Source organism: Phasianus colchicus, chromosome 2 (assembly GCF_987193195.1).
Source record: "Phasianus colchicus chromosome 2, bPhaCol1.hap1.1, whole genome shotgun sequence".
In the NCBI taxonomy this organism is placed as follows: Eukaryota; Metazoa; Chordata; class Aves; order Galliformes; family Phasianidae; genus Phasianus; species Phasianus colchicus.
This window is the reverse complement of record NC_143437.1, coordinates 87,947,028-88,157,196: the sequence shown is the minus strand read 5'-3', so window position 1 is coordinate 88,157,196 and position 210,169 is coordinate 87,947,028. Positions and strand designations below refer to the sequence as shown.

The 210,169-nt window shown below is 42.1% G+C and overlaps 6 protein-coding genes across 13 annotated transcripts; 1 reads left to right on the top strand and 5 right to left on the bottom strand.

The window, feature by feature from the left end:
* Positions 1–7,977: 7,977 nt before the first annotated feature.
* On the bottom strand, positions 7,978–15,511 carry LOC116240399 (glutathione S-transferase 3). Its single transcript, XM_031610751.2, has 7 exons — positions 15,356–15,511; positions 14,528–14,633; positions 11,747–11,798; positions 10,667–10,799; positions 10,165–10,306; positions 9,463–9,594; positions 7,978–8,734 (listed from the first exon to the last, which is right to left on the bottom strand). Exons 2-7 carry the CDS (start codon positions 14,612–14,614, stop codon positions 8,591–8,593), a joined length of 690 nt encoding a protein of 229 aa, XP_031466611.1. The 5' UTR covers positions 14,615–14,633; positions 15,356–15,511; the 3' UTR covers positions 7,978–8,590.
* A 279-nt stretch (positions 15,512–15,790) lies between these two features.
* On the bottom strand, positions 15,791–38,462 carry CILK1 (ciliogenesis associated kinase 1). Of its 3 annotated transcripts, none has more exons than XM_031610749.2 (14): positions 38,299–38,462; positions 33,863–34,112; positions 32,017–32,071; positions 30,980–31,101; positions 28,632–28,711; positions 27,283–27,415; positions 26,665–26,836; positions 26,028–26,195; positions 25,059–25,355; positions 23,825–24,015; positions 23,066–23,217; positions 21,590–21,718; positions 20,781–20,894; positions 15,791–20,392 (listed from the first exon to the last, which is right to left on the bottom strand). In XM_031610749.2, the coding sequence occupies exons 2-14, from the start codon at positions 33,961–33,963 to the stop codon at positions 20,238–20,240; spliced, it is 1,869 nt and encodes a 622-aa protein (XP_031466609.1). In that variant the 5' UTR covers positions 33,964–34,112; positions 38,299–38,462; the 3' UTR covers positions 15,791–20,237. The 3 variants fall into 3 exon arrangements, with proteins under 3 accessions (XP_031466609.1, XP_031466610.1, XP_089992402.1); XM_031610750.2 differs by having other exon boundaries at positions 33,863–34,033; XM_090136276.1 differs by lacking the exons at positions 32,017–32,071; positions 33,863–34,112; positions 38,299–38,462 and adding an exon at positions 31,777–31,948.
* A 133-nt stretch (positions 38,463–38,595) lies between these two features.
* Positions 38,596–55,406, top strand: FBXO9 (F-box protein 9). Of its 4 annotated transcripts, XM_031610863.2 has the most exons (14): positions 38,736–38,874; positions 41,983–42,060; positions 42,912–43,070; positions 43,677–43,734; positions 45,366–45,465; positions 46,602–46,732; positions 49,295–49,409; positions 50,640–50,758; positions 51,148–51,238; positions 52,187–52,282; positions 53,029–53,122; positions 53,753–53,907; positions 54,837–54,985; positions 55,194–55,406. In XM_031610863.2, exons 1-13 carry the CDS (start codon positions 38,872–38,874, stop codon positions 54,943–54,945), a joined length of 1,308 nt encoding a protein of 435 aa, XP_031466723.1. In that variant the 5' UTR covers positions 38,736–38,871; the 3' UTR covers positions 54,946–54,985; positions 55,194–55,406. The 4 variants fall into 4 exon arrangements, with proteins under 4 accessions (XP_031466726.1, XP_031466723.1, XP_031466724.1 ...); XM_031610866.2 differs by having other exon boundaries at positions 38,596–38,874; positions 41,987–42,060; positions 54,837–55,406; XM_031610864.2 differs by having other exon boundaries at positions 45,387–45,465; positions 54,837–55,406.
* A 9,982-nt stretch (positions 55,407–65,388) lies between these two features.
* Positions 65,389–77,603, bottom strand: GCM1 (GCM transcription factor 1). The gene is made up of 6 exons (XM_031611093.2): positions 77,556–77,603; positions 73,271–73,461; positions 71,695–71,947; positions 70,247–70,359; positions 69,195–69,323; positions 65,389–66,820 (listed from the first exon to the last, which is right to left on the bottom strand). The coding sequence occupies exons 2-6, from the start codon at positions 73,418–73,420 to the stop codon at positions 66,296–66,298; spliced, it is 1,170 nt and encodes a 389-aa protein (XP_031466953.2). The 5' UTR covers positions 73,421–73,461; positions 77,556–77,603; the 3' UTR covers positions 65,389–66,295.
* A 14,995-nt stretch (positions 77,604–92,598) lies between these two features.
* Positions 92,599–130,777, bottom strand: ELOVL5 (ELOVL fatty acid elongase 5). Of its 3 annotated transcripts, none has more exons than XM_031611242.2 (8): positions 130,676–130,777; positions 108,855–108,920; positions 106,670–106,857; positions 100,123–100,200; positions 99,526–99,697; positions 97,915–98,039; positions 95,955–96,089; positions 92,599–94,526 (listed from the first exon to the last, which is right to left on the bottom strand). In XM_031611242.2, the coding sequence occupies exons 2-8, from the start codon at positions 108,910–108,912 to the stop codon at positions 94,395–94,397; spliced, it is 888 nt and encodes a 295-aa protein (XP_031467102.2). In that variant the 5' UTR covers positions 108,913–108,920; positions 130,676–130,777; the 3' UTR covers positions 92,599–94,394. The 3 variants fall into 3 exon arrangements, with proteins under 3 accessions (XP_031467102.2, XP_089992400.1, XP_031467101.2); XM_090136274.1 differs by lacking the exon at positions 130,676–130,777 and adding an exon at positions 129,567–130,169; XM_031611241.2 differs by lacking the exon at positions 130,676–130,777 and adding an exon at positions 129,102–129,558.
* A 26,891-nt stretch (positions 130,778–157,668) lies between these two features.
* GCLC (glutamate-cysteine ligase catalytic subunit) lies at positions 157,669–191,245 on the bottom strand. The gene is made up of 16 exons (XM_031611358.2): positions 190,958–191,245; positions 177,436–177,548; positions 175,919–176,101; positions 173,424–173,537; positions 172,677–172,735; positions 172,449–172,585; positions 169,607–169,681; positions 168,628–168,744; positions 167,756–167,894; positions 167,127–167,239; positions 166,343–166,435; positions 165,525–165,629; positions 162,681–162,762; positions 162,490–162,593; positions 162,270–162,390; positions 157,669–159,399 (listed from the first exon to the last, which is right to left on the bottom strand). The coding sequence occupies exons 1-16, from the start codon at positions 191,105–191,107 to the stop codon at positions 159,194–159,196; spliced, it is 1,911 nt and encodes a 636-aa protein (XP_031467218.1). The 5' UTR covers positions 191,108–191,245; the 3' UTR covers positions 157,669–159,193.
* Positions 191,246–210,169: the final 18,924 nt, after the last annotated feature.

Here is a 210,169-nt window from a genome sequence, read left to right as displayed (position 1 = left end):
ACACAGAATCACAGAATTGCCAGGGTTGGAAGGGACCACAAGAATCATGAATCTCCAACCCCCTTTTAAAAACTATCCAGTAAATCTTCTAAGCCTACCTTAACAGTAACCAAGGTACTTATTTTCAGTGTTGTCTGGCATAAAAAGAATACCCAAAGTAGGGATAACAATTCCCAACTACTTCTAAATACAGCTTGCCGATGACAATTTACTTAGTGGTAACTTGGTATAAAAAACAGATGAGCAGTTTATGCAACAACTTAGCCCATGTCTAAGGAAACAGCACTGATTTTGCAATTGAGTGTACATGGAGATGTACACACAGCATATACAGAGATGAAGTATAGTATGATTTTCCTACCCTGTTTCTGTGACATATAGTTACTGCTGACCTCAGCTGTGCTATCTACATGTCAGATAAAATGATCAAAATGGAAGAGAGTGTGGACAGACACAAACACAGCTTAACAGATATGAAGTAGGATTTGGACAGCAAAGATCATTTTCTCACTGTACTGTAGACTTACATATGATGTGGCATCATTCACTCTCTGCATCAGATGTTAGCACAGCTAATCTGAAGGTCTGCCCATACAGCAAACATTAAGTAATGGTACAGTCATGGCTGTACCAATGTAGCATTGCAAGTTGGGGAATTTCAGTACCAAAGTCTTTACCTGACTGCTTTGAAGAAATTTCAAAATGCTGCTACTTTCTTTTTTTCCTCACATTTCTGGTTCAGTTACAGTCTATCTGCCTGGCAGTTGCTGGCAATCTCCTCTACAGGATGCATTTTCACTCGTGTCCTGTTGGAAATTTGTAATTAATGTTCTTCAAATGTTGACATTGTCAGCAAAATACAATGATATGTTGCTTCTTCCTACTTTGCCTAATTCTAACCCTCTCAGATTCATCATCTGGAGAATAAAGTAGATCATTAAATGTACATTTCCATATTGCTTCCATGTCAAATCCAATTAGTAACCTGCAGAAAATTCACATGTACAGGCTGGAAGTGTTTGCCCGTACCTGTCCATGTTGGCAGCACTGAGTAAAGACTAAGCTGTTCCTGCTTTGAGGTCTCTGATATCTCTGATTTGATGCAAAGTGATGAGCAATCAAGCAACCTGTTCTGGTGCTTTTTGGATTTACTGAACAATGTCACATCCAGATTCAACAGTTTTTCCCCTTTCACACATCCCTGTTTGCCAGGAAGAGTTTATCCTTTGTTATATTTAGACGATGTTTGATGTCCCTTCCAACCCAAGCCATTTTATGATTTTGCGAAATTTTTGTTTTGCTTTCAGCTCAGCAATTGAGAAAACAATGTAACCTCTATAAGCTCCATTGAGATCTACTGCCTACGAGATTTCTTTCATCTCTAACTTAACTTGTTGTATAATCCTCCAGAGTAGAACAGAAAACAAATCTATTTTATAAAAAATCTGATAAGCCACACCTGTGAGCACCAAGGCAGCTGGCATAGATCCCAGGTACCACTTAAAGGATGTTGGGTTGGGTACAAGCATGCCCCACCCAGCAAGTTCCCAGTGGAGTCTGTGAACACACTTCATGATGATGCACCTTAGAGAACTCAAAGACTTCTCTAAATGTGATGCTCACAAACCACTAAACTGCTGTCTTGGGGCACCATGTCTGATTGCAACTTCTAGCAGCATCTTTTCAGGGGTAAGAGCTAGGTATGCAGCTAAATGCTGCTGGAGAATGAAGCAGGGAGCTTGGAGGATTCTCCCAGAGCTTCCAATCAAGCTCTTAAAATGAAGAACAAGCACATATTGATAAAACTAGAGTCCACAAAAACAGTTCAACCAAGTTGTGTGTCACGCAACCCAAGACATGCTGATCTGTCATACTGTGACACTCCAGCAATGACTCTAGTCTTGTCCTGAAAGCCTTATTGAACACCCGAGTACATAGACTCTCAGAATTCTATGATCCTTAGTTGGAAGGGACCCATAAGGGTCGCAAGTCCAACTCCTTGCTCCACATAAGACCACCCAAAATTCAAGCCCTACTGTACACACACTCCCTGAACTCTGGCAGCTCAGGGCCATGCCTACAGCCCTGTGCAGCCTGTTCCATGCCCACCCCCTCCTGGTGCAGACCCTGTCCCTCACCCCCAGCTGCCCTCCCCTGACACAGCTCCACGCCGTTCCTCGGCCCTGTCGCAGTCACACAGAGCAGAGCTCAGAGCTGCCCTCCGCTCCCTGTGAGGGCACACTGTTGACTCATGTTCGACTTGCTGCAACCAAGATCACCATAAGTATGATGTCAGCCAAGTTGGCATCATCTCCTGCACATTTCTGCAGGCCAGTTGGGACTTATCCAGACCACCAGCACAGAAAATTCTGAGAAAATCAATCCTAATCCTGATTTACACTCATCGTGCGAGGAGTGTAAATGGCGAGGAAAGCTTAAATGTAGGGACAGAAACAAAGTTTATGCTAGAAAAATGAAAGGCCAGCACACAGACCCCAGCATCAGCATGTGCCTCCCCTTGTGGCAAAAGTTTCCTAGCACAGCTGCGACCTCGGCCAACCAGCTCTGTCCCACAGGGTGCCCAGGCGCCGCGGGTGGGCAAGTGTGGGCCAAGGATCGTTGCCAATAACTGCATCAGAAGCAGCCACCCTGTGTGCAAAGTGGCAATGGCTGTACAGACACCAGCTTCACTGTGCCAGTGGCTGCAGGGCCAGAGCAGCATCACCAGCACAAACAGTGAGGAATAATGCAGAACCCTTTGAGGGGCTTTAGACAGAGCCTGAAATGATGCTTAGTGATGCACTTAAAAATGAGAAGGACAATGAGGACAAATGTAGGGTGGGCTAAAGCCAGCAGGCAGGCAGAGAAGGTGACTCATGCTGACTCAGGGCCGTGTCAGGGTCAAACATAAATACCAGTTACGCGCATGCCAAAAAAGGAGCAGAGTCTACACAGATATCTAGCCCCAAATCTGTAAAATCTGCTCAAAGGGTGGGTTGAAATCCCACATAGTGTGAGATGTGCCAGATCAAGGCTTTAAAGCCAACTGAAAAAGAACTTTAATCCATAATGTGAAATACTGAACTTAAGTAAGTTTTGTATTATAATGACTTCTTATTTCAATAGTAACTTATATATGTTTCCTTTATAGGACTTCTGGCATGTGCTGCAAAACTTTCTAGGACTTCCTAGGACTCTCAGTTTATGCACATTGTTACATCTAAAGCTTATGTGCATTGTTGCACTAAAACAAATAATTAGTTTATGTTTAAATAACATTTATATTTTCAAAAGGAGGTGGAAGGAAGTAAAGCAGACTTCTACATTTATCTGATGTTGACCAATTATAAAGCTGAACAAAAGCATTTATTCCATCTTTTTTTTTTTTTTTTTCCTCAGTATAGGAAATTGTAATTGAAATTGGTCACTGGAAAATATTTAAAACCAGTTTTTATCCTGTGAGACATTTTGTTTGTTTGTTCTGGTTATTGTCTTTATAAAATCAGATCTACTTACACTTCTTATATGAGGAGAAATAGATTTCAGGGCACACAAATCCACTTTTATTCCTATAAAACAGCTCTGTTTTTACTGAAGTTTGTGTTTCCCCCGAGTTCATCATCATTCTATAACATTCAGTATCCTTAATATAGATTTCAGCCTTTATTTCCCTTTAAGAGGAAATATTCTCTCTTTCCCTTAGACTCCCTTACACAGATCTGTCAGCATGATAAGATTCAATGAGACAAGATTAATGACGTGTTATTCATACAATATTGAACAATCTAACTTTTAAGATTCTCTTTATTAGTTGTTTTGTACTATCTTCAAAATAACAACATGTATGTGTTTTAATAATATTTATGAGTAAACTTCTACCTCTACATTTACTTTTCTTACAGATACATCCAACAGTTTATTAAATGTAACCTGCTTTGCTCTCTGCTGATGTGAAAATATGATTTATTGTTCTGGGTTGCGTGTGAAGGATCATACAAATCTAGAAGAATAAAAATTAGGGAAAGCTGACATAGGAATGTCATGGAAAATGACATAGGATGTTGAAAATTCTCTGTATTATTGCTACAGCTTCGTTATCTGGTGGTGGTTTCCCTCTTCAGCTCTGCATTTTATAGTCATTGTACTTTACATAGTTGGCTGTATTTCCCCATCCCCTCTTGAGTGCACTCTTCTGCACTCTGAAAGACTGCAAGAACCTTCCAAGCATTTTAACTTCTCTTGCACAAGAGAAGATATACAGCACTTCCCAGAACAGGAACACTGAAAGAAGGCTTTGGTGTGCTTGAGAACCAGGCTGACACTTCATACAGTCTTTATGTACAAGTAATGAACTTGCAGTAAATAAAACACTGGCAGTACATGCGTGCTAGAAAAGTGATGGTGAAGCTATGTCTCACTGCTTCTCCCAAGGTTGGTACAAAGCAAACGCAGAAATTTGTGTTGGGAAGTTGTTTTATTACCTTCAAACAGAGTTTGGTCATGAAAGCCAAGTACATAGTCCAAAACAGTATAATTGTATAACAGTAAAGAGAAAGATTTATGGATCCTCCTGCAGGTTAAACCTTCATCATAGGTTTATATAAATGTCATAATAATTCTTTCCCAGACATTTCCATCCACAAGTCTCTAAGATTGCTTCCCATGGACACCCTTGGCAATAAAATAAGCACTGTCTGTTCTACTGCTGTAGCTGAAGGCACAGACTCCTAGGATTCTGCATAGGAATGAGCAGAAAAGACTAAGGACCTTTGAGGCCTAAACCTATACATGGGACTCCAGTAGTCTAACTGGGGAAGGTATCTCTCCTGCTTCAGGAAGGACCAGGACAGTATGCAATGTGTGAGTCTGCCTCTTCTAGTGCAAAACCAACTCCTGGATCCTGGGGATGTATGTTGCCTTGCCTCCAACCTGCCCTGCTTCACACGAGCACCTGTCAGGATTAGCAAACAAGGAGCCACAGCACCAGGAAAATAAAGAGTGTGCTCGTTTAATGAAGGTTAAGATACACACACACCTGTTACACTTGTTGTTGTTGTTGTGTGGATGTATTTGCACGTGAGGACATCAACAGTGAGATATTCTACAAAGCATGAGAGTTACGCCTGCCTCCCAATGCTGTCTCCCTTCTTAATGCCACGTTTTCTGAAACGATTACCCAAAGCAGGCCTACAAGGGAATCCAGAACACACAGCTCTTTCATCCCAAGGCTAAAGTTCCCCAAGTGCAGAACTGCAGAGCAATGGCAAGCCTTTGAAAACATAATTACTTCTTTGAAAAAGCCGGTGGCCTGTGCTTGAACTGTTTATCTGAATGGGCTGGTTGGGAGCTGAGCTTTGGAGTCTCAGGCTGAAGGACAAGGGTGAGCTCCTTCTGTCTGTCGCCAGAAACAGGGCAGCGTTTCCTTTACATCCATTTTCAAGTGTGTATTGGAGAAACTGTTCTGAAAGGAAAGCAGTAGGGCAGACAACAGGAAAGAACTGGAAGCTGCAGCTTTGCTTATTTATTCTCAGTGTGCACACTGACTCGGATCACCAATCTCACCTTTCCCCCTCCTTATTGTCAGCGTTATTTACTTTAATCTTCAGCTTCTGCATACGTTGCTATTTTTTTCAGTCTCCTCATAAAACATTAGATTGCAGAGTACCCAGGGTCTAATTGCTGTCTTCAACTACCTAATGAGAGGACAGGAACAAACCCTTCTAAGAAAAGCAAGGTGAAAGGAGGAGAGGCAACAGACACAAGTTGCAGCAACAGAAATTTTAAGCAAACACAACAAAAGGAAGTTTTACAAAGACACAGTCAAAATCTAGAAGGTGCTGCTGCACATGGGTTTGTACACGACTGAATTCTGCTCTTAACTCCTGTGAGACATGCAGACATGCTTCCAGTCACACGATAAGAAGTTAACCCTTCCTTACAGCTCAGATAAATCTCCACCTGGAGATACATACTTCTTTCCATGACTGCAGAAGTAGCCGTAGTTCAAAACCAGGGATGTGGTGCTTAAAGTTACAGAACCAGGCTCTGTCCTTCAGCTCCTTGCCACAGAGGCTGTACTCTTCCTGCTGTGTTACTGGGGGTGGCTCGGGGTCGCACCATTTTCTCCCCGTGACTTCACGATTTTCCTCCTCAGTCTCCACATGGGCACTTGCTGAAGGAGCAGGGCTCCATCTAGGGCAGAAAAAGTGTAACGCCCATTTAATTCAAGGCCTACAGCTTTTATAGTGTTGAAATGGAGTGCCTGTAAGTGCCTAAGGCTGAAATTATCTCCTGTAGCAACTGGGATCTAGAATAACCTTTACTAAAACAGAATCTTATGTACGATGCCAACAACATAACATTGATCAGTATAGGATAGCTACTGTGACTAAGTAGTATCTTATGCTCTGTTCTCTTCCCTCTGCTGGGGAAAGCCACTCTCTAGAATCACCATGTCACACTCAAGATGCATTTTTGATCGTTTTTAACAGCTAAGAGATTCTGTAAACCTGTTACAACCACTAACAGCCATGCAAAAGGATTTTTATATAAATTTGCAGGCACTGCGGGCGTTATAATTCTTGATTTACAATTTTAACAATAAACAAACAGGTAGTTGGACTCTTCATTTAGAGATCCTGGTTTAGAAGCAGCTCCCTCCTGCACAGCCTTTGGCAGCTCCTATGGTAACTACTGAACTCTACTCTGGTTTCCCACTTGGCAGCAACCATGGCCAGCCAGCTGTCCTCAGCCTTCTCCACAAAGACAGCTTTTGAACTGCATTTCAACAGGGGGGTTGTAGTCAGCTGAGGGGGAAAAAGAAAAGAAGAGTAGAAAAAATAGATACATGGTCTAAAAGAGGGGAACTTGAACTCCAACAAGGACAGAAGTAGAAACAATTGATCACAAATATGCAAAGAATGAATGAAAAAGAAACAACTGAGCAACAAGTATACCAAACACTATAATGTCCTGGTGTCAACAAGAAAGAAAGGGAAATTGTCCTCTAAGTGACTTTCAGGCTCATAAATGGCCGCTTACATACAAAAAAATATATGAACATGAGATTATAATGGAACAGCAGCTTACTCTTCCTAAATCTAGAACATTCTAGCCCCAAAATATGCATGATCAGAAAAGCCCCTCTTGAACCTCAGATCAGTGCCTGACTCAGTGGCATTAGTTCCAGGGCTACCACCAGGTCCAGGAACCCACATGTCCCTTTTGGAAATCAGCCAAGGGACAAGCTCCTTTATCCCATGTCAAAGCATATTCTGATGTGCCAGGTGTCGGTGCTTGCAGCCCCTTGATCTTCCTGCCACAGCCTGAACTATTCACTGTGAATAGGATGCACTGTAAAGACATCAGAACCCTTGCAGGGGACACATTTTGCCTACACTTGGCATCTTACTATTCTTCTGGCTTTCATAGCGCTGAGAACTTCAGCTCCTCTGAAGCTGTGAGACAGCTCCTTAGCGGGCAATTTGTTCATCAAGTATTACTCAAGTATATTTGCTGCATTACAAGTCAAGAAGCATCCCATTTCTCAACATACAGCCAACTTGCGATAGCAACCTATTAAGCAACCCTTCCAACCAGTTGTCATTTACTTAAATGATTAAAAACATTTGCCATTCCTTTGTGCTGAAATTACGGATTCCATCTGCTGAAACGGCAGATTAAAAGTAACAGAGAGAGGAAAATACCTAACATTTTGAGTTTGGGAGTTATTAGAGCTTAGGTAGGAATTATACCAGGTTCATGTGATGGTTTACCACCTACCATCTCCTTTCTTTGGTTTATAAATGCAAAAGAAATGTTTTTTCATGAATAGGTTGATAAGGATCTTGATAAAGATTTTCATTTCAGATTGATAAGGATCTCCTTCAAATCAAGCATAAAGAATATATCCTCAAAGACAAGTTACAACCATTTGCAAACCTCAACCTTCATTCATGAGACAAACATGACAACAAGCACTTGTAAGAATAATGAGTTTATTTATTAGAATAGGTCTTCTAGGTAGGCCAGTTATAAACATAGGACATTTGGCAGTCATTTTATTTCCCGATTCAGTAATTAAAATGCAGCTTAGTTATGAAGGCACACCACTGGTAACATCAGTAACATCCAATATGTCTGGCAAGAGGAAAATCTCTGTCCTACATTCTTTAAAAGCTGTTTGTTTCATTTCCTAAAGTTTATCTAAAATCACCAAGGACTTGAATCAAAACTAATCATACAGAAACATGATCTGGACCCTCAGAGCTACTACAAGATGCTGGAGTTGTCAGTCAGCAATTCACACTTCTTTCACTTTTATTTTCCCCTCTTCTGGTGAGACTGCTGGAAAACAGCACATCTGCCATTTCAATCGGTAGCAATTACCAGAAAAATCTCAAGAATGGATTAGTAGTAAAGTGTTATACTAGTAAGCAAAATACGTGTATGCTGTATTTTGTATCAGAGAATTCAAGGTACTGCTCATTACAACTACTTTCAAATGCCTCCTCACCTTCCCTGCACAGTTTAGTTATGCCATCTGGTAGCTCTCTTCAACTAAGAACAGCCCTTGTTTTAGACAAGCATGCTAATTTGGTTTTACATCATAATACATACGGAGAACCCTCCTCACAGTCTCCACGTATTTATCATCAGAAATAGGTTTTCTCTTGCTCCCAGGTGCTAGGAACTTCTTGATTGTGGGGATGCTGCTTATCCTTTTTTTAAATGCCTAAAAGGGAAATAGTAAGAACATTTCATTTAAAAAGCAAAGTAACATGAGAAAACACACATTCATTTGTGTAATCGGAGGATTTGACTGAAGAGGGGAGCACTGACAGAAACCATTAAGTAAATAGTATCAGCTGCTGCTGGAGATTCTGCTAACGATACATGTCCAGTTCTGCTCCATCAGTACAGGAAATACTGATGAGACCTCTGCCTATATTCATCTCAGTATTCCTAATGAAGTCATTAACATCCTTTAAAAAGTGGTTTGCAAATGCAAGACAAAAGAAATACCATCTTAGCTATGGATAAATTTACCCTCTCTCACCCCAATCTCATTTTAAATAGTGATTAAACAGCCTTCCACCTTGTACTGAGATATGATGATGTGGAAATAGTTATTTGTGGTTTCAGATGTGTATTCTTCTCAAGCCATATCTTAATCTAGAAAATACGTTCTGCTTCTGGCATCATAGAGCTGATAAGAAGGGGGAAAAAAAGCAACCAAAGAAAAAGGAGAGTGGCTTTCTTCAGGCCTTATAGGAATTACTCTAAACAATAATACATTCTGTAGATGAATCCTATTAGGATGTTCATCCTAAAGCAAGCAGAGCAAGACTACAATAAAAGAGGAGACACTCTTTGTCTTATGGAACTGTCCACACAAAACAGACTTTGAAATGTCTTTCTACCATATCTCCAGCCATAGAGTATATTGTTAATGTAAATCACCTGTAACAGAGGAAATCCTGAGAGAGCATCTGACTTCTTCTCTTCTAGCATTAAAATGGCTTCAAGAAGATGAATATCTGCCCAGCTGAGACGGTTGCCAACAAGAAAGTCCTGGCCATGGTCTTTCAAAACCTAGAGGTGTTAGAAATGAAAATGTTCCAAAGTGGATAAGCAGATGGAATTATCTTTTCAAAATGCTCAGGTACACCTTTGGTAGCAATTCTGTTCTATTCACCTTTCCCTCCCATGGCACTAGGGATACTCCCAGAGTGGGAGATGTTAGTTCAGTGCCTGCAATGCCTGATCAGTTTATCTGTGAGCAGTCCTCCCAGCAGCAGTCTGGAATCCCAGGGTTTCTCTTACTCATCCTTCCTTCCTATTGCCCTAGGTAACACCACACACTATATCATACTGGAATTTACAGACTAAGAAATCTTTATATACATATATATATATATATATATTTAATTCTGTTACAGATTGAATGAAAAAATAGAGATCAGCAAGATAAACACTGGGATCTCAACTTGGCCTATGCATCAGGCCATTTAGATTAGAAAACTTCACTGCCTGGAAGTGCTCCTCCTACATCTGCCTGGGGAAACTTAAAAGCATTTTTGAAACTGTAGTAATAACTCTTTGTTACTGTGGTTAAAATAAAAATAAAAATGAAACATAGGAATAAATGATTCTCCTACATACCTTTTCATATGCTGGGAAGTACCTGCTTGTAGCCTTCTGAACTACAAAGGCACATTGTTTCACCTTATCCTCAGCTGATAAGAATGGGAAACTCAACAAGAAGCCCATAAGGTCATCTGTTCCCCCAACATACATGTCAATCCTTAAAAACAAACAACAAAACTTAAATAGACCGGTGCCTCCACAAGCACAGATTTGCACAGTGTTAAAGTTGAATTTCCACATGCAGAAATAGTTCAGTATTTAGTCACCCCTTGAATACCTCTGTCAAGTTATATTCATATTTTACTAGACAATGGGCCTACATATCAAGTATTTTTTATGTTGAGATAAATTGATCAGAACAAATTAGTTGGGTTGCAATTAACTGTGGCCTCTCAGTCTCACTGCAAATTACACATCACCAAAGCAAAGGTGGCTCTCTGAGTATGCAAATATACAGTTTATTCTACATGTATCTAAGCTACTATAATAGTTCAAGAAGAGAGTACTGGTACAGTACAGGGCTCTCTCCTTCAGGTCTTTCCCGTAGAGATTGTATTTCCCTGCTATGTAGTTGAGGATGGCTCTGGTCTGCACCAACTTCATCCCATCGATCTCCACCATGGGCACTTGCTGGAACATGAGAACTCCACCTAAAGAAATAGAAAGCCACACATTACTGTACTGGTACCTCTACGTCAGATAAGAAGTGTCATTTTTATGTTGAGCTTGCTCTAGGGAGTCTTTTTATTAAACTGGCATATTTCCATGCAAACAGTAAATTAAGACTAATTAAAGTGAAGAATGGAATAGCTGTGGGTTATTAACCTTGCTTTAAAAAAACCAAAGTTCAGAGAAAGTGCAGGTAAGGCTGTGTACAACAGCTCTTATGCTGAAATAGAAATATAATTTGGACAATCATGACACTAAACACATTAAGTAAGAAGCTTAGTTGACATAAACTAATTGTAAATACATAAAAATGTATTTATTTCCTACTATTAAAATACAGATGAAGCAAATGTTAGATTATAAAATCTCTTCCTTATAACCTGTATCTTAAGCTAAAGCAGGGCATTCCATGGACTTTTAGGATAAGCATGTGCAAGTTGCTGACGCCTGGAATAAGGTTGTTGGACAACATTCCCATGGGATTAACTTCACAATGCTTCTTTCCTTGGGAATGAGAATCTAAGAATCCTGGCAAAGCTGTTTCAAAGAAAGACTTACAAACACTCAGAGCCCACTATATTTTATGGCCAACTGACAAACAACTGCTGTAATGCTGAAGACTCAGAAAGAAGTCAGGCCAGCCAGAAACTGCACATTCACCTAAGGTGAATTTTTGCCAACAAAGTTTTGGCAGCAGCACATACAAACAAACCAGCCAAGAGGACTGCAAAACTGCAAGTTGGAAGGACATTCAGTTTTCAGTTGTGCCTGCCCACATGTGGAAAACATTCAGTCTCTGCAGCTGCTCAAAGCTCTGTTCTAATTCCCTCTTTTCCATGTGGAAATCAGTCCACACAGTCTTCAACCTTCTTCTCTGGGACCGAGCGGAACCTGCTCACACTTATCTTGAGGTCTCATATGTACTCACTTTGCAGGAGTTTCTCATACTGCTCTCGTGTTTCCAAAAACACTTCTTCAAACTGGAAAAGAAAAAAAAAAAGTATAAGAAAGAAAAGAATAGGGAAGAAAAAGAAATGAGCACCTTTACACATTTCTAGAGCACACAAACTTGGGTGGTGCTTAACAAAGAAGACAATACACACTCTGGTCCCTACATTCCAGACATGGCCCTAAGGGAGAAAAATTCAGGGGCAGAAGCACTGGCAAAATCTCTTAGAATCATAGAATTGCTTAGGTTGGAAAGACCTTAAGGATCATCAAGTCCAACCACAGCCTAACCATACTACCCTAACTCCAACAACCCTCTGCTAAATCATGGCCCTGAGCACCACATCCAAACGGTTTTTAAACACATCCAGGGATGGTAACTCAACAACCTCCCTGGGGAGCCCATTCCAGTGCTTAACAACCCTTTTTGTAAATAAGTTTTTCCTGATATCCAACCTAAGCCTCCCCAGGCACAACTTGAGGCCATTTCACCTCGTCCTGTCACCAGTGAGAAGAGACCAACCCCATTCTTGCAGTAAGCACCTTGCAGGTATTGAAAGAGAGCAATAAGGTCTCCCCTCAGCCTCCTTTTCCCCAGACTAAACAGCCCCAATTCCTTCAGTCTCTCCTCATAGGGCATATTCTCCAAGCCCTTCACAAGCCTTGTTGCCCTTCTTTGTTCCTGCTCCAGCTCCTCCATGTCCTTTCTGTACTGAGGCACCCAAAACTGAACACAGCACTCGAGGTGAGGCCTCACCAATGCCGAGTACAGGACAGAATTACTTCCCTAGTCCTGCTCTCCACACCATTCCTGATACAAGCCAGGATGCTATTGGCCTTGGCCACCAGGGCACACTGCTGGCTCATATTCAGCTGACTGTCCATCAGTACACCAAGATCCCTTTCCATCAGGCAGCTTTCCAGCCACTCCTCCCCAGACCTGTAGGGTTGTCTGGGGTTGTTGTGACCTGACACTTGGCCCTATTGAAACTCATACAGATAACCTTGTCCCATCGACCCAGTCCATTCAGGTCCCTCTGTCGTGCCTTTCTCCCCTCAGGCAGATCAACACTCCCTTCCAACTCGGTGTCATCTGCAAACTTACTGAGGGTGCACTCAATGCCCTCGTCAAGATCATCAATAAAGATGTTAATAGAAGCAGCCCCAGTACCGAGCCCTGGGGGACGCCGCTTGTGACTGGCTGCCAACTGGATTTAACTCCATTGACCACAGCTCTTCGGGCCTGGCCATCCAGCCAGTGTTTCACCCAGTGAAGCATACGCCCATCCAAACCGTGGGCAGCCAGCTTCTCCACAAGAACGCTGTGGGGGACAGTGTCAAAGGCTTTCCTGAAGTCCAGTTAGACCACATCGACAGCCTTGCCTTCATCCACTAAGCGGGTCACCTGGTCATAGACCGAAATCAGGTTTGTCAAGCAGGATCCACCATTCATGAACCCATGCTGACTGTGCCTGATCTCCTGGTTCACCTTTAATTGATCCATGATGGCTCTCAAGATTATCCGTTCCATAACCTTCCCTGGCACTGATGTGAGGCTAACAGTCTGAAGCTACCAGGATCATCTTTCTGGCCCTTTCTGACACACTTGCCAGTCTCCATTTCACCAGGACATCCCCGGTTAGCCAGGACTGCTGAAGAATGATGGAGAGTGGCCTGGCAACCACATCTACCAACTTCCTCAGCACACTAGGGTGCAATCCATCTGGCCCCATGGACTTGTGAATGTCCAGCTTTTGAAGCAGGTCATGGATTATGCAGGACTTATTCTGTTCCCCATTTCTATCTTCCAGAGCAAGGTGCTGTGTGCCCTTAGTTTGAGAAATGCTGTTAAAGGCAATCCCATAGAAAATCTGGCATTAAGAACCAGAGTGAGGATGTTTTATTTGGTACTGAAGAGGGAATTTAATCTGAGACATTCAACAGGACAGAGCAGGCTGTCCTTAGAGTGCTTTCTGATATGTGGAAAAGAGCTCTGCAGTGCAATAGGTTGATATGGGAGCAAGACAGGAACAAATTCTTAGAAAGTTAAAACAAATCCTTTGCAAAATGATGCTCAGTAATTATGCCAAGCAGGAAGTTTAATGCGTATTTAGGACATCTGAAGATGAATTATTCACCAGATGAAAAACGAACAGATGCAGAATTGCCTGTGATATGTATGATGTAGTTATAATCACTGTGGTTGAAGATGGCTGTTAATTATGGAGGGAATCAGTTCAAGATGAAGACACCAATGTTAGGCATCTACGTGTACGTGTTTGCACGTGCCATACATGTGTAAGTTGCTGTTACAGTCATCTTGTTCACTTCACCCTGCTACATCTTCCTATATGGTGCAAGCAGGACAATGTAAGGATGGAAGGAAAACATAAAAATCCACAAATGAGCATTCCAACCAAAAAGATAAAGACCAGACAAAGCAAATTCATTGCTGTTTGCCTTGGCGCACATTATATTTGTTATGCCCAGAACAAATATATCATTAAGCTCAATAGTGCTGGGTAAGGAACTTTAAGAAGGCTTAATCATTAATTGTTCTTGGATTAAGCAGTTTTGGATGGTAGTGTCACGTTTGAGAAGAGATGGAACTTAAAACTTTTGCGCACCTAAACCGACTGCATTAAATGAATAGCCAGTGCTTCTTATTGCATCTAGGGGTACTTCTTTGATTAATGACCCATGTTCTGACTCACAGACAAGCCTAAAACACACAGAATAATGTTAGAAAGATGGAACAAACCTCGACCCCAGCTGCAGCCAGCAGCCAGCGGACCGACTCCATTTTGCCTCTTCCATCAAAGTAGTAGAGTACAGGTTTTGCAGCCATGGCTTCAGACTTCCTTTACCTAACAATGTAAAAGAAATCCATTAATAAACGATTCAAAAAATGGATGGCTCTTGGAATACTGGTTCACAAGTCACCCACAGGACAGAAAATTGGGTTAATTTCAGACAAAACGTTTCAGTAAAGCTGCTGTACAGACTTGGTTTTATTGTGGCATGGTCGCAGCTCTTTGATTCCCCCCAAGCCCTGAAAAAGGGAGGTCAGATGCTAAGCAGGAGATAACAAGAGTTGCCACTGAGTACATCAGCAGAAGTGTTAACAGAGCCACAGAATCTTTAAGGCTGGAAAATCGTAGAATAACAGAATCAGAGAATCCCCAAGGTAAGGTTGGGAAAGACCCCCCCAGATCACCCAGTCCAGCCATCCACCCGCCACCCATACATCCCCACTAAACCGCGTCCCCAGAACCACACCGAAACGTTTCAGGACACCTCCTGGGACGGTGACCCGCCACCCCCGGGCAGCCCGCGCTGGCCTCACCAACGCGACTGTCAGCACTGAGTTACTCCGTCCATCGCCGCTAACAGCCACGTTTCCAACCAAGCGACATAACGGTTCTCAGAGGCTTTCCAAGCCGGGCCTCCCTCGTGTCAGAGCAGCAGAACCACCCGCGCACGAGCACGGGAAGCCGTTCGCAGTCCCGGCTGGACACGCTCCCCGAGAGCCGCTCCCCGCCCGACGCCCCGCACACCCCCCGCCTCGCAGGGCCGGGGTCGCACGTACCCGCGCCGCGGATCGCTGCCCAGGAGCCGGCGGGTTCGGAGCGCACGGCCGCGGGACGCTGAGTGTCGCGCAGAGCGCGGGGCGAACGCTCCGAGCCCTCCCGGTGCCGCCCCCCAAGGCAGGGCGGCCGGCACGGCCCCCCGCTGCCCGCCAGTGGGAAGGCTCTGCTTTGCATAACGCGCAAGGCCTGCTGGGTGGAAAGCGGAGCGAGAAAGAACGTTGACGTGCGCCGAGTATTTTAGAGCAAAAGCGTTTAGACCTGAAATAGCGCTGAGAGGTTCTTCTTCCGTCCGTCTTCTGGAGCTTTCAGACCCACCGTATGTCACCATGATCTTGAAGACATCAAGATATTAGCCCTTATATAGCTCTAGGGAAGGCTTGTAGCTCTGGATGTGAGGGCGATCTGGCTGCGACATCTGTCACCCCATTGATCGCCAGGGTTGATTCGGCTGATCTGGCTGGCTAGGCGGGTGTCCCCTTCCTCCCTCACCGCTCCATGTGCGTCCCTCCCGAAGCTGCGCGCTCGGTCGAAGAGGACGACCTTCCCCGATAGAGACGGTACCGTTCATCGGTCAAGGGTATACGGTAGCTGCGCTCCCCTGCTAGAACCTCCAAACAAGCTCAAGGTCCATTTGTAGGAGAACGTAGGGTAGTCAAGCTTCCAAGACTGCAGACACATCCAAGTGAGGCACTGCATGGGGCAGTCTGCCATTGTTTTGTGCCCGGCACCACGCATACCAGGCGTTGTTCAATCTCTTTGTACCTCTTCTTTTCCCTATTCGGTCCCAGCAGGGGGAACGACTTGCTCTGCTCATTTACTCTCCCACTGCTGCCCCCCCAAATCTCTGAGCTCCTTCCTTCTCTTTTGCACGCACCACAGTCTGGAACTGTCACACTTCTGCATGCAGGTCTCATTTCTTGATCTCACATCCGGTTCTTCCCCTGTACAATCAATTCCAAGCCACTGAAATTGCAGGAAAATAGTTGGGGTTGAAAGTTACCAACCAGCTTCTACTGCCTGGAAAGGAGTGGGAGAAATGGGAGGAGCTGACACAACACAGAGAGATCAAGTTATGTCCTTCTTTCAGGGTGTGATGTATTTCTCTCGTGGCATCAGAGAATATCCCGAGTTGGAAGGCACCCACAAGGACTATCAAGTCCAATTTCTGGCTCCACACAGGAACACCCCTAATCCAAACCCAGCCTGTGAGTGCTGTCCAAACGCTCCTTGTACTCCAGCAGCTCAGGGCCATGCCCACCGCCTTCTGGTGAAGAACCTTCTCCTGATATCCAGCCTGACCCTCCCTTCTACTCCCACACTTTAGTTAATTTCAGATTTGACATCCAAAGACTAACATATTAGATTCAAAGCTTACAGAACGTGGCAGAAACCACGTGCTTAGACTCACATCATACGGCCAAGGAACTTGCAGAAAGAGCACGGGTACAGAGGCAGCACCCACCAGAGAGGGCACTGAATGGAAAGCTTGTTAAGTAACCATAAAGCAGCCAAACCAAAGCATTGTTATTAAAACTCAGCACAACATAAGGACTCTCATCAGTCAGTGTTTCTTCAAGAGTAACTTTATTCTGGGCAGGAGACTTGACAGAGAAGGAACGGAACAAACATTTATAACCTTCTAGAACAAAAACACTGAATAAACAAGAACCATTATTTCTTTACAATCATACTTAACAATTCCATGCTCTTCATCTAAGTTTGAAACCGTTCTCCTTCATGAAATATCCCATTGGCACCAACAGCCTTACCAGATACTGAAACACCACAGGAACTGTGGCTTTGTGGCTAATATTGTGGCACTGTCACAAAACTTAAGAAGATCTGGATGGCAGAGGTGAATGAGGCCGCTGGCACGCTCCTTTATTCCCAGCAGTCATTTCTACACGTTATGCTTAAGGCTGAGAACAAACAAACAGCAGAATTCCAACAACGATTCGCATAACGATGCTGCTAAATATTACAACACAAAGTAGGAAGCTACACATGATAAATTCTCTGCTATGCTGCTTGTCCAGCTCTCAGTATAACCAACAGGCTGACAACTTCTCCCTCTACACCGCACTCAGACAGCACTGCACATTGCTCAGTCAGGTTAATCCTTACTGAAAAAGAACATCCCCAACATTCTTTGCTTGAGGCTACAAGAGTGCTGTCAATATACCAACATTTTGCAGTTTTCCCACCTCACTAAGCTAAAAGTAGCAGACGTCATTCTGAATGTCAAGATTATTAGCTTTTTTCCCCACAAAATATAGGCTTTTATTCAGGAAAGGAGGAGTTGTGGCAAAAGGAAAAAAAAAAGTACTACATTTTTCTAATACTTTTGCTGGACTGACCAAGACTGAACATCGTATGCAAGAAAACAGGGCTGGACTGAGAGGGTTCAGATATACACAGGCCAAATCCATATTCATCCTGTATCACTTTGAGCATGTAGAGTGGTCCCCATCATTAACAGGGAGAGCCCTGGGCATCTCCAGGGGAGTCCTCAGTAAGCTGCATTTCTTGAGAGGAGATTCTCACTCCTCTCTGCTTTGGAAGAAGCTCAGGCACGTGTGGGTAGGTAGGATGAGCCCAATCCTCAGCAGCATGCTCTCATGACTCATCTCGTGCTTCCATTCGTAGGAATCCTATGTGTGGAACAGACTACATAAACTGCCTACATAGGTCTAGGGATACTTAGGACAGGTTCAGGCTATTTCCCCTTAAACTGATTATTCAACGAAAAAAATAAATTAAATGATATCTAGACATAAATACGGATATTTATTTCCACCAAAAGAAACAACTATCTTTCCAGTTTCTGACACAAATATACATATTTCCCTCTCCACTTACCCAAACACAACATCAGCATGTGGTATAGAATTGGAATGGTCATTGCTACGCATTAACACTGCTGCTACGGAAGCAGTTACGTACAGTTTGCTGTTAGCACTTGTTAAGAACAAGTGCCTGGCATAGCTGTGCAAGTCTTATGCACATGCTTTTTTAATGCATAGACACTTCTGGTCCTTTTTGCCTTGTGGACTCGCTATGGATTCAGTCAGCAAAAGCCAACAGTGACCAGAGTCCCTCCTGGTTCCCCACAGCACTGAGCCAGCAGCTTATTCTGGGGAGCAGTTTCCTGAGTCCTATGTGTTCTCATGGAAAGAGTTGAGAAGGCCAGGGCGTGTTACCAGCCTCCAGCCCACGGCAGGTGCTCCTCATGGGGCAGGCCCACTGGCACATTTCTCTGCTTCCAAGCAGCCGGATGCCAAGAACCACACCTGCTCTGATCCCTTCAGACCAGCTCTCAAAAATTTCAGCCCGAGCCATTCATAAAATGAGCTCAGATGAGGTTTCCCTAAAGCTGACCATTTCTGTACAGTTCTGTGGGAAGATATGTACATTTCAGCTTTGAAGGTGCTCGTCCAAAATGCAGCTATAAAAGATGTCCTCCCACAGCACTGTAATTGTCTCATCTACAGGACTAATCTTCTGTGGAAGGAGGTGAAGGAACAGCCAAATACTATGATCAAAATGAACCATTTGCTGATAGCTGAATGCTGGCGCTCCTTTCCAGTGCAGAAACAACTTTCCTTTGTCTAGAACCTGCTCGTTCATTTTCTCCTTCAAACTGAATGGTTTTTAGCAGTCTGACATCAAGCCTCATTTTCACCCAGCACAGTCTGGGGGCCTAATTTACAGCAACTGATATACTCTTCACATCACAAATGAAGACACTGAAATGAAGAACTGAAGCTTGAACATATTCATTTGTTCCAAATTTACATTTTTCCCCCCAAAAGTCATTTAAAACAGTTACAAAAATTAAATCAAATGCATAGATACTGTTTCCTTATACACTGCTGCCAGCATTTCACTAATACTTTTTCACTATGAAACCAGCTTTGTCATTCTCAATACTGCCTTAAATATGTATTTGGATCTTCTCTTCCCGACAACAGCAAAAACAGAACCCGATGTTTCTCCTCATTATTCATTAGGAAACATTTAAGCAAATTTAAGAGAGGTAGGTCCACATTCTATTTGATAGTGAACAACACCAAGAGGTAATTTTGAAGCAGGACAATCAAGCAGTGTCAGAAAGGAAATCTACTGATTATCCTTTACAAAAGGAGAAGATTACCCAGATTTGATAAAAACAAAAGAATGGGAACGGAAAGCTGGACAGCAGTCCAACAAAAGCCTTGTAGAATTAAAATAATAAATACAACAAAGAAAAGCTTCCCACTGACTTGGGACTTCCAGCAGTCTCTCAGTGGCTGTAAAGGAGCCACTGTAAAGGAGAGGTTAGACTGCTGCTCACTCATTCCTTTGATATACAAAGCAGATGAGTACACAGCAGCAGCAGTGTGGCATCAAGACATGGCATCACTGAAATTAAACAATCTCACTTAGCACATAAGCTTTAGAAAACATCTAATGAATGCCCCTTCCTTGCTCTTCTCTTCCAACACAATATTGCACCACTTTGCTTTATTTTTTGTTAAACTCATTTTTATAAAAATGTTGAATCCAATAAAGGAAAAGTTACAATTTAAAAAAGTTTGTTATAAAAATTTATCATATAAAAATGCCAAGATCCCTAAGCCATATATACAAAAGGTATCAGATTTATGAAAATAATTGGACCCAATTATATAACAAAATTTCATACAAAAAAAAAAAGTACAAGATTGCATTGAAATTAATACAAATAAAAGTTAAAAAACAAACCTAAAGTAACCTTCAGGAAGGTCTCAACCGTAGAAGATTTGTTTCTTTTAAATTTACAAGTCTATAAAACAGTAGAAAACTGTCATGTGTCAGTCACCATGTGGGAAATTGGTGCTGTTGGGAGAGCATTTCCACGAGTCACCGGTGAGCTCCGTACTTTGCAGACCAGTCAACGCGGCCGTGGACTGGCTGAGCTGGGGGTGGGAGTGGCATTACCCCAGGGGTGCTTTTGGAAGGTGAATTGAATGGGGGGCGTCCAAGATGGGGTCTTGCTGACTTCAGAGCAGCATAATCTAAGGGAGGAAGAAAACTCCAAGAGGTTAAGGTTAATCGAGGATTTGCTGATGTGAAACAACATGTGTGACCCAAACCTTAAAACCCTATTATACAAGGAGCACCTAAACCTTGGATTGGTAAGTGTGAATTCTGTGCCAGCTCTCACATCAGACTCTAGGTTCCACTGCAATGTGCTTACTGGTTAACAGCTGTGGTTAAAACACATAATTCATAAACTAAATAAAAATAACCCTTCTCTATATGAAGTTCTGCTAGGCTACGAGTAGTAGTTCCAGTCACTCAAATAATTACAAAGGAAAGCACCAATCTATAACATAATGCTGCATATACAGAATAACCAAAGCAATGAGCAAGGAACTAAGAGGATGGTGGTACCACACTTACTTGAAGATGGATCTGCAATTGGTGCTAACTGAACCCTCTGCCCAGCAGAGCCTACTTCCTTCTTCAGAAATGAAGGGATATAACCACCAGGTAGACCACTTGATCCTATAGGACCTGAAAGAAAAAGCAAGGAACCAATGCAATACATCTGCACAGGTAACATAGGTGTGAAGTGATGGGCCATATTTGAGATGAAAGCTGAACAGGGACTGATGGAAACAAAAACTTTGCCAAAGACACTGAAAGTCTGCAGATCCTTTATATGCCTGTGTTTATCCCTATAAACTGGGATAGACTCATGTACCAAATTTGGAAACTCATCACCAAACTTGTCCCTAATATAAGAGAAAACAGACTTGCCTGACCTTTTGGATAAGCTTTGTTCCTTTTGGAAGAAAACAGTTATAAATAAAATAATCTAGAGTTATACTACAGCTGTATGCTAAAGTAGTCAGCATGGACAGATCCACAACACACATTCCTGTAACACAATAGAGCAGCAAAGCAGTGGCAAAACATATTGTGGGAAATGATGGTAATGAGAAGGGGAAAACCTAATGACATCCTATGAAGCTAGCAAAAAAAAAGTCAAAAAGCGGTAGAGGAGCCAGGAAGGAGCCTGGCTATATATATATATACATATATATAATAAGGTTCTCATGTAGTTTAGCCATTTACATTCAGCCATTTAGCTCATTTACCAGGCTTAATAAAAGGAATAGGCACAGTAGCATGTATCTTTGGAGATGGCAATGTACTAGAAATGGGTGACCCCAAAACAGCTATGTGGAATTGTGGGACCATCATACCTGAATTTATCCTGTTAATACTTCCTCCCAAAACTGAAGCTTTCCCAGGCAAACCAGAACTGGGCCAGGGATTACACGGAACAGACTCCTTGCTTGAAGTGGAGACCATGCTATTTCTTGTGTTTACTCCTATTACAAAAAAAGTAACAATTACCATGCTGAAAATCTCATATTACACAGACTTGCACACATTCCATCTGATACACAACTGTGAAATAACTATTAAGTTCAGTGAACTCAGCCAAAACCTTTTCACCCTACCATGCCTCTGGCTTACTTCCCATCCTCTCATACTTTATGAGAGGCCACAAGCCCACCTCCTGAAATTATACTTGTGTAAAAAGTCCCACTAGTGTCAATGGCTGTCTATGCCAATGCAGGGTCCTTACCATCAAGGCCACAAATTCTGTGCTTCACACCAAACACAACATTATACAGCCTGACAAGATACCTTGGGTCTAAATAAAGGTAGGTAATGTCTCTCAAAGTATGGTGCTCTTCTCTGATGTATCTACTGAAACCACTGCGTTTGCAAACAGTTTGCAGTAGAATTCATACATCACGTGTTATTTGTGTTCAATACACAGACTGTAAGGTGTAAGCAGGGTATCCAACATGCAAGGATATGCCCACGGTTTACAGTAAAGCTAAAGCAGGCTTGGGATTAATGGATTTTATTACCTCCTTTGATAACAGAACTTTTAGCTACCAAACTCTATTTAAATGAGACAATTTGAAAGTGTCTGAAATGGTGAAGTCACACACCATCTTTTTTTTTTTTGTTTTTCCAGGAAAAAAGACCAAGTCTTACATCACAGGCTCTTCTCCTTCATCAACTTTGGAGTATTCATTCTATAAGTTAAGGAACAGCTGATACTGCCTTTGTAAACAGAAATTATGAAACGGGACATATTTATATTCAGTTCATTTTAATTACAGGCAGTCACAATCCCCAGTCCTGTATTTTACCCTATTTCAGCACTAGTCTCAGTATAACCGGAGGCTGCTCTACTGGAATGCAGGATTTGGATTCTATAAAATTCAAGCTATGGCAAAGCATATTCCCATTATCAGCAAGTTTCCCTTGTTCATGGTATTACATATCCATGAGGCAAGTTCAGGGCACTATTTTTTCCAGTCTAGAAGACCAGCCTTATTCTTATTAGGGAAACAGGGAATAGCCTGGCACATTATTAGACATTTTCTAATACACTTTGAAATATAAAAGAGCATCTGGCAGGAGGAAAAAATGCCAACATCCCCTTCACATAAACAGGATTCATCCCAGTTGCTAGACTGCTAGAATGCAGTTTGCATTATAGCCACCTGCGTAAGCAAGAAAGCTCCTCCTCTCCTTTCTTTAAGCACATCCCCAACTCCACAAACTCAAAGGATAAAGAATAATGTATTCATGACTATTTCATACTGCTGTTGGAATCACAGGAGGAAAAAGAAATGAGTATTTTTTTTACTAACCGGGTAGATACCTAGAATGTCTCAGGTAGTGCTGCTTTGCTGCAGAAACTTGCAGTGTTGGGGTGTCCTGCCGTGGGAAGATAGCATGGGATGGTGCACTGCTGCCAGAGCCAACTGCATCCAAAGGCTTCAGGTCCAAAATGCTTTCAAATCTATAACCCAAAAATTGCTACGCTTAGTCCAAAACTTATAGCATATGTTTATCCACACTTGGCTTTCTCTCTTCCATCTCATCTCCAGGAATCATTCCCTCACTGTGCTTGCTACAGCATAAACACACCGACAACAGGGAACCTGCACTTGTAGCTCCCTTATAAATGGCTTCATCTGTTTTTATATCTCACTTAATTAGTTTTTCTCTTCTGCTTCTAATCCATGGAAAATACAGCTTAGAGTAATGCAAAATATGTGTGAAATACATTGAAGTGGTTCACATGGCAAACAGAAAGCATGCATTAAAAGATCAACCTGGAAATATTTACATTAGGCATTATTTTCAGCAGGGAAAAATGAGCAAGGAATTGCTTAGAGACATGCACTGTCCATGAAAGAAGTGGTTATAATTGAAAGGTCAGCATTCAACAAGAAGCCATAACAAAGTAACAGATAGGAAAACTGCATATCCTTGACTGGCATGGATATATGTTTCTAGATCCATAGAAAGCATAAAGAGCAACATTACTGGGGAAAAAAAAAGAAGAATGAAAAATGATGTGAAATGTAAGGAAATAAGTTCAAATACAACAAAACCCAACTTACCTACAAGTAGTTTCATCATTCTGCCTTTTTTTGTTTTTCAAGTCAATCCTCGTGACAGAAGAGCTGAAATCAAGGTCTTCCAAGTCATCCCACTCTTCAGCATTCTTCACTGGCCTAGCAAGATGTCCCCACCTTCGCCTAGCTTTTGGTTTAAGTTCACTATTTATGTTCTCAGTCCCAGTAGATGCTTTCTATTACAGTGATTGGAAAACAAGACAAAACAGGACTGCACACACTTACAACATGAACCAGGTGATAAGACCAAAACATCTTTTTTCCTGTCTTAAAGGACAGGATTGGTAGCAGAGCTGTAGCCAAAATCTGGCCTTCATTAAGCTTGCTAAGAACACAATCTGTAGCCTGTAGACATCACTACTTATCTTCTCCATTTTATCCTACACTATAATATTTTACACTGACAGAAGAATAAATTTCTTAGGTCTCATTTCCAATTCTACTTATCTTTTGCTATACAGCTTCAGAAGAACTAGCTCACTCTTGATTTTTATTTCTTGATCCATTTTGGGAGTACCAAACCACAATTACATTCATGTTTTCACAAACCCGAACCTACAAAGTTATAAAATATATTTCACTTGTGGCAGCGTGCAGGTAAAAAATTGTGTCTCATCAATCACTTAACTGCATTTGTACAATTGAACTTTGTGCAAATCAGTACATAGCCAGTACAGACAGCCTTAAAGACCAACTGCTTGCAAGAGGCATTTACCCTTCTTCAGTCACCTAACCAGTCTTCTTTAAACACAAGAAATGGCAGGTTCTTATTCTGAAAGAAGAACCAGTTGTCTTCCATGGCCAGTACAGAAGCTTGAACAGACTAGCTGTCCTGGTCATGTAATCTGGAAGACTTAAATGGGCTAAGGTAACAGCTCACCATCTCAATTCAATAACATTCAGTTCAATACTTTTTTCTATGGAATCAAAGCCATTAATATTCTGACTCCTGTAGATCATTTCAGCCATGTAAAAATCATCCTTCAAATACCCTACTCCACAAAGGGGAACATAAAATGCTTTGAAATGAGAAATCAACTTGCTTGTTTTGCAGCAATCAGAATTAGATTATGATTTCAACATACTAACCTCCAGTTTATGACAGGAAGTTATTGCTGCTGTTTTTTCCCCATTTCCTATACTTTTTGCACTTATGCAAGAGAACAAGAAAAAAACCAAACATCATTAAGGAAAATCGATATGCTAGATGAACCTTTACCTGCTGAGGAACCTTATTGTGAATTGCAGGCAGAAGAACCTGGTTCGACTTGTCCTCCTGTAAATATTTACTGTGATCAGCCCCAGAATTGTCTGTCTTACATGGATAGACCAAATGTTGAGAAGTCTGGCTTTGCTGAAACGGCCGTGAAGAAATGCGGGCATGGGATTTTGAAGGAGGTTGTGCTGGAGGGACAGGTTTAATATGCAGAGATGATTTATCATGGAGTTCCTTTGGTCTCGTCAGCTCCTGAAGGCCTAGAGCATGTCCAACCTGGAAGTATGGATATCGAAGTGCCTAAAACATAATGAAGATGTTAGGAGCCAATTTAGGAATCCATAGTTTCTAACTTACCTTTGCTCTATGCGACAGCATAAATTTTATTTCCCTTTTTCAGGAGTAGAAAACAGCAGGTGCTCCTATTTGAGCACCAGGAAATACTTTACTGTGAGAGTGACTGAGCACTGGTACAGAGAAGTTATGGAGGAGTCTCCATCCTTGGAGACAACCAAAAGCTGTATGAACATGGTATATGCAACCTGCTCTGGGTGGCCCTGCTGAGCAGGAAGGTTGGAGCAGACAGATCAAGAGGCCCCTGCCAACCTCAGCCACTCTGTGATTCTGCGACACCTATCAACAGCAATGAAAGTACAGCATCACAGCCTTCAGCCACACATCCAGCCTTCACTCTATAATTCACTGTGGCTGGGTTATACTTCATTTAGGTGTACATACATAGCACTCACATATTTGATCATCGAGGACACACCTTATGCAGCTGGTGCTGCATGCAACAGATTAATAACTTCCTTTTAATTACTCCTTTTTGTCTTGGAAACTGTTCTTGGCTTCTGCTCTTTTCTCTTCCAAGAACTGCATTCTTGAGCAACTGCTGAGTATCTGCCTTTACATAGTGACTTGCAATGGAAAGAAGAGTCATATGCAGAAATGAGAAAGAAAAAATCAAACCTGGCTAGCTGTTGGCCGCTTTTTGGGGTCCCACTGCAGCATGTCTCTCATCAGTTGCACTGCCTCACTGCTAGCATTAGGTATGAGGGTTTTTAAGTTGTTAGGTACACACTGAGGCCAGCGAAAATTCATGGAGGATGAAAGCTGGTAGCCTTCAGGCCAGTCATTCTGGGAGAATGAAATTTCCAAAAACAAAGACAATTCAAGTGTAAAATATCATAGCGCCTAAAAGCACTAGCATATATTCTCCAATCAGTTACAGGCTGCAACCAGCCATTCTGTGGCCAGCTAAAACATTTTGAAGGTTTCACTAAACATTTTCACCTCAAAGCTCTAGTGGGAAGTAAGGACTTTATGTTTGACCATGTCAAAGGCACAAATGTGAACAGGACATAGGAGTTCACTATGATTTTTTTATTCTCTTAAAGCATAGCTTGAAATGCAAGAAACAATGAAATTTCAATGTCAAGATGAACCACAGTCTAATGACTTTGTTTGCTATTCAGGAGTCTACTTCTCCTCTATACATCAGTTTTTACAGTAAAACTACATCATGCTTATGCAGTAAGTGTAAAGTCAAGTAAAATTATTATGTATCGTAGATCAGTATTGCAGAGTGGAATGTTACTGTACCTACCTTCTTTGGTGTCCCCAAAACTTGGCAAATTTTGAATATTGTATCAATTTCACTGGCGCCTGGGAAGAGAGGCCTCAGTGTGTAAACTTCTGCCATTATACAACCAACAGCCCAAATATCTATTGGGGAGCTATAGCTGGTGGATCTCAGAAGGACTTCAGGAGCCCTGTACCTGAGAGAGGAAAAGAGAGAAACAAATCACAACCATCAGCACAATTCAAGAGCAGTCGTATACAAAATCATTCAGCTTTTTGTTCTTTCCAGTTAACAGCAAACATGACTTAAAAAGTTCCTATATTCCTTTTTTTTTCCTAGAAAAAAGAATTAAAAAAAAACTATATAAGCCCATTAAGTTCTCTTATGTCTTCCTGACATGCAGCATTCCTACCACATCCCACCTGTGTCATCAGATCCCCCTCAGTTCCTTTTCTGGTGCTATCTGCAAACCTCCTTGCACCACCTGAAGCTTTTTGAATTATGCTCAGCTTAAAAAAAAGTTTCACCAAGAGGATGAATCAAGAGCGGTATTACATTCTGCAGAAATGTTACACTGCTTATTTACGAGCTTCGTTTTAAGACCTGCAGATTCCCACAACATCAAGAAATACTTGCACTTACCACCTTGTGGATACATAATCGGTGTAAGGAGGTCTAGATCGGATTTCTCGGGCTAAGCCAAAGTCTGCTATTTTCACAAGTTCTGGTCCCATGCAAAGGAGGTTTTCGGGTTTTAAGTCTCTGTGAAAGAATCCTAAAATTCAAATGAAATATTGACGTGCATTGCAATGCCACACCCAGCTCTCACCTTTATTTTCCACCCACACCGTTTCAATTCTTACTGCTGAAGTTTGAATAGCACCACAAAGAGCTGAACGTCTTCAATGCCCATGAAAGCCAGTTAGTATAATGACTGTTCAACAGTTTATGAAGAACTAATCAACTATTCTATAAGAATTCTGAGCATTCAGTCAGGTAATTCCCTTTCAGGTGACTCTTCCTTTAAAAAAATAACAAACACTATTTTAATGTTAGCTTTATTCTAATTATGATGGAAAGTGTGCAAGGAAGTGATTAAAACTTTTTACTTCAAAGCTTTTTTAAACAATAGAAATTGGAGTTGATTTTTGTACTTTGAAGCCTTTTTTTTTCCCCATCTGAGAACTTCTTAATAGTCTGCAAGCACTGATACTCATCAACCTATCAGGCAACAGATATCAGTATATTTTTTTCTTTTTATAGAGCTCTCTGCATTCAGCAAATAATAAACAGTAAGATATCCTTTATTCTCAATCTCAGGTGACCTCTAAATCTATGAGGACTACGGCCATTAACATCAGACAAGTTCTAGAAGGCTGCTAGCTGCCCACTACAGAATGTGGAAATCTATAGAAAAGAAACTAAGCAAACCTCCTAAATGCAACATCAGGCAGCTGTAAAATATGGATACCTGCCCTCCATTTTCTGTAACACAAATTTCTATTTTAGTGCCTTTCACAGAATCATAGATTGGAAAAGATGTCAAAGATCATCAAGTCCAACCACAACCTAACCATACTACCCTAACTCTAACAACCCTCTGCTAAATCATGGCCCTGAGCACCACATCCAAATGGTTTTTAAACACATCCAGGGATGGTGACTCAACCACCGCCCTGGGAGCCTATTCCAGTGCTTAACAACCAGAAACAAACAAAGAAGTTTTTCCTGATATCCAACCTAAGCCTCCCTGGCACTATTTGAGGGCATTTCCCCTCATCCTGTCACCTGTCACCAGTGAGAAGAGACCAACCCTGCTCTCGCTGTAAGCACTTCTCAGGTATTTGAAGAGAGCAGTAAGAGAGCACTCTTCTGATCACTCCCTTTAATGAAAGTTAGTAATGTATTTGTAGTCACTGAAACAAACAAAAACCTTACACAGAGGTTATCTCATTCTAACTCAAAGTATTTACAGCTAAAATATAGCTTACCATGTTTATGGATAAATGCAAGCCCTTGCAGGATCTGATACATAATATTCCTAACTGTAGCCTCAGGAAACAATTTGTTTCTATAGGACAAAAAGAAAAAAAAGAGGAAATAAATGTTAATTATTAAGTTTACATATTAACTTATGCTTCAAAGAGAAAAGGTAATAATAACAGTAAAACTCCTAGGTACACTCTAAGCACTCTATGGTAGTTTACTGCTCCATGAAAACTTGCATGGCATGTTCACAATCTGCTACCAGTGAAAACAAGAGGCTCTTCTCATGATATTTAGCCTAGATCAGCCATAGCAGACAGTTTAATGATGGACCCTTTCACCAACAGAAAATTAAGATTAAGCAGCTCTGTATCAGCTGCCTCTGCACATCAGGAAACATTGTACAGATGGTTTGGGAGGAAGGGGAGGGGAAAAAAATTGGCCATAAGAGTGAAAGAAGATGGTCTGGGCCTTACTGAATTTCCTGAGCTTCCTTCCTCTAAAGAATGATCATCACATATTTGGGAAGTGAGATCTGCTCCTACAGCCAACTTTTCAGGCTTTCTTATTTTTTCAAATTACAACAGAAAGAAAAATCCTCTACAGTCCCTTTACACAGAAATAGTAACTCAAAGATTTAAGAAAATAAATCTTCAATCAGAAGAATCAGAATCTTTACGAATGAGATATCTAACCAGTCTGAGAGCTAACTAAACCAAAAAGAACGTGGTGTGCTGCATACTTTCACAGACATCTGTCTTTTTGGTTTTCATAAAGGAGGTAGTCTATATTCAGCATTTCTATGAATTTCTGTGATAATGCCTAGAGATCACTGGTCTGTATCTTAAGCACTAGAATTATTTTCTCAAGCTTTGTTATTTCATGTAATTAAAGACCAGCACCTATATCTATGTGCACAATTTAGTGAAAGCTGTTCCATACCTGTGCATGCACAGTAAGTATTTCTACCTTTAAAAAGGTATTTTATTAAGTATTCATGAAATATTCACAGAGATATAGTATAATGATAATAAGCTCTCTTGCTGGCTTATTCTTAAGTCCACAGAACAAAAATGGCTTCTTCAGAATGATTCAAAGCAGAAAGTTATTTTACCCCCAGACTGTCCTCTGGAGGATTCTATTATGGTCTAAAGGGTAAAATTAAGACTTTACCAAAGATGTAGAAGATTTTTCTGAGAAAACTGACAGACAAAATAGTGAATCTCCTGAATATGTCAGACAAAATTGCAGGGGGAAAGGGGGAAAGGGGGAAAGGGGGAAAGGGGGAAAGGGGGAAAGGGGGAAAGGGGGAAAGGGGGAAAGGGGGAAAGGGGGAAAGGGGGAAAGGGGGAAAGGGGGAAAGGGGGAAAGGGGGAAAGGGGGAAAGGGGGAAAGGGGGAAAGGGGGAAAGGGGGAAAGGGGGAAAGGGGGAAAGGGGGAAAGGGGGAAAGGGGGAAAGGGGGAAAGGGGGAAAGGGGGAAAGGGGGAAAGGGGGAAAGGGGGAAAGGGGGAAAGGGGGAAAGGGGGAAAGGGGGAAAGGGGGAAAGGGGGAAAGGGGGAAAGGGGGAAAGGGGGAAAGGGGGAAAGGGGGAAAGGGGGAAAGGGGGAAAGGGGGAAAGGGGGAAAGGGGGAAAGGGGGAAAGGGGGAAAGGGGGAAAGGGGGAAAGGGGGAAAGGGGGAAAGGGGGAAAGGGGGAAAGGGGGAAAGGGGGAAAGGGGGAAAGGGGGAAAGGGGGAAAGGGGGAAAGGGGGAAAGGGGGAAAGGGGGAAAGGGGGAAAGGGGGAAAGGGGGAAAGGGGGAAAGGGGGAAAGGGGGAAAGGGGGAAAGGGGGAAAGGGGGAAAGGGGGAAAGGGGGAAAGGGGGAAAGGGGGAAAGGGGGAAAGGGGGAAAGGGGGAAAGGGGATTCCTAGAAGCAATCCACAATTAGACCTTTCACAGTTACTATTTCAATCACTTATTATTCATTTATTTGAGAAAACCAAATCAGAAGGGTAGGAAGTACCTGTCTCTAATACAAAAGCATTGCCAGCTAGAGTACTTATCTAAAAATCAGAAGTTCAATGCCTCTTCAGTCTGAGGGACATTAAAAGTCTTCAGCTTCTAATTTTCAAAAGAGTATCCAATTTATCTATCAGGCTAATCTGAGAAGAGACACGGGAAGCTCTCCTTAAACTGCCTGAGATATGCTCAAAGGGGAAAGACATAGCTCCTGCTGTATCACAAAGACTTGAGTCATAGCGAACTAAGCATAAGCAAAAGATCCAAACTCCTCTGAAAAACAGCAGAGGCATTAAAAGTAAGCTGAATGAGCACATCACACAAGTAATTAAGAACAGGTGATGTTTTTACATACCTTTCTTTCATTAACTGATAAAGATTTTCCTTCATGTACTCAAACACAAAATAGAGATGATCATTTTCCCTGATAACTTCTTTCAGCTTTACTACATTGGCATGGTTTAGTTTCTTCAAAGACTGGAAGCAGAAAACACAAACAGGATTTTACAAGGGTCTTACTCAAACAGAAACAAGAAGATAATTTCACTGATGCAAGAGACTTAGCTTCAAAACTTTAACATTTAAATCAGACAGCTATGAGACCAAAGACCAAGTTTTCAAATATTGTTACCTGAAGTGTATACACACATCAGTATAATGCACAGCTGGTCATCCATAAGCCAGCTGTTTGGCAGCACAGTAGGTACCAAAACAATGGTATTTTCTCTATATGTAGCTTCCCACTGGCAGAATTTGCATCACTTGCACTGATGACAGTCAAGTTAGACTCAGGACTAAGTATAACCCTGGAAATCATTGTTGGTTCTTCATCCTCTCTTTCTAGATTTTTTGTTGGACATTCATTCTTGCAGTAGCAACACAGTTGTACTAGAAGAAAATGCATCATACTGGAAGAGTGACCAAGGTATGTTTGCAAAGCCTAGAAATTAAAGGAGACCTTAAAAACATACCCTTACTGCTTTGCTAGCATCAGAATTTCACACTACATGACTATCTCCAAACCAATTACCCAGACAAAAGCAGCTGCATATACAAAGGTTACAGCTGAGTGAAGACCAGGTGTTGTCTAGCTCCACAAAACACACCACCAACTCCAGGTTTTATGATAAGAAAGCTATCTCACACACTTACAACTCTCACTGGAAGCAACTCTGCACAATGTTATGCATTTTTTCTTAAAACTGCAGTACTTTCATAACATTACTGTCACCCCACTCAAACGCAAAGAGGCAAGAAACAGAACTGTAGCAACAACTTCCACAGCAATTTTGTGGGAGGCTTTTTGCTGAAAGAGGAAGAAATAATTTGTTGTTACCCAAAAATGTGTCAGGGATCTTTTAATATAAGTCAGTCATTGAATGAAGCAAGTACCTTAACTTCACGAAGATTCATGCATTCCTCCCAGGAATAAAACTTTCTCTTCATTCTAGAACAGTAGAGGGAAAAACAATTAATATGTGGTCGACATCAGCTAAAGTCTTAGATCTAGAAGTCTCATTACAGCTCAGGAATTCAAATCCACCATCCAAATATAAGGTGTCATCTCCTTTGTCAAAAAAAATTTTGGATTTTTAGACAAAGTACATTCTAGTAGAATTTTAAAGCGATAGTATCATATGGGATGCCCTATTTTGCATATGTATCCTTTTGCAGAGATGTGAGAGCCTTCAGCAAGTTGGAATATATCATTTTTCTTTCCAGTATACAATCTGGTGGAGAAGAATATAATGGTAAAAAGAACAAGGGTAACAAGTCATGATTGAGTCAGACTAAGTTTTGAGACAGATCTACTGAAAATCAAGTTAGATCATGGCATGGGCTTTCCGATTTCATCATATTCTATTTGTTCTTCTCCTCTATATTTTGATTTCTTTGTAATTTTTATACATATAATTTCCCCTTATTTCCTTATTTTTCAGTGTCCACTGCTAGTTTCCTCTGCCATGCCAACTGCTTTTCCAATTTTGCCTTTCCTTTCAAGCTCACAAGCAACTTTGCTTCAACAGGAACAAACCTCAAACAGATCTTTTCTATCCTAATCCAGAATACAGCTGTGCAAAGTATTAATGTGTAAAGTATGGTCTTACGTGTTCAAACATTTTGATCGTGAATCAGCTCTTTCATGTAACAATACTTTCAGAAGCATAGATTATACTTAGCAACATAACTGCCTTGAATCTGGATTTCAGAGGGACTGAAGAATTCAATAAGAATTCAATAAAAATTGTTATAATAAGAATACTTCTTATTATTGCAGTGATTTTCCAGTTTGAAATCAGTTCTCAGGATATTTTAAATATACTGACATGGTCTTCATTTCTTGAAGAACTTTACATTTTGGTTTGTGTAAGCAGTGTTCTTGCAATTAACATCTTGTCCTGCCACACACCAGTTCACAATTCTGCTCTTAGTAATGGGTTGGTATTCAAATGTAAGAGAACAAACTACTGTTTTCTGGTATGTTCTGAAATATTTGAGTTTCTACCATGCAGCAAAATGAAAATCAAAAGTGTTTCTGGCAAGGTTTGGTGCAGGTAAAACATTCTCAGCACTGAGAATTTGCTGAAGCCAACCATTGACTATTCATACAAAACAACATTGTACTGAAAGCTCTTTTGACAAGTACATCCCTGGGTCAAGGCTGGTATTTCAGGAAAGTGACTGCAGCACAATGCCTCTTACCACAACCAGGACAAATAAGTCTTTTACAAACTGAGGTCATAACCAAAGCAGCAGAGAAAAAAATGAGAAAAATCAAGCAGATTTCTCCAAGACTGTTAAGAAAAAACATAAGCTGAAACTACTAATAATTAATAGAATAAAAAGTTAATTGACATATTACATCTCATTTTCTTTACTGCTGCAGTATTAACAAGATACTGGGAATTAAGCCATGAAATGTATGTCCCATGTATGCAGCAGGGAAGAGAGTGCAGATTCCCAAAGCAGCAATGCAGAACAGTCTAAATAATACACGTGCATCTGACAGCACATAGTAGCTGAGCATTATTATAATATATCTATGTATTTCAGCCTTTTATTTTCTGCTGGAGCTGGGGAGGATATAAGGAATTGTTTTGAGGAAGCATATGGAGCTCAGCTGCAAGCACACGTGTCATATAGCATCTGGAGAGCTCGAGCCAGTGCACGACCAGGTGATGCAGATCACAGAAAAACTGGGACCATCCAGCATTAGGTAACAAAGGAAAATACTTACTTTTTAATGGCTATTAGCTCCCCAGATTCAATGCTTCTCCCTAGGAGGACAGAGCCGTAGGTCCCATCACCAAGCTGTCTGATAGTTGTGTACCTATTCATGATGAGGATACTTTAGCTGCAAGCGCATTTGAGTCCTTAGTGTTTCTTCTCCGACTGTAACCAGTTCTTTCTGTGGCAGCATAAATACAGAGCACTCAGGACAGTGTCAACAGTTGCAGGAATCATGTTTTCAAGACTTAGCCTTTGGTCTGAAAGCACAGAACATAATCCACTTGATTTCTGTACTCTTCCAAGATTGCTCACTTGCAGACCCCATTCTCTCCTCAAAGAAACAGCCCTTGGAAGCTATCTATAATCAAATACCTGCCTCGGTTCCCCACCAGAAGCAGACAGCTTTTGTCTGGGTGTAACTGTTCCCCAAATCCACTCGCTCACTAAAGCTAAAGGCCCCTTATGGAAAGCTTGTAAGCAGCCCTGAGGGCACATACTAGTAATGAAAACAGAAAATGAAGCCTCACAGCTTATGTTATAAAACATTACACTCGCATCAGATAATGCCAAATGCATTTCAGTACAGCACTCCTAAGAATGGATCTGTCTCTAGCAGTGGAAACATCATCCATAATGAAAGATAGTCTGTATTCTCTTATTTAATCTAACTGCTACAAACATTTCCTAAACTTTACATTACTTTAGAACAAGTGCAATCTATGTTGATTATTTGGAATAAAACAGAATTATTTTGCTACAGAAGTCTTTATACAGAGAGAGTGGGAAGGTGCTGGAACAGGCTGCCCAGGGAGGTTGTGGATGCCCCGTCCCTGGAGGTGTTCAAGGCCAGGTTGGATGGGGCCCTGGGCAACCTGGTTTAGCATTAAATGAGGAGGTTGGTAGCCCTGCTTGTGGCAGGGGGGTTGGAGATTCATGATCCGTGAGGTCCTTTCCAACCCTGGCCATTCTGTGATTCTGCTATCATCGAGTCTGGTCCTGCTTTCTTTTTTCTCCAGCTCTCAGAAGATAGCAAAATTCCTGCCATGTGACTTCCGCCTTTTGAAGCCTGCATTCCAAAATCTTGCCTTATTTCACAAAGCCAAATGACTACTGTAAAAGGATTACATTATTTGAACTCTGTAACCAGTATTAGTGCAGAGCCACAACTCTGTATTTGCAGGATATTGCTAAGATACTTTGTTTTCAGTTATCTAAGCCTATCAGTCCCACTAAAACAGGAACAACCAAGCACAAATTTAAGAAATACAATGACAACACACCTTTGGCCAATTTTACACGTCATGTATGAGAAAAGCAATCTGCTTCAACCTAGAGCATCTTCAAGAATGGCAACGAAGCCTGATGAAGGTTTCCAAGGGAAAGGTAAATGAGGCACTGAGGGACTTAGTTCAGTGAGCAGAGTGGTGACAGGTTGATGGTTGGATTACACGATCTTAGAGGTCTTTTCCAACCTTAATAATTCCATGATTCTGTGTTCCTGCCTTTGACACTGAGGAGTGTGCAGAGCAGGTGGAAGGAGCTGCCCTGCAGCAGGAGCAGCTTCTCTCCACACACTGCCTTGGGGAACCACGACTGAGCAGATTTAGATGGAGACCCAGTCCCACATTTTGTACTGTACCAAAGAGCACAGAGTCTGTCATGATAGCTCTTTAGAATACCAGTTTCTTTTTGGCTAGTTTTCAGGTTGCACACCTGCCATGGTTTTATGATTTCTGTTACTGGTATTCCATATCATAGCATCATGAATCGCACTGGGAGTTACAGAGTTAATGCTACAGTTCTGTGCACTGTTGATATTTCTGGGTACCTGGTTCTCAGAAGAGAAGAACTACACCTCCCAGAAGACTTTGCTTTTCTGTTTTGTTCTGTTTTTTGTTTAGAGGGAAAGATAAAACTGCTCCTGAGTCAGGAGACTGTCCCACTCTTTTACTACTTGTCTCCGCATGTGTGAACCCTGTATTGTGGAAGGCTGTATTGCCTTCAACATTAGAGTAAGGCCTTCGGTTTTGGACACTCTCTCTCTCATTTTATTTGATTTATTAGCTTCAATTCCAGTTATATTGCATTATATTGTGTTATCTTGCATTCCGCTATTATACTTAGCAAATTAGTTTTTTCCCTTAGTTTACTGCCTCTGTTTTGTTTTTAGGCCCATCTCCCCGCCCCCTTCCCCCCTTCCTGGGATATGGGTCTGTGGGTCCCCCCATACTCTGTATCCAGTATCAGTGCAGAGCCACAACTTTCGTATTTGCAGGATGTTGCTAAGATTCTTTGTTTTCAGTTATCTAAGCCTATCAGTCCCACTAATACAGGAACAAACAAGCACAAAAGTGCCAAAGTGGCCCAGAAAACTGCTGACAACACCAGCATAGCATAAACGCGCGTTCAGGCCACGTTCACTCAGCATCCACGTGAACAGCTCTGGTTACTCCAGCATCAGCAGCCCTGGTTCCCAGCCCTTCTCCACACTGGGGATACTCCTTTAAGCCTCTGCCTTTCACAGCCACTGACTTTCATTGAGCCTGTAAGAAGCTCACTTAGATACTCCAGCTCTGCTGCCAAACATGACCAAAACAACAGATGGACTGAAACACCACTGGTGCATTAGGGGTAAGCATGGAATCATTAAGGTTGGATAAGACCCATAAGACCACTAGTCTAACCTCCAGCCCATCCCCACCATGCCCACTAACCATGTCCCTCAGTGCCACATCCACACAGTTCTTGAACACCTCCAGGGACAGTGACCCCACCATCTCCCAGGCCGCCCAGTGCAGCACCTCGACACACCACCCCCAGCCTGCTCCCCTCATGGTACTACTCACACCCCACCACCATTTCTCCTCACTCAGAAAACCCAAACGTGGGGCACACCCAAGGGCCACACTAGGTTGGTGCCATGTCCCCCACAGCCCATGCAGGAAGGGCAGACAGAGGGCGGGTGGTGGCCCCAGGCACAGAGCCCCGTAAGGATGAGGGCTTCAAACGGGGGGAGCAGTGCAGGGGCTGCAGGTGGTCTGGTGATGTGTGGCCACCACAACACAGCCCCCAGCTGGCTTGGCTCTCCGCCATCCCCATGGTGAAATTCAGTGACCAACATGGAGGGCATATGGTGCTGACACCATGCATGCATGGCACGGCATGGCTGTGTGCCCACTGCCCCATGCCTGGCACTGTGCGGGCACAAAAGGCCATGTGGAGAACTAATGCATAGACCTCGAGTGACTGATCCCACACCCAACCACTGCAATAGCTCTGTGCGTGTCTGCTTCGGTTCACATGCCTTTCTTTCAATTTAAAGCAAAGCACAGAGTTCAAATCCCAGAGACTTGGGCAGTGACTGCCTTGTGAATCCCTGTGGTGAAATGCACATGGGAATCACAGCCTCACAGAATACTCCAGACTGCAAGGGACACACAATGACCATGAAGTCCAGCTCCTGGCTCCACACAGGACCACCCAAAAATTCAAACCCAATGCACGTGAGCACTGTCCAAACACTCCCTGAACTCCCCCAGCTCGGGGCCGTGACCACAGCCCCAGGCAGCCTGTTCCATGCCCACTGCTGTCTGGTGCAAAACCTGTCCCTAACCCCCACCTGCCCCTCCCTCAGCACAGTCCCATGCTGTTCCCTCGGCTCGCTGGTCACTCATTTAGAAAGATACTGGTTTAAAAGGCTGTGGATGGGCTACAGAAGGTCTGGGCACCCAGGCCACGCAAACCTATACTGAGACTGATAATTTACTTGTTAAACAGAATAATAATTAAAAAAAAAAACACCTGAAAAGCAAGCGTTAAACTTCCACAGGCGTGCGTGACACTTACTGAAGCCAGCTGGAGCTCTACGTACTGATTTAAAAGTGACTTCTGCTTTAAGACATCCCTATGCCATCCCACAAGCACACACACGCAGCCCAACGACGGGGCTTCGTTCCTGAACGAGGAGAGACGCGCCCAGGCAGAGCAGCCGGACGCGCTAGCAAAAAGCCATCACCAGACGGGTTGCAGGCGTCTCGCCGACCACAGCACCTCCGCAGCTCGGCGCGCCGCGTGCTGTGCCGCCTGCCCCGGGCACGCCGCGTATCCGAGCAGCTCGCCCCGCCGCCCCACAACACGAGGCTGGCGCTGCGCCTGGCGGCCCCGGGGCGGCTCTCTCCTCCCGGGCCTGGCGGCCGAGCCCCGTCCCGCAGCGGCCGCCACGTCCCCGCCGGCTGCAGCGGCTCCCGTCCCCGAGCAAACCGCGCAGCTCCTCCGCTCCTAAAAGCACTCGGGCTGCGGGTACGGACAAGGGGAGGCCACGCGTAAAGGCGCACGTACAGCCCCGGTACCGACCGCTCTCACCCGTAACAGCCGCCTGACCGCACCGCCCGGCCCGGGCCCGTCCCCCAGCACCGCGCGGTGCTTACACCCGGCGGTACTTACGCATGGCAAGGCGACGGCTCCGCGCTCTGCGGGCACCGCCGCGCTCCAGGCCGGGCCGAAGCCCGCAGCCCCGCACGGCGGGCCGGAACTGGCGCCATCCAGCGGAGACGGAGCCTCCCTCGGGATGGCCGCCGCGCGGCACTACAGCTCCCGGCAGCCCCCGCTCCTCCGCGCGGGGGGTTGGTCGGAGCGGCGGCCCGCGAGGATCGCGCTTCCCGGCGGGCGGTGCGGCGCGGTGCGCTCCGGGCGGGAGAGGCGCGGTGGGCGTGGTGCGCCCTGCGGGGCGGGTGCTCTCAGCCCGCGGCCGGCGCCTCGCAGCGGCCCGCGCGTCGGGCGGCGCTTCGGCCCCGCGGGTTCGTCCGCCCGCCCGCCCGTGTCCGCCGCTCGCGCTCCGCCTGCCCCTCACTCGCCGGGAAGATGGCTGCCGTACGCCGGGCCCGCAGTTACTCCCGCTGCGTGGTGCGCTTCTCCGACCGAGAACTCTGCTAATTTCCCCCGCGGGGACGACGCGCGGGCCGAGCGGGGGGGACGAAGGCCCCCGGGACGGGACGGCGCCGCCCGAGCGCCGGCAGCATGGTGAGCGGCGGGGACCTGCGGGCGGGGGGAACGGCCCGGCCCGGCCCGACCCGCCGCTGGGTGCTGCCCTGCCCGCCGCGGGGCCCGCCCGGCCGCGCCGCCCGGAGCTGCCCTGCCTTCCCCGTCCTGCCACGCAGTGCCGCCTGGGCTCCTCGCGCGGCGTTTGCCGTTGAGCGTCGCGGCGGTGCTGGGTTCGGTTCCGCCCTTCTGACGGCACCTCTGCGGTGAGCTCAGGTGTCTGAGATCGCAGCCCCGGTCCTCGAGGGCACCCGGAACCCTTTGGTGTCGTTCGGGAGCTCTTGAAACTCCTTGCCGCTGTGTCTGAAACTTACTTTTGAACACAGCGTTGATTTTTACCACGTAGAGAGGAGAAATGGAGTTACGTCCTCGTTCCCTTACGAACCAGCTAGCCGTCAGACCTGTTTTGCAGTGTCATCTGTGGGATGGACGCATACAACTGCCGTGCAGCCCCGCTCAGCCGCGGCAGCCAGCCTTGAGCTGGTTCTGATCGCAGCTTTACTTTGCTGGAGCAAGGATCTGAAATACTGAGTTGTAGCGTTGAGTCCTTAGGAAGCGTCCGTGAGCTCTGAGGAAAGCAGCATGCAATTACTGACTGCAAGGGTTAATACTGACCTGTGCAAATAAGCTGGTCTTGTGTTTTGCAAGCGTTTTCTAAAGCTTTGCAAACAAATTGGAATTGAACAGGCTCGGCTGACTCCTTTTTAGAGGTCGCTGTCTAGCTCAGACATTTGCTGCTTCCACACTGACCTTTTGGTTGCTTGATTTGCTACTGCTTTTCTCATGGAAAAACCACTTGAGCTGATCAGCATAGGGTGAGGATGGCTCACCTTTTAAGCAGGATAGAGTCGCTGAGCTGTTAGATGTGACAGCTGACAGGTTGCAGAAGGAAGGCCGGTGGCATAAAGATGAACAGGATGGAATTTTTTAACTGAGCAGTAGCTGCAGTACAGTATTCCGTGAGCTTCAGAAACTAGAACTGTAGCTTACGTTTTGTCAGAGTAGTCTGAAGGAGCTAAGTTTTACATGCCTTACATACGGTCCCAAGTGCTGCCTGTGTGCTGATGCTTGCTTTAGCAGTACCCGAGCATTCATTCATATGTATTAGCAAAACCATAGGGGTTTTGCAGGTCAAATAAATAGCAGAAAGGTTGTTAGTAGAGACCAGTTAACCATGCAGTTGCAATGAGAACTAATTGCTTTACTGGTAAGTGTGGAGAAATTGTTGCATGTGCTGCCACTGCTTCCTGCAGACAAAGCTATCATGAAACTTCAGCTCATGTATAACAACAGCATAGAGGAAGTAGCAACAAAAGTCAAATGGTGGTTATAATGAGCCTTGTAATGCTCAAAGTTGTTACGTTTTACTCTAGGACTCTATAGCATGTTGTATTTTTTGTTTGGATTGAGAACATGCTGAAGTTTCGAAGAGCATCTAAAATGATTAGAAGCAGTTGGTGCAGAACTGGGAAAGGTTTTTGACTGCAATGGAGGAGACATAGGTTGGCTGGAGTAGAAACAACAGGAAGGAAAGCGAGACTCCTGAATGGTTACTGAAACTAAGTCTGTGAGTGCTAGGTGGACTTCAGCCAGCTTCAAAACCTAAGTAATCCCAATTCTTACCACAGCTTGTCTTAAAATTTATGTGCAAACTTCACAGGTTAATGCTTTTAATGGGTGCACCTTTATACACACTAAGATAGCGTGTTGATCTGGTTTAGAAATAGCTCTATCAGTCTCTGCATTTTGCAGATAAAACCAGACCTGCTCTGCCCAGGCTGAGTTGACTGGGCATAATTCAGCTGCACGTCAGAAGCCTTATATTCACGCTCTGCACAGGCAGAAATAGGTCCTCCTTGTGTCACCACAGTGCTGCAATAGTGCCCTTACCAGACATTGATTTCAGAGCTAACTTCCTATCCTGCTGTCTCTGTCCAGCATGGATGTAATCCCTGTGTGCTGCATTGCTGTTGCAGTAGGACAGCTTCAGCTCCTACAGCAGGAGCTGCCTCCAGTCAAATTCTAAGTTACTACTTGCTCACTTGTATCTCTTCTGCTGCTTTGGAACACTGCTGTTTACCCGTTTCCTCCTCTGAAAAATCTTTGGTGTTAGGGTTTGTTTATTTTTGATGGTGGCTTTGTCACTGATGCTCAGAGCTTGTTTAATTTTAACAAGGCCCTTGTTAGGTTGAAGGTCTTATTTAAAGTCTTATTTGTTTAACTTATCTCATAGCAGTATTGTAAATGAAACCAGCTGTCACACTCTCATGCTAGCTTCTTCACTGCTTTTACATTAAGGTGGCTTCTGTATATCACAGAATCATAGAATGGCCTGGGCTGAAAGGGACCATAGAGATGATCTAGTTTCAACCCCCCAGCTACGTGCAGGGTCGCCAACCACCAGACCAGCTTCCCAGAGCCACATCCAACCTGGCCTTGAATGCCTCCAGGGATGGGGCATCCACAACATCCTTGGGCAACCTGTTCCAGTGCATCACCACCCTCTGAGTGAAAATTTTGTATTGTATACGGTGTATATTTTCATATGTAGTTTTTTGAGATTGCCCAGAGTGTCCCATAATGTTCATAAAATAGCTGTTTTCTTCTCTAAGAAATAATCTTTTCATTCTTTCCTGAATAGTAAAGAAATCAAAACTGTTGGTTACCTTTACAATGAGAAGATAGTGATTGATCTTTAATTTCTTACATGAATTTCTTACTACTGTGTAGTACTAAAGCTTTGATTCTGTGTCTTGAGCCCTGGGTGTTCTTAACTGGGTACTGTGGCAGTGTGCTGATGTATGTGTGTCTTAATATGGTTAGTCTGTATTGGGTTGATATGGCTGAAGTGCAAAACATTTCATTGAGTTAACAGGGAAGTGCAGACAACACCAGTTGATTTAAGATGAAGTTTAATCATCAGTTAAGACTGATCAGGTGGAAGTGCAGGTAGGGTGGGGGAGGGAAGGAGGTGTTTGGTTCTTGTGTGTGGTGGTGTGGTTTTTTCTTATGAGTATCTGTAATGACTGTGCATTATGAAGGTTCTGCTGGGACTTGGCAGACTAATCACACTGGACCATTCTCTACTAGGCAGAAGCTGAAGAAGATTGTCACTCTGATATGGTAAGAACTGATGACACTGAAAGATCTGGTGAAGCAAACCTTCAGGTACGTCTCGTATGCTGGTGTTTTATCACAAACACAGCACTGCTGTGATTTAAGCCGTGCTGCTAATGCTCGTTTGGTTACCATGTATTTGTTGATCTGATGTGCTTAATCTCTCTGCCCCTCCAAAAGTGAAGTAGTTTAGTTGAATTTTGCATTGTGTGTTCCAAGAGTGTGAGTCAGTTGTAAGTAGTCTGTACAGATGAAAGTTTGTGTCAGATTTGGAATTTCTTTGAAGATAGAAATCGGACAGCAATTTCTGTATGGATTAAACTCAGGTTTAATTTGTCTCTTTGTTCTGGAGTAGGAAGTTGATAAAAGCAGTCTGATAGAAAAGCACATTTGCTTACATTACTTGCTTTCTATGTAGTTGTTCTCCAGGAGCCTTGACAGTTGCAACATTTAAAGCATAACTTCAAAAATGCTAGAAAAACACATGGCAAAAATGACTTGTCTTGTTTTACAGAACATAGCAGTTCATTTTAAGAAGAGAAAGGATGTAGGGCCTCAAGTGTACTTTATTCCAAATGGCAGTCTTGATTTTTATGAAGTTTAGTATGCTTATGTATGAAAATTAGCTAAATTCTACATTTTAATTTAAAGAGCTTTTCTTCTGACGTGGACAGTCCAGATAAAGGCATTTGTTATTGAATTATATTGAACAAATGTATGTGTACTTAAAACAAAAAACTTAAAACAGAATGATGGCTAATTCTCCATGTCTAAATTGACTTTAGGACTTGTATAAAGCATAATTTTGATTTCTCTTTTGGGTTAGTATTATATCATCTCTGATTGGAAGATCTACTGTCTGAATATGTGGTACTAAATCAGAACGTAATGGACTCTTTTAGGCAGAGCTGCAGATGTTCAGAGCTCAGTGGATGTTTGAGCTTGCCCCAGGTGTGAGTTCTAGTGGGTTGGAACCTCTGCCATGCAGAACATCATCAAGAGGACCTGGAGTAAAGTCTGTAGATACCAGAGGGAAACAGGAGATAGCAAAAGAGGAAAAGGTACAAGAAATACATGTTTTCTGGACCAGTGTCGTGTTGCATTTTCTCCTTATTTTTTCAATTATATTTCAATAATCATCTTTATTTCCTAAGATGAGGTTTAGCATAGACTATTTTTGGCTTCTTTCCACCTGCTCAGTTCCTTTTGGGAGTGGATAGCTGTTTTTGCAAAGCTACAAAGCTTTGCAAGGCATTGTCTTAGTTGCAAGTCAAACCCCTGTTTTAAGGGAGTCAAACTACTGAAAAGAATATAACCTTTCAGACAGTGAGTCATAGTGGGAGTACTGCGATCCTGTTAGAATTAGTTCTGTTAATTTTGTATGCTTTTATGTACCTCTAGCATCATTCTGTGATCTGGGTTAATGGTGCTTTTTAACTCTTTTATAACCTGTCTGGATCATCTTCTTCCTTTAAAAAATGACATGGAGAGATTGTTGTTTGGCAATTTGTTTCCACTTGAATATGTCTTGACATTTTATTGATGGAGGTATTTCATTCATCTCATTTGTAGAATACAGAATACATAAGATGAAAATAATTCTAAGTCAAAAGAAGTTGCACTTGTATTTGTAATGAACTTAAGAAGTGTTCTGTGTGATTGTGCAGGCAAAAGAACTTTTCCTGAAAGCAGTGGAAGAAGAGCAAAATGGGGCCCTTTATGAAGGTAATGTGGAAGTCTACAGTGAATGCCCCTACTGCAGAATAACAGACTAATTTCTGTGCAAAACTGCATGGTAACATTGATCTTAAACTGAAGGCTAATTGTAATCTGAGAGCTCAATTATTTGGATAAGCAAACAAACAGGGTATGAAAGGAATCATTATATCACAGATCTACGGTTGAGGTGAAGCTAAAGGGCGTTCAAGGAAAGAATTTCTAGCTTTCAGACAAAATGTGAGAGTATTTTGAAATGTAACAGCTTTGCACTGAATTTAACACACTCTTTCTCATTTGAATTTTATTTGTGACCTCAAAAACCAAAACCTCCTACACATACATTCTTATGAGACCTCAGTAACAAGGCCCTGCACTAGACACAGATACCTGAGTGTGTGTTGGGACATCTGTTCCCAGACCATGCTTCTATTTGCTGACCTGGCCCAGTTCACCAGAACCCAGTGACATTTTAAGCCTGCTTCTGAAATGTGCTGATAGCTGACATTTGTGAGGCAGTCATGTGAAGCAGCTTCTTCCATGTTCAAGTGCATTGCAGGCCTGGCTGTGAGATCAAATGTTGAAGTTGAGACAGATCTGTTCAGCTGAGGCTGCTGGTGTTCCTCATCCTCACCAAAGGCCACTACTTGTCAGTCAGCAGCGCTGGTGTGTGCTCAAGGAAATAAGAATGCTTATTAGCCCCAAACTCAGGCTTCTCAAATTGATTAGTGTAACCAAAGTCACTGTTAGTTAGGTGTCGAGAGGGAGAATAGCCATCTTGCCACAGGTTGGGAATCATCATGTGAGAATATAGAAAGACATATAAATACATACATGATCTTAATACCAGTGCTCTTCCTTTGCCTATTCCACTACTCAGTATTTATAGCATCTTTGGAGTGCTAAAGGCAGACATGCTTTGTCCGAGTGCTGGATGAAGTCCCACCTGTCATTTTTCCTTTAGCATGCCATAAGCTTTTGTTAGCTACATAACTTTTTTGGACTGGCTGCTTTCCCCCAGTCAGGTTCCTCATTCTCAGTGTTCTGAGTGGCTCACTCCTGTGCCTGCTCTAGTTTCCATGGTTGTACCACAGCAATGTTTGGTTTGTATCTCTTGTAGTTTTTTAAACATACAACAGTTTTTTGGCTTTTTTACTGTTGTAATGTTACATAGAGCTGAAGTGCCTGCAGTGTAATGGATATGTAACATATGCTTGCATCTTCTTTTGTACTCTCTTTCACATTCCTTTTGGTTATTTAAGACAGTAATGCCTAAAATCTTTTTGGCTTCTTGGAAAAATCTGTGCAACAAATGAAAACAAGACATGGTAGCATTTTGCTGTAAAATTTTATATACTCCAAAACTGATAATTACTGTTATTTTTTTTAGCAGTAGGTAAATTTGTGAAAGCTGAAACATGTGAGATCTTTGTTCTGAAAAAGTATATGAAGCTTTTTTTTGGACAGTGATTTGTTTGTCTTCTGACAGGGTTTAAATTCAGTACAGTTGAAGCTTACGCAAAGGAGTTTTCCACTTTTTTTTTAGCACTTTTGGTTGAAGTAATCTCTGATAAAATCTTTGCTTTGATAAGTTGGTGTAGGCATCAGACTTGTTTAAGTGCTAAAGATTTTGTTTTCAGCCATCAAGTTTTATCGCCTAGCCATGCAGCTTGTCCCTGACATCGAGTTTAAGATCGCCTATACGCGCTCCCCAGATGGTGATGGAGTTGGAAAGCGGTGGTAAGTGTGAAAATTCACTAACTGACTACATAAGTATTGAGAGCTGAGAAAACAATTCACAGTATGCCTTGTAGCTACTGGGACTCTGTGTCTTAGTCTTCAAAATAAAGGAGGGTTTCAGTTTCATATCTTATGGATTTAGTTACAACAGGCCCAAACATAATTTCTTCCCCAGTATATTTTAAAACCCATTGGTATGTTTCCTTGCTTCTGGTAGGGCTTTATGTTCTCAGCTCATTCTATTAAGTTTGCTTAGTGTAGATATTTAAAAAGTCGCTGAAAGATCATTGAGAAGTCTGTGTCCCAAGACAGGGAAAGGAAGGTATTTTTTTAAATGAGATCAAGGAGAATTGTATGGTTTGTGGTTACTTGGTGCAGGCAAACCTGCTTCTTTTGAAGGATTATGCTATGATATACAACTTACATCTAATTATATATGTATTTGAATGTAGTAATGTTATCTTTGTGATCCTTCAAGTTTACTGATAAGTAGTAAGCATAGTTTTTCTATCCTGGCCTTCTTTAACTTTCTCCTGAAGTATTTTAAATCTAAGTTGGTAAGAAGTAGTTTTCCCAGAAGAAAATTTTCCTTATTGGGAAGCACCACTAGGGGTCACTCTTCAGTGAATAAAGCAGACGTAGAAATAAGTAAATAATCCTTCCTTGTCTGCCGTACTTTACAATGTGAGAGGTATTAGTGAATATTACATTCCATCAGTGATAATAATTTATTCCCTGCTTATGTTAGACAAATATAAGGAATAGGATTTGTCTTTCTGTGGGAGCAAGCAATCCTTCAGTGACTTGGCTTAAAAGAGGGAACTGTGAACTCTCAAATCTGAAAAGAGTCTGGGAATTGAAATTAAAGGGAAAAAAGAGGCTGTTACTCTCATACAGTCATTAAGGTTGAAAAAAAATCCCTAAAATGAAGTCCAACTATCAGCCCAGCAACACCATGCATGCTCTCAGATGGTTTCCAGCAAAATCTAAATGAACTTGAAAGCATTGCTGTATCTGTTTATTGTATGATAAAATGAGATTGCTTTAATATTGAAGACAGAAGATTGATGCCAGGGTAGGGACATTTGTTGTTATGTTCTGTTCAATATCACAGTATTGGCATTTCCCTTTTCTAGTGTTGAGGATAACGAAGAGGATGGCAAAATGGCTGATCTCCTGTCAGATTTCCAGCAACAGTTAACTCTTCAGGAATCTTCTGTCAAACTTTGTCAGCCTGAGCTTGATGTCAACCAGACCCATATCTCAGGTATGAGTTAAGATGGACTGTAAATGTTCAGAGGAAGAAATTCTAGGGATGCTTCACTGACTTTTTGAAAAACAGTTATCTATTTCATTCTGAAGCTACTTTTAAATAAATAAACACAGTATCTCTTACCTTTATAATTAGATGTGAAGCCACGCATGACAAACTTGTCTTAATCCCAAGCTTTTGTACGTAGTGCTTCTAGTACAGTTTTTCAGGATAAAGAGAGTACTGCTTCAGTAGTAATTTCCAGAAACAAACTTACTTCAGTAAGTTGTTTCTACTTCGACATACTGCATTTGTTTGTGGATTTTCTTTGTTCATTTTTTTTAGTTTGCACCTATTTTTTCTAATTGTAAAGAGTAAGAAGAAGGAGACAATTATTTTGTGAAGAAATATACTTGTGTGTTTTGTGTTTTTATCTGTATCAGATTCTTTACAGCAAATGCTTTCAGGCTCAGCTAAACCACATAACAGTTAGAAAGGCTTTTGAAGGTTAATGATTTTCAGTGCTTCAACTGCAGGATAGTTGCAGGATAGTTCCTTAGACTTCCTTAGGAGTTACAAATTGTAGAAAGTGTGTATAAGTTTAGAACTCTCTTAAAATCAGATGCCTCCAAAACATATGCATTTTTGTACCCACAGTTATCAGTTGCTCTTGGAAATCTGTTCTGCTTAAGGAAAAATAAACAAATATACCAATCTGTTCAAGTCAAAACATAAAATGGGATTTCTTATTTCTAACGAGTGTGGCACTGTATGCTTGGGAACACAGTTTTTTTTTTTTTTTTTTTTTTTTCAAGTAAAGTCAAGGTATTGTAGATCATTACTATAAAATGATCTCAGGACATGTCATTTTTTAGCATTGATCTTAATCTCTTTCTACTTTTATTATTTCACTTCCTGGCAGTCCTGTGTTGCATTATCTCCCTTATCTGTGTTTTGTGGTACAGTGAAAACTATTAAAAGTGATGTCTGCTGCAGAAGTTAGTAGGCTGGAGAGGATGCCTGTTAATCATCGTAGTAGTACAGTAGTCACAGATTTCAGTACTTAAGGGAAAATTGAAACATGAAGCACTGTGTTTAAAGCAACCAATTCCCATTCTTCTCTTATATTTTGCATTTTATTAGCACTCATCATCTTATAATACTGATTAACTTTAGTATAGGACAGGGTTAGTCCTCTGTCATATAACAGAAAAGGTGAAGGAAAGTGTAAGTTCATTCATTAGGAAGTGACTTTCCATTGTATGTTGGGGTTTTTTTTGTTGTTGTTACATGGGTAAAGCTTAGGACTCAACCATTCTTCACCAGAAATATTGTCCTACAGGGTGTGCCCAGTATTTGAAACTGGGTCTTAACAATCCCCAGTTCACTAGAGACTTGGAAATGTTGGTGATAAGAGATAATCAAAGGCTTTGACTGGTGAATGGAAAATGTATACCTGTTAGTGCTGCTAACAATGTTAAGCCTTTCTATCTCCTTTATCTACTGATGAGCTCATAAATGGCCTGAAACTGTTTTGTCCCTTGAAGGGACATACATCTGCACAATTTTTGTTTATAAGTGGACTGTGAATTTAATGATATATGATTTAATGTGAGTACTCTGTAGTGAAACATATAATTAATTCAGATTCATACAGTGAATAAATTCACTAAACCACAGTCTCTACCCTGGTATTTACAGCTGGTTACTGTTTAACGTACCTTTGTACTTCACTTATTTTCTTCATTTGATCTCAAAGTGGTTATACTGAATAAAGTGATTGAGTGGATGTGGTATTACAGGTCAAGCCATAGGCACCAGAAAGCAGCACTTGTTGAAAGTAAGTGAAGTGTAATTCCTGATGATAGAAGATTAGTACACAAGATTTTATACAACCAAAATAGAGAGCTCAGGAAGGCAGCAAGTTATGAGAGAGAATTTTAGGTTCATTTCCTAGGGCATTTTTACTGAATTTCTAGTTCTAAGAAAAGTATCGTATGATCTTTTGAAGCTTTGATGATGATTCTGTCATTGTCTTGTATTACATTTTAAAAAATTTTTAAACACAGCAATAACATTTTTGATCACTGGACCTGTACCACAAAATATACAGTGGTATAATTCAAATTTTACAGTGGATAGGTTGTTCTTAGGATCTTCTCTCCAATGCTAAACCTGATCTGAGGTTGTGATATAGAAGTATAGCATGTACTATAATGTTACACCTTATGTCAGTTTGAAGAAAACGTAGATTTACGGACGCTGTGTTTGTGCAGTGTGTATGTGGAATTTTTGGCATGACACCTTAGAGTTGTAGCATTAGACAATGGATATGTATTGTTTTACCATAATTCACTTAACTCTTGATTTTTTTTTTTCATTCTCATTGTTACTTTTTTCTAATGCATAATCATTTCCTTATTAAAGATGTTTTCGATAGCTTCCTTGGCATCTGACTAGTGTGTGGAAATGTAGGTTTTTTTTTTTTGTGGAAAGTCAAAACATCAGTTACTGAATTATAGATAAAGTGTTGATTTACACACCAGCATCTAACAAGAAATTCTGTTCTATTTGCAGCGTTGCCTCTGGAGGTATTAATGTACATTTTTCGATGGGTGGTTTCGAGTGACTTGGACCTGAGATCATTAGAGCAATTATCTCTTGTTTGTCGAGGATTTTACATTTGTGCCAGGTATTGTAAATAAGTTACCTAGAGTGAAGCTTCTCTCTGTTCTAGGAAAGAGAAAAAGAACTTCATTTTTTGTTTTTTTTTTTATGCACAAGACTTTGTAGACTCTATGTACAGGTAGATGTTAAATCCATATAACAAAATTTTCTGTATTGGAAAAGTTGGGTTGTTGGGTTTTTTTGGTTTTGCATTTAGGCCACTAATATGTAGGACCATGTTATGCTTTTTCTTCCCAAGGAAAGTCCTATGTTACGTTCCTCACAGTGCTCACCAACTTTATAGGGTATGTCAGTAATAAGTATCTCACAATGGCTACTCTGAAAGTAATGCCTCTTATGTCATGGGCCAGCACAACATCCAAAATAAGAGGCAGATGTTGGTAGTATGGCAGTAGAAGGTGAACCTCGTGCCAGTATCCTCTTCCATTTTATTGCCATGTGACAGATGGCAGCAGAGGAGCAGCCTGACAAAACGGTGTCTGACATGGAAGTGCCTACAAAGCAAAGATGTGACATAGAATTCCTCCATGAGGAAAAAATGGCACCCACTGACATTCATCAGCACATGCTGAACACTCGTGGAGATGAAACAGTGGATGTGAGTACAGTGAAGGCGTGAGTGGTGTGTTTCAGCATTGATGACAGTGACATGAAAGACAAGCCACATGTCTGGATGGCCATGAAAATATTTACTACAACATGCAGGCTTGCAGGCTCCTGTTCATCACTGGTGAAAATGCATACCTAATAGTGATGACTACATGGAAAAAAGGTTTTGTAGTTGAGAATTTCCTCTATCAGATAGTTTTTTTGTGTTCTGCTGCAGTTTCCATGGAAATAAATAAAAGGCCTTATATTCAGAAGAACCTAAGTACTTCACTGTTGTAAAATTTGCTAAAAGTCTTATTTATTCTGCCTTATTTGAAAAAGTTGCAGAAGCTCCCAAACAGTGCTTCTTGCGTTGTCAGGCTGTTCAAGTGTTGTTGTGTACTTGGCTGAAAATCACATTATGTTGGGTTTTCCAGGGAGGAGGAAATGGCTTTCAGGTGCCCAAGGATTTGGGCAATTAATGATTCCAAGTTATGCTACAGTATGAGCAACAGGAGTTCAGGAGTGTTTCTTTAAATTGCATCCAAACAAATAATGGAGTTTGTTGCTCTAATATGTAAAAGATAATGTTTGCAGGAAAGTTTTGAGTTAAGAGTTTCGCTTTTTTCCCCTCGTTTTTTTCCAGAGATCCTGAAATCTGGCATCAAGTCTGTTTGAAAGTATGGGGCAGGAGCTGCAATAAACTGGTTCCATATTCCTCCTGGAGGGAAATGTTTTTGGAAAGGCCTCGTGTTCGATTTGATGGTGAGGTTTACTTCTGGAAACATCGCACGTAATTGTGACAGAGGCAATCAGATGGGTTTTGTGTTTATGATGTTGTTAGACGTATTCTGAATTTATTGAGACTGCCTGGATGTGATCCTGGGCAACCTGCTGTAGGTGTTGCTACTTGAATATGGGATTTGGACTGGGTGATCTCCAGAGGTGTCTGCCAAACTCAGCTATTCTGTGATTCTGAATTGGGCTTTTGAATCTGTAGACTATCTGTAAAGACAAGAGGGCAGGTCTAGGGGACCGAAATAAAAACTTCTGTGCATTTAAGTTACTAAAACTCAAAAGTTTTTGGATTATCAGTTTATCTTATTTTATATACTTCATTTTTGTTCATATACTTATTTCCTTCATTTCTACAGGTGTATATATCAGCAAGACAACATACATACGCCAAGGAGAACAATCTCTTGATGGTTTCTATAGAGCGTGGCACCAAGTGGAATATTACAGGTAGAACTGTAGTACAATGAGTGAGTGAAATGTTTCTCTCTCTTAAGTTCTTGAAATCCAGCCCTTGATATCACAAACATTAATCAGCCTGTAAATCCTGGTGGAAAATTACTCTGTGTAAAGCTATATGTAAATATTTTGAGAATAGGCCTTAAGAAAGGGGATTTATTGCAATAATTAGAGATGAGTTTAGGAACATATTTCATCTTCAGTTATACTGTTTCTTGTGAATAAGAATTAAACAATAATAATGCTATCAATCATACACAGATTTCTTCCCCAAGGTTTTTTGCTTTAAATTTCTGAAATAATAGTACTTTTTAGGTAAAGGAAAACAAGTGATTATACAAGAATTGTTTTTTAACTCATTTTTAACCAGTTGTAAGTAATCAAGAGGCTGGGCTTTCTCAGTGTTCTGTAAATACCTTGCCATTTGTTCCTCTGGCTGTTTTTCTGTTGTCCTTCATCCTGCTTTTCACCAGACTTTTGTGCTGTTCTGTCCCTTCTGAGGCTGGAAATGTTAATAGAAATTGTTGAATCTCTTGGCTATTTATAGTGTCTCACAAAAATTGAGGTGGTATCTGAGTAGTGTAAAAGTTGATCAGATCCTGGAACTTGAAAAAGACCATATGACATTGTCCATTCAGTCCCAACATTGTAATTGAGAGTTTACCGTATTTGTCTAAAAGCATGCTGGGGGAGAAACTTATCCAAGGTCAGGTTTGATTCAGGATAGCCTGTTTGCTTTGTTGAGAAGTGGCAGAATTTTTCTTTTTGCATAATTCTTCATACCTTGATCTTTTAACCTTCAAAGCTATATTTTTTCCAATGTCTTCTGGTGTATTGTATGAAAAAATAAGCTTTCAAATCCTATTTCCTATAAAGTTTCATATTCTTCTGTGATTTAAGATAAATCTACACTGATATTGTGTGATTTTATTTTTTCAGGTATTTGAGATTCTTTCCAGATGGTCAAGTTATGATGCTTACAACGCCTGAAGATCCGCAATCTATTGTTCCTCGCTTACGGACTAAAAATACAAGGTTTGTGAAATAAAATACTGATTTGTACTTTTCTCATTGCTTTTTACCTGGCAATTTCTGTTTGCTTTTTTCTCTAACTCTGTATTTGTGCTTAGCAAAATGAGGATAAAACTGTAACAATGTTCTTGTTGTATGAGAGCAACTGAGAACTGCAAAAGGTTTTGATCTTCATGCCAAGATAGCTTTCATTTTGAACTCCTGGTATTGTATTTAGATTTCCTTTCAGACTATTTGATTTTAAGCTTAGAAACGAAGTAGACAGAAGAGTACTGAAATCACCAATCTAACAACATATGTTCTTTTAAAGATACTATTTAGTTATTACTTGCTTTCTTGCACTGACTGCATGGAGGAATGGAAAGGCTCTGGTGGGATTTGACTGAATTATTGCTCGATTTCTTGGTGATGTTTGCATGAATTTAAAAAAATACAGATAGCTGTTTGGAATGTCAGAACAGGCTTGAGCTGTTCACCAGAAATCTGAAAATATTTAACAGTACACAAGACAGAACAGTAAAGATCAGTTAGTCAGTTCTATGTATGAAAATTTAAAAGCATTTTTCCAAAATGTTTTCATCATTTCATAACATCAGTGAGCTTGGTATTTATTGAATGCAAATAATGATATGTTTCCTTGATTATGACATACATTCTTCTCTCCATTTCTCATATTTGTGTTAGAAGTTGAAGGCCTATGGACAGCAAACATCTTTGTCCTTTATACTATCCTTCTCTTAACCTTTCAGAATGGATGCGATCTTGCTTGGTCATTATCGCCTTTCCCAGGAAACGGACAATCAAACCAAAGTATTTGCTGTAATAATGAAGAAAAAAGAAGAGGTAAGTTCCTAAATACATTAAAAAAAATAATTTGAGAGGGCTTTTTAGTAAGGTTTTTCTCAATCTGAATATTTTAAGGCACCTGAAATATTTTAAAGCACCATTACAAATGCAAAAAAAGGGTTGAAAAATAAATTTCATGTTGAAAATGTTTTAAAAATAAAGACATAACTAACTGTGGAGATTTATCCTGCCTTTTTAAATCTGTAGTAATCATTATTAAGACAGATAAATACTTGGTTCACATTCAGCAGTGGTTCTTCCCCCTTAGGCTTAATTACTGTTGGTGTTTCTGTTAAGTAGCTTCTAACAAACAGGAAGGCAGAGTGGAAGAAGTCACTTTCTGAAATCAGTTTTTGATTGTGTTTATGTTCCATAGCTTTAAACAAGACTAAATTAGTTAGAAGTGTTACCATACTTTACAGTGAGTTTGCATAATTGGGTGATGTCCTCCATCCTTACCTTTCTGTGAAAACGTCTTCTATAATCAGCATCTAAATTGATGTATTTTCAAGGAAAACCAGCACGCACTTTTGAGGGTTTAACAGTCTGATATCATACTTAGTCCCGATGACAAATGGTTGCACCTTGTGTTCTTTCAGCGTCACAAATCTCTCTTTTTTTGCACAGAAACCTGTTGACTACCACAAATATAGATATTTCCGTCGTGTTCCAGTACAAGAGACAGAACATAGCTTTCATGTAGGACTTCAGTTGTGCTCCAGTGGGCGCCAGACATTCAACAAACTTGTTTGGATACATCATTCTTGTCACATAACTTACAAGTAAGTAAATGCAGAATAAGACCAAGGAGGGATACTTAATTGTAGAAATTAATGTGACTGGAATTTGATGAGGCTTTAACAGAATGTTCTGGGAAGAGTAACTGGTCTTGAATTGATAAACTATAATGAACTTTACTTTAAGAAATCCCAAGATTTTAGTAACTTTTTTCTAATGTTATGGGAAGTATACTGAGTAGTGGAACTGCAGTAGTTTAGACATTTAATGGATTTATGCAGTGCTGGAAAGATACCAGGTTTAAGTTAGGGTTGAGTGACTTCAGTATGATGTCAATAAAAAAGGTGTAGAAAACAAATATTTATTAGGATTTTCTTTTCCTTTGTGAACGTGTAGAAATGCTTTAGAAGATACCATTATGAGAGTCTCTGCACATGGGTGATACAGAGTCTTGTTCAAATTCTGCTTTACCTGTTAGTGTGTTGGTGTCCTTTTGAAACTGGAATAAGGATGAGTATGAAGCAAAGCTAGGAGGACGCATACTTCCTGTTACTGATGTTCAGAAATAGTTGTGGTTTTTTTGGTCGGCTGTTCTTCTTTTGTAAACGTACAAAGTGAGAGCAAAATCTTGTCTGTATTTTGAATTCATGGTTCTAACTGAAACGAAAGGGGATGTTTTACTTCAAGATACGGTGGCTTCAGTGATATCCTGCACTATGTCAAGTTTCAGAACAAGTAATAAAAGCAGAAAGAAGAAGGTGATTTCCTTGTTATTAAAGTTTGCTTGCATAAAAGAGTGTTCTGTGTGGTATGGTCTAGTCAACATTAGCTTGGTTTCAGAATGAGGTGGTGTGCAAGATGCTTACATCCCAACTGCAGTTTGCTGCACATGCTATACTGTGGATCTTGACTGCATAATAGAGTTTTAAACAGCAACTGTTGTCTAATTTAACTTTTGTTGTGCTCTTTGCAGATCAACTGGTGAGACAGCAGTTACTACTTTTGACATCGACAAAATGTACACCCCTTTGTTCTTTGCACGAGTGAAGAGTTACACTGCCTTTTCAGAAAAGCCGCTCTAAGAAACACCTTTTCCTCTCACAAATCATGCATGAATAAAAGGTTGTAGCCAACGAGCACTTAACTTATAAATGTGTATATATTTGGAGTATTTTAAAGTTCCAGGGTTGGGTTTTTTTTTTGAAGGTGTTATTGTTCTCCTTGGTTATGACTGACTGGGGTTTTGTTCTGAGATAAAGCTTCTAAGTGTTAAACACCTTTACTTTGTGACAAGAATTTGGTAACAAAGTTTTTATTCTTTTTTAAACAGATTTTATAAATCAGTCTGCTTAAAATGTGAGTCTTCATCTCCCTGAACATTGATCTGTCCAAAAAGAATTGCCATAGGAAATTCTAATTGCCCGTGGGACAGTGCTTGTGGTCTTGGGTGAAGGCTTGGAATGTGAATGGGAGAAAGTTGTCTTATATTTGTTAAACTGTGTGACTTAAAATAATTTCAAATAAATGTTCTCTTCAAATTAAATTTATTTTGTTTGCCTTCAAGATCTGGCTTTATATCAACATCAACCATAAAAATAAACAATCAAGGGCAGGCAGTCATGAAGTATAACATTTAAGTGCAGAGGTACATCCCCGCCAATGCAGGGATGCCAGTTGATGATAAAAGTAATTTGATCTTGATACGAGTTGGTGGAGCCTGCCTTCTCAACAACGTGGGCATAAAAAGGAGAGGGATATGGGCAGTGAGTAGTAGGATGAGTTGGCAGGGTGCGTGGCTCTGCTTGGGGATTGTCACAGAGCAATGGTAAAATGCTTGTGTGTGCTGCTTGTGCATTGGCAGGGTCTGATTGCACAAGCAGGCAGAGCTCGCTTGAACGTGTTTTTAATGTGTTATAATCCTTCATCTAACCTTGCTACAGATGCTGTAAATCCTTTGAGCATTTGTTGTACTAAGATAAATTTTGAGGCTGCTGTAGATGTTCAGGTGCTGTGTACTGCTAATCATGAAGTGTACCTTGAGATTTGGTGCAGGTACTGTATGCTGCTTCTCCTGCATATATTGCTTGGGGGTGTAGTGCAGACACTGTTATACTGCTTATTATCATATGTGTCTTGGATTCTGAAAGAATTGAAGCTTTTTAGTGTAGTTTTTTTTAAGCCATTCTGCATAATTTACCTTGAACATCTCATTTCAAAGTACTAACCAGGACTCGAGGACTAATGTGTGAAAGAGCTGTGGGAAGAACTATACTTGTTCCATAATTTATAAAGTGTATCTTTGCAAGGAGTTACACGATTAAAATACATCAATAAAACATGATTTTGAACACACAGTCCCTTGCAATTTCTTATTTTGTCAAGAAGTCATTATTTTCATACAGTAAATGATTAGTTAGGAGATACCATGTGTGAAGTACCTGCAGAGGTGCTGTCAGATACCTGAGTTCTGGATAAAGGGTGCTTATAACTAAAACTTTTTGCTTTTCCTAGCTTGTCTAGTAAGACTTTGCCTACAACCCTTGTTTAGCTCATGCCCTTGGACTATAAGGCTGCAGTTGCACTATTACTTCATACAACAGAACAGTTAATTTAGTGTATTATATTCCCATTGTTGAATGGAAGATAGTTGCTTAGAATGTCAGCCTTGTATTTTGAAGATAAGTAACAAAATATTGACAAGTTTGTGAACAGGAAGAAATGTTAGTTGATGATGATAAAGGTCAGATTCTTCCTGCTGAGAAATGTCAAAAGCTTTTCTGCCAAGAACTATAGATGGTACTGATTATTAATCAGTAACCAAATTCAATGTCATTGAGCTGTCCTTTCAGTTCAAAGCCCTTTTTATACAGAGACTTCTAAGCTTCTGGGTTTTTTTTGGTTGGATGGTTGGTTTTTTGTTGTTGTTTTTTTCTTTTCCTGCTTTGGCCATAACTTTGAAAAAAAACAAAAGAAAAACTGCCTAGTAACCTGCTGTAAGTTGAGATTATTATAAATTGAGGTGTAGATTCAGCAAAAGCATCAGGCAATGATTAAGGTTATATGAAATACTTATTCTCCAAGAAAATTATGTGAGCCTCCTGTTGAGACCTAGCTATGACCAATATGCTGCTGCTTTTATGTTTAGCAATATGACAAAGTCAAGCTATTTTGTCTCTTGAAATAGTTTACTGTCAGCAGACACTACTACTGTCTGTTAGTGTGCCACTATTAAAATAGTACTAGTTTCAGCAAAGAAATAGGTGAGAACTTATTATTTCTTCATTCCATGTAGGAATTTTTAATAGTCAAAGGCTTTGATAGCTAGTGGTGCTGTTTTTACAACTGACTTTTATTGTCCTTTTATTTACTACAGAAAGACACTGGTTGGTATAACTGGTTTACTGTGGCAAGTTGTCCTTAGCTGTTTATAGTCATAATTACTTAAATAAAAGAATTGTGTGTGTGTGTGTGTATATATACCTATGCAGTCCTTTTTCCCAAGAGTTTTTTTTTTTTTTTTTTTCATTCTTGTTGTTGGAACATGTTCACTTAAAGCTTTCCTTCCATTTATAAGCGGAGAGAGAAGATGCTCAAATGACCAAATGTTATGCTAATTTGACTCGGTCTAATCACAGATTACACAGGGTCAACAGGTGCTAACATTGGCCTGTAAATGGAAAGGAGAACTGTAAATGGAAAGGAGACTGTGACTCAGTGCTCGTAGCAAATGACCAGCTGTAGACACTTTCCAGATGCTCAGCTCCTGATGTTCTCAATAGGCTTGAGAATCCAGGCAGAATTTCAGAAGCGTATGAGGTTTTTCTTTAAAGGAAGGAAACAATGTAAAGGCTTAAATACATCTTCAGAACAGTCTGGATTGCAGAAATGCAGTTTTGCACGTATTACTTTGGTTTTCCCACATTAGAAATACTAACGCTTCTATCTGATAATCATTCAGTCTAGAGTCAAGCTCTGTCCTTTATGCAATGATGAGAAGGAAGCTTTCTTGGTAATATGACTTGTGTAATGGTTTGCTTGAATGAAACAGTTAACACATTGCCCTATATCTGTTTTTTTCCCCAGAGTTTATCTCCTGAGTCCTTAAAATAGTGTTTAAAACCACAAGGCCTTGATGGCGTTGGATTTGGAAAAGAAGCTAGAGTCCGTTACTGAATGGAAACTTTGGAGATGTATAAAATGGCACTTTCCCTTAGCTAAAACATATTTGAGCTCTGGTGATGTATCCCACTTGAAGGGGTCCAGATACTGCTGTGTGACCATTGTTCAAGGCAGTAAGAAACAGACTGTGAAATTACAATATAATGTTTTTGTGAAACACACACCCTGGGTGTGTAGGTAGAGAAAAGACATGAAATGCAACTAAGATAATGTTCCTACATATCTCAGAACTGACAGCCTTCCAACTGCATGTATTCTGGTATTTTCTGACTATGTAGCACATCTGCTAATTTAGCATCAGAATGTTCTGTGAGGAGTAGCTGGGTAAGTTGCAGCACTAAGAGAATTAAGACGTAAATCCCATCAAATTAAATCACTCTTCAGTGTGGAAAGCCAAGATGAGTAGACGTTTCTTCACACGTTCTTTTTCTGAATGAATGAAAATTCTGCCTGATTTTGTTTGTTTTTGCAAAGGAATTTTCTTGTGGTTTTTGTTGTTGTTGTTTTCTTACCCCTAGAGCAGTGGTACTCTGCGGGTTGTTGAAGCTTAGTAACAAAGATAAGCTTTGGGATGCAGCTTTCTAATGTGCAGGAGAATTATGCTGTTTTGCCATTAGGTGGCATACCACAGTTGAGAGTTTCCATTTGTGCTGAATAATATTTATATTTATTTTCCCTTATAGCTTCTTCAGAAGTTGAGAACATTCCAGCGAAAAGAAAACAAAAAATGCATCAAGCTGTAGGTTTAGCACACTGGGCTTTCAGCTCCTTAAGTTCCTGCCAGTCAGATGCCCATGTAAAACAATGGAATGGGAAACAGGAAAGCTTGCTCTTCAGTGGGCTTTTAAGTGTCTGAATCTGAGTGGAATTTTAAGGCCCAAGTTTGCTTTCACCAGGAGAACAGCTTCCAAATGAGATCCAAGACAGCCAGCATGCTAAATGGGAACATCCTGATGCAATGGAAAATGGTATGCTTTAGAGAAATGCAGTTACAGCACAGCCACTAGAAGGGTATATACTTCCAAAGCAGTGATCATAGTCTCTATCCCTAATGTTCTGTGTCTGTTCAGAGCCCCAGGTTCCTAGCTGGGGACCCTGACTCCTTCGCTCATTCAGACATGCTTTTGGGTGAGAGGTTGGTCATTCTGCCCTGAGGCGTGTGTAACAAATCTATGTGCTGTGGAACAGTTCTTACAAGGAAGGCAGAATGTCCCTACAAAAACACTATAAAACCATCATGTGTGGGCCAGGATGTTGGACTAAATGATCTTAGAGGTCTTTTCCAACCTTAATGACCCTACATGAATGAAACAGGGGAGAGCTGATCCCATGAAATGCATGCAGGAGTGTGTATACCCTCAGCACAGAACTCCCCCCTTTCATGGGGGGAGACCTTAGGCTGCACCACCTGCTGTGTTCAGAAGCAAAAGGCACCAATCCTGTCTGGTGTTTCTAAAGACGATGCTGTGGGCTGTCTCACTGCCAGAGGAATGCAGGAAGCTCCGTCCTCGTCCTCCGTTGTTAAGAAACTAGGTTTACTTGCCTATTAAGGTATGTTTACAGAGGTGCTAGCATCTGTGATACAGCTAGCAGTTGCAGTCATTAAAAAACAAACACAGAATACTGGACCTCTTTCTCATCTTTACCCTAAAATCCAGTATCCTTACCTCCTGACTAACTTCAACTGTGGTCACACAAATACAGTGACTGGTTTTAAAGAACAGGGAGCAGACAGCTTGGGAGTGGTGGGATTCAGGGCCTCACTGTACAGGAAAAGGCACGAACCTCTGCATAATATGAGGGAAATTTGAGAAACATGTATGAAAGTAATAATCAGTTAATGTTTTCATATACTGGGTTTTAGGTTATTTTCTTATCTGACCTATGCTAGTGGCTATGACAACTTCTAGAGCAGCAGTGTCAAAGTATAGACAGAACTTAATCTCTTTAGCACTGTGTTGTGATGTGCAGCCTGAATGGTCAGTCCTGGGCTACCTGCAGTCTGCAGCAGTGCCTGCAGAGCTGCCTCTGCACCTCTGGGGGCTGCTGACCTGTGCTTGGTAAGTAATGTGCAGAGGGTCTGACTGCACCAGGAGATACTTAGTGAAGACTGTATTGAAGCTGAAAGTAAATGATTTTTTTTCCCTGCAAAGCCAAATCGTTCCTTGTACGGGTTAGTATAGGGATGGGTATCATTGGTCTGATTGTTCCTCAAATACTTTTCCATTTTTTCTCAGCAGTATGTAATGTAGCATTAATGCACAGCTCACGTCAGTGGATCCTTCTTGCCCCACTTTAATACTTTTTAGGTGGGAGATACCCAAGGCAAAGACAGCTCCTGTTATGAAACCTTCCAGAAGGCCTCTGAAATTCAGGGTACTTCCCAAAACTTCTGCACTTCATTTTCAGTAAAAGTCAACGTAAAGGTCTTTTATTTGTTGTGGATAATGTGATGTCTGCCTGAAATGACAAATATGAATATAGTGGGTTGGTTCAGTACTGCCTGGAAATTTAATTACAGGGGGAAGAAAATATTGAGTACCTTTAAACTCACCTTGAGTTCACGCATCAGTAATTGACAGAGTCTAGACAGATGGTGATCTGGAAAGTAAAGTCTGGGGAAAATAAACGTGCAGATATTAAAGTCAGCTGCACTACCCAATGGCAATAAAGTGGAAAGAGCTTAAGTGGGGAGGGGGGGTGACAACTTTTGTAGCAGCCGCCAAAGCAGTTGCCAGCAGTTCCATGTGGAACCTGCTCCCTCTCTAAGGACTGTGTTTTTTTAAAAATTTCATGTTAAAAAAACAAGGTCTGTAGAACCTGAAAAACTACAGCAAAAAGCAACCTACGATAAGGTGAATATCTGTCTGAGTATCTGCAAAGCCCTGAATCAAGTTTTTCTTCTTTCCTTTCCAGGGACTCTCATTTAGAAAGGCGTTCGTGAGACCCAAATTGTATTGTGGATCACAGCATGTTTTTACCATCCCTCACTAGAGCAAAGCAATCACAATGGGATGCACTGCTGATTGGTGTGTGATTTCTGAGCTGTGCCATAGCAGTAATTCTGATTACTTTTTTTTTTTTTTTTTTTCCCCCCCAGAAGCCTTTGTGTTACAGATACGTTCAGGGTGGTGCCCAAGCCACCCACTTTGCAGATGGAGGTGATCTTGGCCTTCAGGAAGATGTGTGTGAGCTCAGCTTTCTCTTGTTATGCTCCAGAGCTTTCCAGAAGCCCAGGCCTGGAAGCAGGCTTGACCCTTTTAATAGGCAAGATCCAGGCATAAAATAACTTTTGTCTTGGAATCTGAAGGAGAGTTAAGCTGTGGTTATGCAGCTGCTGCTGATTGTGTGCAGAACAGTGAGTTTGGTGGTGGTAGTTTCAAATTCCTACAGCTCTGTTCCTACTATGAGCAAAGAACCTGCATTGTTAGGATGAAGTAAATCAGGACTTTCTGCATCACAACTTTGGCTTAAAAATTACATTCATTTCCTTGATAGAGTTTCTCAGAAAAACTAGCTCTACTTGACTCTCGCTTCTAATGCCACTTTGCCATTTGCAGTGCTGGGATGGTAGTGTTTCTGGAAAACAACCTGAGCAAGGAAAAAAGACCGTGTTACATAGTTTATCTGGACAGTGACAACATCTTGTAGTAGCAGCATTATCTGAGCTGCATTCACTCTTCAGTGAACTGGTAAGACATATGCTTGGATTCCCAGCCCTGTAAATGCAGATTGATATTTAGCCATCTCCCTGTTAGTCTGACAGTTCCCATTAATAACTCCTGAACTTGCTGACCAACTTCAAAATAAATTTGACCCGTTATACAGTTCTCATGCAAATGCTCACAGATGGCATTCAAACGTATCTGTTTAGAAAAACTTGAAGCTTATTGCTGCTGAATGAGGTTTTTTTCTTACTTGACTAGGTCATCAGAGAGATGAACAAATTAGAAACACTGAAGTGGTCCCTTGGCACCCGAGAGGAACTTTGTTGGGAAAGCATTAGTTTTACAGGAAAGAACTATAAGATGGAAATAAAACCAGAACATGCTTCAGTTGGCCTGGGGGGAAAACCTCTGCCTCCTGAGGCCCTGCTCTGCTGAAGGCAATGGCCGAGTGCCGGGTGTCCTCCTTGACATCACACTCTTCCTGTCACTGCTGTGACTTGTGCAGAGGAAATCTACTAGTTTGGCAAACAGCTTTTCAAGACACCAGTATTTACAGTATCCACAGAATTTTGTTTAGGTGCAGCTGTGTGTATGGCAGCTGTGCCTCACTGCTTTCAGTACATGTGTGTGGCCTAAGCATTCAGCATCTCCCGTGGAAGTACCAAGGAGATGGAAACTCACTAGCCTCATGGTTCTGGCCTTTGCCTGACAGTTTCTATCAAGCACGGAGAGCAGCAAGCAAAAAGGACATTGCTTGTACTGTAGTTTGTATTATTTATGACTGTCTTTAGAAGAGCAAATAGTGCAATGCTTGATGACAGAAGACTTAAGTCACTGATGGTACGGTTGCTGAATGATGTGAAGAGCTGCAGTTCAGATCTTGGCATAACTGATTTTGGGAAATGAAGAACACTCTAACCAGAGACAAGCCCTCCTAGACAGTTTTGGCTCTTTGTTTACTGACTCAAAACAGAAGGAATGAACTCGGTGTGAAAATCTGGTCAAAGGCCTTCCTGGCTTGCCCCGTTTTCTGAAGGGCCTGTCTGTGCCTCAGGAACTGCTTGCCATCCAGGAGGTCATCCTGTAGCTCATAGAACTCAAGAACCCAATGAGGAGACAGCAACTGCCTGACTTAGAAGAGCTACATTGGATATTAAATGTTCCTGAAATCACAGAACAGCTGAAGTTGGAAGGGATCTCTTGACATCCCTAGTCCAACTTCTACTTAAGGGACACACAGAACAGTAGGCCCAGGAACTTGTCCATGTGGCCTTTGAATATCACCTTTTTGGCCATGTGGACGCATTGATATCTCATGTTCAACTCGATGGTCACCAGGATGCATGGGAGCATCCTACCAGGACTCACTGACTTGTCATCCTGCACTGACGGCAATGCTTCCTTGCATCTGAAGGTGAGCAATGTTGAAATTTACTCTGTGGAAGACAAAACCCCCTGGAGCCCAGGGACTATAGTAGCTCTGGGAGAAGGAGGCACTGTGTTGAATCAGGACGTTGCACAAGAGCCAGCTTCAAACTGTTTAGGGTGTTTGGATGTGCAGCATTAATATCCCACTCATGCTCTGCTTTGATTGCTGATTGCTTCTATTTATAATCGGATATCATCAGAGTTCCTTCACTTCTTCCTCTCAAATAGACTGCACCACCTTCTCATCCTCCTCCACCTTTCCTGCCCCCCTGCTGAGTCCCACCATGGAGCCACTTCTATATTTTGTTTGCAGTAAAGTAAAAGATTATGTGGTTTCATTCTAACTCCTTGGTCATAACTATCTAAAAAGCCTCAAATGATGACATCAAGGAAAAGCAGAGCAAAATTTCCATGAATACCAGATGCACGGGATAGTACACCTCACAGAGGCCAAGAAGAAAGAAAATTATTGATAAAATTACTTGGATTGTATCCCCCAGAACTTACTCCGCACTTGTTTAAAATCAGAAAGAAAGCTTTTAGGAGTGTATTTTAGATAGCAGCCCATTATCTTGGACATAGTATAGCTTCAGTCTGACAATAGAAAAACACTAGCAATATTATATTTTTGTGAGACATAACTTGGCTGTGTGTATGATTCTGAGTAACTTTTCTATAGTGTCTCTGATGAGCCATTATGGATCAAAGTGTCTGCTTAGAAGCAAGCACTGGGACTACTTCCAAAGAATATTGAAGGCAGGGCTTCCAGAGCTGGGTCCTTGGGAAAGCAGTGAGTGTAGTTCATCCATGCCATGCAGTGATATTCACAAAGCCAGTACAACTGTCTCAGTGTTCCTGATATTTTCTTCAAATTGCAGGGTAAAATGTACCCAGTACTGTCTTTCACCTCTGATTTCTGTCAGTGCTCACAGCTGGGCACAGTACCTTACAAATGCTGAAGAGAGGATTACAGGAGAGAGATACAGACGTTTCTTTTCATGCATTCTAAATATGTTGTGAAAAGTTCTTGCAAAGGCCACACCTGGGACGTGTGTCTTCATATTCTGAGCCAAATGGTTATAAATGTGGCACCATACTGATCCAACATGTGATTGTACCAAAAAGGAGGGAGCTGCTGCCAGCACAGAAATCAGTGCAACAGCTTGGGAAGGTCAAACTGACCTTGACAGCATGCAAGTCTGGAAGGCCTTTCTGTGCTTACTTGACCTGAGGAAAATCAATTGGTCATCCTGTGTCTCATTTCCCTCCTTTTTGAAATGCACTTTATCCCTGAGCCTAAAACACATTTAACTTGGAAAATCAGTGGGATACAGCAGTAGGGCCAGCTGTCTCCCCAAAGTGGGGTATGGTCCCAAAGCCTGAGTGCATGGGAGCATGAGCAGGAGCTGCATGATGTAAGGAATGTGGGGGAAAGGCGAGACATATGTCAGGCAGAGTCGATGCTGGTGTGGCCGGTTGGGCAGCCACAGAGGAATGTCAGCTATGGGACATGCAGCCCCAAGGGATCTGTCTGCCCTTCCTGCATCTCACCTCTCGGAGCACCTGTGCTGATGGCTCTCATTGATTTCCCTTTTGCTATCTTGGAGGTGAAGGATGTTCATACCCTTGACACTTCTTCTTTGAGACACTGATCCAAAGGATCAGAATTGGGAATTGGCATGGGATTGGCATAGTTTGGTGAACTGACCGTCATGTATGACAGGCTGTCCTCTTGTGATCCACATTTAGATTTTTTTCCACATAAAAAATTCACTACACAGCCTTTGTTTCACAAACATGTTGAAGCATTCTATAAATATAATTTGTTCCAGTCTTGTAAATGTCTTTAAATTCCACCCTTCACAATGAGAGCAGTTTTCCTATAACCGATATATTCCCAAGTGATAAACAAAAAAGGATGGAATCTAAAAAGCTGAAAACAAGCAGGAGGAAAAAAAAAAAAGACAAATCATAGAATGGTTTGTGTTGGAAGGGACCTTTAAGATAGTTCTGACCCCCCACCTTAGGCACAGACACCTCCTTCCCACTAGACCAGGTTGATCAAAGCCCCATCTAGCCTGGCCTTGAATGCTTCCAGGGAGGGGGCATTCATGACCTCTCTGGACAACCCGTTCCAGTGCCTCACCATCCTCACAGTAAAGAATTTCTTCCTAACATCTAGTCTAAATCTACTCTCTTCCAGTATAAAGCCATTTCCCCTCATCCTGTGACTACATGTACTTATATAAAGCCTCTACCCAACTTTCCTGTAGAAGTCCTTCAGGTACTGGAAGGCTGCTGTAAGTTCCCATGAGAAGACCAAATCTGTTTTGATGGACACCCGATATGCCATGGTCTGAAGTACTGTAAAGTTTTTATTGCCACTGGTTTTGTAATACTGTCCTCCCAGACTCATCTCAATAAAAAGTTCATTTTGCCTGGGCATGGCTTGCTCCACAGGCAGGGCTGGTCAGGACTGCCAGCACTGTGTCTGACTTCAGGGGCTGGCAGCACGTGAAGCCATGGAAGCTGGGGGAACCAGCCACAGCCATGGCTCTAGACTTGGCATCCCTCAGCTCTTCCTTGCAGAGATGGCAGTGGGAGCAGGTACTGGGGCTTTCTGCTGCACAGTATTGGATGGTGGCCCCTGAGACATGGTCCAGAGAGTAAAGACATTGGGGAAATCAGATTGAATTACACTAGAAAAGGTAAAGAAGCCTTTGCCAAAAATCTCAAAGCTGGTCACTAAATTCAGGCAAGAAAATTCATTTTTGGCACCCTACTTTTTAAAACAAATTAGGGAACTGATATCTCCTGCTGAAATATAGATTACAGAAGTGGTTGAAACACAGGGTGATGTGCAGGAAAGGATGCTGAAGGATTTGTTACCAATGGAAATTGGCTGGAAAAAACAGTGAGGCACCTTCAGTACAGAAATGTGTGAAACTAGGTCAGGCAGTACGGTTATAGGGCTGGTGCCATGACATTCTGCCAGGCTGCCTGGTAGCAACTAGGGTAGTTCGTAAGAAGAGATGATGAGTGAGGAAAAAGAAAAAAGTAGAGATAGCTCTGCAGACATAAAAGCCCGTCTTTGCATCTAAAAGAAAAGATGCTGCCCATTGGTGGAGGTGCATATAGAGAGAAAACGTTAACCCAGTCACCGTAATGGGTACAGGTTACAGAACAAGTTGTTGCAGTAGCTGGGGTTCACGCAGCGCCTTCCTTCTTCCACGTCACCATAGCTTCCCTTGAAGAGCGCTGGGAGCTGCTGCTGGTGCTGGTGTGAGCCCTGCAGGCCGGGCCCATGCTGAGGCAGAGGGTATGACGGAGGAGGGAGGCTGTAGGTTGGAGGAGCTTTTCCCTCGCAGGATTCCTCCCCCAGAGGGCCAACACTGGGCCTGAGGGGATTGTGGCCTCCCTTTGTAACCGGCAACACATCAGAGATGTGCAGGGGGCTGCTCCAGGCCTGTGTGCACAAGCCACCATGCGCAGGGTGCACCTGGTCTTCCATGTGCTCCATGGCTGCCGTCGGATATGGTGGCTGTTCCACGCAGCAGCCTGCTGTGTGCTGCAGGGAGCTTGTGCTTAAACATCCCCCAGAACTGGGAGGTAGCATACACTGGTCCGGCTCGGAAAGGAACAAAGGCAAAGCCTTCTGGGTGGGCACCTCACCTGTCACAGACTTGGGAAAGCAAGGTGGAGATTATTGCAACACAGTCCAGACTAGCAACTTGAACCAAAAAGCAGTGAGTGCATACAAAAAAGGCATTAAATTAATGCAGGGAATAAAGCAGGCACAGCAGCAGGACCTCCTTTTAGAGCAGAGCCATGGGCTTTGGGGACAAATCTAGCAGGGGCTCTGAACTCATGGTTCATGCAATATTCAACCATGGGCTTGGCTCACTGGTTTTCAGCTAAATTCTGTTTTAAACAAAAAGAATCACTAGATCTCACATTCACAGGATATACTGTAGGAGCACCTGAAAATGGATGCATTGAAATACATTTGATTCCACAGAATTTAAGTTATTTCTATGGAGCTTGGAAAATATACAAAATATTATTTTTTAAATGGTTGTTTTGAACTGTTCTTAACTGACTATTTTTATTACCTTTAAATTTTTTTTTTTTTGGCCATAAACTCCTCTCACTGGAGAAGGGAGCAGCACAGTGGAATTATTCTTCTGAGTCATTTTTTTCCCTGGATATTTTGCAACTTCTTTAAATGCCTTAATTATTGGATTATAATTGTACAGTATTTAATTCCTGTCAGAATACTCATTCTGTGCTATCATTTCTGATTAGTACTTACAGATCTCTGCTCCTTATAATACTGCCTTTGTGTCCATTTAATTATAGTGATTTTCTGACTTGTTAACTGCCAGAGTAGAAAAGCTCCTTTCAACTGCTCTCCCCTTACCATGAGAAGAAATTCCAGTGACCTAATTTAGGACCAGCACATCTTCAGCTAAAAATCAGGTGACGCCATAGAGAAAGCATCTTACATATCACTTGCTCTATTTTGGGCCCATATATTTTCTGTGTCTTTCCCTCCTCATTTCTTGTCAAAACATTAGAGGCAAATATTCTATGGAGACTTCTCTCAGCTTCAGCAATACCAACTGCATGTGAGAAATTGTTGTATTACAAGTGGTCATAGCAAACAAGAATGTCATGAGTTATTCTCAAGTCCCACTCTGACTTCATGAAGTCAGGCCAGCCGACAAGTAGGCCATTAATTATTTAGACAGTTCAGTATTTATTAAATAATTAGATACTGAAGACATTGATGATCTGTTCCCACTCCTACAAAAATTTGAACTCAAAACAACAGAACGATGTTGTAGAAAGAGATGGACAAAGACTAGCACACTTTAGAGTCCTCAGATATAAAATTAAAAAAGCCACAAAGCTCAATAACATTTCCTAGATGAAGAATTTCCTAAGTATCTTCTTCATCTCTCATGTGCTTCCTCAAAAGGACAGAATTAAACCAATATTATGAGAATCATTGTTTCAGTCTTTGTTAAATACTAATGTGGAAGTTTATTTTCTTGTGTTCCCACTCACCTGTGTCAAGAGGTCATTGTCAGCCTGTTGTGTTTTCCAACTGTCCCATCCCAAGTTAGTGTGTCATCATGAGAATCACACCTAAGTTCTGTTTGTTAGTGTCCTTCTGCATATTACTAGTAGAAATAGCTGCAGCTTTTAAATTCATATTCCATTTAAATGGGTTTAACTTCTGCTGACTTGTAAACTACTTTGTGAGCTCTGGATTCCCCTCCTCCCTCATGTATTTTAAGGATTCCTTCTGCATTCGGTCCAGTTATCTTTTTTATCTGTTGATGAAGGGGTATGAGCACTGTCCTTAACGCGGGGCTGGGGAGGATATGCCAACTCCAGCAATTCAAAAGTCAAAATGCATTTAAAGATGAGTGTATACAGCTGGGTGTAACACAACATTTGCAGGGAAAGTCATTAAATGAAGCCTTACTGCTCTACCTTCTGACTCCATCAGGCACACAGGGGTCTACAGGACCTCTGTAGCTTGTCTTTCACAAGAGCTTCCACTCCCAGCTGCTTGGGCAGAGATATTCTTTGATGTCAATACAGAATTGACCAAATACCTAACTACTTTATTCCCAGATTTGTTTATAAGTTATTTCATTTCTGGAGCTGCACTTATACTTGTAGGAAAATTTTCTAAAGGCAACATGTGCATTTTTAAAGAAGGAAAAAGTTACGTACTTACCACTAAATAAAATGAGGCCAAGAACTATTTGCAAGCATGAGTTATATGGACAAAAACCGTGCCAAGAATGATGTGAATAGTGACGTGATAGCCCTCCAGCCCTGCCTCAAGCCCAAGGAGGCTCTGACTGGGGAATGCCAGCAATGGACTCAAGACAGCCCTGCTCCTTCTGTACCTGACAATGGGGGAATGAAATGTGGAGACATAAAACCCACTCCCACTCAAAGACAAGGTTCCTCAAAGGAAGTGTCTTGCACCATGCATCCCTTGCCCTGCAATTTAATTTGTTGATAATAAAAGTTACCTTGATCTCCTGGAGCCTTATTGGTGTTGAAGAAGGTGGAGAAAAAGCCGTGTGCGCTTTCTGAATGGATCTCCTTGCTTCTGCTTCTAGTTTTGTTTCTGGACGTGGATGGTCATGAGCCCCTTTGGACTTGAGAAAGGAGTTGCGATATTTAGAAACAGTCTTGTTATTAATCTTAATGGAGTAGGATTTTTTTTGCACAGGCCAAAAACATACACATGGCCTGTTTTAATGCTTTGTATTTAATAAGACTTATTTAATTTGAGCTCAAGTAACAAGCAGATGAATGCTTCACTGATGAAGTGTGATAGGGCAGAAATTCCCTTAAATCATGAAGCAGTACACCACACTGACATGCAGAAGAGACTCCCCACACTGGAGACCCAATTAAAGCCACAAGGTCAGCTGGCTACATTGTCCCTGCAGCTGTTATCATTCTTCTTAGATGTGTTTAGCAGGACATTAATTTCTCTTAATTCTCACAGAGAATTATGCATGAAATGAAAGAGAACTATAAAGACTAAGAAGACAAGAAGGCAATGCAATGTGTATGGTATTAAACTAGGTCTATGTCTTCCAAAAAGTAGTTGCAATTATTTAAATATTGGATGCATTGTTTTCTAGGTATAGGTTGAGTATAATGCAGAGATGGTGTTTTCCATACATAAGTTCCCGGCAAGGCTGATATAAAGTGGCATTTCTGATTCTTTGATAATTATTTGTTTCGTATGTATGAGGAAAAATACTTCAAAATCAACAGGTTCTTGTGGGAGCCTGAACAAAAAAAGTGCCGTGAAACTATAGAAGCATAGAGTAATTTAGATTGGGAAGGAGCACTGGGGGTCTCGCTCATCCTCCTGCTCCAGCAGGGATTTCCTCACTTAGATTAGGTTGCTTGGGAACTTGCACACTCATGAAAATTTTTGACCTTACAACTGCATTGTTGACATATTCCATGATGCTTATTTGCTGGAACAAGAAAATCTCCTTAATTAATACATTTAAAAAAAAAAATCTTTAACGTGCATAATGTAAGGTAATTTTATACCAACCTGAAAAAATATGAACTGGCCTTCATGCCTCCAGAAGTTGGTGACTGGGTAACCCCCATGGCCTCGGCAGGAAAGAAGCCGCAGGGGTCCGTTGCAGTTTGGACAGCATTTCCCTGGAGAAAAAACAGGGGGAGGTATTTCCTCTGTAATGTCAGACAGGTAAATCCCACCTGGTACGATGGTTCACTTAGGAGTGGACTGCCACTTCTAATTTGGGGCTTAGAAACTGCACTGAGAATAAATACACACACAAAAAAATTTCAAACATAAACATAAACAAACAAATAGTTACATTTATTCTGTTTCATTATTAAATATAACTAGAAAGACTATTTCCATGTTTAGTATGTTCAACTAAGAGCTTTCACCTTCAAAGGTCTTAATGTTCTTCTTTCAGTTCTTGAAAGTGCCTGAAATGTCTGTCAGGTATGGTTCTTGTTGGATTTTTGTATGGGACGTCTTTCTGACCTCAGTGAGTGCTTGAGTAAAACCTTTCTTTAGCTAAAATGTTCATTGGTTTCAAAAAACAGTAGCTCTATTGAGGAATACAAAAGAGCTTGAAATACCTAAATGAAGGATGTGTGTCCAGCTCATTTTCTCTGTTTGTACCATCTTGTCTCTGGCAACGTGGCCATGAGGCCTATCATAGAATCATAGAATCGTAGGTTGGAAACAATCTACAAGATCATCTAGTCCAGCTGTCCTCCCATCACCATTGCTACTACAAGCACTAACCCATATCTCGCAGCTCCTCATCCAAACACCTCTTGAGCACTGCCAGGGACAGCGACTCCACCACCTCCCTGGGCAGCCATTCCAGTGCCTGACCACTCTCTGAGAGAAAAAGTTCTTTCTTATGTCCAACCTAAACCTCCTTTGGTACAACCTGTGGCCATTTCCTCGGGTCCTGTTCGTTGCCTGGGAGAAGAGGCCAAACCCCTCCTCACCACAGCTCCCTTCAGGAAATTGTAGAGAGCAATGAGGTCTCCCCTGAGCCTCCTCTTCTCCAGACTAAACAATCCCAGCTCCCTCAGCCTCTCTTCATAAGACTTGTGCTCTATTTGCCAGCCATTGTAGTTAATGAGCACTGTCTTTCCCGCAAGACTTCCCCAAGTTACTCTTGGGCCCATGAAATAATGAAACCAACACTCAGGTCAGCAGGGCCTGAGAAGGCTGCATCAATCTCAAACCATCTTCCACCAGAAAAAAATAATACAATCATAGAATATCACAAGTTGGAAGGAACCCCTAAAGATTATCGAGTCCAAAAGGAAACAAGCAAACAAACAACGCCTTCTAATATTAAGAAATGTAAAGTGCAGTATTCTAAGAGTTGCATTTGAATACAGGAATGGCTGGGTAACCCAAAGAGCATCCTCCATTTTGATTTGGCTTATGTGGTTTCACTTATTAGCTGCCACGTAACGAGCAGCCATGCCCATACTCACGCTGTTGTTTTTGCCTAGCTTTGTCGCATATGGCTGGCCTCAGGTAGATCTTCCTGCCATCCAAGGTAGAGCAGTCATTGCCACAGACCACCACCCCAAGGCAGGACTTCTTTAAAATACGAGAGTTGTGGTTGTTGGTGTTTCTCATTGCCCAGCTACTGTGATGCTTCTGAGCATTTTTATCCTCTGAGCTGTAAATACGTTTTACGTAGGAATCTGGCCATTCCTGAAACCAATCTGTCTGTCTTACGTCCTGAAAAGAGACAAAAAAGAGACAAAAACGTTAGACTAGAGGAAGGCTCATGTAAGAGCCCAGCATGGCCTTCTGCTGGGTTTCTCCAAGTCTGGGTCACCTCAGCACAGCAGCAGCAGTGTTGGTTGGCAGCTCTCTCTGCCAGAGATCATGGCACAGGGAAGGCAGTAAAAATGAGGCTCCTTGCAAGCCCCAGAGTGCCAGGAAGGGCAGGCCAGGAGGCTTGGCCTGTGGGTTCTGCCTAGTGCAGAATTGCTCCAGGAGATTAAGATAGGGTATCTGATATAAGACAACACATGCTGTTCTGCTTTGCCCTTCAGGTCATGAAAGCAGCATAATTCTGAGTCATCTGACTTGATTTAGCTCAGCTCACTGGAAAAAGGGCAAATACTGAACCAAAGTGAGGCTATTTGCACATCTGCAGGTGTTTCATTCTGGATATTTGGACTAAAAGTGCCATGAAGTCTTCCACAGTGATTTTTTGAAGTCCAAAACCAAAGGTCAGGTTTTATTTTCAACACTGGTGAATGAGCAGAAAAAGCAAGCAAACAAACAAACAAAAAACCCAGAGACAATTCTGTAAGGAACAATAAAAGAAGAAAACATCTCAGTGGAAAATAAAATAAGACAAATAACTAATTACACAACTCCTTTATTGCTACAGTCAACATAGTAAAATGTAGTAAGCTGTAAAACATGAAGCATATTCTCTGATGGTTTTTGAGGGAAAAGGTTGATCATAACAAAGGTATAAGAACTAAACAGGACTTTACTTAAAATTGCTGTTCCCAGCCACTGAGAGCCATTATAGCAGTAAGAATATGAACTGTGAAGATAAAAACTGCTGAGCACCCTCATTGGAAGGCATAGAGAAAGCTATGGGGAAATCCTCCAGGCTGAATGCAGGTGAAGGTGACCCTGGGGGAGGAGGTGGCCTGGGACATGGAGGCTTTGGGCGAGCAGCAGTGACACAGCAGGGAAGAGACTGGGATCAGGTAAGAGGGCTGGGTTGGAAGGTGAGGGACAGAGCTGGATGGCAAAGGAACCTGGAAGGAGGAATCTGGCACATGCATACAAAGGTAAGAGACAGGAAGATGGCTTTGAGGTGTGGGGTGTCATGGGTTTCCAGTGGAGTACACGGGTATGATTTTTAGGTAAGGGGACCAGAAAAGGACGGAAAGACCATTTTACTGTATATTCTCTAGACCTTCAAGCAAAACACTGCCTATAGCTCAGGATGACAAAGAGCATAAATACAGTGAGGCACAGATGAAAGTAGAGAACGATCAGAATTGGGTAAATTTCTAAGATGCAGACACATACCTGGGGAAGTTTGATGTCATTGATATCCCAACTTGTCATTTCTCCATTTCGGGACGCAGAGTCCTCCTGCTTCATAGCAACATTGTCTGCAGCCTTCAGCATTTTTGAGATCCTTCCTGAACTTTGCAAGAAAGTCTCTACCGGCTGCATTTGAAGTTGTCAGCACTCTCAAGCAGTTTACAACCAGGAAGCTGTTTCCCAAAGCAAAATGATAGAGAGGCTGCTCATTAAAGATAAGAATCAGTGTTCTTCTGCCAGAAAAACTTGTTCCATTAAAAGTTTTGCAAGCCAGCAGTGTAGTAGAAAGTATAGCTTAGAGATAGACCATGATGTCTATTCACAGAGGCATGGTGAATAGCAAGCAAATCACGCTTTTATCTGTATTATTTTACTAGATTTTCTCTCCCACCCAATCATGTAACTCTGTTGACAGACTCCTTGTACACGAAATCCCACTCATGTATTTTCAGAGCCAAACTAATCACAGGGCTCTTTGAGTTACTGCTCATTATTAGATGTTTCACATACAACATGCGGCGAGGCTGAGAAGCAAGAGTGTACTGCTGCATCACTCCAAATGAGATGGCTCTCAACCATTTCAGAAACTGTTGGCACCTGAGAACTTACCAACTGCATGAGGGAAGTGTGGAGAGGGGGGCTGGGCTATGTGCATATTTGGAACCATTGCGTGCAGGGCTTTGAGCTGAGGCTGATTCTGAGAGGGCACCAAAGGTTCAAATGAGATGTTAGACAGTAGGAGAGGGGGGTATTGCAGCCTCAGAATACAAAAAGCCGTGGGAAACATCAGGTCCTCAGCTATTTCTATATTGCATTACAACAGAGGTAGAATTGGTAGTCAGGACAAACAAAATATGAACTGCATTGGAAAACCAGGATGAGTGTACTAAATAAATAACTCTCAACTACTGTGTGCTCTAAAACATGAAATGAATTGTTACCTAATCCAAAATGGCAGTCCCATCGCTTTTAAAATAACTTTTCAAAATGAGATGTCTTAGAAATTGACTTCTAATTTTGACCTTATTAGAGAGAACAGAATATTTTTTTTTATTTTATACTGATAAAGATAAAAACATAATTAAATATTACCTTAAAGTTTAATGAAAGACAATGATAGCTTCATGATATTAAGCAAAAATCCCAAATTTATGAGTCATGCATGTTGAGCTACTGCTAGCAAAGGCTGAAAGAGTAGCAAAAAATGTGAGTAATAATTACAGTATGATGCAACATACAGCATTTTTCATTACTGTTTATGTAGCTTAAATTATAACTGAAATGTCTCAGCTTGATAAAATATGAGTTCTGAACTGGTCTTCCTTGGTTTTTCTCCTTCCCTTCCCCCTTCATGTTTAGAAGGGTAATATATACAGTACTTATTTCACAGAGGCCTAAATTAACTCGTGGAAGTGACTGAGAGATCCATATAGGCAGTTCTATTAGTGCAATGCATCAAACAGAAAGCAGCCCAGGCTGTTACACTGCAGAAAGCTTGAACGGGAGGATTATACATAGCACTGTGACACTGCCAGTTGTAGAACAGCATTACTTTTTTTGCTTACAATACCGTGCGGAAAGATCAGTCCTTTCCAGAAAGAGAAAGGGCTCAGGGCACAGAAGATCCACAAAAGCTGGACTTGTTCACTCTAGAGAAGACAAGCAGTGACCCTATAAATTCTGAAATTCAGAAGGGTGCAGAGGAAGCAGGGGGTGCTTCTTGTTGCAACTACCCAAAAACCTGGTGGGCACAGAATAAAAATGGATAGCTTCAAAAGAGAAGCAAGGAAGTGTTTGTCATTCACTGTATAATTAATATCAGTTGATCTGGTGATGGCTATTTCCTCTTTGTTTCCCATGTTACTTTGGATCCTTGTGTTATAAGTACTGCTGGTATTGCTGCAGTACGTCATGAAGATCGAACAGATAAGACTGAAAAAAGATAGGAAAGAAATAATATGCAAAGAAAGATCTGTTCTTTATTACTTCTGTGTAACATCTGAAATACGTTAGCATACATTTAGAAAGATATATCCCATTTTTTACAGCTTTCGACTGCTCTTCACTAGCAAGTATTTTGCTTTTTTGTATTCTACTTAGAAGCACTTGGTGTTGGCCGCTGTTGGGAGCAGATTTATGTATTTGTAAAAGAGATTACGTGTACTACCAAGAGTCATAGTACCCAACAGCTTAAATTAATTTTAATTCAATGTAATCTGCAAGTTCTCCTTTGAAAGGGTAGTCTTTCAAACCACAACCACAGATGAATCATGAGTTCTTCAGCTATCATCTGTGACAACAGATTTGGTCTGGAGCTGTGAGCAGCTTTCTGCAGCCTCGCAAAGCAGTGCCCAGCAAGCAGCCACCTCCACATGGGCTGCTGCTGCCTGTTTTTTGGTGCCAAGTGCTGATGGAAGGTGAGAGCTGGAGTGCTTGGATGGAGGCTGCTGCAGGGCTGTCACCAGGTCTGGCTTCTTGCTTGTGCTATTCTGCTACCGCATAGAGAAGTGTTTCTGTCACTGTCACCATCAGAGATACCAGCCAGATGATCCCTACCAACCCAAGCCATCCCACGTACCTTGCAGCCAATGCAGATGTTGGCCTTCGTTGCTCTCTTGTCCTTCCTTGGTCCTTCTTTCATTACTGCTGAGTGCAGTGCAAGGAGCTGACAGCACAGTACTAAGATGCTACAGATACTCCTTGCGGAATAGTTCTTTAAATTGACAGGAAGATTTGTTTTCTTTGACTTTTTTTTTTCCTCCAGTGACATTCAGCAGACTTTAAAATACCAAATTTATCCACAGATTCATCATTCTCATTTGATCAACTGTGGCAGTGAGATGGAGCAATTTGATCAAATTCCCAGACATGAAGCATAAACTTTCTAGAGGTAGACATGTCATTAGTAGTGAGAAAACAGTTGAGGTCCATGCAAAATGTGCTGGGGATGCTTCTTATTTTGTGGAGACAGGTATTTTGTCCCAGGTAGCCCCAGTACGTTACCAAGTTGCTGCCATTTGAGATGCTTACACTGCATTCACTGCTCAAGATTGCCAAGAGACAAGTGAAGGCTTCTCCACTTAATAGCTTACAACTATCACAGTTTTTCCTTCATGTCAAGAGAAGGATGTTTCAGCCTGTTGCAGTGTTCTCATTTTTCATTTTCCATGTACTTTCCTGGCTCCCTCCAGTAGGTGTGTGCTGTTGTAGGCATTACCTACCAGAGGTCCTGCCATGTGAGCTTCATGCCCACACAATTGTGTCACATAGCATAAATACCTTTGCCAGGCATTTTGGTTTGCCCTCTTGAGGAAATCAATATTAATCCACTTGTGGGATAGCTCCCAAATGGCATTCTCAGCTCTTGACCCAGGATGGATATGAATTACTACTTAAAGAATGTTATTAATAATATAAGAAGAATATTTGGAGACTGAGATCTTTTTAGGGATCTCTTTGGGGTGCTTGAGTCTAGATGTTTCACTGTATGTTCTGATAATTCTTTATTAAAACTTTGAGCTCTAACGCTTTGACAGTGAAGGTCAGCTTTCTTATTAGCTTTATTAATCACCTTAATTTGTTTCTCTTACCACATTAGACAGTCTGAAAAGCAGGTGATGTGTCTGGACATCTGATTTACTTCACAAGGGAAAGCTATTTCACATATTTCCATGTTATTTGTGCATCTAACTGCATTAATAGTAGGATACCTTCATGAAGTCAGTCTGAATCTTTTATTGTTTTGCTTGTGTGGCTTGATAGCATTATAAACTAGTTCTCCTATTTTTCCTTAGGATCACAAATTCCCTCTACTCTTACTGAAATAAGTGGTTTCAGTGAACTACCCAAAGTTTTAGTTGAAATGCTTTCCAGAGGTCTTATACTCGTACGTTGTAATAGTGAAAAGACAATAACATTTTAATCTAGTGAAAAAGTGGATTTATTGCATGGACATTGTGATTACTTTGCTAATCTTCTCAGTCTAGTGCCTTTGTATGTATCACATCTTGATTTTATATTCAGTTTCTCATCTTGTGTTTGTATCTGTATCTGGTGCAAATGCATTTAATTCCTTACTTCTTCACAGCACAAGTTTTACTTACGGGCAAATCACCTTATGGATTGATGCAAATCAATTGCAATGCTATAGTGCAATAGAAAGTACAGCAATAAGATGTAATGTAGGATGGCAAAGTCCTAGGCTACAGCAAAAGAGGACAAACCCAAATACAACAGACACAGAAATGAAAGAAGAAAAACGGCTTACCTCTGGAAGGTCTCAGATAAGTAGGGATCTCCAGCAAGATACCCTTCCTTCCATTGCCAACCCTAAAATGAGGTCTGGGAAGAGGTGGATCCCGGCTCCACCCCTTCTGGTCACTCAGCAGCATTGCATGCACCTGAGCTCCCCTGGATTGGCCCTGCCTTCCCACCAGGTGCTCAATCACTGCTTCAGGCTGTGACTCAGCATTTCTGCTACACATGTCTATGTACTTCACAAGAGAAATTTGGTATGTCATGATAATTATCATCTTCTTTGTAGGAGCTGACTCATTTCTAATATCATCTCTGACAGCTTTTTCTTTTCTTTTCCAGAGTCAGATGGAGTATTATCCCTGATGAATCCAGTCTCATCTACAGATAATTCCAAAATAAATTCCTGTCAGTTATTCACACCCAAGCTTCAGATCAGCCACTGTTGCTGATATGATCGTCTGCTCAGTGATCCAATATGCATGCACCATTCCAGTTTTACAGACTACATCTTGTTTTGTATTCATGTTTTTGTGCAGAAATTCTAAAGCTTTGACAAATTTGCTTTGTTGTGTATTCAAAAATGAGTGGAACTTTTCCACAGCCTGAGCAACTGGAGGAACACATTGTGGGAGAAATAGTTTCCTTCTAGCTGTTTGCTTCGCTACAGGGCTTAGCTCATGTTGCCCCTGAGAAAGCGAAGCTTCTCTTCCAGTTGAGCTCATTTCGATATGTAAGAGATTGGTGGGAATTAGAATACTGATAAGAGATCAGGTCTTTTTCAGCTTTGGAAATGCCAGATTATGCTTGGCTATCTATTTGACCCCTGTTCCTATCCCTGTAGCTCTTAGGAGAGAGGCTTCTCAGCTGTGAGTGCAGGTTCAGCAATACAGTGTAGCCTTTGGAGAAGCTTTCTCTTTCATCCCTTGAAATCCCTCAGCTCCCTCCATGTGCCTCAGTGGCTTCATCTCATCCAACTAAAGCAGTTCCAGTATATTTTATTCAAGTGTTTTCCCCTTGGCCTTCGCAGCAACCCCAGCAAAGCTCAGTGAAGGCAGGAAGACTAATATTCCTGGATACTTGATATGCTCTTTAGTTCTGACCTCCCTATTTAGACTCAACTAACTCAGTTCCATTTGCAGAATAAAGATTATGCTGTGAGGCCTTCAAGCAACCTGAATAAATTTCATTGAAATCTGAGTATATCTCTAGAAAACAACATAGTTGGTTGGGTATTGGAAGTTGTACAGGGTGCTCTGCCGATGTTGGTTGGCTGTGCTGGAAGTAGTGGTATCTTGCACCACATCATGACAAGGAGAGCGTCCCTCTGCCTTTCCACCCAATTCGATGGATGTCTGACCAATCTTGCTACAGAAGTCCATCCACACAAGCAGCACAGTATTGCAGGCTGGTCTGAATCTGCTTGGAACAGATCATTATCCTGTGTTTGAGACTAAATACAGCACAGTTTCCAGCATATCTAATAGCAGAGTGCAGCAATTTACTGTAATCTGATGACATGTTCCAGTGATGGCCTACGTATTTGCTGTCATGCTGCTGTACAAACTGCAGTGGGAGTTTGATAAGAATCACTGGCTTTTCTTACACCTTGTTCTCAGCACAGAAGGGAAAGCCTGTTTCTCATTTTCTCTGTTTTTCACTTATCCATTTGTCCTTCATAAAGAGAAGTTGCAAGTGTTTTTTTCTGCACAGGCTATTGGTGAATTGAAGCCCCTGGATTAAAGCCACCGCAGCCTTTAATAACTGTAGTATGTGAGGGCAGTGCTGTGCAGTCTTTGTCCCACAGATTTGGGGAACCTGCTGGTGATACTGGAATGGAAAAACAGAGACCTAGAAAAAAAGTATGCATAACTCATGCTTTGTTTTGCCAAATCTTGCCTTGCCTTTAACAAAGAATTCGATGCTTGCAATTCCTGATGGATTCCTATTGCAGACGGCCTCCTATTGCCCTAGATGCTGTGCACATTTTGGCCTTCTCCTTTTGTGCCTCCCACAGCACAGGCAATATGTAAAGAGAGTCAAGAAACATATTTCATGGATAAGCATTCTTCAGTGAAAATGTGACCTGTTGTTTCTAGTAAAGTGATGTCCATTATTTCTAATACCAGAAATTCAGGTCCTGGTATGAAAGGCAGTGCAAAGCTGAGATGGATGGCAATATAGCAAGGAAGAAAGGGCTTGATGCAAAAACTATACATACATATGGATGGATGGATGGTCTGGGGTGTCCACAAGTGAGGTCTAGTTCTGACAAAATGCTTAGTGATGATGGGCATTTCGTTCTCTTTTCTTTCTTTAGAATCTCAAGCTGTTAAAAAATGTAGAGTTGAGGCCAATTTAAACAAAATGGACACCTACATGTCTGGAGACTGGATGAGATGCACCCAAGGACTGAGGGAGCTGGCTGACATTGCTGCAAGGCTGTCTCTGAAAGGCTGTGGTGGCTGCAGGAGAGTCCCGATGACTGGAAGAGGCAGACATCAATCCTGCAGCTGTGCTGGGACAACCCCAGACATCTATGTGAGATAAACCTCAGCTCTCCCCCCAGAATGCTTCTCATTTTCCTATTAACTATTGAGATGGGACCATCTACAGTCTTCTTGCTACTGACAGTGTAACTGTCTGATGAATCTTTATTCTTCTGAAGCCTTTCTTCACCAGGTTTGTGATTCCTCTGAAGGCCCGTGCTTCAGCTCAGCCAGCCTTCTAACTAACTGAAATGGAAGACTCATGCAGGGAGCCCCACGGGCCATGTTTGGCCAGGCTCTGTGGTTGTATTTACATCTCCCAAGCTGAAGGAAGCAAAGTACCAGTCCTGCCATTCAGCTCACACCAGAGACCAGAGGTCAAAATTACTTTTCTGCTGCTTTCTTCTAGATTTCTTTTTGACCCTTTTTTCCTTCCTAGCTAGTTTCTTCTTTGGGGATGGCTTTAATTTTGTGGCAAAAAAGCCTTTTTCTCTTCTACTAATAGAATGAAAAATTGCTTTAACACTCCCTTCCCCAAGGAACTTACAGTCTGCTGAACAGAGGACGTTGCAAAGTGAGAAAGTCAGGATGTTCCCATCTATTTGTGCAGTATGTGCGTGACTCCAGTTCACCTTGACAAAGGAGGCAAATTGATCTCTGTATGAGAAATTACATCTCCAGAAGTGATGTCCTAGTGCATCTAACTGGCAGCAGGTTTCATACCTTTAGAGATTGACACATGCTCCTGCTATCTCCCCCAAGCAGCTGAGCCCTGTGTCCCTCTGTAAGGACTGGCTGTGTGTTGGCCATCTGGCTGTACAAGTGATGGCTTCTACTCTTAGCTGCTCTTTACCCACTTCATTTTGCTGATCTCAGGTTAAATGCAGAACATGTTAAATGTCTTAATTTTAAATAGGTATGAGCAAGAAATACTCCTGTAAATTCCAGAGATTACGTACTCTAATCCTACTACTACTGTGCCCATTTGGAGCACAGGATGTTCTAGCATGCATTGTGCCTTTAGCAGAAAAAACCACAGAGAAAAGTCTCTAAAAGTTTCTGTACAGAAAAATAGAGAACCGCAACATCAAGAAATGGAGCAGCATACTGACAGAATGAGCTGCTCCTGCAGCTATCCCCCAGAGACACGTGGACAGCACAGGTTGCGGTTGCCCATCAGACAGTGAACAAGCAGTCATCACAGAGGGGCAGACTGCTGATGTCAAGAGACAGCTGAGTTCACTGCAGCTTTATTTTCTGAGCCATGAAACTCAGTTACGTGTGTGTAAAGGATTTGTGCAAATGGACTATTTGACCGTAGACATAGCAACTGCTACAACATTTTTTAGTCATTTAAGTGAAAAAAGCAGAAACACAGAAGTATTTGGAATCCAAAGTTTAGGTGGTTACTCATTCGCTGGAAGCGTTTCCTTTCATTTGCACTCATTGAAATATTCAGAAGGAAAAATAAGGTGAATCAGTCATCTCATTCAAAACAAACACCTCCTTAAGTAAAGTAATGAAGTTGCTTTATTTGATAGCTGGGGAAAAACACATACAGCTAAGATCATACCTACCATGCCATGCTGGGCAACACAGAGAAAAAGACAAGACAAGAAGAGAAACACATCATTCCAGGATGCACAATGGTCACTCACACATTGGGCTGCTTCATTTCCTGCTGCTGTTTTTGGCAATGCATGTAGTGAAGTCATAATCTAAATTGACTCCCAACCTCCTCTGGAGCCTTTCCTTGCTAAGCATGCCAAGTGAGTACCACTGGGTAAAGTGGCAGGACAGGCAACTTCTGGGCTTAGTTTTCTTGCTTCCCTTTCTTCTTTGATACTGGTTCCTCATTTCTATGCATACTGGAGGTCTGCATAGACCACAGGCGGGAGAAGACGTGACTGGATTTTCAGGATCTTGAGAAATCACCACAAAGATGGTATGGAAGGACCCCAGAGACTCTGTGTGTTCCATTTGCACTTGCAGAGCTTCACATCCAGGAGTCATCATTGGAATGGAGCTCTGCAAGGAGCACACTCCTGTTTGAATCGGATGGGAGCTGGAGTCAGATTTGAGAGGGAAGTTTACAAAGCGGTCCTGTTTTCCCAAGCAGCATCCTTGCTCCAAGTATTTCTGCCTTCCGTTTGTGTGATGTGTCTTCATATTTAGGACAACATGACATTTAAAAAATGATCCAGAATCCTAAAAGCTAGGAGTATCAGGCTTTGAAAATCAATTAACCTGCTGCTTAGTGGAATTGCTTCCTGCTGCCCCAAGCTAATGCAGTTTTTGCCCCAAGGGCCAATAATTTTGCCTTAGGGAGGATGTTTTTTCCTAGGGGAAAGTGCTCCATGCTGACCCTAACCAAATAAGAGATGGACCCCTATGTTATGAAAGTTTTCTAAAATTACAGCAAAAAGTAAATATTGTGCAGCTAAGGTGTGCTTCGTACTCTTCAGTGGCAGCTGAGTACCAACCCTAAAATTATTTGAAAACCTCAAGGAGTTGTCAAATATTTCAGAGAGCTGAGCAGAGTTGTGCAGCTGAGATCAGTAACAAGCTACAGAGGAGATGTGCTCAGTGCATTTTCCCATCTATTACATTGCTCTGTCCTGCAGCAGACTCCAGAGAGAGCCTCTGGCTGCCTCTTACGGTCACTGAGTCATTTCACTGCAATAGATGATCTCGCTAGCTGGAAATGCTGGAAAGGCTCTCCCTGCACTGATACAGCTGTGAGTCACGTTAATCCCTGTTTTCACGGGTGAGGATGCACCACACCCAGCCTGCCCACCACACTCTGTTGGCTTGGTCTTCCGTTGTATCCCGTTACTTTCTGTAGAGCTTTGAACCGATACATATGTGTATTTTTCAGTCCGTGGGTGGAAAAAGAAGAGACCAAAAGAAAACAAAGCAAAATCCTTCCAGCCGTGGTTCATATTCCCTGCTCGCGGCAATCATTGGCTTTGCCTCTTGTAGGCAATTACCAGAACCAGCTAGCAATGCTCTGGCAGGTCCCTGGCAGAGTCGGAGGACGAGGTGTCCCGGAGCAGGAACAAAGCTGTCTTCTGCACAGTGTAAAGCTTGGAGGCAGCAACTCTGGCAGCCAGGACACAGAAAGGCTCTCTGGTTTGAGCACAGCTGACACACATGGTTTGGTACACTGTGTAATCAGTAACAGAAGAAAAGTCCCAGACGCCAAGACTCCACCACAAAGCAGAACTGCGATCTGACCAACCGCATGGAGGAAGCAGCCCAACACATCTTTGATAACTGCCCTCATTTCCCTTAGATGGAGACAGCAGGCAATTCCTCTTGTGAAACAAATCCTTAAAGCCTTGTCTGCAAGCCTCCAGTGACACTTCTCTCCTTGCCCTCAAGTCCGCAAGACATTCCTCCTCCAACCCTGATTGTTAGTTCATTTCTATTGCTTGTGTTTCTTTAAAGCTCAGCTCCCTGCAGGACAGAGATGCAAGTAAACAACACTCCGTTATTAACTAGGTAATTTGTTTGCTGTAATTACAAACTGGGCTATTAACATTTCTATGCATTATGGCACAGGTGAGCTTTGATCTGTTTCTTAGGAGACTAAGTGGTTTCTGATGGGGAAGTTTGCCCTTATTTGTAGGAAGCAGAAATAAAGAAGGAAGGAGCTCATAAAAGGAATAAACAGAGCAAGTACAGCCTGACTTTCTGCTAAAATGTTAAGATAGCTGAATAGGGATAGGACAAATAGCAAAGGACAGTAAGTGTAAATGTCTCTGACAAGAAGTATTAACAACTGTGGAACATTCAATCTAAATGTTCCTCAAAATCTCAAAATGAAGATGGAACTGTTTGTCCAATAAGCTGAGCTTCATTTAGTCAGTTAGTTGCTTTTTAAAAAGACAGAACAAAATCATGTTAATTTAGCAATGACTGAGCAATAAATGTAGCAGTTTGAGTGGTGGAGCCAGATATGAAGAAAAGACATGAAGAAATTTCAGAAAAATTTGCAAACAGGTGAATACAAAGCAGGGGAGATGACCATCATGTGTTCCTGCTTGCATCTTTCCTAAGCTCCAGAGCAAAGATGAAAGCTTTGCTGCACCCAGTGGAAAAATTCCAGTGTGGAAACCCCTGAAAGTGAGGAATACTTGCTTTGGCTGGTAAAAATCCACCTAAGTTCCAGATAGTTTGAAAATTGTAATGTAGCCCTCATGGGCTCTAGTCAGATGAAGCGTTCAGGAAAAGAATGTCTAGCTCGAGAAGAGGAATGCCTAGCAGGACAGCCTAGGAGGTATTAAGAACAGAGGAAACAGAAGCAGAAACAGTTTGGTGCCAGCATTTGCACTTCATTGCAAACACAAAGCTAGTTGGAAGGACAAGATTGTGCTATTTATCCTATTATTGCACAGCTGTTTTTAAAAAGTTCGGGTTTCAAACTGTTTGCTTTCAGGTGACATTTACTTCCATCACTTAGAGTTCACATATGCAAAGCTCATATGCTACTGACTTGCCTCTGGCTTTCAACTGCAGCAACTCCTTTGCAGACACACTCAGCTTGGGCAAAGCCCTGAGCACTTCCTTCCACTTGCCTAGAGGAGAGAAACTACTTCAGTTGTTTCTCCCTCAACAAGGTCCCTTCTCATTCTCTACACTGTCACAATGAGAATAACTTAGGTTGGAGGAGCCCTCTGGAGACCACCCCCACTCAAAGCAAGGCTAACGAACTCCGACATTGCAGCAGGCTGCCCACAGCCTGGCTGACTGAGCTATGAAAGTTCCAAGGATGGACATCAGATGGCCTCTCTGGGCATCCTGTGACACTCCTCAACCACTCATTGTGATGAATGTATCTGAATTTCCCTTGCTGCAATCTGCACCTTTGTCCTTTCCTTTTCCCCCTTGTGTTCTTACTGTGCCCCTTCAAGCTTCTGTCCTTCTGAGGACAGCAGCGAGGCATTTCCCTGATGCACCTTCCTGGCAACCTTGGTGCTCCTCGTGGTAGGCCAAGGACCTGGAAGCACAGACACTTTGCCAATAGGCACTCTCACAATGTCAGGACATTGAAAGACTTCAACAGTGTTAAGCACAGACAAATCATGACAGAATATCCTGAGTTGCCCAAAGGTCGAGAGGAGGCAGTGGGAATGGCTGCCCCCAGCTCTTGTTAGGGATCTTGTTACTCTTGTTACTCTCCATCAGAATTTAAGCATGGGATGCTGCCTTCAATTCTTACACTGCTAAAGTAGGATTTGATCTGGGATCTTCAATTTCAAAGGACAAAAGAGTCAAGACCTCTAAGTTAGCATCTTGCAGATCTCTTCATTTCCTACCTGGATTACATTATTTTTAGAACGTGTTCGGTCTCCTTATGACCTGGTCTCTCTGTGTTGTACCATGAATGATTAACGTATAACCTTTCCCTCAGGAGGAGCTGGCATCTCAACAGCCAGCAGAGTTATTACAGTTCTCTGCACACTTCTCATCGCACTTGTAAGATTTATTTTCCATCATTATTTTAATGGGATGCTGCTGCACTGAAGTGATGTGATCTTCCAGCAGCCAGCAGGACAAGGCTTGTTTTACAGGTGGTTGCTGCAATAGAGCAGACACCAGGCAGGATCCTCAGCACCTAAGACCATGTCTTCTTACGATTTGTCTTTTAGCACTGGAAGTAGGAGAATATTTTTGTTTTGTGTTTTTCCACAAATCATATTGACAGAAATGGAAATGTGTGAAAAAAGTGGGTTTTTTTTGGTTTGTTTTTTTTTTTTTTTCCCAGCAAAAGAACTGGTAAATTGCTGCTGAAATAAATGGCAAAAAAATATTGTCTTAGGGTCTCAGTGGTAATAGACACAGTATTCTCCCACTGAATGTTCCTGGGAACTTGCCAAAGCACTGCAGTGAGTGCAACTGAAGGGACAATATTTTGATGAAAAAGAGTTGGAGAGGTGGGAGAAGGAAACCTAGGGAAGCCTGAGCTAGGCCAAGGGGATGTAGCAGAAACTCAGAATTGGGATGTTAGATTTTAGACAAAAAGTAAGCAAGCCAAAAACCTCTGATTTTTCTTTTCTATTTTCAAAGATTGCTTGAGACCCGCTATCTTCACTTCTGAATGGCAGATTGTACAGAAGGAAGCCAAAGGTACCTGGGTCTGGGCAAAAGGATAAGTTGAAACTGAATCCAGTGAAAAAGGCCAAGTCCGAGCCCCAGTTGTGGAAAGCAGCAGTTCCTGCTGTTCTTCACTTGAAAGCAAGAATCCACTGATAGGCATGGAAAAACTCCACAAACATGGAGGTGAAACTTACGAAGAGCATTAGAAAAGAGAAGCAGTGTGGCATAGGGCCAGGCCTGGTGCCAGGAGAAAGCAGCTTCTGCAGGCCCCAGTGATGCCAATGACTCCGTCTGAAATGCATCCCAGGTCCATGTGGCTGTCAAGAGACATGACACTCATTTCAGGGGGAGCACTGGGTTATGACTCGTGTACCTCTGTCTTTTCACAGAATTGCAGAATCATTACATTTGGAAAAGACCTCTATGATCATCTAGAACAGGCATCAACCCATCCCCACCATGCCCACTAATCATATCCCATGTAGAAAGACCGGGGTCAGGAGTTCCTAGCAAATGTTGGCATGGAACGGGAAAATAAGCACTGCACTCTGCTGCTTCTGGGCTGCGGCGTGGCCAGCTGCTGTCCTGCCCCATGTACATGCCCATGAAGCGATGCTGGGCTTCTTTTGATCTGTTTCTCCCTCGTTGGTGCTCCTCCAAGGCAGACTTTGCGGGCTGTGCTCACTCATCACTGCCTGGTATAGAGCATAATCAATACCAAATGCAATTAAGTAATTACAGCCATTTGTATGTGCTGAGCAACTGATGTTGTATTACAATAATAATCATTGCAGAATAATCTTTACATGTGTCTGATTTGAGATTTAAGGTGAATTTTATTATTTTCTTTCTTTCTCCCCCACCTAAACATACTCACCTGTAAAATGCTCTGAGTAGTCCTGAGTACCAGAACACACAATCTGTACTCCAATCATTTCTATTCAACCAGCTCCTACTTTCCTCCCGAACTGCTGCTCCCAAGCTGATTTGTGTAACTGGGGCCAGATGCAGCACCAAATCCGTAGTGCAGGATACACTTCCTTTTAATCTCATCTTTCTTTATAACCCTTCTTCTCACACTAACTCTTGATTGTAAAGGCTTTGCAGCAGTGAAACAAAGGACAACATTATTTCACTCTCATCTCCACTTTGCAAAACTATAACTCTGCAACACTTTGCATATCAGTAACTATACTGTTATTCTGCTAGGAGCTGCTGTGGGTGTTTCAAATACAAAACAGGACATCTTTACACCTAAAAATTTTCCTCGTGCTCAGTTCTTTTGTAGAGGACCCAAAGGAGGCCCAGCCTGTCCCCCCACCACTCCGTCGCCTCTCTTGTGCTGCCAGGAGAGGGCATCCTGCAATAGCAAGATGTGCAACCCCGGTTGATGCTCACCATTTATTGGGGCTCACAAGAATATGCTGAAGCAGGCAGTAGGAAAAATACTTCCTTACAGAAGTGTGGTAAAGGGTTGGAAATTTGGGAGGCTGTGATAGGTTTTGCGAGTTCTGCTTGCTTGGTTGGTTTGGGGCTCATAAGATAGTGTAAATTGGAAGAGACCCAGGAGGTGCTCAGGTTGGGTGGGCCCTGGGCCTGATCTGGTGGGAGGCAGCTCTGCCCATGGCAGAGGGTTGGAATTGGTAGTCTTTAAGGTCTCCTCCAACCCAAGCAATTCTGTGATTCTGTAACAGTGGGCGTAGCCAGCACATTTCCCCAGCATTTCTAATTGAGTTGTACTCAGTTCAGAAACCAGGGTGAGATGCTACGAGGACTTCTTAGCTCTTTATTTAAGCTAGGGGGATATTTTTCACAATGACTTTCAAAAATCTTTAAAAAAAATTAAAAAGGAAACAAAAAAGATAACAGCTGATAATGGTCAGGCCATCTGTATGCACAGGAGGTATTTCCCAGTCTTTTCTGCAAACTCATTGCTATTCCAGTGAGCAGAAGTTCATTTGCATCAGAGAGGCTGCAGCAGCTCAGCGCACCCTGAGCAGCTCCCAGCATTTCCCCAACTGCTGTGGGAAGCAAAACAAACTGGGAAATGAACAGAAGAACTTTCAAAGAGGGAATCCTCTCCAAAGGCACAGAAGCATATTAGGAACTTAGCCCTAAAAAGGCCCTGAAGCATTGAGGTTCATTGACTTTAATTGAAGTAATATATTTAAATAACTATGCAGGCTATGGATTCCCTTTTTTTCCCCCAGAAGTTCCTATTTTTGTGGTGTGATTTGAGATGCTGCTTTCCTTCTTTACAGCAGCAGGTAAAATGGCATTTGTAGCATTTAGTAAACATTGGCTTCTGGAAGCAGGTAGAGTAGCTCATGAAGACAGGTTTCCTGCTTGCTCAATGGGATGTGACACCATGTGGCCAGGCAGCCACACAAATGCTGCAGTACTTCAGTATGCACGGAACATATGTCTCTTGCTTTCTCTTTAAATCAATCAGGTAATTTATCATCACATAGTGTTGATCATCACTCTGTGCCAACTAACTCTACAGGGAATGCTGTGAATATAGCAGAAACAGTGGAATCATGCCACAGTATTTATGCATTCCCCTCCACACCAACTCAGGAGCAGCAAACACAAAGACAGAGCCAACTCATAGGGGACTGCATTTTTATGTGAACAGATTCATTTATGACCAAGATTTACCTGCTCCCAAACAAAATGCAGTGTGAATGATCCTCCTTTTCTGCTCTTGCACTGCTGCCCCATCCCCGTTTCTAAAACAACAGGGCTCCTTCTGCCACTTAGTGTGAGGCAATTCTTCCCACCAGGAAAGTTCGGACCTTTCTGCTGACAGTGAGCTTCCACCACACACCGTGCCACTGCGGCAACTTTCCTCAGCAGGCAGGAAGTTCATCTATCACCTTTAAAATCTTTCCAAAAACTACAGGGCAGGTTCCTGGAAAAGGTGTTGCCTTGCCATGGGCTGTACTTGGAAGAAACGAGGTAAAAGAATGTGGCTGCTTCACTCCAGGGAGTGTTTCTCTCCAGGCAATGAGAGCTCTGGCTGCATCACGGCTATTGGTCCCCTTTAGAATTCCACTCTCTCACTCCCCCTCCTCCACAGAGCATGGGGACGAGATAAGGTGATAAGTTTGAGGGTTGAGATAAGGATTGAATGGTGAGAAACAAGGACAATACCCATACCACCTTCTTGCCATCCTTCTGTCCAGAAACAGCTTCACTGTTATGCTCCAGCACAAGCAGTGCAGCACTGATGGTGAATGAGGCTGTGGTCAGCCCTGCAGCTTCTCTCCGCTGCTCCTTCCTCCTCTCTGCCCTGCTCCAGTGCAGTTCCCTCCATCCCCTTGCCAGGCTTCTCCATTCCTCTGACCACCCCACCTGCACAGCTTCTTTTAAGCTCAGTTTTCTTGAAGATGAGTGAGAGCAGTCGGGGGGAGCAATGTGTCCTCTGGAAGGAAACCTCACCAAAGCATCAGTCTCCTGCCACAGCACGTTCCTGTTTCTACTGAATACAGACTGATTAGCAAATGAGGTTTTTTTCCTTCTGAGTTATGAGCTGATGATTACAAAATATCTTTCTCTCCGCTTCAGTTATTTCCAACTAAAATTGGAATTCTGGTGCTGGTCCCTGAGGGAATGACTTCACAAACGAATCCTGCCTCTCACTGCAGCCACCCAGGACTGGGACATCTGGTTGTTGTTGTAGGAAATACAATCCCCCTTGCTTGGTAATGATGCAGTTTCCTAGCATTGTCATCTGCCAATATTGCTACTTTTTATAGTCGTTACTGAAAGCACTACTAATGGGCTGCCTTCAGGCTGAAAGCATCAGAACACAGCACCTCCTCACCAGTTTGACCTTTGCCTGACTGTAGATCCTATGGCTGCATCACCACACTCTTCAGTTTAGATAACTAGTCATGAGATTAAAATTTTTACCTACTGCAGATGGATAAAATATGAATTTTCTTTTTGACAGTATTTTTATTATGCAATAACAGTGAAACGTGTGAGTTGCTTTCAGAAAACCTATTTAATTTCTCCTCTTTTGTGTTTAATTCCTTTCTCTCAACCACTCCTTCTACGTATTCTGAAGCCTTGCACCATACGGAGGTCAGACTCTCAGGCCTACCGGTTACCTGGTGCCACTGTTTACATTCTTCCTATAGAAAATATAGCAACTACATTGTATATCCTTGAAACACAAACCATGTCATTTTTTTCTCTCCTTCTCATCCCAGCTTGACTCAGCATTGCAAACTCTTCTAAATTTAAATTGGATATCTGTAACTATTTTTTCCCATTTTGTGATGATTTTAACACCTTTGACTTAAAATTTAATGCCTCTTCTATTGCCAAGTCTTTTGAGTCCCTGGGACTCAGCTTCTCCTGTTCACCCACATTTGTTCTACTGAAATCAAGAAATATTCAGACTTTGTTTTGTCCTCCACCTAAATGGTTTGAAAATTTGGAATTGGATTCAAGTTCATTTCTTTTAAAGCCAGTTCTTGCAAAATCTTGATAATTGCAACTAAACACCTTTGCTGGTTCAGCAGTTCTTGGCAAGAGGGTGATGACAGTGTGAAGTTAATTTCATGTATCAACACAATTCTCAGCAGCACTTCCCTAGCAAGGGAGATTTCCCTCCATAATTAAATGACCTCCTGCACTGTTTTCTAGTAGGCTCCCAGCAGAACCCACACTGTCAAAGCAATTTCACCTATGATTTATTCACATTTTCCTTCAGCATCTAGCTTACTTCTACATTTGTTTTTTTAAATAATGCATACCCTTTTAACAATTAATTCCAGTCACACACAACACACATTTGTATCAACTTTTCCCTCAACAGAGCAATCAAATATTGAAGGCAGAGGCAACCCCTAGAGAACTCCACCAGGTGTAGGGCTTTAGGAGGTCTCATTGCTCTAATCTTGGTTGTAAAAGGCCTATCAGAAACTCCAGCATTTGTTTAATACCTGATCTGTGTCAGTTGAAATAAACAATGCAGAAGACTTCCTAAACTGTCAGTGTTGTTCTCTGCTTTTGCATTACCCTCTGCAAACCCCCCAGACCAGTACCTATGTGCCCCCAGTTCGAAGTACCTCACATCAGGACTGCTCTAAGAACAGCTGTGCTGGGCAGCCATGTGCTCGTGGCCCCTTTGTGTGGAACAGAAGCATTTGCCTCCCTCCCTCTCCACCACAAAATCCTGCAGGGTTCCAACAAAAGAAGTGACACGGTCAGCTCACTAACTACATGAGATCTTAATGGAACAGACTGCAACTTGGTCATTCACTCTTTGCAAACAGTCACTGAAGTGATGTTTTTTTTTTCTCTCAGCCTGTTTCACATGAAACCCCTCCAGGCCCATGGCAGCAGCTGGTCGTTTTTCACCCCTCCAGCCTTTACAACACCAAAGATCTGTTCAGAGGACCCTGAGGATCCCAATCCCCAGGCAGTTATACCTATGAACAGAATAGCAGGCAACCCAAAGGCTATTTGCCCCGGAGTTGGGCAGCGCATTGGAAGCAGAATAAGGTACAGAGGTCCAGACTCAGCCCATCAGGTTGGCTGCTGGCTATGGAGAAGTCACATCCAAACCCCTACAGCTCTCATTCATGTGGCAGCTGCTGCTGAGACTGTAGAAGAGTGCCTAGGAGCCAGCCTTCTGACCTGCAGGTATGAGGGCTACTGATGCTGTACATCCTTTAGGCCAGGGTAGGCCTGGAGCACAGCTCCCTGGGCAAGGCTGGGTTGATGCTACAGCCTTCAAGGAACAACCTGCAGATCTGGCTCAGCATCCAAGGTACTACGTTCCCCCTGGTAAGCTTTCTGAGCCCTGTTCAGAAGAACTTATTTTCCAACTGAATCTGCACATGCAGGAGAAAGAAAGGAAAGAAACTCCCTGCCAGAAGTAACCAGAATGACACAGAACATCTGAGCCTTTCACATAGAATGCAAAACCCATTTCCTTGCACTAGTTTTCTTGTATTAAGAGCCTGCAAACCTGAAGACAGCTATATTTTTAAGTATTTCTGTTTTCAGTAAGTCCATCATCAAGCTGTCTGAGCTTGCTGCTCAAACCACACAGGGCTCAGAAGTGATCACTCAAAGGGCAACAGGAGCTATAGAGAAATTGCAAAAGCGCTCACATTCTGGAGAGAGGTATCATTCCCATTCTACAGACAGTGTGTATGAGGCAGAAAACCCATGTAAGTTTCGCTCCCAAGACTCAGCCTCGGAGCCACTTGGGGTGTTCTGCTTTCACTAATTCCACTGGGAGGTTTAATCCACTGCACAGACAATAATTTCTGCAGCCAGGCAATGGATCGGTGTTCAGCCAAAGGTTTTTGCATGGAATGTGATACCAAATCTCTGCCATGCTAAATTTCTCCAAATATCTGCAACTGCCCTTTGGTCAGGACAACTTCTTGGCGTTACACAGGAATCAGTAATATAGTAAATCTGTACAAACCCACTATAAAATTCAGGCAGAGATCATCAAAAGTGTTTTAATGATTAAACCATGTCAAACATTAACAACGTAGGTATACTCAGATGAGCCAAGAGTTTATTTCTAGCACATTTAGACAGCCTATTTTGAACAGTATAGCTGCTGTACTGAGCTATGTAAAGACTCTGCAAACCAGTACCTAGAAATGAAGACACACACACGAGCTTTGATAATGTAAACATGACAGACACTGTCTCCTTCAAAACAAGGAATGAAAACCCACAAGGCTAGCAGGAAAACTTATTAATTCCCTAAGAGATGTGCAAAAAATTTTAAAAGGTTTAATTTAAAAAAAGAAAAATTAAACAAGTTAAAACTGGCATTTATATAAATATCAAAAATAGCTAAACTTGAGCAATAACCAACTGAACATCTTGCACAATTCCATTTCTCAGAGCTTAATGAATGAGATATTCATAAGCCAGGCTGCACCATGGCAGATACCAGAGTAACATCCCAGCAACAGATCTCAGCTTTGCAGCTGGCTCCTCATATGTGCAAGGCAACATTTTACAGGAGCAACTTTAGAAGCTCTCTAAACAAATCCTCAGATAACAAGCCAAGACATTACAGGTGACAAATACAACTCACACTACAGAAACAGACATCTCCAGCACATTTCAGTAACACTTAAAAAACATTACGTTTGACTTAGACCACTTAATTTTGCTTGTTTGGGAAAAAAAGATGTTTGTTAGGCACATTTTAAAAATGAACATATGCTACATGAAGAGATACCAACAACACAGATACCAACTTAAATACAGACCATTCCATCAGAAAAGCATCCTTCTGTCTTCGTTTTTAAATACACCTCTGGATATGTTACAGATTTAAACAGTAGCTCTTAAAGTGTGGATATGGCTATGGTAACAACACTTGAAATTCTGCCAGTTTCCATATTAAAAACCACTCTTCATTTAGCATTTAAGAATTCCCAGAAATAAGAAAGAGAAAATAAAAGATGGGTCCACCCTGTATATACCCTAAACCTCAGAGACAAATATTTAACTCTTACTGGACTGAGTAAGCGCCAATTAACGTTACAGTAGTGACATACTTCAAATAAAAAAATAAGATCTATTAAAAAGGTAAAATAACTTTTCCATCTGGTTTGTGACTGCGTAGTCAGTTAAAGCCAAATATACAAAACTAAATGCACCATTTCTAATTTCACTGTATCACGTAAGAGATACCTAACACTGTGTATCACATACAGACCAGTAAAATGATAATGGATTCTTCTACATGACTTTTTAATAAAAAGTCAGTCAACTGAAAAGTTGAAACATACCCTAATTTTTAAACCAGTCATAAGCTTTGGGCCCTGCTTTTTAATTTAAGGCATGTGTGTTTAACTACTGAAACCAGCATCATACAAATTACCTCTACAATCACATGCATGATCTACAGTAAAAAAAATGGAGTTTAGATTACAGTGTTTTCAAATTGTGAATCATAATTCAGCACCTATCGTATTGACTAGTAAGGCAACAGCAGTGTCGTATACTACAAGAATACTCCCTTCCACAGTCTATAGCGGGGTCAGTGACAGCCCAGAATTATTTTTAAACTTCAACCTACTTTTATGTTCTGTATACAGTTTCTAGGGTGTTTGCACTGGTTAAGTCCTACATAAGTCACACTATTCTAGGCAGGAATAGTTACAGTAGCCATTAGAGTATTAGTGCACAACTCTTATTGTGCTTTTACAATCAGATGATTTTGTTGTTGGGGTTATCAAAATGGTTTTTCAGTTTGGTCTTCAATCCTTCCTTTGTTTTCTTTGTTTCACATTGTTCTCAAGGGAAGAAAAGCTGTTTGTGTACCCGTTCACAGTGGCTGTAGAGCCATTCTGATACTCTTTCCTCCTCGAGGATGCCTTCTTGTTATAAGTCTAGAATATACAGAAAGACACATGGTTTTATTTAAATAGATTTCAGACAATTTTCTCACAGCAATTCAAGAAGCAGAAAAGTAAACCTGCATCCGTCAAGGCCTTGTGCTGGCAGCAGAGTCTAACAAGCTAAAATTTTTTGTGTATGAGGCTATATTGTGTGTTTCATTCATCACAAGAAGAGAATTAGCTCACTGGCAAAGAACAGGGATTGCTGTACGATGGTAGCACTGGTAGTACTATGTTAACAGTAAATTAGAAGCAGGAAAGCAATTTTATGAGCAGACTATGGCACAAGAATATACTCAAAATGACAAGGGAGGAGGGAGGTTTGATGCACTGCAGGTGACTATCTCCAGCAGTGCCAGAACAAGAAGTGGGTAAACAAGAACAGTGAGGGCAGTTTCAGAGACAAGAATATGAAACAAATTTGCTGCAGCAGACTTGCAAAGCAAGAAAGGAGTGAAAACTAACAGCTTTCAGGAGACTTGGCACAAAAATTAGTGACAGTGAAAAAATATACGACTAAATCTTTGTCAAAGGGGTTCAACTGCCTGATGAAAACACATTTCCAAACTGCATGTGAAGGAAAGTTAAAATGAGTAACCATGATGAAGAAAGTAGAATAATATTTGGAATATATGATCATCTTTAATTAGCATGTTCATATGCAGGAAGTGATAAGGACCACAGGACTGATTTTAAGAAATACCAAAAGATCAGAAAGGTGACACCTGCTATGTTCCTTCCTGCCTCAGTCACTCTCACCAGAAAGGTTCATCTTTTTGAAGAGACATTTAAACTTGGTAACACAGTTTGTTTTGGGTCAGTAAACTGTATGGGTTTGATTTCCTGAAGACAGGTACATCTTTGCCCAGAGCCTGACTGTGACCTACTCTGAACAGCACAGATTGAGTCTAGATCTGTTCAGACATGAAACAAATGCCACAGAAACTCAATTCAAAACGCACGTGGAAAAGGCTTATAAAGGTGAACCCAAACCAGATTTTTGTATGCTGACAGTTTCAGATGTTTCTCAGGCAATAACCAAGCATTTACCCTTGTAAGAATAGTAGGGAACAATTCGCTTGTGCACTTCAGAGATTCACAGGCTGCTGTTTTATTTCAAAATGAAAAACTGTTTTGTAAATTAAGCTCCTCCTCTCCCTTATCTGTAGTTAAAACTGCATTAGTAAAATGTGTTTCTGTGATACTCTGCTTATAGAGATTTCTAATAATTTTGAATTTTGTAGACAGCACATCTGAAGCTCTCAAAGTTGTGGGTAGACCAACAAGTATAATACATTAAAAATGCATGCATGTTGCTGGAAGAAAAAGGGTATTTCAAGCAGATCGTTCTGTAAAACAGCTTTTCCAATGAAATAAAACCAGCAGAATGCTACAAAGAATCTATATTATTACTTTTACCTGAATGTAGAAATTTGTGAAGAGGATAATCAAAGAAATCATATAAAAAATCTGGAAATACAGCCACCCCTGAGGAAACGCACATGGCCAAACAACACCACAGCTGGTCTGGAAGATTGTCAGGACAAACTGAATCTGGGGAAAGAAAAAACAAAACAGAACAAAACAAAACAAAAACCAGAGCACATCAGTGCAAGAAGGGAAAAAGCCATTATTGACCAAAACCTAATTAGGTGTCTCCAAAACGAGCCAAAAAAACCCCTAAGTTTGATGCATTCTTCTTCTCTATTTTACTAAAACACAGTAAACACAATTTAGCAAGACTTTCAGGTTGTGATATTCTGTTGCTTAAGTGATTTTATTTAATATTGTTCCATTTTAGAGCATTAGTATAACCTACATAGAATCAGTTTATAAGTGCCCTAGGGAACAAAGACCACCACCTCCTGAAGGAGAGCTCACCAGGGTTTGGCTCTGCCAGCCTAACACAGTAGCTCTGCTAAAAATCCAGGGTCACCTTTCCCACAGGCTGAGAATACCCTATATATGGCTCCCATGAAAGAATTTTAAGTCAAAAACTGCACATATGAAGCAGAGAAGCTGGCGGAGTGGGGGCATGGAAGAGATCAGAGGTTCATTACATCTGTTTACAACTAGCTTTGGTTTTTCTTTTGGAAAAAAACACAACAGTTTGGGCTTATGTGCTGCAAAGGCCTTCAGGCAAAAAATTCATCCTTACATGAAGGCTACCAGATTAGGGAATGTTTATTTAAAAAGAGAAAGACAGCTCTGTTCTGCTGCTTTGCTGGCCTAATAGTTATGCATGCAGAGCAGGCAGGGAAATGGAAGTGCTGTGACAATAGCCAGGGGAGCAGCTACACCGCAGAGGCAGTTGCAATCTGCAGCACTCAGACAGCACAGATGAAGAACAGGGCCTAAATCTGGAAGGGAAACAAAACAAAACAAAACAACCTGCTAAACCACACAGAACTCTGCTGTGCTTCGCCTTCCTTCTGGAAGAAACAGTGCGAAGGAAAAAGATTTTGAGAATCGAACTCTGAATTGCTGATAATCACCAGCAAATGCTACTAAACCTAATCAGAGGTCTGAGAGTGGGGAGAAAAGTGGGGAGAAAAAGAATAGAAGTAAATATTAATAATAATTTAAAAAATCTAGAGGCTTTGTCTTTCCCATCTATAAAACGAGGAGAACAAAATGCCTATGCACACTTCCTTGCGCAGCTCTGACATGTTATACATATCAGCATCACTGCAGCATGTGCCTCACTGCTTAATTTCAGTGCCCTTTTCACCCCTAGTCCACAGCATTCAGGCTTCATCTCTGTACACCCAGGAAACAATCCAAATGGATGCAACAAACACAACGCAGAATTACAAGTGAAAAAAAATCTGCCCATTTAAAGTGCGGAAGGAGAACAGAAATATTGAACAGTTTTTAATAAACCATTTGCAACTGCATGCAAAAAGTGGGACAGAAAATCCATTGTCCTGCAGGACTAGAATGGAGGGCCTTGTTAGCTGCAGACTGTGTAGCACTCTGCTTTTGCTCTGCCCTCTCAGCATCAGCCTGAGCAACAAGCACCCTGATGGGCCCACTACCTACACGGGCTCCTCCTCTCTAGCTCCCAAGATCCTAAAAACCCAGTACTGAGATTCCCCAATACCTCTTGCCACACAGCTTGGAGAGATACAAAAAGATCGTACTGAACTGCTCAGCACTGATTTATTCATGCCATCAGTTCCTACCTCCCTTTTGCCCTGAAAGCAGTACAGAGGCAGAAGCTGGATTTCTAAAGTGATTTGTGTGCATGAAGATGTAAAAGCTTTTAGATTTCACTTCCCCTTCTATCAACGCCAAAATTTTCTGTGGGTAAAGGCCAAAAGATCCCACTGAGAATGCAAGAACCTGCTGAAGCACACTACAAGAGCTCATCACTCACCAGCTGCCCCTGAGTGATGTACTTCTTCCACCACAGATAAGGACGCATCGCTGGAACAGCCGACAATCCATAGTAGGAGTACATGAGGACATGGATAAAGCTGTTCAGTGTGGCACCAAAATAAGCTGAAACAGCAAAGGAGAAAGAAAGTACACTGAATTACCAGGAAAATGCTGTTACATGGAACCAAAAGCTCAAAATGCTACTATTTAAAATATGATTCAGAACAAAAGCAAAAAACTCCACTCTCCTGAAACTCATGTTGACTCAACTGAGTGTTTGAGATGCTTTGCCACTATATGCTCTATATCAGCCTCCTGATTTTGTTTGCTACATTTATTATTTTTCTACACTCCATCTTGTCAATAGGAAGCTGATAAAATGAGTCATGTAAACATGCCCAATAATCCACAGCTTCTCCAATCTAATTTTAGGCCAATTTCACTTTCTGGGAGGGAGCCTATTTGGTCATTTATAAGCAAAACCAACAGGTAGCTTCTGAATGTGAAAGCTAACCATTCAATTTGTCCTTGTTTGCAGCATCTTTAGTCATCAAATAAATTTCAGTTTTAGCTTAGCACCGAACTGCGTGGTGCTGGATGACCACGCACGACACAGAGATTGGTAAGGAAGAAGAAAAACACATCACCAGAAATAGCACAAAAGTATTTTCAAGACCACAAAACTCAAGATAGACTCTAAGTACTTGCACTTTTGACTGTTCTATAAACAGAGATTGACTTCTTTAGAGGAAAATGTGGTTCTGGATGCATGCTTCCCATAAGTTCAACATTACTCACTGTTGTGCTGACAACACAAAACAAATATGAGTTTCTATGTTGTTTGGCTAGGAAAGCAGACTCCTGAGCAATCCAGCTACTTGGTCTGCATTGCTGCTAGTTTACACCCACTGGATTTCAAAAAGTTTCTCTTGGATTAACTTTCAAGAAAGCCAGAATCTATAAGCTACATATCTGAACCACAACTGAACCATGCTAATACAGTTAGTAAAATAGATGACAACTGAAAACAAAGGACATTAAAGAATCTGGCAAGATTGCCAGAGGTTAGAAGGATTTAGATGAGAGACATGGAAACTGTTCACTTAAGACACATTCAGTCAAGTTCATTAGTGCTCTGGGGACAACAACATTTTTCATTGAAATCATTTGTTGTGGTTACAAGTATAAAATAAGATTAATTTGTGAAAGTTACATCTCAGGTGAACTTTACAGATTTAAGGACAAGTGTCACTATTAGACATCCTGCAGTCAAAACACATTTCTAGTCCTTCCTTGGAAAAAAGCATTGTTTCATTTGAGAGTCTCCAAAGAAAGAGAAAGCCAGGCTGATAGGTGTCAGACCTGGACTGCTGCAGAAAACAAATGTCAAACTGTCAACTAAAATCTTCAAGCTATATAGTCATGTATTTTCCAGACACCCCGCAGGCATCTTAATATCTCCAGCAAGTAGTTGCAATTCAGCAAAATAGTTTAGTATCAGAAACAGCACATCCTGCACTTGAAGATACCAGAAATGTTTGATTTGACCAAATGAGAATCAAAACAAGGCCTCTGATGCAAGCACATCCCATCATAACCCAGTACTTACAGTGACCACAAGGCACCCAGTTCATAACGAACCACCAAATATTCAGCATCGTTGCATGGTGATAGACATGCAGGACAGTGATCTGATGATTATTTTTCCGCAAAATGAAAAAGAAGGTATCCATGAACTCAATGAGTTTGGAGAAATAATACCACCAGAGGACATGTATGATCTAGAAAGGAAGAAACAAGTTTTAAAAGTACTGCACATTGCGACCAGACAATATTTAGTAAACTATGGCAAAAAATGCTGTAGTGCTGCCTGTAAAGGCAAGATCTGAGAAGAAATCATCACCACACCTTCCCATAGACAGAGAACAGACACATGGTGGCCAGATACAGACTGAAGACCAATTCTGTTTTTTGAGTTGGGAACACATGAAAGTGCACATACAATTATTCACTGAAATTGTAAATATCAATGAATATACTGTAGATTAATTCTTATGTCTGACCATGCATCACCCATCCATACTGTGGAAGGAGAAAAAAACATATAGTTTGAACAAAGACTGCATGATCAATATCATTCTGCTTTCTACTTACATTCAAGGAGATGATTGGAAATGTAATTAGCTCGAAGTCTTGATTACATTACCTTCATATCAGCTTCACCTCCACTGCGTGTATCCTGACAGTAGAAATTGTATCCTCCCTCCCATACTCCTGTCACCAACTGGGGAGAGCAAAGAACAAAGTGTCAGTCGATGCTCACACCATGCCTCACAGTGAACCCAAACCATGACAGAAGCTTTGGGAGACACCTGGTGACAAGGCATCTGTGGACACCTCAAAGTGACACTATGCTGGGTTTCAGCTCCAGGCATTAGTTGAATCATAAAGAAGGGTGAATTAATAGAAATTCTTCCAATTGCAGCATAACAGAATAAAAAGTAGGAGATAGTGCTTATCACACAGCATGTGTTTGTTCCTAGACAGATTCTCCCTTCAGCTGATGATCTCATTGTTGGAAAAAGGGAACGACCAAAGATTACAAATTACAATCAGTAATACCAAAGGTTACAAAATACAATTACAAACATGAGGATCTGACTACAATTTTTTCAGCCACATAACAGAGCAAACCTTTCAGTTTTGCTATCCTTAACAATTAACAACTGATGTTTTACCGCATTTTGATTCTTCAGAATCTTTTTAAATAAATCCCTAATTCCAAAGACATTACAATCTTTGCCGTCCAGGTGATTTCCTCCACAGTGTCTGTCATTGCCTGCCGGACTTCCTGACGTATCAAATAATACCTCAAATATGACAAAATTACTTTGCAGAGAAATTAAAGAGTAATGACCAGCTAGCTATCAGTCATGAGAGGGTGACGAGGAGTCCTTTGCCTGGAGCTGGCTAAAACGAAGGTGGAATCCAGGTCCACTGTCAGCTGCCCATGTGCCATCCTTTTCCCACAGCTGGTGGATCTCGCTGCTGTCCCTGAGCTCTGTGTATGAGGGGTGATGGGGAGCAGGCAGACTGCAAAAGGAGAGGCTGAAGCAGGCTCTGAAGTGGGAGATGGAGGAGCACCTAGAAGGGGAGATTTTGAAGGTGGGACCTCACAGTGGGTGTGAGGATGAGATGAGGACAAGCGTTTTGGCTTATACTGTGGACAGGAGGCAACTTGCTATTTATGCTATTTATTTTTAAAACCAAGGAGTATACCCTGGTGGTTCTGGCCTCTGACTTTTAAGAGGTTGCCATCAGTGCTTCTATTAAAGTAATAATCATGACAGAAGAACCTGCTTGATGTTTAGAAAGACATTTTTTCCTCTTGGAAATAGCATTAGAAGAGGAATAGGAAATTTAGACTACTTCCAATTGTAAAAAGAATGGGAAGGCAAACTAAAAAAACCTTCTAAAAGCACAGACAGACATCCTGCACAAGTGATTTGTCCATTCTGGGCCTTACCTACGTTCACAGACAATTAAAAAAAACAAAAAAAAGGCTTTGTGAGGCCACAGTTAAAAACTCAATGTACCGTAAGTCATTTAAAATAATTAGTTGATTAAAAGACTACAATAACTGGTGCTATTAAACGCTGTCCAGAACTGTGAGTGGGAAATTAATTCTGAAAGGTACAATAAAGATTATGATTTAAATGACCTTTTCCTAATGTTATTTCTTTCATGGCTCATTTTCTTCCTAAATTACCTTTAAAAATACCCAATCAGTCTAGGTCATTATTTTAGACCTCCTGAAATAGAACTATGGCCACTATTTAGTGGGGGGGAGGGGGAAGGAAGACATCCAGTAATACCTTAACATAAAACCTGAAATTACCTCATGTAATGGAGAAAAATCAATATTACCATGCCAAAGTGACAGCAAGGCAGCCTTGTGCATCAGCAGCAGACCCAAGCAATTTCTCTACCCAAGCAGTAAGGAGAACTCATCCAGGTACCAGCTACCCTCTCTAGACAAGCCTTACACCAAGCTGCTCTGACAGCCTTGAGGGAAAGCCTGTAAGGTTTCTTGGGTGCCCACCAGTCCATCTGGCAGACCACACTGTGCTGTAACAGCGTTGCTAAGAGCTTACAGATGTCTTCATGCAGTTCTCACAGTTCAAAGAAGGGTGAGAAGTAGAGGAATCATCACCACATTTGCACTGTGATCATTCCAAACAGTGAGGGTCAGCCTCCATCTCCAGCTCTTGCATGAATTCCTTCAGAGCAAAGGCTAGCACAGTGACACCCAGGCAGCTTTCCCTGCACGGATACAGGTTCACTACCTAAAGCTTGACAGAAGGTGTCCAGATAGATTCTGCTCTTTAAAGAATCAGTGTGAATGTAGGTAGCTTCAGTCAAACTTCAGTCAAGTATTCCCTTGTTTCCAGAAGAGCATATTGTAATATGCTAGGAATGGTAGTGTGATTTCACAGCCATAATGCTGTAAATGATACAAGCAAAGCAACGTTTGTAGGAAACAGTAGTGTCTATTACCATAGAAACAGTATAGTTGCAAAAACAAAAATTCAAGCCCTCCTTTCCAAAAGAAATTAAGAGGTCAAAAGCTGCCATGAGCTCATAGTACTGCCCATGAAGCTTGCTTTGAGTAACACACGGCACCCATAGGTAAAGGTTTTTCAGAGGGAGTCAGCTGCTCTCCCACTATTTATTACAGCCACAGTACTTTCAGCACATGCTGGAAGGCTTCAGAAAACAAAAAACAATGGGTTGCTCTGAGACCTGACCAACAACAGTTCCCAAACGGCTGTGCTGTGTACAGAGCTGGGCACATCAATGCAGAAAACGATAAATGGAGCTATCCTCTTAAAATGTTGGTGTCACAAATTGTCAGCAGGTGCATTTAAGTAATTTCTTGTGCTTCCTGTGGCCTGCTCCCACCTCCTGAGCCCTCCTACAGCTGCTGTGGGCCCAAGATGGCCTTTCCTGGCCAGCTGACCCCAGGATGTCCTCCAGCTCCAGGCTGGCAGGAGCCCAGACTTGCTAATGGCACTGCTGATGCACGGCCACAGGCTATCTTCTCTTGAGAAATTAGCCTGTCTAGAAAAGGCTGACTGTAATCATTTGCAGGGTTTGCCATTTTTAAATGACACGCCAAGAGGACAGCTCCTTCATAATCCAGTTAAAATAGCACTCCAAGTCAATGTTAAGTTCCTCAGCCCCAGGGAAAGCACTGCAGTTCGAAGTCGCTTTTGTGCTTAAGTAGGATTCTCTTCCTTCTCTCTAACTTTCATTTTTATATTATGTTTGTGCTGTAGCCGAGTTCCTCAAAATGCTGCACATTTGCTATGTGATAAATAAAGCAGCATACCTTCACAGCTCTGAACTGGCTGTAGGAGATGGCTGGTGGGGAAGGATTTGTGTTCTGATACCAGCCAAGGCCCAAGCCTGGCTACAGGCAGCTGCTTTATATGAAAAGTGAAGACCAAGAGATTGCTTTTAGAAAGTAAGCCTTCATCACAGGCCAGTTTCCTCAAATAGGAACCGACAGGGCAATTGAGAGGAACCTCTTCCACTCCCCAGGGCCTCTCTTCCTCTAAAATTATCTGGGACAGGCAGCCCACCGCTCTCTTTTGATAGTATCAGAACACACCCCAACTTTGTCCAGTCATTAAATGCCAGAAGAAATAATTTATACTTATTATATGTACATAAAATACTGCCTACAAATCCTGAATAAGAAGTCTAAGATTTTCAGTGATTTTAAAGGCCAAAAAGACCATCAGAAGACCAAGCGAAGCAAGAACACAGTGGCTGGAATTATGCAAATCCCACACTTTTTTCCCCCCCATATTACTTCATACAAACGTTCAGACAAAAAGGTCAGAAAACCAACGAGGTCATCTTTCTTATCCTGGCTGGGAGTATGCCTCACTTTAATATCATGCTTTGGTCACACAACTCTTAAGCTGAGCTGTGATGCTATGATTCACAAGCTGAACCATGACAGCTATAACTCAGGAGAAACTCCCAGGCAGGAGTTTAATAGCAAGCTAATAAAACAGTTTATTTTCAGATAGGATATTGAACAAGTTTGTATGTAGTGCTGTTTTGTGACTTTCCTCAAACTAGGTCTGATAAAAGTTTAATTCAGCTGAAATACAATGAAATACAGTGATGAGGAAGGTATTATACCTCCCTCTACCCTTTTTTGAATGTTTGTTGTCATCATTTTAGCTTGAAAAAGAACATGTGTCATGAAGAGTGACTGATGATCACTCATCCTTCACAGCTAAATTTCAGTGACAGATGTGGTCTGAGTGAGGCTATTGCTGGCTTTATACTGACATGGCTATTACAGAGGCACTCACTGCAGATGTACATTAAGTTTAGGAATCTGACTTTTTCCCTATCTCCTGGCTCCTTGGCTTTCATCTTGCAAACAGCAAGCAGCATAGTGTTATGTCAGCAAAGCTGTCCACTTGCAATATTTTAAGGTACCAGTCCTCGCTGCAGATCACTGCTTGCTCCCAAGTCACAGAATCACAGGTGTTGGAAGGGACCTCTGGAGATGTTCTAGTTCAACCCTCTGCTAAAGCAGGTTCCCTACAGTAGCTTGCACAGGAAAACGTTTGAACAGGTTTTTAATATTTCCAGAGAAAAAGACTCTCTGGGCAGTCTGTTCCAGTGCTTTGTCACCCTCATTGTAAAGAAAATTGTCATGTTTGTATGGAACTTTCTATGCTTCAGTTTGTGCCCATTGCCCCTCGCCCTGTTGCCGGGCACCACTGAAAAGAGGCTGGCCCCATCCACTTGATTCCCATCCTTTGCTAAGTATTGACAAGATCCTCTCTCAGTCTTCTCTTTTCCACCCTGAACAGCCCCGTGTCTCTCATCTCTCCTTGTGAGGGAGATGCTCCAGGCCCCTCATCACCTTTGTAGCCCTAAAGTCCACCACACCATTGTTGCATTGGCAGAGAAGAAGCATGGAATGTTCATAGTAAAGGACATCCAGTGGTCTTCTAAGACACCATAGGCTATAAAAGAGCCTATGTCACTTACAAGATGATCTCAAAAGCATTTTGTTGTAACTGCCATGAGTTATCATGAGTTTATCATGAGTCGTCATAACACTGCAGCTTTGTATGACAGGACAAGGGGAAATGGCCCCAAGTTGCTCCAGGGGACATTTAGTTTGGATATCAGGAAAAACTTCTTTACAGAAAAGGTGGTTCAAACTGATGTGTTTTACTTTATAGAAAGCATAAATCTTAATATTCACTGTGTTTTAACTGTGAAGGATGAGACAATATAAAAGCTATTCAGGTGGTCGCAAGTACAAGGAACTTCAACATAAACTTTTCTTAGTAACCTACTCACTATTAGCAAGGAAAGTCTTATAAAGGCCTATAATCACCAGTTCAAATCTTTTCTATTGTTTAAATTTATACAGTAGTTTTCATTTGGAAACTATGAGAATTATTTCAAGTACTCAAGAAAAGAAGATTGGCTATTCTGAGAATTTTATCCATACTTAGTACAAGTAAAGAAAAGTTGGCATTTGTAATATAAAGGTTAAAATAATATGAATTACTGTATAAGTAATCTCTGCATAAACTAACAATGCAGGTATTGTCGATGAAGTCCACAGCAACACTATGTGTTAACATATCAATGTACAAATTCTGTATGCACTCCTCATACTCACACACTCACTCAGGATTTAGAATATCCTGAAAGGAAGATTAGAAACAAGAGCAAATAGAGAATACAAGTTGTTCTAAGTACCTACTGAATCCCACACTGCTCATCCTAAAGAATAAAGTATCAAAATTCTCAATAATCCAAATCAATACAGCAATTTTGACTAAACTCTTCACTATACAAGAGAAATTGCCTTTAAGTTCAAATCACTTCCTACCTAAATTCATCTCTTAAGACACTATAAACTACAAACCTTTAAGAATTACACCTTGCATGTATTTCTAAGCCAATGTCCCCCTCTTCCACTCAAGGAAAGCAGTAGTTTTAGTTCTTGTTTGTAATTCCATATTGAAAATGAAATAACTCCTTACCAAAAAGAGAAATGCTTCTGGTTTAAGGCAAGCCACAATACTCTGTACCTTAGAGCCACATGCTGCATCATTTATTGACCACGTTCTTATTTAAATTGCCATAGTTTTCCATTTTCACATTAATCAAAGGCATGCAACCTCAATTACAAGCAGCTAAATTGCTCTATGGAAGCAGAAAACTTGACAGTGCATAAATCTTTGTTTTGTTAAGAAAAAAAATAAGTCCTCTTCAGTTTGAAATCTACTTGTATGTTCAGATTTTAACATTCACAAACAGACGAATCACAACTGTCTAGATGCAAAATTTGTTTCAGCAAAATTAAGAGGACATGAGAAGCTATTCCATGCTTACACAAACAGATGCAAAGAGTGTGAGTGTGATTAAACACATTTAAATAAAACACATTTTGCACTCAAAACAAAATATAGTTTTGCTACCAAGTACGTTGTACAACCTATCAAAGCAATCCAGTTAAGCCTGTCTTCTAGGCAATGGGAGTATTCTCCTCTCAGAAGTAACATCAAAGAATCGTGTAACATTTTTGCTGATGTTTCCCCATGTTTTGGAGGACTATCTTCATAGATCATTTTCAACATAAGCCAATATAATTAAAACAGACACTGCAAAATAACCCCAACCCAAATCCTTTTTCCTACCTCATAAAACATATACAGAGAAAGCAGCGTGAGTCCAAGGTTGTAGACCACTAGAATACCCCTGCATGAGAACGGTTGTTTGTTCCGCATGTACTTTGGTCCTAGCCATACGATTAGTAAGTACAAGACTGAGAAGATAAAGGTAGGTGTATAATTTTCCAGAAGAAGCCATCCTTTTACTCTGGGATCTGAAACAAACAAACGAAATTACAAACACTTAGACTTTTGGAGAAGAACTCAATGCATCCAGAAAAATCTTTATTCAAGAATGATTCTAGCATCAGAATGACCAGAGAAAGATGAAGGGAGAACAGCAAATCTTTTTACCAAGGGCTATGTTATTAATTACAAACAACTTTAGAAGCAAGATTTTATTTACATGGTTGTTAAAGGAAACAGAAATCTTCATAAGGCAAAGATATTTCTAAACTATTATCTAATTATTATGAGTGAAATACTAACTACTGCTCAGAAGCTTCATCCATCCTGAATACCAAAGATGAGTTCAAATTATAAAGCAAAGCTCATGGACATGATTTAGCAGAGGGTTGTTAAGAGTTAGGGTAGAGTTAGGGTTAGGCTGCAGTTCAACTTGATGACCTTTAAGGTCTTTTCCAACCTAAGCTATTCTATGATGCTATAATTCTATCATCTCTCGTTCTCTCAAATCAGCCTTTCCAACAGCACAGTTTTTATTCCCTCACAGAGCCAGCAAAGCTAGTAGTGAAGTGGACGCTCTGAGGGTCTCAGCAGATGGTCCTGATAACTTTTTGTAGTCTGCATTGTATCAATACTAGCCTAACTAGATTAACAAATGTGCTACTTAAGATACTTACATTTTGTAGTCCTTGTGTTCTCAATGAAACACAAAACAGTCAGTCCTATTTGACTAACCAGATCAGCTGGCAAAATATTGAAAAAGCACATCAACTCCTCAGGAAAAGCACATCAGCTGCTCAGAATGAGCACTTCAGAGAAATGCCCAAGACAAGTGCGTCACACTTTTTTCCACAGTCACTGCTGTGGTCTCTACCCAGTAACAGCATGGCATTTAACTACCTTCACCTGAGCCCTGTCTAAAGGATAGAAGCCATGCTTGCCAAACCATAAACCAGCAATGTCTTCTTTGTAAAGGAGTCAAACGTGTAAGCTGATTTTAAGAAATGAGGCTTTAAAACCTAGGTTGGGGAATGGCTAAGAAAGTATGGGAACTGCTTGGATTTTACTGTCTTAATTTTCAGAACATGGCAAATATAGGTTACGTGCAAGTATGAACAGTGTGTCATATCACAACATCCTGACTAATCTGAACAGGTTTAGCATGAAGGTGAGCACAACCAGGGCACCAAACAACTCAAGAGCAAGCAGAAAGCACTCTCTGAAGGATCAGAAGCCTGTTCCACAGCAGAGCTCCCTGATGGACCTCATCCTGTGAAGCAACAGCAGGAGCTTCATTTGGACAGAGAAAGAGGGTAGGCAGCAGGAGGAAGTATGCTACTGGAAGGGGAAAAACAAGTACTGAGCAACACCACATGGGTTAACTATGCACAGCAGTTACGGGATCACACGAAGCCTGGATGAAAGCCCTCACACAAGGACACTGTCTTCTCTGGTGTTAATGCCTCTCCCTTCATACTGAGCAGGATTTCACAAGTTGTTTCCACTTGTGAACTTTTTCCCAGTGAACAACCCACCAAAACCACTGTTTCTTTAAAAAGAATGGTATCGAAGAAGAAATACATTCTAAAAAATACTTTTTAAAATTTATTTCAGTGAAAGCGAAGTAAGCAGCTCCAATTATGAGGATAAGAGTATTTTTATTTCATCAAATGCAAATTCTAACAAGATTTTTTTTTCCAGTACAACCTATTATTAACTTCTAAGACAAAACCTGCAAAGACCTGAGTGAGATAAGTAGGTCACTGAGGCTAACACTGGCATGTAACTGCTAGTAAAGAGAACAGCATCTCAGATTGTAGCTGAAAAATAAGCAGCTCTCCAGGTCAGAAGAGAACATGTCCTGAGACATTTCTACTTTCTTAGAGAATCACACATTGTGTTGCTCTGTAGATATTAAGAAAACTGATCACTTTTCTAAGTCATGTTGCTAGGAATGTTCTTTCTCATGCTCCAGTGTCTGTTCTTTTGAATCAGTTATACTATTTTATTTTATGAAAAAGCCTACCTCTGGGTCCAAGCCAAATATCCAGGTAGCTATTGATTGTTTTATCCAGACGTTCCATTCTACAATCTGGTGAAATGGAAGAATGAAAAGTAAGTTAGTTATTTTTCATTGCACAGAAACAGTTTAATTATCTGAATACCAACTGCTCGGGTTAACAAAGAAAATACTAATATACAAAAATTGCAGACAGATACTGGACATTATTAGCAAACACAGTACAAGGACAGAAAACATATTCTAGTGTCAGAAAGAAACAGCTGTAAAGATGTGCATTTAATAATGGATACAGAAATGCAGAGGTTTAAAACAATAAGCGCAGATTAACCGAAAGTTCTTTCTAGTTCAGTATTTTAAGAGTATAAATACAGGATGATAATTTGCATGATTGCTCTACATGGAGGAGGGCTGGACCTTGAAAAGAACAGCAACACTGAAATTCCCACATAAATACTATGAAGCTATTTTAACAAAGAACTTCAAATGGTTGGCAACATTAGCTGGGGAGGAGAAAGGGAAGGAAAAATGTGAAAACTGGCTCTCTATCACTTTGTGAATAGGTGACTGATTACAGCTGTGATTAACAGCCCATAAAACAGATGAACAACTATGGAATAACAGCGTTGCATAGGCAATGAAGGGAAATACTTCACAGCATGAAGATCTTCATTTCCACAACTTCCTTATTGGCAAACTAATATGAAGTAACACCCCTCAGACAGAGGAGGGACTCATAAGGATCCGTAGTCCAGCTCCTGGCTCCGCACAGGAACACCCAAAATTCAAACTCTGTCTGAGAGTGCTGTCCAAAAGCTCCTTGAGCTCCATCAGCTCAAGACCGTGCCCACTGCCCTTGGCAGCCTGTTCCATGCCCACTGCCCTCTGGTACAGGCCCTGTCCCTAACCCCAGCTGCCCTCCCCTGACACAGCTCCATGCCGTTCCCTCGGGCCCTGCCGCTGTCACACAGAGCAGAGCTCAGCGCTGCCCTCCGCTCCCTGTGAGGAGCTGCAGCCGCCATCAGGCCTCCCCTCAGCTCCTCTGCTCTGGGCTGAGCACAAACGGGACCTCAGTGCTCCTCACACCTCTCAACATGCAGACCTCCTCCATCTTTGTTGCCCTCACTGAGACACTCATGAAATTCTTCTGATTAGAGGAAGAAACTTTCTGCTTTAAATAAATATATATATATATACACACAATTTCCTCTTCTCTATGCAGAATTCCTTCCAATTTCTTCAAATTATAACAGAGCTTTCATTAAAATAATTTTGCCCATTTCCAGCAGGATAATTTTCACCTCTTGATGTTTCTCTTTCCTTAGGTACTCACATAACAGCAATTTTTAGTTACATGGAAACAATGCAAGCAACTCATAAGAGGTCAACATACAGTGAAAAGTGAAACTATTATGCAAGTTTTCAAGTTTGTATATAGGTAACAACAAAGAAGGTCATCTTCTTTTTTTTTGTTTGGTTTGGTTTGGGTTGGGTTTTTTTTTCCCTCTAGCTAAGGAAACACCTTACTTTTACCTGTTAGAACACTGCCTTTAGGATATTTCCGATTTACACAAGTTAAATAAATATTAGGTCAGCTGGCACTGACGCCTCGATTTCCCCTGAGGGCAGCAGAACAGCGAACAGGATGCCAAGGATGAGCAGGGTCCCATGCACATCCCCAAGCAGAGCTGAGGCCCACTTCATCTCCATGGCTGCTTGCAGGACAGGCAGGGCCTCCATTTCATTTCAGCTTCTACTTCCCATGACACCAGGAGAATTAAATAGACAAGAATGTATTTACATCATTTGTTGTTCAGTGTAATCCCACATCCTTTCCACCACACTGTAACCTTGAAGCTCCAGCGCTCCTAGAGGATTTCTGGCTGCGCCCCAAGCCCATCTTTACCCACTGCATTTTCAAGGACACAGAGAAGAGAACTTTCTTAATCTGTGCACACAAAGCCATTTCTAGTGTTTTGGACTACACAAAGACACAGAAACTTTCCTGAAATTTGGTCACACACACACACCAAAAACCAACAACACCAAGAACTCAATTAAAATAACAGGGAAAGTAAAAAGTCTTTTGTAGTCCAGATTCATGCCAGTTTATTTTCCCATTCAGAATTTTGAAGAAGTCTGGTCCAAATAAGTATGCACTTACAAGAACATACATTCTTTAAATTGCTTTAGAGTACTAATTATGACACAATTTATGAGTGCTTGTGGCACGCTGGTATTCTAGGAGCACTGACCTCTAACTGAGAAGGCTACACTATCAGAAGCATGAACATCAGGAAGACTTTTAGAAATAAGTACCTGATTTCCAAGGAAAAGAAAGAAAATTATCCAGAACAAGCTTCTTTCTTTAATCTGTTAGCTATTAAATATCCCCAGAGGAAAAGTGCTCACTATGCAGCTGATTATTTATTTTGTTGTCTGAAACCTCACTTAGTTTATCAGTTGCTCCTTTGATCCAATAACAATTTAGTTACACATTCATCTGATAAACCATAACCTGCTCCTAACTTCAGCTTCCCACTGTGAAGGGGAATACCTGAGATGGTACAGCTTGATTCAAAACCAAGGACTTGTTATACAAACTGAGCTCAATTCATAACTGATTGGCTGTTTTTTTATTTTTTTGCTAGACATTGAAAGAAAATTCAGATATGAAAACAACTCAAAAAGTAGAAACAAATCACACCAAGCTATATATAGCAAAGAAGGAAAGAAAGGAAACTCCATGTTCAATCTTTTCATAAAACTGTAAGATGAGCTCACTCCCAAAAGAAGACTTTTTACCTAGGAGGGCTGCTGTCCCAGGTAGCTTTTGTTCCACAGTTATTATACAGCATACGGTAAAAGGCACAGTGGAGGAAGAACCAGAATTTGCAGGAAAAAAAAAAGAAGTTGTTTCAAAGGGAACTCATTTGTATAATACAAAAACAGAGTGAAACAATCTGCTTTTGTTCCAGAGAGGGGTCATGTGAAAATGCATCAAGTCTGCTGCCAATAACTGCACAACATTAAACATCGCTTCAACTGCAGCAACTACAAGGGTTCTTTTTTAATTAGAATAGTTTCCCAATTCAGAGGAATATCAACTTCCAGAAAAATTAAACCAGTTGCTATTTGAAACACTGTAAGCAGCAGGTTTCCTAATACTGCAAATAAACAAATCCTGCAGCTCACCATATACAAGAACAGATAATCACAGTGCTCCTTTACCTAGGAGTCATAAACCACAGCAAGGCAGCACTGCTACCTGAAGTGAGAAAGACAATTATCCAATTATGTCACCCTCTGCTTTCTAAAACAGGTACTTCTATATACATCATTTTCTCTAACTTGTCTTTCTACAGTGGACAGAAAATGAACCATCCTCTCTGCTACCATATTTTATCAACGCAGTAGGACCCCAGAACACCAGGGCAGGCTGGATCAGAATATAGGAGCGCTCAGATTGATGATCTACAACAGGCTTTACTCCTTAAGGTCCAAATATATAATCTAGGAAAACAAGGATCTGGTGTTTTAAGCAAAATAAAATAAAAAAACCACGATTTTTCCAGATGCTGGGGAGCCTTTCATATAGGCACATGGAGAATTCCTCAGAATTTATAGGTATTCCTATTAAAGGACAGAAACCAGACCTCCAGTACACTCTGATAAATGCACTGTATTTTAATTGCTCTCCTAGTACACAGAAAAGTTGTGATAGCACTCCCAAATAAGCCTCATCAAGGTCAAAAATCATCTTCATAAATGAAGATCCATCCTAATTACTTGACTTTATCGATTATGTTCAGCAGAATGAAAACAGCTCTTACTTTCTCTTTCCCTATCGTTTTTAGGATGGTAAGTGAGCAGAGTTTGGAAATCCATCAAAAAAGCCATTAAGGCTTTTAGAAAAAAGTAGTCTGTGATGTGCCCAGATCCATTTCTGCTACTGTTATTGTGAAATTCTTTACAAGTATTAAGATATGCTAATGCCAGATATTTGATCAGAACTCAGAAGAACTCAGGCACCTACCCACACACAGGTGACCAACATAGTAAAAGTCTTAGTTCAGGGAGCTGTGAAGCTACTACCAGCACTGGATAGAAGCCACTGGCACACATCAAGGCTGTGAGATATCACTGTGTCATGCCACAGAAGTCCATCAGAAACCAAAACTGCTACCTAGCTGGGAGAGATGGAAGGATTAAGGTCTTGTCAGATGATGGAAGAAACTCAGTCCCCATGAAAACATGAACATCTTTCCACTCCCAGAAGAAAGAGAGAAAAAAAAAGAAACATGTACACTGCTAATTTGTTCATACTAGGAAGAGATGTGTTGTCATTCCAGGTTGTCATTTCAAAGTACTCAGTGTCTGTTTCCTTGGCTTACATTCAACCTCTTCTATGACTTGCACGCTAGAGACAGGGTATTACTAGGCTGTAAAGTACTCACTACAGATTGTGTGTTAGAAGAACACTTTGTAAAGCAATAAAAAACGCAGACAACCACTGATTTCTGAAAATGAGATGAAGTTTAAAGTTGGCAGGCAAGGGGCTGTGGCCATGGCTGCTGCAGCTACTTGCACATCATCACCTGTCCTGGCTGAGGCAAGCTGCATTAGGCACTAATAGCCCAGGATGAGCACACTGAAGTAGAGATTCCACAGGGAGGAAAATTTGGACAGACATAACAGAAATACTTTTTTTTTTTTTTTTTCCAGAGATTGGTTGTTTTGACCTTTATCTCTTGAGGTCTGGTGTTCCAGCATACAGAAGAGAGAGAATTCACACTGACTAGGTGGCACAGACCAGGAACATATACAGGTTCCTCATATAATATAGCTCAAGAGAAAACAAAAGTCTACATTTTTCAGTTGTAGCTAGATTACAGAAGAGCACAAAGCTTCTATCCTAGGACAGAAGATATTAACAGGAAGCACAGAGTAGAGATGACTTTAACTAAGCCTTTGACTTTTGTAGTAGCAAGTACTATACCAAAGAAGTAACAAACAAATTTTTGACTCTTTTCATATTTTTAAAGCTATTAGGCAACTCTAGGCAACTCTGATTTTCATAAAACCGTTCCCAGGCCCTTTTAATTACTGGCCTTCCAAGTCCACAACACAAACATAACAAAGGCTATAGTTTCATGTAGCTCCAACCAGATCAAAGCCTATCATAAAAATAGTAGTTTTTTTCCAAAAGTCCTCTGCACTTATCTAAATAGGGGTTTGGGGAATCTACAGAATGTTTCATATGCTTTGTCTGTTTCTAGCACTTCACAGAATGTTTCATATGCCTGTTTCTAGCACTTCACACACATACTCAATACAATGCAGGTGGAAAACTTGAATGCTATTGAGGTGCTCAGCTTGGGCACAAGTGATCCTCGGCAGCTGAAAGCACAGGCCAAAGGCTACACTCAGATGTGTTTTTTCTCAGGAATTTTATTGATGTATCAGTGTTTTTCATACAGCAGGGGGAACTTGCCCTTCTAATGACCATCAAGACTGAAGAGCTGCTAAATACTGAAACATTTTGCTAGCTTATTCCATTCAAGGGAAATTCTTCTCCTACGCTTTCAACAGAAAACATATTTTGGAGGTTTTATGCCAAAAGTTGATTTGAGAATTCTTGATCACATTTTCTTGTTGATTTTTTTTTTCTTTATTTTCCAGGTCCAAATTTCAGTTTCCAATTCCAATGACCAGTCACTAAAGCCTGAAGGCTTGTGCCCTTTTGTCAACAAACCAAACAACAGCAACAAAACATTTTGGGCTGAATGCTCAATACATTAGGAGTCCACTCCCTTTAAGCAGAGGCTTCAGCTTTTATCCTGCTTCTCCAGAACTCCCTGAAATAACAGATTCCATTTATCAAATCTAAGTGCCTCAAGTTGAGCTAAAAAAATCCTAAAATAGACATCTAAATAATTGTTCTGACTTCTGAGCACAACGCAGAGTCAGGCCTGGCTGCTCTGCATTCTTGGAAATCAGCCACTCTCTCAGTTCTTAAATTAGGACTTCAAAGCCTAATTTTAGGCACTTGATTTTGAAAATCTTGAATAAGTTTTCTAGTTGATGTTTCCCAGTCCTCACCACTGCAGAGGTGGCTCCTCTTTTCTCTCCTCCAAAAATAGCAATGGTCCCTTTTTCCAAATAGAACCATCACCTGCTTGATAATGGGAAGACAGCATCTTTAACCAAAACTGGCAACTTTTTACTGCCCATTTGCCAAAGCTGTCCAGTTTCTTCTTCACATTTCCAAATCCTTCACTCACATACATTTTCTTTGTCTTCCAACTTGCCACCAGCCCCAGATTTCCTTTTTCTCCCTTTTTGAACACCCACGTAGGCCTTTAGCATGCTTCCTGTTAGCACTGATGTGAAGTTTAGGATAGCTCATAGTCCATTTGATCTGAAAGCACAGGTACACTTGTTTTATGAGAAGCCATATGAAGAGAGAGTGCTGCAGATTTTTTTTTTTTTTTAAATGCAATAAATTATTTTAAAACTTCAGTTTGCAACTGCATATCTAGCAAAGCATTGCAGATTTTCGGCCCAACTTGCATTGGTGGTAAATCATCCTGTCTGCTGCTGACTCGCCAGGACTCACCGTGCTGAGCTTTCATGTTATCCATCAGCACAAACGTAAGGAAGCTTAGAAATAAATTATTTGCACAAAACTCAGGGAAGTGTAAAAAAAAAACACAGGACAAAGGAAGAAGCTAGTCTCAAGCAGTTTAACCTCAATGGTACTTCAAAAAATGTGAAAATGAAGGGGTAAGGGAGAGCTTTGCCCAGATAATTAGGGGGATGATTTCATGCCATTACTTTTTCCTGCAATTCCTCCCACGCCTCGGCATATCCTCCAGCAGTGACTGCCTTTACAATGAAGTACAACTGAGGTAATTGCAGTGTTTAACAGGGTAGAAACAAATATAAGAAAGAGTACAGCAAAATGGAATAGTTAATTGTTCTTCATACCCCACACCTCATTAAATCTAATCATCATCAAATAGATGAGGTAAGTCAAATCATAGATCCCTGATTTAAGTCACATTCTCAGCAGATCGCAACTAGCTCGATTTACCTTGAGTTAGGATCTGAATGCCCTAGGATTAGGACATTCACATGCATTTCGTCCCTTTGCAGCCAGCGGTTGGTGCTAAGGCACCTTTAGCATTAGGGAGGACATTGAGGATGACAGCCAAGAGGGAAGAACAAGCTGGAAGCAACCAACCAGATATTCCCATGGAATTGCTGAGAACAGGTGAAAAATAGGGGTACACCGTCCCCTCTTAAGCCCAGAAGGATGCATCCAGCTAGAAAGAATAGTTTCTCCATGTTGCAAAGTGCCAATTAGCAGCAGAGAATCCAGTATCCTTTGGTGCTACGGTAAAATGCTTTTTGCAACAGTATGCATTTTCCAGGAATCAAGCGTTCAATGCAGTATCCTTTGCCCAGCCGCTGCTCATGTTATCCAATAACCACAGAACCGCTCATCGCAGCTGCCAGCTTGTAACGTGGTGTTGGAGTCATAACGTACACGTAGCAAAAGTATTTACAGAAATAAAACGAGGAGGAAGAAAAGGCAAAGCACGCAGGGTTATTCAATTGCTTTGCTTGGAAGAGCACACAGCTTCAAAACGTGCAAGGACACAGAACAACCAACCACCACTTGGCTTTTAAGGAACTGATTTTTTAAAAATGGGAAATAAAGCAGAAGAGTGGATAAATCTGTATCAAACTAGGCTGGATGGAAATGGAGAATTTATGTGTCTATATAAGGCACAATAGATACAGGCTGACTATTTTGGAAGTAATGCTGAAGCGCAGCATTTCCTATACAGCTCTGCTCCAAAACCCTCCTCCCCACACAGCATACAAGTATTTGGTAAACAGCTGCTTTTCTAATGTGACATTCTCTTTTTATTTTCCCCCAAAAGCTGTGCTGGTATTGCAATTGAGAAAATACTGCTAGATAAATTTTGTTCATTGCAAGCCAGCAACAAGCCGCCTGGGAAGCTAAGGAGATGTGACAGAAAGGAGGAGCCAGGAACTAAATGCCAAGGGCCACAGCTTTTATTTCCCATCATTCAAGTGCCATCTGTAATAAGGGCTGCAATACTCTTCTCCATTAATAAAGCAGTTCCTCTCATCTTGGACTGTACTCATTCTTGAGTCAACTTCTTACATCCACAGGAGAAAATGAAGGTCTGGTCCATGAAGCCTATTTTCATGAGCCATCTCGGTCATGAGGCTGGCACCCCTACACACACAAACACTGAGCTGTATCAGCAATACACAGTGGAGTTATTTTCTAGTAACAGAGTCACAGAGACCACAGACAACAAAGTCCAAAGGACAGAGAAGACTGGTCTTGAGTGACCACCACCACCACCCAGCACTGACAGCAGAGCTCAGGGGCACAGTGCAGCTTCAACGCTGAGCCCCACCTTATTCTTTCCTTCCTTTATAAACAAACAAACAAACAAACAAGTCACATTTCATAACTGCATGTTAAAAAAACAAAGAAACAAACCCTAAAAACACAGTGAGTAGCAATACAAAGAGTTGTAAGTGAAGCCACTCTGCCATGTGAGAATTATCTCCAGCACCCCACAGCAGCCACACCGACTTGGTCAGCCCAGTGAACATCTCAAGAGTGAAGCAAAGCACAGGACTTCTGTAATTCTTCATTATTTTCTTTGCACTTATTAGCTTGATGTGCAAAAGCTTGCAGTCTGCCCTATAACAGTATGTGAGATTTTACTGCAGACAGAAACACCGTGCTAAACAAAGAGCGCTGAGCACAGCTAACAGGATTAGAGATAAAGAGATTACCTAGGGTCCAGGGGGTGGCTAGAGCAGTGATAACCAAAAAGCCAAGAAATTAGAGGAAGATCATGAACAAGAGGGTGACAGTCACAAAGATAAAGCTACACAATCCTGATGAGTACAGGGATAAGAGAGAACAAAAAACCAAAATCTAAAAGCCTTGCTAAGCCATGTAGCTACAGTCTGTATTCAGATGCGTAAAGGATATCTTTTGGAGGACCATCTGTGCTTCGGAAAACATACAAAAATTCACCTCCACAAGACTTTAGGCAAGTCACTGCATGTTATTTATTTGTGTGCTTGCTCTTATTTCCAGTAAGCATGGGGGAGAAGTGAAATTCCTCATCAGGATGCAATATACAGAAAAATATATGCAGCCGCTGCATTCATTACAGGCAAAAAAAAAAAAAAAAAAAAAGTCATTTTCTACACTTATACCCAAAGAAAATGGAAGCCCAGCTCACAGCTCGCTGTGCTGCCATCTCTTCTCAAGAGACAGACACATTATCAGAAGTCCATCTTGAAACTTATGCATTTTCCTAGAAGGCATGAGCTAATGCTGCATGGCTGCAGCTGCACTAAAACTCTGTACCTTCAGTGTAAGACGCTGAGCATTGTGCCAGGCACAACTGCATGCAGTTGTGCTACCAAAAAGTCAGGCAGGTGTGAACAACTTTGAATAGAAGAAGGTACTAAAGCAGTTCTCAGAATGGTGGAGAAGAGAGGCAAAAGCTTTGTTGAGATACAACTGTTAGGCCATGACATTATGCTGCTCAGAACAAAACCCTGCAGATACCAAACTCTGGGTTATCTGTAAATGCCTTCCTGGTGTGGTCAACACATTCAAGAATCTTTTTGTTTCCTTGATAAAATGATTGACTCTCACAAAACCCAGACTTGTTTCTATCTCTCTTGCCTTAAAAATGGTGTAAATGCAGAGCTCATAGATCAGAAAAGCAGCTACCCTTGAAGCATTCAGAACTCACTCTCTTTTCCACAGGATAAAGGAGATAAAACAATTCTTTGGAAAACAAAATGGATTTTTTCCTGCCCAGGACTGACAAGCAGTGTCAGAAGCAAAGATTACATGGTCTAACAGCAGAGGAAGGGGACATAGGAGATTTCTCACAGATGCCTTGTTCCCATCTCTCCTACTCTCTTCCCTTCCTGTATAACATGGGTACCTGGCAGCATTTCATTCAGAGTTGCCAAAAAAGCCAACAGGCAGCCAGCTAGCGGCATTTCTGCTGCAGAAGCTGAGAGCTGAAGAGCCTGGAGAATCCCAAAGCACTCTGGGGCTGTACCTGTGTGAGACTCTGCACCAGCTCTGCCCCCAAAGGGCTGTGCTATGTCAGCAAGGCGCATGTGATGCAGGGCACCAGGTCAAAAGCCCAACAAGGGCTGCTGGAATGCAGGCCTGACTCTGGGATAAACTAGAAAAGAAAGCATTTCTATGTATAGATATCCTGGTTTTCGAAATACTAATGCATCTGGATGCAAGCACTACAGCTCCTTATTGCTTGCTTTTGGGCGAGGAAGACCAACCAGCTAGAATATAAGTGGTAAGGCTTGGTGTGATCACGTCACTGGCTCTTTCTACGAACTTAAAGAAGATTACTCAAGAAATAAAAAGCATTGTCCACACATCTGGCAGCTGCCAGGCCATTTTCCGCAAGTTCACAATATAAAAAAATCCAGGCACCTGCAGAAATCCCACAGGGAATACCAGCACAATGATTTTGTTTCCTCCAAAATGTTGCTGCTCTTTTCTTTAAACAAGACACTGCAAATTCCTGGTGCAAAGGAAACTCTCTTGCCATTAAAATCTCTCCTAATGAAGAAACCACCTGCACTACAAACCCAGCTATGGGGTTAACCCTGTTCTCTATCCAGTATCCAACCCGGTGACCTTGCCAACATAAACCTTACTAAGTTGCATAAGCTTTTTTAGTTCACTACCTTATAGCAATGAAACACATTGCTGCTGCTCTCGTATGAATAAGGTGTATGATCTCCTCCACGACAAGATGGTGCAGTCAGCAAGATGGCAAGTGCTTATAAGGAGGCATGGAGTGAGCTCGAGCCTCAGCTCCTCAACAGGGTGGGCTCATGACAAATGGCATAATTGGAAAGTCACTGAAGAGCACCTAGAGGCAGCTAGGGGCTGCACTACAGATGGAAAAGGAAAAGAGTTGTCTGCAAGATGCTAAGTTCCTGGTTAGAAGCTGTATATGGAAGAAAACAGAAGTAAAAAGGAACAGGACCTAGAGAAGAAATAGAGGAAGGCTATGGAGTTGTTAAGGCTATGGAGTCTTTAAAAGCCGAACAACTTCAGAAATAGTTAAAGGAGGAAAAGAAAAAGGGAAAAATTTGGAAGAAAGGGCTGAGATGATGCTTACGCAGACTTTCTTCCACTCAACATTGCACATTTTATAGGACATTAAGAGTATCCCCTGAAGATTGGGATGGGGATAGCTGGGGTGATCCCGATGACAGCGAGCCAGAGGAAAATGATCCTTTGTTTCCCAGAAATCCTCCTGAATATGAAGCCAGACCTGCTGTTCAAACAAAAAGAACAGAGAAACCTTGGGGTATTACTCCGCAACATAATACAAAAACGATGCCTCAGGACCCGTTGCAATTAATATATTTGCAAGAGACATATAGCAGAAAACCAGGTGAAACTGAAACCGATCACTTGTGGCAAGTATGCTTAAGTGGTAGGGACTGAATAATATTGAGTGGGAATAAAGCAAACAGCTGTTGGGGTCAGGGAGCTTCCTTAAATTTGGGATCTGGTCTGACAAATTCTATCACAGGTCCATCAGCTCACTGGGACACGGGCACAGATCCATGGAGCAAGGTGACCCCCCCGTAATCCCCATCAAATCCCCAAGGACCTCTGCTTGTGTGGCAGCAAGCTGTGTGCCAGCATCTGCACCCAGCACAGGGACACCTCACGAGGTTACTCCCCAAGGTGGAGACTCCTTACGTGTGACAGATACCAGTAAGCAACCAATACCGAGTTCCTCAAAAAAGACTTCCTATGTGCTATTAGCTGGCTAACTTGCTATGGTGTTGAGTGATATAAAAGAGTAATGGTACATATAATCCCTTACATATAAATCGTTGGGGGCCCCTTCCAGCCCCATGATGCAGTGGGAGGGCCTTCCCAGCAGCCTTATCTGACCCTATTCTCCAGTGACCTTGCCATCATGAACCTTGTTAGGTCATGTAAGTTTTGTTAAAACACTACCTTACAGCAGTAAAACACACTGCTGCTTCTCTCTTACGAATGGAGTATATAATCCCATCTGCAACACAAGCCAAGGTGCAGCTTTTTCATGCTTTCAAAAGCTTTAGAGCAAAGGCACAGAGGGTGCCTTCACACAGAGGATGATGACACACTGGAACAGGTTGCCCAAGGAGGCTGTGGATGCCCCATCCCTGGAGGCATTCAAGGTCAGGCTGGATGTGGCTCTGGGCAGCCTGGTCTGGTGGTTGGTGACCCTGCACATAGCAGGGGGTTGAAACTAGATGATCATTGTGGTCCTTTTCAACCCAGGCCATTCTATGATTCTACGATTCTATGAAAGGTAGTACTGTAATTCAGCATGGTGTACCTGTTCCAAACATAGGGACAAAACACCCAAACTCATCAAGGTGATGAGTTTCCTCCCTCTGCCCTACAACCATTCCTTTCCCTATCAGGCAGTACCAGATAGGCACCTTCTGCCTCACAGCTTGCCTGCTCGAGGAAGACAGCACAGATATGCAAGGGGCACCCTGCCTCTGCCCTGCACAGGAGCAAAAAAGCAGAGAAAATTAGGATAGCCCTCCGAAACAACCCAGTGAGGAGTTTTTGGCCATGTCCATTCTACCACATGTTTCTCACTACTTGGCAAGAAACCAAGGCTGCAGCAAAAAGGTAGGTAAAGGAAGAACACAGACAAGGAGAAAGATGCCTCTGTTTTTAAGGCAGAATTATAAAACAGTATTCAAAATAAAATGTGTTGTACACACTGCATCTTACATATTGGAAGTGTTCTGGTGGAAAGCACAAGGAAAAATGTGGTATGTAGAGTCACAGAAAGTCATACAGAACGTGCTAATGTCATACAGAACTACCTCACAGAGAGATCGTAAATGTAAACACTACAGCTTGAACTGACAGATTATTGCACTGTAAAAGCAGCAATAAAAGAGGGCCGAGATGTTGACAATACAAAAGAAAGATTTTAAGATGCATTAGTATCCGTCCTGCAAAACTCAGAACCAAGGATGGATGCAATCCAAACCAGCTGTGAGAGAGCAGGACGTAAGGTGGGGGAGGAGAGAGCTGACCACCAAGAGATTGCACAGACAGGGACCAAGGACAGCCTCCTTCACAAAGGGGCAACCTTTGTTCAGTCTGCAAGAATTTTCCAACAGAAACAGAAACAGTGGAGAGAAACAGAAAATGATAAAAATAAAAAGCTAAACACTGGGCATCAGGTGACCCTGACCAAAAACACAGTCAGTCTGAAGCTGAGGATTGTGAAAGACAGAGGAGATATTCATCGGTACATCTTAATGCTCAGTATTAAAGCATATTATACAGTAAGAAACAATAATTAAGCCCTCAGTAGCGATCTGAGACAAGACTCAAGTGCAGGAGCCTGAGAAGAATGTCAGTGACTTTGATTTTCTGATAATTCCAAGCAGTTCAACTCAATACCCAGATCTTATAATTAAATTCATCATATAGGAAAAACACATTGTAGATAATTAGAAAGTGATTTTTATATAGAAAAATGAAGCTTTCTCCTTTCTGCTTACAGCAAAGTGAAAACCCAACTTACGGTGTATTTTATAAGCACTAATCTTTTGCCAGGAGTGAAAGATGGGAAGGAATTAAGTTTTGTTTCATTAGCCACTCTAGTAGAGCTCTTCTAACTCTATGGGAAAGACAAGCACTTTAGCCTGCATAGCAGTACTCTGCACATGAAGTTGCCCAGAAAGCAAAACCAGATCTTTACCTTCTGAGGTGCACCTGTGGATGCCCCCCCTCTGGAAGCATTCAAGACCAGGCTGGATGGAGCTATGAGCAACCTGGTTTAGCCGGAGGTGTCCCTGCCTATAGCAGGGGAGTTGGAACTAAGTGATCTTAAAGGTCCCTTCCAACACAAACCATTCAGTGATTCTGTTATTCTATTTCATGTATGTTTTGTACAGACTGGGTAGAACACAGAATGCTTCAGATAATGAAACCACTTACTAATGCTGGCAGCTCTGTGAAAGTTGTCCCCCAGCCTCTCATCACAACCATGGGTCTATTTTTAATTCACATTAAAACTCTTTTGTCCGACATACCTCTTCCATGGACCTATTTTTTAAATATCTAAACACAATCCCAGTGATTGGAGGTTGTTGTTCCACAATGTTTTGTCACTATAGCATATGAGTCCCCCACACAGACGTGCCACCTAAAAACAAACAGCAGACAGGGACTCTCCATGAGGTAGACCTGTCATTGCAAACAGGGGAAATGTGGTGCTCAAGGCCACAGCCTCACTAATGTCTTTTACATGCTGACCCCAGCCAGGACTCCTCCAATGGCTCAGCACAGACCCCAGCTCTGCTCCCCCATTCTGCAGAACAACCCCCCCTGCAGAACAACAGCTGCTGAGCCAGCTTCCAAAGGGCAATGCTGAGAAAGGGGAAGAGAGAAACGAAGAGGGAGAAAAGGAAAAATGAAAGGGGAAGAAGAGTAGAAAAGCCCTTGACGTTATTGAGAATCTACCACATGCACACATTTGGCAACTTGCTTACAGCCCTAATGCTGTAAGTAGGTTATAGCCACCTCCTCCAAAGGCAACAAGGAGCACTAAAGCACACACGTTGTTCCGAGGTGATCATTTTCCACACACTCTGAAAGTTGGCTAAAACCTGGTGAGAGCCCTGTGTTCTCACCTACTGTGTTCTTGAGGACTCAAAGCTCCACTTTAAGTTTCTTAAGTGCCAGTTTATCACATGGAGCCAGCCCACACAAACACCCAGAGAGCAGACCTGTGCTACATGCAACTGATACCCAGCCCTGCACATCATTTGAGCCTGATGTGCCTGATATAAAACCAAGGAGCATTTAGCCCTCACAACTGAAAGTTCATGATAGCTCTGCTGGAGCTTATATTTGAATACATTACCTAAATGAGCTCTGTACTGTACCCAGAAGTGACGAGTCAATTAGGTGGGGGATTTGAAAAAATGATACAAAACCTCTGAATAGAACATTAATGATCCCTTCCTGTATCATAATGCTACCACTTAGCAGTGGTGATAGAGCAAGAAATCAATACAGAAAATAAAAAAGTATCAAAGTATGTTATTTTTGTCCTGCAAGGCGTGCTCAGGTTTGCAGTTTGCCTTTGCTTGCTTCAAAGGCAGATGATGATTTTTGAAAGGGCAGAAGAATGGGTAACAAAATCAGGGGTTTCAGAAGCCTATCAAGGAGGAGCAAGGTCTGAGTGGTGCCTCGAGCCCCCAGACATTTCAGGATTACTTGGGAATCTGGTAATGGCTGCAAAACCAGGAGACAGAGCTAGAGTCATGTAAACTCTCATGGTAAGAGGCACAACACAACAACTGACTCTAACAATGGCTTATGTCTATGCAAAACTTTTACCTACAAGCAGCTACTGCATTAACCATAATCTACAATGAAATGTGGCAACCCTTCTGGGACAACTACTTGTATTTCTTTTTTCCTCCCTATTTTTAACAGAACAACAAGGCATCAGTCCTTACTGACTCAACTGGTGCCTTCTGTCTCTGTCAAACAATGTGTCCGCCACTCCATACATCGCTGATGCTCCCCATGTGTGTGTCCTACTGCAACCACACTACTTCTGAAGCTCTTGCAGAAGGTGATAGGGATACCTGTCCACAATTTCACTGTAAACAGCTGTAACCCTGCAATCCACACAGCATCATACCATATGTGTACAAATGCAAATGTAACCGTCACATACAAATGCAACTTCAAGATTCTATATATTTGACTGATTCTATGCTTTTTACTGCAGTGAGGCACTGGCACAGCTGTCTGGAGAATCTGTTGATGTCCCATCCTTGGAGGTGTTCAAGGCCAGGTTGGATGGGGCCCTGGGCAGTCTGATCTGGTGGGGGGCTGCCCTGTCTACATCAAGGGAGGTGGAACTGGATGGGCTTTAAGGTCCCTCCTAAGCCTGTGATCCTACAATTCTATGATATGATACATAATTTGGGGCTGCGTCCTTCAAAGCCAAATTCAGCTTCATGTCCTTCTGCCTGCAGTTGTCCTATAACCCCCACAAGAGGCCTAGCTCAGAAACATGTAAGCACCATATGAATGAGCTGAATATGAGTGCATTTAGGCAAGAATAAGAGCCACACACCATCATACAAGCTAAACTTCAGCACACAGAAAGGTTTCTCCAATTTCTTTTTTTAAAGGGCAGGGTTAAACTCTGTAGAATGTCACCCTACTAACTGGTTAATGGCTTAATTATTGTTGTTTAAGTCAAAGGTTCTCCTCAGTGTTTGTCTAGGAGATGATCAACACTTCTAAAAGCCAGCTGGGAAAAGACTTAATCCTTCAGGAGAAGTTTAAAAGAAGCTTTCTGATTGAATAACATGCATAGAAACAGCACTCCTGAGGGGAAGTCTTCAAGATCACAGTATGAAGGTTTCCAGTTTTCCAGATGTTGACTGCCTCAACTGAAGCCAAAGCAGAGGACACAGGATCGACACAAGACCACAGCCCTGTGCTGGGATAAGTCTATCAACAGCTGATAAAGTAATGGCAAACATACAAGATTTTCTTTGTGCATTTCTGAGAACTTCAAGCCCTGAATTGCCCCATCCACATACAAACACCAGTTTTAGTTTATTTTGAAGCCTGGTGGCAGGTGGTGCTTGCTGAAATTGCCTCAGACTTCCACGAGCTTCTTGGTGCTGAGCTTCCTGCAAACGTACAGCAGCTGAGGGAGGGAGGCATGTTTCATAGCTGGCCCATCCAGGGGCTCCCCAGCCATCACAGGCACAGCACACGTTCTGCCTCAATCCTAAATGCTCCCCTGCATGTCTGTACCAGTATAAAAAAAAAAAAAAAAAAAAAAAAAAAAGCATTGGGAAATAAAGCACCTGCAAATTTGCATGTTTATGAACTAAGTAGTTATACACGTGGCCTAAAGCCATAGGATATTCTGATGTGTTTTTTAGTCTAATAAGCTTAAACATTGTACTGGGCAACTCAAAACCTGTTAGTTTTGGTCTATTACTGGTAACATCCCTAAAATCGTGACACCAACAGAAACATCTATAAGCTTCCCCAAATACTAGTATGCTATATGAACTCAAGCCTACGGCATTTCTTTTACAGCAGAGAGCCTTGATTTGCACAGGGGAAGGAAGCAGTTATCCTCCAGTCAATGCAAATACAGCTGGCAAGAAGAATAACAGTTTTGTCAAGGTCACAAGAGGGAGAGGGGAGGACTTGGAAGAGGTAGCAGGACAAGGACAGTTGCTCTGTGTAAATGACAGTGTAAATTCACAGATACCATTAGGAAGGAACCAGCAAAGCATAACCTATGTAGCTAATAATGCTTTAACACAGGCATGCTAAACATCCAGATGCACTGGGATGCTCAGAGCCGACCCTAGTTTACTACAGTGAGTTCAGCATTAGTAGTATGATTCATTTGTTCTTGGAGAAGTGACAGCTCCACTGAGCAACACACATCTGCAGAGTTGTGCACCTGGTAAGGGAATTTGCTGAGCTGCCATCGTGCTTCCACAGCGCTTGGTGCTTTGTGCTTTGCGTGATCAACCATCTCAGCAAGGAAATGAAATAATTCTTCAGCATGTTGACCGCACTGGGAGAGCACTCACAGGTCACATACTTCGGGCAAGTTTGTTCTTGTGCTCTTATTTACCCTGTACAATAACGCGTCCCAAACACCAAAATACAAACAGAGGAACCATGGCAGTACACTTTAGGAAATAAGATCAATTTCAATAGTCACTGCATACAGCCCACTGCAACTACAGGAGGTATGTTGACAGCAAGATTCAAGGCAGCATTTGTGTGATTTGATCATTTATTTGAACAAAGAAAAGCAATTGAACTGGAAGCAAGATTTCAAACAGCCTAACTTCTACACAGTTCCTTACTTATTCTCTTGATTTGTCTGGGTGTGGACGAACGTATGCAATCTCTAAGGGAAAAACTGTTTCTGATGCTAGCATGCATAAATCCCTTGAAGTGCAGGAATCTGTGTGCTGTTAATGCATTTAGGAATCACAAAACCAATTAGAGACTACACTGTACATGACAAAACAGCTACAGATTACAAGGATTGTTGTCAGTTTTTTGAACTGTTTTGAAGTCTGAGTGGCACACAGTAAGCATCAATTTCTGAAGTCTATTATATAGCTGTCAGAAGCATATGTTATATCCTGGAAGGATATAATTTGGTACATTGTAAAAGCAGGAGAATGTTACTGCTGGAGCTGAGGCCAACAGCCTCAAAAGTACTCACATATATCAGGCCAATTCCAGATACAGCAACGAAGGAGGACAGAGATTAAGAAGACAAAATGAGCAAACTGACTGGTTGCTCAGGGAAGCTTACAGCAAAAAGCATCAGAATAAATAGGTGTCTTCATGGCCTATACAAAGAGCTGGCAAATCTCTAATGGAATTCAGAACCTTCGAAAAGGAAACAGCCTGTGAAACATCTCAGGATAGCAGGATAGCACACCATTTGCAGAAGTATTCCCTACAGGTGTTCAATGCAGGCTGTATAGGACCTGGGCAGCCTGATTAGTGGGTGGCAACCCTGCCCACGGCAAGTGGTTTAGAAAGGGACCGTCTTTAAGGTCCCTCTTGACCCACACCATCTATGATTCTATGTGCTTCTGCTCCTCAGCAGTGAAACTATAGGCAGGTTTGAGGGAGCCTCTCCAGCACTGCCCACTTCAGCAGACAACTCTGCGTAAGACAAAAGCAGCTTGGCTTCTTGCCTCAGAGGCAGGTACCTCTGGCCAGGCAGCAAGCTGACAGCCATAGTGACAGCTGGAATGCCTCCCAGCTGCTCTCCTGCACAGTCACTGCTCCAGAGACTCACTCCTTCAAGTAGTGCTGAGACCAGTAGAAGACAAGTAGGAGGAGACAGCAAGGACAGGAATTGTTTTGGCCTTGCAAATCACTCTTGTATTTGAGCAATGCCATGTTGCTGTACCCTGGTGGATATTTTGAGCTCTACAGCCACAGAAGTGTTTCATGTTGCAACGTTTGTGGCCCAAAAATGAGGAAGGTGAAGGAATGAGGTCTGTTTGCTATGTGAAAGCATTTAACCAGTTACCAGCAGAACAGCATTTACAAAGAATGTGCTCACCGACAGCTCAGTGCTGGGCTTCCCACGTGTGACCACTCAAACAGAAACACCACAGCAGTTTGGAAACTACAATGGTCAGATCTGCATCCAAAAAATCAGTATCTTCAAAAGTTTTTTCAAAAAGCTGCACAAGAATGAGCAATTGAAGTTACTGTACAGGAGCCTGCCAAACTCACAGGATTCTTTCCAACTAATAGATAGATTTTTCTGTTGTTGCTCTGTTAACTGTATTTTCTCCAAGTTAATGCCTCTTACAATCAACATAAAACGAAGGTCAATGTGGAAAGAACAGATAAGATGAGAGAATTCAAAATATTTAATTTCAGCTCTGACTGTTCTAAGGGCAAGGAATGCAGTGAGGAATTCTTCCTGAGAAACGTAAAGACAACAACTTATTGAAATACTGCACTAAGTATACCTAAAGGTCAGTCAAACAGCACATTAGCTGAATACCCCTAATGATGCTTTATTTATGTTACAGATACACGTGAGTTTCATTCTAATAAATCAACTGCTGATGCAGAAAGTAAACCAAACTACACAAAGTGTGATTGCTTTTTAAATGAGTATGACCACAGTGGGACAAACAGAGCAACTCATCCTGAGCTTGCAAGACAAAGCTCCATGACACATTAACTTCATGACTGCTCTCCGATTGCTTTTGAATGCTAAAATACTGAGTATATACATATACATAGAATTATTAAGGCTGGAAAAGATTTCTAGGACCACGTAGTCCAACCATCAACTCATCACCACTGTATCCACTAAACCATGTCTCTAAAACCATGCCCCTTAGCTTAGTACATTTACAATTTCCTTTGCTTATTATGGACAAAAAAGCACACAAAGAAATCCCCAAGTGCTTCCAGCATGTGTTATTCATGCAAGAAATCCAGCACAAGATCCCAAATTCTGGCACGTTTTACAGTGTCCTGGACCCATGAGCCCTGTTGGTTGGCATCTTTGATGTGGCAAACCCATTGCTAACCTTGGTGCAGTGCTCTCTTTGACACGTGCAGAAAGCTGGCAGGGATTTCCAGCACGCCAAGCCCAGCCATCCACAGGCATGCAACTTTCAAGGGAAACCCTTCATCCGTGCCTGTCAACAGACACCCCAGCCAGCAAAATGGTCCTGTTCTGGAACATGGGTTGGTTACCTGCTGCTCCTGATTATGACTATTGCAACCCAGATACATGCACGCTTTAGAAGCTCTGCCCTTCCTTCCTGAATAGCAGTAGATAATGCTGTGCGCTGCAGGCTTACAGCCCTGATGCTGTTTGTGCTGCTCCTCCTGGCAGCGATGGCACACCAGCACCCAGCACGAGCCGTGAACCCTTCCAACAAACCCTCAGGCAAAGGAACGAGGCAGGCTTAGGCTGGAATACCTACGTTAGATCACCAAACCCGTCGGTGCTATTCATGACTTGGCATTAAAAACAAACAAACCCCCACCTTCTCTGCCTGCAACACGCATCGTCCCGCGGCAAAGCCCTCCGTCCCAGGGCCGGCAGCAGGTCGGGCGCTGCCTGACCCTGGGAGCGGACTCGTGCGAATGGCCGTGCCCAGCCGAGCAGCCCGAGCTCCCCCTCGCCTGGCTCCAGCTGCAGGGCGTGTGTCGTTTGCACGGAGCGGTTTCGAGACTTCCTGTTCGGAAGCATCCTAAATACAACAGCACCCGCGCCTTTTTCTCGTGCTGTTTTTCCCTCCTCTCCATCCCCGGCGGCCGGGCCGAGCTCTCCGTCTGCGTTTTCCACCGAGGCGCTCGATACGCCGCGTGGGAACCCAGCGCCGCCGGGGCACCGCCGGCACCTCCAGCCTCCCGCAGCCGGAGCGATACATCAATCCGTATCCGGCCGGAGCCCGTCGTTCCGAGCGAGCAGCGGTGCCCGGCGGGAGACCTCGGCCCCGCAGAGCCAAGCCGCCTTTGTCTGCGGACGGGGAGCTCCCCGGAGGCACCCCCACCCGCCACGGCCCCACACGGCACGCTCTCGACACGGAGCGCAGCGGCACGGCGGCGACGCGGGGAAGTTTTCAGCAGAGCCCGCGGCACGTGGCCGCGTCCCGCTCCCGTCCCGTCGCGCCGCCCCCCCCCGCGGCCTGGCAGCGCCCCCGCGCCGCGCGGGGCTCGGGATGCTCCGATCCACTTCCGCGGGGCACAAAGCGCGGACGCCGCCCCCGCGGCTCCGCCGTTCCCGTTATAGCTCCGCCGCCAACGCTTTTGATTCCACGTTTTGTTTTGGTTTTTTTTTAATTAATTTTTTTTTCTTTCCTTTTTTCGCCCTCCCCGCACAGCACGCCAAGGAGAAGGACCCGCTTCCCCAGCGCGGAGCTGGGGGGGGGGGGGTGGTCGCGAAGCTGCAGTAGCCATGGCAATGCCGGATTGCATCATGCTCTTCGGGAAGCGATTTGGGGGAAAAAAACCCGGTTCGGCCCCCGCCGCCCGCAGCCCCCCGCACGGCTGCCGCCCCCAGCCCAGCCGCCGCCGCACCGACCACCCCGCGCCCTTCCGGCACCTCCTCCTCCCGGGCACGGACAACCGCACCCCAGCCCGGCGGCCCTACCTGACGGCGCGGCGGGCTGCGGGCGGCGGCGGCACCGGCCGGCTCTGGCACGCTGCGGGGCGACGGGGGCGGGGGCGGAGGCGGGGGCGGAGCGGTGGGGCTCCACCGCCCCGCGTCCTCCCCCGGTCCCGCCCCCCATGGGCTGATCGTGACGAAACGATGGTGCGGGTGGCGAAGTGGGGGGGTGGGAGGGGGCGCGGTATGACGTCATGGCCGGAGAGAGCCTTGGCTGCGGTGGAAGTTTTGGGAGCGGTCGCGCCGCCATTTTGTGGGTGCCCGGGTTGGCCTCGTGGGTGTGGAGTGGGTTGGTGATCGCAAGGACCCCGTGTATCCATACAGGCTAGGGGCAGAGTGGCTGGCGGGCTGCAGAGGCAAAGGATTTGGGGAACAGCCGGATGAACGTGAGCCAGCAGTGTGCCCAGGTGGCCAAGAAGGCAAATGGCATCGTGGCTTGTGTCAGCAGTACTGTTGCCAGCAGGAGCAGGGAGGTGACCATCCCTCTGTATTCCGCACTCACGAGGCTGCACCTCGCTTGCTGTGTTCAGCTGTGGGCCACTCACCACAAGGAGGACATGGAGGCCATGGAGCGTGTCCAGAGTAGGACAGCAAGGCTGTGCGGGGTCTGGAGCGCAAGTCTTATGGGGAGCAGCTGAGGGAACTGGGGTTATTTGGCCTTGAGAAGAGGAGGCTCAGGGGAAACCTTATTACTCCCTACAACTACCTGAAAGGAGGTTATGGTGTGGAGCGGAGTCGGCCTTTTCTCCCAGGTAACAGTGATAGAATGAGATGGAATGACCTTGAATCACAGAATCACAGAACGACCAGGGTTGGAAGCGACCTCAAGGATCATGAAGCTCCAACCCCCCTGCCACACGCAGGGCCACCAACCACCCCATTTAATGCTAGACCAGGCTGCCCAGGGCCCCATCCAATCTGGCCTTGAACACTTCCAGGGACGGGGCATCCACAACCTCTCTGGGCAGCCTGTTCCAGTACCTCACCACTCTCTCTGTAAAGAATTTCCCCCTGATGTCCAACCTAAATCTCCCGTTCCTCAACTTAAAATCATTTCCCCTCATCCTGCAGTTATCTACCCTTTCAAAGAGTTGATTCCCCTCCCCTCTGTAGGCTCCCTTTAGGTACTGAAAGGCTGCAGTGAGGTCACCCCGCAGCATTCTTTTCTCCAGGCTGAACAAGCCCAGCTCCCTCAGCCTGTCTTTGTAGGGGAGGTGCTCCAGTCCCCTGATCATCTTTGTGGCCCTCCTCGGGACCCTCTCCAACAGTTCCCTGTCTTTCTTGTACTGGGGGCTCCAGACCTGGACACAGTACTCCAGATGGGGCCTCACAAGAGCAGAGTAGAGGGGAACAATCACCTCCCTGTCCTGCTCACCACTCCTCTTTTGATGGAGCCCAGGATACCATTTGCCTTCTGAGCCACAAGGACACACTGCTGGCATCATAAAAGGCCACCAGATTGGTCAAGCATGACCTTCCTCTGGTGAAGCCGTGCTGGCTGTCACGGATCACACACCCTTTCCTCATGTGATCAAGCATGTCATCCAGGTTGATCTGTTCCATGATCTTCCCAGGCACAGAAGTGAATGGCACCAGAGAAGGTTCAGGTTGGATATTAGGAAAAATCTCTTCTCAGAAAGGGCAGTGAGGCACTGGAATGGGCTGCCTGGGGTGGTGCTGGGTCACCGTCCCTGGAGTTGTTCAAGAAATGTGTTAGTGTGGCACTGAGGGACGTGGTTAGTGTGCTTGGTGGGGATGGGTTGATGGCTGGACTAGATGATCTTATAGGTCTTATCCATCCTTAATGATTCAATTATTCTATGGTTTTGTGGTGTCAGGTTGGCTTCAAGGGCATAGGGTGGGATGGCAGCACTTGGCTCTCAATGCAAAGAGCCCATGGGGAACCCAGCAGGAAGTCCAGCTGCCTCCAGCTGTGCCCAACAAGTTGAGCATGCACACTGACTCCTGAGGATTAAACAAAATATTGAGAGGCTGCTCATTAAGTGAGCATTTTCCATCCTAGTGAAAAACGATATGGGATAATGTAATTAAAGAGTGCCATAATGAGGTGAGCCACAAGCCTAAATTAAAGGTCACAGGTAGGTTCTGTTGATCTGTTTGCTATGTTTGGAATAAAGGGCTTTGCAACATAATAATGTATTTGAATGGAAGCAGTGTGTGTGGTAAATAAGGCAAGATCTTATCTTCATCATATAAGAAAACCCTGATTTTGCTGTGTAATTTAGATATATATTCTGAGCCTGTCCTGATTGTGTCAAATGTCTGAGGAAGGAATCCTAACACATTCTCTTTGGCTTCTCTCCAACAGGTGGCACATTCAGTGAAGAACCTACCCCAGATTGTTCCATACTTCCATTGGATGCTGACAACCCATACCAGGCAACCGTAGGGAGCCTGGGGGTCACTGTGGCCAGAATTTAGTCAGCAGCCCATTTCTTTTCCAGTCAAGCTGCTGTTCATACTCTCTCATGCTGGAAGAGAGCTTTTTCCTTGTCTTTTTTTTCCGTTTTTTATTTTGAGAGTTTGCTTCATCTCTTTGCTAGTTTAATGAAAATGTAACACAAATAAAGAGCAGCTTTGCTTCACTAAGGAGAGGAACAGAGCAGCATTTTGCTTGAGTTGTATTCAAGATCGAAGATTAGTGCTCAACAGGCAGCACTGAACCGCGCAGTCAGCAATTTTAGAGAGCTGAGGAGTAAGGATCTCTTTTCCCTCTGACTGTAAGGAAAGACCGTACAGATGAAGCTATCAGTGCAAATAATAGCTAACCTTACCAGCCAGTAGCTCTTCTTCTGTAGTAATTCACTGGTCCTATGTCTATGGTCACTTAGCCTATGCAGCGTGTTGCATGTAGGGCTGGCCTGATTTGACTTCAGTGTGCAAACAGTTCCCTAGGGTGATACTCTGTTCTATCAGGTAATGTTTTAACTGTTTGTTTGCCCAATGTGAGCAGAAAAAAAAACCCTTATTGAAGATTGAGATATAAAAAAAATTCTCCAAACTGGACATTGTGGCCACACCATAATGTTGTGTTACCTTATTTCTTGATCCTAGTTACTAAGAATGTACAGTTTTTGCTTTTGAAGCCCAAGTTTCCCATTTCCCTTTCTCTCTGAAGAAACAGAGCCCTTGTATGATCTTTGCCTGTGTGATCTGAGCCTTTGTAACAGTTTTCAGTTAAGGCATGAGCATTCACAGCTGTCCTTACACATTAAGTTTTAACTTAGAAGAAAAATGAAACAACTCTGACACAACTCTGAAGTGAGTACCTGTCTGAAGGCCTCATGCTGAGGCTTTCATTTTGGGTGTCACAGAGGCGTTCCTTCTGGTTTCAGGGGTGATAAAGCCATCTTCCTCCTAACAAAGTCAGTGGGATTAGGTGCAAGTCCCATTTTTTTTTCTCACTTGAGCTAAAATGCCACGTGCTTATTGAAATGTGACCAACATTAGGTCTTTTCACATCTGTTAATCTGAACTTGACTTTTAAATGTGCGTTAAATAAAGTTGCTTCCCAACAGGTGTACACATTTGTTTCCATGGTTTATTGATGTGATATGATTGCATCGAGTGTTACTTTCACAGCCAAAGCAGCTTTCTATATCTGGAAGATGCTTAAATAATTAAGACTCAGTCTGGTAGTTTAAAAATAAATAACAGCCTCTGCAACTTCAGATGCAAGAAGAGATGAAGCAAAGCACAGGGAATGCCACTGCAAGGACCGGTAGTTGCTGGAAGGCGAGCAGTACCCTGCTTGGGAGAGAGTTCCTTTCTTCCTGCCTGAGATGTGGCCAGCATAGGAGGGAAGGTGAAGCTGGAGGATTTGGGCATTGCCAGCGTGGTACCTGCTCCCTTATCTGCTGCTTCTTTTCCTCACCTGACCTCTCTAAAGTTCTTGTGCTCTTATCAGTCAGAAAATGAGAACAAGGTCGTGGCATAGGAAGCTTTGTTTCAGAATAACCCTGTCAGGAGAACTAAGTAAACAAATGCGTTGTTTGTTCATGCTTACTTTAAGAGTTTTAAATTTGCTGAGTAGTTTTATCACCGAGCGAGAAATTGGGAGCAGGCCAGTGTCATTTTGGGCTGCGTATGTACTGAGTCTTGGATTCCTAAGTGTTTTGTTAGAAGATCTGCAAGTTTTCCACAAGTGAAGACATCACCGTTGGCCTCACTGCTGAGTGCTGATGGAAATGCTATCAGTGTGTTTGCTCAGGATGGACTCATAGACCTTGTTATCAGATCAGGATCAATGAGGCTGGAGTTCAGAAGAGGGACAATTAAACATTATCAGGGATTCAAACAGAAAGATAGCAAGGACAGGCATCATACACATTATGCCCTGCATTTAGATTTCACCGAGAGGTACCCAACCAGAGGATTTATGTGTGTCTCAGGCCTATCATAGCACCGAGAGAAGAGGTAGAATGCTGAGGACTGTGAAAAGCTGTGCCATGAACAGCCTATCCTAGGAATCTGCAGCAGAGATGACAAGGAGCCTCAGCAGACACAGTTGTCTTCACTAAACCAACTTGCTCCTTATGCAATGATAAGCAAAGAGAGCAGGCTTAATAGCTGCTAGTGCTTGAGAATGCAGATAGGAGGGCAACAGCTGGAACAGCCATAAGTAGAACTGTTAGCACAGAATAAAGAGCTTGGAGTAGAATGTCCATTGGTGTTTTGCTTGAACTCAGCCTGGATAAAGTGATGGAAGTGTGCATTGCAAAGAAATGAACCTACATTTTATTTTATTTTTTTTTTCTGGAGGACGGGGAAGGTAAGGAACCAGATCTTTTCCTTCTCTAAAATCAACCAGATATCCATGCTATATATATTTAGTAGTGGTTCATCATGCACACTATAATGAATAGGTCTCTACTGCGATTTGAAACAAATCAATGCAATTTTTCTTGATTTGAATGAACAACCATCACTTGTGACAGTCATATCAACGCAAATTCTCAGTTCTGCTTGAGTTTGCTTTGGCTTCTGTCCAGGCTGACTGTGGCAGTCCCATGTTTTTTTATCAGTGAGATAAGTAGGATATGATTACTGTTCACTTTAAACCAAACACCAGACTAAAATACCAGGTTTGGAGTTTCAGGATCTCTCTGCTCAGAATATGGCAACTTCTTCTGTGCAAAGCACAAATGATTTATGCTGCTTGTAAAACTTTGTCTAAGTCTTTTGATTACTTGATTGTTGTGCAAAAAGCTTCTGGACTGGGTTTTCTTGGCAGTTCTTTACTTGGCAGGCACTATAAAAAGTAGCAGGGTGAAGCTGAGGGTTTGAGACTTCAGCACAGAACTGATGTGAACACACTGGCTCTATTCTGATGGATGATCGTGTTACCAACTGCTGTAACTTCTGAGAGAGCTTTTGCTTTCTGCCATCAAGGGCAAAATTCTCCCATGCAAGACTGGAGGCAGGGTTCTGCCCCATGTTTCTAATCCAATTTCATGCATTTCGTTATTAACAAGTTAACAAGTCCTGCATTTCCTGTTCTTATATCTCCCTTCAGTGTTCAGTGCTGTAGGTAAATGATTATTTTCTAAGACTGTATCAACTCAGCAAACCTGTGATGTATTTTAAGAGCCAGGCTTACCCCAGAGGCAGAACAGATGGTGTCCTGCGATAGCAAAATGTTTTATTTCTAGTCAAACAGAACATATGTTAAATAATTGGAAAGTTTTCCATGCTGCTGTTGTTGATAGTATGCTTTTTTCTCTCATGGTGCTGCATGTCAGAGAGAAAAATTGGTGAAAATCCACTCTTGTCAGTGCTGCTTATCTTAGTTACATGCATTTTTCTTTGGTGTCGTCAGTTGGCTGCTAAGCTTCGATTGCCCCGAGCTTAGAAAATAACAAGCCCTAGGGATCTTGCCACTGTATACTAGCTGTTTTCCCCCTGTGGCACTGCTAGATGGCTGTCATTGTCGATAGGAGACATTAAGGATCTTTCTGATGAGCAAGTAATAAAGGAGCAGGTAGTTACAAAAGTAACGAAGATAAAGCAGAAGGAAAAGAACAGTCAGTTAACCAAGAGGTGCACATACTCAGCTAGCTGTGTAGGTAGTGCCCACATGTCATTCTGCACCAGTTGGTCCTGCATTAGAAATGGCAGTCAGAGGCATCTAATTTTCAAAACTGCTCAAAGTGTACCTCTGTCTGGTACAAATCCAGCCTCCAGTGGGGCATAAGCCAGTTAGCCCATATGGAGTTTTGCTGGTTGATGAAGTGGGACGTGGGATGGGAGTGGGATGGGAGTGGGGAGGATCATCTCAGCCCTAATTGGAATTGCAATCAAAAGATGTACTGCATTATTTTATGTTAGTAATAGGATGCTTACTCCTTGACTGTTCCTTTTATGGTGTCTTTTTGTTGGCTTACTGTATGGATTGCAACATCTAATCCTTCAAACAACATTCATTCTTCCAAAACAACATCACAGTCCACTGCAGCCTGTCTGCTTTATCTTTCATTACTATCTCAACTCAAAACTAGTGGGAATGGCATCTGGACTTGTTACATCACTCAGTATAGTATGAGCTGGTAAGAGTACACCTTTGTATTTCCACTGAAAGTCTTAGATGTTCTGGTTTAGAAAAGCAGCTTTGGACAGCATGTGTTTGGGAATGGAAGGGGAAATATGAATGTAACTTATTGTTAGGCTTCCTTATAGATGGCTGTAGGCTAAGACAGCTTTCCATAGGAAGTAAAGGAATGAAAGAGTGAAGAACAGAGAATAAGAGAATGAGGAGGAGAACTGGGTTGTCCTCACTACTGAGATAAGGTTGATACAGATATTGGATCATTTACCATACAAGACACCTATTTGATTCCAAAGCCCTAGGAATGGTTTATTTTCCCGATTTGAAAAAGGCAGTTCATCAAAGGTCTCCAGACATTCACTCCTTATTGCCTGGATAATCAGTCCTGCCGGTTGGAGACTTGCTTTACAGAGAGCACAGGCAATCGGGTGTGCTCCCAATACACGTGGAAAACACCAGTGACTGTACCTCTGAGAGGGATGTGCTGCTGCTCATGTGCCATGCTCCCTATCCACTTCTCTTTCATCATAGCCAGTTTGAGATAATTCTGTTGTTGAGAGAAAACAATGACCCATTGCTTAGAGCTAAGAGCAAATCATACCATCTTAATGCAAGAGGCAGGCAAAAATATTTTTATAAATACTCTAAATTATCTAGAGCATGTATGTAAGTCTGAATGGCCGTTGTTCCTTTTAGGAATTTTTCAAGTATTACATTTTAATTAATTTTTCAAGTATTAAAACCATTCAAATTGCCCTGCTGCTAAAATTTGTGCCACTACCTCTTACCTGAACCGCCATTAGGTATTAGGCCATTACTGCAGCCATGTTATTGAGTAGGCTGTTTCCCGACAGCACTCAGGCTCTGCTAGAGTTCCTCTCCCTTTTTAATCTATTGTATTTACAAAAGATCTTCTCTCTTAAAGAAAACCATTATATCTGTATATTTATCCTCAAATAGAACTAGTGTGTGTGATTTTAATAGCCTGTTTTATTCTGGAATCACTGTGCAGACCAGCTTTAGGCCTCCCTCCCTGTACTGGCTGTACACAAAACTGTCTTCTGCATATCTTCTTCCCAGGAGATGAGTTCTCTGCACACCCAACGTGCTGTCTCTGTTGCTTGCTTGTTGACTACTCAGAGAGGAAGAGTAGCAGATCTACACATACAAGCAGCCACTTTTATGAATGCACTGGGATTACAAGACCCGGTTCTTGATGATGGTTTTTTTTTTTTATTTTCCTTTCTTTTTTCTTTGTCTTTATTTCTCTAGCATAACTACACATTAAACTAAGTTCCTCTTTTGGGACAGTTTTGTCTCTTGCATGTAAGGTTAATCTTTCCAGTGATTTCTGAGGTAAAGGATTCTATTCTCAATTTACCTTCATCAATGTCTAATAGCTGTATTGTTATTATTTACTAACTTTATATACCGTGTTCTTATCTGATCAATTATAAAGAAATTCTCTATTGTATGCAATTCTTTTTCTCATTCAAAAGGTAGAGATTCAGTATTGTTGGCCTACTATTTTTTAGTTTTATTATTGGAGTAATTTTATGCATTGACTTTCTAAAATGGAAAGCTGTAACAGCGTATGTCCAACTTCAGACTGTTCTTGTGTTTTGAAACAGAAACCACAAGTTCTTTTCTGCAGTCTGAGAAGCTGACTGAAGAAGCCCAGATCCACTGAAACTGGCAGTTGAGTGTTGCAGTACTGCCAGGCAAATAACACGTGTAATGTGTGAATATCTCCTGGAGTGTGACAAAGCTGTAGGCTTGCAGGAGTTTGTTTCTCTGGCTGCTTTGTTTTGTTTTTAAAAAAGATATTAAGTATCATTAGGTTTACTTTCCTTCAGCTCAGCGATCCCAGATTTCACGAACCTTCGGCTTGTCAAGCCTTGTCAAGTTCCTGCCTGAAGGTCTCCTTGTCATCACGTATTTCAGTAAAACACAGTAAGGACCAAACGTTTCTGAGCAGTTGCTGTGGCTCATTCCCTGCTGCATCCAGCTTCAGGATGGGGATGGCTGTGCTGGGATGTCCCCAGACCCCTTTGTCTCTGGGATGGCTTTACTGGGACAGAGGGAAGCAGCTGGAACTCAGAAACTCCTCGCTACTGCCATTCAGTGAGTTGCCAGGCACTATTTCAACCACAGAAATAAACTGTTTGTGCTCTTATTTCCTGTTGGAAGTGAGAAATGAAGTATATTAGCATAAATCTCCACAGGTTGAAGCTGGCATGCATTGCTCTCGCTCTGGGCCAGGCTTCTAGCTACTGTTCATGCACAGGAACTTTTTTGCCTGCAGGGATTTACTTACGGTGCCTGAGCCCTTACATATATTTTAACTACACCTAAATTAGCAGTGTGTATAACAAGGGCACTTATAGCTGCTAACAGCTCATCTTGGCACCAGAAGCTCATCTAGGCATATATATGAGGGTGCTTCAATGCTCTTAATTACAGTATCACAACAAATGTGCTATAATTAGATGAGTTTAAAATTGTCTGAACTCCTACTTATTGGTGAAGTTCACTACGTTCTGGATGCAGTTGCTGCTGAGAAAAACCACTCTGAAGCTGTAGCTTAGCATAGGCGGTATCCTCACACCCACCTCACCTTTCGCTTGAATGGAGATTTCTGTGTGAACTTAACCATGCATGAATGGTCTTTGTAAACAGCTCTGTTGTCTTTTTGTTGTATACCAGGAGAAGCTGAATGGGGTGTGTTTTTTAAGATAATTCCTTTATGTATGGACACCCACCAGCATTAAACATCAGAATTTTATTATTTTATACAGCAGTTTCACACACTTCCTGAATACGTTTCTTCCATGCTGGGGCTGTGCAGAGCATCCTCTGTGACTCAGGAGGAATAAGCAATTCCTCCCTTTATTCTGTGCAAAGACTCCATGCCCCTCGTCCTTTACCTTTTGCACATAGCAGGTGCATACACCAAACAGTGTGAGCAAGGTCCTTGGTTTGAACTGCTGCCAAACAATACACTGCCAGCTCCAATATATCTTGCTTACTTCAATCTACTTTTATGAGGGAAAAAAGCATCACCCAAAGCCTATTTTCTTTTTACTATACGCTGCTCCTCCTCATGTCATTTTGACAAGGTAGTTGCCTTGTTACATCTCTTGTATGGATCACTGAATGTGTCTCCTTCTATAAACATCACAGCTTTGATCCAGCTCTGTAGTTGGAGCACTAACTCCACAGGAAAGACAGCTCAGAGTTTTGACTTCTGGCCCAGTTCTCATGGCTGCAGCAGCAGTGCATTAATCATCAAAGGCTCTCATTTGAAATCCCCATTCTTCAAATAGTTTCTTATTTGTCTCTTCACTCTTGGCTGGTTTTCGGCTTCCACCCACATGGTAAAGGCTTGTCTAATAATGGCAAGAGCATGAAGTCCATTAGGATTAGAACTACAAGCAAACTCATCATAACTCACCCTTTTGATGATATAAGGTTGTCTTCTTTAAAGGATAGTAGGAAAGTGCATTTTGCTTAATAATTATACAGTTCTGACACTTGGGCCTGTGACGTGTGGCCCTGTGAGTGTCTGAAGCCACGGGGCTCTACCCTAGATGTTCCTGTGCTGTGTCTGGTACACTGAGATCCTACTTCCTCTCTGCAGAGCTCCCACGGGCCATGGCCAAGGGCAGGGCTGTTAGCTGTCCCGCTACTTCCAGCAGATAGCTTTGTTATACTTAGATCCTGCGTTTATTTCAAGACACAGTGCTCGCCTTTCCTCTGCCCTTTCCCCAGCCCTAATCTCTGCAGGACCAACTGGAAAGTCACCGTCACGTTATCCCACATGTGGTGGGAGGAGGCTTAGCATTCCCACAACCAAGGCTTAGGGGATGGTTGTTCCAGGGACAACACAGAGGTCTCCACAGGCACTGGAAGGCTTTGAACTCTGCCATCTGTATGTTAGCATCACATCTTTGTTCCTGTGTTTAATGCTCGTGTTCATCATAGGGTAGTTTCTTACTACACTATTGCACTCTACAATGTGTAGTATGGATTTTGTCATGAATCTGCAGGGAAAACATAGGCTCTCAAAATGAACAAATGTGTGTAACTTAATTTTGTAAAACACAATTCCTGGTTTGATATCACAGCACAACATCCTATACCTAAAAGAACACACAGAACGAAGAAAGAAGGCTCAGAGGAGGTAGGCAAAGATAATGTTCTTAGAAGTTCAGGAAGGAGTATAGGAAGTGACTACAACTATTTCAAAGAAATCATAGAATCACAGAGTCAGTAAGGTCAGAAAAGACCTCTAAGGCCATCTAGTCCAACCTTCAAGCACCATGACCACTAAGTATGTCCCCCATTGCCTATCTAGAAGATGAACTTATCTCAACACAAAGAGGACTGGAAGGTAGCCGCTATTATAGCTAATCAACTAGAGTTCAACAGTATCAGTTAAGCAGGTCAACTGCTTGTGTAAATGGTCTTCTCTAAGATGGTCAGTAGAAAGTATTATCTTCCTGAGCCAGCCAGACCAGCGTGGGAGAGGTGTATAGCTGGCTGAGCCCAGCATGGAGTACTAAAATTGAACAACCATCAAAATGAGCTTTGAAGAGAACAGCCCACCTATTCTTTCCCAGCAATTGGGAACCCACAGAACTGTGGTGGAGAACACGTAGATATCAGTAATAGCAATCGTGTCTGTATTGTGAAACAACAGTATATTAAAATTGCTGTATTATACATGTCTTATAATTTCAGTATATTGGTGCACCACTCTGGATAATCAAAATCCTGCATAATGTCAAATATTGTCAAATAAATAAATTTGGTATTAAAACATTACATCCTATTCATACAGAATATGTAAAAGAACCTGCTCAGAGAGCAATGGGATCTGGCATACTGCATGAACATTGGTGTGGATGCAACAGAGGATGGGACTGAGAACTGGGAGCAGGGGAAGGCAGGATCACTATTTTCTGCTCAAGTGGGTCCTTTGCTGGGTTAAGGAGCAGTGAAACTGCAATGTCAGTCGTCAGCGCAGAGACAGGTGCTGCAGTACTTATTGCAATAAGTGCTCCTCTCATTCAAAGCAGACTTCTCTACTTTAATTGCTCGCAGTCTCTCAAAAAGTCATTTTCTAACTTTGCTCTTTTGTGTTTGTTGTTGTTGGTTTTACCCAAAAAAGGTTTACTTCCCAAATTAACTCTTCTTTCTTTGGCTGAAATTGCAAGGAGAAAGAAAACCATGCTAGTCAATCTCGTACAACTAGAGCTGAAAGAAAGCAACCCTACAATAGCAGGTATTGACTGGCCACTGACTAGTTTTTCCATTTGTCAGTGAAGCCTTAGAGCAAATGAATGCTGTGACTGGCCCTTGTGAGCTGTAGCAAGTCCACAATGGTGAAAGCAATGTCTGCACTTTCAAGGGTCTCAAGAATGTCACTAAAGCTTGTTAAGATGTGCAGGGTAAGATCCCCAAAGTCACACAGCAGTGAAAAACAATCACCTACACTAAAGCTGTCCAGCTCTCCGTACTTTGGAAAATTCATGTAGAATTGTTGAAAGCCCACAGATCCAGATATATGGGTAAGATGATGTAAAGAAAACATTTGAAGCAAAAGAGTGAAGTATGTCTGGAATTATCTTCAGCAACATTTATTTAGAACTGAATGAAGTTTAACATGGCATAGGTTTGCTTATTTCATTTGTAAAAAGGAAGAGATGTGAGAGAGAATGATCTGGTTTAGATTTTCACAGAAACAGGTCCCAACTTCTTAAATTGCCATTGATTTTTACAGCAGAAAGAATGAGCCTTACATTGATTTAGACAAAAAAAAAATTGGATTTCATGTGGCAAACTGTTCTTGGGTCATGACAAATTACATCACTTTGGGTAAAAGCTATTAAGAACGCTATATTTCTTATGTTCCCTTTTAAAATGCCATTTTATCTGATGTAACTTCTCATGAAGGAAAAAAAAAAAAAACAAACTGCATTCAGTTCAGTTTTAATTACTGAACAATACTTCTGCATTCTATACAGAAATAGAGAAGTGAAATTGCAGATACCACAGATCATGACTGAAGAGTCTCTCTGCCTTAGTAAGAAATCAGAGCTCACCAGCTGAATTACAAAACACACCAATCTGCAAATAGAACACGTCATTTTAAAACTCCTTGACAAGACTGGGAACATTGCCTCAGGCACTTCTTTAAATTCAGTTGACAAAGGCTCATTTGCCAAACTGTAGTCACCCTACTGCTTGCAATACCCAAGTGCCAGCCCACCAGCCCTTCTCAGAGCTCAGAGCAGTTCAAATCAAGAGGAATCCCGCTAAGGCCGTGAGATACATTGTGGTGCTTGTTTCAGTACATGAAGACTCTCACCTAGGTTTCAGTCTAGGCATTCCCTAGCTGTCCTTTCCTTTGCTGTCCATTACTGCCTTAAAACTCTTATCTAAGTCAAAACGTTTTCAAATGCAGTCCCACAGTTTTGGATCCAACACCAGGGCTTAGAAGCTTTCCAACCTTGTCTCTGAAAGGAAAAATGCATTATTCTTGACAACTTGTATCAAAGACTGCAGTGCAACCAGTTGCCCAGTGCAGAGCAACAAGCCTGAGTTTGAGAGCGTTTTGTTCTGAGATGGGTTGAAAATGAAATCTCTTTATGTGAAGTAATGAGGATTTGTTTATTTGCATTTTTGTTTCTCAGCTGTTTTGTTACTAAGCTGACAGTTTTGATACCAGAATTTAAATAGGCTGTTAATACTGAAGAAGCTTCTTGCAAAGCTCCTCCTCCTGGGATGATGAAGACACATGGCCTTTCTCTTGCAAACGCTCCATGATGGTTGGCGTATATATAAATTCTGGTGTGAGGCAGCAGGCTTGCCCAAATGCACTGTCACCTGGGAAACAAAGGAGGGGCACTAAATTCCCTCTTTGATGAAGGTTTAAGGCAATCAAAGATGATTTAGGGCCCAGCTGTGCTGCTGGTGTTAGACAAGGGGTTCAAACAACCACCACTACTGCTGGTGCCTGCCAAGCTCAGTGCCACGACACATCATTCTCTGCCCATCTGAAGAAATCTCAGACTTGAAGAAAGTGATGAGTGCAGACTGTGCCACTGGTCCCTGCAGGATCATTTACCACCTGCACAGAGCTTTATGCCAGCAGGCAGGACAGGATACCCCTTTTCCAAGAGCATCAATGCAAAGTTGAAGCAGGCAACCCTCACTGAGGTCACTGGGTTATGGACAGCATAGGAGATGAATGAAACAAGCATTTGCTCTCCAAGGGATGGTGTACCTCAGGTGTGGGCTGGGCCCAGCCCTTGCCTGGAAGTGATAGCTGTTTTCCTGGCTGAGTCAGGGCTGCCTCTTGCCTCAGGATGTGCAATTGCAGGCTGCACTCTGAGGTACTGCAAGGCATGTTTTGCTGGGAAGGTGAAGGGATTTGTGTTGAATCCTCAGACAAGAAACTGGCTTGGTTCAAGCTCCCTCCTCTTCCCAGCTGCAAGGCACTATAAGATGCCAATAATATCTCTGGTGGAGACCCAGGACATTACAGGAGATTCGTAGGGACTAATTATTCACCTTGTGTTTTTTCACATTGCTTTGGCCTTTGCCAAATAAGGTGCCCTACGCTGCCTAAGGGTAGGAAACACCAAAGCCCTTCCCTGAGGTGCAAGATGGAGGTGGGACAAGTGCATATTTCTTGCAATGAGCATGGTTTTGCAAAGGAAAATAAGGAGTGGAGAGGAGATATCTCATGAGGCTTCTGCTGAAAGCCATGGGTCTAAAGGAATTAGGTATTATTCAGAGCCCACTGCTCTGCTGAACACGATGTTTCTGCAGTAGTTACTGTTAGCTGAAGCTTTGCTTGGTGGGAGAGTTACAAGTCTCTACTGATGTTTAATTTGTCCAGAATTTTATTAAAAAAATAATTTTAGTCATTTAAATCCTAACAGCTAGTGCTAGACATGGCCATCCTGATTCCCCAGCTGGGGATGTAGCCCAGCAAAACATTGCAACTGCTTCATTACCAGTACTTGCTCTTACTTGCTGGGAAGAGCAGTGGGCTGAGATGGAGTTTACATGAACTAACTAGAAGTTGGAACACAAACTGTCTCCATCCTTCTCTAGTATCTAATCTATTGGTCTCATCCATTTGCAGGGCAATTTTGTATTAGTGACATGAGCACCTCCTTGGGATTTTCTGTCTGCACCAACTGTCCCTTCCAGGTTGATGCCATGCCCTCCTGACCAAGGCAGTTGGCTGCAGCCTTTTGGCCTAGCACTGGGACATGTGAGGTTAGTTCACCAGAGCAATACAGAAGTCTCTTTCTTCACAATGAAAGTGCATGGTCATGGTGTCACCTTAGGAACAAACTGATCCTTGTGGTCAGGAGCTAAGTTCCTCCATCAGGCCAGGATTCATTCCTCAGATGAAACTAAATCATAAAAGCATCCATCCATTCTACATACAATTCTTTCAGCATCAGCATGGTAAGCTTCTCTCTGCAGGTACTTTCACAACATCCTCTTCTAAAAATACATACTTCCTTCCTGTGCCTCTATTCTTTTTATTAAGTATCACTTAAATTACATGTATTTATGGTGTTGGCAGTTCTTTTTAGTTACCTGGGAAAAAGAATCAGAAAAGAAACTCCTTCCTTGGTCCCTTCTAACCCAAACCATTCTATGATTTGATGGAAGTAAAATTGAAAACCGATGGAAATGATTCAGTGAAGAAAACAAAGGAAAGGCACTTGAAAAACAATAGCCACAGAGCAGAAATTAGATAAGGTTTAAAGAGATGATAACAAGGAAGTTCTGACTGAAAAAGCAGAGGAAGTGTTGACTAAACTGTAAAGAATACAGCCATTCATACCAAACCTGTTTTAACATTCTCTTCTGAAATACCAGTGGTGAAAAATAGAACCATAAATATCTTATTTTAAACCAGCAATAGAAGCTGTAGCTCAGCTTTCTTGGAAACACTTCCCAGCACTAGCAAAACAGCCAGCCAAAGGCAGAGTTCCACAGACTGCACAGAGGCTGAATCCTGCTCCCAAAGAAAGGCACAAAACAAGAAACAAAACATACCAGGGGCTGTAACGCTAAGGCCATGGTACAAAGGGCAATCCTTTATGTGCCAGCAGAGCTTTACTTTCCTGGGAAAGAGGGTGCCCTGATATGCCTGCCAGCCCTGCAGAGGGGACACGTGAGGGCAAGTACCAGGAGAGCCACCAAGCACAGTGGGAAACACAGCTCTGCATGCAGAATGGAGCAGCAGCTAATCAAATAGTCTGATTATTAGCACTTCCCTGTGGCTTTTTGTAGGGTGCTCATCAGCACCTTGGCAATTTTCCAGCCTGCATGATTACATTCCACCTGCTGAAATTACTTTAAACCAAATTTGGTATCTTTCTTCATTTACCAGCCTGACCCGCTGGGTGGAAGCATCTGTGTCACAAAGCAACTGCAGCTCTTGACCTATGGGATGGGCATGCTGCAGGGTAGGAAATGTCCTCATACCTTTCTTTCATGTGTTAGTAGAGCAAGTCAGTTAATATTTTTGTTGTAGTTTCAGGCCACGGGGATGGAAATTGCTCTGAAGGTACAAAATAGGGTCCCAGCACCACCTCCTCTGAAAGCCCTGACTGTAAGTGCCATCTGTATTTAAGGAAGTGTGTGTGCAATCAGGCAGGTTCTCAGATGACAGTTGGCCTCCACTGCTTATGTGCTATCATCCTGTGGGATTATCATGTAAAACCTGTTAGCTGAAAGGATTTAAACAATGAGACTTATTTCACAAGGGCCACAGACTGAGCAGATATGACAGCTGATGGCTGCCTGTGGGAGCAAACTGCTGGGTGTTGTGGGCTGTGCTCACCTCCAAACCCAAGCACCTGCCACCTGCCTTGCTTCCATTTTGCACTTCCAGTCCCCAGACCCACAAGCAGAAATCTGCTCTGCTACTGCCACCACAAACCTGGGTTTTGCTCATGCTGCTGGAAATCCTCGAGCCGGTTATCACACACCCAGTTACTGTGCTTTGGTTAGCAAACATTTCTCACTCATCATGGTGATTTACTTTCAGAATACAATAAGGTCAAATCCTTCTCTCAGCTCAGTTTGGACTTTTGAGAACTTAAGAGGGGGAGGATGTGACCCTGAATCTCCCAGCAGTCACAGTTGGCACTCTGAGCCTCTCCTCATAAATGCTCTGGGATCTCAAGTTGTTCAGCCATTCTTCTGTTGCAAATTGCTCTGAAAGTTAAAAAAAAAAAAAAAGAGAAAAAAAAGAGATCGGTTCAGGCAAGCTTGGCTGAATGTTTCATTGTTCCTTTGTTTTTAAGCACATGGAAACTGATTTACTTCTGCTGCCGACCTCTCAGAGAGGAACAACTACTGAAAAGCTCAGAAAATAAAGGGGAAAACATTTGGGTTTTGGGCCAAAAGCCCCCAAAGAACCACTTCTGACAAAGAAAAAAATATAAAAAGATTGATTCCTATTATATCTGAACTTTTTTTCCCCCCAAACCCATACGAACAAATGCCCTTTGTTTTCAATGCATTTTTTAAAATGGTGGTATCAATAGCAGGGAAAAAACAGTTCTAATGCCTGACTTGGGGAAAATGTATCAGCACTTCCTGTCTTTGTCAATGAGGCATTCCTCAGCTCTGGCAAACAGACAGGCCTGGGCTGTGCTGTGCTGCTGGGTGCACGTGTACTGCTCCTGGAAGCTGTGTTCCCCTTTTCTACTTCCAGTTGTCAAGTTCTCTGCTTGCTCAGGGGCTGCTGGATAAGCCTGTTAGATAAACGCAAGAGCCTTATTAGTGTAGAAATATTCCTAAGCTGATCTGGTGACAATATTTTTACAGTGCTACAGAGATTATGCCAGCTCAATATCTTTTTCCAAGCAGCAACTGCAGGAGCTGAACATACAATGATAGCTAGAAATGTATTTTTTCATGGTCCACAGAGGATTTTACTGAAACCAAAACAATGAGCTGTAATGTGTGCACACTCCTTTGGTTGATTCTTTACCCTTTCTTCCAAGATCCATGAGAAATTCGCCTTGCAGCAAGAGATGATTTTGATTTTTCCATGAGAACAGCTCAAAAGACTCATTTTCACCTTAAAATCTTTGATTGTTCCCTAATGCTAAAACCAAAAAAGACAGCAGTTTAAGAGAAACCACTTGCAGTATTTCATGACCTAATTATGTCTTCTGGCTGCAGGAAGAAGCTTTAAGATGTGGATACCCTGCAGGCTCCTTTACCTTGCCAGAAAGAGGTATATAAGTATGTATGTCAGTAGTGCAATAACCACTGTGTCCTGTTGCAGTAATTCGAAATTGTATGGCATTTTCTTACATCTACTCTGCAAGGAATAAGTAAGGATGAGGTCTAAAAGTAGCAAGGCGATATATCTTACCTTATGAGTTTTGAGAAGGAGAAAGCTTTTATCAAAATAAAGCTTCCTGACTTTTGTCAAAAGGACTTTTACTCTCCCCTAAAATGCACTCATAACAGTTCTGCACAATTCTAAACATTCAAAAGGGGATTTCTCAGACACAGCTTTCTCTCTCTAGCCATTGGATGCTAGTATCTCATATAGTGGAAAGGACTGAGCAGTAGGCAAATGCGCTGCACTCCTGCTCTGCCTTCCTCTTGTTAAAATGTTCAACAACATTTTTCTGAAATTAATTCAGTGTATCTGCAGTGACTTTATGGAGATTGTCGTATGTGTTTAAACAAACCCTGACTGCAGCTGTAGGTTATATAACATTGGCAAAGAATGGATAAGCTGCTGAGAATAACAAAAGATAATCTATTTACCCATTTCAATTGCAAAACCCTCCTGCTGTATAAGTTCCTGCCCTCACTTTTGTCAGCATAATGTTGAGATAACCTCAGAGTTGTAACTCTACATTCATACCAACACAGGTGAGAGAACCAGAGTTTGGCTGCCTGCCTTATTTTGATACAAAATGCTCTGGATATCAGTTACCACCAGGCAGTGAATCAAACTTCTGCATGGTTCTGCACAGTCTTCATGGGTAACACATCTCTGCTCTGAGGTGCTATCTTTCTGAGATAAATGTCATACAGCCAGTAGAAGTTGGGGACCAAACCATGGCCAATAGCACTGGAAACAGCTTTCACTGGAAATAAATGTGAACGATGAGAACTTGAAGGAAAAATGGAAATGCATTTGTGTTTAAAAGACCAGGAAGGTTTCTCCAAGCACAGCAAACAGGTCTAGTGAAAGTGCACTTAGTGGGAAGCTGAAAGCAAGCATCAGTGGGAATATATGGAAGGGAGGATATGAGGGCATCAGTGGGGTGGATATACAAAGAGATACAGTCTGTTTTGAAACATAGAATCCTAGAATTTGAATTGGAAGGGACTCACAAAAGTCATCTAATCCCTCCACAATAAACAGGGACACCTACAGCTCTTTTAGGTTGCTCACAGCCCTGTCCAGTCTGGCCTTGAGTATCTCCAAGGATGGGGCTTCCACCACTTCTCTGGGCAACCTGTTCCAGAGCCTCATCACCCTTATTGTAAAAGAATTATATACGTATAATCTAAATTTCCCCTCATTTAGTTTGAAAACATTTTCCCTTGTTATAACACAAGAGTTGAGCAGCTAAAACCAAATTGTTGATGTGACTACCTGTCACATCAACCTTGACCTTTGGCACAAGGTCAAGACTCTGCAAAACTCTGCCTCAATTCCAGGGAAGATGGTAGAGAAAAACCTTCTGGAAACCCATTCCAGACATGCAGAGAAGAAGAAAGTATGAGCCGTCAGCATAGATTTATGAAGGAGAAATTGTCCATAACCAACATAGTAGCCTTCTACAATAAGTGACTTGGTGGATGAGGTGAGAGCTGTAGATGTCATTTGTCTTGACTTTAGCCTGTCAGCACTCCCATAAATTCTCATAGACAAGCCAAAGAATTATCAGCTGAAAAAGGGCTGACATGCCAATCTCAGAGAGCAATTATCAGTGGCACAAAATCCAGGTGGAGGTCATCCCCTAATGGTGCAACCAGACACTGATATTGAGACCAATATTACTCAACATCTTCACTGATTAAGTTTGCAGATGGGACAAAACTGGGAGGAGGGGCTGATCCATCAGAGGGTTGTTCTGCGATCCAGAGGGACCTTGTCAGGCTGGAGAAATAGAGAGGAACCTCTAAATCTCAGTAAAGAGAAATACAGAATCCTGCCCCTGGGGAGGAGTCACCCTGTGCTGCTGTACAGGCTGTATGGAGGCCAACCAGCCGGAAATCAGCTTTGAAGAAAAATGTTCTTGGGGTCCTGATGGACAACAAAATGACCATGAGTCAGTAGTTCTGTCACACGGCAAAGAAGGCCAAGATGTACTGCATGCATTAGGCAGAGTGTTGCCAGCAGAGCAAGAGATGTAATTCACACTCTGCTCACCACTCGTGTGGCCACACTTGGAGTGCTGTGTCCAGTCCTGGTGTCCCTAGTAGAAGAAAGAAATGAGCTTATGGGGGAGGCTCCATGAAGGATCAGCGAAGTGATAAAGTCACTGGAGTATCTGTCGTATGAGGAGAGGCTGAGAGAGCTGGGACTGCTTTCTTTAGCAAAGAGAAGTATAAGGGAGATATTGTTGGTATGGAGAAATACCTGATGGGAGGGTTTAAAAAAAACAAAGTCATTTATCAGTGGTACCCTGTTACAGGATGAGAGGCATGAACTGAAACCTGAAATTAGAAAAAACCTTTGTCATTGTGAGATTGGCACATGTTGCCCAGAGAGGATGCAGAGTCTCCATTTTGGAGACATTCAAAATCCAGGTCATGGTCCTGAATGACTTACTTCATCTGATTGTGCCTTGAGCAATGGTTTGGACCAGATGAGTTCCAGTGGACTCTTCCAACCTCTATGGTTTTGTTCTTCTATTCTGTCATTTCTAAATTGTTAGGCAGTTTGAGCTGCACTTTTGTTTATCAGAAAATCAGTTCCTGTGCATGCTTTAGGGAACAGGCAATGATATTAGATCCTTTCCATACATGGTAACATCTGTTTGTTATTTCAGACAGAACATCTGGATGTAGCTTTTCAGATATTTTACTAAAAACTGGACTTGGAGACAGTGTGTATGAAGAATGTGTATTATACGAGACTGCCGCTTGACTTTCACAAGGTTGAATCATGCATTTCTAAGGCTGTGCCATTTGCTTGAAGCCACTGTACTTGACCAGGCCCTTCATCTGTGAAGGGCTTCTTGGTTCCTCTATAGTACACAATATGCCTTCAAGTACTCCTAGATATAACTACAACAGCATAAATTCTAGTTCTGTAGAGAGTCTGTTGGCAAAACCAAGAAAAAATATGGATATATAAAAGATAAAAGTCATCATAGCTGATTTATGGATATGTCATATTCCCTCCTGTGGAAGTTGGTATGAGGTACATAGGTTAAATCTGTACTAGAAAATGAAACAGTCCAAGGAGGTCAACTCACCTTGAGGCAGCTTGGGGCCATAAAATCAAAAACTCTGCCCATCTGAGCAGCATGGCCGCATCCTGCCCATCTGCATAATTCTTTGGGCCATGTGTGGGTGTAGGCTAGCAGACTTCTGGGACTGTGCCAGGGAGTAAGCTAACCACATGTTTATAGGCATGTTAGGCCCGCCATGACTGCTTGCTTTCCTAGGGACATATTTGAGCCTAAAACTCTGTTTGTATCATGGGGAGGGTAAGGTATCTTTAGAGTTCATTCAAAGATGAGGATGGAAACCACAGCTCTTCTCACTGAGAAAGCATTATTCAGGATTGCTGAAAAAGCGTTCCTGGTTGCACACCCAAAACCTGTTCCCCATTAGCCACACGCATAGAAGCTCCCTGCCTGTTTTGCCACATGCCAAAGCTCATGAGGTAAGAATATAAGAGCATTCACTGGCAATCATTTGTGGATGACTAAATGTCAAGGAGCGGCTTAGAGTTGTTTTGTTTTGCTTTTAATTTTATCTTTTAATGATAAAATTTTGCAACCAGAAAGGCCTCTGGTCCTAAATAGCACACCAGCCTCACCTTCTGAGGACCATCAGGCGCCACAGACACCATCACTTGTCTCACCATGGAATCTCCCCTGGGTTTTTCATGCTTGCCCACTCCCGGGCCACTCCCAGCTATCTCCCCACTCTATCTGGTTGCATTTGTTGGGTTCTCTTCTTCTCACCTCTCTTCTATGGCCAAAGGATCTCCATAGCTGCTGCCTGCTTTCCCGTCTCTGAATGAAAGCAGAATTTCATCTGCCTGCCTCTTTGCAGACCATTTACAGCCAGCCCTGTCTTCTTTTGCCCACAGTGAAATCTCAGTTTGTGCCTTTGAGATCAGAGGCCAGATAAGCTGAGCTTGGGACTCTTCAGCATCTCCCTCTTTTTTTTTTTTTTTTAATAATTTTTTGGTTAACCATGGACAAAAAAACAGGCATACACAACCTTGTAACATGAGCATTTAGATCCCTTCTTCCCCCTCAGTTTGTACATCCTTAGAGTGCCTAACCCTTGAGACTTCTTTAGGAACTAGAAATAATATTGGGGCCTTTCAATGATGGCTACTGGATGGCTTGCTCCCATGCCTGACTCCACAGGTCTTCCTGCCTTTCTCCCCTCTCTCTGGCACCAGGAAGAGATCAACGTCTCCTGCTTTGCTTCCTGCGGGCTCAGGATTGCTGTTGTGCTGCTGTGGAAGGATGTGCAGCTGTCATCTTCCCAGGCAGAAGGATGGAGGCAGAGCTTGCACCAGAGCAAGGGAGAGGAGACTCAGTGGTGGAGACATTCTGCCTGGAGATAAGGGAGGAGTGTGCTGGAGAAGAAGGTCAGGCTGCTAAAGAGGGCAGCAAGGATGGAACCAGCTGTTTTCCCTGAAGGCTGTATTTCTAATTTCTGTGTCAAGTTTGAGGTCTCATGGGAGCACTCATGAGAGCAGAGCAGCTGAGATTTGTTCCCTTGCATATCCAGAGGGAAACTGCCAAGCAGGTCACAAAAACAGAAACTTCATGTTATGGAGTGTTTCCTACACCATGTAAAAAGCTTTGGAGAGCAGCTACTATGTCACTGCCTCCTGTTGCAGGGCCTGTCACAGCAGCCTGTACCCAGCTGGGGATGTGCCATGGGGACACAGCACCAGCATTCAGTGACTTCAGTGTTATCTGTAATGTCCCCTGGAGGCAAGACACATGGAGCCTGTTCTAACACTGCACAACTCGCAGATGTCTTCTCACGGTAGGTATCAGATGAACGCAAGAATGGCTGATTGTAAGCCCTTCCTGCCAGTGGGCTCCACTGGTAAAAGCTGTTACAGGAATGTCTCTGGTACAGACCAAATTTCTACATGCTCTGTATATGTTTCTTCATGTTAAGAGATAGGAGATGCATGTGTGAGGTTGTCACTGCACCACCTCTCTCAAACTCTGGGCACAGTGGTAAAGACAGAGTAGCTGGTAGACAGAATAAATCAGAATGTTTTAATATTAATTGCAATTAGAGTATATTAGACTCACCACATCACATCATCTGGGTTCTTCAAGACCAGTGTTAGTGTCATCCCTCATGGAAATAGAGTGATGACATCCCAAGCAGGGATGCACCTGGGTCATCCCCACCTCCAGACAGCATAGCCCCAGAGGATACATTCCTCTGTGCTCAGAACAGCTTGCCCTGGTCTGTCTTGAGAACAGCTACGAGGCTTTGTGCAAGCCTGCACACAATCTCCTGCGGAGTCCTCCCCTGGACACTTGGTTGCACATTTTGAATCCTCCTTTCTGTGCCATAGATTTCTTAGAATCATAAAATGGTTTGGGTTGGAAGGGACCTTTAAGATCATCTAGTTTCAACCCCCGTGCTATAGGCAGGGACACCTCCCTCTACACTAAGTTGCTCAAAGCACCATCCAGCCTGGCCTTGAAAGCTTCCAGGGAGGGGGTATCCACAACCTCACTGGGCAACTGTTCCAGTGTTTCACCACACTCACAGTAAAGAATTTCTTCCTAATATCTAGTTTAAATTCACCCTCTTCCAGTTTAAAGTCACTTCCCCTCCTTCTCTTTCTACCTGCCCTTTTAACAAGTCCCCACCTTTCCTGTAGACTCCCTTCACGTACTGGAAAGCTGTTGTAAGGTCCCCTCACTGCCTTCTCTTCCTTGTAGAGGAGGTGCTCTAGCCCTCTGTTCATCTTGGTGGCCCTCCTCTGGACCCTGCTCAGCAAATCCATGTCCCTCTTGTGTTGGAGGCTCCAGAACCAGGGGGGGAAGTCTCACAAGAGCAGAGTGGAGGAGCAGAATCACCTCCCTTGACCTGCTGGTCACACTTCTATTGATGCAACCCAGGATATGTTTGGCCTTCTGGGCTGCAAGTGCACACTGCCAGCTCATGTTGAATCTTTCATCAGCTGACACCCCCAAATCCTCCTCAGGGCTACTCTCAAGCCATTCTCCATGCAGCCTGGATTTGTGCTTGGAGTTGCCCCAACCCAGCTGCAGGACCTTGCACTTGATTTTGCTTTTCTGAGATAGGATGAGAAACACGGTCTTGTTCTAGTGCCAGGTTTGGATTCAGGGCACTGTGCCAGCTCCCAGCAAGGCCAGATGCTGTGTTGTGGGAAGTCAGAGCCACAACTGAGGGACACAGCAGGCTGCAGGCCATAAATGAAGGGGAAGAGACAAAAATCTGAAATATGTTATTTTGTGCCATTCTCTGAGCAGTCTTAGATAGGAGCTTCCTGTTGTTGTTTTCTAAAGTAACATCTGCCACCCAGAAGTGAACACTTTAAGAGCAACCCCTGCCTCATTTGGGAGCGGAGCTCTCCTGCCCGCCCTGCAGAGCCCACTGGGACGAGCCATGCCCAGGAGCACCTGGACGCTGCACACTGATTCACACAAAGCTGGTTTGCTCTGAGCAGAGCTCTCAGTGCAGCTGAACTGCCCGCCCCATTTCCCAGCCTGTGCGGGCCACTGCTGCCGCCACGGGGGCTGCCAGCTCTGTCCCCAGCTGTCATACCAGGATGCAGCATGAGCTCAGCACAGCGGCAGATACCAGCAGCCAGAACCCAGAGAGGGTTTGGATCTGATACGCCGCTGTGGCTGTGACTGTTTTCTCTCCTCCTTCCTCCAGGACCGTGATTTTCACTTCCCAGCTCACCGCCCTGCCTCCGAGCCTAGGAGGCCACCTAGGGCTGGCCCCGGGCTTAGCAGTGAGCTTGTCCTGTGTTGAGAGCAGATCCCAGGCAGGATCGTGGCTGTTCCGCGCTGCCCTGGGACAAGCTGCAGGCAGGAGGGGCCGCCCTCTGTGCTCAGCTGTGCGGAGGAGGCTGAGGACAGCCGTGCGAGCGTTGGCCTCCGAGTGCCCGTGCTGTGAGGAAACCGGGGATTAGCTATGCAGCCCTGCATCTGTGTGCTCCTGTGGGAACGGGCTGGAGGCACGGAGCCCAGTTTACTAAGTGGTGTAAGGGGAAGATTAAACGGAGCTGAAAAATGTCAGGGAGCCGCAGGTCAGCTTGGCGCGGCTGCCTGGAGAATCGCTGCGCGGGGAGAGAGCGGGCAATTTCTGACATTCGACCTCGTCAGCTTCACTCTCAGACTTCGTTCCCGCCTCTCGCAGCTGCTTTCACCTCACACGACCTTCCTCCTGAACAAGTTCCCAGAGCCACTTCGTGCCAGCATCCCCCTGCGAAGCCACCGCATACCAGCACTTCCCTGCAGGATTCTGAGCACTCCTGTCAGCAGCCTGTCTCTGGGCGCTGCCCTCCCCGTGCTGCCCTCTGAACCATTTTGCCTTCTCACTGCCAGGATGGTTACAGCTCTCCCTTAGGTCCATGTAACAGGGTAGTTTGGGAAGATATTGGAGATATGGGATTAAACTGAAAAGCTAAATTAACAGGTGCATACGCATAAGGACTTAGAAAATACCAGGGAGCCATTTCTTACTTAACACAGGCTGTTCACCTGGTTGTTCAGTTCGCAGGCAGCTAAACTTTCTTCTGGAGGAGCATCCTTTGAAGCTCTGGGAGCTTCAGGAGCTTTGAAGCTCTGCCTCCTCCCAGCCCCAGCACAGGGCACGGCACTACTCGGCAGGGGCTGCCTGCTCCCATCCTCTGCTCTGTGTGCTGAGGACACATTTCCACCTCCAGTTTGACTCCTAGCAGAGAAAACAGGTGGTGCGTGGATGCTTTTGCATCACTGTTTTTTCCCTCTTCACTCACTGAGTCTACTGTGACCCAGGAACTTCCTTGCTTTTGCTCTTTTGTTGCACTGGCAAGGGGCAGGCGAACTGTTCCTCCCCAAGCAAAGATGTTTCAAGGACCTTCCAGCAGATCATCTGGTCTTTCAGACTTGGAGAGACCCATGTTTCCTGCTACCATACTCCAACGTCACATTCTTGTTTCTAGGCTCTGGTACACCACAGGCTCTCACAGTGCTCAGCACTACGCTCAATAGCAACCTTCTGTTTCACAATGTTGCCAGCTGGAGGACTATTGCACTTTTGTCCCTTCATCTGCTTTCCTAAAGAATATTCCCAGGAGTGTGTTTTTGCATATGTTGATATGCATAAGAGGCATTCAGAAAGATGGGCCAGCTCCTGGAGGGGCTGCAGCAATTCCTTCCTGCTGACATCCAGCTCAAGCTATCCAAGCAGCTGCTAGAGCTACCTCTGCTGTCACTTAAATTCGCTGCAAAACCACAGCAACACACAGAATATAATCCTAATCCTCTAGTAAAACTAAACACAGTGACTGTAAACATTTGTTCTGCAGTTTCCACAAGCTGCATGATTTTTCAGGAAAAAGGACAGCTGTCCCAGAATATTGTTTATATGCTAAGACTTCCAAGAAATCAGAACAGGGTCTTCCATCTGAAAAGGCAGGCAGGAGTCAGATTACTGTAGTTGAAATGGAGCCAGGACATTGCGATGCTTATGCGAAGTGCCACGATCAAGACACTACAAATGTTTTTGGGCAAGGAATCGATCACATTCACTTGGGGTGTTCAGTGCTAATACCCATTAGTAGTGATAATACCCTGCCCTAAAGTATGCATACAGCACAGAGGATGCCTGAGGCCACAGCTTTTAATTGTCAGGACAATAGTTACTGTCATCTAGAGGATAGGAACCACCTGCTAGGCCAGAATGGTGACTTATTGCCACATTTAAAGGACACATTGATAGGGTAGCAGTAGTGAAGCACTGTCATTTTCCTAAAGGTTCTTTCAATTACAGCACCTCATGCAATGCAGTCAGACAGATGCTGCATCAAAGATGACACAATTTCTGTTGCAGGAGCAATAAAACCTTTGCTATCAGTCCTCAGGATGTATAACTGTTCCTTTTTTGAATCTGAGACCGACTCCAACTCATGCAAGTGACAAACGCATACTGCAAATTTTATTTTATTTCCTTATTACACAAACTAAATTAGCATATGCCCACACCTTGATTAAAACAAATTCACCACCACATAAAAAGCATTCTTTTTATTCTCTAAAGCACACCTGTGAACACAGAACAAATTCTAATGTCAGTACATAAAAAGCCTCTCTTTAGTGCACCTTTTCAATGCAGTTTCTCCATTAGTCCTTGGTAAAGATCATTACACCTCAGATATTTATATGCTCTAGCATTAAGCTTTGCATAATGTATCCATAATGCAATGCACTTTTAGGAATCAGTTAAGAAGTTAAATTGAAAGGCCCCATAAGTTTGCTTTATTTACAGTTGCAATGGCTAAATTTTATGTATCTTACAGTCACTGCCAGCACTGGCTCTCAGTTCAAAGGACTCATGTGCTCCATGATCTCTTTGCATCTACTTTATAGAGGAGGTAAAGCTGCCCATACTTACAGCTCTGTAGGTACCTCAGCTACCTGTATGAAGTATAAACATGCTGCCAGAAATATTTTTAATAGTGAATGAGGAATGAAGAACTCAACCATTAGGAAGAACAAAAAGGTCCTTGGTTTTGTGCTGTAGTTGTTATTGACTATGGGAGCAGCAACAATGCAGGCTCTCCCAGCAGTTAAGGAGTGCCAGAGCAGTCACCTGGTTCCTGCATAAGGACAGTTTTATGTTCAGCTCCCATTTCCTCCTCTCTTACATCACCTCTCCCCTCTTTTTGTTCTTCTGTCAAATCATAAAAAGTGGGGGAAAATTTCTGAACCATGACAGGAAAAAAAAGTTTGGGAAAAGATAGAGTTTTTGTTGTAAGAAATGCAGGTTATGAAGGAACATGGCAGCACTTGCGTAAAACTGCAGTTACCAGGAGACAGGGAATTGTGTTATCTGACCAGAGATAGCTCTGTTCCTCCAATTCTACACTGTACACCCAGATGTAGGTCTTGTGGCAACTGAGAAACTGCTGAAGAGGTTAACAAATGGGATGCACATGCATTTTTCTGTTCTTAAGTACTTTCAAAACCAAAATGGAAGGAAGAAGTCTGGGAGTCAGGTAGGTTAAGATTTTTTTTTTTTCCTTTCTTACACAATAAGGTAGATTACTCAGCACATTCCAGGTTAAAAAATTACAGTAAACATTCAGTAACTGGAATGCATATAATATACAAGTACCATTACATTTACAAAGTTGTTCAGGACAATTTTCCTTTTCTAAGCATAAAAAAGTTAACGAGCTAATTCACAATAACTTTAGATACAATGCTTATTAAAATACATTGATGTTAATCATAAAAATATTTTACTATTTACATGTACATTGTATAAACCTTAACAATAAGAATATGCCCATTTTAGGATGCCTTAAATGAATATTTAGGCATTGGCCCATTTTAGAGTGCAGTATCCCTGTTTTGGTCTTCACACCATGAAACTGTATCAGATTCACAGTATCTTTGCTAGTGCTTTGCTAAAAGACTTACAACTTTCTATTATTTAACAAACATTCATTACAAAGGGTCAGTTTTGCTTCCACTTGGCTTCTTGTTAAATCCTACCCCCAACAGTTCTGGACATTCTGCCTGGCCTAGTGCGATTTGGTTGCATTTCCAAATAAGGCTGTAATTCATTTCATCTGTTATCACACTATCCTGCTTGTAGTCTGGGTGCTGTGAGATGAATTCCCTCATCCATCGGGCGACTGTCATTAATTCTCCTGGGGGCAAAACAAAACCAAATTTCAGTTAGTACACCTAATGTAGCAGTAAAACACATATGCACAATTAACTAACAATTCATACTTTCATAGGAAACACATTCCTACTTTTTTTTTTTCTTTTTAATGAGGCTAAAACTTCAAGCAAAATTCAGCTGACGCATCACTGACAGTCCCAAACTCTTCTGGTACAATCTTCAAAATTTCAGATCTTTTATAAAGGCAGTACAGAGAAAGGCATCACACTCAGATGCTAGAACAGGTGTTACCAACAAATTGGATAGCAAGAGGTCTTTAAAACACTTTAATAGAAAAGCTGTCTGAGACAAACCAACAGATATCATTACAATAATTACGTAGGGCAGCGAGGCAGTGGCACAGCTGCCCAGAGAAGTTGTGGATGCCCCAACCCCAGAGGAGCTCAAGGCCAGGCTGGACAGACCCTGAGCAACCTGACCTGGTAGGTGGCAGCCCTGTCCATGGGAGGGGGTTGAACTGGATGATCTCTAAGGACCATTCCAACCCAAACCATTCTGTGATCCTATATAATTTTCCATCCAACTCAGCTGTCATCTCTGCTTCATGTGCCCTTAATTACTCTTACTTTTTCCCTCTGGCAGCTCCTTTAGCAGAAGACAGGCAGGTTCCCAATGACACCAGCTCCTGGCTTGCACACACTGCCCCTGCTTCACTACGCAGGGTACTGCTGGCCACAGATGCCCCAGGGTCCCTAGCACCAAGTAACACACACTGCCTGCAGGAGACCCGTGTCCTTGTGAAGGAGCAGCTGTGTGCCAGCTGGACATGAGCATTCAGCCTAACAAATCTCACTCCTGAATGCAGTACATGCAAGCAAACCCCAATGAGTACAAGATAAAGGTAATTATGAGAGTAAGACATCAAGGTAGGCTGACAGGATGCATCCCTCAAAAAACAAGTTGTGTTTTTAAGAAATGTGGCTGGTATTTTATACTACTTCTATATAAAAAAGTGGCAAAACAAAATATATGCAAGAAACATTTGCAGAAGGTTTTAGACACATGAGCACAGAGAAGAAGCATGGTTGGGAGATGAGCTGAGCACAAGAGATGCACTCCTCAACTATCACCACCCAGAGTTGTGCAGCCCCTACCAACATGGACACCTAGCGGTCAGATGGCCCAACCACACAGCACTCTCTACTGAAAATAAAGGATGCTGTTTCTAAGTGCATACACCTGTATAATGCACTGTATAAACCTTCACCTTAAATGGAGCATGTAATTCTCAAAAAAAAAAAAAAAAGAATATAACAGAATTAGGAAAAACCAGAAAAAATGTGTAAGAAAACTTGCAAGCAAGGAAATATGGGAGGAAGGAATCTCAAGGCTGTCATAGAAGACTATACTTGTGAACAGACTTCAATGTCCATGATTTTGCAAAGTAAATGGAAAAACATCACTGTGCAGCACAGGAACTAGAAGGCATACCCTGAAATAACTGGAAATCACATTTGAATGTGAAACATCCATGGCACAGGGTTGAGCCTGGGTTAATTACCTCTTGAGGAAAAAAAAAGAATACAAAAAACTGCATATCTTTTTTTTTTCCAAAAGCATTTTTTAAATCTAATTATAAGCAATACAAAATAACAGAGTATTTTGGAAGCTCTGCTACTTTGAGGATTAATGTACCTCAAATGTTTTCTTCCTGCCAGTTTACTTTCTCTGTGTTAAGTCAAGCACCAAACCCATCACCTGTGTTACCTGAGGGACAGAAACCTTCTACAAACAAGTAGGCTTTGGAAAGAACATTTTCAGTGAAAGCAACAATTAATTAAAACTTGTTACCACTCTTGAGAGTGGTAAACTAAAGCATTAAATTAAGAGGCAGGAGAAAGACCTGATTTTTGCCTCAGTTTTAAAAACTAGCTGGAATGTTCTATAGCAATCTTCAGTAATTAAAAAGGAATGCAGCACTAATTTAAAACTAATGAATGTATCACAAATAAATAAAATTTGTTTTCACTTGTAAGACCGTGGTCCTGGACAACCTGATCTAGTACCAGATCTGGAGCTTGGTGGCCCCGCCTTTGGCAGGGGCTTCAGCCTTGATGATCCTTGGGGTCCCTTCCAATCCAAGCCATTGTATGACTGAAGTTAACTGTCTAGCTAAACTGAGCGTGGCAGGCACAAGAAGGATTTGTATTTCAGCACAAAGCTGCTAACGACTGTTAAGCCCAGTTCTGAATGAAAGCCCTCGGCCTGCATCTTCTACTCAGTACACTGCCGCATTTTAAGAAGGAGCGTAAGAAGTCATTATACCACCCATCTGAGAAGGCAACGTAGCATGAAAAAGGCAGAAGAACCCGGTTTGTTTTGAGTTCAAGGATTTTCACTGCTTAGAGAAGGGCTTTCTTATCAGGGAACTAAACACAAGTCCCTATGCTCTTGCATATCAGAGCTTAACCAAATTAACGTCACCACACTTGGGAGCCACACCCTTTGCCAGGCTATCAGACCCAGCCCCACATACTCATAAAATTCAATAAAGGAGAAGGGATTAGTTTCTATAGGATCATAGACACTGGCAAAAGCAGCACAAGTGCTGCTGAAAAAAATATCTTGGAAATACAACTGCAGTTTGGGAGTAATGTACCAATTACTCCTAAGTTAAGTTCTAAAATGGATCACAAAACATTTATGAACAGAATTAAACATGACCTAATTTAAGCCAAAGGACATGTCAGTCCTTTGCTCCTAAGATTTAACACTTCACCAGAAAGTCACAGTTGCCACTAGTTCTACCCAACTGATAATTAGAGAACATCCTTATTACTTTCAAAGTAGAAAAACAGCAGGAAAATCAGAGCCTGAAAGTGTCAAACATACCAGATGCTCTCTTTTTTATTAACTTCAGGTAGTTTAGGATGGTGCATCTTGTGTCCACATCCACTTCCATGTTTTCAAGGTAAGAATTCAAAATTGGGATCAAACCAGGAAAGACTCCTTCCTGTATGAGAGAACACAGTTAGCATGAAACATGCTTAGTCAATTCAGGGAGGACGAAGGAGAGGGGAAGGCTGTGTGTTCCAGGTAAAGAGGCTATGACCTTCCCGTTTATAATTGTATCAATGCTCATTAAGGTGTACTCTTCTGTGTCTGTGCTTGTCCCATTTTGTGCAGAGCCACATCCATCCACAACAACATTTCCACCTTCATGAGAGACAAAGGGAAAGAAGTCAGTCAGAAGAAATGTAGTAATTATTGACAATCATGTTGTTAGATTGCTTGCTGAGATACCTTTGCAAATATCCTTTCTGAAGTAAAACATTCCCTGCCGAACAGCATCTCTTTTCTGGGCCATCTTCATATTTTCATCCACCTGGCAAAGCAAGTATTGCAGAGATCAATGGCATTTTAGAAAGTAAGGACTGTCCAAACTCTCACATTAGTTTGGAGTCTCATTAGTTGAAAAATCTCCCATGTTTTTCATTGCATTACCACATAAGACCAAACTCTGGAAATAAGTATTTACTGGTTCTGCACAAAATCATGAGAAGGTGACACTATAAAATCAGGTCTCCAGCAGGAGAGGTACTACATTAGAAAATGCTATGTTAATCTTTTAAGTTGGACATGAAAACAGAATGCAACTGTGTTTAACATTCTGATTTTTTTTTTTTTTGGATGCGTATTCAGATGCATTTTAATTGTGTACAGACAAAAATTGCTATCTTCCTATCCATAGTTGGCTGCTTTTATTAACAAGGTCATTGAGATCTTCTGAAAAGTTATAACTGTATTTAAGAAAAGTTAAAATAAACTCAAACTTCCAGTAACTTTGTAGGGGAATATCCCATATCCAAACATCTGTGAAATACTCAGAGATAAGCTGCTGGAAAAGTAGTTCCACATTGCAGACTTCCCAGAAAACCTACAAACAACAAAGCATTACTCCTTAGTTTACAGGCAGAGAATTTATCCAAGCTCTTTGGTGGGTGTATCCTCAGGGAATTAACATCGCTTATTTTGGACACTACTTTTACTACACTGCCTGTTGAAGAAGGGACACTAATTGCTGAATTCTGTGTTTCATCTTTAAGGACAATGTGAAATCATCACTGAATTCTTACCTTTCAATGCTTTGCTTTTCAAAAGTCTGTTTTTGTTCTTTCTGTATTATGGAATTTATTCACACACTAGCTACATGAACAACAGCAGTACTCAATCAGATGGAAGAGATTAATGTAAGATCAGTCTCAAAAACCTGCATTGTTTCTTTTTAACTGAAAGAGGTGAGTTTACTAACAATTGTACAGTTCTGTGTTGCATTACCTGCTAAATCGCTTGGCAGGCTCAGACAATTTGATTTCTTCATCACAGACTCTCTCCATATTCTTTCTGCACCTAGACTCTGTTTCAGTCTTAACAAGTATTCAATAAATTTGTTGTGCTTTTGAGACATTCCACACAACAATGTCACTATGCACTGTATTATTTTTGGAATCTGAATTCCCTAACATAAGTAAGAGAATTTCTCTTTGTAGGTTTGGTATGATTTCATATTGTAAGAGATCACACACCTGTATGGTACAACTACCATTAGTTAACAACTTCAGTATATTTCTCCATTTTAATTAAACACGTTAAGAAAAGCACCAGGACACTATGCAGACAGCACTGCCAGTGCTTTCGATTATACAGTCTGCCAAAAGTCTTCAAGAATCTTTAAGGTTACCCATAACATTGCAGGACAATCCTGTTACGCTAAGGGGGAGGTACCCTGGTTAGGTACCTCAGTTCTCCTTCCCTTCTCCTCCAAATATGAACAACAAAAAAGAACACAAGACACACACTATAACCACATTAAAACAAATACCTAAGTAAGTTTGTTTGAACTCCACGGTCTATTTTCCCCGTAAAACAGTAGAAATATGCCCTTTTTGAGTCTCAAAACATTTTTGTGACAATGCTCTTTATCAGCATTTCTGTAGCTGCTTGACATTGTTGGGCACCACAGGAATTCCTATGCCAGGAGCAAGCAGGCCTTCAGGAAAGCATTTTGTTTGGTGTTCACTAAACAAGCATGAAGGCACACAACAGCCAAAAAGGAAAACTATAATATCACATGGCCCTGCTCACTGAGATACAGCAGCAGGACTGTAGAAGGAACATGTGACTGAAATGAAGGGTATGGTTTGATGCATGCATTAAAAAAATGATGTATTTACAGAACTCTTTCATTTAGCATATAAGCTTTATTACAGTTGCCAGTTGTTCCTTCCTCCTTTTTCAGAACTTGCCCTAGAATAGATTTCTATTTCTATGAATGCAGGATAAACTTATGTGGAGATGTAAAGATCTGGACACTGGAATTGAGCAGTAAAAACGACTTTAAACTTGTGCTGGAAGAATAAATGCAACATCAAATCTGGATTTTAAAATGTAGAAATTAAAAGGACCAAGCGGAGAAAAAACCAAGGAGGCATACATTTTTATGAGCTGCTGAAAATGTGGATCTTTGAGGGAAGGGGCAGCCCAGGCAGCCTGATCTGGTGACTGGTGACCCTGCCCATGGCAGGTGGGTTGAAACTAGATGATCTTTGAGGTGCTTTTCAACCTAAGCCATTTTATGATTCTGTGATTCTAGGAAATCAGATATGTAGAAGGAGTTAGGTTTGGGATTCTGAGAACAGCTTTATTTTTACATTTGTGTCAAAGCACCTTTCATAGATACTCCATTTTGGCTTTGTCTAACAGGGTAACGTGTGCCTATATTCTTACTGCTAAAAGCTGAAAGCTAAATTCACCTGCTCTTAGAAGGAATAAACAATAGAAATAAAGACATCCTGTAAACAGTTTCCAGACAAGGGCCCATCAGCCATTTTTAAGGGAGTCATAAAACATCAAGAGGCAGCTAACAATACCCCTGCAAGCTTAACTCCATTAGATGGCAGTAAAATATGTGCAATTGCATAACTTAAATTGAAGCAAATGACTGGCCCAAATGAAAACTGACGGAAAGACAGAAACGACTGCTCAGTAAGCACACTCACAGTAATTCCTAGATTGCAGAGGATAAAAATTAAACATGATGCAAATATTTTGCAATTAGCTCCAGTAAATCCCATCTTTCACACCTACCTTGGACAAAGGAATGAGAAAATCCAGTTTGTATGACAGAATCACTCGAGTTAGCAGTACCACAAACACAACATATGCAGAGTTTTCAAAGTCTGTTAACTGGACCTAGACATGAAAGAATTAGAAATGGTATTACACTAGTGGGAACATGCCCATAGAAACAGATGGCTATCTGAGAGAGTTTAGAATGGTTTGACTCCAACAATTCACACTGACATGTGTATTCATACACATTCTATTAGCAGAGACAGTGATGTACGTGCTGGAATGATCATGCCTTCAAGTGCACAACACAGTGTGGACACTTCAACAAGTTCAACCCTTTAAACCAATGCCAAAGCACACTTGTGTTTCAAAAGACTACCTAATAACCTGTATCTACAGGCTCTGTGTAATTAGAAATGCATAATAGCTTTTAAACTCCTACTTAAGGGACTCAGCTCAGACAGCTATAAAATAAAAGCACTTGTAAAACACAGAACAGTGACAGTGGAATTGTTCAATACCAATAAATGTACTGGAGAAGTAAGGTCCCTGGAAACTAAATGGGTCTTTGTTTGCAGAAGTTTTAGTACAAGCCTAATTCCTTTCCCTGTCACCCTAAATTCATTAGCATGCTTTGCTCTGCTACAGTGGATTCTCCTGTCAGTTACATTCCACAGTTCATGTCTGATTAAATGCTGTCCACTTCATTTGCATCTAGCAACTCAGAGGGAAGAAAACACAAGTAACAAGGGTCTGATACTGAATGGCAGCACATCTAGTACTTTTCCACTTACAAGTAAACAGGTTTTTGTGCAAGTTGATTCTCCCCTTACCTCCATAGGCCTGAATTCCACTCTCCATCCTATATCTGAATTTGGAGGGGGTGGTTTAAATCTCATTGTCTGCCAGTTTGTAGACTGAATGTTCTGCAAAGCACAAGAAATTATCTGTTACAGTTAAGATACGCATCATTATATAAGATAATCAAAGCAAAACCAACTGTCTTACTAATTCCCCAAAAGCAGCTCAAATTAACAGAGAAATAGTTCCAAATTGAGTGATGACTTTCTAAAAAGCATAATATAACTGTTCATCCTCTAAGCAACTATGCTATACTTTCTTATACTATTTTGTTTGACGATTACATGAGACACTACGCTGAGTTGAGATTAAACAGGTCTTTTCCTAAGGGACTGATACATCCAAACGTAAAAATACATAAAGATACCATACTATGATTACAAAATAATAGCTATGCTATACAGATTTTCAGAAGTTTGTGTAAGAGAGACAAATGCATAAGAGATGTCATGCAAACGAGCTTTCAGGAAGTCATACAAAAAAGGAAATTCCCCATATCAATTACATACACAACTGGTTTGTGCCCTTTTAATTTTGTTGTGTTTAAAATATAAGGTACCATCTTCTTCTAAGTAAATGATTAAACAGAAATATGTGCTTATAACTGCAAGTCATATGCTAAAGAACTATCTGAAATGAAAAATTCAGGAAAAAGAATATTCTTAGCCAATATAACCATCCTTCAACTAAGCAGTACTATAAAGAAAGAGAAATTTTACATATATATTTATTACATTCCTCTAAATCAGACACAACCTCAAAATGGTCGGATTCATTTGCATCATCTAGATGTATTTTCTCCTCAAACAAAGTCAATGGGTCTCGAATAAACAAGTGTGCAATATGCTGTGCCAAAAGGTGGTCAATACCTACAAAATGAAAATTCAGAGAAACAATTCAAATGCAGCAAAGGAGGCTCTAAGAAACTATTTGTTTTACAAGAACCTAAAGTGAAAAAATCCAACTCTGTAATACTACCTCAACCCACCACATCCTGCTAAAGTCAAAACGATGATTTTGGGAAGGAAGGAAATGATTAAAGAGAAAAAAAGAACAAGGTCTTCTTTGGAAGTGGCAGCTGGATATTGGTGTGGCTGCCATTCTTTCTGTTTTCTGATGTGCTTCTGTGCCATGTTTCCTAAAGCAGTTCTGTCTCTCCACAAAAGTAAAAGATTAGTACACAATTCACTAAGCTTCTCATGCTGGAATTAGGGACAGTTTCTTGCACAAATATATATATTTTTTACTCTTAAGATCACAGTGCATAGATACTTTCTGAAAAGGAGTCACTCTCAGGAAATCACAATGATTGAAACAAAAACTAAGATATCCCCATACAGTGCAAGCACAATTCTAAACCTGCTCATAATGAAGCAATCACTTACCTTCCTTTATTAGGTGCTCGTAGATATCTTTGTCTATTGTCAAATCAATGTCATTGTATTTCTCACCACATTCAGATAGATAACTGTCTATGGAATCATATCTGGATTTACTGATTCTATAATGGTTGTTCTTCAGTGGCTATATAATTTAAGAATACAATATTTTAACAGCTTGTTAACAATGTTACCTAAGTTTTGCTCACTAATGACACTTACGTCAGAATTATTATGCTGTTTTAAAAAACCCTACAGCCTCAAAATTATTAAAAGCATGACTCTTAAATGGAAACATTTTCCTGATGTAATCAACATTACCCCGACTATCTGGAAAGCATTATTATACCTATTTCAACACATACTGATGCAGTTTATAACACACACACTGCTAGAAATAGTCTTAAACTGGGTAGCTCAAGAAGTATTTCAAGTAGACTTTTTTCTTATTGTTACACTGTGTGTCTTAGATACTAATTCATTCTTACAGAAATTGCTGAAGTTCTAGCAATTGCTCCCTTCATGTAGCTCCAGTTTACACTACTGGATTACTCAGCATCACCTGCTATTTAACTCAAACCAATTTCTGCCTTTTGGGCCTAAGCACATCATGGAAAATTTAAACATGGGCAATTTTAGCAACTGTGGAGGAGTAAAAGAGGAGTTTAACTGAAATTCCATACCTAATTGAAAAGGTATTTGCTTCTATAAGCTGTACAACCAACACGACTGCTTACACAATTTCTTCTGTATTTACCACAACAACTGCCAAATTCCCCCATCAGGGACTCTGATGACCACAAGCAGAATTTGGTATTGATGAAAATTTAACATTTTTCTCTGAAGAAAAGCAGATGCCTACTACCCATAGCACTTACCTCTAGCCCTCTCTCTTCTCGCGTTCGATCATCCACAGATGCAGATATTACTCCCCAGCGACAATCAATATCGGACACATAGCCTCTGTAGAATGGAGATGCAGCACTCAAGGCCATCTAAAAGAAAACAGCCTGACATGAAAACAGAAGTACAAGCCAAGGAGCCAAAAACAGTGCCTTAATCCCACAGGAAAGGGAAACTTGCTTGAAGTATACATTTCAGTTTAGCGTGCAGACAAAGTCCATATCACAAAGTCTCTCAACCCCTATCCCCATAAAATGCCTGAATTAAATGTCAGCATTTCTGAAGTGGCACCTGATGCTCTCCACACTTACTACCTCAGCATTTAAGGAACAGAAAGCTGATGAAGTAGAAGAAATTTCATAACAAGATCAGCAAGCACGGTGCTTCCGCACTCATGAAGTTCACCCAGCAATCTTTTTATTTCTGTTTGGCAGGCACTGCAGCAGCAAAGCTGCAATATATCTCACTTAGAGTAGGAGCTGTTCACCATCCAAAATAGAATAATGTTTATTTTATTATAATACTTGCTTCTACATGCTTACAAAAGGACAGATGTAAGTGAAACAGACCAAAGCCAAAAATTTAAGAATTGCTTAAGGAGTGACTTCAGCCATTTTCCATGAAAAGCTTCCCCAAATGCACTTCAAGAAGTATTCAACAGAAGTATTTTTCATGTGTTTAACAGGGTAAAGTTAGAGATATAAGGTCTGTTGTATCACATGCTTCTCTTTCAAGATTGTAACACACTCCAAAGCAATAGCTCAAATTCATTAAACATATTTGGACGTTAAATGAATGACACTGTTAATGTGATAGCATAATAAGAGAAATAAACATTTTACCCAGAATATTAAATTGGTAGCTAGCATTTAAGGTCTTAATTCAGATTTTATTTTTCACATGTGGTGGCTTTCACACAATGAGGATGTGATGTGACAGAAGTGCATTACTCACCACAATGGGACAGATTGTGGCTAGTTGATCATAGAGATATCTTGCTTCAGAAATGCTGCAAGCCTGGAATGTTACCTGATGGAGGAAGGACAGTTGCTATTACAGTTTCTATAATCTTAGTGCAAGCATAATCTTCCTGGAATCAGAGCCTACGATACTGTAAAAAAAAATCTTAATATCAGAAGTTTATGTGTTTTTTCTTTCAAGATACTTGGACAAGCTTTTGCCTCATCTATCAGCAGCATTTCTGTTACAAGCTTCCTTCCCTACACCCTCCATGTTTATTAAAACACTTCAGATGACAATACTTCAGCTGTGAAGCCAGATACAAAAACACTTGCTAGAACCAAAGAAGAAATGAATTAACATCTACAACACATGTGGGTTGATAATGCGCATTCAGGAAACACACCAGGAACCTACTCACTTAAAACAACAGTCAGATGTAGATGTAAAACTTGCTTTATGTGACAGCTAATCCTGTTTCAATTCCTGTTTTAAAGAACTGCCTTCAGCATGTTTTTGTTTGATCCTGCAACTGGGGAAAAAATAAGCTTTTTTTGTTTACTATAACTTTTTTTGAAAGAACAGTTTTGCCTGCATTGGAGGCCAGGACACAACATGAAAATGATACAACACAAAATTATTTACCATTACTGATGTGGAAGCTGTACCACACAAGTCCCCAGAACCTATCATTTCTTTGCAATTTTGGTGAAATTTGCTCAGAGCAGCATCAAACACAAGATGCATTTCTAACAGATTTATTCCCCAGAGTTCTCAAACCACCACTCCATGCACTTGAAAAACACAGAGAGGGCCCAGTCACCTCAATACTGTTAAAAAATGATAAACAGATTAACATTTTCTGTTTCCTTCTTCCGAGTTTACACATTCATAAATTACAAATCACAGAGTAATTTAGGTTGGAATGGATCCTATCATGACATTATGCAACCTACTTCAACTCTGAATCACCATCACTGCAAAGTGACTTGAATAACACCAGCTGAATACAATTACCTTTGACCACAGACCACAATTAAAATCTCCAACAAAGGCACAAATTCTTAACCTGCCACTAAAGTTCTTCCCATCTGTGAGCAAGTTTCAAAAAAAACCCAAAAAACAAAAAACCCAAAGCAAATCAGAAACATCCAAAACATCTCAGGCTTGGTGCATGAAGCCTGAACAAGGGCAGGAGCACAGCACCATGCCTTGTTCCTCACAGGGGACAGTGCCCATGCAAATGATACCAACTGAGCTGATCAGGACACTACTTCTGACCCCAAAAATATCTCAAACCAAGTTGTATTCTATGTGTTTGGTGAGAAAAAGACAAAAAGTCTACACTACAAACTACAGAAAACAGGCAGGGAGCACGTTATAAGAAATTAACAGTGGTTGGTCTTGGTTACAAGGAATTAACAGTTAACACATAAGCAGCTGCTTACAGCACCCGACAACTTTGTTTTCATTCTCCTTTTTACAATAACAAGAGTCCTGAATTTAACCACTGATTATAAGCTTGATGAAAAGCAAAACTATGTTCTATAAACAGAGATTAACTTTTTTTTTTAAAGTTCAAACAGTGAAAAGCAAAGGCTGGATTTCTTTGTTGGTCTTGCATCATAAAAAGAACTGGCACAAATGAAGCTGGATATAATATAATATTGCATGTCTTTACTTTACACACACTTCACTATTTCATCATAGTCTCCCTAGTTTACCTACAGCAACAAGTAATCATATTCAGCTGTTGTCCAAAACACTTTATCTGTTCATCTTTTTAACTTTCTTAGTCTCAAATAGAAGCGTTTTGAATGTGGTTATTTCTGCCAGTGCTGTGAAACAATAGGAGCTTGGAGAATTTCCTTTAATCTCCTGGAGACCTGACACAAGCCTCTTCCTCACCCTGCTTACAAGCTGCCAGTGCTGGCAACAGGCAGACTTTAACAACAGTCAAATACATCGTCGCTACCATCATCCCCACTGGGATACAGTGAAAAAGAAACATTGAAGCAAACAAACAAAAAACAAGAAAATCCATATTGAAAGAATTAAAGCACTAAGAAAAGGACACTTGGATTTAAACTGGACACTAAGTCCAGCAAATGAATAAAAGTAAAAAGAGGGAATGTATTAACTGAGGAAATAAAAGAAGCAGTATATCCCTCATTAAACAGTAACAGGAGGCAGCTACTCATGTAGATTTGGTAGGTTCATGGTATAAGAAGTGAGAAGGCAAGCAGCTTCTTGATAGGTAGCTAAAAATATGCATTAATGAGGAAATTTGTATGCAGGAGTTAAAGCTGTTTGTAAATAAATGTATACAGAAAAGAGCTATTTATTTCTTAAAGGTGCTCCAATGACCTCTTGTCACTCTTCATTTTTACTGTTCTAAGAATTGGGAAGAGAAAAAATACAAGGTGAATAACCAAAAAACCAAACACATTTCTAGTAGGCAGTTCAGTTTGCATTTCCACCAGGCTCTTTGGACATGCCTGAAGAAAGAAGACAACAGAAGATCTTTCACACTTCAAAAATGTTGGAGTTTCAGGAGAAGGTCCGTGGAAAGGAATGTGGCCAGTTCAAGCAAACCCTTTCAGCAAAACATCAAATTAGCACTGAAAATTTGCAGAAAATAAACATAGTGCAGGCGAACAAACCTGGATTTTAAGAAGGCACTGTCACACATAAATCAGTTACTCTACTTCCCTTTTTGCCACACTGAAAATGCATCAACTACATTAAGCTACAGTAATGAGACACAAGGTAACTTAAAAAAAAACAGTTTAGGAAAGATGACATTCAGTTACATCTCAAAAGTAGATGTATTTACCTGAAGACAGCAGTTGCCCATTCCAAACCCCATAGCGTCCATATATATGAAGTCTGGCTTCGCTGCTTTTGCCGCTTCTCCATCATCATTAGGAAATGTTTCTATAAAGGGCGATGGTGTATTCTTATCTTTAAAGACTGTGTGGAGAACACAGATATTCAGTAACCCAGAGTAACAGACTGAACGCTTAATTTGAAAAAGAAGAAACGATACATTGGATTTACTCACTTGGTACATTTATGACAACCTTCTCTCCTCTTCGGTGCCGAATGTTTCTGGTCAGTGTACTAAAAGAAGAACATATAGTTTCACAGTTAATTTCTCATTAATATTCAAGATTTCAGAATATAAGCTTCCTGTCTGCTTTGAGCTTTTCCTTTGAGATCTGTCTTTCCCTGCTTTACAACAGACTGCAAACTGAATTTTTCTTCACTGAAGTCAGTCCTATTTTGAGGGACTGATGGGCAGAAGTAATAGGCTACTGACCTGAAGAAAAAAGGGTGAGTGAAAAGGTACTGCTTAGTTTTTAAATGATATGATTTGATTCTCCGAAGTCTCACCCTATAATCAAACCCCCTCCTGGACCATACATGTTGTTCGACACTCCGCTCCACTTCGGATGAACCTGGCTAAGTTCAGTACACTGTGATGCTGCTGAAATAAAATGCACTGCAACACACCTGAATAAGAGCTGGATTAACAGTGAGCAAAGTGGTTAACCACAGGATTTCTAACTGGAAACAATTCTGCAGGAGCAAAATCAACACCATTTGTCTGATAATGTCATGAAACTACTACATAAAATTCCTTGACCTTAACAGTTTACTTTAAGTCACTGATAAAAAATACATGGCATCACAACCATCTCTGTCCAAGACCCTGGGATACATGCAGCTTTCTTTTGAAAGTATGCCTGTAATAATTCAGCAAAGAAAAACATCTGGTTTCCCATTCACACTCTCCAAATACTCTTACCTAAATCTAGGATGTTTATTGATGGCTTCATCTGGAAAGAAGAGGGATTTTGAAGCTCCTCCTTCTACTGGCGTTGGCTTATATTCCGGCAGCGTAAATCCAGGACACCCTAACCTGTGAAAGACAATGAGAGTCCAAGTCGTTAAGAAAACAGACTGATTTTAAAAGTGTCAGATGACCTAAGATAAGAATTCTACAAAGGAACAAAAAGAGATTTTTAAAAACTTGTCACAACTTGTGATTTTGGAACTTTGAAGAATCCTCTAAATGTGAAAAACAATAGTAAGCAAGGAAAAGATACACCTATAAGGCATAAAATGCTGAGAGATGATCAAGAAAATCAAAATAAAGTCTTCTGCTTTGGAGCCATCCTTGCAAGTTTAAGAACCATCTGAAACAAGAATAAGTAGCTTTTCAATACAGCTGAGTCAGACAAAATAAAGCTGCATACAATTAATTCCTCCATACTGCATAATAAATAAGATAACGCCGGAATTATCTAGAAAGACTCCAATATTTGGCTATATGAAAGCAGTTATAATCATGCTACTCAAAATACAAATATATTCATATTCCTGTAAAAATGACTTATGTATTTCATTACTGCTTTCTTCTTAGCTTAAGTATACAAGCTGTCCCACAACATTTAAATCCAACTTTATCACTTACGTGATGAATCAGAAAAAATGCTGTAATTGCATTACTCCAGTCCAGAAAGAAAAGTTTTCTGCTCCAGCAACTGTGAGTTTTCTGCTCACAAATTTAAAAGCTGGGATAGTCAGTTAGCTTCTAAGTTAGTGTTATTTTTATTGCAGTTGTTTTAACATTTAAGCAATTTATTTTAACTGAATTAATCTTCAGTTAAAGTTAAAACAAAGCCTACTCTTGATCTTCCTTTTATCATCTTCTTTCTTTTCAGATGCACAGATTTTTTTCTGTTATATGCACATCAACAGACATATTTATTTGCTACTGTAGAGGCTGTAATAACAACAGAAAAAAATCTCTTAAGTTAGCAGGATTAAGACAGCAAGACAGCATAAGGCAGTAATATGAACGCATATAACCTAGGGAGAACAAATCCTGAAGGACGAAGAATCATTCCAAACATAAATCACATGTAGACTGCACATTTTATAATTTACTGGCATTCACTTAAGTCTTATGCATTGCTTCTACAGTCACGTAAAAACTATCTGTATTTACAAGGTGATGAGTCCCTCCCTCTCCCTTTATTATTTGCAAGACTGGCTCTGAAATCTTCATATACAATATTCACATCATCATCTTTTCATTATGTTGCAGGGCAAAATGCAATTCTGTAACATACTGAACTACTGGACTTTATGTAAGCTATCATTACTATAGGAATGTCTAGTACAGTTCTCATATAGAGGAAGTGCATTTTATCAACAGAGAGTTCTTCACGTAGAATACATGAGGGCATTTTGGTACCTGATACTTGCTGCTAAGTCACATTCAGTGGTGTACATACTCTCAGTAAGAATTTAGGGCCATTTCATTCTGTACTACACAAGAAACCAGGTGGTAAGCCCAAATGCTTCTATTCTAATGCAGAACTTTTTTCACATCTAAAAACAGCCAAGCAAAAAAAAAAAAACCAAAAAAAAAAAACACCAGCCAACCAACCAGTGAACCCCACTGCTTTAAGCCTAACTATTTTCATTCATTCAGCTCACCAGGCTGGTCTGAACTAACATACTAAATCCTCCTTTAGAACCATGTTTGAAAGGAAGGTCACAAAGTACAGTTTCTCCTAGGCAATGAAGTACATTCTGAATGCATTTCATCAAGAGTCTCTTCACAGTGAAAGACGAATAAAGAAATGTACCCTTTGGAAAGATGCAGGAAACTCAGGAGAGGTGCACTACTTTCTAGATTCGGTAAATACACTATTATAGAAATTTTAAATCTTCATGTTGTAATGATAATCACATTCTTCTTCTATCGTGTTCAAAGCCATAAAAGGAAGAATGTGTGTGCTTTAGTGAATAAGTAGTGTGGAAAAAAAACAGATCAGGCTAGCCACATTTCTACAAAAGCTACTTATAAACATCAAAGCTTGGAAAATAAACAAAGAGAAACCTTTTGTGTATGATTTGCCATATCAATCCAATACTGCAGGCTATTCTATGTACAATACTTTGTGTTATGAATAAACAGATATTCTATTGCAAAATCATCATAAATTAGAAGCAACCTAGAAGTATAGAAGATGTTCATTTATTTCTGACTCACAGCAATAAAAAGTTTTAGAAAACAAGATTGTTAATTGAGTCATATTTTGCTCAGTTTAATTGTACAGCTTAGGACGTGGCTCTGGGCAGCCTGGTTTAGTGGTTGGCAACCTTGCACATAGCAGGGGGGCTGAAACTAGATGATCATCGTGGTCCTTTTCAACCCAGGCCATTCTATGATTCTATGAAAAAGCAGAATAAGGAGGAAAGCATTACACTTGCGAAAAGCAATCTCACCTTGGAAAAGACGTCACAGTGCAAATAGCCTCATTTTCTTTCAGCACAGAAGCGGCCTCTTGCCTCCTCTTCCTCATGTTGTCTTGAACAGTGTTAAATTCAGACATGGTTCCCCCATATGGTTGCCCAGGCGTGCCTTCAATCATATAGCTTCCATATTCTGGTCGCCAGAGTGTTGGGTGGCTTTAACACATAAACAGCCTTATTTTAATATTTCTACAACTTTACAGAAGATGGATTATTAGCATAAGTTTCAGACAAATGCAACTTGAAAGAAAAATCTCCTGAAGCTGATTATTTGATGGAGTACCACGATGTACATTCCAATGGATCTCACCAGTGGGAGACAGTAAAGAGAAATTAAAGCACAGTTTTGTGCTAGGAAGTTTGTTGTATAACGCAGCAAGCAGAATTTGCTTATGTCATCTTGCAACCACCTTCAGTATCAGTCTCAATCTTTTGTCTCTTGGGGTTTTAACTTGCCACAGCACAAAGCAAGGAAGTTATGCCCAATTTCTTCTTTCTGCTGCTAGTAGAAACCTGGTCAGATATCATGAATTAATCAGGTTAAGAAATGAAGTTTAAGACACCAGCAATCACCCTCAAAAACGGCTTGCTTTCTTGATAAACCACTCCACCTCCACAGAATCCAAAGGCAGAGCAGCATTTCCCTGCTGTTCCTTCACAAAGCAGTGGTTTCAAGCACGAAGACTTAAAACACAGAGATATTTCTTCTTGCAGGCATTCTAGTCCCTCTACTGAGAAGAAAAACAGGCAAGCCTTTCTGGATAACATAAGTTAAGGTGCCTAGGAAGAAACAGACAGGCCTGGCGCACAAAGACCCCTCATCACCACAGCAGTTTTTCAAGCTTCCTCTAAGTGCTAGCTCTTTTCAGCCAAAACACTTCACTATCTCTGATCTCATTTCTCTGCTCAGGAAACATAAATCTGTTGCCACCAACTAGAAGGCTGCATAGAACTGCAGTTCTATGGCTAGCTTAAGTGGGAATATGATCTAATTACTGTTGCAAATTCCACAGGAGAGCAGATGATGGGGAAGAACTGCCCTGCCATTTTATGTCTATCTTCCTAAATCTATCAAAAGTGGGACAGCGCTTCCAAAGATGACAGCTTCCTTAGACAGACCTCATCTGCTCCCACAGTCACGGATACACTGAGAGCACACGTGCTTCACTGGGCAGGAAGCTCTGGTATGCAAGCACTCTGTACACATGACCACAAAACCAGAGCAAGACAAAACAAATACCTAAAACTGAAACTTCCGTGTGCTCATCATTATGTCCTTTGTTTTTACAAGGTCTAAAATAAAAGGTACATGGAAAACCTGCAGATGCACTCAAAATCTTTCACCACCTGCATCCCACTGGAATCTGCAAATATCAATACCTGTGGCTTACAGTTTTACAAAAAGCAGACTTCAAGTTAAATCAGTTGTACAAAATTCTGTACAGCATCCTGAGAAGAGGAAAAAAAAGTAACAGGAAACAGCTACTTACTTGGGGTTTATCTTCTCCCCCTTGTCTTGCAGCGTTTGAAGAACTTCTTCGCCACTCAGCACTAAGCGAACTTTCTTATTCTCATGGTCAAACTTTACTAACATATACTCCACCTTGTATATAATAAAAAGAAAATAAGCAGTTAGTGATAGAGTTTTCCTCATACACAAACTCTCACTGGCACATGATTTCAAGTATCAAGCATGAAGGGATGTCAAATGTCACACTAAACTTAACAGAAGCTTAAAAAAACCCCATGGCTACCTGTGATTATGGTAAACTACACTGGAGAAGATGGCTGCATGCTTATTTCATCTTAGATACTCAACTGAAGTTTCTTGAAATTTGACTTTTTTTTTTTTCTTTCTGACCGCAGACACTTCACAGAAAGATTCTGAGTTTGTAAAGCTAGAACCCCATGCAAACTGCTAACCACAAACGTCTCTCTGTCATCCCACAGATTAGTCTCTGCAGCTGATAAAAACAAAAAAACCCTCATTCTACAAACAGGGCATCCATTTATAGTTCTAACAAGTGACTGGTTATTAAGAGTGGTGCAGCAGAGTCTCATTTACACTATGGGAAGCCTACAGTTGTAACAAATAGCATCAGACTATCAATGCACTCCAGCTCTTAGTACAGCACAGAGGGCTTGCTTCAGCTTCTCTTTCACAGCTTTTCTTCCCTCCCTGCCTTCCTAACCTCATCTCACTGTGCTTCAGGACCTCTGCTTGCCCCTATTCCTGGCTGCCCCCTTCACTCACTCCTGTGCCATGCACGTACAGACTTCAACCTCACAAGCTGCTGCTGAAAGCAGCTCCGGTGCTGTGCCCCAGGCCTGAAGGAAACGGTTTGCCTACCAGACTGCCAAACTCAGAACACTCTCATTTCAAACTTTCTTATCTTGATGCATGTTTGCTACCAAAACTCTTCCATGGACTTGTAAAGCACTACCAAGCAGAGCACCCTGACAGCTGCCTGGACATCATAACCCTTCAACTCTTACTGACACAACTCTATTTTCTGACACTTATTTGGAAGGGGATGCTTTACTTGCCAAGTACAATCAGAAGTCATAGATGGAAACGCATCACAAGGGTAATGGCTCCAAAAAGTCCTGACTGGACCAGCACTGATACACAACGCTTTGTGTTCGCAGCTCTTAAACCTCTGCTCCAAGTCCTTCACAACTAATCTAATGCAAACATCCAGTTCTAGTTATACTATACTACACTTCCACAGCTAGAATTTACCAGCATTTGCACTTAGTTATGATTTCTGACTATGCCTACAAAGGTATCCAGAGGTACTTTCTGAACAACTCTACCTCAGTGCCAGGAGCTCAGATTCACACAAAACACTGATTCTGAAGTGCCAGTGTACAAACTGGTAGCAACCCCTTTTTATAAGAGACGCATCTGGGAAAACAGTATTGCAAAGCACAGGAAAGCCTGTGGAGTATTTTCCATCATACAAAATGAATTTGTGAGCTTCCTAGTCTTTGGTTACTTTGGCATTCATAGAAGAGTTGTTGCTAGCTACAGTGACAATGAATGTAATACTCTGCCAGGATTTATGATTAAATCTAAACCAGAATTATCTGAGAACCTCTGTAATTCTATAGAATCTGATTAGACAAATCCTGGAGGGACTCATCGAGCAATTAGGCATGTTCTCAATACTTTGTAAGATCAAATCTTAATCCCCTAAAGATAAATAATGATTTCTAGTTTCTGTGCAACACAGAGTTTCTCTGTGCAGCATGTTTTGTGCTTTGTGTGCATTATGCCACAATAATCTACTCAAGATAAGACAACAGCCAACCAGAATGCACTCAAGCATTGATTTAGTTTTTATCAAGTGACACTTGAGTCACTATTAGTGGCAATACAATGGGACTTCTTTCACGCTTCCTGGGTTCCTACCACAGTTAACATCACCTCTTGCTTTGGAAAAGCTCCAGCCAACTTACCTTCACTCCTAACCTATCAGAGGTACTTAAGTGAACAATTCAACTTATAATACCTAGTCACAGACCTGCCTTTAAGCCTCCTGTACTCCTGGCCTCCACAGTGCCCTTATGGCACCCTTCAGGAGGGACTGAGAGCAGAAAACGGGCAAAAGAATTGCAGCTATACTTCAGAGACTCCAAAAGGCCAACATTTGTCCACTGTGTATAAATACATTCCTGTGATTAGCCTCCTATCTTAAAAAACCCTATTGTAATTTAACTACAACAATCTGGTAGTGAGAACACTGCCGTTCTCCATGGACTATATTATATGCAGTTTAAAAGTGTCACAAAAGAAAATAAACCAAAAGAATGTAAAGAGGCATTAAGTTGAGAAAGCAGTAAGAAGGAAATCAAAGCGTTTCATGATCTGAATACAGTAGTGAATACATGCCGTTTATGCATCTAGCTTTAGAAACAACTGCTACTCTTGCCCCCAGAAACACTGACTAAATCTTCAAAGTTGTCTTAACACACAGAAGATCTGGCATTAAAATTAATGAGAAAGAACAACTTCAGACAGCTGCCAACAATTAGAAGTTGCTACAGAATATCTTGCCAACAGACAGACTGACTGACTGGGCATTCTGAAAGAATTTAATTTAAGCTCATCAAAAGATTTAGCCTACAGCTAAAAAAGGGAAACAAATTCACAGTTCACACACTTTTACATTTAACTTGAACTCTTCATTCACAGACTTTTTTTTATCCACAATAATGTTCAGAGAGTCGTGGCCAAGCTGAAAGCATCAGCACGCCTGTAAGTGCTTTGCATCTGAAAGTCAGTTATGCGAGTTTCACCTCAAACTTACATTTTGACAAACTCTTGCAGTTCACTTTTCTCCCTAGTTTTAACTAGCGTACCAAGCGAGCAGCAAAAGACATACTAGGTCAAATTACTAAGGCACATAGCTAAGAAGCATTACTTAGCTCTATTAGGGAAGCACACTCCGCTGCTGTAAGAAAGGCAGACACCATAAATTCATGCACTCAGGTAGTGTTCCTGCTCTAAAGCAAAACATGTCCCTTTTCTCCATCTGGAATGCACAGTATGAGGAGGATACCAGTGAAGATCAAAGGCTCCTCCCTGCAGTGGGGTGCACAACACAGTTCCAGTACATAAAACCTTCTGACCAAGAAGGCTATGTTCAGCTTGCAGAAATGCTGTGGACAGATCACTGGAAAACAGAACTAGGAACTGGCGAGGAATATAGAGAAGTGAAAGTGGTAAAATCCCTCCAGATATACAGCAGAACTAGAAATAGGTTCAAATTCAAATGATAAATAAATGTCCATACCAATAAATTAATTCAAGTATAAAAGATCTACCCTTGAGCCAACATAAAGAAAAAATATCCCTTGTCAGCTTCCTTCAACCACTAACTTGCAGGTCACTGCAACTACAGAATGTATTTACAGCAGTATCACTCCATTGTTTTCTAGAGTGGAGACCTTCACTATCACAGAACAGAGTCACGAAACATCCGGAGTTATAAAGAATCCACAAGGATCACTGAATCCAGCTCCTGGCTCCACACAGGCCTATGCAAATTCAAACTGTATCTGAGGGCATTTCATAAATACTCCTTGAACTCAGCAGCCTGTTCCACGCCCACTGTCCTCCAGTGAAGAACCATTCCCTTATCCCCAGTCTGATCCTCTCCTGACACAGCTCCATGCCATTCCCTAGGGCCTCCGCTGTCAGCAGAGAGCAAGCTCAGCACTGCCCCACTGCCCCCTGTGAAGAGATGCAGCCGCCATGATGCCTCCCCACACACTGCCTGCTCTGAAAACAGTAAGGGCCCTCTGTGCACCTCACACATCTTGTCCTCCAGACCCTTCACCATCTTCACCCTCCTTTTGACACTGTCAAACTGTTTTATGTTCTTTTCTATTACGGCACCTAAAGCCCACACAGTGCTGGAGGTGAGACAGTCCAGAAGAGAGCCCAGCCCCTCAGTTGGTGGCTGTACCAGGCCTGGGGCACCTTGCTGGCAGGACAGTTCCTAGAACACTGTTGCTTCATTTATCAGCTTTACTTCTTACAGCTGCCTACTGGAGAAAGAGAAACTTTTCAAAGTTCTTTCATGTTGCATCCATAGATTTGACTGCAGGCAAGACTGTGAACTAGCCTTGGCTGGGAAGGAGCCAAACCTCTTTCTACACAAGAAGCCAAGTAGCTGTTACTGGACTTGCCCAGCAGCAACGCCGGAGCTAATTGTTTTTTTGGAAATGGGCAAGCATGTCTAAAACTGCATGTGAATGCTACAGTTCATGTACTTTTATTTTATTAATTACATGTATTCTTTCTTCACAAAGCACACCACTTCAGTTTTAAGACACATAATCAAGCAAAGTTTCAGCAGCAGTTTGCAGAAACGAGAGCTTGAATTGATGTGCATCCAATGAGTATCGATGTACAAACACTCGCCTTGGCAGGGGCCAATTTTCCACTATCAGTCCCCCTCCCAGGGCATTCAACGTAACACTGTTATGCTAAGTACACCAGGAACAAAGTCTGGTTGATATTTGTGTGCCAAAGCTCTGCTCCAGAGCGTTAGACAGATGCTTTTAATGTACAATGTATTTGCCGTGAGCAATTTCTGTATATAAACACACATGGCAGCATCCAGACTTGCACGCTGGCAAACTCAGAAATAAGGTGCAGAAGAGGCTGAGATTATACAACAGAGGGAAACAATTTTGAAAGAATTATCTGAAAAGGAGCTGGTTTTGAAAGGAAAGAGTAAGTTTGCATGCTCTCTGCCTTGCTCCTTCCTCCTGTGGAAAAACAACCTCTGCATTCACCTTTTCCCTGGGCTTCTCTACCCAGGCTAATAAACTGACACAGATGAGTCACAGGAGACACAGAAGAGCCCTGGATGACTCACAGACCACCACTCTTCCTCGAAGACAACCTTACAGATGTTTTCTTCCCTAGCAGTGCCTTCACTGGGCAACCACTGACACAAGTATTTGGAGCAATTACTCGAGTTGCCTTAACGCCAGTTCAGTAGCTGTCTCTGGATTCATACTTCCCCCTTGGCCTGGAGCTTAAAAAAAAAAAGCAATCTTTTCCTGAGCAAGGTCTCCAGGCTTTTGTTTACTGTTCCCAAAAGCCACAACAATATCTACAGTCTTTTCATGTAGTACGCCTCACATATTTATGTATACATTTAAAGTTAACCTTTATTCTCAACAGCCTCAAACAAACAAAAAACCCAAGCTCTTTTCACTAGTTATTAAGCTCCATTGTGGCAAAAGATGTAATTCCTTAGAACATTTATTAGTCACTTAATGCATCATTAAAACACCACATTTCATTAAAATGATCATCTACAGAAGAGCAAAGTTTTAATAATGACTACCCATTAGAAATCTCTACCGCAGGTCTACAGTGTTAAACACAGAAAGAGCAGAATTTTCTGTAAGTACTTGTGATACATGTGATGTTTTTTTAATGCAGTTACTTTCTCACCACTGCTGTCATAAAACATAGAGTCACAGTAATAACCAGCTCATAACATTTAATGAAAGGTTTGCAGGCCCACAAAGGAGAGTCCAAGTCCTGAGGGAGAGAACTTGGGAGGAAAACAACTCTGACATCGCAGATGAAGCCGGTCCCCTCATTTCTCAGCAAGCCCTGAGATCACTCACTGGCACAACACAGAGCGCTTCCAGGCTCATGGGACTGCAATCCCTGTTTTCCGCCTTTTTTTTTTTTTTTTTTTTTAAGTTCATTATCAGATGTATTTCCTAAAATGCATAATTTTGATCAAGCACCCTTGGATCAGCTAATCCAATAAACAGTCTGCAACTCTACACAAAATCAACCTACAGTCATCGTGCTCTTAAAGAACAGTAACAAAAAACCCAGCATCACTGATGTTTATTACACTGAGAGTACACACAAAGTTGAAGCACTTCTGTACCACACAAAAGATGAAGATGCAGAAGCAGACGTAGCTGCAGAAAATGATGAGGCAAGACAGACCTAGCTAAGGCTTCTTGCCTGCTCCCTCCTGCTTGTTGACATCAGGTTTGCAGATCTTTTTTTGCACGTGATTCAACATGATGAGAGGATGTCCTGTGTTGCACACACCAGGAAGCTGAACTACTCAAAACTAAATCTAGAGGTTGTAACTATTTGCATTCCTCCCTGGTACAAGATGTGGGCACGTTAGAGAACAAAGCGTCTCCTCTTCAATCGCTGAACTGGGTCACATCTGAGGTAATACTATAAAAGACTAAGATGATGTTAATTTCACATTTCTCCAAAGACAAATTTAAGATACTCATGAATTTTTAGATTTAAAACAAAAGCTTTTCTGGCACAGTTGTATTTTCTAATTCACACAGGCTAGAAATTTTTGTAGACTGGTAGTAGATCATTTCTTCAACTTTTAACAAGATGCTGCAAGCTTCAACGCTGCCTCTAGTATGGCAAAGAGAGAGAGAAAAAAAAGATGAAGAAAACCCCTTTCCTGTACCCATCCCTCCTACTCAGCCCTTCCAATACCATTAATTGAGATAACACCTCTGCACAGCAAGAAGAGCAAGTCTGTAGCAAAAGAGGAATTTTGCTGAAACAATAGATGGTAATTCCATGACAAGATGATGGCAATTCATTTGACATCCACGCAAGGCAGGAAGTTCACTGTCAACAGAATATTTCTCTATCTGAAACGTACAAGCAGCAAATAATTCAAACTCCTTCTATTTAAATCTGTGATTGTGGAGGAGGAAATCAATGCATACTGTGGGTCCCAGTCACTATTTATAACAAATTATGGCTTATTTAGAGAAAACTGAATAAGACATTCTCCATGAACTGCAAAATTAGTTTTAGAAAAAGCAACCAACTATAAACTATTTGCTGAAACACTCAGTATAACTTAGCCAAATACCTATAGGATTAGACTAATAAACTTTATGGGAGCAACTCCAAACCTATAGACAGTTTAAATAAAGAGAACTGAAAGCATAATATGAGGCAAAGGACTTGTACCTGTATTTTCACTTGCTAAGATAGAAAGAATTGAGAATCACTTCTGCTTTCCTAACAGTCGAGGGTAAAGAAAACACCAGGATGTACAAATCTTTGTGTTTGTGCTTTTTGTTATTTTTCTGCAGCAGCAGTTAGGGGGAGCTTCTCAAATTCCAGCACAACTTCTGGGAGCTCTGGAGCTAAACTTCCCTCAGACTTGTGTCCTCTTTCCTAATCTAAGCTTCCACATATTTCCAGCCTAACAGCTCAAGTCTTCTGAATATTAGGCAACTTGCATTTCTCTTCCTGTTTGTTTGCTCATCTCTTCTGCAGTCCCATCTGTTTTAAGCCGAGGAGGTAATGCAGGCAAGGCCACCGCAGCAAATACCAGGTACAAAGAAAGTTACACACAGCAATTTCCACAGAAAGAGCTACCAGATCCATTTTTCATGGTGTCTGTAGAGCACTGCAGATACATACCATGTTTTATAAGGAAACAGATCAGCACCTACCACACATGAGCAGTGTGAGGGAAGGGGCACACTAATTCCAGCAGGACTGGACAGAGCTGCGAGCTCTGCACACTGCTGCGTTCTCAGCGCACCCAACCACAGCAGCTGGCAGGTCAGCGCTGCCACACTACAGCTTGAGCAAGTCTTGCAATTTGGTCACAGAAGAACTGAAGCACATACTTAATCATCAGGGAGGGTAACCGCTACAGTTGCGATACAAGGATTAAAGCAGGGCAGAAATGTAGTTTCACAACTGTCAGCCAGAGCATCCAGGGAAGGAATACACAAGATGACTCTTCAAGGACACCTACCTTGTTCAAATCAAGATTTAAGGAGATATATTTGCATTCATTAGTGTATTCAAACACTCAAAGCTTTCAAGCAGCAGCAGCCAAGGCATTAAAATCATATCCCAGGAACACTAATAAACAGCAAGTGCAGCTATGAAAATACAAAGGAAACACAACTTCCTGTAAACAAATAATGCCACTGTCCCTTTATTTAGTCAAAGCTCAGAGGGAAAGTATGAACAGGCAGACACGTGACATATAACCCAATCATTCATGAGTGCTGCCTCTCCTCACGTGGCAAGCAGGCAAGCACATTGATTAAGACAACTACCATTCAGATGCATCCAGACACGCTGCATCTGGCAGGGAGCCATCATGAGGAATTTCTGCATGAGAGAAATTCAAATATGCATTGTTTGGGGAATTCTGCAGGGGGAGGGGGAGACTACAACTGATTGTCTTAAAGTGACATTAGCTCAAATGTTAAAAAAGAAACTTCTTAAAGACAATAATACATTGGCGTTATTGCTAGCACAGGAGTTCCATGAAAAGCTTTCAAAGTAATTTCTGCAGAGCATTTTGAACAAAGTGAGATTATGAACTCCTCACATTAAGACCTGGCTATTTGTTTTTCTTAAAAAGAAAATCTGTTACTGATAGCCAGGAAAATACAAAAGCAATTTATTGTTCTTCTATTTTGCTTATAACATATACAGTAAAAAGCTAATCAGAAAGTTTCAGATGAATATTTTAAGAAACCCATTGAGCCACCTGAAAATTGTGGTTTGGACACAGCAATGGACATCTTGCAGCATGTGGAGTTTTGTAAATAAAAGCCTTAATAAACTGCCTACTCTTGTCATCCACATAAGCGTCCATCTTAGATTTAAAGCTACTGTGTGGCATCCTGTGCCACAGGATATCTAACCGTTGTCTTTCTAAGATAACTGCTTTACATCTGCTGCTTTTCTATTCCATTAGCTTACTGACTAGTTGGCCGTGAGCCAGCAGTGTGCCCTGGTGGCCAAGAAGGCCAATGGGATCCTGGGGTGCATTAAAAGGAACATGGCCAGCAAGTCAAGGGAGGTTATCTTCCCCTCTGCTGTGCCCTGGTCAGGCCTCACCTGGAGTACTGTGTCCAGTTCTGGACTCTCCAGCACAAAAAAGACAGGCATCTCCTGGAGAGAGTCCAGCGGAGGGCCTGTTTCTGAGTACCTCCTTGCATGTCTCTCACTGGGCCTCTGCAGTCTTTTAGAGCAGTGGTGATGACAACTTCAGCTGTATGTTTCAGAGACAGGAATTATACTTACTTCATACAGCAGATGAGCTAGATTAATCATTGTTAAAAAATGCCCTAGACTTTGTCTCTGGTTTTAAATAAGTAGCAAATATTAAACAGGAGCCTCAAACCACGTGCATCTGAGCCCAAATTCATTTCCTTCAGTTGTATCGATTACTTTACCAGCCTGAAATTCTGTAGGCTGTGGTGCAGTGTCACTGATCCCAGCACTGTGCTGTCTGGAAAAAAACAAAGGCCATGAACTGCAGCAAGACATTAATACTGTAGCTAGGTCCTTGAGAAGAATTATTCAGAAGAATGAGGAGTCCTTTTGACAGCCCAGGCTTTTACCAGGAAAAAGTAGAAAACTTTAGAGATCTTCTCCTCAGAAGTAACACCTTGTAGGTCACTTTGCCAAAAACCCTCCGACTTCTCTTCCAGCACTTTCGGAGAAAGGATGCTTTGCTGCCTGCATTAAGAAGTGCTGAGCAGAAAATGTTCATTTCCACTCTCAATTTGCAAAGTATAATTTAAAAAGAGTAAATCAAAAGTAAAAATAGGAAAAGAAAACAGACCAAAAGGAGGTAAAAGACTGAGAAAGTAACATTATGCAGGAAACAAAAGCCACAACAGAATGAAGTCAGGAAGACTACCACTTGCAAGCAGTACGCTAGCATGTTGCAAAGTGTCTCATATAATGCAGTACCAAATATAGTAAAATTCACATGTCTTTAAAATAAGTCTCTGTCAGCACAAAGACAACAACTGAAGAGGCACAGTGCATTGTATGGCCTAACACTGACAGCAGCGAGACTCACACAACGAAGAGATAGTTACATCCAATTTCTTTAAGCAAGACAAGTCAGACTGCCATCTAACTTACATGTACTTCCAAATAAAACCATCGTGTGTTGCTCACTCTTGCTCTCAACAGCTTTTCTTCTGAGGGGATCTCCCTCCAAACACTTTCATACACTCTTTACAGTTTTTTTGCCCCTTCAACTTCCCTTTTCCAGCTCTTCTTGCTTGCATCATTTTCCCAGCCCAGACAGGCACTCAGCCTGCAGAACATCAACCTATCCCATTCAGGGATGAAACAGATGGCAAGAAAACTTGAATTATCACACGTCAGTACTAATGGATATGCACACACATATGCAGATATGCATGCGATGCTGTTACTCTGTACACACACATGCCCACGCAGCACAAAGTGATGGAACTGAGCCTAGCCAAGAGCCGCTCATTCCACTTGTCTGATTTGAACGTCCACATTAAGCTGCAAAGTGAAATTTAAGCAACAGCTGTCAGCTAGAGGAATGCAAACAGCAGAGCAGAGGCACTGCACAGCACGGTTGCATACAAGACAGCTTTCAGCAGGAAAGGTGGGAAGCAGTGGAGTAGGTTTTATCTTACCCTCAAAGAAAATTTTTAAACTCTTGATACCCAAATATCTTTCAAGCAGCACAATCCAGTTGTTTCACGTAGTGCCTGCTACCTCTGCTAATACACAGTAATTAAAAGGTGGAGGTTTTTGCATTTGCTGCGCACAGAAAAAAAACCTAATGACTTCTCTGAAAACACATGGCTAAGCATGCATTGCTGCTGGGGAAAAAAGGAAGAAAACAGGAGAATGTGAGACAGGCATTAAGGCAAGGATCATAAAGAGAGGCTTAATGATAGATAATGAGAAAGTTCGATGTTTTGTATTTTCCACAGCCATGAGATGCCAAGCATTAATAAGGAGTTTTAAAGTAGATGAGGCAGAAGGGTAATTAAGGGGCAAAGGACACTTATCTGCAAACACAGCTTCAAAGAGATGTTTAGAAAGATTTTTTTTTTTTTAAAAACAGGTCTTATTCCACAGCGTACCTACACCTTCCTTTTTAAACAAAGTTCAAACACAAAAACTTCATGGTGGTAAAAAACAGAGTCCCCAGAAAACAGCCTCAAAAAGCCAAGATCAGTTCAGCAGAGACCCTGGCTCTCCTAACACCGCAAGCAAGAAGCTGGCTGTCTCATAGGCAACAGAGCCCATGCTTCGACCTCCCCAGTTCTGTAGTCAGAGTACAAAGCAGCAGCAGGAGCTGCAGTTGCTGCTCAGCTTCATTCTGAACAAGTGCCACCACACCATTCTGTCAGCCCCTCTCCTTAGTGCTCCTGTCTGGCAGCAGGATGCAGACAGCAATACAGCGGCTCTCTGCAGTTTCATCTGGCACCACTGGAGTCTACAGCAGGTTATAAGCATCCTAAAGGACCACCACTGCTCTCTCAATGAGTCTTACAGAACATGCTATGTGATAGAACCCTGATAATAATACGATCAAGGCTAACGTTGTCTGCTAGTGAGTATGGAGCCATCATATTTCATCCCCACAACAGCTTTAGCAAGATTAGAACAATCTGCCCAATGCTTGCACTGTCTGCAGTGAAAGACAAACTCAGTGTGTGCTACAGAAGTTGGGTTTTGCTCACAAGTAGTCCTCAAAAATGAAGTATCTTCTGCCAAACTATGTCTCAATAACATCTTGTTAACACAGAAGTAATTCTCTTTATCCTGATTTCATTGCTATCATTACATGAGGCCTGTCATCCTCCTCCTTGGCTCCTGTCTACATGAGTTTTTAAGACAGTAACATACCTTCAGGTTGTGACTTTACACATGAAAGTCAAAACACATAGAAGGCAAGTTAGTGACAACTGCCCAGCTCTCAGCTGGACTGTGTAAGTGTGGGTCCACTTTCTAATAACCAGAAATTGGAAGAAAAAAATATAAAAACAAGTTTACTGCTTTTCCCACTAGCTGCCTATAGCACAGCAGGCTACACAGATGTGATTCTGCTTTGCACAACTGCAGAGTGGCACAAACACTCAACACGCTAATGCATGCCTTAAGGCTGCATTATTCAAAAACTGCACAATACAGAATAAAGATAAGCTGCCACACCTGAGGTTACTATCATTTGCTAAACCACAGCTAAGCAATGAACCCAGTGACTTGAACATAACAATGCACACTCAACAACAAGCAGCTGCTGCTGCTCACCTGTTCCTCCACAGCTCCTAATGCCTGCCTCACCTTAACCGCAGCTTGCTGGATCGCTGTGCAGCACTGCTGTGAGAACAGCCCATGTTAAGATACGATCAGGTGACTGGTGCTTAGGCCAAGTCCTGAGCTTGGGCAGTGGTAGCAGTTCAGGGAAAGCTGGGGAGGGATGCTGGGCCAGCACGCATCTACCTCACCTGCTGTGGATATGGAACCATACCTGAGAACATAAGGCTAACTTACACTGAAAGTGGGCACCTCTGTTAAAGGTTCATGGGGAAACCCTCAAGTTCAGTACAGGAGCAACAGGAGTACACTCTCCGTTCCATTTTTACTCCTGAACCTATACAGCTCATGAGGCTCTTCTCTGCCAGCACAGCCTGAGCCGTGCAGCATCCACAGGAACACCAGTGTCAGACAGAGGTAGATCCATGCATTTCAGTTTGCCTCGCTAACCCCCGAGCAGCCAGCAGAACGCACGGAGGACACGAGGTCTTGCCGTGCACGAGAACGGCGTTTTCCGCCGGCAACGAGCACCTGTAAGCGCCAGGCGCTGCTCCCAGAGGGCCGGGGCTGCCGCCAGGCGCAGCTCGGAGAGTCGGCGGCACAAGGTGCGGATGCGGCGGTCGAGCTCCCGTAGGCCTTTACAGCCGGACAGCGCCGAGCGGCTCCGCGCCAGGCAGGCGCAGGGCAGCCCCGCGGCGGCCGCCTACAGTAGAGCCGCAGGCGGCCTTCCCTTCCCTTCCCCGCCCCGCCGGTCCGGGACCCTCCGCGCGCTCCGAGGCCCGTCGCGACAGCCGAGCGCGCAGGGCCGGCCCGCCCGCGGCAGCGCGGCAGCGCGGCAGCGCGGCAGCGCGGCAGCGCGGCAGCGCGGCAGCGCGGCAGCGCGGCAGCGCGGCAGCGCGGCAGCGCGGCAGCGCGGCAGCGCGGCAGCGCGGCAGCGCGGCAGCGCGGCAGCGCGGCAGCGCGGCAGCGCGGCAGCGCGGCAGCGCGGCAGCGCGGCAGCGCGGCAGCGCGGCAGCGCGGCAGCGCGGCAGCGCGGCAGCGCGGCAGCGCGGCAGCGCGGCAGCGCGGCAGCGCGGCAGCGCGGCAGCGCGGCAGCGCGGCAGCGCGGCAGCGCGGCAGCGCGGCAGCGCGGCAGCGCGGCAGCGCGGCAGCGCGGCAGCGCGGCAGCGCGGCAGCGCGGCAGCACGACCGCCTCCCGCGGCCCCTCGCGCACCGACCTGGAGGCAGAACGGGGCCGCGTGCGCAGCCCCGAGAGCGCGGCGGAGCGCTTCCCTCAGGGCAAAGAGCGCTCCGGGAACCGCCAGGCGGCCGCGCTACGGCACCGCCGGCGGGAAACAAAGCCGGGGCAGGGCGTGGGTCCCCGGCCGTGCCGGAGGGGAGGACGGGCTCACCTCGTCGCCCCACTTGAGGACGTCCTTGTGGCGGTCGCGCAGCGCGCGGTAGATGTGGAGGAACTGGAGGATGCCGTGCTTCCGCACGTGCTCCGCGTGCCGCCGCGTCTCCTCCCAGCTCAGCGGCGAGCCCTGCGACAGCAACCCCATGCCGGCCCCGGGTAGCGAGGGAGATCGGAAACGAGCGGCGAGTCGCGCCGCGAGCTCGGAACGATCTGCGCCGAGCGCCGCGCTGCGCGGCGGGTCCGAGCCCGGCGCCGCACGTGACGGCGGCGGCGCGTCAGGCCGTGACTCAGCACTTTCCGCCCGCAGCCCCGCCCCGCCGCTCCGCTCCGCTCCGCCCGGCTCCTGCGCCCCGCGGGCAGCGCCGCGGGCACGGCGGAGGGGGCGGCGATGCTGGGCGGCGGGGGCCGCGTCGGCCGGGTGGTCCGGCCTGGCCCTCCTTGAAGGGTCGAGGAATGCGGGACGCTCCCTCCTGCCGGACAAAGGCCGGCGAGGAGCTTGTGCTCGTCGTCCCTGCGCGTTTGTCGGTGTAAGCACCTGGCTGCGGCGAGATGGGCGCTTGGGTGCTCTTGAGACAAATGAACGGATCGGTTTCAGAGCCAGAAGGCAGAACCTCGCCCTGCTGAGCCGGCTGCGCTCGGGCCGCGCTGCCCGCGCTGGGGTTGTGTCCCGTTGTGCCGGAGGGAGAGAGGCCGCGGCTCGTTGCCTCGGGAGGAACCGGGGCCGCGTTCCTCACGGGCAAGGAGGGGAGTGTCTCGCTGTGCTTTGTAGGCTCGATACAAAATGGAAGAAGGGCTGTGTAGCTGCCATCAAAAGCATCATTAAAGAAGGAGACGAGCAAGGAGCTGAACATTAGGTGAAGGGAGAGACTTGCTTCTGAGACGGCACCATTGAAAAGCGAGGGATGTAAGGAAGTTTGCAAAGCAGACGAGGGCTCGGATTTGGCAGTTCATTCTGTCTGAGCCCTGTTTTTCATTCTATTTACACAGCTACTTCTTTGTAGGCCGTTGGGGAAAGCATGGCTGGCATGCAGTAGGATTGCATAGTTAAGGGTTTGAGGACTAGTAAAACATTTAAATTGTGGTAAACCTACTGATGGATGAATTGTGTTATTAGTTATTCCCTTAACTGAAAGATTATATAGACAAAAACTGCCTAATTGCCTTTCTTCCAGGATTTGAGGTGCCTCAAAGAGAGGACAGGCCCATAACACATTAAAATAGCAAGCCTAAAGTGCATTAGTGGAAAGGAGAAAATAGTGAAGTATAAACCACTGGAATTTAAAATATCTTAGTTATTTTTTCAGGGACTAAAATTTGCATTAAAAGGGCAATGTTGACAATACCTTTACAAGAAGAAGGGCAGTGACCACTGTAATTAAAATTATGCACTGGTTTTAGGGGCTTAGAGCTTTGTTAAACCTCATGGTTTTGACTACAATTTTCATTCATGGCTGATCTCCAACTGAAAGCATTGTGCTGCAGATACAGTTGTAGATCTGAAGAAGGCCTGTTGAGTTTGAAGGGGAAGAAAATAATCTCTTCCATTAGTTCCAAAATTCCCACAGCCTTTCTGATTATTGAAAAATGGGGGAGTTAGAAAATCTTCACGCTTGGCAACAGAAGTCTGATGAAAAATATTGCTAATGCAGAACCTACTTCTGCTTTCTTTGTGCTGTGAGAGGACAAAAGTGACTGCATGTGTGGCACCTTGTATTTGAGGCCACTTGCGCCAAAGGACGGAGTGCCACCACACTGCCACCCAATCTCAGGTTTTCTATAGGTTTAATGTCCAAATGGGTGCAGCTGAGGAGTCCCATCAATGCCAAATGCTTCCAAACAATATGAAATGGCTCTGCCAGTGGCTTCTTTCCTTCTCTTGAGGCAGTTGTCCTGGTTTTGGAGCAAATGTTATTATATCAGAGCAAACTCCATTTGTTATTGTATGAATCCAGGTGAACCTGCCTGGATTACATAGGATTTGTGATCCCCGTTCACATGGAGTGCTGTGTTCTGAGAGAAGTTTTTGGAAGCTTTGGGTATTTGTTATCATCCCAGAGTGCCTTGAGTGTGCTTGTAATTAGACACGGTTCTGTACATTTCCAGCAACATACACAAAATTTCCAAACTAAGCTTTACGCTAATGCAAGCTGCTATCAAGCAGTCTGTACTCTTCAGTTGACCACGTATGCTACTCTTCATCCTGAAATTCAAGAGCTCATCTTCAGTGGCTTTCTCTTGCCACTAATATACTAGTTCTTGAGTTGTTTCAGTGTTGTTGTCTACTTTTTTCCCCCATTCTTGTATGCTTATCAGTTACTGAGGTAGTACACTGTTTATGACAGAAAACGAAGCTGTTTTCCTTTTGCACCAGTAAAACCGATAAAAATGTGAGCTGTTCTCTAACATCGTAATCTTTGGCTTCACTGTGTAACGTATCAGCTCTGTTTATGAGGTGTTTACTGTCTTCAGCTGAAGCTCCTTTTTCCTTCAGTTCTAAATGTTTGTGTTTTGGCAGTGTTGGGATATATGCAGCCTTTTCCCCTGCAGAGAACTGTGCACAAACGACTATACACTATTCTAAGGCTGACAGGCATCACTTGTCAGTAGTATTCACTTATGCATAACATCAAGTATGACTTCAAGATGCACAAGCATTGTGTAATATCTGCATGTGTTCATAATGTTGCATAATCATTTCTAGTGCACTTGATGTGATGTATAATGACTTCCAATACAGTTAATATTAAAAAAGAGAAAAAGAAGCTTTTCCAAACATACATACAGGGCTTTGGTTGATGTGTTTAACCCAGTACCAACATTCCCAGCCCCGGGATGTGACTTTCTCCAGACAGTCCAAAGGAAAATCTGGATTTGTCTTTGAAAGAAATTGTTTATTAGAAAGCCATTTTATTGGGAAGAAATACTTCCTCCTCAAAAATGTCCTTTATCTAAACTTAGCAACATGGAACTTTAATATGGAAGGTTCAGTCCAAATTCACTTTACCTCAACAAGATCTGTGTTATAACTGGGCCAAACCACATGTTTATTGAGTAGCTGCTTTTCGGTCCCAGGTAGAGACTCTGTTCCTCATTCCTGAAGCTGTATCTACTTACCACACAGCAAATTATCATTTATTTGAGGATGTAATTTTAGTACATTTTCAGTGGTTTAGTGTTGGGTTTTGTTTGTTTGTTTGTTTGTTTGCTTTTTTTTTTTTTTACCATTTGGGCAATTAGAATATTTTTTCTAATTAAATTACACATCCAGTTAAATAAATATCAGCTTTTCCTTTCTTTTTGTTCTCCCTGCTCTGAGAAACTTATAAGAGAATAAGAGAAACTAAATGGAGGAGCCTTGCCTTATATGAAAAGGAACAAATTAATTGCATCCAAACATAAAAAGGAATTTTTCTTTTTTTTCTTTTTTTTTCTTTTTTTTCCCCCCAGAGATGGAAAAATCATTTTCAGATTAGATTCAGCTGTATTATAGTAGTGTTGATGCAGCATGATCACCCAGAAAGGGCTATGCCAAGAAACAAATATTTTAAGAAAAAAAAATGTACTGAAGTTAAAAAATCCTTGGTGATCTTACTAATCCTTGCCTTGAAAGCCATTAGAAAAACATTCAAAAACTATCTACGTTCGACTAGAATTTCTATTAGATGAAGATCAGTAGAGATCTTGAAGAGTTTTCCAGCTGAAATAGTTAAAGAAAAAGGGCTGTGTATTTTTAAGATAAAGATGATAGGGTTGTAGAAAGAGAATATATGGCACAGTACCTGTAATAGCAAGCAGTTGGCCTAGCGTTTATATGCTCCTGTCTTCCTAGAAACTCCCAAAAATACAACCCACTTCATATTTTGAGTATCTGATAAGCTGTTAAAATCAGCTGCCACTAAATCTAAATAAAGTACCTTGGAGCTTTGAGAATATACTAGTGGATAGAGGTTAAAGACTCAGGGATGAGACCAGGCATAGAGTTATAGAATCACAGGATGGTTTGTGTTGAAAAGGACTTTAAAGATCATCTAGTTCCAACCATCTGCCATGGGCAGGGACATTTTGCTCAAAGCCCTGTTCTAAAGAAAGCTTTGTTTTACCAGCTGTCACTAGAAGTAACAAGTAAAAAGTAGATGTCTTGTGATGAGGCTGTTATTACAAGGAATAAGGAAAGGTTTGTTTTTCTTCATAAATCATTGGATAAAATTTTTGGATTAGCATTGTTTGAAGTGATTATTGAGTTGTCATTTCTGAATATTGTGTTATTCTGTGAATACAATGAAGAATTCATTTGGAACAATCCCCCTTCAACATTTTAGAGTAGAGTGTTTGATAGAAAAAAAATATTGTATTTTTTGATCCAGGTCCGTAAATTATGGTATGCACCTGTATCCAGTATCAACAGAGATGAGGAGCGAATGTGGTAACTGCCTCCTTTTGAGTTAGGAGGCCTCCAGGCATTCCCTAAAGCATTGGAGAGACCTGCACTCAGGCAATTGTTTTTTGATGCAGAAAGTTTTCTAACAAGTAACTTGAACTAAACAGATTTTTGGGATTAATACAGGTCAGGCTCAGAAGGTTATAGTAAATGGGGTTACATCAGGCTGGCGGCCAGTCACTAGTGGAGTTCCACAGGACTCTGTTTTAGGGCCAGTTCTCTTTAGTGTTTTTATACATGTTTTCAGTGGAGGACTTAAGATATGCTAAGTAAGTTTGCGGACTATGCTAAATTAGGAGGAGTTCTCTCAAGCATGGAGACACCACATGGAGACATCTTAACAGATTAAAGGGATAGGGAATCGACAATAAGATGAAATTCAAGAAGAGCATATGTCAGATTCTGTACTTGGGACAGGGTGTGGATGTACGTACAGGCTGGGGATGAGAGACTGGAGAGCAGGCCTGTGAAAAGGGATCTGGGCTTCTAGTTGATGACAAGTTGTGCAAAGCCAGCAGTGTGCCCTGGCTGCCCAAAGGGCCAACGCACCCTGCGGTGCCCCAGGCCCAGCACTGCCTCTGGGAGAGGGGAGGGGTTGTTCTGCTCTGCTCTGTGCTCTGCAGCCTCACCTCCAGCACTGTGTGCAGGTTTAGCTGCCACAATGTAAGGACATAAAACTGTTACAGAGCATCCAGAGTAGGGCTGTGAAGAAATACTGAAGGAGCTGGAGAAGAAGACATGTTGAGGAGTGCTGAGGTCCCTTGGTGTGCTCGGCCCAGAGCAGAGGAGCTGAGGGGAGGCCTGATGGCGGCTGCAGCTCCTCACAGGGAGCGGAGGGCAGCGCTGAGCTCTGCTCTGTGTGACAGCGACTGAGGGAACGGCATGGAGCTGTGTCAGAGGAGGGAAGGCTGGGGGTTAGGGACAGGGTCTGCACCAGAGGGCGGTGGGCATGGAACAGGCTGCCGAAGTCGAAGGAGTATTTAGACAGTGCTCTCAGACATAGGGTTGGAATTTTGCATGTTCCTCTGCGCAGCCAGAAGCTGGACTCAATGATCCTTACAGGTCCCTTCCAACTCAGGATATTCTATGATTCTGTGATCTCTGAGGATCCAGTGAAGGTCTTCCTGTTTTGCAGTGCGGAAGATGACTAACAAAGGCCTACTCCAGTCGAATCATAATACTGATTCTTCTCCAAACTTGGTTCTCAATTAGTGTCTTCTCTGTCTGGTATAAAATGACATTAGATGCTCAGTAACAAAGCTGAAGACAGACAGACTTCTAATCCACTCCACATGCCAAGTTGTTTTCTTTGGCATGTCATGTAATTTACAGTGAATATCAGATGAATTCCTTTTAGGCATAAGAAATGAGGAACAACAGAGGCATGACCAGAAACAAGGAGTGTGTGCAAAGTCCTTCTAAAGGCTTTGCTGACAGCACACTTTTCCAAAGGACTGATTTCAGACGTGCAGCCTAACAAAGCGACTTGATTATTTGGGTAGAACTGTCAGTCTGTGCTCTTTTCTTGCAGTCAAAGAGGACACACCAAAAAGTCTTAATTCCACAATCAATTTCTGAAAACAACTCACAAAACCCCAAACATTAGCTTAGTTGAAACATTCACAAATTAGTTGAAAAGTAGAATAAATGCCTAACATTTTTCTCTTTAGCAACTGCCTTTTCTTTCCTGCTATTCACAAACTGATGTACTTATTTTACATAGAGAAGTTTAGCAGCTGTGAATAAAATACTGATCCATAGTGGAAAAAAAAAAAAAATAATAGTTCCTAAGTAAGATGCATTAGTGACCTGGATGAAGGGAGGGGTGCACCCTCAGCAAATTTGCTGATGATATGCTGGGAGGAGTAGCTGACACACTAGAAGGCTGTGCTACCATTCAACAAGATCTGGACAGACTGGAGTGTTGGACAGAGAAGAACCCAATGAAGTTCAACAAGAGCAAATATAAAGTCTTCACAGAATCACAGAATGGCCTGGATTGGAAGGTAAGAATAACCACATGCCTCAGTACAGTTAGGGCTGATTTGCTGGAGAGGAGCTCTGTGGAAAAGGGCTTGGGGGTCCTGGTGGACAGCAGGTTGCTCATGAGCCAGCAGTGTGCCCTGGGGGCTGAGAAGGCCAGTGGGATCCTGGGGTGCATTAAAAAGAGCACAGCCAGCAGGTAGAGGGAGGTGATCCTCCACCTCTTCTCTGCCCTGGTGAGGCCACATCTGGAATACTGTGTCCAGTTTTGAGCTCTCGGGGTTCAGAAAAGGCAGGGTTCTCCCAGAGTCCAGCAGAGGGTTACAAAGATGATTAAGGGCCTGGAGCATCTCCCTTATGAAGAAAGGTTGAGATACCTGGGACTCTTCAGTCTGGAGGAGGCTGAGAAGGAAATCCCATAGCTGTTTATAAATAACTAAAGTGTGGGAATCAAATTGATGGTGGCAGACTCTTCCAGACCCTACAATTCTGTGATGTAACACATCATACCTGGATTTTAACACCATATTTCAGGAAAGGAAAGAAGAGCCTGTGACTGCTGTGCCAGGAGCCTCAAAGGAAAGAATAGCCCTAATGCTGTGCAGTTCTCCCACCTTGGAGTGTGCCATGGTGGGCAGCCTGGGTTCAGTCATCCTGCTTTGGGATGTTCTGTCCAGCAGCAACCTGGAGTCACAAGCTTGTCCTGTCCTGGGATCAGTTCCATTTGTCCCCTTGTAGTGAGATCTCCTTCCCAAGGAAAACAAATGTCTAGGAAATGTATAGGTACCTAGCATGTATCTCAGTTTCTTTTGGACCAACAGGCATTCAGGTCATGTCCAGCACTAGGTACTGAACAATCACAGTATTAGATCTGTAAGCTGTAAATATCACAGACTTTCCAAGACAGGATCTGATTTCCTACCCAATTTGTGCATCTGTTCATTGCCTGGCAGCTCATTTTGTATTGCAGCTCTTTTTCCCTTAGTCGTTCAATTTTGTTACTGTGGTTTAAATTATGGTTGATTGATTTGTGATGGGAATAGTCAATATTTACAAGATTGCTCATTCTGGAAGCCTTTGGCTATGTAACAATGAACCAAATGGGAATGATCCCCTGTTTTAAATGGCCATGCATACAGGTGTTTTGTGTCTTTGATAAAGCAGCAGCAGAAACTACCTAACTCTCAGGAAGAAAATGAGATAGCAGAGTAGGATTTGATAAGAGCTTTTCAAAAACTCTAGTGAAAGCTTTCCAAGCCTCTAAATAAGTCCAAAGTCCCAAAAAAGAATCTGATTTAAACACTTGATCTTTTTGTCAGCTTGAAGCAGGGATGGTTGCAAAAAGATTATACAAAAATTCTCTTCTATTGATTTTTCCCCAAGTATTAAGTCCCAGAGAGTATTTTAATCTAAAGAACTGCATCCAGTAAGAAAGACTGAGGCAGTCAGCAAATACCCTTTGATATTTTACTAATAATTTGGACATTGTTTTCCTTAAATAACAAGTCATTGTTCACATGGAAAGAAAAATAATAACTGGTGTTTATATAATATTACTACATAGCATTGGCTGCAATTGTAAAACTGTTGAAAAGCTATCTCAATCTTACATTGAGTGCCATACCTTAGTTCCTGTGTGACTTGTGGCTCTTTATGGCTAATGGGGAGAAATATATTTTCAGACATAATATTGCACAGAAGTACTTTTTTCAGGAATATATTGAAAACCAGGATACCCTAAGGTCCGCTAATAATTACACACAGAATAGTTTCCAGATATCAGTTGCATCTTCCTCAGCTGCAGGAAGCTGGAAATGCCTTTTTTTTTGAAATTTCTCTAAGTAGAGTAACTGTGCCAGTTTTAAAAGTTGGCCTAGTACTTAGTGTTATAGCACTTTATTTTTAAATACATTTTTACAATTTATAGCACCTCTGAGGAACTGGAAAATGGCAGTCAGCATAAATAGTCCTAGTGTGCAGGTAGATGAACTGAGGAGCAGAGATGTCAAGCTGCTTCAGGTGGGATCCAGGATGCTTCCTTTAAAAACGTACAATAATTATTGCTTTACTTTAGCTGTAGATCCTCAGCTATATGGGCTGTTCCAGTTATCTTAGGGTAAGAGGCTAAATTTCTCATAAAGTATGGAGTGAAATTACCACGTAAGAAAGAATAGTGGCAGGAATCTGTGGACAGAGGTACTGGGACCAGCAGGTGGTGAACTGGGCAGTAGCTTGCCAGACATGGTCTGTCATCCTGTTCTCTTCTGTCCCTTCTGTTTGCACTGGCACAGTCATTTGTGCATCTGTGTAGCTAACTGGAGCTCGGAACGGTTTAGTGGCATCCCTGCCCAATGCCAGCTTTGCAGGGGACAGCACCATTCCAAAGAGCGCTGTTGAAAAGGTCAGGACTGATGAGAGACCACTTGGGCAAAGCTGTGTGTTCCCTACCAAACCACTGATGTGAAACTTGAACCTTTTGATGGTGACCTACTGATCTCCCAGTGCAGAAGGTCAGTGGAGCGGGTAAATGATGTGTGCTGTGTCCTCACTTTCTCTGACTGATTCCCTGGGAGGCTTGACAAACCACATTCCCTTTGCCATTCAACTGCTGATACTAAAGTTATGATCATAAAACAATAACAATATGCAAGTAGGTTTTAAAATAGTGCTACCTCTGTATGTTCATGTTTGCATTAGTAACATTGCCTTGTGCAAGGTACAGGGTTTTATATTCCAAGTTTCAGCTCAGACTCTGTACTATATATTTATACCTGTCATATGCAATTCTTGAAGATTTTCATTTTAAGTGTGAAGAAATAGTTAATGCTTAGCAGGTGAGGTAAGAGTTGGAACCCAAACCAAGCTTTCCATTAGTAAATCCCTAAAGTCTCCTTTGTATTTGAGGCTTATAGAAAATAAGAGCTTGGATTCTAACCCTTGCTAATACTGCCGGTAACAGTATGTGGTTACCCAGTAGTTCATAACCGTATGTTCGTTAGTCTTTGCCCAAATCCCCATTTCTGTGAAAGAATGCGTCGGACACAAAGATAAGAGTAGAGGAAATGTAACCCTTGCCCCATATAACCTGTAAGATACTGTAAAGTTTTATCACTGGAACTGTACTTTGCACAGTTATGTAAAAAAGACAACTTCTGCCTGCCAAACACGCTGTGCTCCCATGCTTTGTGGTGCTTACAGCAGGACTCCTGTCTGTTTAGCTTACGGGATTAGCTGTGACCACCTGGTTCTTTCCAACTGTAGGGCCCTGTGATCCATTGGTGCTCTTGCTCCAGGAGGAAACAGTAAGGGTATTGCTGAGGCAGCAGTGCTGATGTGTTTTGGTCCAACATATATCCATGCTAAGGGGGCAGAGGAGACTCCCCTTTGGTATGCTTGCACACAAGTTTTGGTTCCATGGATTATCCCATGAGAAACCTTTGTACTTCTCAAATTTCTCATGACTCTTGTTCCACCAGTCTACTTTAATCTTTCTTTTCACAAGAGCTGTGTAATACTGTGTAATACTCCACCAAGGAAAAAGCTTTAACTTAATCGTGAAATAGTTGCTCAAAATCCCAAGTAGAATCTTGTTTATTACTGGAGGTAACAGAAGATTAAATTTATTAGTGAGCCAATGCATGTTCCAGACATCTTAAGAATCAACAATGCTTTCAGCTAGGTTACCAAATGCTAGTGAAGCAGAAACATGAATGTGCCATTTCCGTTCTCAACAAACAGACCTACTGGATCAAAAAAGGAAATCTTGGCCTTCTGTTGAGTGTTTCAGGTAGTCAACTAATTTTAGGTCTTATTTGTATCTTTCTGTGACAGCTTGTGTTTCTAGAAAGATCTTTCCTCCTGGAAAGTATGTATGGGTGGACTCAGTAGCACTACTTACTCCCTGTAAGTAGCTGTGTCACGAGGGAAGAGTTCAGCAGGTTGTTGCCTCAGTGTTGCTCCCACACACTGTGCAAACATTGCTGTTAGATGTAGCTATGGACAGTGGGTTGCAGTAGCTTTGGTATTGTTACCACATGCGTTTCTCAGTATCTGTTGCAGAAAGAAGTGCTCCTAATTGACCAAAGAGGTTGCCTGGAGGCGAGGACGAAGATTCTTGGAATACAAAGGTGCTACAGATGAAAAGAAATGCACAGCTCCCAGGGGTTACCAGAGTGCCTTGTAAAAACATCATTGGACGCTACTGCACATTTTAAATCACTGAGCTTCTGAAGTTTTCTCTTGAAGTTCTTTATGTTCACCGTAGATCATATTGTTGCTCAACACTCAGAGCCAGGCTGATTTATTACTGACGGGCAGCAGATGGCTGTTAAGACAAGTCTATAGGGCAGGTAACAGAGAATTAGAGTCTGCAACAGAGCTGTCACAGGTGAAATTACACGTTTGGGCTTGAGATGATCTGACAGCTCATTTCCAAATACTGGAAAAGGCTCTTTGCTCTACTCACTGCTCTCCTCTCATTGGCCCTTCTCTCCTCACTTGCACTGGCTTGTGTTTTTTTGACCCTGCACCAAGCCAATTCTGTTTACTGGAAAAAGGTGAATCATTTTGTGATGGTGTGTGGATTTGACTCAATGCTAGTGGATAGGACTGCATGCTGGGTCTGGGTCTTAGAAAGGAAGATAGGAAACAGGGTCTTTATCTCACGAGCAAGCTGGTAAATAAATCAGCTTTCTTAATGTGCTGTTGCCCCTGAATAGCAAACATCCAAGTTCTGTTCATGCACAATCCGCTTTTACACCATTCCATATATACAAGTTGTTTTTATTTGCTGTTATGGTATAGCCTTTCACAGAGTGATTATATGTGGCTGACTGCAATATTACAGATCAGCCAGTGTCACAGCAGCAAGAAGGCTTTGCTCTGCAAGAATACAGCCAATAAAGTTTGAATATTTTGTAAACTAATTTTTCAGCTCCCTGCAAGAGAGAACCTGATAACCACAATCTCTCTTGCCATCTCCACAGAATCTAGGTAAGCTTTCTTTCTTTCTGTTTCCCTCCCCCCCCCTCCCTCCATCTTAGATTTCTGGAAATACATCAACTTTACATCTTCCTCTCAAAAATTTGTAAAGAAACTATGAAGCTAGACAGCAAACAAATAAATGTACTGCCTGGAGAGATTTTATGTGATTCAGACAGAGGAAAGGAAGGAAAGCTAATGATTGTCAGCAAGTGGTAATCCCTCCATTGTTCAAAGTGTTTTTCAGATTAACAGACATTTTCTGTTTCTTCTGAAGTCAAAGTCAGTGTTTCCATTGGCTGCAGTTGAAGGAGTTTTTAATCTCATAAATTCTGAACCATTCTCTTTTTCAACCTAAAATAATAAAATATGGTATTATTTCAGAGCCAGTCATTGATCTGATATGTGGATTCATCATTCATTTTAACAGTAATCTGACTGCTTCCTCATTCTTCTGCTAAGCCTGGTAAAAAAGGAAAGGCACCTCCCAAGCTATCCTCTCCTGAAAGGTCATATAAGGTTTTCTTTTCCTCTTTTTGAGTTTGATGGGAAATAGAGCTTCAGGCCCATTAAAACCAAAACACAAAAAAAACATGTTCCTCACGCAACAGCATGTTGAGATGAGCACCGCAGTGACATACTGCCTTGGTATCCTGCATCAGATAGGCAGGTGCAGTGGGCAGGTATGCTAGAGAATTAGGTGCAGGGCAGTAGATAGGCTACACATTTCTCAACACTGAGCCTCAGTGAAATGGCTGGTAGGAATCAAGGTCCATGTCTGGACATAAGCTACCCAAGGTAGTCAAGCTATTCACATGGTACTGCTGATACAGTGTAGGATCTCTTGAATCCCTACACCCTCTATGTTGGTAGGTGGCTAGATGTGGTATGGTAGAGTCCTCAAGATGGCATCTACTTAGGAAAACCTAAATCTTGTTCGAAGAAACCCTAGTGCTATTGTGTGAAGAAGCCATGGTTGAAAGATGTAGCCTGCAGAGTGTGTGTGTTTGTTTTCCTTAACAGATTGTTCTCTGACACCTTTTCCACCTTATCTTCTTTTTGAGAAACAGAGTATTTGTGTTGCTTTCTTCCTTGCATCTCTTATTTTGGAAGTATGTCTAATCCCAGTCAGAGGGTTGTGAGAAAGGTGAATCTTTGGAATCCCACCAAATACCACCCTGCAGATGCCATTGCCACAGACAGCTCTTTGCCTAATGCTCCCGGTGACACAAATATGGCCCTTGTGCTGCCTCTTCGGAAGCAGGAAGACTGGATGTTTTGCCTTATTCCCTTAGTTTTGACCAATCTGAGCACCTTAAAGATCCTTCTAAAAGGAATCTGTTCTTCTACATGCATGCATGTCAGTACTGGATATGGTGCTCAATTCTGTGAGACATCAGAGGGAATTGCAGGTTTTCAATTTCACATTTCGCTATGATATCCTGAGGCATTTTTCTGTACTCTGCAAATTTACGCTGCAGCAAGTCAGAAATGCAGACAAGATGTGCATCTTTTGGGGCTGAGCTGAAAGATTCTGTTCCCTGAAGGGTCTTAACTGTGTTTACTGCAGAATATGGAAGGCTTTAGAGTTAAGTTGAAAAATTGACAGGAGAGCAGAATTAGTGCCCCAGTGAATGCAGCTGGATATCACACAGCCTGTGGAAGGCAAGACCTGAAAAGATCTGAAACCACAGGTCCTGCTTGGTCTTCATTTTTTAAATTTTCTTGTCTTGAACTACAGAGTCTAGGCACTCAGCTTCAGCTGAATTTTACAGGGAGTTGAACTTCCAAAATAAAACTGTACATTTTTAATTTTCTATTCAGAGCCTTGCTGAAAAAGGGTTCAGTAAGCAAGGCAGAGTGCAGCTCTCTGAGTGACACTGCTAATAAAAATCTCAGCTAGACTCTCATTAAGAAATCTCTGCTGGTCCTGTACACTGAATGAAGCAGAGATCTCCTGAAAGGAATGCTACTGCAGTTGTACTGTTTGAAGGATGTACTGTAATATATAAACAGCAGGGTGCTACATTAAATTAATTCTTAATTCTAGCATTTCATGATGTTAGAGGGTTTGACTTTACAATGCTGATTTTCATTCAGTGCAGTGTTGTGGTTCGTAGGTTTACAAGACCATTTGAACACATGCATTGAGAGGTTGTCCCCAAAGAATCAGTCCCAAAAGGACACTATAGTGTGTGTTCCCACTGTCTTTCACACATTACTTGTCGACAAAAGAAACCTATTTATTCGTGGCATCAGAAGAAGTTGAGATGAGCTAAATCCAAAACTAGCCAGCTATTTGCTCTTGTACTTTCTTTGCTGTAAATGGCTCCCTCGTGCAGGTCTAGCAGCCATTCAGTAACTGAAGGGGAAAAGCTGGGCAGAGACTTTTGATAAGGGTACATAGTGACAAGATGAGAGAAAATGGCTTTAAACTGGAAGAGGGTAGATTTAGACTAGATATTAGGAAGAAATTCCTTACTGTGAGGGTAGTGAGGCACTGGAACAGGTTGCCCAGAGAGGATGCTCCCACCCTGGAGGCATTCAAGGCCAGGCTGGATGGGGTTGTGAGCAACTTGGTCTATGGGAGATGCTCCTGCCTATACCAGAGGGTTTGGAAATAGATGATCTTAAAGGTCCTTTCCAACCTAATCCATTCTGTGATTCTATGATTCTATGATTCTGTGATTCTGTTCTTCTTGCCTAGCTCTCCCTGCAGTGTCCTTGTGCAGATTCTTGCCTTGGGGCCTGTGCAGCAGTGCAGGGCCTGGGCAGCAGCAGGATGCTGTGCAGGGCAGGCACAGCCCTCAGGCCTGTGACCAGTGGCCTTCCATCTCTGCACAACAGAGCAGGAATTTCTTTGAGGAGTTTGAGGAATTCCACATAGAGCACAACTCTCACCTCTCCAAATTTGAAATTTCCTACCAAATTCGTAGAAGAATTCACTGCAGAGCTTCCCAAAGGATCAACTGTAGGAGCTATAACATAGAAAACATGTTTCCTACCTAGTCTTGTTCTCAACAAATGAAAAGAAGACTTATTTCTTGCCTTCTCTTCTTAGCAGTAGCAAACATTTTTGTTAATTTTAGTGACCGGCACTTTTAGTGATATGAAGGATGAAAACTTTCAGCTTTACAGAGTCAGATGAGGATCTTCAGATATGACCAGCTGAATACCCTTTCCTGGAATTGGTGTTGTGAACTTTGTTTTATGGTACCAGTCAGAAAACGTTTAACAAAGCTCAATGGAAAAAGTATTATTTTAAGAAACGATACCAAAAGTAAAATTGTAATTGCCAGAAATCCACAGAAATTATTAGTTTTTCTCCAGTAAGTGCAGAGCAAAGAGAGCTGTCCTGGATAAAGCTGTTCTTCAGTTACTGACCCAGCAGTAAGATCTTTACTTCTGAAAGTTTAATACTATTTTGTGGGGATTCAGTAAGCTGCTGTCTCTTAGCAAAGGCTGACAGTGCTCTCTGCACAAGCTGGCTGACTCCACTGGCACCAAATTGCTGGTCTTGTGCCCCCCTAAAATCTTTTTGTTTTAATCTCAGACTGCTTAGAATGGAGAGCAACTAACATTTGTGGATGGGTTTTTCTGCGGTCATTCTTTGTGTATCTGTGTGCCATACTGTGCTTACATACAGCCATATATAATCATGCTGAGATGGTTACCATGACAAACTACATCGCAGCATCACAGCAGCACTACTATGGAAATGAGATTCCTTGGTAGTTGGACACCCAGTTTGATGTCATTTGGAATAATCTAAGAGGACCAATCCTTCTTCAAGAAAAAAAAAGAGTAGATAGGTCCTTTTTATGAATTCATTTAATTTTTTCTTCTGACATATCAACAAATGAAGCCAAAAAGATATGGCTGGTCCCATGCTTGAGCTATGTCATGCTATTTAACTGTAATAATAAGAAAGTGACTCAGCATTCATATGATATATTCATATAATATATTCAGATATTGTAATTTAGAATCAGGTAAAAAGTTTGGACAGCACTTCAACAATTCATCCTGATGTTAATGTATTATCTCAGAGAAGGTTCAAAGGGCAGCCTTCTGGAATGCAAATAGATTAATATTTTATCCTTAATTACCTTTAAGCTGTCTGCTTGTTTTCCAGTTGGCACCTGTTCTTCCTAAATGACTTTAATTTCTAATTGGAACCAATAGATCACATTTGCCACAGATTTTGCACTTTCCTATCAAGAGTGGTAGGAAGCACTATAAACCAGAAAAATGGATAATTGTGACAATTGATATTTTCTCTTCTGACTAGTTGGCTTATTTCAATTCTTTGCACTGTAAATTATTTATAAAAGCTTCAAGCAGAAAATCCAGGAGTGCAGCTTGCACGGTAGTTTCAGGGGAAAGATAGCTGTAGAAATTAAACCCATGGGAAAGTCATGACTTTCTTTTTGAAGCACATTCCTGTTTGTGGGAGAAAGGGACTTAGAACTGGAGGAGGCAGCTTTGAGACAAATCCCACAGAACTCACATTGTAGCAGCAGCTACAGATCAATGCTTGGGTCAATGAGCAGTATGGCCCAAATCTACTAATTCTTTCCACAGAGGAATGAGAATTTGTCAAATTGCTTAGTCTCTACCAACTCTATATGCTGTTACCCATATAGTAACAGTCCTCTCCAAAAATAAAAATTCAGGGTAAAGTTGCATTTCACATAGACTTGAAAACTCAATTTATTTGTAACTAAATTAACAGAAGGAAGTCCTTGAACAACTTTTGTGTTAGTTTCTACTTCTCTGCAAAAACACAAAGCCTTGCTGTCAGGCTATGATGAGGCTCATGTACCATGTGCCCTTCCATAATGTGAAAGGTCTCTCTCATTTCTGTCCAGTCATCCTCTCTTGGCCCTGTTTCACATAAGCAAACTTGCTAGCAAACCAATAACTTCATATTTGCACATTATGCTGGGCATAAAATGCTCAGAGCCACGTGGTGCTGGAACAGGTTGCCATTGCACAACTCACTTGTGCTATCAGCATGAGAAAGCTGGCTCTCCTTCAGCAGACTAATAAGAAACAGTGTTGAAGTCATTAGAGAAATTCTTCATTTTATCAGTAATGTATGTCTTTCTAATACAATGTATGGAATGCATTCATTTTTCTATTTGTTTCCCCCAGTCAAAATTCCCTAATGCTATCTCAGTTTTCTGCAACTTTCAGAGTACCTAGCAACTTGGACTAGATTATTTTTTTGTGTCCAGAAAGAAACTCTATAGTTGTTCCATAGAATTCTTGTAGCTCTTGTGAATCTGCACTGTAGACCTTAGTAGGGATTTTGTGGGCAAACTCCAGGCTTGCAGAAACAGAGGTGTGTGGCAACCCAAGCTGAACTGTGAAAGGAACATGTGGAAGAAAGCCTCAACCTCGTTTACAAGTTAATAGATGTTTGGTTTTTTTTTTTTTTTTTTTTTTTTTTTTTTTTTTTTTTTCTGTTTTCCATCACAGAACAACTTAATATTCTCACCTTGTTGAAACCCGTGTTTTGCATGACATCTCTTTGATCTTCTGGTTTTCATCTCTTTGTTTCTTTAACTTTACTAGAAAAACATACATTAATTCCTGCAAAAACTTGCAAGACAGAAAGGGAAGTGAACTACATTTACCATTGTAGAAAAAGGCAGCTTGTTGGTACTTGTTGTCAAGCAACAAGTGGTGGTTCTAACTGCTGTGGGGACACCAGCACTAGGATGCCTTATTCAGATGCCCACACAAACACAAGGCTGCTGAGCAGATGGAGTGGGCTCAGAAAGAGGCAAAAAATGACCTGAGGTCTGGAAAAGCTGAGTTTTTTTAGGCCATTAAAGTGATAAATAGAGTCATAGAATCATGGAGTATCCCAAGTCGGAAGTGATCACAAGAGTCCAATTCCTGACTCCACATAGGGCCTCCCAAAATAAATGTAATTTTCTGAATTTACTTCTACACTGTAAGAAGATAAGTCAACTTGAAACTTGTTGCCTTTTTTTCAGTACATTATCTGACTGAATGAACAGTTGTGAATTTTACGCAGAAGTTATTGTGTGTAGCTTTATGCAGTTTATTATCTGGGACCTTAAATATTTAAATCTGATTATGGACATGAAATCTAGAACAGACAAGTTGACACAACAAATAATTTATTGAATGCAGCATCTTCTTCTGTGGAAATATGCACAAATATCTCTTTATTTTCTCACCTTTACCCTGTACTTACTGATTTTTCAGCCTAGCATCCCAAGGAAGGAACCCTTTGGTGATCATGTCTGTTCATCTGTCCCCCTCCACTAACTTTTAAACTGACTGCCAAATTTTAACACTGCAAAAGTATGGCACACAGCTCAAAGGCATTCGGATTAATTTCACCTAAGTTTAGACTTTGGATATCATATCAGTATGTAGTATCATCTGAATTGTCACCTTAGGTTGTCCTTACAGTTAGTGGAGACCAGTTGGCACTTCTCAACTGGATTCAACTGACCTGATTCAGGCATCTATTTTGGGATAGCATGAATCACAAGCCAAGAGTGGCTTTCTGTACCACTTAGTTGGGATCATCGGCTGAGATGAAGAACAGCCTAATAGTGGAGTTTTCTATGAGACTTCTGAAAATGAGCTCTATGTAAGAAATGAAATTTATATATCCATTGAGGCCAAAGCTGTGGTGCGTGCCCTCCCCCCCCCCTTCACTGGATTTACTTCTCACAGAATTAATTGCTTGTTCTCATGAACTCACCTCAATTCTGCATGCTGTGACTGCTCAGATGAAACCACTTCTACAACAACCCTTTCATCATGCAGAGGCCAAGCCCTACCTCTGATCAACATAGGGTGCCAATTTCCATTTTCAGCTTGACAATTTTTGAATTTCCGTGTTTTTCCTCACTGCCACTCTTCCTTCTCAGAAAAAGTCACCACAGATACCTGCAAAACTAATTATTTTCTCTGAATTTCCCCGGGCCTGCTAAAGTTCTGATAATGACTGAATGGCTGCTCCCCACATTCATTATCTCCTTTTCCCGTGGCTGTCCTGCTCCTGCTCCAAGTTCTCTGGGTCAGAGCATCTCTTAGCAGCATGCAGTAAATGTCTTACTCAACAAACCTAAATCTGTAAAATGCATGGTAATGCAAATAAAGAAATAGGAATACTTTACTGTTCTGATTCTGTCCTGAATATATGACTGAATGTTGGTGGTACCCATTCTAAAATGCTGGGCCTGGGATGTATCGTGACAGTGTACTCACTGCAATTTTTCCTGGTTAATCTCAGTCACTTGGCTGTTTGTAGAAGACTGAGAAGCAGTACCACTGCAGGAGAGGCAGACACACTGGCAGCAGCAGCATCTCACAGGAGGAAATGACCAAAAGGAGACATTTCTCAGGAGCCTGTTAATCCCTGCAATGTCATTGAATGAAAAGAGTCATTACCACCTTAATAACCTTCATAACAAGTTGTGCTTTGTCATGGTGACTTTCAGTAAGTAATAAGGCAGGGCATTGCTCAAGGCTGGCCTTAGTTTGGTTGCCTCCACAAGATTGTTCTCATCTCAGGATCTCTTGCTAATGCATATTTAGTTAGTAATTTACTTTATGGGCACAATTCTATACATGTTCACATTTCCATTATCAGCAAAGCATAGCTCACTGCTCTGTTTTTCAAAAGGCATAACAGAGATAGCTCAGTGTTTGCTCATAGCCACAGGGCAATTCGGTGACTCACTCAAAGAGCAGTGCGAAAGGCAGGCAGTTTTTGTTTATGTTTCATTATAGGAAAACCAAAATAAGTAATAT

Bases quoted from the DNA above. Each gene is read 5' to 3' on its own strand.
- FBXO9 (XM_031610863.2), top strand. The intron at 51,239-52,186 runs GTAGAACTGTAG...TTATTTTTTCAG, and splicing joins CACCAAGTGGAATATTACAG to GTATTTGAGATTCTTTCCAG. The intron at 52,283-53,028 runs GTTTGTGAAATA...TTAACCTTTCAG, and splicing joins TTACGGACTAAAAATACAAG to AATGGATGCGATCTTGCTTG.
- ELOVL5 (XM_090136274.1), bottom strand. From the start codon at position 129,828: ATGGAGAGGAGGGAAAAACAGCACGAGAAAAAGGCGCGGGTGCTGTTG. The intron at 100,201-106,669 runs GTAGGAAAAAGG...TGCTCTCCCCAG, and splicing joins CTCTGTATATGTTTTATGAG to TTGGTGACAGGAGTATGGGA. The intron at 98,040-99,525 runs GTAAGTACTGGG...TTGCTGTTTCAG, and splicing joins CTGGGTGCCTTGTGGTCACT to CTTATTTTGGTGCCACACTG.
- CILK1 (XM_031610749.2), bottom strand. From the start codon at position 33,963: ATGAATAGGTACACAACTATCAGACAGCTTGGTGATGGGACCTACGGC. The intron at 24,016-25,058 runs GTAAAGGTTCAT...TCACTGTAATAG, and splicing joins ACAATAAGGTTCCTCAGCAG to AAAGCATCTACTGGGACTGA. The intron at 23,218-23,824 runs GTAAGTTGGGTT...TTTGGGTTATAG, and splicing joins AATGATGAAACTACTTGTAG to ATTTGAAAGCATTTTGGACC.
- GCM1 (XM_031611093.2), bottom strand. From the start codon at position 73,420: ATGCAGCCGGTAGAGACTTTCTTGCAAAGTTCAGGAAGGATCTCAAAA. The intron at 71,948-73,270 runs GTATGTGTCTGC...GTCTCTTTTCAG, and splicing joins ATGACATCAAACTTCCCCAG to GACGTAAGACAGACAGATTG. The intron at 66,821-69,194 runs GTAACTTTTATT...TGCTTTCCCAAG, and splicing joins TAAGGCTCCAGGAGATCAAG to TCTGTGACAGGTGAGGTGCC.
- GCLC (XM_031611358.2), bottom strand. From the start codon at position 191,107: ATGGGGTTGCTGTCGCAGGGCTCGCCGCTGAGCTGGGAGGAGACGCGG. The intron at 168,745-169,606 runs GTGAGTAATGCA...GTTTTCTTTTAG, and splicing joins CCACAATCTGTCCCATTGTG to ATGGCCTTGAGTGCTGCATC. The intron at 165,630-166,342 runs GTAAGGGGAGAA...TTTCATGTCTAG, and splicing joins TGGAATTCAGGCCTATGGAG to GTCCAGTTAACAGACTTTGA.
- LOC116240399 (XM_031610751.2), bottom strand. From the start codon at position 14,614: ATGGCTGCAAAACCTGTACTCTACTACTTTGATGGAAGAGGCAAAATG. The intron at 10,307-10,666 runs GTACTGTACCAG...TTTGTTTTTAAG, and splicing joins GACCTGAAGGAGAGAGCCCT to GATTGACATGTATGTTGGGG. The intron at 8,735-9,462 runs GTGATTTACATT...TTTCCCTTTTAG, and splicing joins CAGGATTTCCTCTGTTACAG to GCATTTAAAAAAAGGATAAG.